This window comes from Bombina bombina, chromosome 3, assembly GCF_027579735.1.
Source record: "Bombina bombina isolate aBomBom1 chromosome 3, aBomBom1.pri, whole genome shotgun sequence".
Taxonomy (NCBI): Eukaryota; Metazoa; Chordata; class Amphibia; order Anura; family Bombinatoridae; genus Bombina; species Bombina bombina.
In genome coordinates, this window is record NC_069501.1 from 548,724,398 (window position 1) to 548,942,118 (window position 217,721).

Consider the following 217,721-nt stretch of genomic DNA (forward strand, 5'->3'; position numbering starts at 1 on the left):
TCTAGGCCTCCGTCTTCAGAGAAGCCAGATTTGAAGTTTAAGATGGAGCATTTGTGTTACCTGCTAAAAGAGGTGCTAGCTACGTTAGAGGTTCCGGAGCCAAAATAGCCGGGTGCTAGCTACGTTAGAGGTTCCGGAGCCAAAATAGCCGGAGGAACCTTCGATCCCTAAACTAGATGATAGGGTTTACGAGGACAGGGTGGTACCACAGACCTTCCTGGTTCCCATTAAAATGGCTAATATTATTAAAAATGAATGGTAGAAACTTGGCTTGTCATTTTCCTCCTCTTCTTCTTTTAAAAAGCTGTTCCCCATTCCGGATACGCAGCTCAAGCTGTGGGGGGCCATTCCCAAGGTGGATGGTGCTATTTCCACTCTCGCTAAGTGAACGACTATCCCGCTTTTTGTTCAAGGAGGCCATGGACAAGAAAATGGAGTCCATGTTAAGGAAGATGTTCCAACTCACGGGGTTCATTTTTCAAAAAGCAGCAGTCGCTGTGGTGGCTGTATCTTCTACCTATTAGTGTGACGCTCTGTCAGCTATGGTCGAGATGGAGACTCCCCTCGAGGAGATATAGGAATGAATTAAGGCCTTAAGGGTAGCTCATTCGTTCATCTGTGATGCAAATATGCAGATTATTCGCCTGAATGCCAAGACTTCAGGTTTTTCTGTTCTGGCCCGTAGGGCTCTGTGGTCAAAGTTGTGGTCTGCGGACATGACTTCCAAGTCTAGGTTACTTTCCCTCCAGTTCCAGGGAAACGTTTCAGGTTTGGGCTCTATTATATCCACGGTCACGGGGGGCAAGGGTGCTTTCCTACCGCAGGATAAGAAGAATAAGCCTAAGTCTCAACGCCAGCAGCCTGCTGCAAAATCTGAGCAGTCCAAGCAGAGTAAGAGTAAGAAGCCCGTCAAAACAAAATCGTCATGAAGGGGTGGCCCCCGATCCATCTCTGGATCGCATAGGGGGCAGACTATCTCTTTTTGCTGAGCCCTGGATAAGAGACGCTCAGGACACTTGGGTTCTGGAGGTCATAGCTCAGGGCTACAGGGCAGAGGCAGATTCCTCCTGTCAAATCTATCTTCAAGACCAGAGAAGAGAGACGCCTTTCTAAGTTGTGTGAGGGATCTCTCCTCTCTCTGAGTTATCGCCCCAGTCCCTCTAGCAGAAAGAGGTCTGGGGTATTATACAAAGATTTTTGTCGTCCCAAAAAAGGAGGGCACGTTTCACCCAATTCTGGACCTAAAGTGCCTAAACAAGTTTCTGTCAGTCCCATCATTCAAGATGGAGACGATCAGATTAATTCCTCCCCTAGTTCAGGAGGGACAGTTTATGACGACAATAGATTTGAAGGATGCTTACCTTCATGTGCCCAACCCACAAGGACCACTCCAAGTTCCTAAGATTCGCATTTTTGGATGAACACTACCAGGTTGTGGCCCTACTGTTCGGTCTGGCGACTGCTCCAAAAGTCTTTACAAAGGTTCTGGGAGCGCTGCTGGTGGTTGTGAGAGCCAGAGGTATTGCAGTGGCCCCTTATTTGGATGATATCCTGGTCCAGGCTCTGTCCTGCAGTCTTGTGGAGGATCACTCGATGGCTCTTCTTCTTCTCCTTTGATCCCATGGATGAAAGATAAACGAAGAAAAGAGTTCTCTGGTTCCCAGCAACAGGGTGGAATTTCTGGGTACGATAAAAGATTCTATTTCCATGAAGAGATTCTTGACAGATCAGAGATGTTCCAAGATTGCGTCCAACTGTCTTGCCCTTCAGACCTCCTCAAGGACATCTGTGGCTAGGTGTATGTAGGTGATTGGGCTCATGGTATCCATCATAGATGTCATCCCATTTGCCAGGTTCCATCTCAGACCTCTTCAGTTATGCAGGCGATCACTCAGATCTATCCCAACAGATATTTTTGGACATCTGAACGTGGGAATCCCTCTTTTGGTGGATCCTTCTGAGACAACTGTCCCAGGGGACATCCTTCCTAAGACCATCCTGGGAGATTGTGACCACAGACGCAAGTCTATTAGGATGGGGAGCTGTTTGGGGTGCCAGAAAGGCACAGGGCAGGTGGACTAGAGAGGAGTTGAGTCTACCGATAAATATTCTGGAACTCCGGGCAATATTCCATGCTCTGAGGGCCTGGCCCCCCTGGGGTCGTCCCGATTTATCAGGTTCCAGTCGGACAACATTACCTCGGTGGCTTACATAAACCATCAGGGGGGGACGAGAAGTTCCCTAGCCTTGAGGGAAGTATCTCGTATTGTGGAATGGGCAGAGAACCACAATTGTTCGCTCTCTATGATCCACATTCCGGGTGTGGACAACTCTGAAGCAGATTTTCTCAGCAGACAATCGTTACATCCGGGGGAATGGTCTCTCAATCCTGAGGTGTTCACGGGGATCTGCATCAGATGGGGGACGCTGGAGATAGACCTCATGGCATCCAGACTGAACTTCAAGCTACCCAGATATGGGTTACGGTCCAGGGATCCCCAGGCAGAGCTGATAGATGCCTTAGCGGTGCCCTGGGAGTTCAACCTACTTTACATTTTTCCACCGTTGCCTCTTCTACCTCGTGTAGTTGCCCGCATCAAGCAGGAGCAAGCTTCAGCTATTCTGATAGCTCCATCATGGCCGTGGAGGACGTGGTTTGCGGATCTGGTGGGGATGTCATCATCTCCTCCATGGAGGCTACCCTGTCGCAGAGATCTGCGGGTTCAGGGTCCATTTCTACACCAAAATTTTGATTCTCTGAGGCTGACTGCGTGGAGTTTGAACGCCTAGTCTAAACCAAGAGAGGATTTTTGGAGAGAGTGATTGATACTCTCATTCAGGCCAGGAAGCCGGTCACTTGGCAAATCTATCATAAGGTGTGGAGGACCTACTTGTCCTGGTGTGAAGAATGTGGATACCCCGGCACAAGGTTAGGGTATCCAGGATTCTGGCTTTCTCCAGGATGGACTGGATAAGGGTCTTGCTGCAAGTTCCTTAAAGGGTCAGATTTCGCATTGTCTGTACTGTTGCACAAGAAGCTAGCGGAGCTTCCTGATATTCAGTCCTTTGTTCAGGCTCTGTTTAGGATCAGACCTGTTTTTCAAAATTCTGCTCCTCCTTGGAGCTTAAATTTGGTTCTTAAGATTTTTCAGAGGGCTCAGTTTGAGCCCATGCATGCGCTTGACATTAAGCTTCTTTCCTGGAAAGTCATATTCCTACTGGCTATTGCATTGGCTCGCAGAGTCTCTGAGTTAGCGGCATTGCAATGTGAGCCTTCTTACCTAGTTTTTCATGCTGATAAGGCTGTTCTTCGCACTGGATTGTTTTTTTTTTTCTCAAGGTCGTGTCGAATCGTAACATCAATCAGGAAATAGTAGTTCCTTACTTGTGTCCTAACCCTTCTTTGTCAAAGGAAAGGTTGCTTCATAATTTGGACGTGGTTCAGGCCTTGAAGTTTTATCTTCAGGTCATGAAGGTATTCAGACAGACTTTGTCCTTATTTGTTGTGTATTCTGGGAAGCGCAGGGGGCAGAGGGCCCCTTCCACTTCACTATCTTTTTGGTTAAGGAGCATTATCCATCTGGCCTATGAGACAGCAGGACATACGCTTTCTCAGAGGATTACGGCTCACTCAACTAGGGCTGTGTCCACTTCTTGGGCCTTTAAGAATGAGGCTTTTATGGAGCAGATTTGTAAGGTGGTGACTTGGTCTTCCTTACATACTTTTGCAAAATTTTACAAATTTTATGTTTTTGCTTCGGTGGAAGCAGCTTTTGGGAGAAAGGTTCTGCAGGCTGTGGTGCCCTCAGTTTAGGGTCCACTTCCTTTTACCCTCCCATTTTTTTTCATTCAGTGTCCTCTAGAGCTTAGGTATTTGTTCCCACAAGTAATGAATGAAGCAGTGGACTCTCTTCCCATTAAGATGGAAAACATAAAGTATGCTACCTCTACTCTGGCTATTTACTATTTGGATATTTTCTCTGGTTTCGGCTTCGCTACCCCGACTCAGCTTGTTTAATGTCTTAAGTTAGTACTGATTTGGTTATTTGACTTTAGTTTGTTTTTTGGACTTCGCATCTGTTTTCTGATTTTGCATTATTTTCTCTGCATGGTTTATACCAGGATTGTCTGACTTTGAATGCTCTTATCCCTTACCTAAGAATAGTGATGCTGTAGTTTGCTTCTTGTATTTGTTTATTTTCCTACACTGTTGCTACTGAATATACAAGTCGAAAGACACATAGGGTAGGTCATGCACTTAATGGTAGAGGTATTGTTTAAGAGGGGGAGAGATGGGGAAGGGGAACAGAAGAGGGAGAGACGAGGGTGATTGGGAATCTATAATGGGAACCGGTGGGTGGGCTTGGTTAACTAGGAGAAATGGCTAGTAAATGAGTATGAATGCTAAGGACCACATATAGGTGTTGGCGTCCAAGTAGAATTGAATTTGTCTTTCCAATCTTGACCCCTAGGTGCGTTACATATTTGTCTGTCCATTAAAAGTTATATGTGTCTCTAAGGGACTGTGTATACGCGTTAGTGTAGCCCCAGGTGTATATTTCAGTTCTAGATAAGATGAGTTTGTAAAAGGAGTGGTTTCCAAAGGACGCAAGGACTTCCATAAGCATGGGAATAGTATTAGCCGGGTCTGCTGAAAAAATTGTAATGTCGTCGGCAAATTATGCTATCTTGTGTGTTTTACTGTAGAGTGTGATGCCATCTAATTTTTTATCCGTCCTAATCTGCTCCACAAGAAGTTCAATGGCTAATGCAAATAATAGGTGGACAGGGGGCATCCTTGTCTAGTGCCATTGGATATCTGGAGGGAAGAAGAGTGGAAGCCAAGACCCCTAACCATTACTATGGGAGATGAGTATAACGCTTGGATTGTAGAGACAACCTCTGGGGGGGGGGGGAATCCGAAGACTTCAAGGACCTCCTATAGATAATCCCATCTAATCCGGTCAAAGGCTTTCTCAGCATCCAGGGAGGTGACTGAGAAGGGTTTGTTTAGTCTTGTGGATTCACAGACACTATTAAGAAAGCGTCTGGTGTTGTGTGTCCCTTCTCTACAGGGGATAAAGCCCACTTTGTCTGGGCTAATGAGGAATGGAAGAAGTTTGGAAATCCTATTGGCTAATAATTTAGAGTACATTTTTATGTCTACATTAACTAACGAAATGGGTCTATAGCTTGAACAAAGAGTTGGGTCTTTATTAGGTTTAGGGATGGTTATAATAGCGGCTTCTAAAAGTTATTTTTTAAAGTTACCTTCTTCCTTTGCCAAATTATAAAGCCTAAGGAGAAGATAGGATAGTTCCTGCAGGTAAGTCTTATAGGAGTTAGATGGGAAACCGTCGGGGCCCCGGGGATTTAAAAGGTTTCAGGTTTTTGATAACTTGTTTGACTTCCGTTAGGGTAAAAGGAGACGAGAGAGAGAGTTCAGTGGAAAGGGAAGGGAGATTTAGGGAGGACAAGTACTTACAGACAGCGCTGGTATTACGTGTTTTTACAAACCAGACAAGAAGTGAGCGTTGAGCAAAATTTTGCTCATTACCGCACTCCAATACCAGCGCTGCTTAGTAAGAGATGAGCTGGTGTAACATGCTCATGCACGATTTCCCCATAGGAATCAATTGCTGAAAAAAAGTCTAACACCTGCAAAAAAGCAGTGCAAAGCTCATTAACGCAGCTCCATTTATTCCTATGGGGAAATATATTTTATGTCTATACCTAACACCCTAACGTGAACCCCGAGTCTAAACACCCCTAATCTTACACTTATTAACCCCTAATCTGCCGCCCCCGACATCACCAACACCTACATTATAATTATTAACCCCTAATCTGCCGCTCTGGACACCGCCGCCACCTAAATTATACTTATGAACCCCTAATCTGCTGCCCCCAACATCGTCAAACCCTACATTATATTTATTAACCCCTACTCTGCTGCCCCCAATGTCGCCACCACCTACCTACACTTATTAACCCTTAATCTGCCACCCCCAATGTCGCAGCTACTATAATAAACATATTAACCCCTAAACCGCCGCACTCCCGCCTTGCAAACATTAGTTAAATATTATTAACCCCCTAATCTGCCGGCCCTAACATCGCCGCCACCTACCTACATTTATTAACCCCTAATCTGTTTATTATAGTGGTGGCAATGTCCGGTTCGGCAGATTAGGGGTTAAAAATGTGATTTTAGTGTTTTGCAAGCAATGCGGGATGGCCTCGGTTTTGGGGTTAATAGGTAGTTTATGGGTGTTAATGTACTTTTAGCACTTCAGTTAAGAGTTTTATGCTACGGCATTATAGTGTAAAACTCTTAACTACTGACTTTAAAATGCGTTACCAGTCTTGACAGGAGAGGGTCTACCGCTCACTTTTTGACAGACTCGTAATACCGGTGCTATGCAAGTCCCATTGAAAAAAGAGGATACGCAATTTACGTAAGTGGATTTACAGTATTTCCAAGTCTGGCCAAAAAAGTGAGCGGTATACCTGTACCTGCAAGACTCGTAATAGCAGCGGGTATTAAAAAGCAGCGTTAGGACCTCTTAACACTGCTTTTTAAACCTAACGCACAATTTGTAATCTAGCCAATAGTGTCTGCTTTATTGCTTTTATGGTAAAATAAATGTTTTAATTTAATTAAGTTACTTTGGGTTCTACGTAGTTCAAGGCAACTAATATGGGCTCTGAGTTCAGAAATTTGAGTGGAGAGGGGTTCTGATGGGCACAACTGGTTAGAGGTCTCAAGTTCCCTGAGTTTACTAAAGGCCTGAGCTAGGGACAGACCCAATAGTCTTTTAATATGGACTTGTTTGCGTATAATGAATCCTCTTATGGCGGCCTTAAGCGCTCCCCATAGTGTGTCGTCTTTAGTCTGAGAATTGTTGTTAAGTTGTATTAGCTCAGTTATGTCTTTACATCTAAAGGGTATGTCTGTAAGGATTTGATGGGGTAATCGCCAGAAAGTTTTGGGTCTGTATTTGTGGAGTAGTCATTTGGTCATGATCTGACCAGGGGCACAATGCGATGTTGGAATGCTTAAGTGAGTCCAATGTTTCTGCAAAGCAGAACATATAGTCAAGTCTGGAAAATGTTTTGTGGGGGCTGGAATAGTGGGTGTAGTCTTTATCTTTCGGGTGAAGGGCTCTCCATACGTCGTAGTAACCAAATTGGAACATGAGTGATCTAAATTTAAGGGCTAAATGTTCTGCATGATGGTTCACTGTGCTTTGAATGGTAGTCTTTCTATCTATATTGGTGTCCCAAGTCATCAAAGTCGCCCACAATTATTACTCTGCCTTGCCTGGATTGTTCCACTGTTTAAATAATTTTTCTTAGACATTTAGGCTGGTGTGTATTGGGTAGATAGACTGAGACTAGGGTATGGGTGACATGATCTAGTTTGCAGACTAAGATGAAATATATGGTGTAATGTTCCGGTGTACATGCGCTCAGGACACAGACCCTCGGGGCAGTGGTAGGGATTTGGAGTCACCGACCCCTGACCCGGGGAAGAGTATCCTGGACATGGATAGATGATATTCTGTGATTCATAGTTGCTAGAAGTTATTGCAGAATTCATGGAGAGTGCAACATTTGTATACAATATATTCTGGCTTCACTGTGACTTATAATTAGTTAATAGGAGTAGCTGCAGGATTCAATAAGAGAAAAATATAGCAATATGGAATGTTCAGGCTTCAGAGTAAACTGGTAGAAGATTGACACTTAGATGCAAACTAAGGTTTGTTGCAGGTTCACAGTACATAATATTATATAGAGCTGTATGTCAGAATTAAGCAGAGCAGCACAGGTGATAGACAAGTTGCAAGTTTTAGACATTAATTACTGTTTGTGCATATATATGCAAACTAAGGTTTGTTGCAGGTTCACAGTGTATACTATTATATAGAGCTGTATGTCAGTATTAAGCAGAGCAGCACAGGTGATAGTCAAGTCGAAAGTTTAAGGCATCAATTACTGTTTGCGCATATATTGGAGAATCGCATGAAAGCTTTTAACTGAACACATAGATACAGAGTTCTGAATATGTTAACATATTTGTAGAAGGATATTTCAGCTATGACAACTTGTAGCAGAGAATAGTTATTAAGTTCTGAGTAAGATGCTGTTGTAATAATTAGAGAGTGATGATAACCAAAAGTATACTTGATTTATAATAAAGTTCAGAGTTTGTTAAGTAGCAGTGTCCAGGTAACAAAATGGAATTATTTGGATACTTGCGATTTTATGATTTTAAGCAGAGGAAATAGGGAAAGCTGAAGCTTGAATAAGTTGGTAGAATTCATGCAGGATCAGCCACAGACCTCAGTTGATTTCAGGAACACAACTTCAAAGTTAATGCAAAGCACATTAGACCTGAGAAGGCTTAAAAAGAGGCTGAGGGAATCAGATGCATGAATGATTAATCAGGCAGGCAAGATGAATGCAAATACTGCCCAAAACCAGCATGAGTGTCAGAATCAGGGAAGGCAGTCTTAAAGGGATAGTGACATTAGGCTGAGATATGTTACAGATCCCCCTCCTTAAAAGCGACCTCCGGGCACCCAACGCAATCCAAAAGGAGAGAGAACACAAATGATATGGAGAACCAGTAGTAGGTGTATGGAGGTAATGAGTCCAATCGAAAATCAAGAAAGGAGGGTTGGAGATCTCTTGAAAAAGTTGAATGACCAAGCAAAGGCCATGGAATTCAGGTATCAAAAGATCTTGACAATGATGAGAGCAAAACTTGAAGTCATCTTTCTTGTAGTCATCATAAGAATGCATGAACGTAACATGCAATGAGCTTCCTACCACAGAATCATCCTGAGGGTTGATAGGCGGATGTTCTTCATGATAGATGACCATGTACACAGCCAATGAAAAAGCAGCCAGTCCTAGACATATGAATAGGCTTTCCTCAGCTTCAGAAATAGAGATGCAGCATTCTGGATTGATAACCAGATTATCCTCCTTTGGATCAGAGATTTGAGTATCCTCATAATTAACCTCTTGGCTGAGGATTAGATATACTCCAAAAGAAAAAGCTATAGCCACTTCTAACCCAATAGCAGGGCTTTCTTCAGAGTAGGAGATAGGAGTGCAGAGTGCAAGATTTGTCCAGTTCTTGCCATCTTTTGATTCAATTTGAAATGTCTCCTTACTGAATTCAGAATCAAGAGTGTCCTCACTTGGAACAGGTATATGAATGCTGACACCAGGGCAAGGTTCAGGAATACCCACATCAGGGCAAGGCACAGGAATATCCTCAATAGGATCAAGTGAAGGAATGCCCTCACCAGGGCAAGGTTCAGGAATACCCACATCTGGGCAAGGTTCAGGAATATCCTCAGTAGGATGGGGTGAAGGAATGCCCATGCCAGGGAAAGGTTCAGGAGTACCCACATCAGGGCAAAGTACAGGTATATCCTCAATAAGATCAAGTGAAGGAATGCCCTCACCAGGGCAAGGTTCAGGAATACCCACATCTGGGCAAGGTTCAGGAATATCCTCAGTAGGATCGGGTGAAGGAATGCCCATGCAAGGGCAAGGTTCAACTATAGAAAAAGAAAAAGAACCCACTTAAGAGCCAGGCACCATACTCTTTTCTGAGCAGAGGGCAAGGCTTTCTTCAGGGTTCACAAATGAAGAATTTACAAGACCAACTTTAGAGCTAAGAACCATACTCGCTTCTGAGCAGAGGGCGTGGCTATCTTCGGATCAAGTATTATTACGCCCATTTCTGAGCTAAACAAAGGAATATCCATACCAGGGTCAAAAACAGGAGAGTCCACCTTGATGCCAGGTTTAGTAGTAATATCATCATGAAAAACAGGGACAGGAATGGTCACTGGGGAATCTTCTTGAAGAACTTTTGTAAAAAATTTCAGGGGCAAGAATGTCCACTTGCGAACTAGGTTCAAAATTTTCCTCACAGGGTTCAGTATCAGGAATTCCTGTACAGGAAACTGATGTAGTAGAAAATGTAGGTTGATGCAAAGTATCTCCCAAGGAAAACAATTTCTTAGATGCAGTAACTGAAGAATTTTGAGAAGGTGAAGTGTACTGACATATGCCACTCTCAGGTAGATGCGGAGGAAATGTGACACAAGATTCTGATTGAGAAGTTGTCTGGGGTTCACCAGGCATACTTATTTGAGTTTGAATATCGGAGCTAAATTCTCCAGGGACTATCTCTGGTAAACTGAAAGGTTGTATATCTGGAACAAAATTATCTTTTTCTTCTAGCACATGTTTTATAGACATTGAGGCAGCATGAGAGGGATGTAAGAAATCAGTAGTTGGAAACCGTGTTTGTAGTTGTAGAGTCTGAGAAGAGATACCATTAGATGCTTTAAAAACAGACTGTTGGTGACTAGAGACAAGATCCAGCTTGGTGTTGACAGTATCATGAGGCAAGAGAGGATCTGGCACAACAGAAACTGAAGCAGGAGATTCCGGCTGAGTTTCCTCTTTACACTTCTGATTTTCTGTAGGCAGAAAGATTTTCTTCTTTTTATTTTTTGAGAGCTTAGATAACTGATATTTCTTCCCAATATGAGGTTTCTTAGGGTGGTGCCACTGTGGCCTGTAGTACCTTATATCAGGTTGAGAACAGAAATCCTCTTCATCACTGGATGCATAATTCTGATGTGATAAATCAGCATAGTAGTTGAGGGAACCTTTTCTCCAAACTGCAGTCTGGAAACCGGATGTCTTTTCTTCCGGCTCTGAATCTGTCCAATCTAAAGAATCCATGGGAATATCAGAAATAGGAAGATCAGTATTTCCATGATAGGTTTCATAATGGGAGCTGTCTGTATCATCTATATTGTAAATGTAGCTACCAAGGATGTCATTATAGCCAATAGGTTGAGGCTTTATCTGACTTTGTGGCAAATTAAAGTTGCGCTCATACCAGTCTAATGCCAGTTCAGCTGGATCTGTGAAGTCATCCTCCTCTTTGACATATTCAGACTCAGAGTCAGTATCACCAGGATGGGAATCACAAACAGGAGGAGTAGATGGTATTCTGGAACAGTAGTCCTGTTCTTTAAATCTTTAAAGGTCTGATTTTTTTCTGCTGAATCTATGAATACATCCTCTTCAGTTACATAGTCAGACTCAGAATCAGTTTCACTAAAATGGAAGTCACGAACATGAGTAGATGAAATTCTAGAAAAGTGGTTCTGTCTCTTTAAATCTTTAAAGATCTGATTTTTTTTCTGCTGAATCTATGGATACATTCTCTTCATTTTCATAGTCAGATTCAGAATCAGTTTCACCAAAATGGAAATCACGAACATGAGGAACAGATTAAATTCTAGAAAAGTGGTTCTATCTCTTTAAATCTTTAAAGATCTGAATTTTTTCTGCTGAATCTATGGATACATCCTCTTCATTTTCATAGTCAGATTCAGGATCAGTTTCACCAAAATGGTAACCACTAACATGAGTAGAGGATACTCTAGAATGGGAGTACTGTGTCTTTAAATTTTTAAAAGTATGAAAATCTTCTGTTTTTCCTTTAGAGATAGCTTGGGTCTTAGATAGCTTGCAATTTTTTATTTTTCTTTGAGGGCCGGTGCATCCACTACCACTGCGGAACCCTTTTTTAGGCATTAACTTTCTGTAATGTTCCGGTGTACCTGCGCTCAGGACACAGACCCTCGGGGCAGTGGTAGGGATTTGGAGACACCGACCCCTGATCCAGGGAAGAGTATCCTGGACGTGGATAGATGTTATTCTGTGATTCATAGTTGCTAGAAGTTATTGTAGAATTTATGGAGAATGCAACATTTGTATACAATATATTCTGGCTTCACAGTGACTTATAATTAGTTAATAGGAGTAGCTGCAGGATTCAATGAGAAAAAAATATAGCAATGTGGAATGTTCAGGCTTCAGAGTAAACTGGTAGAAGATTGACACTTAGCTGCAAACTAAGGTTTGTTGCAGGTTCACAGTACATAACATTATATAGAGCTGTATGTCAGAATTAAGCAGAGCAGCACAGGTGATAGACAAGTTGCAAGTTTTAGGCATTAACTACTGTTGTGCATATATATGCAAACTAAGGTTTGTTGCCGGTTCACAGTACATAATATTATATAGAGCTGTATGTCAGTATTAAGCAGAGCAGCACAGGTGATAGTCAAATTGCAAGTTTAAGGCATCAGTTACTGTTTTTGCATATATTGGAGAATCACATGAAAGCTTTTAACTGAACACATAGATGCAGAGTTCTGAATATGTTAACACATTTGTGGAAGGATATTTCAGCTATGACAACTTGTAGCAGAGAATAGTTATTAAGTTATTAAGTTCTGAGTAAGATGCTGTTGTAATAATTAGAGAGTGATGATAACCAAAAGTATACTTAATTTATAATAGTTCAGAGTTTGTTAAGTAGCAGTGTCCGGATAACAAAATGGAATTATTTGGATACTTGCGATTTTATGATTTTAAGCAGAGGAAATAGGGAAAGCTGAAGCTTGAATAAGTTGGTAGAATTCATGCAGGATCAGCCACAGACCTCAGTTGTTTTAAGGAACACAACTTCAAAGTTAATGCAAAGCACATTAGACCTGAGAAGGCTTAGAAGAGGCTGAGGGAATCAGGTGCATGAATGATTAATCAGGCAGGCAATCTGAATGCAAATACTGCCCAAAACCAGCATGAGTGTCAGAATCAGGGAAGGCAGTCTTAAAGGGATAGTGACATTAGGCTGAGATATGTTACATCTGGCCTGGGGATCTCTCAGTACTTTGTTCGAAAGCTAGTCTTTTGTGAATTAAGATAACAGTTCCTCTGGCCTTTTTGGAGAAGGGAGCATACTCCACTGTCATGTAGTTTTTGTAATAAAGTCTATGTGGGCCGTTTACCTGCCAGTGGGTTTCTTGGAAGAACACCACATCGGGGTTATGAAAATTTAGGGAGCGAGTCAGTAAGCTTCGCTTGAAGGGAGAATTTAGACCTCTCACGTTGTGTGAGAAATCTAAGTGCGACCATGGGAAGTTTAAGGATCTAATATGTGTATATCAACCGGGTTCTTAGGGTAGTATAAGAGAGGGGTAAGGACAGGAGGGGGAGGTGGATAGGTCAGTGACGATGAATATAGGGATGGGGATCTGGGATTTGTGGTGATAATAGTCCACCTATGTGGAACCCTGGAATGGGCTGCCTTAGGGAGGGGAGAGGAGCAGCAAGGAGCAAATCAGAGAACACTAGCCCTGCTCCATAATATAAAAAATACATTTTAAACATAACTATGCCAACAGAACTAATAACTATGGTGGTATCTCTTTTTGTTAACTGTGATACACCTAAGAGTCACTCTTTGGGTAGAAAAACTTGCATCCAAGGAAAAGGTCCATTTAAGTTTTGTGTAGAGTGAGTTCATGTTGGTGGGGAGAGGAGGCGAAATGCCTTCTGATTCTGCAGAGTCTTTGTTTCTTCACTCTTTGTTTTTTTCTGGACCATTCAGGTGCTGATGCACACAGTTTGTGTTGTGATATGGGCTGAGCCTGAGCGGATTCACTTTTGAGCCCCCTCAATGTGGGTATTGCCCTGAGGAAGAGAAGAGACACACCATGGGTCTGATTGTCTTGACTAATTATGAGCTTTGTGGGGAAGCCCCATCTATATTTGATGTTTACTTTAGGCAAAGTAGAGGTGATAGGTTGATATATTTTGCGTTGTTGCAGGGTATGAGCCAACAGGTTGGGAGCAGTTGAACATCTTGAAATTTCTCAGATAGAGTTGGTTTTCTAAAGGCAGCCTGGATCAGCCTAGCCTTGAAGATAAAGCTGTGAAAGCAAACAACTGCATACCTCGGTTTATCCTGTGGGACCATCCTTGGGCACAACGCCCTATGTGCTCTTTCCATAGTACTTGTCAGACCTTCCGTCGAGCCTAACAACTCATTGAATAGTTCTAATAGGTAGTCCTGAAGGGCAGCAGGGGTTACATTTTCAGGAATCCCCCTGAACCTCACATTATTTCGGCGTGCTCTATCATCCACATCTGCAAGTTTAAACTTGAGTTGCAATACTTGATCAGCTAGAGATTCCAAATATGAATGCAAGTTAGAGTGATCTGTGGCCATTTCATCCTGCTTGCGCTCAAGTGCGTCAACTCTGTCTCCTATTTCGGAAATGTCCTTCCTAAGTTCAGCCGAGCTGCGTTGGATTTCCTGAGTGATTGAGCGTGTTTGTATTGCTAACATTTTTTTCAAGGTAGTTTCAGTAATAAAGTGTTGTGATTGGGTAGACATGCGTAGATTAGGATGGGGGGTCTTCACCTATTAATTCTGGGTCACTAATGCCATTGTTGGAACCTTTTTCTATGTCCTTATTTGGTTGGGTAAAGTGATCAAAGACCGTCTTCTTGACCGAAGTGGGGGTCTTTGCATGTCTCCTAGATGTGTTAGGCATTTCTTTCATATAATTGGCAAGAGTCCATGAGCTAGTGATGTATGGGATATACATTCCTACCAGGAGGGGGCAAAGTTTCCCAAACCTCAAATGCCTATAAATACAACCCCCACCACACCCACAACTCAGTTTTACAAACTTTGCCTCCTATGGAGGTGGTGAAGTAAGTTTGTGCTTGTTTTTTATGATTTATTCTATGAAAAGCACTTCTAAGCATTCTGAAGCTCAATTCCTTTCAGAGTACATTGTTTGTCAGAGGGATGTGAAGAGAGTATCACCTATTGATTTTATGATTTCTCTCATGGGAAATCTTTTCAAGGGTTCTCTGTTATTGGTCATAGGGATTCATCTCCTACCTCCCTTTTCAGATCAATGATATACTCTTATGTCAGGATATCTTAGTATTATTAAATTATATATATATATATATATATATATATATATATGTATTTTTATCTACACATAGATTTATGATAAGATCAGTAACTCATATTTTTATTTGCTTTGTGAAACTACCTATAAGATATTAGATGCCTGACTGACCACAACTCAATCCTCCCCCACTCAGTATGCAAAATTACAATGCATCCAAGTGAGGACAAAGGGAAGACATGTGGTCTATTTAAATTCAGACAGTCATTTCAAAGAAGGCAAAGTACTTCAAAGAGATGGTCAATCTATATGTCTGTATATTCCAGGTCTTAGATCAGACATAAGATACACTTATCCTAATTAAGATAACATTTAAGTTATTTCAAAGAGGAAGCATCTATCTCATTACCTAGATTACAGGAATCCCTGGAGTGACAGAGACGTAATGTCTAAAACATTTCATTTGAAGCCTAATGAGATGCAAAGGTTGATTATAACTGCTGAGGTTTGAATATACGAAGCTTAGACATACGTTTAGAGGAAGATTAGCTAAGCAAAAGCACATGTCTTGCATTTAACTCTCAAACCCATTGTTAAAATACATCCTGTATGATTTTAAATACTATATAAAAATGTGTGATCTGCTGTGTTTTTATATGAATATAAGGAGATACTCAAATGAACATGAAAACCTGAGAGTTAAGATTTTAACATGTCTAAACCAATACATATATTTTTTTAAAGCATAAAATGTCTTAACTTCTGTATTTTTGGAAGCATATACATGGATATTTGTGGACCTAAAAAGCAATGACTAATAGTAACATATTAGATAAATACTGCAAATAGATGTATACATATTTGACAATGTTTCCCTTTGTTTTACAGGAAAACAAGATGTCCTTAATCATAAACAACATAGAAATTGAGGAAATATTGGAGTTTAGTATCAAATTGTAAATTATCTGTTCTGCAAAATGAAATATAGATACTGACAAGAGAGTTTTATTAATGCAATAGGTTATAGTATGTTAAATAATCATTATATAGGGAGATATTTGAAATATAGCAAAAATTAATGTTAAGACTACAGGGAGTGCAGAATTATTAGGCAAGTTGTATTTTTGAGGATTAATTTTATTATTGAACAACAACCATGTTGTCAATGAACCCAAAAAACTCATTAATATCAAAGCTGAATAGTTTTGGAAGTAGTTTTTAGTTTGTTTTTAGTTATAGCTATTTTAGGGGGATATCTGTGTGTGCAGGTGACTATTACTGTGCATAATTATTGGGCAACTTAACAAAAAACAAATATATACCCATTTCAATTATTTATTTTTACCAGTGAAACCAATATAACATCTCAACATTCACAAATATACATTTCTGACATTCAAAAACAAAACAAAAACAAATCAGTGACCAATATAGCCACCTTTCTTTGCAAGGACACTCAAAAGCCTGCCATCCATGGATTCTGTCAGTGTTTTGATCTGTTCACCATCAACATTGCGTGCAGCAGCAACCACAGCCTCCCAGACACTGTTCAGAGAGGTGTACTGTTTTCCCTCCTTGTAAATCTCACATTTGATGATGGACCACAGGTTCTCAATGGGGTTCAGATCAGGTGAACAAGGAGGCCATGTCATTAGATTTTCTTCTTTTATACCCTTTCTTGCCAGCCACGCTGTGGAGTACTTGGACGCGTGTGATGGAGCATTGTCCTGCATGAAAATCATGTTTTTCTTGAAGGATGCAGACTTCTTCCTGTACCACTGCTTGAAGAAGGTGTCTTCCAGAAACTGGCAGTAGGACTGAGAGTTGAGCTTGACTCCATCCTCAACCCGAAAAGGCCCCACAAGCTCATCTTTGATGATACCAGCCCAAACCAGTACTCCACCTCCACCTTGCTGGCGTCTGAGTCAGACTGGAGCTCTCTGCCCTTTACCAATCCAGCCACGGGCCCATCCATCTGGCCCATCAAGACTCACTCTCATTTCATCAGTCCATAACACCTTAGAAAAATCAGTCTTGAGATATTTCTTGGCCCAGTCTTGACCTTTCAGCTTGTGTGTCTTGTTCAGTGGTGGTCGTCTTTCAGCCTTTCTTACCTTGGCCATGTCTCTGAGTATTGCACACCTTGTGCTTTTGGGCACTCCAGTGATGTTGCAGCTCTGAAATATGGCCAAACTGGTGGCAAGTGGCATCTTGGCAGCTGCACGCTTGACTTTTCTCAGTTCATGGGCAGTTATTTTGCACCTTGGTTTTTCCACACGCTTCTTGCGACCCTGTTGACTATTTTGAATGAAACGCTTGATTGTTCGATGATCACGCTTCAGAAGCTTTGCAATTTTAAGAGTGTTGCATCCCTCTGCAAGATATCTCACTATTTTTGACTTTTCTGAGCCTGTCAAGTCCTTCTTTTGACCCATTTTGCCAAAGGAAAGGAAGTTGCCTAATAATTATGCACACCTGATACAGGGTGTTGATGTCATTAGACCACACCCCTTCTCATTACAGAGATGCACATCACCTAATATGCTTAATTGGTAGTAGGCTTTCGAGCCTATACAGCTTGGATTAAGACAACATGCATAAAGAGGATGATGTGGTCAAAATACTAATTTGCCTAATAATTCTGCACTCCCTGTATATTGCTGGCCCTCTGCTGCCCCCTAGGGAATTAAAGCTGGTATGACAGCCAAATGAATTGTCTCTTAGAGCACATAGAGAGCCAATCAGAGAGGCACCTCCCAGGTGACCAATGAGATGTTCAGCTCCGAAGGGCCTCCCATATTGTTACATCAATGATTAAGACAATATAAGATGAATGCAAGAGGAGAAAAGAGCTGCTGAGTTTTGCTGGAAGACTAGTAACTGAATAATTGGCTGCGTTAGAACACAGTTACTTTAAGCAAATTGGGCTACCTTTTCATATCCATATTGCAAATACACTTATATTCTTATGAGGTAAAACAAAGAATATTGGAAGCTGAATATTGATTTGGTTATTTTTGGTAAAGTATAAGAGGTTGCTAAATATAGGTAATATTTAAAACAAATATATTCATTATTGCTGCAGTAAAGAGGTTTAAAAGAACATTTTTAATTTTTAGTTTGCATTCATAGTCCTGTATAGTGTTAAACTAATAATTAGTTCTAAGTAATTTATTTTTGCAAATATATATATATATATATATATATATATATATATATATATATATATATATATATATTAGAATTTACTTTATTGCTACTAAAGAATTTATTTTGTCTCCGATAACTTAGCATAGTGACTGACTGTTTACATTAAGAATATATATACTTCTGGTGTTCTAATTAGAATTGTATTCTAATCCTTTGTGGGTTCAATAACCTAATTGTACCAGTCTGAATGTTAGTGGCTAATATCTTGGTATCTCATTGTGGTTTAATTAAATTCAATTGTAAATACGGTACATTTTATGATCTTTGCATAGCATATTATAATAGTTTAAACGTGTATAATTTGATTCAGATCTGGTTTTCTACAAATATAATTCAATGTGTCTATAAATTTTAACTAATACAAAGAATTTAGGAATTTACTTTAATTTTATTGTTTCGTATATGGATTTTATTGGGGATTTAATTTAAAGGATAATTATTAAATATATTGTATTATAACCTGGCCATATACTGACACTTATATACCCTTACCTCTGCTGATAGTTTTCAGCACTGGTTTGGCTATCTGCTTTATGTGGATGGGTGTCTTTCGGTAAGTATGTATCATTATTTAAGACACTCTATGGTTTGGCGCTTTATGTATTAATATAAAGTTTTAAATATATGTATTTTACTTATGTTTGCCATGAGTCAGGTCTATGTATATTTCCCTTTGCAGTCTAAACCGTTTCAGTATAGGAATCATGTTTGGGAAGTTTATTTAAACTTTTTTTCTTACCTGGGGTTCACTCTTTTTCTAATTTGTCTTGTTTTTCATTTTTTTCGTGGGCAAATCTGGGCTCATGAGGACGCAAAATGCTGTTTTTTTATTGCATCATTCTTGACGCAAATAATTTTGGCGTGAAGTTGCGCCTCTGATGGCGCAAATTACATCATTTCCTGCATCTTTGTTGACGCTAGTTGTTTTAACGCAAAATCGTGTTTGTTATGATGTGAGTTGTGTCATTTTCTGGTGTTAGTTTTGCGCCAAAATTTCGTTATTTTACCCCTCTCCCTCTATTGCTCGCTGTTTTCCTGAATTTTGAAAGCTATTATGCCTTTTTGTTCAGCAAGGTCATTTCTTGTCCACTCCATTTTACAGGATGTTTATCCTCATATTTTATTTCATTCAGACCACATGTGGATTCTGAAATTCTCTTTTTTAGATAAGCTTTACCAGTTTGTCGCTTTCCCATTTGGTCTAGCGACAGCTTTATGAATCTTTTCAAAGGTTCTTGGTGCCCTTCTTTCTGTATTCAGACAGTAGGTTATTGTGGTGCTTCCTTATTTGTATGGTATCTTGGTATTAGCTTAAACTTTTTTTTATTAAAGACGGACAAATAGCTCAGCATGCTAATGCACTGTGGCTGAGCTCTGTAGCAACCTGAGGGTTGCAGGTTTGATTCCTGGTGAGGTCCATTCAGCCTTTCATCCTTTCCGAGGTTGATTTAATGAGCAGCGTCTTGAGTCCCTTACGGGTGATTAGCTGCACTTTACAAGTACCCAATACATACAATTGAAAGAGCTGTATTCAAATTTATGGACTTTTCTTTTATTGGAATCTCTCATGAATCAACTAAGTTTTGTTTCTTCAAGACATGGTTAGAGGATTTAATTTACCTAAGAGTTTTGTGATTCCTCAGACAAGGGTCACTTATTTTTGGGTTTCTAAATGGATTCTATGTTCATGTCTTTCTCTTTATCGGACAAAAGTCAATTATAATTGACGTTAGCCTGTCTAACTTACAGTCTAGAACATTTCTTTCAGTGGCTATGTGCATGGAAGTTTTAGGTCTCATAAATGCAGCATCGGGCATGGTTCCCATTGCTCGTTTTTCAACTGAGATCTCTTTTTGCTTTGCATACTGAATCAATGATACAGGGATAGTTTTCAGATATCACAGTTGATATTCTTAAATCCTAACAATCTACTCTCTCTGTTTTGGTGATTAGTCTATCATCGTTTTATTCAGGGGGCCTCCTTTTCGGCTAGATTTGGAGTTTTGTCGGTAACGACCCGCGTAGCTAACGCCGGCTTTTTTCTGGCCGCACCATAAAAATAACTCTGGTATTGAGAGTCCACAAAAAGGCTGCGTTAGGCTCCAAAAAAGGAGCGTAGAGCATTTTTAACGCAGCTTCAACTCTCGATACCAGAGTTGCTTACGCAAGCAGCCAGCCTCAAAAACGTGCTCGTGCACGATTCCCCCATAGGAAACAATGGGGCTGTTTGAGCTGAAAAAAAACCTAACACCTGCAAAAAAGCCGCGTTCAGCTCCTAACGCAGCCCCATTGTTTGCTATGGGGAAACACTTCCTACGTCTGCACCTAACACCCTAACATGTACCCCGAGTCTAAACACCCCTAGCCTTACACTTATTAACCCCTAATCTGCCGCCCCCGCTATCGCTGACCCCTGCATATTATTTTTAACCCCTAATCTGCCGCTCCGTAAACCGCCGCTACTTACATTATCCTTATGTACCCCTAATCTGCTGCCCCTAACACCGCCGACCCCTATATTATATTTATTAACCCCTAATCTGCCCCCCTCAACGTCGCCTCCACCTGCCTACACTTATTAACCCCTAATCTGCCGAGCGGACCTGAGCGCTACTATAATAAAGTTATTAACCCCTAATCTGCATCACTAACCCTATAATAAATAGTATTAACCCCTAATCTGCCCTCCCTAACATCGCCGACACCTAACTTCAAACATTAACCCCTAATCTGCCGACCAGAGGTCACCGCTACTATGATAAATGTATTATCCCCTAAAGCTAAGTCTAACCCTAACACTAACACCCCCCTAAATTAAATATAATTTTAATCTAACGAAATTAATTAACTCTTATTAAATAAATTATTCCTATTTAAAGCTAAATACTTACCTGTAAAATAAATCCTAATATAGCTACAATATAAATTATAATTACATTTTAGCTATTTTAGGATTAATATTTATTTTACAGGCAACTTTGTAATTATTTTAACCAGGTACAATAGCTATTAAATAGTTAAGAACTATTTAATAGTTACCTAGTTAAAATAATAACAAAATTACCTGTAAAATAAATCCTAACCTAAGTTACAATTAAACCTAACACTATACTATCATTAAATTAATTAAATAAAATACCTACAATTACCTACAATTAAACCTAACACTACACTATCAATAAATAAATTAAATACAATTCCTACAAATAACTACAATGAAATAAACTAACTAAAGTACAAAAAATAAAAAAGAACTAAGTTACAAAAAATAAAAAAATATTTACAAACATAAGAAAAATATTACAACAATTTTAAACTAATTACACCTACTCTAAGCCCCCTAATAAAATTACAAAGACCCCCAAAATAACAAAATGCCCTACCCTATTCTAAATTACTACATTTCAAAGCTCTTTTACCTTACCAGCCCTGAACAGGGCCCTTTGCGGGGCATGCCCCAAGAAATTCAGCTCTTTTGCCTGTAAAAAAAACATACAATACCCCCCCAACATTACAACCCACCATCCAAGCGGGAGCTGAAGAGGTCCATGATCCGGATCAAGTCTTCATCCAAGCGGGAGCTGAAGAGGTCCATGATCCGGATGAAGTCTTCTATCAACGGCATCTTCAATCTTCTTTCTTCCGGATCCATCTTGCAGACCTCCGACGCGGAACATCCTCTTCTCCCGACGCCTACTAGCCGAATGACGGTTCCTTTAAGGGACGTCATCCAAGATGGTGTCCCTCGAATTCCGATTGGCTGATAGGATTCTATCAGCCAATCGGAATTAAGGTAGGAATATTCTGATTGGCTGATGGAATCAGCCAATCAGAATCAAGTTCAATCCGATTGGCTGATTCGATCAGCCAATCAGATTGAACTTGCATTCTATTGGCTGTTCCGATCAGCCAATAGAATGCGAGCTCAATCTGATTGGCTGATTGGATCAGCCAATCGGATTGATCTTGATTCTGATTGGCTGATTCCATCAGCCAATCAGAATATTCCTACCTTAATTCCGATTGGCTGATAGAATCCTATCAGCCAATCGGAATTCGAGGGACGCCATCTTGGATGACGTCCCTTAAAGGAACCGTCATTCGGCTAGTAGGCGTCGGGAGAAGAGTATGTTCCGCGTCGGAGGTCTGCAAGATGGATCCGGAAGAAAGAAGATTGAAGATGCCGCTGATAGAAGACTTCATCCGGATCATGGACCTCTTCAGCTCCCGCTTGGATGAAGACTTCATCCGGATCATGGACCTCTTCAGCTCCCGCTTGGATGAAGACTTCAGCCGGATCATGGACCTCTTCAGCCCCCCGCTTGGGCTTGGATCAGGACATCGGAGGAGCTCTTCAGGACGGATCGGTGAACCTGGTAGGGTGAAGACAAGGTAGGAAGATCTTCAGGGGCTTAGTGTTAGGTTTATTTAAGGGGGGTTTGGGTTAGATTAGGGGTATGTGGGTGGTGGGTTGTAATGTTGGGGGGGTATTGTATGTTTTTTTTTACAGGCAAAGAGCTGAATTTCTTGGGGCATGCCCCGCAAAGGGCCCTGTTCAGGGCTGGTAAGGTAAAAGAGCTTTGAAATGTAGTAATTTAGAATAGGGTAGGGCATTTTGTTATTTTGGGGGTCTTTGTTATTTTATTAGGGGGCTTAGAGTAGGTGTAATTAGTTTAAAATTGTTGTAATATTTTTCTTATGTTTGTAAATATTTTTTTATTTTTTGTAACTTAGTTCTTTTTTATTTTTTGTACTTTAGATAGTTTATTTCATTGTAGTTATTTGTAGGTATTGTATTTAATTTATTTATTGATAGTGTAGTGTTAGGTTTAATTGTAGATAATTGTAGGTATTTTATTTAATTAATTTATTGATAGTGTAGTGGTAGGTTTAATTGTAGATAATTATAGGTATTTTATTTAATTAATTTATTGATAGTGTAGTGGTAGGTTTAATTGTAACTTAGGTTAGGATTTATTTTACAGGTCAATTTGTAATTATTTTAACTATTTTAGCTATTAAATAGTTCTTAACTATTAAATAGCTATTGTACCTGGTTAAAATAATTACAAAGCAGCCTGTAAAATAAATATTAATCCTAAAATAGCTACAATGTAATTATTCGTTATATTGTATCTATATTAGGGTTTATTTTACAGGTAAGTATTTAGCTTTAAATAGGAATAATTTATTTAACCCCTTAATGACCACAGCACTTTTCCATTTTCTGTCCGTTTGGGACCAAGGCTATTTTTACATTTCTGCGGTGTTTGTGTTTAACTGTAATTTTCCCCTTACTCATTTAATGTACCCACACATATTATATACCGTTTTTCTCGCCATTAAATGGACTTTCTAAAGATACCATTATTTTCATCATATCTTATAATTTACTATAAAAAAATTTATAAAATATGAGGAAAAAATGGAAAAAAACACACTTTTTCTAACTTTGACCCCCAAAATCTGTTATACATCTACAACCACCAAACAAAAACCATGCTAAATAGTTTGTTTCTAAATTTTGTCCTGAGTTTAGAAATACCCAATGTTTACATGTTCTTTGCTTTTTTTGCAAGTTATAGGGCCATAAATACAAGTAGCACTTTGCTATTTCCAAACCACTTTTTTTCAAAATTAGAGCTAGTTACATTAGAACACTGATATCTTTCAGGAATCCCTGAATATCCATTGACATGTATATATTTTTTTTTTTAGAAGACATCCCAAAGTATTGATCTAGGCCCATTTTGGTATATTTCATGCCACCATTTCACAGCCAAATGCGATCAAATAAAAAAAATTGTTCACTTTTTCACAATTTTTTTCACAAACTTTAGGTTTCTCACTGAAATTATTTACAAAAAACTTATGCAATTATAGCATACATGGTTGTAAATGCTTCTCTGGGATCCCCTTTGTTCATAAATAGCAGACATATATGGCTTTGGTTTTGCTTTTTACTAATTAGAAGGCTACTAAATGCGACTGCGCACCACACGTGTATTATGCCTAGCAGTGAAGGGGTTAATTAGGGAGCATGTAGGTAGCTTCTAGGGTTAATTTTAGCTTCAGTGTAGTGTAGTAGACAACCCCAAGTATTGATCTAGGCCCATTTTGGTATATTTCATGCCACCATTTCACCGCCAAATGCAATCAAATTAAAAAAAACGCTAAATTTTTCACAATTTTAGGTTTCTCACTGAAATTATTTACAAACAGCATGTGCAATTATGGCACAAATAGTTGTAAATGCTTCTCTGGGATGCCCTTTGTTCAGAAATAGCAGACATATATGACTTTGACGTTGCTTTTTGGTAATTAGAAGGCCGCTAAGTGCTGCTGCGCATCACACATGTATTATGGCTAGCAGTCAAGGGGTTAATTAGGTAGTTTGTAGGGAGCTTGCGGGGTTAATTTTAGCTTTAGTGTAGAGATCTGCCTCCCACCTGACACATCAGACCCCCTGATATCTCCCAAACAGCTCCCTTCCCTCCCCCACCCCACAATTGTCCCCGCCATCTTAAGTACTGGCAGAAAGTCTGCCAGTACTAAAATAAAAGTTTTTTTTTTTTTTTTTTAAATACATCTTTAGCATATTTACATATGCTACTTTGTAGGATCCCCCCTTAGCCCCCAACCTCCCTGACACCCCCAAAACAGCTCTCTAACCCCCCCCCCCTGCCTTATTGGGGGCCATCTTGGGTACTGGCAGCTGTCTGCCAGTACCCAGTTAACAATATTTTTTTCTCTTTTTTATTTATTTTTTAAAAAATTTTCTGTAGTGTAGCTTCCCCACGACCAACCACTACCCCCACCCCCTCCCAGATGCCTTAGATTACTTTTTGGGGGCATTTATTCCCCCTCTTCCTCCCACTTAATACAGGATAATTTCTGTAGTGTAAGCGGTTCCCACCCGCTCCCTCCCGTGCACGCGCCCGCCCGCCGATCCCCCGTGCACTCGCGCGTGTCTGTGCGTGCCCCTGACTCTCCCGCCCCCGATCCCGCCCCCCTCTGTGTCTCTGAAGCCATCGATGGCCGCCCACCTGCCTCCCACTGCAGCTCCCACCCACCAACGATTGCGGCCATCAATGTCCGGTGTAGAGAGGGCCACAGAGTGGCTCTCTCTGCACCGGAGGGGTACAAATTGTTATTGCAGGATGCCTCGATATTGAGGCATCTTGCAATAACCGGAAAGCAGATGGAAGCGATGAGGATCGCTTCCAGCTGCTTTCCAAACCGAGGACGTACGCCATACGTCCTCAGGCGTTAACTGCCTTTTTTCTGAGGACGTATGGCGTACGTCCTCGGTCATTAAGGGGTTAATAAGAGTTAATTAATTTCGTTAGATTAAAATTATATTTAACTTAGGGGGGTGTTAGTGTTAGGGTTAGACTTAGCTTTAGGGGTTAATACATTTATTAGAATAGCGGTGAGCTCCGGTCGGCAGATTAGGGGTTAATAATTGAAGTTAGGTGTTGGCGAAGTTAGGGAGGGCAGATTAGGGGTTAATACTATTTATTATAGGGTTAATGAGGCGGATTAGGGGTTAATAACTTTATAATAGTAGCGGTGCGGTCCGCTCGGCAGATTAGGGGTTAATAAGTGTAGGCAGGTGGAGGCGACGTTGTGGGGGGCAGATTAGGGGTTAATAAATATAATATAGGGGTCGGCGGTGTTAGGGGCAGCAGATTAGGGGTACATAGCTATAATGTAGGTGGCGGCGCTTTGCGGTCGGCAGATTAGGGGTTAATTATTGTAGGTAGCTGGCGGCGACGTTGTGGGGGGCAGATTAGGGGTTAATAAATATAATACAGGGGTCGGCGGTGTTAGGGGCAGCAGATTAGGGGTACATAAGTATAACGTAGGTGGCGGTCGGGGGTTAAAAAATTTAATCGAATTGCGGCGATGTGGGGGGGCCTCGGTTTAGGGGTACATAGGTAGTTTATGGGTGTTAGTGTACTTTAGAGTACAGTAGTTAAGAGCTTTATGAACCGGCGTTAGCCCAGAAAGCTCTTAACTACTGACTTTTTTCCTGCGGCTGGAGTTTTGTCGTTAGATGTCTAACGCTCACTTCAGACACGACTCTAAATACCGGAGTTAGAAAGATCCCATTGAAAAGATAGGATACGCAATTGACGTAAGGGGATCTGCGGTATGGAAAAGTCACGGCTGAAAAGTGAGCGTTAGACCCTATTTTGAGTGACTCCAAATACCAGAGTTAGCCTAAAACCAGCGTTAGGAGCCTCTAACGCTGGTTTTCACGGCTAACGCCAAACTCCAAATCTAGGCCTTTGTTTGCCCTTCCAGGACAGTATTCTTAATGGAAGCAAGCCTTACAGGTTGGGGAGCTGTCTGAGGGTCTCAGATAGCCCAAGTGGTTTGGAAACTTCAAGAGGCAAGGTTTCCAATCAATATTTAGAACTCTGTGCTATTTTCAGAGCTCTTTCAGGCTTGGCCTCTTTTAGGAGAGAACTTTTAATTTTTTGCTTTCAGACAGACAATATCACAACTTTGGCATATGTCAATAAACAAATAGGGACTCGTAGTTCCTTAGCAATTAAGAAGTATCTTGAAGACGTTCTTAGATGGAATTCATCTCCTGTCTAATTTCTACAATTTTTTTATCTCAGGTTTAGACATTTGGAATTATCTCAGCCGTCAGTCTTTACATCCGAGAGAGTGCTATCTCTATACAGATGTGTTTCTCAATTTCCCAGGTACCTTTTCAGGTCCAGGGATCCTCAGGCAGAGATGGTGGATACATTACCAGTGTCTTAGTTTTTCAACCTGACTACATCTTTCCACCTGGTTTTTTCTTCCAATGGTGATTTCCAAGATCATATTGGAACAGTGTCATGCGTTTCTGATAGCATCAGCATGGCCTCACAGGTTTGGTATGTGGATCTTGTTCAGATGTCCAGTTGCCATCCTTGGCCGCTTTCTCTTTGGCCAGCCCTATTGTTTTAGGGGCTATTTTTCCATCGGGATCTCAAATTACTAATATGATAAAATGGAAATTGATTAGTGTTTAGTCATAGAGGTTTCTCTGACTCAGTTTTGATCACTATGTTGAAGGTTTATAAGCCTGTTTCAAGGAACATGTATTATCAGGTTTGGAAAACCAATATTTTTTGGTGTTTTTCTCATAAATTCTCTTGGTATTCTTTTAGAATTTCTAGGATTTTACAGGTTTTTCGGGATGGTTTGAATAAGTTTGTCTTCAAATTTTTTTGAAGGGACAAATCTCTGTTCTTTCTTTTTTATTTCTTAGAAAGATTGTTTAAACTTCCTGATATCTACTGTTTTGTCCAGGCTTTGGTTGGTATCAAGCCTGGAGTCTTCTTTGGATTAAAGATTTTGCAGGCTCTTTCTTTTGAGCCTATATTTTCTTTGAAGATTATCTACTTTCTTGGAAAGTGTTGTTTCTTTTGACTATCTCTTCTGCTGCAAGAGTTTCTGATTTATCAGCTCTCTCTTGTGTGTCTCCTTAGCTGTTTTTTTCATCTAGATAAGTTGTTTTGTGGACTTCTTACTTTCCTAAGGTTGTGAATTTCAACAACATTAGTAGAGAAATTGTTGTTCCTTCCTTGTGTCCTAATCCTAAAGAATTCTTTGAGTGTTCTTTACATCCTCTGGATGTGGTAAGAGCTTTACAATTCTATATCAAGGTTACTAGGATTTCAGAAGACTTCTAGTCTATTTGTTCTTTTTCTGGTTCCAGAGAAGGTTAGAAAGCCTCTGCCATTTCTTTGGCATCCTCGTTAAAGCTTTTGTTTCTCAAGGCTTATTTGGAGGCAGAGCAGGCTCCGCCTCAGAGATTTACAGCTCATTCTACTAAGTTCAGTCACCATTTCTTGGGCTTTTTCAAAATGAAGCTTCGGTTGATCAAATTTGCAAATCAGTAATTTGGTCTTCTTTGCTTACTTATATTGTTTTTACCATTTTTGATGTATTTTGCTTCTTCTGAAGCAGTCTTTGGTAGAAAAGTTCTTCAGGCAGCTGTCTCAGTTTGATTCTTAAGAAAAACTTAATTATTGTGTGGATTTCTTCTGTGGACTTCCACATCTTGGGTATTTCTATCCCATACGTCACTAGCTCATGGACTCTTGCCAATTACATGAAAGAAAACATAATTTATGTAAGAACTTACCTGATAAATTCATTTCTTTCATATTGGCAAGAGTCCATGAGGCCCACCCTTTTTATGGTGGTTATGTTTTTTTTGTATAAAAGAACAATTATATTTCCAGTTCCTCTTTTTGTATGCTTTTTTACTCCTGTTTGTTATCATCTCACTACTTGGCTATTCGTTAAACTGAGTTGCGGGTGTGGTAGGAGGTGTATTTATAGGCATTTGAGGTTTGGGAAACTTTTCCCCTCCTGGTAGGAATGTATATCCCATATGTCACTAGCTAATGGACTCTTGCCAATATGAAACAAATGAATTTATCAGCTAAGTTCTTACATAAATTATGTCAATAAATGTCAATAAATAGGCTTAAACTCAAAGACAATACTGCTAGAGGGATACCTGATAGTTAGGAATGAATAGTTGGCACCAAAAAATAATGTTAATTCACATTACGGTTACTTATTTGGGGCAGGTTAACCCGCTAGCGGGCGCCAAGGAAAAATATAAGAGGGCAAACAGGGGTAGAAACCTCCCTAGAAAATCTGGTTGTATAAAGAGGACTTACGTGAGGTGAGATAAATCTAGGTTATGGGAAGGTAGGGAAGGGAAGTAGAACTAGCTGGTGTAGCCTAGAAAGCACCAGAGTGCGGGTAAGTGCCAGACAAAAGCCACAAAGCAAGTTAATTAGTAACCCTATGTATCACTTAAATTGGTACCAGACTACAAATCCAACCTCTCTCTCCAGGAAAAAGGGATACGTCCTACATGACGGGGAAAAGAGGAAGTGGGTAGTGACCCACTCAGACAACCCGAACGGGAAATGGGGGGAGAGAGGGAGGAAACAGCTTCACTTAAAATGTGCTTCATGGACTACGATCTTCTAAGAAGCAAGTGCAAGTAACATACAGTTCCTAAACAGTTTGATGAGCAGCATTTAAAGCCTAGGTTTACAGTAAGATACACACAATTCAATAAAGCCAATCTCCCACCTCAGGGAAAAGGGGGGTATGACCCGAAGGAAGGGGAAAGGGAATGGAAAATGACCCACCCAGGAAAGCTGGGCTGGAGCAGGGGAGGTGGGAGACCAGCTGCACAAAAGAATCACTAGCCTTATATAGATATTAATAACAACCAGGAAGGTGTATATGCAAAGAATGTATAAAATGTCTTTTTAGTAAACAGTAGCAATGATCAGTTCCTTCTTTATATGAGCTATAACAACAGAAGGGGGAGCAAAAGTGATAGGAAAAAATGAACTCAGATTACTTTATTCTGTTGTGGGGTGAGCTCTCACTTGGTCTTGTTAGCACTGTAGGGGGAGGCTTGGTGTGGGCAGGGAGGTGAAGTTCCCGGTTTTGGAGAGTGCTCTACTTGGAGGCTTGTGTTGTGGTGCTGGGTTGAGGCGTGCGGGCTGCAAGTGGAACTCCACGTGACTGAGCGGTACACGCTAGAAGAAACACACCTGTCAGTGCCCTGGACCCTGTCCCCGCCGCTGTGTTGCCGACTCTGATGCTTGTTGTCAGGAGAGAATCACCTGATGTCTCGTTCACGGAGATCCTCCGTGGTCGGATGGTGGGTCCACGCCTGTTTCCTAGGCCGCAACTTCCCAAGATGGCAATTCGACCAACACCGCAGCGCTGTAAATCAGAAAGGCTCAACCTGTGTGGCCGCCGGACCAGGGAAACATTACTGGAATCCTTCTAACTCCCTTCTTCTGCTGTGTTGCTGACTCTGATACTGGTTGTGAGGAGAGAATCACCTGATGTCTCATTCACGGAGATCCTCCAAGGTCGGATGGTGGGTTCCTAGGCCGCAATTTCCCAAGATGGCAATTTGCGCTGGAGTCAGGAACCGTGCCCAACACCGCAGCGCTGTAAATCAGAAAGGCTCAACCTTTTGTAATGTTAGATTTTTTTTATTTTTTCGTAGGATTTTGTTTTTTTAAAATTTGCATTTCAGTATTTTTAATTGGTAGTTTTTTTTATTTTATTAGAATAGCAAGGTTAGGTTAATTTATAGTTTAATGTTAGGTTTATTTTTATTTCACAGGTAAGTTTTTTTAATTTATTTAAATATACAGTAGTTATATTGTAATTTTAATTTAAAGTTAGGGGGTGTTAGGTTTAGGGGTTAATAGTTTAATTTAGTGTTTTGCGAAGTGGGGGGGCCAGAGGTTTAGAGGTCAATAGGTTTATTTAGTGGCGACAATGTGGGAGGCCGGAGGTTTAGGGGTTAATAGGTTTATTTAGTGGCGGCGATGTTGGGGAGCGGCGGTTTAGGGTTTCATATATTAAAATAGTGTTGGTGATGTGGGTCGGCGGCAGATTAGATGTTAATACATTTATTTAATAGTCACGATGTGGGTGGGCGGCAGATTAGGGGTTAATAAATGTTAAATAGTGTTTGCGAAGCAGGAGGGTGGCGGTTTAGGGGTTAATAGGCAGTTTATAGGTGTTAGTGTACTTTGTAACATTTTAGTTATGAGTTTTGTGAAACATTTTTGTTTTGCAAAATCTATAACTACTGCTCTCAGATGGCGGTATGGATCATGTCCGTATAGGCCTTTAATACCGGCACTATGAAAATCCTGCACTCAAACTTAATTTTTTGGAGTACGTAATGGACGTTGCGTTACAGGCTAAAATGCTTGTATAGCTATACCGACGCGACTCGTAATATGCGTTCCTGGCCATTTCAGCGTAATGGCCAATTTTTCAGCGTTAAAAGTCGTAATGCAAAACTCGTAATCTAGGTGACAGTTATTCAGTTTCTTCGTCCCCATGGTTGTAAAATCAACCTACCAAAAAGCTCTCTACTACCAGAATATCATTGACTCTGTGACAATGAGATGCTCACAGACTCAAATTGTAGAAGCCCTGTGCACTTCTCTATCAAACTCTTCTTCCTACACTGCTTTAATGTATGGAAACCATTGGTCTTGTTATATCAGCTTCAAATGCCTTAACTTTTGCCAGATTCCACTTATGTCCTTTGCAAATGTTGCAGCAGTGGAATAAAGATTGCAACAATCTGTCTCAGAAAATCTCTTTAGACTTCAAGAAAAGATATTAGCTAACTTAGTGGCAGACTCACCAGTTATTGATTCAGAGAGCCTCATTTCTCCATCCAAATTGGGTAGTCATTTCCATGCTGGGTTGGGGAGCAGTCTGAGGTTCCTGAAAAAGCACAAGGGGTTTGGTTTTCTTAGGAAGCAAGGTTACTGATCAACATCTTGGTTCTCTGCAGAATCTTCAGGGCTCTCTTACTTAATGGCAGATTCACCAGTTATTGATTCAGAGACCCTTAGTTCTCCGTCCAAATTGGGTAGTCATTTTGATGCATGCCAACCTGCTGGGTTGGGAAGCAGTCCTGGGTTCCCGAAAAAGCACAGGGGTTTTGTTTTTTCCTCGGTAAGCGAGATTACTGATCAACATCTTGGAACTCTGCACAATCTTCAGGGCTCCAAAATTGGCCCTTTCGGAAGTTTCGGTCAGAGAGTGTTACAGCAGTGGATTACATCAATTACCAAGGCAATACGTGAATCGCCTTAGCAATTATACAAGTCAGCCTGCATTCTGACTTGGGCAGAACACCATCTTTGCATGATTTCAGTAATTCACATTTGGGTTGTGGACAATTAGTAAGTAAACTTTCTCAGTCATCAGTACCTGCACCCCTGCAAATGGTCCTTGAATCAGGAGGTATTCAACCAGATTATGAATCGTTGAGGAAGACTACCCCAGTATTGTGCAAGACCTTGAGATTCACAAGCTACTCTAATAGATCCGTTAGTGGTTCCCTGGTCATTCAATCTGATTTACATTTTCCTTATTTGTTTCACTATCCAGGATAATAGCCAGAGTAAAATAGGAAAGTTCCTCAGTGAATCTAATTTCTCTGGCATGGCCTTGGTACACAGATTATATACAGATATCTTCCAGCCAGCCTTGTTGTCTTCCTCTTAGGAAGGACCTTCCCTTTCAAGGTAATTTCTTCTCAATTTGATATCAATTAAATGCCTGATTTTGTCTCAGATAGGTTTTTCAGATCAAATGTTAGACACTTTGATTGAGGCCAGAAAGCCTGTTACAAGATGTATTTATCACAAAACCTAGAAAGTTTTTTTTCTTATCTAATGTGAGTCTAAGAGTTACTGCTGGAACTCTTTTAGAATTCCTCGAATTCTACAATTTTTGCAGGATGGTCTGGATAAGGATTTATCAGCAAGTTCCCTTAAAGGCCAAATTTCTACTATTTCAGTCTGGTATCACAAACACATGTCGAGACTTCCTGACATTCAAGCCTTTGTTCAAGCTTTGGTCAGGATAGGAATAGTTCTCAGGCTTGCTACTCCTCTGTAGAACCTTAACTTGGTTTTAAGAGTTGTTCAGGCTTAGCCATTTGAACCATTGCATGTTCTGGACATTCAACTGTTGTCTTGAAAATTGTATTTCTCTTGGATATATCCTTGACTAGAAGAGTAAATGAGCTTTTTTGCTCTGTCTTACGATTTTCCTTACCTTATTTTTTTCACAAGGATAACGTAGTTTTAAGAACAAACTACTCTTTCCTTTCTAAAATTGTTTGTTCTGGAAACATTAGTCAGGAAAATGATGTAGTCCCATAAGAGACATAATCTGCAATCACCTTGGCAGCTTGGCCAAGGGCCACTAGAATTGAATAATTGACAAAACACTCAATAAAAATACAATTCAATAGCACTTATGTTGAATTTCAAATGAGCTGTGGAAAATTTTCTAGCGAATTTCAAAGTTAATGAAAATTTCCCTCCCAGTGACATGTCAATATTAAGCTTTCATGGTTCAGACAGAGCATTAAATTTTAGGTTCAAATGAATCTTCTTATCAAATTTACTTTGATCTCTTGATATCTTTTGTTGAAGAATAAGTTTATTTAGGCTCATTAGTGTAGTCTTGTTATACATTGTTGCAAACACTGCTAAACACATATACACGGCTCTGGGCCTACCTAGGATTACTCTTTAACAAAGGATACCATGAGAATGAAACAACTTTTATTAAAATGGGGTGGGGAAATATCTTCTATCATCAAATATCAAATATCACTATCTTCTATACATGTAGAACCTGGTTTATTATGTAGCTTGCTGCAATGTAACACAAGCACAGAGCAGAATGTATACTGCTCAGCTGAGTAACAATGCAAATCTGGCACATAGTAGCTACATAATTGCTTTGCGTGTTGTTGATAGCCAATGGGGATTACAATCCATGATCTGTTTATGAGTTGTTAAAATTATTGGTCTTTGCGTGTTACTATTAGCCAAGCGTGTACAATCATTGTTTGCTGCCAGAGCAAATTGTTAAATTATTGTACTTTTTTTCTATTACGGTCAGAAAACTCCATTTTCTATGTGTGTTACTGACATACAGACACATTGCATTTTGTGTGTTACTGGCATACAATGGAGTAAAATCACTGTCCTATGTGTTTTACTGGCATCATGGGGGTGAAATCACAGTTGCTGTTAGGAAAAAAAGTCTTAAATAATTGCTCTGTGTCTTTTATAGGTTGTCAAGGGTAAAACATTTGTTATTAATATATATATATATATATATATATATATATATATATATATATATATATATATATATATATATATATATATATATATATATAGTGGGGTTAAGGTACAGCCTAGGGCAGGTTTGTATGGAGCCTATGCAAAGGAGCCAATAAACTGTACCCACGTACTATAGTCCCTGGTGTTTTTGCATCCTAAAATGCCTCTGTGTTTGGGGCTGCCTTTTGCATTACTGTTACTATTTTTATAAATTAAACTCCAGGATTATTCTATAAAGCTATTTCAAAATAAGTGGCATTTCATTTTTTCCCCATTACAAATGTTTACAACTATGGTAATAATGCTGTCGCAAGATATTTTACTGTGTGACAAAACATACATCCCTAGGTGGGTACATCAGGGAAAATGAGGAACTAAAATATATCTTATGTGGTCTGAAGATGGTCACATCTGTACGGCAGGTGTGAGAATAACATAGGGATGGCGGTTTATTTTGCCCCTGGCATTATTAAGTGAATGTGTGTGGGAATGTATCACAGCTATCTGCAAACTAATCAGATTATCCTTCCTAACCCCTTCACTGCCAGAATCACTTAGCATATGTATCTAGCAGTCTATTAGACATGCAGCCAGTAGAGGATGTGCCAGTCCTTTGTGGGCGGAGTGCGTTGCAGTGAGTCACTTTTAAAGACACTGTATATACACACTCCCAAACTTATGGTTACATACACACCCCCAGCACACCTGGGTTAGTTCTGTAGAGTCACACAGAAGCAAGGGGGAGGGGAGCAGGGCTATTCCTGAGGACTGACAGAAAGGACATTCAAAGAAAACAGAAGACAGAAAAAGTATTAGGGGAAAAAAAGGTAAGCAGCTGGGAGAGTAAGAGTTATTCACCTGCATATTTCTTGTTACTTCTCTTTATTTTAAGCATAGAACTTTGAAGTCTGTGATAGGTTTCAGGTGATAGAGTACACCACTGAGAGGTCACATGCTCTTTTCTAGGTTATGTATACAGAGTGTAGTTTGAATTATTTTGTCTCCTCTGTGGGCAACACTGACAGACTGTGGGAATTTCTCCCCTCTGCGTATGCCCTCTCTGGCCCCTCCTATGTGTTTATGTGACAATATGTATCAGCAGACTGACAGACTGCTCTCTTGTGTGTGGTAACAATTGCCAAAGGAAATCCATTTCATATATGTTAAAGTCAGAAGGAATCCCTTTTACTGTGAGTGTGGTATATACTGAGGGGGTTCTTCTCATGTGTGAGACTAACAGTCTGATAAAACTAATTTCACTGACATATTGAAAGAATCCCTTTCTTGTGTGTGTTACAATGAAAGAAGGGGGACACTATTTTCTCTGTGTGTAATGTTAACATCAGAGGTATTTCCAGAACTGAAATATTGGGGGTTGTACTGATAACAAAACTTGCAGCAGTGCTTTATATCAGGGTTGGAAGGTGGGGGCCGGGGGATCATGCTTTTTCTAATACTTATTTTTGCTTTTTTATTTATTTATTCCCTCATTTCCTCCCATTCAACTCTGCCCTTGCCCTGAGTACAGCAAGTTACATAATAAAAAGGACATATTTATAAGTTGTTGAGGGGCTACACTACTGATTGGTGGGGCTTGGTGTGTGTTCCAGCATTCCCTAGAACTCCTATTTGCTGACATACTGAGGGAGCCCTTTTCACTGACTGTAACACTGATATACAAAGTGATCGCTTTTGTTGTAAATGTCTCTGTGAAACTTACAAAGAAAGGGAATACACTCCTTTTTGACACTAACAAAGGAAATCTCTGTGTGTCAGAACCTTTTACCATTTGTTTACTGACAAACTAAGGAACTCCTTAGTTTGTTTGTGTGACAATTACAAACTGTGGTAGCCTGCACCAGTGTATTTGACAGACTAAGGCAGCCCACTTGTTCATTTGACAGACTGAGGCAGACCACTCCTGTTTATTTGACAGACTGAGGCAGACCACTGCTGTTTATTTGACAGACTGAGGCAGACCACTGCTGTGTATATGCTGACAGATAAAACATTAGGTCCAGCACTATTGTACTGCCAAAAACTCCATGCAACAAAACAGTATGCTGACAGCATTCTTATGAATAACATAATCACTGTACTGCTACTCTGTGACTGTTTTGTTATTTGACAGACTGAGGCAGATCATTCCTGGGTATTTTACAGACAGAAGCAGTTCACTCCTGGGTTTTTAACAAACTGAGGCATATGTATGGCAGGCTGAGGCAGACCATTCCTGTATATATGGCAGGCTGGGGCAGACCATTCCTGTATATATGGCAAGCTGAGGCAGACCATTCCTGTATATATGGCAGGCTGGGGCAGACCATTCCTGTATATATGGCAAGCTGAGGCAGACCATTCCTGTATATATGGCAAGCTGAGGCAGACCATTCCTGTATATATGGCAAGCTGAGGCAGACCATTCCTGTATATATGGCAAGCTGAGGCAGACCATTCCTGTATATATGGCAAGCTGAGGCAGACCATTCCTGTATATATGGCAGGCTGGGGCAGACCATTCCTGTATATATGGCAAGCTGATGCAGACCATTCCTGTATATATGGCAAGCTGAGGCAGACCATTCCTGTATATATGGCAAGCTGAGGCAGACCATTCCTGTATATATGGCAAGCTGAGGCAGACCATTCCTGTATATATGGCAAGCTAAGGCAGACCATTCATGTATATATGGCAAGCTGAGGCAGACCATTCATGTATATATGGCAAGCTGAGGCAGACCATTCCTGTATATATGGCAAGCTGAGGCAGACCATTCCTGTATATATGGCAAGCTGAGGCAGACCATTCCTGTATATATGGCAAGCTGAGGCAGACCATTCATGTATATATGGCAAGCTGAGGCAGACCATTCCTGTATATATGGCAAGCTGAGGCAGACCATTCCTGTATATATGGCAAGCTGAGGCAGACCATTCCTGTATATATGGCAAGCTGAGGCAGACCATTCCTGTATATATGGCAAGCTGAGGCAGACCATTCCTGTATATATGGCAAGCTGAGGCAGACCATTCCTGTGTATATGGCAAGCTGAGGCAGACCATTCCTGTATATATGGCAAGCTGAGGCAGACCATTCCTGTGTATATGGCAAGCTGAGGCAGACCATTCCTGTATATATGGCAAGCTGAGGCAGACCATTCCTGTATATATGGCAAGCTGAGGCAGACCATTCCTGTATATATGGCAGGCTGAGGTAGACCATTCCTGTGTATATGGCAAGCTGAGGCAGACCATTCCTGTGTATATGGCAGGCTGAGGCAGACCATTCCTGTATATATGGCAAGCTGAGGCAGACCATTCCTGTGTATATGACAAGCTGAGGCAGACCATTCCTGTGTAAATGACAAGCTGAGGCAGACCATTCCTGTGTATATGGCAAGCTGAGGCAGACCATTCCTGTATATATGGCAAGCTGAGGCAGACCATTCCTGTATATATGGCAAGCTGAGGTAGACCATTCCTGTGTATATGGCAAGCTGAGGCAGACCATTCCTGTGTATATGGCAGGCTGAGGCAGACCATTCCTGTATATATGGCAAGCTGAGGCAGACCATTCCTGTATATATGGCAAGCTGAGGTAGGCCATTCCTGTGTATATGGCAGGCTGAGGCAGACCATTCCTGTGTAAATGACAAGCTGAGGCAGACCATTCCTGTGTATATGACAAGCTAAGGCAGACCATTCCTGTATATATGGCAAGCTGAGGTAGACCATTCCTGTGTATATGGCAAGCTGAGGCAGACCATTCCTGTGTAAATGACAAGCTGAGGCAGACCATTCCTGTGTATATGGCAAGCTGAGGCAGACCATTCCTGTATATATGGCAAGCTGAGGCAGACCATTCCTGTGTATATGGCAAGCTGAGGCAGACCATTCCTGTGTATATGGCAAGCTGAGGCAGACCATTCCTGTATATATGGCAAGCTGAGGCAGACCATTCATGTATATATGGCAAGCTGAGGCAGACCATTCCTGTATATATGGCAAGCTGAGGCAGACCATTCCTGTGTATATGGCAAGCTGAGGCAGACCATTCCTGTGTATATGGCAAGCTAAGGCAGACCATTCCTGTATATATGGCAAGCTGAGGCAGACCATTCCTGTGTATATGGCAAGCTGAGGCAGACCATTCCTGTGTATATGGCAGGCTGAGGCAGACCATTCCTGTGTATATGGCAAGCTGAGGCAGACCATTCCTGTGTATATGGCAAGCTGAGGTAGACCATTCCTGTGTATATGGCAAGCTGAGGCAGACCATTCCTGTGTATATGGCAAGCTAAGGCAGACCATTCCTGTGTATATGGCAAGCTGAGGCAGACCATTCCTGTGTATATGGCAAGCTGAGGCAGACCATTCCTGTGTATATGGCAGGCTGAGGTAGCCCACTCCCCTGTAGGTGTAACACTGGTTGGATATGTGCACAGCCAGCAATGTCTAAAAGATCCTAATACCAGTGTATAAAACTAGCACAGAGAACCCTGCTTACGTGTGAACTGGCAGGCCTCGCTTGTATGTGGCACTGAGTGATAGAAGCTTTTCATTTTTGCGTGTGTGACAGAAGAACAAGACCCTCTCCTGCATGTGAGACTATTATATTTACATTGTTTTATGTGTCACTAATGTCCCCATCTGTTTCATCAAGTCACTGTTTTCTTTTTGGGTGGAGTGTGTTTTTAAAGGTCGCTTAGAACTGTAGTTCACGCCCGACATTATACTATCTTCTGCCTTAAAGGGAAATAAAAGTAGTTTGCTATTCATCCATGTATCAGCCATTAAAGGGACATGATACTCACTATTTTTTCTGTTCTAGACAAAAGAATATGTTTTGCAGTGCTTCTTCCCCCTATTGTTCCTGTGTTGAATAAATCACCTTTTTTATGTGGGGGTTGGCACCATTGGCCAGTCAGTAATATAGTCACAGGAGTCAGCTTTATAAAAAGATGCAAAATTTGCATAGGTTTGCAGTACTCAAAAAAGAATTGTGTGTGTGTTATCTTATCTCCTTTGCTGTGGTCAGTTAGGGGCACCTATATATGAGCTTCTTAGCTAATTAGGCAAACACTGTTTTGCATGTTGTATAGTCAGAGATTTGAAGTGTGCTTTCAAGCTTAATTCCTTTTTAACTCAACTCCAGGATTGTATTTTGTCTTTTGCACACTTTCTGTTAAAACTCTGTCATTGGTTGCCTGTTACTGGCCTTGTACCTGCTAATCATCATTTCCTTACTAGAGACTCTGACATTAAACCCACATCCTGCATAGGGCAACATGCAAAGACCAACACACCGTATGTGTGAATGAGTGGGTTTTCATCATTGAGGGGTGTTAAGTATGTGTCTTTCTTTCATACTGAATATTTTTTTTCTTTTCAAGTGTCTGTCACATATGTCTTTTATATAGACTGTTTACATTTACTTTTTTGTATTCTGTGTATGGGTGTAGTATATATTATATAGTTTATATAATTGTGTATGTATGTATTATTTATGCATGAGATATATATACAGTACTGTGCAAAAGTTTTAGACAGGTGTGAACAAATGTTGTAAAGTAAGAATGCTTTCAAAATAGAAATGTTAATAGTTTCTTTTTATCAATTAACAAAATGCAAAGCGAGGAAAAAGAAGAAAAATCTAACAGCATCAATTCTTCTTGGTACACTTGCACACAGTTTTTAAAGGAACTTGGCAGGTAGGTTGTTCCAAACATCTTGGAAAACTAACCTCAGTTGTTCTGTGGATTTAGGCAGTCTCAGAGTCTTCTGTCTCTTCCTGTAATCCCAGACAGACTCGATGATGTAGAGATCAGGATAGTTCTTAATGACTTTGGCTGTATGTTTGGGGTGATTGTCATGCTGCAGAATACATTTGGTGTTGGATGCCTCCCTGATAGTATTGCAAGATGGATAAGTATCTGCCTGTACTTCTCAGCATTGAGGAGAGACCATTAATTCTGGCCAAAACCCCAACTTCATTTGCAGAAATGCAGCCCCAAACTTGCAAGGAACCTCATCCATGATTCACTGTTGCCTGCAAACACTCATTCTTCTTCTTTCTAGCCCTTTGGTAAACAAACAGCCTTCTGCAACAGCCAAATATTTACAATTTTGAGTCTCATGGCCTTGTTTCCACGTTGAAAGTATAGATTTTTTGGCTGCAAGTCTTCCATGAAGACCACTTCTGACCAAACTTCTCTGAACAGTCGATGAGTGTACCAGCATCCTGAATCTGAGCTGATGGCACTGCTGGACATCTCATTATGAAGCGAAAACATGAAGTGTCTTTTTCTGCTACACAGTTTCCTTGGCCAACCTCAATGTTGTCCATTTTCTTTGTGCTTCTTTAGAAGATCTTGGACAGCACATCTGGATACCCTTGTCTGCCTTGAAATTTCTGCCTGGCCTTATTTCTGTGCTCAGTCTTACATGGTCATAGTGTATGACTTTTGTCATTAGCTGTCTTAAGTATGCATGGTCATAGTGTATGACTTTCGTCATTAACTGTCTTCAGTAACCCATTGTTAGCAGAGTTTGGCTGTTCCCCAGCCAGTTTTATTCCTGCTACACAGATGTTTCTGTTTTAGTTAATGATTGTGTTTCAACCTACATTATAAAAAGATTACCATTAGCACCTGTTTGGTATAATTTAATCATGCACCTGACTATGGGCCAGATTACAAGTGGAGCGCTAAATATATTTGCTCTGTGGACATCTAGTCAAATACCTATAATAATAAAGGATAATGAGATCCTCATATAAGATAGCTAAACAAATAATATAAGAACGAGGAACGTCTCCCTAAAACCCATACAAAAGAAGTACAATATAAATGTTAAAATAAGCGATGCTAGCAAATAAATACAATAAAAAATGAATTTACTATATACCCCTTTATAAAAATTATTTTAAAAAAAATATAACGTACACTGCTCTGGTAACGGAGATAGTAGAACAATGTTCTGGTTTCAGATATGAGAGTCCGTGTCTTTGACACAATGTAGACAATATAATAGTCACCAAAATGTTACTGTGGCCACATAGTAACAGTGATAAACTGTATGAGAATGTGTCAATTCCTCCTAGTAGTAATAAGTTTCCCAGGCAATATGATCATGTCCTTTAAGACAAATTGTGAACAGCCCACCTGATCGGGGTTCTCTCAGAGTCCGCACCTGCTGCAACAGAAAACAATGCTCGCCTTCAGGGGACAAAAGGAGCAGTCTAACTCACCCCTCTTCTTACAAAGTCACGGCTACTGTTTCCAAATTGCGTGGAGCCTGCCAGAAAGGATCCAGTAATTGCAATGTTTGTATCCAAAGTTATAGTATTCTTATCCAAAGTGTGTGACACCCCGCACTTAGCGTGTATCACACGCGGGTTACTTGGTACCTAGTGGAGAAAAGTTAGTATATTTGCAGGACAAACAGCTTAGCTTCAACGCGTTTCACCTGTATTACCAGGCTTTTTCAAGATGTCAGCAATGTAAATGCGAGCTCGCTGTTGCATTGCTGGGAAGCATTGAGCTCAAAAGAGCGCACTTCCATAGTCAGAGATGGAATCAGAACCTAAGCGCAGCGAAGGGGGTAAGCAGCACAGCAAATATAATAAATATGTATATGATTATATACATATATATATTTGTGTTAATATGTGTATATACACATATTAAAACATAAATATATGTTAATATATATATATATATTTACTGGGAACACACAGTTCCCATAGACTGCAGTGCCCCACTCCTGCCAACGTTACCCCCAAAATACTGCCTAGTGCAGTTATTTTATTACAAAGAGAAAATGCTATCTTTATTTTTTCAACAAAAAAAACCCACACCATTGCATTTTGGAGGCATTTGGGGCACATTTATAAAATTAACTAGAGATCTGATATCTGGCTAATTTTATAAGCGCTAATTGCTACCGCTAGCTTGCGGTAACAATAACCAGCCACTTATAATGACTGATTAATTATCGTGCGCCCACAAACAGGCAAATTTGCCCATTCTTGGGCACGTTATAATTTAGTGCTCCAAATGTAATCCAGCCATATATGAGTACAAAATCCCTGACTTTGTACAAGTGTACCTAGAAAAATTGATGGTCACACCAAATATTGATTTGATTTAGATTCACTTTGCATTTTCCTAATTGATAAAAAAGAAACTATTAATATTTCTATTTTGAAAGCATTCTTACGTTACAGCATTTTTTTTTACAGATGCTTAAAATTTTTGCACAGTACTATATATACACTGTATGTATGTGTATATGTATACAGGGAATATGAATAGACCGGTCCGGTCGCCAATGGCGACCTAAATTTCTTGAGGGCAAGTAAAATTTTTAAGTTACCAGCCCGAGCGGCGACCTGACATTTTAATTAGGATAAAAGAAGCAATAATAAAAAATGTCAAATTGCCTTTCACATATGCGCACACACGGGAAAGGAGGGTAGAAAGGGGAGGTTCTTTCTGTTAAATGCATTCAAAGAACTCCCCTTATCTCCATGGCTCTTGGTCTCTTCCTTGTCAGTTGATACTTCCCACCCCTAAAGTTGTCTGCGCGGGAAGACATCCTGCTAGAGCGGTGAGTGTTTCTTCTCTGTGTATGAATGAAGTATGGCTTAAAGTGACTATATAGTTATGGTAGGTAGCTTGCTCACGTACATTATGCTGACGTACTCCAGGGTCCTCTGCAGTACTTCAGCACAATGTACACGAGCAAGCTGCTTACCATAACAATATAGAGCAGTGCATAATTTTTCTGTACGCTATTGATGCTCCAAAAACTGACTTTAACCAATTCGTAGAGAACATGCCATCTCCATGCACCCAGTCAAATCTGCTAGCGCGGCACTGGCAGTGCTAGTAGTTGAAAGGCAGCTGGGCAGAAAGGTGGAAAAGGTATTTTTAAAATGCTTGTTATGTCACTGTTCATTGTCCAGCTAAATCCAATACCGCTCACATATGCTGAAGTAAAAAAAAAAGCGCAATTATATCTTTTTTTCCTTAGGGGGAAAAAAGTCAAGATGTACATACAGTATTACAAAGATAATATCCCTGTTTTTTTCTACCTAGTGATAGAAAAATATTTTCTAAAGATAAAGCCTTTTTATCAAGTCTCAAATATTAAGCAGCTTGCAGGGCATTCAAATTGGGACCTCTGTCTGCAATGCTTTGTGGGATTACAATAACACTATTTATACTGCCTTTTTACATAAGATATATACACACTACATGCAGATACACACGGGCGACTAAAGTTTCTTGCGGGCTGGTAAGTTTTGTCATTTACTTGCCCGGTGGGCGAGGGGAGTTTTTGGGTATTCATAGGCCCTGTGTATACTGTGTATATATATGTATATAAATATATAGCCAAAAGCTTCTGAAAATCCGGACCTGGAGTTAATCCTTATGAATTCTCAAATGACGTAGGCACACAGGATAAATGACAAACACTTTTAATCCATAACGTTTCGGCCCCACACAGGAGCCTTGTTCACATGGAGGCAAAAATAATATACATCAAACACCAAATACATCCCTATAGACACTCACCGGCCACTTTATTAGGCACACCTGTTCAATTGCTTGGTAACACAAATTGTTAATCAGCCAATCACATGACAGCAACTCAATGCATTTAGGCATCTAGACGTGGTGAAGACGACTTGCTTAAGTGACTTTGAACGTGGCATGGTTGTTGGTGCCAGACAGCTGGTCTGAGTATTTAAAAAATGACTGATCTACTGATAATTTCAGTGTACCCATCTTCTGAGGGCTACTTTCAGCAGGATAATGCACCATGTCACAAAGCTCAAATCATCTCAAACTGGTTTCTTGAACATGACAATGAGTTCACTGTAATCCAATGGCCTCCACAGTCACAGATCTCAATCCAATAGAGCACCTTTAGGATGTGGTGGAATGGGAGATTTGCATCATTAATGTGCAGCCGCCAAATCTGCAGCAACTGCGTGATGCATTCATGTCAATATGGACCAAAATGTCTGAGGAATGTTTCCAACACCTTGTTGAATATATGCCATGAAGAATTAAGGAAATTCTGAAGGCAAAAGGGGGTCCAACCCAGTACTAGCAAGGTGTACCTAATAAAGTGGCCGATGAGTGTATATATATAGTATAACAAGTGTATACAGTATAACATATGCTTAATATGCATATATTACTGATGTTGTATATGTATATTCTTTTCTGGTAGTATGTGTATGTTCTCTCTCATCTCTCTCCTTTTTAGTTCTCATAAACAGATATGTTTAATGACTGTATACAGTATATGTTCCGTGTGCCTTCTATATGTATTGTCTGAATATTCTGCATGTGCACTATATCTCCTGTATGAATATTATTATAATACTTTTTTGGTTAATATTTTATACTTCTAACATGACCTGGGTGGTAACTTTGTATGCACATGTGTAGTGTGCATATATTGTAAATGTACTGTATACTTTAAATGTTCTGTATGTGTTTTGAGTTTTATCTACTATATATTTAGTACCCATAATCTACATACATAATATATTGCATTCAAACATATGATTGTCTATATCTGCAGGTCTCTTTAAAACATTTTCTCACTGATGTATGGGTAAAGCTCATGCTGCTCCTCAAGTGAATGGGCACTTGACCATGCTGTGCCTCCTATAGTGATTTATCCCATGCTATAAAAACATGGAGCAGAGCGAAGGGGGGGAACTTCTAGACCTGAGTTTTCTCACAGGAGAGGAGCAGCAAGCAATATCTCATGTACTGGAACGAGACACTGAGCTGCGGGAAAAAGATGAACAACGGATACGGTGAGATAAGTACCTATACCAACATGACTTGACCTGGTGGATTCACTAATTACTGATAACCCAATGGTTAATACAATCACATTACACTTGCTTAACATTTATGAACTGTAGTTTCTATTTATTGTTTGAGTGTATTCTTAGAGTTGTCCTTTTTGCTTTCATTCTTTGTCTCCTCCCACCTTGGACAGAGATGTTTGCTTAGCTTCCATTTACCTTTTACTGTTATTGACTACATTAAAGAAGTCCGCTGGGTTTGGTTTCTCCGTGTATATGGTTCAACTCATTCTTAGTTCATGGATGCCAAAAACCTTTCTTTTTTTACTTTTTATTTTTTATTTTTATTGAGATTAATACACAAAATGAACAAACAAAACACAATTTGCTACACAATACAATGAAAACCTCATACTAACAAACAGCACTACAACTAGATAATATCACATAAGGCTTGTGTGCATAAAACAAGTCATAAAACAATTGAAGGGACGCCATCTTGGATGACAAATTCAAATGTCCAGTCCAAAGTAGAGTTCTAATATCAGACCCAGCTATATAACCATGAGTTATAAACTCTCAAACTTTCCCAAAGGTAACTATAAATAAGGAAATGTTTGCAAATTAAGCTTTACCAGCATTGTCAGCATTATATAAGATAATGGAGACAAATATAAGTTTACATTTTAAAGGAAAAAGGAAAGATATAACGGAGAATTACACATATCAACCCAATGTAGAACATCACATAGTACACCAGACTTCTCCAAAAACTACTCAGAACATGGGTCAATGTTATCTAGCAGGAAGTATGATCCATGCATACCAAGTAGGATAGACAAGGATTAAAAAATATAGTAGTCTCTAAAGTTATTATCTCACAGATCCAAAATATCTGCACAGATGCATGCTTTATTGTGAAACACAAATTCCCAGTCTTCCATTTGTTGTATGTATTTGATTATATCCACAAGCTGTGACCTCTTGGGTATTAAAGGGCTGCCCCAGTTACAAGCTCCAACTTGACTGCCATGACAACATTCATACATATATATCTTGCAGGCCTTGAGTATACCTTTAGATTTTGGTCGAACAGGCCCATCGTTGGGGTCAACTGCAAACAAGGGAAAAGGGTCATGTTGTATATCTCAGTCTAGGGGTTTGTCCCTAAATGAGTGTTTAGCAACAGATGTATGTATGATTCTCACAAGAGGATAGAAAAAGAGATGCTGTAAGAATTATTCTTTAATATGACTATTATATGCCTTGTTTAAACAAAAAACCCTAAATATAGACAAATATTCAATCTGGGTTATCAAAACAGATTATATTAATACTCATATCTATCAAATATTAGTTGACATAAATCATTTATTAATCACAACAAGATTAATACATACCTTGAGATCTGAAGGTAAGAGATAACAATAGCTTAATACAAATTCAAAGATTATATACACAATTTAAACCAATCAAATTAGAGCATACCATATATGTAAGGCTAACTCTATATATGTTAACTACCTTAAAAGACTTTATAATTTTGGCTGACAAATAGAAAATACTATTTTAACGTGTCCATGCGCAGTCTATAGGGAGTTAATAATAAGTGTCTAGCTAGCAGCAAAGGTGTTTTGATTGACAAGAGCAACTGAATGTACATGTCACAATCCTAAATACAGTGCCTTTAAAAAAGCATTAACCCATTACTAACTAAATTCTGAGTAATCCTATCTATGTTAATTACATTTCTAACTCTTCATTCCATATTCTATATTTCATAACTCCACATTCACATATTCTATCTATATTTTATTACTCCACATTCCCATATTCTATATTTTATAACTCCACAGGTCATAGTAGAATTTTTTTTGGACAAGACCACCAGATGTGAACCGCATAGCCTATTCCACCAAAACCCCTCCAGCATGTATCTGCCTTATCCAGAATTACAGTGTGAAGCCTAAGTGGTACAAAGTGCTTACTGATACATGACTTTATAGTACAGTTATATCAAATAACACAATAAATTGCTGACCTGGGGAAGTTCAGGCCATAGTCCCAGCCCCTCGGGTCAGTTTCCATCTTTAGATCCCTTTCACTTATGGAGATATCTAATTTTTATTGTAATGAGCAGTAAGGGGTTTATAGAACTGCACCCGCACTATCCATTTGTGCCTCCCACACAGTGAGAGATCTGGGGACAGATTTAGGGAATCCCCATGATGGAGTGATCACAGCCTAACCCTCTCAAAGTGCAGTTTCCGAGGCAAGTTAAAGTGTTCCTGAAAAGAGGAAAGGTTCCTCACCTATCTAATATCCTAGGCATAAGGGTGGGTATCCTAGAGGCAATATAAAAGGCTGAAAATTATATGTAGTGGCCACAACATTTTTACATGGATAGCTGGTCATTATTGGTGGGACTGACTAGGGGCCACAATTTATTATATTCATGCTAAAGATAACATCTTCTAAATAAAATTAGATTATAATTACTTTTTTTAAAATACTAACGGCTAGATTACAAGTTGTGGGTTAGGCTTAAAAAGCAGCGTTGGCCGGTCCCAACGCTGCTCTTTAACGCCCGCTGGTATTACGAGTCTTGCAGGTACAGGTGTACCGCTCACTTTTTTTGGCCAGACTCGGAAATACCGCAAATCCACTTACGTCAATTGCGTATCCTCTTTTTTTAATAGGACTTGCATAGCGCCGGTATTATGAGTCTTCCAAAAAGTGAGCGGTAGACCCTCTCCTGTCAAGCCTGGTACCGCATTTTAAAGTCAGTAGTTAAGAGTTTTACACTACAACGCCATAGCATAAAACTCTTAACTAAAGTTCTAAAAAGTACACTAACACCCATAAACTACCTATTAACCCCTAAACCGAGGCCCTCCCACATCGCAAACACTAAAATAAATTTTTTAACCCCTAATCTGCCGAACCGGACATCGCCGCCACTATAATAAATATATTAACCCCTAAAACGCCACACTCCCACCTCGCAAACATTAGTTAAATATTATTAACCCCAAATTTGCCATCCCTAACATCGCCGACACCTACCTACATTTATCAACCCCTAATCTGCCGCCCCAACGGCGCCGCCACTATATTAGTTATTAACCCCTAAATCTAAGTCTAACCCTAACCCCCCCTAACTTAAATATAATTTAAATAAATCTAAATAAAATAACTATCATTAACTAAATTATTTCTATTTAAAACTAAATACTTACCTATAAAATAAACCCTAAGATAGCTACAATATAACTAATAGTTACATTGTAGCTAGCTTAGGGTTTATTTTTATTTTACAGGCAAGTTTGTATTTATTTTAACTAGGAAGAATAGTTATTAAATAGTTATTAACTATTTAATAACTACCTAGCTAAAATAAAGACAAATAAAGATAAACCCTAACCCCCCCCTAACTTAAATATAATTTAAATAAATCTAAATAAAATAACTATCATTAACTAAATTATTTCTATTTAAAACTAAATACTTACCTATAAAATAAACCCTAAGATAGCTACAATATAACTAATAGTTACATTGTAGCTAGCTTAGGGTTTATTTTTATTTTACAGGCAAGTTTGTATTTATTTTAACTAGGTAGAATAGTTATTAAATAGTAAACCGGTTTCCGGTTGGGGGCGGAGTGGATAGCAGCTCGCTCCATGTCGGCGTGCAGACCGACTAAGTAAAGAACCTGCTCCCTCTCATAGCCTCATACCCCTATTGCTCGGGGGTTAGTGGGCCGCAGCAGGGCTCAGTCCCAGCAGGAGGTGGAAACCATATTGGCCGATAGAGCCTAGCGGGGGCACCGCTCACCCTACAAACATAGAATCACGCTCTAAGAATGAACTATATGGCCGGCTAAAACTTTTTCAGCACTCTTTAAGCTGGTGTGGCCAGCTGGACGGCATCAGCTATATCGGAGGGTACCTGTATTGGAGTGGCATCGCTGAAGAGGAGAGCGGTGTTGTCGGAAGCTCCAGTGCTTGCAGAGGTTCCGGAGGGCTGTACGTGGAGGTTCGGTCACGCTGCGGAGGGAGGTGCTGCTAGCGCGCGGAGGGATCCGGGCGTTGCGCGCCTCGCCAGCAGCATTGGGGATCAACCAGACAAGCCAGAAGGACCGGAGAAATAGAAGTCCTGTGCTGGAGACTACCTAAAGAGCACAAGGAGAAAATAGCGTATACGTACCTGCTTAAGCACACATCCTAACTGTTTAACGGAGACCGCAAGTATACATACTGTTGTTGAGTTCCTGGTAACTCGGCATATTTCTCCAGTGTTGTACTCTTTGAATAAGTTGTGACAAGATGCAGCAGTTACCGGAGCTAAATTAAGAGATATTGCAGTTATAGCGGCTAACTATCTATAGTTTGGGTTCATTTTGTTAACCCTGGAGAATTGGGTTATTTTCTACATATGACACAGGGCCCTAAGGGTTAGAACTATATTACAGCTGCTTACAATTTCCTGGGGTAAAAGTGTCCTGGCATGTATATTAACAAATGGCAAAAGGTCGGTAAGATCCAACTCAGGTGTGGAGTATAAAGACCCTCAGAGGAATTGGTTCAACTGGAAGGACTGTTGGGACTTATTACTAGCTTGATAAATGATAAATGTTTATGGTTGTCAGTTGAAAATGCTTAGTAACTTAGCTTGATATACACAGTGTATTTTAAAGGATAGTTATAACTCAATTGTGAGAGCAATTTTTCCCAGTTAAGACAGTTAAAATCAATTTACATTCCTCCTGAAAATACCTTTGGTTAGGTTTATATGCAACCTGAAGGAGCTTCTCAACAAGAGTAATAATTGCTATTGCTATTTAATTGCTCTCTTATAATAATTATCTTTCGTTCAGTGGGTAATATCATTACAAAGAGAAGGAAGGGAAGGGGAAAAAGGAGGAAGGGGAGAATATCTCTTTTTTTTTCTTTTTTAATTTTCAAGTGTGGGATCAGACTCATCCTCATATCACTCACTAGTCACATTTTTTTGGCAGGGGAACTGCCATAAGTATACATAGAAGTCTTTGTTTTGTATCTTTCTACATAACTCACAGTCACTTATAATTTAAACACTATATGCAAATTGATCACTTGTAGGATCCGGTTAGCTCGTTTCACAGTACTGTGGTTTTTTTCTTTTTTTTTTTTTTTTTTCAAGGTGTGTGGTTAATCGTCTCTCCTTAAGAGAGATCAGTGTGCTAGGAAGGCATTGGTATTAGTTTTTTTCACGGTTGCATTTCTTTGTTAGGTTTATCCACTTTTCAATTGTGGTTTTATTCACTGCATGGATAAGTTTGTATCCCAGGTCAGAGCTGGTTCTCCAAAGATGCCTGTGAAGTCAAAGGACAAAAAGGCCAAAATGGCCGATACTAGTATTGATGTACTAGCTGATATAAATCCATCAGCCATTGACACACAGGCTCTAGTTGGACAACTTACAGCCCTTTTTTCCCCCCAATTTGAGTTAATCAAGAAAGAACTAGGGACTATTGTAACAGAGATAGCGACTTTGTCTCTAGAAGTCAAACAGTTTTCCTACAGGATGTTGGAAACCGAGAATAGAATTTCTGATATAGAAGACCAGGTGAATAGTCAAGAGAGTTTAGTTCACAGCCAGGAAGCCAAGATCAAAAGTATTCAATTGCATCTGGAGGATCTGGAAGATCGCTCCAGACGCAAAAACATTAGGATCATTGGTTTACCAGAAATACCAGAATTTGATGATATCAGTAAATTTGTATCTATAACCTTACCATGGGCTCTGGGTGTACCAGCCCACTCTCTGCCACTCACAATTGAAAGGGCGCACAGAACTGGGCCTAAGAGAGCTGCAGAGACTGGGTCGATCAGACCTAGAATGGTAATTTGTAAATATTTGAAATTCCAGGACAAAGTGGAAATACTAAAATGTTATAAAAGTTCTGGCCCTATGATTTTCGGTAATAGCAAGATCCTTTTATTTCAGGATTTTTCCTCTGAAACTTCCTCTAGGAGGAAAGGGATGGCACCATATTGCACACAATTAATAAACAAAGGTTTAAATGCACGGTTACTGTATCCAGCAAGAATTGTAGTGGAAGTTGGAGGTGTAAGGCATAATCTTAATCAGATAGAGGAAGCTAAAACTTTTATCAAGAGATATAAAGGTAATCCTGACTTAGAGCTTAACTCAGCAGATAATCCACCTGGCTAGATTAGTTGAATTTAGGAGGCATCAGCTGGGTAAATTGCAAGGATGAAGGGAAATAAATGGAAATGTGCTGGCCGAATAATTTTATTTTTCCTTGTTGGTTCTTATGGTATAAATCGATGTATATACAGGGCGGTTGCCCTTCTTTCCTATTCTCCTTTTTCTCTCCTCCTCGGATTAGAATGCTATCGACAAAAGACAAAGGGTTAGAGATAGGGAGGAGGACAAAGAGGAATAGGTCATGACACTAGAAAGCATTAAGATTTTATCATGGAATGTTGGGGGGATTTCATCGCCAGCTAAGCGTAAACTAGTTATAAAGACCCTGGCGAAGCATAAACCTGACATAGTCCTTTTACAGGAGACCCACCTGAATGCGCAAGAAGCTGCAAAGCTTAAGTTTAAGTGGGTAGGGGAAGTAATTGCATCATCAGGGTCTATCAAGAAAGCTTGAGTGGCAATTTTAATTCACAAAAATCTTGAATATAAGATCATTAATTCAGATATAGACACATCTGCTAGATACATTATACTCCAAATTAGTATTAAAAATACCAAATTCATAGTTTGTAATATCTACGCCCCCAATAAATTTTCTTTGGAATTTTGGGAAAAAATTAAAGGTAAGGTTTATCCATCTAAAGCAGAGAATCTTGTGTTAGGGGGGGATTTTAATATGACTTTGCAACCAGTATTGGATTGATTTTCAAAAAGAAATATGGCATTATACAGGAGAGAGGCCAAATATTTGAAAAGTTTTTGTTATAAATTAAATTTGGTCGATATCTGGAGAGTGCAAAATCCTGACACATTGCAATATACGTGTGAATCTAAAGCTCACAGAACCTTCTCGAGAATCGATATTTTTCTGGTCTCGGAGGCTGTATCTATCTGGAAATTAGAGTCTGAAATCCATCAGATCCTGATTTCGGATCATGCAATAATATCATTGTCCTTTCCACCATGTGGAAAGAGGAATTCCAATAAAACAGTGTTTTCATTCCCCAGGCACCTATACACGGAATCCAGATTTTGTTCTTGGATTCGACAAAAATGGTTCGATTTCAGTAGGCTCAATGTCAGCTACAGAAATAAGGTGGAAATTTTCTGGGAAACATTAAAAGCGGTCTTGCGAGGGGAGATTCCAGCATATTTGAAGAGAAGGGATAAGATAATTAAAACAAGGGAGACACAATTATCTAATAAAGTTAAGAATGCATACAGGAACTTACAGATTGTTCCTTCGGAGGTTAATTGGGCTATATATTTAGAGTATAGGAAGGAAAGGGATATTTTTCTGAAACAAAGATCACAGGAGGAAGAATTAAGAATTAATAGACATTATAGAGGATTCAATGGATGTTCTGCTAAATATCTTGCGAGACTCACCAAATGTAGGAAAAAGAGCAATTTTATAGTTGCTGTTAAATACAATGAGGTTAGGTACATTGACAATCAGGAGATAGGTCAGGTGTTCTTCAATTATTATAAAAAATTATATTCTGCGGTTAATGTTAATCGATTTTCCCAGGAAACTTTTTGGGCTAAGGTTAAGACTCCAAAGTTATCTTCAGAAGATCTTGTTATACTTAATGAGCCAATTACTACTATTGAGATTAGCAAGGCTATTGACCAACTGAAGTTAAATAAAGCAGCAGGTCCTGACGGGTTCCCCGCAGAATTCTACAAATGTATGAAAGAAGAACTGATAGATGTATTAGAGAATCTATTTAATACTTATTATATTTCAGATAATTCTATTTCATCTTATTTCTCATCTGCAAACATTTCTCTTATTTATAAAAAAGGTAAAGACCCGGAGGATCCAGCAGCATATAGACCAATTTCGGTATTAAATACCGACTATAAAATATTAGCAGCCATTCTGGCGGCTAGATTATCTCGGTGCTTACAGGATCTTATACACCCTGATCAGTCAGGGTTTATGACCCAAAGGAACCCCATAAAGAATTTTCGTAAACTTGTCACCTTTTTAGACCATGCTTGGAATATTAGTCAGGAGGATGTAAAGCGGGAGATTCCAGATAGAGCGGTGCTTACTTTAGACGCAGTCAAAGCTTTTGATTCGATTATATGGGAACATCTATTTAGATCATTGAATGAGTTTGGGTTCAAGGGGAATTTTGTTCAATTTATTAATATAATTTATACAAAACCCATCTCATATCTCTTAATAAATGGATCTTGTTCTCCTCCCTTGGTTCTACAACAGGGCACGAGACAAGGGTGTCCTTTATCACCTTTATTGTTCAATATTGCACTTGAACCATTTGCAATCAGGTTAAGGGAGAGCTTATCTGGTATTCCGCTGGGTCCTTATAGACTCAAAGTACTGTTATACGCAGATGATATTTTAGTCTTCTTGGAGAACATCCATCGATCTCTTCCAACGTTACTGTGTTTGATGGAGGAGTTTAGCTCTTTCTCAGGCTACAAAGTTAACCTTGAAAAAAGTGAACTTATGTTTGTAGGGGAAGTTACTCCCCCACGGGTAGAACTACCATTTAAAATGGTGGACGTAATTAAATACTTAGGGTTATTATTACATAAGAATCCCAAATTATGGTACTCGGCAAATTATATCCCGGTGTTTCAGAAAATTAAACAAGATCTACAACTTTGGGCTTCTTTTCCCCTTGCTATTTCAGCAAGGGTTAATCTAATTAAAACTATTATTTTTCCCCGTTTATTGTACCCACTACAAAATCTACCCGTTTTCATTCCAAATAAGGATATTAGTAAATTAAATAGCGACATCTCCAAATTCTTATGGAGAGGAAAAAAACCGCGTATCGCTCTCCTAAAACTAAGACAGAAGTCCTCTAGCGGAGGTATGTCCCTTCCTGACATTAAGTTATACAATATTGCAACATTGGTCAAATTTGCCTTTGATTGGATGGCGGATTCAAATAGGGTTACCTCAGTTGAGGAAGAGTCTTTTATAATACAGCCTTTTTCTCTAAAAGCTATTCTTCATTGTAAGTTGCGACAGCTACCATCGAATGTGTCCTCCCTAATTTCATTTAAGAACATAGTGCAGGCATGGCACAAATTCTGTATTATGTTGGGTATAGATCCATACTACTCAGATTTCTTGCCCATAATGGGCAACCCGCAATTTATTCCGGGAATTTCTCAGAAAATTTTCAAAAAATGGAATGAAAAGGGCTTAAATTTAGTAAGGCAGATCTTCGATGATAATTATCAAATTTTAGATGTAGAATCGTTTTTTCAAGTGTTTGATCTTCCAAGATCTAACTTGTTTGCGTTTTTCCAGATTCAACATTTTATTTCCTCGCAAGGCTGGATCTTTCCTCTATCTACAACTTGGTCCGAGGTTAAAACAATTATACAGAAGTTTGCTAGAAAAGCCACTTCAATCTCCTTGATTTATGACATTATGTTATCCAAAGAAAGTCAAGTACTGATAGACAAACTGTGTGACTTTTGGTCACAGCGGGGAATAGTGACGGATTTCGAGACCATTGAAAAGAGTTTCTCTATGTTAAAGAAAAGCAGGGTTTCTGTGGGCTGGAGAGAATCACACGTTAAGTTTATCAATAATTATTATATGCCCCCTCAGAAAATTGCCAAATTCTACCCTACTAGATCAGGTAACTGTCCGAAATGTGCACATACTAGCGCCGACCTTCTCCACATGTTTTGGTTTTGCCCAAAAATCAATCAATTATGGTCAAAAGTTACTTACTGGTTCAATTTACATCTTAAAACATCAGTTTCGTTAGAATTGCAGGATGTGGTACTTCTAAAGGTAGTATCAAACACAGGGGACCATCCCGGGATCTATATTATTAATACTATAATCTTGGTAATTAGGCACCTTATTTTAAAATACTGGATATCAAGCAGAATCCCGGGGTTTAATGAGGTGGTAAAGGTTATACAAGAACAGATAGTTTTTGAATCTTATCATATGATGGATGCTTCAGAAAGGAGAGTCAGAAGTTTCCTTTCATCATGGGCCCCGTTTATTAAGTCTTATCCCTTTCCCATACAAAAACAAATTCTCTCTCCGTTTCTCTCTTCAGTCAGTTTTGCAGAATTAGTTTTATTAGGCATATTCCCATCTTCTTGGATTGACAGCAGACATGATATCAGAGTTTAAACTGGGTCCTACCCTATATAGGGGGAGAGAGGGGGGGAAAGGGGAGGAGGGGTGAGGGGGAGGAGGAGGAGGGACAGGAGAGAGTTTTTTTTTTTGTCCAGTTTTGTTTCATTTGGTTTTATAGGCATATTTTGCCTGTTGTGTTTGGGTTATTGTGGTTGGGGGTGGAAAAAAAAAAAAAGGGGACATCAAGGAAATAATTTGAGGATGTTTGTATACTTTTATATCAATAAGTTCAAGATTTGAATTTATTTTGTTTTTTGTATAATCATTGTATATTGACATCGATGTATTGTAAAACTTAATTTGGATGTTCAACTATTAAATAAATATAATAAAAAAAAAAAAAAAAAAAGTTATTAACTATTTAATAACTACCTAGCTAAAATAAAGACAAAAGTACCTGTAAAATAAAACCTAACCTAAGTTACAATTAGACCTAAGACTACACTATAATTAAATTAATTCCCTAAATTAAATAAAATAATCTAAAGTACAAACAAAAACAAACACTAAATTACAGAAAATAATAAACAAATTACAAGATTTTTAAACTAATTACACCTAATCTAATCCCCCTAACAAAATAAAAAAGCCTCCCCAAAATCAAAAAAAGCCCTACCCTACACTAAATTACAAATAGCCCTTAAAAGTGCCTTTTGTGGGGCATTGCCCCAAAGTAATCAGCTCTTTTACCTTTTAAAAAAATTACAAATCCCCCCAACATTAAAACCCATCACCCACACAACCAACCCTACTCTAAAACCGACCCAATCCCCCCTTAAAAAAACCTAATACTAACCCGTTGAAGATCACCTTACCGGGAGACGTCTTCATCCAAGCCGGGCAGAAGTGGTCCTCCAGACGGGCAGAAGTCTTCATCCAGACGGCATCTTCTATCTTCATCTATCCGGCGTGGAGCAGGTCCATCTTCAAGACATCCGACGCAGAGCATCCTCTTCTTCCGACGGCTACGACTGAATGAAGGTACCTTTAAGTGACGTCATCCAAGATGGCGTCCCTTCAATTCCGATTGGCTGAGAATCAGCCAATCGGAATTAAGGTAGAAAAAATCCTATTGGCTGATTGGATCAGCCAATAGGATTGAAGTTCAATCCTATTGGCTGATCCAATCAGCCAATAGGATTGAGCTGGCATTCTATTGGCTGTTCCAATCAGTCAATAGAATGTGAGCTCAATCCTATTGGCTGATTTACAGGTACGTTTGTCTTTATTTTAGCTAGGTAGTTATTAAATAGATAATAACTATTTAATAACTATTCTACCTAGTTAAAATAAATGCAAACTTGCCTATAAAATAAAAAAATAAACCCTAAGCTAGCTACAATGTAACTATTAGTTATATTGTAGTTATCTTAGGGTTTATTTTAGGTGTCGGCGATGTTGGGGGCAGCAGATTAGGGGTTCATAAGTATAATGTAGGTGGCGGCGGTGTCCGGAGCGGCAGATTAGGGGTTAATCAATAAAATGTAGGTGTCGGCGATGTTGGGGGCGACAGATTAGGGGTTAATAAGTGTAAGATTAGGGGTGTTTAGACTCGGGGTTCATGGTAGGGTGTTAGGTGTAGACATAAATGTATTTTCCCCATAGGAATCAATGGGGCTGCGTTAGGTGCTAAACGCTGCTTTTTTTCATGCCTATGGGGAAATCGTGCATGAGCACGTTCAGCCAGCTCACCGCTAACATAAGCAGCGCTGGTATTGAGGTGAGATGTGGAGCAAAATTTTGCTCTACGATCACTTTTTTGCGGTTAACGCCGGGTTTGTAAAAACCCGTAATACTAGCACTGTCTGTAAGTGAGCAGTGAGCATAAACTGCTTGTTAGCACCGCATAGCTTCTAACGCAAAACTCGTAATCTAGGCGTAAATAAATAACTAAATATGAAATTATTAATTTATTTAAAGGGACATGTAGGTGTTTATATAACAGATCCGTTGTTGTTTAATATTGTTTAGTGTAATGTATTAATGACTTCCAACAGCATGATACATTTAACATCCATTATAACTGCAATTACCCTAATTGCCTTCAGCTCGTTCTGCAGTGCTTTTTCTATTTCTGAAGAAGGACGTCCAATCAGAAACTGTATTTCCCCTCTTATTGAAAATGGAGGCTCACACTCGCTTGCTTCACTGAAAGGTATTGCATTTTTTGATAGACCTTTCACACTCTACTAGAGGGCCCTGACGAGAGTTGCACTGTTGTAGTCGGCTCTTATGAGGGTGATCTACAAACTGCTGGGCTCATAGGCTTACATGCTAAGGGGTTCAAGGGGATAGCAATGGAGTTGGGAAAGGTTAGTGCAGGTTGTATGCATCCCTGAATAGTAGAGTCTTTAGGGAGCACTTGAAGCTTTCAAAACTAGGGTAGAGTCTTGTGGAGCGAGGCAGAGAGTTCCACAAGATGGGAGCCAGTCTGGAGAAGTCCTGTATACGGGAATGTGAGGAGGTAACAAGAGAGGAGGAGAGTAGGAGATTGTGAGTAGAGCAAAGGGGTCAGGAAGGAGAGTATCTGGAGACAGGTCCTGAGATGTAGGGGGGGGAGCAGTTAAGGGCTTTGTATGTCAGAGTGAGAATTTTGTGTTTAAGCCTGGAGACAAGAGGAAGCCAGTGGCAGAGAGGTGCAGCAGATGGGAGAGTGACGAGAAAGGAAGATGAGCCTGACAGAGGCATTCATTATGGATTGTAAAGGAGCTAGGCAGCAGCTAGGGAGACCAGAGAGGATGGAGTTGCAATAGTCGAGGCAGAAAAGAGAGAGTGGATTAAAACCTTAGTTGTGTCTTGTGCAAGGAAATGTCTACATCTAATTATGTTTTTAAGGTGGAAGCGGCAGGCTTTAGCCAAGGACTGAATGTGAGGAGTGGAAGAAAGATCTGAGTCAAGTTTTACCCCAAGACATCGAGCATGTGGGGTAGGGGTAATGATGGATTTATTGACAGTTATAGAGAAGTTGGGGGTTCAGATTTTTGAAGAAGGGGGGAAAATAAGGAGCTCAGTTTTGGAGAGATTTACCTTAAAGGGACACTCAAGTCAAAATTAAACTTCATGATTGAGATACAGCATGCAATTTTAAACAACTTTCCAATTTACTTCCATTAACAAAATGTGCACAGTCTTTTTATATTTACACTTTTTGAGTGACCAACTCCTACTGAGCATGTGCAAGAATTCACAGCATATACGTATATGCATTTGTGATTGGCTGATGGCTTTCACATGATACAGTGGGAGTGGAAATAGACATAACTTTGCAATTTATTTAACAAAAATCTACTACTCATTTGAAGTTCAGACTAAGTGCTATTGCATTGTCTTCTTATCATGTATTTGTTGATTATGCAAATCTACAGTGTTGACTGGTCCTTTAAGGTAGTGAAAGGACATCCAAGATGAGATATGAGAAAGACAGTTAGTGACACGGGTTTGCAAGAAAGAAAATAGGTCTGGTGACGAGAGGTAGATTTTGGTGTCATTGGCATAGAAAATGATAATGAAACCTGTGGGACTTGATTAAGGAACCTAATGATGAGGTATAGATTGAGAAGAGAAATAACAAGGGCTCAGTGGAAGCAGAAATGGAAGTGTGCGCTTTAATTTTCACTAGTAGCAACTAGTACAGCTTCTTAAATGGCTGTGTAGCCAACCTTGATTAAACAGAAAAAAGGTTATGGTAAGCATGGGTATACTGTAGGCCTAGTAATAACAAAAATAAACTGCATCATGCTATGGGAAGACTTTAAATACACTACATCAATCAATATGAAAGAAAGTTACAGAATTCGGTACAAATACACATGCTTATTTGCATGACAAGAATAGTGAAAATGTTTTTTCAATAAGAAATTACTAATGTATGTGTTCTGCTCAGTTGTGATGAGGGCATTATAAGAAACAAGAGCCTATGGAGGGCCCTAGTTGGGGAAAGCCCCAAACAAGTGAATAAATCATGCTGTAGTACCTTTGCTACAATTACACAGATATAGAAAAAAACAATTTATGAAGGAAAAAAAGCAAATACATGTAATAAAAAGAAAGACATAGGGCTATATTACAAGTAGAAGTCATAAATATTAGCAATATTGTGCCTTAGCATTGCTTTTGGAAAATCAATAGTGCTTCCATTTTTGTGCTCAAATTATTAGTCCCAAGTTATTATTTTTTTCATCAAATAGTGAGTATCAACAAGTCATTGAAATTACCCTCCTGACCACTAGGAGGAGGCAAAATATACCCCAACACACCAGAGCTTTAAATCTCTCCAACTTCCCATGATCCACTGTCATTTTCTTTTTTCTCCTTGATGAGAACTGAGGTGAACATTGAAGTGTAGATCTATTTATCGTTTAGAGGGGTCCTCTAACTGATCTGAGGCCCATTTCCTCGCTTAGAGGGGTAGATAAGAAGTTTTCCAACTTGCAGTGAAAAATCTTTTCTCAATGTCACAGGCATTCCAGATGAAATATGGACGTATATCTACCAATCCCCTGGTCTACAATGAGCTGCTCCTAGTGCAATTGGAGGGCTCAAAAATTAAATCTGGCGAATGGAACTGCATGTAAGGCAACCACCATGAGGCCCACAACATTCATTTTCTGTGCAACGGAAGGGAGAGTATTCAGCTGCAGAAGGGCACATGCGTGTTGCAGCTTCAGTCTTTGGTTATTTGTTCTGGCTCTGATCAGAATTAAACCAGTTATTCGTCCAGTTTCTCCTCCTTGGAATCTTAATCTGGTTTTGATGGTTCTTCAAGCTTTTCCGTTTGAGCCAATGCATGATTCAGACCTTTAGCCATTATCCTGGAAGTTTTTTTTTTTTTTCTCTATTTCTTCAGTTAGAGGTGTTTCTGAGATTTCAGCTTTTTATGATTTTTCTTCAGAATAAGGCTGTTCTTCACACTAGCTATTTCTTTCTTCCTTCGTTAAGTATTTACAGATACTATTAACCAGGAATATGTCTCCATTTTCTTGGTAGCCTTTGTTGAAGGAGCACCAATGGCATGCATTATTGGAAGCTAGCTGAACACATTGGTAAGCCAATGACGAGGCATATATGTGCTTCCAGCTCCTGAGTCTACCTAGGTATGATTTTTAACAAAGGATACCAAGAGAACTAATCATATTAGATAATAGAAGTAACATGGGAAGTTGTTTAAAATTGTATACTCATGAAGGAACATATTTGAGTTTTATTTCCCTTTAAATACACACTAGCAGGTAAAATTAAACATTGGGAATACATTAAAGGGAGAAAATGTTAGAGTATAATGTTCCTTTAATTCCAAATAAACCTAAGTAGGTCACTGCCACAGCTAACTGTCACTGCTATGTTTATGCCATCTTGCTTTTACTGGATTCAAAATGTGCATTCCCTACTTTGCACAAGTAAAAATTTAAATTTGTCACACAATGTTCTAGTCATTCTTAAAGTAGCTGATTACTAGGTCACCCTGACATGCAATGTGATATGTCAAATTATACAGGCTGCAAGCCAACCAAGCTTGGCAAATATAGTTAACTTTCTAAATGTAGACAGTTTCAAGTTAAAGCATCAGCAATGGAGCAGTTATATAGATGACCTACCAAGATCAGGCTTGCCACTCTACACACCATACACAGTGCATAACTAATGCAAACAGTGCAGTGCCACTATGTTAAACACACTCTTTTATCTCTCAGGAAGCTACAGATATCGCTGGTGGATCCAGTTGAATTGAAGTGTCTGTCTGGGGAGTGGTTCTGTGATCTGAGGGCCACACGTCCTTGGGGCCAACTGCGAGGTGTTGACATTGTGCGGGCTTCCATCAGAAGGAAGAAGAAACCAAAAGGTGGTCTAGTATTCTTTTAACACACAACCAGTTACTGTCTCCCATTGTGATAAAGATATTCTAAAGATTTATGTGGTAATCTTTGGAACCTGTATAAGCAAATAATAGTCATTTAAATTTCTGTAGCTTTTTTTGTTGTTGCTTTGAGCTGTAAAACAGTCCACACTCCAAACAGAAATTTGAATATACAGTGAATATACAGTATATATTTAAACTGTGCACGTGGAGGTAGCAAAGGAGTGCCACACAGCAACATACAATACTAGTAACACATGACTTACTGCAAAAAGGAGAATCTGCTTTGTTTTCTCAGTAGAGAGGCCACATTTTTGTTATACTGAATAAATGTGCACAATAATATTTCTTTTTGCTGTGAGTTTTGTGAGAGAGTAGGTCATTTTCATTTAACTTCCATTGCTAAACTGCATTGCCTGTGCATTTTGTTGCAGTCTACGCTTACGTTTAGACCAAACTTGTCCAACGTAAGGCCCAGAGTCCACAATTATGCTGTTTATCTGGCTCTGCACTAAGTTTTACCTCTATGATTACCTGTATCAAAGTCCCTGCAGACTGCCCCTTATATCAGTCTTTTTTATAGCTTTTTACAATCTTTACAATTTTAGCCAATTAGTGCTGGTTCTTGTGAACCCATTATAATTCTCCAGAGGAGTGAGCACAATGTTATCTATATGGCACACATGAACTAGCACTGGCTGGCTGAAGTGCAAGATTTAAAAAAAAAAAAACTACTAACTGGCCTTCCTCTCTCCCACTTCTCCCCCCTTCAATCCATCCTAAATGCCTCTACCAGGCTTATCCATCTTTCTTGAAGCTCTGTATCTGCTGCACCTCTCTGCAAGTCCCTTTACTGGCTCCCCATTCACAGCAGAATTAAATTAAAAATTCTCACCCTGACCTACAAAGCCCTCACCAATGCTGCCCACCCTCACCTGCCCTCACTAATCAACAAATATACTCCAGCCCGACCCCTAAGGTCCAACAAAGACCTGCTCCTTGCATCTTCTACCATCAACTCCTCCCATGCTAGACTGCAGGACTTTTCTCGTGCAGCATCAACCCTCTGGAACGCACTTCCTCCTGCTATGCGACTTTCCCCCAATCTGTCCTTCTTTAAACACTCCCTAAAGACATTTTTGTTCATGGAAGTCTATCACCCAACTCAGTAACGTAATGAATTCCACTTGCCTAATAGTTGCCTTCATCTAACTGTACTAATATCATTCTCACCCTTTGCAGTCCCTACCTCCTGTTTCTCACTCTCCTACCCTTCTAGATTGTAATATCCCACGGGAATAAGGCCCTCAATTCCTTCTGTATTGTTTGATAAATGTTGTCCCCATGGACAGTACTGCAGAATTAGTTGGCAGTTTATAAATAAAGAATAATAATAATATTTAAAAAAGAAAAAAAAAACATGAAGATAAGGGGGGACCAGTTGGGGCTTAGAAAAAGACTATTTTAGAGGTTATAAAGTATATTAATATAACATTGTTGGTTGTGCAAACGTATGGGTAGTAAAGGTGATATCTATTGTTTTAATTAATAAAAAAAATCAAGTAGACTGTCCCTTTAAGGGTCTTTATTTATATGTAAGTTTGTTACACATATTTTGTTAAAATACTGCCCATTTGAAGTTTGTCTTTAGAGACAAATTTATTTTATTTTGTAAAGAGAATCTATAGACTTTGTTCATTTATCAAGTTTCTAAAACGATATAAAATTTAGATTGCTTTTAAAACTTATACAGGGAATGCAGAATTATTAGGCAAGTTGTATTTTTGAGGATTAATTTTATTATTGAACAACAACCATGTTCTCAATGAACCCAAAAAACTCATTAATATCAAAGCTGAATAGTTTTGGAAGTAGTTTTTAGTTTGTTTTTAGTTATAGCTATTTTAAGGGGATATCTGTGTGTGCAGGTGACTATTACTGTGCATAATTATTAGGCAACTTAACAAAAAACAAATATATACCCATTTCAATTATTTATTTTTACCAGTGAAACCAATATAACATCTCAACATTCACAAATATACATTTCTGACATTCAAAAACAAAACAAAAACAAATCAGTGGCCAATATAGCCACCTTTCTTTGCAAGGACACTCAAAAGCCTGCCATCCATGGATTCTGTCAGTGTTTTGATCTGTTCACCATCAACATTGCGTGCAGCAGCAACCACAGCCTCCCAGACACTGTTCAGAGAGGTGTACTGTTTTCCCTCCTTGTAAATCTCACATTTGATGATGTACCACAGGTTCTCAATGGGGTTCAAATCAGGTGAACAAGGAGGCCATGTCATTAGATTTTCTTCTTTTATACCCTTTCTTGCCAGTCACGCTGTGGAGTACTTGGACGCGTGTGATGGAGCATTGTCCTGCATGAAAATCATGTTTTTCTTGAAGGAAGCAGAATTCTTCCTGTACCACTGCTTGAAGAAGGTGTCTTCCAGAAACTGGCTGTAGGACTGGGAGTTGAGCTTGACTCCATCCTCAACCCGAAAAGGCCCCACAAGCTCATCTTTGATGATACCAGCCCAAACCAGTACTCCACCTCCACCTTGCTGGCGTCTGAGTCGGACTGGAGCTCTCTGCCCTTTACCAATCCAGCCACGGGCCCATCCATCTGGCCCATCAAGACTCACTCTCATTTCATCAGTCCATAAAACCTTAGAAAAATCAGTCTTGAGATATTTCTTGGCCCAGTCTTGACGTTTCAGCTTGTGTGTCTTGTTCAGTGGTGGTCGTCTTTCAGCCTTTCTTACCTTGGCCATGTCTCTGAGTATTGCACACCTTGTGCTTTTGGGCACTCCAGTGATGTTGCAGCTCTGAAATATGGCCAAACTGGTGGCAAGTGGCATCTTGGCAGCTGCACGCTTGACTTTTCTCAGTTCATGGGCAGTTATTTTGCGCCTTGGTTTTTCCACACGCTTCTTGCGACCCTGTTGACTATTTTGAATGAAACGCTTGATTGTTCGATGATCACGCTTCAGAAGCTTTGCAATTTTAAGAGTGCTGCATCCCTCTGCAAGATATCTCACTATTTTTTACTTTTCTGAGCCTGTCAAGTCCTTCTTTTGACCCATTTTGCCAAAGGAAAGGAAGTTGCCTAATAATTATGCACACCTGATATAGGGTGTTGATGTCATTAGACCACACCCCTTCTCATTACAGAGATGCACATCACCTAATATGCTTAATTGGTAGTAGGCTTTCGAGCCTATACAGCTTGGAGTAAGACAACATGCATAAAGAAGATGATGTGGTCAAAATACTCATTTGCCTAATAATTCTGCACTCCCTGTACAAGGAAATCGAAATACAAAATCTATTCTTCCTCTTCCATTATCAAATTGCCCACAGTTTTTCTAAATGCACACTTTCTGAGGCATCAGCTGCTACTTAACATGTGCAAGGGTTCACAGTGTAAACATATACGAATCTGTGATTGGCTGATGGTTGTCACGTGATACAAGGGGCCAGAAAGTTAAAGGAAATTTTGAAATTTGTTACAAAAAAATCCATCGCTCAGTACTTTTTGATTATGCAATTCAGCTGTATTTAGTGGTCCTTTACATCCTCTTTAATTGTGCACATATTCAAAATGATATTTACGTTTACTGTCCTGTAAAGGGCCTTTTTTTTTTTAAGGTGCTTAAAAATAATAGGCTGGAGCTGTATAACCCCTATTATTATCATTATTATTGTTATTATTATTACTATTATCAGTTATTTATGTAGTACTAAATGCAAAAAATTTACTTTCCCCAGAAATAAAGTAATAAAGTATGTTTTATAGAACTTAGCAGTAGGAGAGACATTGATAAATCGGCCCCCTTGTAAGTTTTTATCTCTGTCATACATATCAAAGGATACATAGATTAAGTAATGTAATAGTTATTTCATTTTTCAGGTGAATGGGATATGTACTGGGCTCAGGGCAACCCAGAAGTAAGAAGTGAGCAGAAAAGTGATGGACCAGAGGATGAAGACCTATGGGAACCTGCAACAAGGTGCAGTGAGACAAACTGAACACTAGTAGTCACACTGAAAAAGGCAAGAGGCATATGAGTATAGGTATAACTACTTGCGGTTCAGGAGGCGTATTTGCTTGCAGTGTCACAGCTGCAGGTGCTGGTTATAGTTTCATGCATGTGCAGCTGCAGAATGTGTTAAACAGAGGTAGACAGCAAAAAAAAAATCCCTGAGCATAACAATATAATTTGCAACATGTACAGCAAGAAAGAGTCTATTGCTTTGCACATAAGCTGCACATTATTTAAAAAAAAAATGGGGACTCACTGGAATCAAGTGTGACTTCCGTGGGTGTTTAAATCTATATATAAAGAGCAAAATTCTGGAGTGTGAGTCAATCTGAACCTACCCACTTCTGAACACCTATGGTTTGCTTGTAACGTTGATAAAGTCTCTTGTGTTGGAAGGAACATTGGTACCATGGAATAGCACTATAAATTAATTTTACACATGAAGTCAAGAAGTTGTGCATTTTCATTGGTTGGAAGTCTGTCTGCTGTCCCTGCTGCAGATACTTCCATCAGGACAAGTGTTCTGGTTTAAGGTTCTTTGACTACAGGGATTCTCACGTCTTTCTAAGGTCTGCATTTCAATTAGACGAGCTGTGCAAAAAACATTCGGCTAGATTTAGAGTTTTGCGTTAGAAGGGGTGCGTTAGCTACGCATGTTTTCCCCCCCCGCACCTTTTAAATAACGCTGGTACTTAGAGTTCTCTGAAGGGCTGCGTTAGGCTCCAAAAAGAGAGCGTAGAGCATAATTTACTGCCACTTCAACTCTAAATACCAGCGTTGCTTACGGACGCGGCCAGCTTAAAAAACGTGCTCATGCACGATTCCTCCATAGGAAACAATGGGGCAGTTTGAGCTGAAAAAAAACCTAACACCTGCAAAAAAGCAGCGTTCAGCTCCTAACGCAGCCCCATTGTTTCCTATGGGGAAACACTTCCTATGTCTGCACCTAACACCCTAACATGTACCCTGAGTCTAAACACCCCTAATCTTACACTTATTAACCCCTAATCTGCCGCCCCCACTATCGCTGACCCCTGCATATTATTATTAACCCCTAATCTGCCGCTCCGTACACCGCCGCAATCTACATTATAGCTATGTACCCCTAATCTGCTGCCCCTAACATTGCAGACCCCTATATTATATTTATTAACCCCTAATCTGCCGCCCCCAACATCGCCGCTACCTTACCTACACTTATTAACCCCTAATCTGCCGACCGGACCTCGCCGCTGCTCTAATAAATGTATTAACCCCTAAAGCTAAGTCTAACCCTAACCCTAACACCCCCCTAAGTTAAATATAATTTAAATCTAACAAAATATAATAAATCTTATTAAATAAATTATTCCTATTTAAAGCTAAATACTTACCTGTAAAATAAACCCTAATATAGCTACAATATAAATAATAATTACATTGTAGCTATTTTAGGATTTATATTTATTTTACAGGCAACTTTGTATTTATTTTAACTAGGTACAATAGCTATTAAATAGTTAATAACTATTTAATAGCTACCTAGTTAAAATAATTACAAAATGACCTGTAAAATAAATCCTAACCTAAGTTACAATTAAACCTAACACTACACTATCAATAAATTAATTAAATAAACTACCTACAATTACCTACAATTAAATAAACTATACTAAATTCCAAAAAAAAAAAAACACTAAATTACAAAAAATAAAAAAAATTACAAGAATTTTAAACTAATTACACCTACTCTAAGCCCCCTAAAAAAATAACAAAGCCCCCCAAAATAAAAAAAATGCTCTACCCTATTCTAGCTTTAAATAGGATTAATTTTTTTTTAATAAGATTTAATTTATTTAATTAGAATAAAATTATATTTAACTTAGGGGGGTGTTAGGGTTAGGGTTAGACTTAGCTTTAGGGGTTAATACATTTATTAGAGCAGCGGCAAGGTCCGGTCGGCAGATTAGGGGTTAATAAGTGTAGGTAGGTAGCGGCGACGTTGCGGGGGGGGCAGATTAGGGGTTAATAAATATTATGTAGGTGTCGGCGATGTTAGGGGCAGCAGATTAGGGGTACATAGGGATAATGTAGGTGGCGGCAGTGTGCGGTCGGCAGATTAGGGGTTAAAAAATTTAATTATAGTGGTGGCGATGTGGGGGGCCTCGGTTTAGGGGTGCATAGGTAGTTTATGGGTGTTATTGTACTTTAGAGCACAGTAGTTAAGAGATTTATAAACCGGCGTTAGCCCATAAAGCTCTTAACTTCTGACTTTTTCTGCGGCTGGAGTCTTGTCGGTAGAGTTCTAACGCTCACTTCAGCCAAGACTCTAAATACTGGCGTTAGAAAGAACCCATTGAAAAGATAGGATACGCAATTGGCGTAAGGGGATCTGCGGTATGGAAAAGTCACAGCTGGAAAGTGAGCGTTAGACCCTTTCCTGACTGATTCTAAATACCAGCGGGCGGTAAAAAACAGCGTTAGGACCCCTTAACGCTGGTTTTGACAGCTAACGTAGAACTCTAAATCTAGGCGATTGTTTTGCAGCTCAGGGGATTTTGGCCTGGTTTAATCCAACAGAAGTGATACTAGTAAAACTACTCACGTTATGTTTATTATATAAAAGCAAAAGCTGCTTATTTATTTTTTTAAAAGTTATAACGAATGGGTATTTTTTGTAGGGAATTTGCCTTATGTATTTCTAAACAGGTTTTTTCACTTAAAGGGGCATAAAAGTGCAAAACGGAAAAAAGCTTCATGTGTTAGAGAATTTTATTATTGCACTATTGCTTGTATGTAACTGCCTATAACAAGAGGCATATATACATAACCACCAATCACCAGCTAGATCCCAGTAATGCATTGCTGTAGTGAATATGTACATATGCTTTTCAACAAAATATACTAAGGCCTAGATTTGGAGTTTGGCGTTAGCCGTGAAAACCAGCGTTAGAGGCTCCTAACGCTGGTTTTAGGCTACCTCCGGTATTTGGAGTCACTCAAAATAGGGTCTAACGCTCACTTTTCAGCCGCGACTTTTCCATACCGCAGATCCCCTTACGTAAATTGCGTATCCTATCTTTTCAATGGGATCTTTCTAACTCCGGTATTTAGAGTCGTGTCTGAAGTGAGCGTTAGACATCTAACGACAAAACTCCAGCCGCAGGAAAAAAGTCAGTAGTTAAGAGCTTTCTGGGCTAACGCCGGTTTATAAAGCTCTTAACTACTGTGCTCTAAAGTACACTAACACCCATAAACTACCTATGTACCCCTAAACCGAGGTCCCCCCACATCGCCGCCACTCGATTAAATTTTTTTAACCCCTAATCTACGTTATACTTATGTACCCCTAATCTGCTGCCCCTAACACCGCCGACCCCTGTATTATATTTATTAACCCCTAACCTGCCCCCCACAACGTCGCCTCCACCTACCTACACTTATTAACCCCTAATCTGCCGACCGCAAAGCGCCGCCACCTACGTTATCCTTATGTACCCCTAATCTGCTGCCCCTAACACCGCCGACCCCTATATTATATTTATTAACCCCTAATCTGCCCCCCACAACGTCGCAGCCAGCTACCTACAATAATTAACCCCTAATCTGCCGACCGCAAAGCGCTGCCACCTACTTTATCCTTATGTACCTCTAATCTGCTGCCACTAACACCGCCGACCCCTATATTATATTTATTAACCCCTAATCTGCCCCCCTCAACGTCGCCTCCACCTGCCTACACTTATTAACCCCTAATCTGCTGACCGGAGCTCACCGCTATTCTAATAAATGTATTAACCCCTAAAGCTAAGTCTAACCCTAACACTAACACCCCCCTAAATTAAATATAATTTTAATCTAACGAAATTAATTAACTCTTATTAAATAAATTATTCCTATTTAAAGATAAATACTTACCTGTAAAATAAATCCTAATATAGCTACAATATAAATTATAATTACATTGTAGCTATTTTAGGATTAATATTTATTTGACAGGCAACTTTGTAATTATTTTAACCAGGTACAATAGCTATTAAATAGTTAAGAACTATTTAATAGCTACCTAGTTAAAATAATTACAAAATTACCTGTAAAATAAATCCTAACCTAAGTTTCAATTAAACCTAACACTATACTATCAATAAATTAATTAAATAAAATTTAAACAACAAAAAAAGATAGACAAATATTGGGGCATCTGTAAATGTCCCAAAAAAGCAAGGGATAAAAAAGCACACGAAAAGTTATTTTGAAACAATCCAATTTCTTTATTTAACTGTCCCACTTCACATTCAGTGTTTAATCTGTTCCTCCGGGCTGCAGTAGTTAGAGGAACTTCTTACAATTTAAAATACAAATTCAAAACAAAAGCAGTACATAAAGCTATCAAAAAATCTCAATCCCTACGCATACGTATGCAGACTAAAGAAGTACAAGACTATAGGATAACATATGTGAAAATCATGCACACAATGTCTAAATGCAAGACACTACTAAATTATCCTAAAATGTCAGACTCACAGCATACCATATTGAAAATGAACAAAAACAACTTAACAGTCCATTTTCCCACTGTTTAGTGTATATATGAAAGCCATATACTGAAACTACACAGCATGTGTCGGTAGATGATAGACCGCAACAGGATCTGCTGCACACTAGGTCAAAAAACCGATCCACAACTTGTATAATTTTAGGACAGTACTTATCTTCCGAAGTATAGTTGCGATGGTGCTTTTCCTTGCTGATCCGTGATTCCTCGGCGTGTGACGTAATCCCCAATGGGGGTGGTCAACTCGTCACTGCAACTCCAATTGGTTCCTAGTACCTGAATCTATATCCATTGGTCCAGGAGAAACCAAATGAGAATAGACCAACCGCAACTCTGTATCTCCTTGTCAGGACACCCACGATGGGTATCAAGCTTTCTTGTTGACAAGTGAAAGTACTTGGGAAATAAAGCACCGCTTTTTATAAGCTGTCCTCAGGCTCCAAAAATCGATTCCTAAAATCAGTTCACAGATACAACATCCATGCGCTATTGTTTCAGCGCAGATTCACAACTCCCAGGCTTGTTCTGTTTATTAGGATACTTCCAAAGACAGCAGTATAGGCTTTATTAAATGCTGGATTGAGACTTCCGCTTTAATGTATCACCACAGATACCTCAGACAGTATTTAGCTTATCCAAGGTGTAATACACATAGTGCCAACGCACGTTTCACCCCCTCCAGAGCATGTGTCCCAGGGGTTCATCAGGGCATACTGAATCCATACCGGACATCCTCTTTATAGGGCATACCTGATTACTCACAGGTGATTCTCATACACAGTCTCGCCCACATTTCGTTTAGAGAACTGTATCCTGTGAATAGCCAGGGGCCCTTAAAGGGATATTTACATACAAATAGATTACAACATTTATTTTAAATTCTACTTTCAAATTGTGCAAGGAATGAAAAATCTTCATTATTGAGCAAGCATTTTAAAATTTCACCCTCATTCCTAGGTAACGTCTTAGCTCTATTTGCACATAGAAATTACTCCAAAATAAATGGCAAGCATCCTGTCAGATTTGTTTTGCTTTCTTATAGAAAGCTTTTATATTCCAATTTATCATTTAGACCTACTGGTAATCTTGTCCCTAACCTATATATCCATTTGGTCTCTTTCTGTAAAAGGACTTTATCGTTGTTACCACCTCGTCCATTCGTAATCCCTTTGTCAATGATTATGAATTTTAAGGAATCTATGTTGCTATTGTGCATATCACAGAAATGTCTAGCAACATTTGTGTCTCTAGAGTGGAGGATGTCATCTCTGTGCTCTTGTACCCGGTCCTTTACCATCCTCTTAGTTTTTACAACGTAAAAGACCGGGCACGAACACCGTAAGAGATAGACCACCCCCTCAGACTTGCAATTGAAAAAAAATCTTATATCAAAGACTTTATTTTCTTGCACCGAGAATTGTTTAGTGCTATCCATGTGGGCACAGTATACACAGTGCCCACATGGATAGCTACCTTTTATTCCCTTATCTTTTCGTAACCAGTCAGCATCAGAAGGTCCTCTGACAAACTGACTTTTTACCAGCTTATCTCGTAGGCTCTGTGCCTTCCTGGCTGCCATTTGAGGTATATCTCCTATAGCCTGTCTCACTTTCTCATCCAAGGTGAGAATGTGCCAATTCCTTTTCATAGACAATCTAATATTGTTCCATTGATCATTATACATTGAGATAAATCTAATCTGATTTCCCTCAGTTTTTATCTTTTCTCCATACAGTAGATCATCCCTCGACATTTTTCTAGCCTTCCAAAGGGATTTCTTAAGACATTTGTTTGAATATCCCCTTTGAAGGAATCTCTCCTTCATTTGCTGGGCATGAATGTCAAATTTTGAAAGTGAGGAGCAGTTCCTTCTTAGGCGAAGGAACTGCCCATATGGTATTCCTCTTTTCAAATGATTAGGGTGGCTACTATTAGCATGGAGAATACTATTAGTGGCATTTTTCTTTCGATAATTCTCAGTCACTATTTTCAAACCTTCTTTTTTCAGGGTTATGTCTAGGAAATTCAGTTCCCTTTCACTTGTTTCTGATGTGAGGAAGATGTTCCTGTCATTGTGGTTCAGTGTGGAAACAAAGATATTGAATTCCTCTACTGTTCCATCCCACAAGACTAGAACATCGTCCACATATCTAACCCACATCAGCACCTTTTCATCAAAAGTGCCGACATGTTGTTCGAAAATATCAGATTCCCATGACCCCAAATGGAGACATGCATAAGTGGGGGCACATACTGCCCCCATTGCAGTTCCGCGTATTTGGCGGAATACCTGTCCATCAAAAGAAAAAACATTATTTTTTAGAATAAACTCCAGAAGCACCATCATAAATTCTGTGTGTTCCATATATGCTGGACCCCTTGTTTCAAGGAATCTTTTGATGGCTATTAAGCCCACATTATGGGGAATGGAAGAGTAAAGGCTCTCCACATCTAAGGAAGCTAAAATGGTTTTTTCTCCCACTACCACACCATCCAGTTTTTTTAACAAATCTGTTGTATCCTTAACATATGATGGTAATGTTAGAAGGAAGGGGCGCAGATGTTTATCTACATACTCCCCAATTTTTTCCGTTATACTGCCGATCCCCGAAACAATCGGTCTCCCTGGGGGACATTGCATATTTTTATGCAATTTCGGCAGTATATAGAAAACTGGCATGACAGGAAATTTAGGATACATAAATTTGAACTCATTTTGACTAATTGTTCCCTTACTTCTAGCATCATTAAGTATCCTAAACAAAGAATTTTGAATATGTGCAAATGGGTTACTGCTTAGCTTTTCATATTGGTTCTTGTCATGAAGTTGGCGCTTAACTTCATTAACATACAAATGTTCATCAAGAATTACCAGATTCCCCCCCTTATCAGCGGGCTTCATCACCAGACCTCTAGCCAACATCAGTTCTTTTAAAGCCTTCCTCTCTCTAGGCTCCAAGTTATCACTCTCCTGTCGTTGTGTTAGATTTTCAATCTCTTTCTCCATTTTTTTAACAAACAGGTTGACAGCTGGGACCAAAGATAGAGAAGGCATAAATTCTGACTTAGGTTTGAATACGTATTTTTGGTCTGTTATACTTGTGCTAGGTGGATTTTCTATTGTGAGTTCTTGCTCATTTTCTGCCAGGAGTGACTCTAAGTCACTAAGGGCTATTTGGTCTCTTAGGTCTAAATTACTAGTACTATCTGATTTTGATCTCATAATTACTGATAGCTCTATTTTTCTTGCAAAAAGATGGAGGTCTTTTATAACCTCAAACCTATCTAATTTTGCAGTGGGACAAAAAGACAGGCCTTTTTTTTAAAAATTTTTTATCAATATAGTTGGCTAAGCTGGCGTTTTCTGCCTTAATTTTAAGTTGTCTATTTAAGAGATACCTATATCTTCTAAAGGCACTAAAAATAGTTACAGCTTCTTCACTTGTCTCATCATTACCACTAATCAATCCAAGATGGCGTCCCTCGAATTCCGATTGGCTGATAGGATTCTATCAGCCAATCGGAATTAAGGTAGGAATATTCTGATTGGCTGATGGAATCAGCCAATCAGAATCAAGTTCAATCCGATTGGCTGATCCAATCAGATTGAGCTCGCATTCTATTGGCTGATCGGAACAGCCAATAGAATGCGAGCTCAATCTGATTGGCTGATTGGATCAGCCAATCGGATTGAACTTGATTCTGATTGGCTGATTCCATCAGCCAATCAGAATATTCCTACCTTAATTCCGATTGGCTGATAGAATCCTATCAGCCAATCGGAATTCGAGGGACGCCAACTTGGATGACGTCCCTTAAAGGAACCATCATTCGGCTAGTAGGCGTCGGGAGAAGAGGATGTTCCGCGTCAGATGGAAGATGATGGCTCCCGAAGAAAGAAGATTGAAGATGCCGTTGATAGAAGACTTCATTCGGATCATGGACCTCTTCAGCTCCCGCTTGGATGAAGACTTCATCCGGATCATGGACCTCTTCAGCTCCCGCTTGGATGAAGACTTCAGCCGGATCATGGACCTCTTCAGCCCCCCGCTTGGGCTTGGATCAGGACATCGGAGGAGCTCTTCAGGACGGATCGGTGAACCTGGTATGGTGAAGATAAGGTAGGAAGATCTTCAGGGGCTTAGTGTTAGGTTTATTTAAGGGGGGTTTGGGTTAGATTAGGGGTATGTGGGTGGTGGGTTGTAATGTTGGGGGGGGGGGGTATTGTATGGGGTTTTTTTTACAGGCAAAAGAGCTGAACTGCTTGGGGCATGCCCCGCAAAGGGCCCTGTTCAGGGCTGGTAAGGTTAAAGAGCTTTGAACGTTAGTAATTTAGAATAGGGTAGGGCATTTTGTTATTTTGGGGGTCTTTGTTATTTTATTAGGGGGCTTAGAGTAGGTGTAATTAGTTTAAAATTGTTGTAATATTTTTCTTATGTTTGTAAATATTTTTTTATTTTTTGTAACTTAGTTCTTTTTTATTTTTTGTACTTTAGTTAGTTTATTTCATTGTAGTTATTTGTAGGAATTGTATTTAATTTATTGATAGTGTAGTGTTAGGTTTAATTGTAGGTAATTGTAGGTATTTTATTTAATTAATTTAATGATAGTATAGTGTTAGGTTTAATTGTAACTTAGGTTAGGATTTATTTTACAGGTAATTTTGAAATTATTTTAACTAGGTAGCTATTAAATAGTTCTTAACTATTTAATAGCTATTGTACCTGGTTAAAATAATTACAAAGTTGCCTGTCAAATAAATATTAATCCTAAAATAGCTATAATATAATTATAATTTATATTGTAGCTATATTAGGATTTATTTTACAGGTAAGTATTTAGCTTTAAATAGGAATAATTTATTTAATAAGAGATAATTAATTTCGTTAGATGTAAATTATATTTAACTTAGGGGGGTGTTAGTGTTAGGGTTAGACTTAGCTTTAGGGGTTAATACATTTATTAGAATAGCGGTGAGCTCCAGTCGGCAGATTAGGGGTTAATAATTGAAGTTAGGTGTCGGCGATGTTAGGGAGGGCAGATTAGGGGTTAATACTATTTATTATAGGGTTAGTGAGGCGGATTAGGGGTTAATAACTTTATTATAGTAGCGCTCAGGTCCGGTCGGCAGATTAGGGGTTAATAAGTGTAGGCAGGTGGAGGCGACGTTGTGGGGGGCAGATTAGGGGTTAATAAATATAATATAGGGGTCGGCGATGTTAGGGCAGCAGATTAGGGGTACATAGGGATAATGTAAGTAGCGGCGGTTTACGGAGCGGCAGATTAGGGGGTTAATAATAATATGCAGGGGTCAGCGATAGCGGGGGCGGCAGATTAGGGGTTAATAAGTGTAAGGTTAGGGGTGTTTAGACTCGGGGTACATGTTAGGGTGTTAGGTGCAGACGTAGGAAGTGTTTCCCCATAGCAAACAATGGGGCTGTGTTAGGAGCTGAACGCGGCTTTTTTGCAGGTGTTAGGTTTTTTTTCAGCTCAAACAGCCCCATTGTTTTCTATGGGAGAATCGTGCACGAGCACGTTTTTTAGGCTGGCCGCTTGCGTAAGCAACTCTGGTATCGAGAGTTGAAGCTGCGTTAAAAATGCTCTACGCTCCTTTTTTGGAGCCTAACGCAGCCTTTATGTGGACTCTCAATACCAGAGTTATTTTTATGGTGCGGCCAGAAAAAAGCCGGCGTTAGCTACGCGGGTCGTTACCGACAAAACTCCAAATCTAGGCCTTAGAGAACAAAGTAAATGTCATAACAGAAGTAAATGAAAAAGTATTTTAAAATTGCATGCTCTATCTGAAATCTGAAAAGTTTCAAGAGGGTGTTTGTAGAGTATTTCACTGACCTTCAAGGAATGAAAATATGTGTAGTCAATGCAAAAATAAAACAAAATCTAATTGATAAACTATTGATCAGAACTGAAAATAACTATATACAGTTAGCCAAAACAATCAATTGTAGATGGATGCTATGGGGCATATGTATCAATGTGCGAGCGGACGTGATACAAGTAGCTTATCATGTCCGCTGCGCATCGCTACAGATCGATAAATGTCGACAGCATACGGAGCTTGATAAATATGCCCCTATATATTAGTTTGAAATTACAATAATCATTTGAAATTCTGATCATTTTAATAATTTTATTTTACTTGTGCACATTTCATGTGTTGTTTGAGTTATATTTTTAACTTTTTGTTAAACCAGGAAATAATATTTCGTTTTATAGGGGCATGAACCCCCCATATTTTCTATTATGACTGAGTGTAAAAAAAAATAAAAAAAAATAAAATAAAATGTACTTTTCAAATTTGTTTCATTCTCTTACTATCATTTGTTGAAGGAGCAGCAGTGCACTACTGTGAGCTAGCTTAACACATCAGGTGAGCAAATGACAAGTCATATGTGTGAAGCCACCAAACAGCAGTTAGCTCCCAGTAGTGCATTGATGAGCCTATCTAGGTATCTATTACAAGAAACAATACCAAGAAAATGAAGCAAATTAGATAACAGAAGTACAATGGAAAGTTGTTTAAAATTACATGCTCTAGTCTATCTGAACCATAAAAAATTAATTTATTTCATGTAATTAGCAAGAGTCCATGAGCTAGTGACATATGGGATATACATTCCTACCAGTAGGGGCAAAGTTTCCCAAACCTTAAAAATGCCTATAAATACACCCCCCACCACACCCACAATTCAGTTTTACAAACTTTTCCTCCCGTGGAGGTGGTGAAGTAAGTTTGTGCTAGATTCTACGTTGATATGCGCTTCGCAGCAGGCTGAAGCCCGGTTTTCCTCTCAGAGTGCAGTGAATGTCAGAGGGATGTGAAGAGAGTATTGCCTATTTGAATACAATGGTCTTCCTCTAGGGGATCTATTTCATAGGTTCTCTGTTATCGGTCGTAGAGATTTCTTCTCCTACCTCCCTACCTCCCTTTTCAGATCGACGATATACACTTATATACCATTACCTCTACTAATTCTCGTTTCAGTACTGGTTTGGCTATCTACTATATGTAGATGAGTGTCTTGGGGTAAGTAAATCTTATTTCTATTTATGACACTCAAAGCTATGGTTGGGCACTTTATATGTAAAGTTCTAAATATATGTTTTAAACTTATATTTGCCATGATTCAGGTTAATCAATATTCCTTCTTTCAGACTGTCAGTTTCATAATTTTGGGAAATGCATATGAATAAATATTTTTTCTTACCTTCAATTTTCAAATTGATTTTTTTTCTTGCGGGCTGTTAGGCTTGCGGGGGCAGAAAATGCTTCAATTTATTGCGTTATTCTTGGCGCAAACTTTTTTAGCGCAAAATTTCGTCATTTCCGGCGCCATAGTTGACGCTGGAAGTTTTCACATGGTTGAGTCATTTTTTGACGCATGTGTGTTACAGACGTTTTTTTGCGCCAAAAAATGTGGGCGTCATTTTTGGCGCCAAAAAATATGGGCGTTATACTTGGCGCCAAATAATGTGGGCGTCTTACTTGGCGCCAAAAAATGTGGGCGTCATACTTGGTTCCATTTTTTTCACATTATTTCAGTCTCACTTTTTTGTTGCTTCTGGTTGCTAGAGGCTTGTTTGTTTTGCATTTTTTCCCATTCCTGAAACTGTCATTTAAGGAATTTGATAATTTTGCTTTATATGTTGTTTTTTTTCTATTACATATTGCAAGATATTTTAAAAGCTGTTCCTGAATCAGAAAATACTGAGGGATTCCTGATGACTGATATCAGTCCTACCAAAGCTAAGTTAATTTATTTTAATGTTATGAATGTTTATATTTAGCTATGGTTTATAATAAGTTTTTATGATAAACTTTTACATGCAGAGTCCATTAGTATTTATGCATTATCTATTGCTATTCTTTTTACATCTTATGTACAAGATATATTTAGGAATTTATAAGAATATTTTTCTGATTCTAGTATAAAGAATTTGTCTGCTATCCGCCTTGTAATAAAATTTTTAGGTTTTTTTTAAACTTCTCATTTAGTTGAAGAAGTTTCAAATGACCAACAACATACTGAATTATCCTTCTCTGATGGTGTATTTTCTCATTCAGAATATTCTTCATCAGATATTGACACTAACAAATCTACTTTTTTATTTTAAATAGAGTACATTCGTTTTTTGTTGAAAAGGTGTTGATTATTTTGGATATTGAAGTAACTAGTTCTTTTTGATTAAGACTAGCTAACATGTAAATCCTGCTTATTAACCTTCTGTGGTTTCTTCAGAGGTATTTTCCAGTTCCTGATACTAGGGAATGGAATAGGCCGGTAATTTCTTTTATTCCTTCTTTAAGGTTTTTAATTGTATCCTTTGCCGGCAGTTAGTTTTCAGTTTTGAGGAAGATCCCCCAAGTTAATGGGACTATCTCTACTCTTGCTAACATACTACTATTCCTATAGCAGATAGTATTTACTTTTTTCCTTGGGAAACTTGTATCTTATTTAAGGAAAATTATTTATTTTCAGGTACTTTTCTTAGACCTGTAATTTATTTGGCTGATGTTGCAACTGCTTCAGTTTTCTGGTTGGATACTTTAGTGCAACAAGTATCGGATTATGATTTGTTTAGCATTGTTAAGTTGATCAACATGCTAATAATTTCATTTGTGTCGTCATTTTTTTGATATTTTCGCAAATGAGGTTTAATCTATGTCTTTAGCTATTTTAGCTAGAAGAACTTTATGATTTCAATATTGGAATGCTAATTTGATTTCTAAATTCCATATAACTTTTTTTCAAAAGGTAATCAATTATTTGGTTCACAATTGGATTCAATTCTTCAACTGTTACTCTGGGCTGCAAGATTGAGTTCTAAGGCTAAATTTTAAGCTTTTTTTCTTACTAAGGAACGGAATTCTAAATTCTTCCCCAAGTAACATGTTTATAATTGAAAGTTTTCTTCATTCAATTTAAGCCATTTTAAAAAGCAAAGTCAGCTCCCCAAATTTGCATTTAGGTGCAGTTCTTATTCCAGCTTAGCTGGTAAGGGGCAGGTTAAGACTTTTTTAATAAATTTGTTTGGTTCAATTCGGTCCAAACTTCTTAGATTTGGATACAGAATAGGATTCAGAGTAAAACAGTCTGTGAGAAGTATTTTTTTCTCTCTCTAACATATTCCAGCTATTCCAGTAAGGCTCACACTTTCCTGAAGTGTGTTTCAGTCCTATATGTATTGGGTACTTGTGAAGCGCGGCTGGTCACCCGTTGGGGCTCAAGGCGCTGCTCAGACCTGGAGTTTTTTGGAGTATTTATACCAGTTCCTTTTTAGGAACAGGATTGGGGTTTTTATTCAAAACTATTCATTATTTAAAAGATAGAAAATCTTTTTGAATTGTCATATAAGTATACCATCTTTTAGAATGGAGTTTATATGGTCTATTTTGCCTTTTTTGGTCAGTGATGGCATTATTTGTTTAGAATAGATACAATAGATGCATATATTCATTTTCTGTTTTCATTCAGATTATTTTCATTTTCTGAGATTGTCTTTTTTTTTTTTTTGACAAGCATTACCAATTTGTTGCTTTTCCTTCTGGTCTAGCGACAGCTCTAAGAATCTTTTCAAGGTTCTCAGTGTTTCCTTATTCGGACGGTCTCGTGGTACTGGCTCAGTCTTTTCGTTCTGCAGAATCTCATACGATTCAACTTTTGTTGTTTCTTCAAGACATGGTTAGAGGATCTTTTTATCAAAAGCTCTTTGATTCCTCAGACAAGGGTCACCTTTTTTTAGGTTTCCAGATAGATTGTGTCAATGTCTTTGTCTCTAGCAGACAAGTGACAATTTTATTGGGTTCCGTTTGTCGGAACCTTCAGTCTCTATTATTTCCTTCAGTTGCTATATGCATGGAAGTTTTTGGTATTATGGCTGCAGCATTGGATTCGATTCCCTTTGCTCATTTTCATAAGAAACCTTTCCAGTTTTTTATACTGAATTAATGGTGTAGGGATTCTAGGATATCACTTTTTATATCCTTGAATCCCAATGTTTAACTATCTTTGATTTGGTGGTTAGATCACCATCATATAATTCTACAGGTCTCTTCGGTTCATTCAACCTGGACCATGATCACTACAGATGCGAGTCTATTAGGTTGGAAGGCTGTCTGGGGATCTCTGTCAGCACAAGGGGTTTGGAAATCTCAGGAGGCGAGACTACCAATCGATATTTTGGAACTCAGAGTTCTTCAGTTTTGGCTTCTTTTTGAAGAGACGTTTATTGTTTTTCAGACAGACAATGTCACAACTGCGGCATATGTCAATCATCAGGGTGGGACTCTCAGTTCTTAGGCTGTGAAAGAAGTATCTCGGATACTTGCTTGGACTAAATCCAGCTCCTGTCTAATTTCTGCGGTCCATTTCCCAGGTATAGACAATTGGGAAACGGATTATCTCTGTCAATCAAGCTTTTCATCCGGGAGAATGGTCTTTACCTAGATGTGTTTTTTTCAAATTGTTCAGATGTGTGGGCTTCCAGAAACAGATCTGATGGCATCTCATCTAAATAAGGAACTTCCCAGGGGCCTATTCAGGTCCGGGGATCCTCTGGCGGAAGCAGTGTATGCATTGACACTTCCTTGGAGTTATCAATCTGCCTATATTTTTTCGCCTCTGGTTCTTATTTTTAGAGTGATTTTCAAAATAATCAGGGAGCAATCTTTTGTGTTGCTGGTGGCTCCAGTATGGCCACACAGGTTTTGGTATATGGTTCTTGTTCGGATGTCCAGTTGCCAATCTTGGTCACTTCCATTAAGGCCAGACCTTATATCTTAACATTCATTTTTTCCATCAGGAACTCAAATTACAGCTATTCCAGTAAGGCTCACACTTTCCTGAAGTGTGTTTCAGTCCTATATGTATTGGGTACTTGTGAAGCGCGGCTGGTCACCCGTTGGGGCTCAAGGCGCTGCTCAGACCTGGAGTTTTTTTGGGTATTTATACCAGTTCCTTTTTAGGAACAGGATTGGGGGTTTTATTCAAAACTATTCATTATTTAAAAGATAGAAAATCTTTTTGAATTGTCATATAAGTATACCATCTTTTAGAATGGAGTTTATATGGTCTATTCTGCCTTTTTTGGTCAGTGAAGGCATTATTTGTTTACAATAGATACAATAGATGCATATATTCATTTTCTGTTTTCATTCAGATTATTTTCATTTTCTGAGATTGTCTTTTTTTTTTTTTTTTGACAAGCATTACCAATTTGTTGCTTTTCCTTCTGGTCTAGCGACAGCTCTAAGAATCTTTTCAAGGTTCTCAGTGTTTCCTTATTCGGACGGTCTCGTGGTACTGGCTCAGTCTTTTCGTTCTGCAGAATCTCATACGATTCAACTTTTGTTGTTTCTTCAAGACATGGTTAGAGGATCTTTTTATCAAAAGCTCTTTGATTCCTCAGACAAGGGTCACCTTTTTTTAGGTTTCCAGATAGATTGTGTCAATGTCTTTGTCTCTAGCAGACAAGTGACAATTTTATTGGGTTCCGTTTGTCGGAACCTTCAGTCTCTATTATTTCCTTCAGTTGCTATATGCATGGAAGTTTTTGGTATTATGGCTGCAGCATTGGATTCGATTCCCTTTGCTCATTTTCATAAGAAACCTTTCCAGTTTTTTATACTGAATTAATGGTGTAGGGATTCTAGGATATCACTTTTTATATCCTTGAATCCCAATGTTTAACTATCTTTGATTTGGTGGTTAGATCACCATCATATAATTCTACAGGTCTCTTCGGTTCATTCAACCTGGACCATGATCACTACAGATGCGAGTCTATTAGGTTGGAAGGCTGTCTGGGGATCTCTGTCAGCACAAGGGGTTTGGAAATCTCAGGAGGCGAGACTACCAATCGATATTTTGGAACTCAGAGTTCTTCAGTTTTGGCTTCTTTTTGAAGAGACGTTTATTGTTTTTCAGACAGACAATGTCACAACTGCGGCATATGTCAATCATCAGGGTGGGACTCTCAGTTCTTAGGCTGTGAAAGAAGTATCTCGGATACTTGCTTGGACTAAATCCAGCTCCTGTCTAATTTCTGCGGTCCATTTCCCAGGTATAGACAATTGGGAAACGGATTATCTCTGTCAATCAAGCTTTTCATCCGGGAGAATGGTCTTTACCTAGATGTGTTTTTTTCAAATTGTTCAGATGTGTGGGCTTCCAGAAACAGATCTGATGGCATCTCATCTAAATAAGGAACTTCCCAGGGGCCTATTCAGGTCCGGGGATCCTCTGGCGGAAGCAGTGTATGCATTGACACTTCCTTGGAGTTATCAATCTGCCTATATTTTTTCGCCTCTGGTTCTTATTTTTAGAGTGATTTTCAAAATCATCAGGGAGCAATCTTTTGTGTTGCTGGTGGCTCCAGTATGGCCACACAGGTTTTGGTATATGGTTCTTGTTCGGATGTCCAGTTGCCAATCTTGGTCACTTCCATTAAGGCCAGACCTTATATCTTAACATTCACTTTTTCCATCAGGAACTCAAATTACAGCTATTCCAGTAAGGCTCACACTTTCCTGAAGTGTGTTTCAGTCCTATATGTATTGGGTACTTGTGAAGCGCGGCTGGTCACCCGTTGGGGCTCAAGGCGCTGCTCAGACCTGGAGTTTTTTTGGGTATTTATACCAGTTCCTTTTTAGGAACAGGATTGGGGGTTTTATTCAAAACTATTCATTATTTAAAAGATAGAAAATCTTTTTGAATTGTCATATAAGTATACCATCTTTTAGAATGGAGTTTATATGGTCTATTCTGCCTTTTTTGGTCAGTGAAGGCATTATTTGTTTTCAATAGATACAATAGATGCATATATTCATTTTCTGTTTTCATTCAGATTATTTTCATTTTCTGAGATTGTCTTTTTTTTTTTTTTTTGACAAGCATTACCAATTTGTTGCTTTTCCTTCTGGTCTAGCGACAGCTCTAAGAATCTTTTCAAGGTTCTCAGTGTTTCCTTATTCGGACGGTCTCGTGGTACTGGCTCAGTCTTTTCGTTCTGCAGAATCTCATACGATTCAACTTTTGTTGTTTCTTCAAGACATGGTTAGAGGATCTTTTTATCAAAAGCTCTTTGATTCCTCAGACAAGGGTCACCTTTTTTTAGGTTTCCAGATAGATTGTGTCAATGTCTTTGTCTCTAGCAGACAAGTGACAATTTTATTGGGGTCCGTTTGTCGGAACCTTCAGTCTCTATTATTTCCTTCAGTTGCTATATGCATGGAAGTTTTTGGTATTATGGCTGCAGCATTGGATTCGATTCCCTTTGCTCATTTTCATAAGAAACCTTTCCAGTTTTTTATACTGAATTAATGGTGTAGGGATTCTAGGATATCACTTTTTATATCCTTGAATCCCAACGTTTAACTATCTTTGATTTGGTGGTTAGATCACCATCATATAATTCTACAGGTCTCTTCGGTTCATTCAACCTGGACCATGATCACTACAGATGCGAGTCTATTAGGTTGGAAGGCTGTCTGGGGATCTCTGTCAGCACAAGGGGTTTGGAAATCTCAGGAGGCGAGACTACCAATCGATATTTTGGAACTCAGAGTTCTTCAGTTTTGGCTTCTTTTTGAAGAGACGTTTATTGTTTTTCAGACAGACAATGTCACAACTGCGGCATATGTCAATCATCAGGGTGGGACTCTCAGTTCTTAGGCTGTGAAAGAAGTATCTCGGATACTTGCTTGGACTAAATCCAGCTCCTGTCTAATTTCTGCGGTCCATTTCCCAGGTATAGACAATTGGGAAACGGATTATCTCTGTCAATCAAGCTTTTCATCCGGGAGAATGGTCTTTACCTATATGTGTTTTTTTCAAATTGTTCAGATGTTTGGGCTTCCAGAAACAGATCTGATGGCATCTCATCTAAATAAGGAACTTCCCAGGGGCCTATTCAGGTCCGGGGATCCTCTGGCGGAAGCAGTGTATGCATTGACACTTCCTTGGAGTTATCAATCTGCCTATATTTTTTCGCCTCTGGTTCTTATTTTTAGAGTGATTTTCAAAATCATCAGGGAGCAATCTTTTGTGTTGCTGGTGGCTCCAGTATGGCCACACAGGTTTTGGTATATGGTTCTTGTTCGGATGTCCAGTTGCCAATCTTGGTCACTTCCATTAAGGCCAGACCTTATATCTTAACATTCATTTTTTCCATCAGGAACTCAAATTCCAGCTATTCCAGTAAGGCTCACACTTTCCTGAAGTGTGTTTCAGTCCTATATGTATTGGGTACTTGTGAAGCGCGGCTGGTCACCCGTTGGGGCTCAAGACGCTGCTCAGACCTGAAGTTTTTTTGGGTATTTATACCAGTTCCTTTTTAGGAACAGGATTGGGGGTTTTATTCAAAACTATTCATTATTTAAAAGATAGAAAATCTTTTTGAATTGTCATATAAGTATACCATCTTTTAGAATGGAGTTTATATGGTCTATTCTGCCTTTTTTGGTCAGTGATGGCATTATTTGTTTACAATAGATACAATAGATGCATATATTCATTTTCTGTTTTCATTCAGATTATTTTCATTTTCTGAGATTCTCTTTTTTTTTTTTTTTTTTTTTGACAAGCATTACCAATTTGTTGCTTTTCCTTCTTTAAAAGATAGAAAATCTTCAAAATCATCAGGGAGCAATCTTTTGTGTTGCTGGTGGCTCCAGTATGGCCACACAGGTTTTGGTATATGGTTCTTGTTCGGATGTCCAGTTGCCAATCTTGGTCACTTCCATTAAGGCCAGACCTTATATCTTAACATTCATTTTTTCCATCAGGAACTCAAATTATTAATTTGATGGTATGGAGTTTTAACGCTTAGTACTTAGTCATAGAAGTTCTTTGACTCAGTGATTAATACTATGTTGCAGGCTCGTAAATCTGTGTCTAGTAAGATTTATTATCGAGTTTGAAAGATTTACATCTCTTGATGCTCTTTTCATAAATTCTCTTGGCATTCTTTTAGAATTCCTAGGATTTTATAGTTTAAAGATAAGGGTTTTTGTCTGCAAGATAAGGGTTTTTGTCTGCAAGTTCCTTGCAAGGACAAATCTCTGCTTTTTCTGTGCTGTTTTCATAGAAAAATTTGCTAATCTTTCTGTTATTCATTGTTTTGTTCAGGCTTTGGTTCGTATCAAGTCTGTCATTTAAGCCAATTTCTCCTCCTTGGACTTTACAGGCTCTTCTGTTTGAGTATATGCTTTCTTTGGACATTTTAATTACTTTCATGGAAAGTATTGTTCCTTTAGACATCGCTTCAGCTAGAACAGTTTTTGAATTATCTGCTCTTTCTTGTGAGTCTCCTTTTTCTGATTTTTCATCAGGATAAGGTGGTTTTGCTGTCTTCTTTTCAATTTTTACCTAAAGTTGTGAATTTTAACAACATTAGTAGAGGAATTATTGTCCCTTCCTTGTGTCCTAATACTAAGAATTCTTTGGAGAGATTCTTACATTCTTTGAATGTGGTAAGAGTTTTGAAATTATGTTGAAGCTATTCAGATTTCAGAAAGACTTCTAGTCTATTTGTTATCTTTTCTGGTTTTAGGAAAGGTCAGAAGGCTTCTGCCATTTCTTTGGCTTCTTGGTTAAAGCTTTTTGATTCATCTTGCTTATTTGGAGTCGGGTTAATCCCCGCCTCAGAGGATTACGGCTCATTCTACTAGGTCAGTTTCTACTTCCTGGACTTTTAAGAATGAAGCTTCTGTTGATCAGATTTGCAAAGCAACGACTTGGTCTTCTTTGCATACTTTTTCTAATTTCTACCATTTTGATGTTTTCTCTTCTTCAGAAGCAGTTTTTGGTAGAATAGTACTTCAGTCAGCTGTTTCAGTTTGATTCTTCTGCTTATAACTTCAGTTTTTTTCATTATAAAAATTGAAACTTTTGATTTGGGTAGTGGATTAATTTTTCAGCGGAATTGGCTGTCTTTATTTTATCCCTCCCTCTCTAGTGACTCTTGCGTGGAAGTTCCACATCTTGGGTATCTGCTATCCCATACGTCACTAGCTCATGGACTCTTGCTAATTACATGAAAGAAAACATAATTTATGTAAGAACTTACCTGATAAATTAATTTCTTTCATATTAGCAAGAGTCCATGAGGCCCACCCTTTTTGTGGTGGTTATGATTTTTTTGTATAAAGCACAATTATTCCAATTCCTTATTTTTGATGCTTTCGCTCCTTTCTTATCACCCCACTTCTTGGCTATTCGTTAAACTGAATTGTGGGTGTGGTGGGGGGTATATTTATAGGCATTTTTAAGGTTTGGGAAACTTTGCCCCTCCTGGTAGGAATGTATATCCCATAGGTCACTAGCTCATGGACTCTTGCTAATATGAAATAAATTAATTTATCAGGTAAGTTCTTACATAAATTATGTTTTTGACTTTAAAATCCCCTTAAATGAACTTTAAAGTCATAATAAAAATGTTCATGGTTCAGAAAGAGCAGGCAATTTTAAGAGACTTTTCAATTTACGTCTACAGTATTATTAAATGTACTCTACTTTTGGTATACACTGTCGTTCTCTCAGTACTGGTGACGTTATTGCAGTGCAAATCCACAAGAGAACCACGTGATGATTGGGTTTGTTTATTTTGTAATAGTTTTCAAATGAATTGAAATTACCTAAAAGTTGTAAGAAGTTTACAAGATACTTTGCATCGCTCTCCAAATGGCTACAAATAGGCCTGAAATATGTTTGTATATTAAGGGAGAAGAAACAAGGGTATAAAACATATAACAAATAGGGCACCACAGTCATTTTTTAATTTGCAGGGTTAGTAAACAAGTTATACATATACTGGGTGTAAAAACTGACATACATAATTTATTCAGATGAGCGTAGCTTTACAAAGAGACTCAGAAACATCTACTGAATCCTCACACAAGACTAGAATAGTCGTAGTAATGCCTAGCTTACTTTTAACTTGACAAAGGCCTGTTTGTGAGCCAAAATGTTTTGTATTATCACTGTTTTTTCTATTCTATTGACACCTGGTAACTACTCCACTTAAAGGGACACTCAAGTCAAAATTAAACTTTCATGATTCAGATAGAGCATGCAATTTTAAACAACTTTCCAATTTACTTCCATTAACAAAATGTGCACAGTCTTTTTATATTTACACTTTTTGAGTCACCAGCACCTACTGAGCATGTGCAAGAATTGTATATGCATTTGTGATTGGCTGATGGTTCTCACATGATACAGGGGGAGTGGAAATAGATATAACTTTGACATTTGTCAGAAAAAAATCTACTAGTCATTTTAAGTACAGACTAAGTGCAATTGCATTGTCTTTTTATCATGCATTTGTTGATTACGCAAATCTACTGTATTAACATGAAAGTTTCTTTATATTGACCAAAAAAGCAGGGGTGGGGGTTAGGTTACTATAGGCATCTCTGGAATTAAATTGCACTATATTTTCTACTGTATTATATTGTAATGCAGTGTTCTTTTTAATTGAGATTGCTGATTAGTGAGTTTTTGTATTAATATTCTCTTTGAAAAAGGGCGTAGATATCATTGGAAATTTATATATATATATATATATATATATACACACACTACATTTTTTATAGGATCTCTTCTTTCAGGGATTTTTCTAGTTTTTACTAACCAATATTAGTTATTGTTTTGCAACGAAAAAGGTTAACTTTGATCAGTTATGATCCAGGATCAGAAAAAGGAGCTATACTTTAGGGAGCAGGGCCAAGTCTGCCTTCCCTTTATTTATTGTGCCCTTCCCCCCATTTTTGCGTTAATAACTATTATTATTATTATTACTAGTAGTAATAAGTGAAAGGGGACAGAAATGGTTCCTCCTGAAAACAAGTGGGGTTGATGTCAGAGGCATCATTTGTCTTATGTTTTATATTTATTTATTTACAGGCTCGCCAACAGATGTGCATCAGAGCAGCTCTTGACAGACACACAGGTAAGTAGCGGCAGCAACACAACTGATCTAGAGTCACTAAGTTAAACCTTTAAAATGTATGCAGCTGATTTACTAAGTTACGGAAAGTGTCTGCACATTTGTATCAGGTTCATAATTTAAGCATTGCAGAGTTTGGTCAAGCTAGAGAGTTGTTCAAAAGTGTAGTCACTCTAGGTACAAACATTTTTATAACATTCTTCCATTTTCTTTTTATTGTCAACATAAGGTGTAACTGGTGCCAGATGACCAAATTTGCCATAAGTAACATGCTGATTTTTTTTTGGGAGAAATATAATAGTGTTAGTTTTTAGAGTTGAACAGTTCTTTTGTATAGTTGCAGCTGTTTCTTTCACAAAATTATGATGGTCCACAGTCCTCCATAACATATGGGATATATTTCCCACCACTAGGAGGAAGTCAAGAACCCATACAAGAGCTTTAAATTCTTCCCACCTTCCATCTCTCTCTTAGTTTTGTTCTTAGCCTCGTAGGAGTTGGTTGAGAATAGAGGTGTTTCCAGCTAATTGCGTATAGATTTAAATTTGGGAGCTCAGACCATGTGAGACCCAGGATCCCTGGGAATTATCATTCACAAAGAAGATAGAAGAAAAACATCACAGCAACTGAATAATACAGGGACATAGGAATACCCTGTTATGTGCACACTATTTCCCTATGGGACTTCAGCCATAACTACCCATGGCATTGCGGAGACTCTTCCTTAGCCTCCCCCTGAGGGACCCAGGTATTTCCTATGGCAATCCTTTGTGGTACCAGATACCTGCACTGGATGGGCTTTATACTGGAAACTCCTGCAGCTGCATTGACAATGATTCAATGATTTGACATGCTTGGTAAGCGAGTGGAGAGGTGCTGCGTAAGGTAAGTGCCTTTAAACAGCATAGACACAGCCCAGAGGCTATTTGTAGGTACTTTTACACAGGTACAGCATAGCCAGGGAACTTAACCTGCTCTCCTCATGACACAATTTTTTCAGGTATTTATCTGCCCTATTCTTATCAGGGACATAGCCAGGTAAGACTAATGCCCTTTTCAGCCCTCTGGCTGCTCCGGGGACATAATTATGTGTTTCAAATATGTGCCTTGGTCTTTCAGAAAACTGATAACTCCAGCTAGGTAGGTTTTCATTAGAGGAAATGTATTATATGCTTGGTGCACATTTATAACAGTTGGGGAATAAAAATTCCCCTCAGTTTTCCCAGGCTTTCTTCTCAGACCGGAGCTACTCCAGCCATTAAAATTACCCCAGGAGTGTTGGGCATAGCTTCACTGTACCTTTCCAGTGATTGCTATCCAGGAGGGGCGTGAGTACCCATACAGGAGCTACCAGGGGTTACTTTGGGGCATCTCAGTCTGCATGGGGGCTGTAGTATATCTACACTGAGGAATATTAAAGGTGTCTGAGGGGTGCTTAGGTATAGTTTAGATTACACTACCCCTTTTTTCTGTATGGGTATGTAATTTTAAACAACTTTCCAATTTACTTTTAGCACCAATTTTGCTTTGTTCTCTTTGTATTCTTAGTTGAAATCTAAACCTAGGAGGTTCATATGCTATTTTTTTAGACCTTGAAGGCCACCTCTAATCTCAATGCATTTTGACAATCTTTCACCATTAGAGGGCATTAGTTCATATGTTAGTTCATGTGTTTCATATAGATAACATTGAGCTCATGCATGGGAAGTTACCTAGGAGTGAGCACTGATTGGCTAAAATGCAAGTCTGTTAAAAGAACTGAAGTAAGGGGGCAGTTTGCAGAGGCTTAGATACAAGGTAAACACAGAGGTAAAAAGTATATTATAACTGTATTGATTATGCAAAACTGGGAAATGGGAATGATGGGATCTATCTTTTTAAACAACAAAAATTCTGGTGTTGACTGTCCCTTTAAATCATCAAATGTGCAAAATTCTTCTCCTCAACCTCAAATTCTGCTCTCTTACATAGCTCTGACTCTGAGGATGCAAACATATCTAGTTTAGATGGGTAAGTGTCATATGATGAGCAGGACCCTGTTTCTTATTGAGAAAATTCCTTTTAGATTTAAAGTGGAGCATATCCATAATTTATTTCATGAGGTTTTAAATACTTTCTGAAGAAAACCTGCTGAAAACAAATCTGTAAATCAGATACAAATTGTTTTTAAAGCTCCACCAAAATCCCACAGGTATTTCAGGTTCTTGATTTAGTCTCTGACTATATAGCCAAGGAATGGAAAAAGCCAGGAGTGCCTTTTGCTCCTTCTGCCAGATTTAAGAAAATGTATCCTATTCCAGAACAGAATGTGGAAGTATGGGAAACAATTTCTAAAGTTGATGGAGCTATTTCCACCCTTTCCAAACACATAACTATACCTATGGAGGATAGTACTTCAATCAGGGACCCCATGGACTGCAAAATGCAGTCTTTCTTTTACTCAAACCAGCAGTTTCTCTCACCTGTGTGGCTGCTGCAGGAACACTCTGGTGTGATTCCTTAGCCACAATGGTGGCTGAAACACCCTCTACTGAGGATCTACAGAACTGCATTAAGGCCCTTAAAATGGCTCAAGCTTTTATGTGTAATGCTGTGATGGACATCATCAAGATTGATGTCAAGAATATGTCTATCGCAGTGCTGGGAAGGGCCTTATGGTTAAAATCTTGGTCACCTGACATGATATCTTAGAATATATTGATGACTCTTTCCTTCCGAGGGAAGATTCTATTTGGTTTAGACTTGGACTCTATTATTAAGACCGTTACTGGTGTAAAGGAGCTTTTCTCCCCCAGGACAAGAAATCTAAGGGAAAGATCTGACCAGGTAATCGGTTTAGTTCCTCAGGAGATCAAAAGTCATCCTCTTCTCAGAAGCCTGAGCCTTCCAAGCCAGCCTGTAAGCCTGATTCTTCAAGGGCAAAGAACAAGCAGTCCATGAAGTCTAGAACCAATACAAAAGCTGCATGAAGGTGCTGCCCCTGATCATAAACTTTTCTGGTAGGGAGTCTTTTTCAGAAGGTCTGGTTCAGGTCAGTCCAGGACCCCTGATTTAAAACATAATTTCCCAGGGCTACAGGATAGGCTTTCGGTCCAGGCCTCCTCAAGGAAGATTCCTTCTGTCTCATGTCCCCAAAAATCATTCAAAGGCGGTTGCATTTATACAATGTGTTCAGAATTTAGAGGATATGGGAGTAATTATCCCAGTACCTGTGTCTCAACAGGTTCAAGGGTTTTACTCCTATCTGTTTATTGTCCCAAAAAAGGAAGGGACCAACAGACCTGTCGTAGATCTGAAAACCCTAAACATGTTTGTCAAGGATCCCACTTTTTAATTATCCCAGTACCTGTGTCTCAACAGGTTCAAGGGTTTTACTCCTATCTGTTCATTGTCCCAAAAAAGGAAGGGACCAACAGACCTGTCCTAGATCTGAAAACCCTAAACATGTTTGTCAAGGATCCCACTTTAAAGATGGAAACAGTTTATTGCTACTATAGACCTCAAGGATGCATACCTGCACATACCTATCCACAAGGATCAATATCAGTTACTGAGGTTTGCATATCTGGACAAACAATACCAATTTGATGTTCCTCCATTTGGTTTGGCCCCAGCTACACGCATCTTTACAAAGGTGTTGGATGCATTATTAGCATTGATCAGAGCTCAGGGCATTTCAATTGCACCATATCTGGATGACATCTAGTGCAAGCATATTCAATCACTCACTCATACTTGCAAGCTTCTGTCTTTTTCTACAAGACCACAGTTGGAAAATCAATGTTCCCAAAAGCTCATTATATCCTGCTACAAGGGTAACATTTCTCGGAGTCATAATAGATTCAGTCCTTATGTGTTTGTTCCTGACGGAACCGCACAGAATAGAACTTCAGAGGGCGCGTCTGTCCCACTAAAGGACATTTATTTATTTATTTATAAAATATTTTACCAGGAAGGATACATTGAAATTTCTCTCAAGTATGTCCTGGGTCCACAAAACATTGCATTGATACAATAGGGTACAATAATACAAAAACAATATTAATACATAACATATGCAGAATTTAACATAGAACAGGTAGGAAATATAAAATCAACCATGACAGATGCATTCTGTTTTGAGATATGTAGAGAGAGATCTCTTAAAGGATTTTAGACTTGGGGAAGGTTTTAAAGCTTGCGGGAGGTCGTTCCATAATTGTGGTGCTCTGTAGGAAAAGGAGGACCGATCTGCTTTCTTTTTGTATGAGGCAGACTAAATAATGTACTGCTACTGGATCGGAGGTTATGGGAGGTGAGAACAGCCGGGGTGGGAGCTTCCCAGAAAGGCTCTTAAACACAAGACAGGAAAGATGGAGGGTGCGTCTGGATTCCAGCGACAGCCAGTTTAGTTCTTTTAGCATGACACATTGGTGGGTCCTGTAGTTACATTGTAGCACAAAGCGGCAGAACGAATTATAAAGTGTATTAAGTTTATTAAGGTGAGTTTGCGGTGCAGGTGCATATACTACATCTCCATAATCCATGATTGGCATGGTATTATTGTGGTATTTCCATCAGTAGCTGTTGTCTCAAGGTCCTCTTTTCCATAAGGATCTCAAATCTCTAAATTTAATGCCTGGAGATTGAACGCCTAGTTTTGAGACATAGAGGTTTCTCAGATTTTGACATTGAAACTTTGATGTAGGCTAGAAAGCCTGTGACACAAAAGATTTATCACAATATTTGGAAGGCCGATTTTGAGTGGTGCTCTTCTAAAGGGTTCTCCTGGTATTCCTTTAGGATTCCTAGAATCCTTCAGTTTTTACAGGATGGCCTTGACAAGGGTTTGTCAGCTAGTTCCCTAAAAGGTAAAATTTCTTCTTTATCTGTTCTTTTTCATAAGAAGTTGGCTAAGCTACCTGATGTTCAAACTTTTGTCCAGGCGTTATTTCGAGTTAGGCCAGTTGTAAAACCTATTTCTCCACTCTGGAATTTAAATCTAGTTATTTCCGTATTACAAGGTCCACCCTTTAAACCAATGCATTCCATTTCAACATCAAACTGTTGTCTTGGAAAATACTTTTCCTTCTCTTCAGCAAGGAAAGCTTCTGAGTTGTCAGCCTTATCTTGTGATTATCCATTTTTAAGTTTTCACAAGGATAAAGCTGTACTTTGTTCCAAATATGATTTCCTTCCTAAGGTAGTTTCTTTGGAAAATATCAATCTAGGAATTGTTGTTTCTTCATTGTGTCCAGATCCTGCTAACTCTAAGGAATGACTGTTACATAATCTTGACTTTGAAGTTCTATCTCCAAGCTACTTAGATTTCAGAAAAAACTTCTACTTTGTTTGTTCACTACTCTGGGGCTCGTAAAGGACAAAAAGCTACTAAGGTAGCTTTTGGCTTCTTGGCTTAAACAAGGGATTCACAAGGCTTACTTTGTGGCAGGAAAGTAGCTCATTCTACAAGAGCAGTTGCAACATCATGGGCTTTTAAAAAATGATGCATCTGTGGAGCAGATTTGCAAAGCTGCCACATGGTCTTCTCTGCATACTTTTTCAAAATTGTATCTTTTGGATGTTATTGCTTCTTCGCAAGCAGCTTTTGGTAGGAAAGTCCTTCAGGCTGCTGTATCGGCTAAATAGGAATGCCAGAAAAATTGTCTCACCCTTTCCGTAACATAGACCATCTGCTTGGGTATTAATCCCATATGTTATGGAGGACTGTGGACCATCATCATTTTAGGAAAGAAAACAAAATTTATGCTTACCTGATAAATTATTTTCTTTTGGAATGCTGATGGTCCACAGGCCCCGCCAGTTTCAATTTCTGGGCGACAATTCTGATGACACCTCTACAGACCCTGCTTTGTTTTCCTTGCCTTTATTTTTCTTATTCTCTGCTCGGCTATATGTTAAACTAAGAGAGAGGTGGGAGAAATGTAAAGCTCTTGTATGGGTTCTTGACCTCCTCCTAGTATCGGGTAATATATCCCATATGTTATGGAGGACTGTGGACCATCATCATTCCAAAAGAAAATACTTTATCAGGTAAGCATACATTTTGTTTTTAGGCAGCAGATCTAAATATTCAGCTCTCAATGTAAAAATGTTGTAATTTTGTAAAATAATTAACACTACTGAACACTACATAACAGATACAAATGAACTGTGCATATGACTAGAGGTATTTCCCAATCTCCCAATAGACCTACATATTGTTGAAGAAATAAGATTAGTTATTAATCATGTGGATAGTGAAGTTACTCAGTCCTCTAGACACCTTAAAATATTATTTAGGGGTTACAGACCACTAATCATATATTAGGAGGGGGCTTGATAACCTGACTTTGCCCCTCATTTTCAATGATATTGTGTAAGGGTTTAAAAAGGTATACTAAACCCAATTTATTTATATGGAGGGTCCACAACGTCATTCAATTACTAGTGGGAATATCACTCCTGGCCAGCAGGAGGAGGCAAAGAGCACCACAGCAAAGCTGTTAAGTGTCACTCCCCTACCCATAATCCCCAGTCATTCTCTTTTCCTCTGTCAATGGAGGAGGTAAAGTTTGGTGTCTTAAGAAATGAATTCCCTTTCCCTGCAAGCAAGGATTTGTGTTTAGCTGAGTCCAAGTCAATCTCTTCAGTAGAGTAGTAGTAGCTTTTAAGCAGTTGGGAAGTTGTGAGGTAGTCCTTGCTTTGTTTCCTAACACATTGCTGCCCATGGTACAGAAAGTCAGAGTTGGTTTTTCTGTTCTTTCTTTTTCTACAGGTCTCTGTAAGGAGTATGTGTCCTTTCAAGCCTTGTGAGCTGTCTTCCTGCCAAACAGCTAGACTGCAGGTAAGTGCTTTTGTCTTCTAGGTCTTGGAGACTTGCACTTCAGAAGAATATGTCATATGCAGTAGATGGGGACATTTTTAAAATCCCTTATACAGGATTTTATTTGGCAGTGGGCAGGCACATTATGTATGTTGACACTAGGGGTTAATCTTCCCTTTATTGGGACTTTTTTTCCTTTTTGGACTAATTTTGTTGAAATACTTTATTAGTATGTGTGTGTCTTTATGTATAAACTTAAAATTTGGTAGTTGGTTTTCTTTGCTTGCTTAACTAGAACAGGCTAACTCACAAACTGCTTGAGTTTGAAACCAGCTGCAGCGACTTGCATCTTATGTTGTATACAGAGGGAAACGTGTGCCTTTTACTTGCTGCATAGTTTCCTCTCTCTGCCGTTCATGTGACTTCTCTCTGCTGTGGGATACTCACAGAACGGAGCGGCGTCATTGAATTTCAGTCTCTTCAGTGTCGATTTACTATACGATCGTTTTAGAGACTTCTGACAGCCAAATTGTGGTATTAAACATTCTTAAAGTGACAGTGTATTTAAAAGAATTCTACAATTTGGGGAATTTTTTATTTAGTATTATGGACATGGACTAAGACTCTGTGTTTTTTGACAAATGCTTGTTATGCCTAGAGGCACAACTTGTTTTGCTTATGCAATTCTGTGCTGCATGCTTAGCTAGAACACTTCAATTTAAATATAAATTGTTGCCCTCTGAGTCCAATGTCTCTCAGGATGATGCTGTTCAAGCAGTGCCACAGCTTTCTCCTCAAACGTCCCAAGCCTGTATGGCGTCACAATGCCCTGAAGTTCTTCTTAGCCTTCTGGAGGAGTTTATTTGCCTGCAGATTTTGCTGCACAGGTATCTTCTGCGGTATCTGAGGCATTGTCTGCTTTTCCTATGCTAGGAAAATGCAAGAGGGAATTAAACATTCAGATAGTAAGGTTTCTGTTCCACCTACTGCTATGCAGGTTGCCCTCCCTCATAAGTCTGATGAGGAGGATACACCGGTAGCCGCTGAGGATGAAATCTCAGATTCGAACAGTATTATTCCTTCATCTGATACTGAAGAAGTAAACTTCAGATTTAAGCTTGAACACCTTTGTGTACTTTTAAAGGAGGTATTGGCTACTTTAGATGACTCAGATACTTCTGTCTTTGTCAACCCTAAGAAGTCTAGTAAACTTAATAAATACTATGATGTTCCTTCCGCTGTGGAAGTTTTTCCTGTCCCAGACTGTGTGACGTAGATTATTTCACAAGAATGGGAGAAGCCAGGGATTCCTTTCTCCCCATCTCCCATATTTAAAAATATGTTTACTGTTGCTGACTCCATTAAAGATTCTTGCCGCACGGTGCAGTATAAAGGATATCTGCTCCTTTAAGGATCCATTGGACAAAAAGCTGGAAACTTATTTGAAGAAGATGTATGTTCACCAAGATCTTTAATGGCAACCTACAGTTTGTATTGCCACAGTAGCAAGTGTGGCATCTTATTGGTGTGACGCCTTGTCTGAATCAATTTTAGTAGAGATTCCGTTGGAGGAGATACAAGATAGTATTAAGGCTCTCAAACTAGCCAATTCCTTTATTCTGATGCTAACATGCAAGTTATTAGACTGGGAGCCAAGATGTCTGGCTTAACTGTCCTATCCTGCAGGGCATTGTGGCTAAAATCTTCGTCAGCTGATGTTACCTCTAAGTCCAAGCTTCTGGCGCTTCCCTACAAGGAGAAGACCTTGTTCAGACCTGGTCTGGCAGAAATAATTTCTGATATTCTACCACAAGACAAAAAGGACAGACTCAAAGGACGTCAAAGTAATTTTCGTTCTTTTCGTGACTTCAAAGGTCAAAAGTCTTCCTCTCCCTCTTCCAAGCAGGAGCAGTCCAAGTCTTCTTGAAAGCCCATTTAGTCTTGGAATAAGGGGAAGCAATTAAAGAAACCCTCAGCTGAGTTTAAGTCAGCATAAAGGGTCAGCCCCCGGTCCAGGTTTGGATCAAGTGGGGGGCAGACTTCACCTGTTTTGTCAAGTGTGGATACGAGATGTCCCAGATACTTGGGCTGTGGACATAGTACCTCAGGGTTACAAAATAGAATTTAAAACTATCCCTCCCAGGGGCAGATTCCACCTCTCAAGATTATCTGCAGACAAGGTAAAAAAAGAGGCATTCTTGAACTGTGTTCAGGACCTTTCCTCCCTGGCAGTAATTGTTCCAGTTCCAGAAAGGGAACAGGGTCTAGGATTCTATTCAAATCTGTTTGTGGTTCCCAAAAAAGAGGGAACTTTTAGACCCATTTTAGACCTAAAAATGCCTCTACACGTTTCTCAGGGTACCGTTCTTCGAAATGGAAACCTGTCGTTCCATTCTTCTTTTGGTCCAAGAGGGTCAGTTCATGACGACCATAGACCTGAAGGACGCGTATCGTCATGTTCTCATCCACAGGGATCATCACAAATTCCTGAGATTTGCTTTTCTAGACAAACACTTTCAGTCTGTGGCTCTTCCGTTTGGCTTTGCCACAGCTCCCAGAATTTTCTCAAAGGTTCTGGGGGCTCTCTTGGCAGTGATCAGGTCTCGGAGAATTGCAGTGGTGCCATACCTGGATGACATATTGGTTCAGGCGCCATCTTTTCAACAAGCAAACTCTCATACAGAGATCTTGTTGTCTTTTCTACGTTCCCACGGTTGGAAAGTGAATCTGGAAAAGAGTTCCCTTGTTCCAGCTACAAGGGTGGTTTTCTTAGTGACCATAATAGATTCCCTATGTAAGAAAATCCAAAATTCTCTCCTCTTGCCTCTCTCTTCAGTCTACTGTTCGGCCATCAGTGGCTCAATGTATGGAGGTAATTGGTCTGATGGTTGCTTCCATGGACATCATTCCCTTTGCTCGATTTGAGAGCTCTGCAATTATGCATGCTCAGACAATGGAATCGAGACCATTCAGATCTGTCTCAGAGGATAAATCTAGACCAGTCGATATGAAACTCTCTCCCGTGATGGTTTTCTCAGGACAATCTGTCTCAGGGCACATGCTTCCGGAGACCTTCCTGGGTGATTGTGACCACGGACGCCAGCCTGCTAGGCTGGGGAGCAGTCTGGGACTCTGTAAAGGCTCAGGGAGTATGGACTCGGGAGGAGTTTGCTCTCCCCATAAACATCTTGTAGTTGAGAGCAATTTACAATGCTCTCATGGCTTGACCTCAATTGTACTTAGCCCGGTTTATCAGGTTTCAGTCAGACAACATCACCTCAGTGGCTTACATCAACCACCAGGGAGGAACTTGGAGTTCCTTAGCCATGAAGGAGGTGGCACGGATTATTCAGTGGGCGGAAGCTCACAATTGTTGTGTATCTGCTATCCACATTACTGGAGTGGACAACTGGAAAGCCAGAATTCCTGAGCAGACAGACATTTCATCCTGGGGAGAGGGCTCTCCATCCACTCCATTAACCCTCAAATGGGGGGTGCCGGAGTTAGATCTGATGGCATCTTGGCAGAATGCCAAACTTCCAAGGTAGGGTTCAAGGTTAAGAGATCTTCAGGCAGCTCTGATAGATGCTCTGGCGGTTTCTTGAGATTTCGGTCTAGCATACCTGTTTCCTCCGTTTGCGCTCCTTCCACGAGTTATTGCTCATATCAAACAAGAGAGAGAATTGGTAATTCTAATAGCTCCTGCATGATCTCACAGGATCTGGTAAGACCTTCTAACTCAGGGTCCATTCCTCCATCAAAATCTTGTTTCTCTGAAGCTAACTGCTTGGAGATTGAATGCTAGTTCTGTCTAAGCATGGATTGGTCATTGAGAACCATGATCCAGGCTCGCAAGCCTGTTACTCGAAAAATTTACCATAAAGTATGGCGTAAATACCTTTATTGGTGTGACTCTTAGGGCTACTCTTGAAGTAGGGTCAGGATTCCTAGAATTGTGTCTTTTCTCCAGGAAGGTCTGAAGAAAGGGTTGTCAGTCAGTTCTATGAAAGGTCAGATTTCTGCATTATCTATTTTGTTACACAAGCGTTTGGCAGATGTGCCAGATGTTCAATCTTTTTGTCAGGTCCTGGTCAGATTCAGGCCTGTGTTTAAACCTGTTGCTCCTCCTTGGAGACTTAATCTTGTTCTTAAAGTTTTGCAGCAGGCTCCGTTTGAGCCAATGCTTTCCATAGATATTAAGTTGCTATCTTGGAAGGTTTTGTTTCTTATTGCTATCTCTTCTGCTCGGAGTGTTTCAGAACTCTCAACTTTGCAGTGTGATTTGCCTTACCTTATCTTTCATACGGATAAGGCGGTTCTTTGTACTAAATTGGGGTTTCTTCCTAAAGTGGTTTCGGATAGAAATATTAATCAGGAAATTGTTGTTCCTTCTCTCTGTCCCAATCCTTCTTTTCATAAAGAACGTTTGTTGCACAACTTGGATATTGTGCGTGCTCTAAAATTCTACCTACAGGTGATTTAGGATTTTCGCCAGTCTTCTGTCCTGTTTGTTTGTTTCTCAGGAAACCGTAAGGGTCAGAAGTATGATTCATTTTGCTTATGAGACTGCTGGACAGCAGCCTCCTGAGAGAATTACAGCTCATTCCACTAGGGCTGTCTCCTCTTCTTGGGCTTTCAAAGATGAAGCTTCTGTATAACAGCTTTGCAAGTCTGAAACTTGGTCCTCTCTGCATACTTTTTCCACATTTTCCAAATTTGATACTTTTGCCTCGGCTGAGGCCTCTTTTGGGAGAAAGGTTCTTCAAGCGTTGGTCTGCCTGTCTTGTTCTCCCTCCCTGTTCATTCTGTGTCCTCTAGCTTGGGTATTGGTTCCCACTAGTAACTGAATGATGTTGTGGACTCTCCATATCTTAGGAAAGAAAACAAAATGTATGCATACCTGATAAATTTCTTTCTTTCCGGATATGGAGAGTCCACGACCCCACCCTTTATTAAGACAGTTATTTTTGACTAAACCACAGGCACCTCTAAACCTTTGTGTTTTTCTTTTTCCATTTCCCTTTAGTCGAATGACTGGGAATTATGGGTAGGGGAGTGACACTTAACAGCTTTGCTGTGGTGCGCTTTACCTCCTCCTGCTGGCCAGGAGTGATATTCCCACTAGTAATTGAATGACGTCATGGACTCTCCATATCCGGAAAGAAAGACATTTATCAGGTAAGCATAAATTTTGTTTTCTTTCCTAAGATATGGAGAGTCCACAACATCATTCAATTACTAGTGGGAACCAATACCCAAGCTAGAGGACACAGAATGAACAGGGAGGGTCTTTTTCTTTTATGATTCGGATAGAGCATGCCATTTTAAGCAATATTCTAATTTACTCCGATTATCATTTAGCCACCAATCAGCAAGCAGTACCCAGGTGCTGTACCTAAAATGGGCCAGCTCCTAAGCTTTCTTTCCTGCTTTTAAAATAAAGATACCAAGAGAACGGAGAAAAATTGATACTAGGTGTAAATTAGAAAGTTTCTTAAAATGGCATGCTCTATCCGAATCATAAAAGAAAAAAAATCTGGGTTTAGTATCCCTTTAAATAATTTAGCTATAAAGATTGTCTTGATTTTAATAAGCTTCATCAAGTAAAGTGAGGGCAATGAAGAGAACTATGGTTGCATTTTTAAGAAATTAGAATAATGTACGTAGCTTTCAATCCCTTATATCTGTAGTATATTTATCAAGGATGTCCAACTGGCAGCCTATAGAATATATTTTGCACTCTGCACTAGTTTTGTAGTCCCCTGTAAAAAGCATAACTAAAAATGTGCTCTTTGGAGATTTCTTGTGGGTGGGTAAATAAGTTGACCAGCAGATAGAGGATACTCTACACCCTTACCTAAATATGGCCCTGAGCCTCTGGACAATTTTAGGGCCTATATTATTAATTATTAATTGTGTCTTTAATAGCCGTATATTTATATGGGCCATAATGCCGTCTAAACTATTATTAAAAAACAAACAAAAAACTATGTTTAGAAATGTGATCTGTGCATGCATAATAAATTTAAGATTGAAAAAAATTGTTCTGTACATGGTCAAGAAATGCCACTCAAAAAAAGCAACTCATCTTCCTATCTAGATTGCATCTTAAATAGCTCTTCAACATCTTAAATGTAATATACTAAAAACAGAAGGTCTAATAAATGAAGAAATAAGTGAGCTTCTATGAATAACATAGGAACTGCTAAACTGAGTGAAATTAGCAGTGCCATGATCATTTTCATTTATCTAGTGTAAGGGGCCGAATTATCATTGTCTGGGGACATGATATGCTGTCAGCATACGCTGTCGGCATTTAACATTTAATTTAGTTCTAGTAAACTGTTTGTGCAATGCAGCTCCCTGCAGATTTGCGTCATTAGCAGGGGGTGTCAATCAGCCCGATCGTATAGGATTGGATGGATTGATGTTCGCAGCCTCAGAAGCAGCGGGCCAGTTAAGCAGCGGTCTTAATAACTGCAGGGGCATCAGGAGCCGTTTGGCCCTTGATAAATCGGCCCCTAAGTCTTTATTTTTCTTTCATATTACAAACCTTGTTACATTTTTTTTAATGAACATACAGCTAGATTTAGAGTTTGGCGTTAGCCGTCAAAACCAGCGTTAGAGGCTCCTAACGCTGGTTTTGGGCTACCGCTGGTATTTAGAGTCAGTCAGGAAAGGGTCTAACGCTCACTTTGCAGCTGCGACTTTTCAATACCGCAGATCCCCCTATGCCATTTGCGTATCCTATCTTTTCAATGGGATCTTTCTAACTCTGGTATTTAGAGTCTTGGCTGAAGTGAGCGTTAGAAATCTAACGACAAAACTCCAGCCGCAGAAAAAAGTCAGGAGTTAAGAGCTTTCTGGGCTAACGCCGGTTCATAAAGCTCTTAACTACTGTGCTCTAAAGTACACTAACACCCATAAACTACCTATGTACCCCTAAACCGAGGCCCCCCCACATCGCCGCCACTCTATTAAAAATTTTTAACCCATAATCTGCCGACCGCACACCGCCACCACCTACGTTATCCCTATGTACCCTTAATCTGCTGCCCCTAACACCGCCGACCGCTATATTATATTTATTAACCCCTAATCTGCCGCCCCCAACGTCGCCTCCACCTACCTACACTTATTAACCCCTAATCTGCCGACCGGACCTCACCGCTACTATAATAAAGTTATTAACCCCTAATCCGCCTCACTCCCGCCTCAATAACCCTATAATAAATAGTATTAACCCCTAATCTGCCCTCCCTAACATCGCCGACACATAACTTCAAGTATTAACCCCTAATATGCCGACCGGACCTCACCGCTACTCTAATAAATTTATTAACCCCTAAAGCTAAGTCTAACCCTAACCCTAACACCCCCCTAAGTTAAATATAATTTAAATCTAACGAAATAAATTAACTCTTATTAAATATATTATTCCTATTTAAAACTAAATACTTACATGGAAAATAAACCCTAATATAGCTACAATATAAATAATAATTATATTGTAGCTATCTTAGGATTTATTTTTATTTTACGGGCAACTTTCAATTTATTTTAACTAGGTACAATAGCTATTAAATAGTTATTAACTATTTAATAGCTACCTAGCTAAAATAAAGAGAAATTTACCTGTAAAATAAAAACTAACCTAAGTTACAATTACACCTAACACTACACTATACTTTAATAAATTATTCCTCTTTAAAACTAAATACTTACCTGTAAAATAAACCCTAAGATAGCTATAATGTAATTAATAATTACATTGTAGCTATTTTAGGATTTATATTTATTTTACAGGTAACTTTGTTTTTATTTTTGCTAGTTACAATAGTTATTAAATAGTTATTAATTATTTAATAACTACCTAGCTAAAAGAAATACAAACTTACCTGTAAAATAAATCCTAACCTAAGTTACAATTAAACCTAACACTACACTATCATTAAATTAATTAAATAAATTAACTACAAATAACTACAATTAAATACAATTACATAAACTAACTAAAGTACAAAAAATAAAAAAAAGCTAAGTTACAAAAAATAAAAAAAATAAGTTACAAACATTTTAAAAATATTACAACAATTTTAAGCTAATTACACCTAATCTAAGCCCCCTAATAAAATAACAAAGCCCCCCAAAATAAAAAAATGCCCTACCCTATTCTAAATTTAAAAAGTTCAAAGCTCTTTTACCTTACCAGCCCTTAAAAGGGCCTTTTGCGGGGCATGCCCCCCAAAAAACTGCTCTTTTGCCTGTAAAAGAAAAATACAACCCCCCAACATTAAAACCCACCACCCACATACCCCTAATCTAACCCAAACCCCCCTTAAATAAACCTAACACTACCCCCCTGAAGATCATCCTACCTTGAGTTGTCTTCAGCCAGCCGACCCACCGATGGAACCGAAGAGGAGATCCGGAGCGGCAGAAGTGATCCTCCAAGGGGCGCTGAAGAAGTCTTCCATCTGATGAAGTGATCCTCCAGGCGGCGCAGAAGAAGTCTTCCATCCGGGCGATGTCATCTTCCAAGCGGCGCTAAAGAAGTCTTCCATCCGGGCGATGTCATCTTCCAAGAGGGGTTTTCAATCTTCTTCTTCAGGATCCATCTTCATTCCGCCGACGCGGAACATCCTTCTTCCCCGACGGACTACCGACGAATGAAGGCTCCTTTAAGGGACGTCATCCAAGATGGCGTCCCTCTAATTCTGATTGGCTGATAGGATTCTATCAGCCAATCGGAATTAAGGTAGGAAAAATCTGATTGGCTGATTGAATCAGCCAATCAGATTCAAGTTCAATCCGATTGGCTGATCCAATCAGCCAATCAGATTGAGCTCGCATTCTATTGGCTGATCGGAACAGCCAATAGAATGCAAGCTCAATGTCGTCGGTGAAGATGGATGTTCCGCGTCGGCGGGATGAAGATGGATCCGGAAGAAAGAAGATTGAAGATGCCGCTTGATAGAAGACTTCAGCCGGATCATGGACCTCTTCAGCTCTCGCTTGGATCAAGACTTCAGCCGGATCATGGACCTCTTCAGCTCCCGCTTTGATCAACACTTCAGCCGGATCATGGACTTCTAAAGCCCACGCTTGGGCTTGGATCAAGACGTCGGAGCCAGAACGGATCGGTGAACCCGGTGTGGTGAAGACAAGGTAGGGAGATCTTCAGGGGCTTAGTGTTAGGTTTATTTAAGGGGGGTTTGGGTTAGATTAGGGGTATGTGGGTGGTGGGTTGCAATGTTGGGGGGGTATTGTATGTTTTTTTTTTACAGGCAAAAGAGCTGAATTCTTTGGAGCATGCCCCGCAAAAGGCCCTTTTAAGGGCTGGTAAGGTAAAAGAGCTTTTCTATTTTAATTTTTGAATAGGGTAGGGCATTTTTTATTTTGGGGGGGTTTGTTATTTTATTAGGGGGCTTAGAGTAGGTGTAATTAGTTTAAAATTGTTGTAATATTTTTCTAATGTTTGTAAATATTTTTTTATTTTTTGTAACTTAGTTCTTTTTTATTTTTTGTACTTTAGTTAGTTTATTTAATTGTATTTATTTGTAGGTATTGTATTTAATTAATTTATTGATAGTGTAGTGTTAGGTTTAATTGTAACTTAGGTTAGGATTTATTTTACAGGTAATTTTGTAATTATTTTAACTAGGTAACTATTTAATAGCTATTGTACCTGGTTAAAATAAATACAAAGTTGCCTGTAAAATAAATATTAATCCTAAAATAGCTACAATATAATTATAATTTATATTGTAGCTATATTAGGGTTTATTTTACAGGTAAGTATTTAGCTTTAAATAGGAATAATTTATTTAATAAGCGTTAATTTAATTTTGTTAGCTTTAAATTATATTTAACTTAGGGGGGTGTTAGGGTTAGGGTTAGACTTAGCTTTAGGGGTTAATAAAATTATTAGAGTAGCGGTGAGGTCCGGTCGGCATATTAGGGGTTAATACTTGAAGTTAGGTGTTGGCGATGTTAGGGAAGGCAGATTAGGGGTTAATATTATTTATTATAGGGTTATTGAGGCGGGAGTGAGGCGGATTAGGGGTTAATAACTTTATTATAGTAGCGGTGAGGTCCGGTCGTCAGATTAGGGGTTAATAAGTGTAGGTAGGTGGAGGCAATGTTGGGGGCGGCAGATTAGGGGTTAATAAATATAATATAGGGGTCGGCGGTGTTAGGGGCAGCAGATTAGGGGTACATAGGGATAACGTAGGTGGCGGCGGTGTATGGAGCGGCAGATTAGGGGTTAATAATATAATGCAGGGGTAAGCGATAGCGTGGGCGGCAGATTAGGGGTTAATAAGTGTAAGGTTAGGGGTGTTTAGACTCGGGGTACATGTTAGGGTGTTAGGTGCAGACATAGGAAGTGTTTCCCCATAGGAAACAATGGGGCTGCGTTAGGAGCTGAACGCTGCTTTTTTGCAGGTGTTAGGTTTTTTTTCAGCTCAAAATGCCCCATTGTTTTCTATGGGGGAATCGTGCACGAGCACGTTTTTGAAGCTGGCCGCATCCGTAAGCACCGCTGGTATTGAGAGTTGTAGTGGCGGTAAATATGCTATATGCTCCCTTTTTGGAGCCTAACGCAGCCCTTCTGTGAACTCTAAATACCAGCGGTATTTAAAAGGTGCGGGGGAAAAAAAGCCAGCGTTAGCTACGCGGGTCATTACCGACAAAACTCTAAATCTAGCCGATAGAATGCGAGCTCAAATCTAGCCAATCAGATTGAGCTCGCATTCTATTGGCTGTTCCGATCAGCCAATAGAATGCGAGCTCAATCTGATTGGCTGATTGGATCAGCCAATCGGATTGAACTTGAATCTGATTGGCTGATTCAATCAGCCAATCAGATTTTTCCTATCTTTATTCCGAGTGGCTGATATAATCCTATCAGCCAATCGGAATTCGAGTGACGCCATCTTGGATGACGTCCCTTAAAGGAGCCTTCATTCGTCGGTAGTCCGTCGGGGAAGAAGGATGTTCCGCGTCGGCGGAATGAAGATGGATCCTGAAGAAGAAGATTGAAGACCCCGCTTGGAAGATGACATCGCTCGGATGGAAGACTTCTTCAGCGCCGCTTGGAAGATGACATCGCCCGTATGGAAGATTTCTTCATCGCCGCCTGGATGATGACTTCAATGGATGGAAGACTTCTTCAGTGCCCCTTGGAGGATCACTTCTGCCGCTCCGGATCTCCTCTTCGGTTCCATCGGTGGGTCGGCTGGCTGAAGACAACTCAAGGTAGGATGATCTTCAGGGGGGTAGTGTTAGGTTTATTTAAGGGGGGTTTGGGTTAGATTAGGGGTATGTGGGTGATGGGTTGTAATATTGGTGGGGGGGTATTGTATGTTTTTTTTCCAGGCAAAAGAGCTGAATTCTTTGGGGCATGCCCCGCAAAAGGCCCTTTTAAGGGCTGGTAAGGAAAAAGAGCTTTTCTATTTTAATTTTAGAATAGGGTAGGGCATTTTTTTATTTTGGGGGCTTTGTTATTTTATTAGGGGGCTTAGAGTAGGTGTAATTAGTTTAAAATTGTTGTAATATTTTTCTAATGTTTGTAAATATTTTTTTATTTTTTGTAACTTAGTTCTTTTTTATTTTTTGTGCTTTAGTTAGTTTATTTAATTGTATTTATTTGTAGGTATTGTATTTAATTAATTAATTTATTGATAGTGTAGTGTTAGGTTTAATTGTAGGTAATTGTAGGTATTTTATTTAATTAATATATTGATAGTGTAGTGTTAGGTTTAATTGTAACTTAGGTTAGGATTTATTTTACAGGTAATTTTGTAATTATTTTAACTAGGTAACTATTAAATAGTTAATAACTATTTAATAGCTATTGTACCTGGTTAAAATAAATACAAAGTTGCCTGTAAAATAAATATAAATCCTAAAATAGCTACAATATAATTATAATTTATATTGTAGCTATATTAGGGTTTATTTTACAGGTAAGTATGTAGCTTTAAATAGGATTCATTTATTTAATAAGAGTTAATTTATTTTGTTAGATTTAAATTATATTTAACTTAGGGGGGTGTTAGTGTTAAGGTTAGACTTAGCTTTAGGGGTTAATAAATTTATTAGAGTAGCGGTGAGGTCCGGTCGGCATATTAGGGGTTAATACTTGAAGTTAGGTGTCGGCGATGTTAGGGAGGGCAGATTAGGGGTTAATACTATTTATTATAGGGTTATTGAGGTGGGAGTGAGGTGGATTGGGGTTAATAACTTTATTATAGTAGCGGTGAGGTCCGGTCGGCAGATTAGGGGTTAATAAGTGTAGGTAGGTGGAGGCGACGTTGGGGGCGGCAGATTAGGGGTTAATAAATATAATATAGGGGTCGGCGGTGTTAGGGGCAGCAGATTAGGGGTACATAGGGATAACATAGGTGGCGGCGGTGTGCAGTCGGCAGATTAGGGGTTAAAAAAATTTTATAGAGTGGCGGCGATGTGGGGGGACCTTGGTTTAGGGGTACATAGGTAGTTTATGGGTGTTAGTGTACTTTAAAGCACAGTAGTTAAGAGCTTTATGAACCGGCGTTAGCACAGAAAGCTCTTAACTCCTGACTTTTTTCTGCGGCTGGAGTTTTGTCGTTAGATTTCTAACGCTCACTTCAGCCAAGACTCTAAATAACAGCGTTAGAAAGATCCCATTGAAAAGATAGGATACGCAAATGGCGTAGGGGGATCTGCGGTATGGAAAAGTCGCGGCTGGAAAGTGAGCGTTAGACCCTTACCTACAAGACTCTAAATACCAGCGGTAGCCCAAAACCAGCGTTAGGAGCCTCCAACGCTGGTTTTGACGGCTAACGCAGAACTCTAAATCTAGCCGTAAGTCTTTGTATTGCTAAAACATACTCAAGCTATCTTTCCCTTATTAAATACTGCAACCTGCTATTTTGGTCTTTTAGTTGCTATTTTTTGCAAGTTCACTTAAATGCTGTCATCTTCCTCTGTTCTAAATTTTACTTTTCACCATCTCTGCTATAGTCTTTCAAAATGCTTAAAGGGACAGTCTGGACAAAATTAAACTTTCATGATTCAGATAGGGAATGCAAACAACTTTCCAATTCACTATTATCATCAAATTTGCTTTGTTCACTTGATATTCTTTGTTGAAAGCTAAACCTAGGCAGGCTCATGGGATAATTTCTAAAACCTTGAAGGCCACCCCTTATTTCAATGCATTTGGCAGTTTTTCACAGCTAGAAGGCGTAAGTTAATGTGTGCCATACAGATAACATTGTAACCACGCTCGTGGATTTACCAGTGAGAGGGCACTGATTGGCTAAATGCAAGTCTGTCAAAAGAACTGAAATAAGGGGCAGTCTGCAAATGCTTAGATACAAAGTAATCACAGAGGTAAAAAGTATATTAATATAACCGTGTTGGTTATGCAAAACTAGTGAATGAGTAATAAAAGGAGTATCTATCTTTTTAAACAACAATAATTCTGGAGTAGACTTTCCCTTTAAACTGCACATTCTACTTCTTTGAAGACTACTATAAACAAACTATTCATACCTTTTATTTGAAATTTTTACTTGTGCCTGTAAAATTTACTACTGAAACTGCAACAATCAAAACAAACTAATCCTAAATATAATAATTACACTAAACACTATTTTGATTGGCTCTGTTTCTGTTGCATTGTAAATACTATCGCCTAGATTTAGAGTTCTGCGTTAGCCATCCAAACCAGCGTTAGGGGGTCCTAACGCTGGTTTTGGCCGCCCGCTGGTATTTAGAGTCAGTCAGGGGTCTAACGCTCACTTTCCAGCCGCGACTTTTCCATACCGCAGATCCCCTTACGCCAATTGCGTATCCTTTCTTTTCAATGGGATCTTCCCAACGCTGGTATTTAGAGTCTTGGCTGAAGTGAGCGTTAGAACTCTAACGACAAAACTCCAGCCGCAGAAAAAAGTCAGGAGTTAAGAGCTTTATGGGCTAACGCCGGTTTATAAAGCTCCTAACTACTGTGCTCTAAAGTACACTAACACCCATAAACTACCTATGTACCCCTAAACTGAGGTCCCCCCACATCGCCGCCACTCTAATAAAATTTTTTAACCCATAATCTTCAGAACGCACACCGCCGCAACCTACATTATCCCTATGTACCCCTAATCTGCTGCCCCTAACATCGCCGACCCCTATATTATATTTATTAACCCCTAATCTGCCCCCCCCCCAACGTCGCCGCTACCTTCCAACACTTCTTAACCCCTAATCTGCCGACCGGACCTCGCCGCCACTATAATAAATGTATTAACCCCTAAACCGCCTCACTCCCGCCTCAAAAAACCTATAATAAATAGTATTAACCCCTAATCTGCCCTCCCTAACATCGCCGACACCTAACTTCAAGTATTAACCCCTAATCTGCCGACTGGACCTCGCCACTACTATAATAAATGTATTAACCCCTAAAGCTAAGTCTAACCCTAACACTAACACCCCCCTAAGTTAAATATAATTTTTATCTAACAAACTAAATTAACTCTTATTAAATAAATTAATCCTATTTAAAGCTAAATACTTACCTGTAAAATAAACCCTAATATAGCTACAATATAACAAATAATTATATTGTAGCTATTTTAGGATTTATATTTATTTTACAGGAAACTTTGTATTTATTTTAACTAGGTACAATAGCTATTAAATAGTTAATAACTATTTAATAGCTACCTAGTTAAAATAATTACAAAATTACCTGTAAAATAAATCCTAACCTAAGTTACAATTAAACCTAACACTACACTATCAATAAATTAATTAACTAAACTATCTACAATTATCTACAATTAAATCAACTAAACTAAATTACAAAAAAACCCCACTAAATTACAAAAAATAAAAAAAGATTACAAGAATTTTAAACTAATTACACCTACTCTAAGCCCCCTAAAAAAATAACAAAGCCCCCCCCCCAAAATAAAAAAATGCCCTACCCTAATCTAAAATAAAAATTTAACAGCTCTTTTACCTTACCAGCCCTTAAAAGGGCCTTTTGCGGGGCATGCCCCAAAGAAAACAGCTCTTTTGCATTTAAATAAACATACAATACCCCCCCAACATTACAATCCACCACCCACATACCCCTAATCTAACCCAAACACCCCTTAAAAAACCTAACACTAAGCCCCTGAAGATCTCCCTACCTTATCTTCACCACGCCGGGTATCACCGATCCGTCCAGAAGAGGGTCCGAAGTCTTCATCCTATCTGGCAAGAAGAGGTCCAGAAGAGGGTCCGAAGTCTTCATCCTATCTGGCAAGAAGAGGACATCCGGACCGGTAGACATGTTCATCCAGGCTGTGTCTTCTAACTTCATCCATCCGGCGCGGAGCGGGACCATCTTGAAGCAGCCGACGCGGATCCATCCTCTTCTTCCGGCGACTCCCGACGAATGAAGGTTCCTTTAAGGGACGTCATCCAAGATAGCGTCCCTCGAATTCTGATTGGCTGATAGGATTCTATCAGCCAATCGGAATTAAGATAGGAAAAATCTGATTGGCTGATTGAATCAGCCAATCAGATTCAAGTTCAATCCGATTGGCTGATCCAATCAGCCAATCAGATTGAGCTTGCAGTCTATTGGCTGAACGGAACAGCCAATAGAATGCGAGCTCAATCTGATTGGCTGATTGGATCAGCCAATTGGATTGAACTTGAATCTGATTGGCTGATTCAATCAGCCAATCAGATTTTCCTACATTAATTCCGATTGGCTGATAGAATCCTATCAGCCAATCGGAATTCGAGGGACGCCATCTTGGATGACGTCCCTTAAAGGAACCTTCATTCGTCGGTAGTCGCTGGAAGAAGAGTATGGATCCGCGTCGGCTGCTTCAAGATGGTCCCGCTCCGCGCCAGATGGATGAAGATAGAAGACGCTGCCTGGATGAACATGTCTACCGGTCCGGATGTCCTCTTCTTGCCGGATAGGATGAAGACTTCGGACCCTCTTCTGGACCTCTTCTTGCCGGATAGGATGAAGACTTCGGACCCTCTTCTGGACGGATCGGTGATACCCGGCGTGGTGAAGATAAGGTAGGGAGATCTTCAGGGGCTTAGTTTTAGGTTTTTTAAGAGGTGTTTGGGTTAGATTAGGGGTATGTGGGTGGTGGGTTCTAATGTTGGGGGGGTATTGTATGTTTATTTAAATGCAAAAGAGCTGTTTTCTTTGGGGCATGCCCCGCAAAAGGCCCTTTTAAGGGCTGGTAAGGTAAAAGAGCTGTTAACTTTTTATTTTAGAATAGGGTAGGGCATTTTTTTTATTTTGGGGGGCTTTGTTATTTTTTTAGGGTGCTTATATTAGGTGTAATTAGTTTAAAATTATTGTAATCTTTTTTTATTTTTTTGTAATTTAGTGTTTGTTTGTTTTTGTAATTTAGTTTAGTTGATTTAATTGTAGATAATTGTAGATAGTTTAGTTAATTAATTTATTGATAGTGTAGTGTTAGGTTTAATTGTAACTTAGGTTAGGATTTATTTTACAGGTAATTTTGTAATTATTTTAACTAGGTAGCTATTAAATAGTTATTCACTTTTTAATAGCTATTGTACTGAGTTAAAATAAATACAAAGTTGCCTGTAAAATAAATATAAATCCTAAAATAGCTACAATATAATTATTTGTTATATTGTAGCTATATTAGGGTTTATTTTACAGGTAAGTTTTTAGCTTTAAATAGGATTAATTTATTTAATAAGAGTTAATTTATTTCGTTAGATAAAAATTATATTTAATTTAGGGGGGTTTTAGTGTTAGGGTTAGACTTAGCTTTAGGGGTTAATACATTTATTATAGTAGCGGCGAGGTCGGGTCGGCAGATTAGGGGTTAATACTTGAAGTTAGGTTTCGGCGATGTTAGGGAGGGCAGATTAGGGGTTAATACTATTTATGATAGGGTTTTTGAGGCGGGAGTGAGGCGGTTTAGGGGTTAATACATTAATTATAGTGGCGGCAAGGTCCGGTCGGCAGATTAGGGGTTAAGAAGTGTAGGTAGGTAGCGGCGACGTTGGGGGGGGGGCAGATTAGGGGCTAATAAATATAATATAGGGGTCGGCGATGTTAGGGGCAGCAGATTAGGAATACATAGGGATAATGTAGGTTGCGACGGTGTACGGAGCGGCAGATTAGGGGTTAATAATAAAATGCAGGGGTCAGCGATAGCAGGGGCGGCAGATTAGAGGTTAATAAGTGTAAGGTTAGGGGTGTTTAGACTCGGGGTACATGTTAGGGTGTTAGGTGCAGACTTAGGAAGTGTTTCCCCATAGGAAACAATGGGGCTGCGTTAGTTGCTGAACGCTGCTTTTTTGCAGGTGTTAGTTTTTTTTCCAGCTCAAACTGCCCCATTGTTTCCTATGGGGATATCGTGCATGAGCACATTTTTTAAGCTGGCCGCGTCCGTAAGCAACGCTGGTATTTAGAGTTGCAGTGGCGGTAAATTATGCTCTACGCTCCCTTTTTGGAGCCTAGCGCAGCCCTTCAGAGAACTCTAAATACCAGCGTTATTTAAAAGGTGCGGGGGGGGGGAAACATGCGTAGCTAACGCACCCCTTCTAACGCAAAACTCTAAATCTAGGTGTATGTTAGTTGTGCTGTTTGAACACTGAGGGCTAGATTACAAGTGGAGCGCTATTTTATCGCGGTAGCAATTAGAGCTTATAAAATTAACCAGGGATCAGATCTCTGGTTAATATTATAAATTTGCCCCAAATGCCCCCAAAATACAGTGTAGTGTATTTTATAAAAAAAATAAAAATTGTAGCATTTTTATTTTTTAATAAAATAACTGCACTAGGCAGTATTTTGGGGTTAAATTTGGCGGGTGTGGGGTGTTAGACTGTGCGCTGTCATGAGCGCAATGCTTCCCAGCAATGCGAACAGGAGTTCATGTTCGCATTGCTGTCAACTTGTAATACCAGCACACTTAAGCGTGTGCTGGTATTACTCAGTGAATCGCAAATATCCATTTCACAAAAGCGATATTTAGCGCTCCAGTTGTAATTAAGCCCTAACTTGAGTAGTTCTCTCTTATAGTTGCAGCTGTTTTAGACACCAGATCTGAATATACAGCTATCAATGTAAAAATGTTGTAATAGCAAGGTGTTTACTGCCCCTTTAACTGAATATTGCAAGTAATTAATAGTAACGTCAATGCTATATTAAAACTGTAATTACAATGTGCTCTTTGAAACTAAAACTGTCAACTTTAGGGTACTATCTGACAAATGTTAATGTATGTAACACTTTCTAAATTGATGTTAAATTGTCTTTTCTAATTTAGGAGGAAGACAGCTCCAAAGAGGATGAAGAAGGTGACACCCATACTCAGCTACTTATCCTACACCTCTCTATCTATATCTCATATTATACTAATTATTATATTTTATGTCTATCTCCTAGTAACTCCAATTGCTTGATTACATGGGATAAAAACACACACCTGCACTCCTATATAAAATATATTACACTCTATTTCTACTCTCTTTACAAAATCTTACACATCCTTCCTTGCTACTGTAAAGCTATGTTAAAGGCCTCACAAAAGCTGGAAATACCTAATGTCAACATTTTCAGTTGCTGTAATCCATCACTATACTTTTCTTTTTTCTTTATGTTTATGCCATATTTATTTTCTTTTACCCATCAACCCTGTCATAACTTGACTGTTCCTGTGTTACTGTGTGTTAATGGCCTGTGACATCATCACCATGTGACCACAGCCATCCCACCTTACCACTATCGGATCCCTAGTGTGGGGGAACAGGGCATGGAAGAGATTTACTTGTCACCAGTAACTATTACTGTAGAGGTGAGTGTGTATCCCAGTGACAGGCAGTATTTGTTGGTATGCCATGGTGGATGTCATTAAAAGAAAATATGTTTATTTTTCAGGAGAACAATATTTCTCAGGAATTAGTATTGAGGAATAGCCCAGAGAATGACAGGCACAGGAATCTTAATTACAGTCCGTCAGTTCCTACTCTAGGCAATAAATCTGTAAGTAACTCTACTTGATGCTCTATTTCACTATCATAAAACTTTTCATTATCAAACAGATAATTATCATATGCCATATGTACTGCATTTTTTACTTCCATTTTATTAGATATTTTGACTCTCAACTCTTGGTTATGGTCTATCATCTTAATCCAGTTATGTACTCATTTTCCTTTCTTTCTTCCTACTACAAATATAAATGACATGGTCTTCCAGTATCACTCATATCTATATGGTATCAACTTCCTATTTCTTTTGCCTTTCTGATTGATTCCAACGTGTCTTTCCCCCTGTCGGGTGCTAAATTCATTGTTTCTACATGCCAACAACCCATTTACGCATAATCTCTCCTCTTTAGCTCTCTGGCAGTATGATGAGTTTGTTCAGTGCAGGTGAAGTCCGGTCCCTGGAGGTTCGAGGCTGGATCCAGTTTTCTCTTCAGTATGATCCACCCAAGAAAGAACTAAGGGTTGTTGTGATACAATGTAGAGACCTTTCCCCTGCAAACAACCAGGGCTCTAGCCCGTGAGTATGGAGAATGGATGAGGGCAGCCTTGTTCAGTGGAGGGGAAAGAAATTATACTCCCTATCTTGTTCATTTGATATAAATACATTCACTAACATGTTTGTAAAATAATTTGTAAATATTGTTAATTTAAACATTTTGGAGCACTATATATTTGTGGCATTGGCAATGAAGGGGCTTGTAACTATAAAACGTTCGATCATGCATATAGAAATTAGGGATGTGTTACATACAAAAAATTTATATTGAATATTTGAGGATATTTGTTTCCCTGAATATTAATTTTTCATTTAGTTTAAAAAAATATACAGTATATATATATATATATATATATATATATCGATTTTTTGTTAAAATGTTCACCTGTAGCTACATACGTACTTTAAAAGTGTAAAATACTTACCTTATGCACTCTGGAGAGCGCGCTAACCTGATGGTCTTCTTGCCAGAGCCCTAGGTGCGCTAACAGGAGGCTTAGCGCATTCGGCTCACAGGACCTGCACTAAACTTAGTCCAGGTCCAGGGTGCCGAGCACACTAAGCCTCATGCCCGGGACCTGTCAAGAAGAGGATCGGATTAGACCTGATCTCCAGAGCGCATAAGGTAAGTATTTTGCAATTTAAAAGTATTTTAAAGGAAACAAATTTCGTCAGTATTTTTTGCTTTATCTAAATTTCATTTGGATATTCGTTTACAAAAACAAATATCCGATTTTCCATACAAATGTAAATTCGTCCGAAAACCAAATTCACATCCCTAATAAAAATCAATAGTGTAGATCAGGGTTGATGGTCTGGACTAAACCCAAGGGTTCATGTGAAGGGAAGTAAAGGGGTTTTCTGGGGCACAGCTATCTACAGGAGACTGAAAGGAGTAAATTAGGACAAAAAAAAAAACAGTTTAAAGTGAGCACATAATTAAAATGCAATGTTTTATAGCAGATTAATATGTATTGTTTTCAGTGTACATTGTTTTTTTCCTATCACTGTAGTCAATCTATCTCTTATTATGAGGCAACCTTGCAATCAAAGCATTTGTGAATCACATTAGTCAGGCCTGCAAAGACAAAGATTTTTTCCCAAATGCCACTGAACTGAGAGAAAGCATCAAGCATGCCAAGGAATTTTACATGAAATACAATACAAAACCATTACATAATGTTTAGAATTTGTATAGCTTATTGCCTTTCTATGCACAATATAAAATATACAGGCTAAACTAAATAAAACACACATCCCTGCACAAACTATACTGCACTACATTTACTTCTCCTCAGTCAGAAATATAGAAAATCTCTTTTTAAGCTGCAGAGCTGCTAATGGAATATTTTCCTTTTTTCATCCCCTAATGAATCATTGTAGTTCTCCTGGATCTCATACTAGTAGCTAACGGGGCAAATGAGGTTTACTGCATCTAGTTCACTTTGTTACATTCATATGCAGCCTCTGTATTCTCACCAGCTGTTATATTATTTTGTGCAGCTGGCTCACCAACAAATGGAGGTCTACGAAATATGCTGTATAAAATAAGATTTGCTGAAGAGACTGTTTGTGAATGTAGCTCATTTTATTCTTGTTACGTGTTTCTCCAGATTTGCCAATCCCTATGTTTGTTTGTTTTTGCTGCATATTAAGCAAAACTAACTTATCTCTTAATTCATTGTGAATTACACAGCAATATAAGTTTTTATAGAAGTTTATTTTCTGAAAAATCAGTTATTGAATTTTTTTTTTAAAATGGACAGTTAAGTCCATTGGATAGAGGGTGACATTTTAAACAATTTTCATATTTATTTCTAAAATCAGTTTTACTTTGGTATCCTTTGTTAAAGAGTAATCCTAGGTGAGGTCAAGGTCATGCACATATCTTTATCCATTTGTCAGCAGTGTTTGCAAAAATGTTTATTGCAGTGTTGTACATAGTTGCAAACATTGCTGCCATTGAATCTTAGGTTATCTAGGGAGGGTGTATGACCCATCCCTGCATTCCCTGGTCTTCGGTTTTGAGAAACATACAAAGCAAACATGAAGTTACGTTGATGGGAGTGGAGGGGTTCAGGAGGGGGGAGGGCAGCAGATCTCCTACTGTCTGGGGCAGCATAACAACTAAAAACACCACTGATACATACATATGTTTTCACATCTTTTTTACAGCTATGTGAAATGTTATTTGCTTCCTGACAAATCCACACAGGGAAAGAGGAAGACAAAGGTGAAGAAGAAGAGCCTGGATCCCCTGTTTAATGAGACACTCAAGGTCTGCTATTGACAGTTATGTCATTTTCCTCACCGTTTCTTTCCTCAGTGTGTACTTCTGTTAGGCGGGTTACCCTCTTCTAACCACCCCCCTTCATGCTATGTCTCTTGTATTTTCCTTGTTGAGACTGATAGTTTAGTTCCTCACCGTTTTATTTCATATTGACGATCTTGTTCCTCTTTTTACAGTACAAACTTGAGCGCTCAGAGCTGCCAAGCAGGGTTCTGAATTTGTCCGTTTGGCACAGAGGATCCTTGGCAAGGAACCTGTTTCTAGGAGAGGTGGAGATGGATCTGGGGTCTTGGGATTGGAGTCAGACCCAGCCAAACTGGTATAATCTCCAGCCAAGGGTAAGCATCACTTTTTAGGCAAGTTACCTGTAATTTTATTATTATTAATCATTTATTTGTATAGCACCATATAAATTGAATATAACATTTAAATATCAAATGTAAATTTAGTTTAATTAAAGGGACATGAAACCCATTTAGAAATGCATCAATCTGGCAAATTCAGTGTCTCTTTATTGTATATTGTTGCATAATTCCAAAATGCCTCTAAAACCAAAATGTATTGATGTCTTATTCTGCTTTTTATTTCTGCTAGTGACCTATAACTTTGGGCTTGTTGTTTTGTTTTCCTGATACTTGATCATGTCTCTGAATTGTTAACATATCATCTACCACATGATTTTCTAGGGATATTCATCCAAGCTGTTGTGTAAGCTATTTGATAAAGTCATTTTCTATCTGTCTGTCTTTCTCTTTGTCTGTCTGTCTCTCTGTCTAGTCATCTATTTAAAGCTGTGAGAGACTTCCCTATCATCCAGTGAGCTTTTACCACAATGATCAACACTTCCTGTTAGTTTCAAAATCAAAAGCTTTAGAACAAACCTTTTTTATTCCAAATTCATAGTGTAGCATATAGTGCTTTTTCATTTGCATGATAAACATTTGTTAAATGTAATGTTCCTTTGAAGCTGGGTATCTGACCATTGCTCAGCAGTTGTTGTAGATTCCTTACTGTTCCTTTACTATCAGACTTCATCTACTTACATACTTTGGCATACACCATCTGATGTCTATTGCTCTGGAATATTTATCTGTCTTGAATACTCACTCATAAATAAAGGTGTTTCTGCTTGTATGTTTCATTCCTGTGACACAACCACCCATCTTCTAATCTTTATCCCTGCTGGAATTGTTTATTTATCAGGTACCCATTGATCACTGTAATGTAGATATGCACATTCGGATACTTAGTTAGTATCTGAATGCGGAAGATGATGTCCACTTGCGGCATTTAAAGGGACACTGTACCCAAATTTTATCTTTTGTAATTCAGAAAGAGCATGCAATTTTAAGCAACTTTCTAATTTACTCCTATTATCAATTTTTCTTCGTTCTCTTGCTATCATTATTTGAAAAAGAAGGCATCTAAGCTTTTTTTTGGTTTCAGTACTCTGGACAGCACTTTTTTATTGGTGGATGAATTTATCCACCAATCAGCAAGGACAACCCAGATTGTTCACCAAAAATGGGCCGGCATCTAAACTAACATTCTTGCATTTCAAATAAAGATACCAAGAGAATGAAGAAAATTTGATAATAGAAGTAAATTAGAAAGTTGCTTAAAATTTCATGCTCAATCTGAATCACAAAAGAAAATTTTTGGGTACAGTGTCCCTTTAACTCTTTTTAGAGCCAGATTTCTCCTTGTGAAAGTGCAACTCACTAAGATCTGGATTTGCAGAGATCTTAGTGTGTTTCATTTTCACATGAAGAAATCCGGCTCTGAAAAAGAACCGAATGCCACGATCAGCCACCTTCTTCTGCATTCAGATACTAACGAAGTATCCGAATACACATGCCTCGTAATTACCTGACATATCAGACAAGCCTAACGTTTTTCAAACAAATTCACATATTTTTTACTGCAATTATTTTTAAATAGCCAAACTCCTCCCACCATTTGTTTTATTTGGAGGAGCCAATCTGAGCTTTAATCTGCAGACAATAAGACTAGCCACTGTCATTATGTTGGTATAAACCATTGTTTCATTATGAATAACTGAGCAGCAAGTATTTTTTTGTACAAAACAAAGGAGCAAAACCAGAACAAAATGACATTTTAATATAAAATGTTTAATTTTGTCTAGTTAAAAATCTTTGCAATATATTTTCATTATTTATTTTGTCTCCATTTCCTATAATTTAAATTGTTGTTTTAATGAGCGTCATCATGTTTGAACTTAAGTTTTCCTGTTATCACACCTGCTGAGAACAATTAGTGACAGATATAAAATGGGCAATAAAAATACCCCTCACCCTTCCTAAGAACCTTTGATAATGGACTAAATTAACTAGACACGTTTAGAACTTTATCTGCTATTAACCTAGTTTTGTTTTAATTGGTTTAGTGATTTTGTTACTTTTACTGTGGCAATGGTTGCCTGAAAAACTTTCATGTTATTGCTTTGATTGTAATGACCACCCACCAAAACGTCAATAAAAATTATCTTGCAAAAAAAAAAAAGTAGTAAAAGAGACTATCCAAACAAGATTGGGTAGAACATAAGATTATCTAACTGGGTTTCCAAACAGCCATGATTGCATAAATTTAATTGTATTGCCTGATTTATATCTGTCACCAGTTGTCCTCAATAGAATGAGATAAATAGAAAAGTATTTCAAACATGGTGGTGCCCATTATTGGCTAGACTACAAGTGGTTCGCTATTTAGCACTTTTGCTCGAGTGTAAACCTCACTAGAAGTATGGTTTTTTTTGCGCACGTCTGATAGCGAGAATATTACAAGTTGAAAATAAAATGTTTGCGTGCGAGCGAAACCCAACGTACGCTAACCAAAGGACTTAGAGTATCTATTATGTATCAATTTACTAGATTCCCTCCCTACCACATGAACTATTGAACTTCTGAATAGTATTTGTTAAATAGAATGTTAAATTCGAAATTTCGAATGTGGACATTCGATATAATTATAAACATTCGAATTCGAAAGTGACATTCGAAAACTGTAAATAGCATTCGATTATAGAATTTTTAAGAATATTCGTTCTTATCAACATTCGGATTTATAATTCGAATTTCGGTAATAACATTCATTCTAACATTCAAATTCGGAAATTTACACATTCGCCCATCCCTACTGACTACTAGGCAGAAGTAGAAAGAAATGTTAAAATAGAACTTTTATTAGTTAAACAATTAAAATTGGTTAGAGAACTTAAATAAAAACATGGAAGGAGCGGCCTTTGTGGTTAAATAACCTCACACAATAATTAGGGTTAAAAGTACTTATAGGAGTGGGAGAAAAAAATCTATATACAATTATATATATATATATATATATATATATATATATATATATATATATATATATACAGTATATAAGAAAAAAGTAGAATATATCACTGCTAGGCAATGATATAAGCTTTGAGGTATAGGAACGCAGCTGCAGTGGATCAAGAAAGCAGTAGATATTAAAAGTTTACCAAAAATATTATTAAAATCACAAAATAAATAAAGATGAATGTAATAGACAGATCAATATACACTGATGATAGAGAACACCTATTTGGGTGACTCTATCTACATAAAATATATAAAATATATACAAAATATATAAAACTTCTATGATAAAACTCCTATAATAAGATGGTGCACCCTGTCTGCAGCTGATCACAGAAAAAAACAGATTCAGAATAACATTTTCCAAGATATTCCTAAACAAAAACAATGTGCAAAAGAAAGTGGAAACTGTGAGCAGCGCTAAACAAGATAACACTAAATTATAATTGTAGGAGACTAATAAATAGCATACATGACATACGTATGCAATATATTAATGCATAAATAGAAATACAACCCTTAATAAGACGCACAATATATAACATACACTGGGGAATGAATTAATAAAGGATAGCACATACAAAGCAGAGGGGCTCAGATGTTTCAAATTCAAAGGGGTATTACAGTAATATTACAGTAATGTCACGTAACACAAGCCACATCATATGGGCTAATATAGAGTTGAGAAGTGCAAATACTGGCACCAGAATATAAGTGCAGAATGGAAACAAATGTGGAAGATGATAGAGGACGCCAAGTGTTCACATAAAAACACAGGACCCCTTAGGTGTATATTTACAGGAATGTACCTCAATCAAAATGAGGTAAGTGTCAGGTGTGGACCCGTGCTGGGGCTCAAGTAAAATCTCTCCTCCAGGTTTATGACAGGACTGTCTCCCTTGTATAGAGCAGCAGGCCGGTCTCAGTCGTGGAGTGTATAATCAAAAAGATAGAACAAATACCGGTAATAGTGCAACACAGTTTAATAATTTACACCTTACAATCGTGATACACATTAAAAACAACAGTGAGATAGTGCACTCACAAGGAAAACCTCAATGGAATGAGGTAACAAGAACGCCTGTGTATAAAATCACATCAGCTAAAACGGCAACGATTCAAGAAGCCTTCACAAGGTGAGAAGGTATCGTCTGCAATCAAATAGTGGTCTGATCTGCAGGATCAAGGTTCGGTAATAGGCTCTGTAAACAAGCCTGACGCGTTTCAAAGGTTTTACGTATAACTACCTTCTTCATCAGAGGCTATGCAGTCTTCACAATTGCATTTTTTTTTTTTATATATAAATAATGTTTATTGAGGTAACAAAGCATACATGAACAAACTCTTGTAGAACATCATGGCAACACACCTATTTGACATACATCAGTAGTTATGCATCAAAAATAACAGGCATGTCTTCAGGACTGTAAACCGTATTAAATCTAAACCCATAAGGTAATATATCTAGCCATGAGTAATACCTCTTTTTACATATATACACATTCAAGCGGACATTTAGCATATAGAATAACATACGACAATCATTGGGCCTAGTTTCGGTGGCAATGCCGTAATATGCATATGTAGGCCTATACTTGTCCATAATATATACACCACAACATATCTCTAAATAAAATGACACATGGAAAATATTCAAATATGAACTGGTTAAAAGTCCCCTGGATTTTGTTTTCCCCTTGTGCTGTGACTGGCCCGAGGGAATATGCTGTATATGAAGAGCGATAATGTCCAGGTAAATAGATAGCATTATTGATTGTTGAGAAATATTGTTAACCCCGAGGCGACATGGCATAAGGAGAGAGAGAGAAGGAAAAAAAAAAAGGGGAGGGGGGGCGAGACGGGGCGGGGGATAGGAAGCAGTGGAGGACAGGAGAATTTTTTGTGAGGGGCAAAGGGTCATTTCATATTCAAGCTGTCAGCGCATTCTTACAATCTGTCACTATATCCCAATTATGCATTCTTTTTCTCCCAATTTTCCCAAAGTACCCATACCTGCCCATGGAAGCCCAGTTTGACCATGCATCTCAAAGAGAACTCTTCCATTGAACGGATATATTCAATGATATCTCTGATCATGCTAAATGTAACCTGTGAAGTTCCCAACCAGCACCTCGCTATTGCGAGTTTCGTGGCGAGGAGTATGACAATACATAAAATTCTCTCTGGTTGAGTCAATTTCCCCAAACCTAAATGGAAAAGGGCAGTGTCTGGTGTTAACTTATGGAGTAAACCTAATTGGTCAAGTACTGTCGCCACCGGTTCCCACCCCCCCCGCACTTTATGACAGCTCCACCAAATATGGAGATGAGATCCCTTTTGGCCACACCCCCTCCAGTACCTGTCTGATGTATGGGAAAACATTTTAGGCAGTTGCTCTGGGACTCTATGCCAGCGCAGCACTAATTTTATAAATAGCTCATATAATGTAACACAATGTATTGCTGCTCTTGTACATTGTATGGCTTTTTGCCATTCCAGATCCGTGTGCTCCCGCCCCATTGCTCTTTCCCACTCCAGAACACGAAACGTCTTCACGAATCTATCCGAGTCCAATAGGAGTTGATAATGAATCATCATGGCTTTCCGGAGTGGTCTACCTACAAGCCATCTTCTTTCCCAATGAGTCAGTTCTCTATGATTATTCTTTGGAAACTTCCAGGCTGACATCATTGAGATAAATCTAAAATACTCAAAATGGTATTTCTTAGGAATATCTACATTTGAGAGATCTGAGGCCTGCATAGCTAGGCGGCGTGGTGAATAGAGGTCTCGGGAGTGCTTTATACCCCATGTAGCCCACATCTGTGGGTGAGATTCTGGAAGGCAAAGCAGCAGCGCCCTTATTGAATGGGCAGGTGATGGGTGTGGTGCAACCTGAGCCAAGTTATGGAGCTCCCTCCAGATTCTAATGCAGGCTCGAATAATAGGATTATCTACTCTTGTGAGTACATCTGTGTGTTGAGGAACCCAGATAAGGTCCTCAAGGAGCAATCCCGAAGGGAGCACAGCTTGCTCAAGTTGTCCCCATCTGGTATCATCCGGCGGTGCCCCCCATGCTGTCACATTCAAGATAGGCTTTTGTAGTTGTTGCATCGCAAACTTCGGGGGCTTACCCTGCCAGATAAATCTACTTACTACTGATTGAAAGCGGTTTAAAATATAGTTTGGAATTATTAAAGGGATACACCTAAAAAGGTATGTGACCTTAGGTAATAATGTCATTTTAACCGACTGGATTCTCCCAATCCATGAAATCTCAAATTTAGCCCATTTTGTGGTGAGGTTTTCAAACTCTCGCAAAAGTGGGTCGTAGTTGGTACGAATTACCTCTTTCGGGTCGGGTGAAAGAATTACCCCCAGGTATTTTAGCTGGCTTGTCGACCAATGGAATGGGTAGGTTTCTTTGAGCCTGGAGAGCTGTGTCAAGGAGAGGTTTAAGGCCAAGGCCTCCGTCTTCATGTAGTTGAGCTTATAATAGGACATCCTGCCAAACCTTCGTATACAATCAAATACCACCGGCATAGAAGTCTCAGGTTCCGTCACGAACAGGGTGAGATCATCTGCAAATAATGCAAGCTTTTGCAAAGTGTCATGGATTAGTAGCCCCTGTACCTCATGGGTTTGTCTAATCATAGCTGCCAGAGGCTCAATAGTAAGTACAAAGAGGAGGGGAGACAGCGGACACCCCTGTCTGGTCCCATTCCTGATCTCAAAGGGCTCAGAGCAAAACCCTTTCCCCCTAATTCTAGCTGACGGATTCGAGTATAGAGCCATAATGGCACTGATGAAGTGGGCTGAAAATCCAAAAGCTCTCAAAACCTCCTCCATATACTCCCACCGTACCCTGTCAAATGCTTTTTCCCCCATCTAACGACAGGGCAACTAGTGGGAGACCCAGTGACGTAGATTCGGCAAAGATATCCAGTAATCGATGCATATTGTCCGAGCCCTGCCGGCCTCGCACAAAGCCCACCTGAAGAAATTTCATAGAGCTTACTATAATACTCCACAAAAGCTTCCCCAATATCCCTAGGCGAGTAGCATCTTCCCTCCCCCTTCTGGATATAGGGTATTCTATTCATTTGTGTTTTTTGGCGTAACCTATTTGCTAAAAGGCGATCAGCTTTATTACCACTATGGTAAAATTTCAATTTCAGATAGTTGAGGTTTCTCTGGATTTGTTTCAATTCCAATTCTCGGATTTGAGCCCTTATAGATTGCCACTCCTTGATATCAGAGGGAGAGGCACTCGTCTCGACCTTCCTCCTAACTGAGACCAGCCTACTATAATGCTGCGCCAGTGTCTCATTTTTCTTTTTTCTACTTTGAGATTCCCTTATTATTAGTATCCCTCTCATATAGGCTTTCAAGGCCAACCAGACCACGGGCATTGAAGTGTCCCCATTAATATTATTCCTTAGGAATTCGACAGTCTCCCTAGACAATTCAGGCAGGAAAATATCTTGAAACAGATGTTCAGGCATACGCCATCTCCTAGGTCCCTCATGGGCACCTGTCGCATCAAAGGTAACCATCACCGCATCATGATCAGACCACATGCAAGGCACTATGGCAGAGCCTCATACCTGCCGCATCGCCCAAGGATCGCAGAAGACGTAATCCAGTCTGGAGAAGGAAGAGTGTAGGGCCGAATAGAAGGTATGGTCACAGGCATCTGGGTGCAGAGCCCTCCAAATGTCATATAGGTCATATTGCGCTGTCAATTCCCAAAATTTCTGAGAGATGAAGTCCCTGTTTCTATCACCCGAAAGTTTTGTATTTCCCCTCCTGTCTCTCTTGGGGTCCCAGATCATATTAAAATCCCCTTCTAGGAGGGTGTGGCCTTGCTTTACTTTGTCTACTTGTAGGAGCAGCTTCTTAAGGAAACTGGCCTGATTAGTGTTAGGTAAGTATGCGGCAACCAATGTATACAGAACACAATTTAAGCAGCACACACAAATCACATAACGGCCCGCCTAGTCACAGTCCGTATATATAGGTTCATAGGCTATCCGGTCTCCTATCAATAACGTCACCCCCTTTGCCTTTTTATGAAATGTAGATGAGATATTAACTGGGTATCGTATTGTTTTAAGTCTAGCAGCTGCATCTTCCGTCCAGTGAGTCTCTTGAAGAAAAGCTAAATCTACATGTTGGTTTTGAAGGAATTTGAGTAGCAAACTCCTTTTTGTTGGGGAATTAAGACCTTTAGTATTCAAGGTACAGAGCTTCATGATTGGGGCTTAGCAGGCAGGAAGAGGGCGAGAAGGAAAAAAAAAAAAAAGTGGGGGAAGTATAATAGTGAGGGCCCGGGAGACTTAGTTTTTAACAGGCCAAAAGCCCTGTCGCCCCAGGAGGGCGGAGATTACCCAACTCTGCCTGAGGTATGTGGAGGGCTCTAAAGTCCCCTAACCGCAAGCTGTGAAGCGTGCTGGGGTGGGTGAAGCAGGATGAGATGAAATAAAATGAGATGAAATGGAAAGGGATGAAATGCAATGGAGTAAAATGAAGTGAAATGAGATGGAATGAAATGAAATGGAATTAAATGAAATGGGGGGGGGGAGCCAACAGCAAACCCATACCCCCCCCCCCCGAGCATGTAATTTAAACAGAAAATATATATAACAAGATAACAATAATAAAAAACAGAAACCTTTAAATAGGGCCAGTGACCATATGTAATTAGCTATATGTAATGTCTGTGTCTCCTCTAGGGTATTCACTAATGAGGTCTGAATACATTTCAGATATTAGCCCTAGTACAAGTCAGCTTGTGAGCTGAATGGAGCAGGTATCAAATATATGTAAACAAAAGAAAAAATAAATAAGTAAACAAGACCATACCAAGTAGACACAGTGAAATATAACAAATAACCATATTGAACTTCTATTCACCCGCAAGGGTGATCAATTATTTGGATCAACACAGACTTCTAAGAGTGAATCTAATGTAAACCAAGCTTGTAAGGTCAGTGAATAATTTAAATTAGGCCTATGATAACTGTGGGTCAGACACAAAGCTATGGGCTGCCAGGGTTCCACTCGGAGGCATTTGCCCTCAAGTCATGGCTCCTTCTGCGTGGGTGGGCAGGGACGTTAGGGCCATTAGGTGGCCTCCCCGGGGGGGCCGGGGGGGTACAAGCTTGCTGTATTAGCTGCCAAGACCTCAGGAGCTCCTGTCCCTGCTAGGGTGTCAGAACAATATGTTGAGCTCCATCCTTCGTGACTATCAACTTAGTCGGGAACCCCCATCTGTATCTAACTTGATTGCTTCGCAGGACTCTGGTGACTTCTGAAAAACTTCTCCTCTGTGCCAAAGTGTAAGAAGAGAGGTCTGGGAACAACGAAACCTCCCTGAATTGCCCGTTTAGTTGTGGCGATCGCAAAGTTGCTCTCATTAGCTTATCTTTGTATGAGTAGTAATGTAAGCGAGCTATAGTATCCCTGGGTTTACCAGGTGGGAGGTTTCTAGGTCTCGCTGTTCTATGGATCCGGTCAATTCTACTCGTGTCACCCGAAGCTGGGCCAAGGATTGTCTGGAAGAGGCGTTGGGCGTATTCCTCGAGGTCCTGCGGAAGAACCGACTCTGGGATCCCTCTCAGCCTCACATTATTTCGCCTGGATCTGTCCTCCAAATCTGCTACTTTAGCCTCCAGAGAAGATACCTGATCCATCAGGCTCTGTGTCTATCCCACCCAGTTAGCGTGGTCCACCATAAGATCTTCCTGTTTCCTTTCTATGGTGTCAGTTCTTTCGCTGATAGAAGAGATATCACGTCTCAGATCCTCAAAAGATCTCTCCACTTTATCAAAGCATTTAGTAAGGGGTTGATTTTGTTTTTCAAACATGCATTGAATGGACTCAAGCGGCAAAGCCAGGGCGTCCCCCTTACTTCTGCCAGGCGTTCTAGAATTAGAGAGCCTACTATCCATGGTGTCATCTGGCATGTCCGATGCAATGGAATGCTCATCTTCGGATCTTGCGCTATCTCTAAATCCACGTGGGTGGAAGTGATCCATCACTGTTTTTTTTAGGCCCAAAATTGCCCTTCTGCTTTTTCTTTGCTTGTTGCAACATGTTAGGTGTCACTACCTCTGCCCGTATGGCCACTATACTGATCAATGCTTAGTAGTTATCTTCTTGAAATAGACAATGGGGGGGGGCATGTAGGGCCCTTTTCTAGTCTGACATTCTGCTAGCGGACTGACCCAACATATGCAAAACTGTGTGTTGCCTATATGGAAACCTCATAGGGGAGGTGTCTTCCCTATCAACTATAAGCCAAAGTGTAATACTACTGCCAACTGTCTAAGCTTGTTTGAAAATAACCTTATTATATTTAAGTGCTGTGGTCCTCTCCTAGGGGAGTTGTCACCATAGGACGATGTGGGAAAAAGGGAAGGGGACATGACCCGCCAACACTAGCCCGGCGGGAAAGGGAGGAGAGGACACCACCTACACCCAGAGAAGGTTTAAATATTATTTGGTCAAGTATCTCACAGTTGTCTTAACAGCTATTTCCATAACCATATAGCCTGTAGTATGAGGAAGATATGTCTCAGGTAGCGCCACCAGAAAGGTGCCAGTGGTGTAAGGGCTAACTACGGCAGAGAGATAAATGTGTGTCTTGTTACCTAAGGTATGATGTGTACACTGCACTTGGCAGCTACCGTGCTGTATTGTGGGCCTATATGTGACATGTAGGGTATATCTCAGTATATGGTATGCAGATCAAACAGTTACACTTGTGTGAGTGACATTATATACACTTAGCTTAGAAGTAGAAAATATACAGGTTAAACATTAGAGATACACAGCAATAAATTGACACTCCACTCTGGGCATCAGCCACAGAGACACATAAGCTGACGCAGCAGCTAAAGCAGACTGTCCTCAAAGGGTCTCACTGAAGTTTCTGATGTAAAATGAACAGGTTCAACACAGGGGTAAACTTATCTGTGTTGTAGTAGAAGGCCCTGCTGTTGCAGTTCTGTTGCAGATGGGAAAATCTGCCCTAGAGAGTTGTGATGTAAGGTCTTTTAAATACTTGTATATATAGTCAGCTTCATAGGCCATAAAATATACTCAGAGTGTTAGTTGACAGGGCAAGATATCAGAGTTCGTTAGTTGTGTGTGTGAACCTTAATTTGCTCCCTTAGGGCAATCCAATCTGATAAAATTTCCACCCCAGTCACAAGTTTAAGTGCCTCAGGCTATCTTGATTGCAGACCTAGCAGAGAGTCTAAGCTGATAGCCTCTGAAAAAGGGACCCTTTAGGGGGGGTCGTGGGAAAGTAGCGGTGTAAGGAGAACCCTGACTGCACTTGGTATTTCAAACCTCAATTATTGTCTCCTTTATTCTATCGCTACAATTACAATCTCCCCCTTCCCCTCCACCTACGTACTACAGTACAAGTCTGCCCACAAAATAAGGTAAGGGAGTAAGGGAGGTCTCTTACCAAACCAGAGTACTCTGTCAGGTCCGCCACGTGGATGAGGATTCCATAGCAGACTTGTTGCTACCTGACTGAACCAGCACGGGGATATTGCCGGAGCAGCTAAACTGTAGGTGTGCTACCTGCCAACAGCCTTAAAAGTTTTGCCCCCAAGTGATGAGCTCACTGCTGGTGTAAGGAAGGGGACTCCTATTTCTTCAGGGCCTGAAGCAAAGATGGGGGTTTTTTCGCGACACTTTGTCCCTGATATTTGCCCTCGATCGATGCAGGGGTCCACTTCACCTCTGATCCTCTCTTTCAGCTGGGATATGTCCGATAAGTCGTCTTCTCAGTTGCTAGCTCAGGGCCACTGCACCTACCAGCTCACGATCTTCGGTTGTCTCACGTAGGTAGTGCCCCAGGCGCAGTCTCACATTACTCCGGAGCGGAGCCCCGACCCTCCGGAGTTTCGGCACCAAGCAGAGTTAGGTAATGGGGGTAAGACTGATGAGCAGAATCTCCCTTAGGTGATCCCACGGTTACTTAGTCGATAAGGCTGGGTACCCTCCCGGGCAGGGAATCTCCTTCCGAAGTATGTTAGGATGTCTCAGCTGGATCTTTAAGGTTGGTGATGTGCCTCCAGAGTGGAGCCCCGACCCTCCGGATGGCTCAGTTCCTATGCCTTGGGACCAGGTACTTCTGCGATAGGATCACAGCTGTTATGGGTGTTTGCTCAAAACAGGTCTCTCACTGGTACTGTCTAAGGGTGATATATGTAGCTAAGCCCAGATATTAAGTATTTAAGGCAGATTAAACAACTTTAAGCAACTTTTCTGAGAGTTATCAAGTGGAGCTCACTTCATATGCGTCCTCACAGAATGGCGGTTGGCTCCGCCCCCACAATTGCATTTTTATGTGAACACTTGGCGTCCTTTAACATCTTCCACATTTGTTTCCATTCTACACTTATATCCTGGTGCCAGTATTTGGACTTCTCAACGATATATTAGCCCATATGATGTGCCTTGTGTTACGTGACATTACTGTGATATTACTGTAATACCCCTTTGAATTGGAAACATCTGAGCTCCTCTGGTTTGTATGTGCTATCCTTTATTAATGAATTCCCCAGTCAGTGTATGTTATATTGTGGGTTATATTGTGTGTCTTATTAAGGGCTGTATTTCTATTTATGCATTAATATATTGCATACGTATGCCATGTATGCTATTTATTAGTCTCCTACAACAATTATAATTTAGTGTTATCTTGTTTAGCGCTGCTTACAGTTTCCACTTTGTTTTATATAATATCAGAATATTCCCTCTAGTCTCACATAGCCTTTATAAAGTAGATGGTGCATTATCAATGCAGTTCCATTCTATCCATAAATGGAAGATATTAAAATAAAGTTTTAGGGATAGGGATATAATGTATTGCTAGGATGTATTTAATGAACCACTCGATTCAGAGGGTAGGACATCTCCCAATCGCTTGTAAAACTAAAACGGCAGTAATTATGTGCTTATCCACAAACCACTATTTGGTTAAAGGTTTCCATTGGTAATGGGTAGCAACCTTACTTCATTTATATAATGAGTTTTGTAAAAATTATGTAATTGTAAGAAAGTGTTATGCTTTTACAGGAGTATAGTAACCCCTTCTTGGATGATTGTACGTAGTTAGATATCAGATCTCAGGATTCTGCAGGTATAATTAACACTGGTTGTTTAAATGGTATAGCAATGCTAGTGATTCAAATCACTAGTGTAATAAACCATTATTTAAGCTTTAAGCAAATACTATTCACTAGTGTATCAGAGGGGTGAAACGCGTTAGGGGGTTTCACAAGAGCTGATGGGGACTCTTTTTATTTAAGGGAAGGAGTTGTTGTTTAATATATTAATTTGGAGCCTAAAAAATTAGTTATCTACTAATCACTCAGATCTCCTGTTCTTTGCGGTCGGCATAAGTGTATGCTCTATAACTTATCACTACATGAGAGGCTCTAGTATAAATAAATCTGGACTTAGGTTAATATTATTACTTTTCACATGTGCTATACAGAAGCGCTAATGACCAGTATGGTTAAGTTTATTAAACCTTATGTCTAATATCCAGCGCCTGTTACTTACAATATAATTTTAACTAACTATTCAATACATTCTAAGTGTTATAAGTAAACTTACCAACCTATATCACTGTTGTATAAGAAGTGCCCATTTAGGGGCATTTCTTACGACCACAGCTATACCAGCTGAATAGTGAATGATTTAAGTAATCAACATCATTGTATTGAGATACTTTTTATACTGTTACCAGTATTAGTAACTATGATGATAGTATTATCATGAGCAGGATTACCTCTGATACACTAGTGAATGGCATTTGCTTAAAGGGACACTGTACCCAAAAATTTAATTTTGTGATTCAGATTGAGCATGCAATTTTAAGAAAATTTTGAATTTACTCCTATTATCAAATTATCTTCATTCTCTTGGTATCTTTATTTGAAATGCAACAATGTAAGATTAGATGCCGGCCCATTGTTGGTCAACAACCTGGGTTGTCCTTGCTGATTGGTGGATAAATTCATCCACCAATAAAAAAGTGCTGTCCAGAGTACTGAAACCAAAAAAAAGCTTAGATGCCTTCTTTTTCAAATAATGATAGCAAGAGAACGAAGAAAAATTGATAATAGGAGTAAATTAGAAAGTTCCTTAAAATTGCATGCTCTTTCTGAATTACAAATGAACAAATTTGGGTTCAGTGTCCCTTTAAAGCTTAAAGGGACATAATACTCATATGCTAAATCACTTGAAACTGATGCAGTATAACTGTAAAAAGCTGACAGGAAAATATCACCTGAGCATCTCTATTTAAAAAAGGAAGATATTTTACCTCACAATTTCCTAAGCTCAGCAGAGTAAGTTCTGTGTAAAAAGTTATACTCAGCTGCTCCCAGCTGCAGGTAAAAAAATTAAAAAAAAATGAAGAAATGAATAGCAGCCAATCAGCATCAGCAGTGCTGAGGTCATGAACTCTTACTGTGATCTCATGAGATTTGACTTAACTCTCATGAGATTTCATAGTAAGCTTCCTTTACCTGATTGGTGAAATAATATGAGAGTGCACGATGCTAGTCCCTTCAGATGTCCCAGGACAAATACACTAAAATGCTGCTTAGAAATCCTTTACAATGGGAGGTGGCTACTGAGGAACTTTTGAGGTAAAATATCTTTCTTTTTTACATAGAGATGTAAACATAGAGATGTTCAAGTGATATTTTCTAATCAGCGTTTTACAGCTATGCTGCATCACTTTCAAGTGTTTCAACATTTGGGTATTATGACCCTTTAAGTAACGGTTTATTATATTATTGATTTGAATCTCTAGCATTGCTATACCATTTAAACAACCGGTGTTAATTATACCTGCAGAATCCTGATATCTGATATCTAACTACAGGTAGCCCTCAGTTTACGCCGGGTTTAGGTTACAGAAGGAATGGTTGTAAATCGAAACCGTTGTAAATTGAAACCCAGTTTATAATGTAAGTCAAAGGGAAGTGAGTGAGTTAGGTTCCAGGCCCCTCTCAAAATTGACATAAGTAACACCTAATACATTATTTTTAAAGCTTTGGAATGAAGACTTTAAATGCTAAACAGCATTATAAACCTAATTAAATAATCACACAACAGACTGTATCATCAAACTAAGTTTAATGAACAAAAACATTTTTTTACTTGCATTTTTCTGCAAACAGTTCTCTGCATTGTTAGCATGTTAGATAATATTGGGTCTTCACCTATTCTATGCATTTCAGTCTGGAGTGATTAATAAGCAGTTAGGCACCCTCACCTCAAGCAGCTGGGCAGGAAGATAATAGGGAAGTGGCTGCTAGATCTTGTTGCTCGATAGCTAAGGTCTGTTCTGTGTACACAGATTAATTTAAGTCTGCTAAGCTTGCATAACTTTGCTGCAACACAAGCTTCACATACTGGCTATTTTAATTAGTGCACTGCTTTTCAATACTTTTCAATAGCAGTCACATGACTGAAAAAAAGGTTGTTATTCTGAAATGACACAAATTGAACCGGCGTAAACTGAGGGCCACCTGTACGTACAATCATCCAAGAAGGGGTTACTATACACATGTTAAAGCATAACATTTTCTTACAATTACATTGTTTTTACAGAACTCATTATATAAATGAAGTAAGGTTGCTACCCTTTACCACTGGAAACCTTTAACCAAATAGTGGTTTGTGGATAAGCACATAATTACTGCTGTTTTAGTTTTACAAGCGATTGGGAGTTATCCTACCCTCTGAATCTGAGTGATTCATTAAATACGTCCTAGCAATACATTATATACCTAAAACTTTATTTTAACATCTTCCATTCATGGATAGAATGGAACTGCATGGATAATGCATCACCTACTTTATAAAGGCTATGTGAGACTAGAGGGCATATTCTGATATTATATATATATATATATATATATATATATATATATATATATACATTTTTTCTCCCACTCCTATAAGTGCTCCACATACTTTTATAACCCTAATTATTGTGTGAGGTTATTTAACCACAAAGCCCCATTGAGTCTTAATTTCTTAGGGTTAACATCATTACACCTCTCCTTCCATGTTTTTATTTAAGTTCTCTACCCAATTTTAATTGTTTATCTAATAAAAGTTATATTTTAAAATTTCTTTCTACTTCTGCCTAGTAGTCAGGGCACAGAGTGCTATAGTGCATTCTTTAGTGGGAATTCTCTTTCCTTTCCCACACATATCTTACTAATGTTTTAGTATGGGTTTGGCTGTCTGCTACTTGATTGGTAGTGGACGAGTGTCTTTTGGTAACTATTTTTAACAGTTAGACACTCATATAGCTATGTTATGAGCTATTATAAAAAAAGTTTATCTATATATGTTGTTTATATATGGCTCTGGGACAGATCCTTTTCACTATTCCCTTGCTTTTTTTTTTCCGCGTGGCCGCTTTCTTTGGCACGCTTAGTTTTCCGTGCTTCGGCCTGGTTTTCACGTGTTAGGATTGCGCAGGTTAGGTTTGCGTTCATCCGGTTAGCGCACATTCCTTTAGTCTTCCTGCTCGTTGGTTTACGTACATCTGGTTAGCGCACATTCGCTCGACTATGTGCACGTCGGGTTTTTGGCGCACACACTTCTTTTAGTTGACAGTTGTTTGTCGTGAGTTTGAGGGTAATATTATTTTCTCCTGTTTTTTGTTTTTCAGCTTGGCTTAGCACGCATTGTTTTTGTTAAGCTGCTTAGTAGGGGGTAAATAGTTTTCATTCCTCAAGAGCTTTTTTGAAGTTTCCTCTGGGGTGAGGATTCCTCATCTGAAGTTGAACCTAATATTTCCTCTTTTTTGTTTAAAGTTGAAGATATTCGTTCTTTTTTAAAAGAGGTTCTAGTTACGTTCAGAGCAGTTTTCAGATTACCCTATTAGTGAAAATCTTTTGAGTTTGCTTCAGAGCGCCAATTCTTTTATTTGTGATGCTGTGTTTGATCTTATGAAGATTAATGTCAAAAGCATGTCATTAACAATTCTTGCCAGGAGGGCATTGTGGCTTAAATCCTGGTCTGCTGATATGGTGTCTAAATCTAGATTATTGCCTCTTTCTTTTCAGGGAAAGAAGTTATTTGGTTCAGATTTAAATTCTATTATTTCAACTATTTCTGGAGGTAAAGGGGCAAGTCTAAGGAGAAATCCAAAGCTTCTAACCATTTTTTTCCTTTCATCAGAATAAGGAATAGAAAACTGACTCATCTGCTCAAAGCAAGGTTCCTCTGGTTCAGTCTGGAGACCTAATGCTAACTGGGTAATAAATCTATCCGTACTTCCAAAACCATGTGAAGGTGCGGCCCCTGACAAAGAAGTTCTGGGTAGGGGGCAGATTAAGCCTCTTTCAGTATGTTTGGTTTCAGTCTGTTCCAGATCCCTGGGTTCGAAATATTGTTTCTTAGGGATATTGAATAGGATTCAGAACAAGGCATCCCAGAGGAAGGTTTTTTCTGTCCAATTTTCCAAGGAATCCTTCAATCTGTCTCAGGTCTGGAAGATATTGGAGTGATTGTTCCAGTTCCTTTGATGGGATTTTATTTAAATCTCTTCATTGTTCCAAAGAAGGAAGGCACTTTCAGAAAAGTTCTGGATCTAAAGGCTCTGAACAAATTTGTAAGGATTCCATCTTTCAGAATGGAAACTATAAGGACTATTTTACCTTTTGTTCAGTTAGGTCAGTTTATGTCCACAATAGATTTAAAGGATGCTTACCTTTATGTTCCAATTCGCAGCGAACATTTCCAGTTTCTGAGGTTTGCATTTCTGGACAAGCATTTGTAGTTTATTGCTCTACCATTTAGTCTAGCTACAGCTTCAAGAATATTTACAAAGGTTCTGGGTGTCCTTTTTGTCTGTGTTTAGAACTCAGGGTATTGCAGTGTTTCTTTACCTGGATGGTATCTTGGTTCAAGCTCCATCTTTCCCTTTAGCAGAATCTCATACCAACCAACTCTTGTTGTTTCTTTGAAAGCATGGTTGGAGGATAAATTTTCCAAAGCGTTTCTTGGTTCCTCAGACAAAGGTTACTTTCTTGGGTTTCCAAATAGACTCAGTAACCATGAGTCTTTCTCTAACAGAGCATAGACGGTTAAAGGGACATAATACTCATATGCTAAATCACTTGAAACTGATGCAGTATAACTGTAAAAAGCTGACAGGAAAATATCACCTCAGCATCTCTATGTAAAAAAGGAAGATATTTTACCTCACAATTTCCTCAGCTCAGCAGAGTAAGTTCTGTGTAAAAATTATACTCAACTGCTGCTCAGCTGCAGGTAAAAAAATAAAAATAAATGAAGAAATGAACGGCAGCCAATCAGCATCAACAGTGCTGAGGTCATGAACTCTTTTACTGTGATCTCATGAGATTTCACTTAACTCTCATGAGATTTCATTGTAAACTTCCTTAAGCTGAATAGGGAAATAAGATGAGAGTGCACGTAAGCTCGCTGTCCCGGGACAGACATACTAATTTGCTGCTTAGAAGTCCTTTACAATGGGATGTGGCTACTAAGAAACTTTTTAGGTAAAATATCTTTCTTTTTTACATAGAGATGTACATGTGATATTTTCTAGTCAGCTTTTTACAGCTATACTGCATCACTTTCAAGTGTTTAAACATTTGGGTATTATGGCCCTTTAACATTGATGTCAGCTCGTCTAAACCTTCAGTCTCCATCGTTTTTCTTCAGTGGCTCTGTGTATGGCTCTGCTTATGGTCTCATGATTGCAGCCTCAGATGCAATTCCATTTGCCCAATTTCACATGAGGCCTCTTCAGCTTTGAATGCTGCGTCAATGGTTCCGGGGGTTATACTCAGCTGTCCCAAAATATATATTTGGATCCCAGTACAAGCCAGTCTATTATTCAGGGGGCTTCTTTTGCTCATCCTACCTGGACTGTGATCACTACAGATGCAAGTCTTTCAGGTTGGGAAGTTGTCTGGGGGTCTCTGACAACACAGGTGGTTTGTGTTCCTTGGGAGGTGATGCTACCAATCAGTGTTCTACAACTGCAATTTCCAGGGCCCTTCAAATTTGGCCTCTGTTAAAAAGGGAGTGTCATCTCCATTTTCAGACAGACAATGTTATAGCAGTAGATTATATCTACCATCAGGGGGAACTCAAAGTTCCCTGGCAATGAATGATGGAGGTATCTTGGATTCTCTCCCGGGCAAAAGTCAATTCATGTCTAGTCTCTGCAATTCACATCCTAGGAGTGAACAAATGGGAGGCAGACTTTCTCAGTCGTCAGTCTCTGCATCCAGGGGAGTGGTCTCTTTACCAGGATGTGTTCAATCAGATTGTGGATCTATGGGGTCTACCATAGATAGGTCTGATGGCCTCTTGTTTGAACAACAAACTTATTAGGCACTTTGTGAGGTCCAGTGATCCTCACGCAGAGTTAGTGGATACTCTAGTAGTTCATTGGTAATTTCATTCATTTTATTTGTTTCCACCTCTGGTTCCTCTTCTCAGAGTGATTTCCAAGATAAGGCTAGGAAAATAATCCTGATTGCCCCAGCTTGGCCTCGCAGGATTTGGTATGCAGATCTGATTCAGATGTCCAGTTGCCCTCCTTGGCCTCTTCCTCTATGGTCAGACTGTCACGCCGCTCTGGTTCTGGCCTAGGATGTGGCGGTTGCTTCTGGCGAGCGGCGATGATGTCATCGCTACACGTCAAGTTACTCTGATGCTGGTCCTGATTGCAGCTGGGTGCCCTCCCTGGCGTGAATCCACTGTTATGTAAGTACCTCTGTTTCCTGCATTCATTGCCCAAGTATAGGTGTTACTGTGTGCGCTCCTAGGTGCTTTATTCTTGAATTGCTGGATTGCCTTATCGTTACTGAACTCTGCCTGTCTGACTACTCTGCCTGTTTAACCCTTGAATTGCTGAATTGCTTTATTATTGCTGAACTCTGCCTGTCTGACTACTCTGCCTGTTTAATCCTTGAATTGCTGGATTGCCTTATCATTGCTGAACTTTGCCTGTCTGACTACTCTGCCTGGTTTACCCCTGAACTGCTAAACTGCTGGATTACCTTTTGTTACTGACATCTGCCTGTTCCTGACCATTCTATTGGTTTATCCCTGAACTGCTAAACTACTGGATTACCTTTTGTTGCTGACCTCTGCCTGTTCCTGACCATTCTATTGGTTTACCACTGAACTGCTATACTGCTGCATTGCCTTTCTGTTGCCGAACTCTGCCCGTCTCTGACCATTCTCTTCCTTAATCTTATTGCCGTGAAGGACTACCTTGTCTATTGTAAATACTGCTTACCTCATTTCTTAAACTCACTTTGTTCTGGGATTTTTCCTTATCCTTCCACTTGACGCTGGGATAAGAAGACTACTGGCTAAGTTTGGTCTCATAGGGAAATATCCCACAAGCATTACACAGACCTTCTGTCCTAAGGTCCTTTTTATCCATTTGGATCTCAAGCCTCTAAACTTGATGGCATGGAAATTGTACTCTTAGTTCTGAGACATAGGGGTTTCTCTTATTTTGTGATTGAAACTCTGATTCAGATTCTAAAACCTGTTACTAGGACAATCTATCACAAGGTCTGGAAGGCCTTTATTTCTTGGTGTATAGATCATGGATTTTTCTGCCATTGAATCAGGATTCCGAGGATTCTGCAGTTTTTGCTGGATGGTCTTGATAAGGGTCTGTCTGCCAGTTCTCTGAAAGGGCATATTTAAGCTCTTTCATTTTTGTTCCACAGAAAGATTGCTAATCTTCCTGATGTTCATTGCTTTGATTTGTATTAAATATGTTATCAAGCCTATTTCTCTTTCATGGAATCTTAAAGGGACAGTCTACTCCAGAATTTGTATTGTTTAAAAATATAGGTAATCCCTTTATTAACCATTTCCTAGTTTTGCATAACCAACACTGTTATATTAATACACTTTTTACCTCTGTGATTACCTTAAGCCTTTTTAGACTGCCCCCTTTCAGTTCTTTTGACAGATTTGCTTTTTAGCCAATCAGTATTGACTCCTAAGTAACTCCACAGGAGTGAGCACAATGCTATCTATATGGCACACATGAACTAGCGCTGTCTAGCTATAAAACAATTTTCAAAATGTATTGAGATAAGAGGTGACCTGTAAGGGTTTGAAATTAGCATATAAGCCTAATTAAGTTAAGCTTTCAACAAAGAATACCAAGAGAACAAGGCAAATTTGATGATAACATTAAATTGGAAAGTTGTTTAAAATTACATGCCTCATCTGAATCACAAAAGTTTAATTTTGACTAGACTGTCCCTTTAACCTAGTGTTAAGGGTTTTGCAGGCTCCTCTTTTTGAACCATGCATACATTGGACATTAAACTACTATCTTGGAAAGTGTTGTTTCTTTTGGCTATATATTCTGCTAGAATAGTTTCTGCATTGTCTGCTCTTTCTTGTGAGCCTCCTTATCTGATTTTTCATCAGGATAAGGCTGTTTTACCGACATAATTTATTTTTTTCTAAGGTTGTTTCTTCAGACAACTTTGGCAGAGAGATTGTTGTTCCTTCTTTGTATCCTGATCCTAAAAATGCTTCTGAAAGATCTTTGCATTCTCTGGATGTTGTTAGGGCATTTAAATATTATATTGATGCTACAAAGGATCTTAGACAAACTTCTAGTTTGTTTGTTCTTTTCTCTCTTCCTATGAAAGATCAGAAGGCCTCCGCTATTTCTTTAGCCTCTTCGTTAAAACTTTTGATTTACAAAGCTTATTTGGAGGCAGGTCAGAGGATTGCTGCTCAATCTACATTGTCAGTTGCAACTTTCAAGAATGAGGCTTCAGTTGATTAGAATTGCAGGGCAGCTACTTGGTCTTCTTTGCATACTTTTACTAAATTCTACCATTTTTATGTTTTTACTTGTGGTAGAAAGGATTTTCAGGCAATTGTCTTAGTTTGATGGCTTTTCTTGTTTACTTATTTTAAGTACCAAAGAGAAGCAAAGTGTTTGAAATCTGTGCAGAAAGAAATGCTTAAAAGCAAAACAGTGTAAACCGAGGATCCCTCACCCTTATAAAACAATCCATTGTGTTACTTATTTTAAGTGCATTGTAAAAAAAAAAAAAAAGGAAATTTTATTTGTTTTTTTCCTGGGGTTAGTAAATTCTTCAGCACATCATTTTTCTCTGCTCCTTTTATGGCTCTTATTCTTTTTTCTTACCTCACTTGCTTGGCTATATGTGAGGGGTGTTATAGAGCTCCTGGGACTTGGGAATCTTTGCCTCCTTTTAGTGGTAGAGAAGAAAAATTCCCAAGAGTAAGGATCGTGGACTCTCAACACAATGAAATAAATTAATTTATCAGATAAGCATAAATTATGTTTTAATTATAAAAAAAAATAGGTGAAGAACAAAGGAATGTAACACGATTCATATTGTTTCACCTTAGGGCTAACGCAGTGTCGGGTTAGCGCACATGAAGAGTTACTAATCTTAAAGTGCATTATTGAAATATGAAATGTAAAATATTAAAAAATATTAGTAATTATTAAACGTGATTATAAATACTGTAAAAAATTATAAATAATCCATAGAAAATATGTATATATATTTTTTACAATATTTATAATTTACATGTTACTTGCTTTTAGGGCTTGTAAAGGAAGACAAACATCCTGTCTGTCAGTTACATGCTAAATAATAAAAAAAAAAATCATAATAGAAGCCCAGACAAACAGTACTATGGATGATGTTTACAACACAGTCTAACACAATGTCACACACACAAAATATCATATAAACACATATGCACTCATGCTGCACACTCAAAAACATACACACATGATGCCACACATACATATAGGGGAACTAATGTAAATGAATGTACTTTTTTAAATACATAATAAATATTGGAGTAGAGCACAATCTCAGGTTGTCCATGGCAAACAATCACCAAGATTACAAGTTGTGCGCTAAACCTGATGCGTAAATAACGCAAAAAAATGAGCGGTATCAATAAGCTCCATAGCGCACAAAAGCCAAGGCCTGACCATAGACATCAAAGGAGAGAAAGTTAGAAAAAAACCTAACACCTGCGGAATGGCGATCAATGTCTATGGGGAAAAGAAAGTTATGTAAAAGCCTAACACCCTAACATAAACCCTAGTCTAAATACCACTAATCCGCTGCCCCCGACACTAAATAAAACTATTAACCCCTAAACCGCTGCCCCACATCGCTAGCACCTAAATAAACCTATTAACCCCTAAACTGCCGGGCTCCCACATCGCTAATACTAAACTAAAACTATTAACCCCTAAACCACCGGTCCCCCATATCACAACACACAAAATTAAACTATTAACCCCTAAACCTAACACCCCCCTAACTTTAAATTAAACTTACAATATAACTACCTTAAAATAAATAAAACCTGTGAAATAAAATAAACCTAAGCTTAAACTATAAATTAACCTAACATTACTATTTTAAAAAAATAAACAAAAAATAAAAAACCTAAGTTACAAAATAAAAAATCCCAACACTACAAAAAAAAAAAAAAAAACTAACATTACAAAAAAAAACCCCACTAACATTATGAAAAATAAAAAAAACACTAAGATTACGAAAAATAATAAACTAAATTATCCAAAATAATAAAAATGTAACCTAATCTAATACCCCTATAAAAACAAAAAAGCCAGCCCAAAATACCCCCCTAAGCTAGCAATAAACTACCAATAGCCCTTAAAAGCGCCTTTTGTAGGGAATTTCCCTATGTTAAACAGCTCTTTTACATAATAAAATTACAAAGTCCCCCCTAACAGTAAACCCCCACACCCAACCAACCCCCCAAAATAAAAAAACCTAAGTCTAAAAAACCTAAGCTACCCATTTGTATGGGCATTGCCCTTAAAAGGGCAATCAATGCTTTTGCTCCCATTAAAAAATTAAAAAATACCTAATCTAAAAAAAAAAAACACCCCAAAAAAACAAAACTAACACTAACCCCAAAAAATGTACTCACAGATCCGTCCGGACATCCATCTTCATCCCTCCCAGGGGGCATCTTCTATCTTCATCCCGGTGGCACTCAAATAAGCCAATAGGATTTAAGTAGCTCTCATACTATTGGCCCAGTATAAAAGGGATACCTTGCATTTAAGCGTCAGTGTGTGGCGGAGATCGCATGAAGAGGAGGCTCCGCGCTGGATTTTGTCGCCGCCGGTCCTGGTCAGCCCCGCACTGCCACAGCTCCGCTCCACCGGGAAGAAGGTAGAAGATGCTCCCACAATGGATGTATGGTTTTTTTTTTAGATTAAGGATTTTTTTACCCATGCAAATGCCCCTTTATGGGCAATGGGTAGCTAAGGTTTTTTTAGACTAACGCCTAGATTTAGAGTTCTGCGTTAGCCGTCCAAACCAGCGTTAAGGGGTTCTAACGCTGGTTTTGGCCACCCGCCCGCTTGTATTTAGAGTCAGTCAGGAAAGGGTCTAACGCTCACTTTCCAGCCGCAACTTTTCCATACCACAGATCCCCTTACGCCAATTGCATATCCTATCTTTTCAATGGGATCTTTCCAACGCCGGTATTTAGAGTCTTGGCTGAAGTGAGCGTTAGAACTCTAACGACCAAACTCCAGCCGCAGCAAAAAGTCAGGAGTTAAGAGCTTTATGGGCTAACGCCAGTTCATAAAGCTCTTAACTACTGTGCTCTAAAGTACACTAACACCCATAAACTACCTATGTACCCCTAAACCGAGGCCCCTCCCACATCGCCGCCACTATAATTAATTTTTTTAACCCCTAATCTGCCGACCGCACACCGCCGCAACCTACATTATCACTATGTATCCCTAATCTGCTGCCCCTAACATCGCCGACACCTACATAATATTTATTAACCCCTAATCTGCCCCCCCAACGTGGCCGCTACCTACCTACACTTATTAACCCCTAATTTGCTGACCGGACCTCTCCGCTACTCTAATAAATGTATTAACCCCTAAACCGCCTCACTCCCGCCTCAAAAAACCTATAATAAATATTATTAACCCCTAATCTGCCCTCCCTAACATCGCCGCCACTTAACTTCAAGTTTTAACCCCTAATCTGCCGACCAGACCTCACCGCTACTCTAATAAATGTATTAACCCCTAAAGCTAAGTCTAACCCTAACACTAACACCCCCCTAAGTTAAATATAATTTAAATCTAACGAAATAAAATTAATCTTATTAAATAAATTAATCCTATTTAAAGCTAAATACTTACCTGTAAAATAAACCCTAATATAGCTACAATATAACGAATAATTATATTGTAGCTATTTTAGGATTTATATTTATTTTACAGGCAACTTTGTATTTATTTTAACTAGGTACAATAGCTATTAAATAGTTAATAACTATTTAATAGCTACCTAGTTAAAATAATTACAAAATTACCTGTAAAATAAATCCTAACCTAAGTTACAATTAAACCTAACACTACACTATCAATAAATTAATTAAATAAACTACCTACAATTATCTACAATTAAATCAACTAAACTAAATTACAAAAAAACCAAACACTAAATTACAAAAAATAAAAAACATTACAAGAATTTTAAACTAATTACACCTACTCTAAGCCCCCTAAAAAATAACAAAGCCCCCCAAAATAAAAAAATGCCCTACCCTATTCTAAAATAAAAATTAAACAGCTCTTTTGCCTTACCAGCCCTTAAAAGGGCCTTTTGCGGGGCATGCCCCAAAGTAAACAGCTCTTTTGTCTGTAAAAAAAAACATACAATACCCCCCCAACATTACAACCCACCACCCACATACCCCTAATCTAACCCAAACCCCCCTTAAATAAACCTAACACTAAGCCCCTGAAGATCTCCCTACCTTATCTTCACCACGCCGGGTATCACTGATCCGTCCAGAAGAGGGTCCGAAGTCTTCATCCTATCCGGCAAGAAGAGGAGATCCGGACCGGCAGACATCTTCATCCAGGCGGCGTCTTCTATCTTCATCCTTTAATGAAGGTTCCTTTAAGGGACGTCATCCAAGATGGCGTCTATCAGCCAATCGGATTTAAGGTAGGAAAAGCTGATTGGCTGATTGAATCAGCCAATCAGATTCAAGTTCAATCCGATTGGCTGATTCTATCAGCCAATCGGAATTAAGGTAGGAAAAAACCATACAATACCCCCCCCAACATTACAACCCACCACCCACATACCCCTAATCTAACCCAAACCCCCCTTAAATAAACCTAACACTAAGCCCCTGAAGATCTCCCTACCTTATCTTCACCACGCCGGGTATCACCGATCCGTCCAGAAGAGGGTCCGAAGTCTTCATCCTATCCGGCAAGAAGAGGTCCAGAAGAGGCTCCGAAGTCTTCATCCTATCCGGCAAGAAGAGGAGATCCGGACCGGCAGCCATCTTCATCCAGGCGGCGTCTTCTATCTTCATCCATCAGGCGCAGAGCAGGACCATCTTGAAGCAGCCGACGCGGATCCATCCTCTTCTTCCGGCGACTCCCGACGAATGAAGGTTCCTTTAAGGGACGTCATCCAAGATGGCGTCCCTCGAATTCCGATTAGCTGATAGGATGGATGAAGATAGAAGACGCCGCCTGGATGAAGATGTCTGCCGGTCCGGATCTCCTCTTCTTGCCGGATAGGATGAAGACTTCGGAGCCTCTTCTGGACCTCTTCTTGCCGGATAGGATGAAGACTTCGGACCCTCTTCTGGACGGATCAGTGATACCCGGCGTGGTGAAGATAAGGTAGGGAGATCTTCAGGGGCTTAGTGTTAGGTTTATTTAAGGGGGTTTGGGTTAGATTAGGGGTATGTGGGTGGTGGGTTGTAATGTTGGGGGGGGTATTGTATGTTTTTTTTACAGGCAAAAGAGCTGTTTACTTTGGGGCATGCCCCGCAAAAGGCCCTTTTAAGGGCTGGTAAGGCAAAAGAGCTGTTAAATTTTTATTTTAGAATAGGGTAGGGCATTTTTTTATTTTGGGGGGCTTTGTTATTTTTTTAGGGGGCTTAGAGTAGGTGTAATTAGTTTAAAATTCTTGTAATCTTTTTTTATTAGTGTTTGTTTTTGTAATTTAGTTTAGTTGATTTAATTGTAGATAATTGTAGGTAGTTTATTTAATTATTAATTTATTGATAGTGTAGTGTTAGGTTTAATTGTAACTTAGGTTAGGATTTATTTTACAGGTAATTTTGTAATTATTTTAACTAGGTAGCTATTAAATAGTTAATAACTATTTAATAGCTATTGTACCTGGTTAAAACAAATACAAAGTTGCCTGTAAAATAAATATAAATCCTAAAATAGCTACAATATAATTATTCGTTATATTGTAGCTATATTAGGGTTTATTTTACAGGTAAGTATTTAGCTTTAAATAGGATTAATTTATTTAATAAGATTAATTTTATTTTGTTAGATTTAAATTATATTTAATTTAGGGGGGGTGTTAGTGTTAGAGTTATACTTAGCTTTAGGGGTTAATACATTTATTAGAGTAGCGGTGAGGTTCGGTCTGCAGATTAGGGGTTAATAAGTGTAGGTAGGTAGCGGCGACGTTGGGGGGGGGCAGATTAGGGGTTAATAAATATTATATAGGGGTCGGCGATGTTAGGGGCAGCAGATTAGGGGTACATAGCTATAATATAGGTTGCGGCGGTGTACGGAGCGGCAGATTAGGGGTTAATAATAAAATGCAGGGGTCAGCGATAGCGGGGGCGGCAGATTAGAGGTTAATAAGTGTAAGGTTAGTGGTGTTTAGACTTGGGGTACATGTTAGGGTGTTAGGTGCAGACTTAGGAAGTGTTTCCCCATAGGAAACAATGGGGCTGCGTTAGGAGCTGAACGCTGCTTTTTTGCAGGTGTTAGGTTTTTTTTCAGCTCAAACTGCCCCATTGTTTCCTATGGGGGAATCGTGAACGAGCATGTTTTTGAAGCTGGCCGCGTCCGTAAGCACCGCTGGCATTGAGAGTTGAAGTGGCGGTAAATATGCCTGTACGCTCCCTTTTTGGAGCCTAACGCAGCCCTTCAGATAACTCTCAATACCAGCGGTATTTAAAAGGTGCGGGGGGGGGGAAAAACACGCGTAGCTAACGCACTCCTTTGGCCGCAAAACTCTAAATCTAGCCGTTATTTTTTTTTTATTTTGAGGGATTGGTTGTGTGGGGGGTTTACTGTTAGGTGGGACTTTGTAATTTTATTATGTAAAAGAGCTGTTTAACTTAGGACAATGCCCTACAAAGGGCCCTTTTAAGGGCTATTGGTAGTTTATTGTTAGCTTAGGGGGTGTTTTTATTTTGGGGTGTCTTTTATTTTTTTTATAGGGGTAATTTCGTTTATTATTTTTGTAATCTTAGTGTTTTTTTTTATTTTCCGTAATGTTAGTGGTTGTTTTTTTTTTAATATTAGTTTTTTAATTTTTTTGTAGTGTTAGCATTTTTTTAATTCTGTAACTAAGATTTTTTATTTTTCATTTATTTTATTTTTTTAAAATAGTAATGTTAGGTTTATTTATAGTTTCACAGGTAAGGTTTTATTTATTTTAATGTAGTTATATTGTAAGTTTAATTTGAAGTTAGTAAAAGGGAATAGTAAAATGTTGCGCTGGTTGAAACCCTTGCACATATACAGCCCTGCTCCCACAAGCTGGAATAGAATAAGATAACGAACAGTAGATGATAGTATATGAGCGCTAACAGCTAAAGGGTGTAGTATACTTCAATATATGTAATATAAATCTATTGGAATCACAAAAATATTGGAATAAAAAAATAATACTTATAGAGGTATAAGAATGTAAAATATTAAATATTTATTACAAACATATATTCACAGCTAATATGACCGGTCATATATAAAAATGTCTACCTAGACAGAAATTGATTAAATAGCCTTACTAGACAAACAATATAAAAACACATTTAGTGCAAACATGTAAACTACTAATTTAGTACTTAAAACTCATAATATGATATTTAAAATTTAAAAACAAATATGTCACTTGTAAGGATAACTCAATAATGATGAATATCGGATTGCTGTGTAACAGTGGGATTGAAGGGCAACTAAATGTTTGCCAAATGCTTACAGTGTTGCCGTATATAACAGCTGTAGTTTTCCTTAAAGGGACATTATACACTCATTGTTTTCTTTGCATAAATGTTTTGTAGATGATCTATTTATATAGCCCATAAAGTTTTTTGTTTTTTTTTAAATGTATAGTTTTGCTTATTTTTAAATAACATTTCTCTGATTTTCAGACTCCTAACCAAGCCCCAAAGTTTTATGAGAATTCTGTCAGCTACCTTCTCCAGCTTGCTTCTGTTTGTGTAAAGGGTCTTTTCATATGCAAAAGAAGGGGGAGGGGGGAGTGTCTTATTTGCCACTTGCAGTGGGCTTTCCAGATACCTTTTCAACAGAGCTAAACTGAGAGCTTCTAAGTAAGTTTTTAAACAGTTTTATACTGGATTTTTATATCAGTGTCTGGGCATCTTATTCTTTATAGTAGTGTCTATTACATGCAGTTATATGAAAATGAGTGTATACTGTCCCTTTAAAACTTAGAACCTTATTTTACATTCTTATACCTCTATAAGTATTATTTTTTTTAATCCAATATTTTTGTGATTCCAATAGATTTATATTATATATTGAAGTATACTACACCCTTTAGCTGTTAGCGCTCATATACTATCATCTACTGTTCGTTAATTTAAAGTTAGGGGGGTGTTAGGTTTAGGGGTTAATAGTTTAATGTAGTGTGTTGTGATGTGGGGGGCTGGCGGTTTAGGGGTTAATAGTTTTAGTTTAGTATTAGCGATGTGGGGGCAGGCGATTTATGGGTTAATAGGTTTATTATAGTAGTTGCGAGGTGGGGGCTGACAGTTTAGGGGATAATAGGTTTATTTAGGTGTTAGCGATGCGGGGGGTGGCGGTTTATGGGTTTATAGGTTTTTTATAGTAGTTGCGATGTGGAGCCCGGCGGTTTAGGGGTTAATAGGTTTATTTAGGTGTTAGCGATGCGGGGGGTGGCGGTTTAGGGGTTAATACTTTAATTTAGTGTTGGCAATGTGAGGGGGCGGCGTATTAGGGGTTAATAGGTTTATTATAGTATTTGCGATGTGGGGGGATGGCAGTTTAGGGGTTAGTAGGTAGTTTATGGGTGTTAGTGTACTTTGTAACATTTTTGTTATGAGTTTTGTGAAACATTTTTGTCTCTGATCGTGGAATGGATCAGGGCGGTATAAGCTATAACGCTAGCGGAATAGCCGGACTGCACAACTTGTAATATGGGAGACCTCAAAATTCCACACTCAAAAGTAATTTGTGCGGAATGGAGAGTTGCGTAAAGGCTAAAATGCTAGCAGTATAGCCCTACCGCAGCAACTTGTAATACGGGAGACCTGCCTATTCCGCGTGCAAAGGCCAATTTTTCAGCGGTATAGCCGTACCACAACACTTGTAATCTTGCTGAATGAATATATGTGTAGGACAAAAGTGGAACCTTTGATCTTTAATTATGGATATGAGTTCACCCATTCTTATGCTATATGCAGGTGGGCCTAGCCCTTGTTGCCTATATTTATGTGTGGGGAGCTTTTTTAGGAGAGCTGATCTAAAGTACAACTAACTAGCTCAGATAAACATAGCATGATTTTCAAATTAGAACAAGCACAGTGAGTGTCTTGTTCTGTTTGATGTCTTTTAACCCACTTATGCTTTTCATAAAGGCAAACAGTACTGAAATACTGCAGTTCAGTATGATCCAGAACAGAAGATCAGCCCTGCAAAACTAGCATTTTTTTCTAATGGCCAAGAGAGAAATTTGAGATAAAACATTTTATAGATTTTTTTTTCCCAGTAAAGTGCAAATGTATTAATCTATAACTTCTATGGAATGAAATCTCCAGATGTTCTGTGTATTAACACAAAAAAAAGACAGAGTGAGGAACTGACATTGAACACATATTAGCTATTTATATGGGATGGTACCCACTGAAGGTCACTTCTAGCTCAGTTGTGTCTTTAGCACTATATAAATTTTCTAAACAAGTCATTGTTCTCTATATTTGTTATAACAGATCCAGTTAGCTACTCTATGTAAGTTATTTTAGGTATTTTGAAAGAGTTACATTTTGTTGTCACACTTCAAACACTAACATTTTTCAAAATGCTAAAATTTCACATAATTTTATGTAAAAGAAATACAAAATATACCAGTACTGCATAATATTGACCAGTGGTTGTGATCATTGTACAGTGATGTGTGGACAACTGGCATAATCTCTGCCATGTCTTACAGACTCCACTATCTCCGGACTTTTTGTACAGCCGGGGCAAGCTCAATCTGGCTGTAAAATTTACACCACAAGGAACAGATGGTAGGTTCCTATGCTCATAATTATTCTTTCCCCAAATATTGTGTGCTATTTTTTTTTTCTAAAAACTAATCATTATCAATTCTCTGATTCTGGCATCTTTGTCTATTTTCCCTCTATCTTTCACATAGCCCTCTTTTAGCTTCATTCAATCATCAGCTTTATTCTCTATCAGGTTTCTTAATTCATCCTCTTTCTCCACTCATAGGTAGTGGTCTACCTCCCTCAGGCGAGCTTCACATTTGGGTGAAGGAGGCTCAGCAACTTGTGCCTCACAAGGCCGGGAATGTCAGCTCATATGTCAAGTGGTAACTGTAGTTTGTATAATACAGTGTGTCTGCATCTTTCCATCTCCTCTTACAACCTCATTTTTACCTACCTTCTGTCTCGTCACATTATTCAATTATTTCCTTCAACACACTGCTCATTCCTCTCCCTAGCTCCCCTCACTTCCCTCCCTCCTGTCTTCATCTCAGTCATCCTTTTTTAATTATTTATTTTTGTATTTAATGCATATCTGCTATTGCATTTCTTCATCCCTCTACCCATATTTCCACACCATGTATCACACCCCTCTTCTACAGCCCACATTAATGTAGTTAATTTCCTTCTGTATCTCTGACTTACATACCATTCAGTCTCTCAGTGTATGAGTACTCATCCATTTACTTCCACAATGCAGCTGTGTGCTTCCTGATGACAGTCCATCTAGCATTCAGCGGACACGCGTAATTCCACGTAGCTTACAGCCTACTTACAATCACACTATGGTATACGATGGCTTCCGTGATGGGGACCTGCAAGAAGCATGTGTGGAATATACAGTCTGGGACCAAGGAGCTCTCTCCAGTCGACCCCTGGGGGGGATTCGTCTAAGTACAGGTCGAGGTAAGTTCCTTATTTGACCTCCCCTCAAATTTAAACCATTCCTCTTCTGTCAGTTAATCCTTGGGTCACTGTTATGCATTTATGGATACACCTAACACCTCCACCTGAACTGTGCAAAGAATCTTCTTTGGTAGTGCCCATATTTATCTACAGTCAATGGGCAAGCAAATAATCTAACTATAATCTAAATATTCTGAATAAGGTCATGTCTGAATAAGATTACATTGCATGGATATACAATGTCAGATGCTCCCTCCTGGCTGTTAAATCAAAGGTTAATATGTCTGTAAAAACATTTAAAAAGAGTCACTAAAAATACAATTTATTCCATGTCAAATTCTTAGAGTTGCTGCTTTATAGTCTTTAAAGTTATTTCATATAGCAGACTGGGCACTAAGTACAAATATGTAGAACCTGCATCTGTTCAAAGTACTGTATAGTCTTTCCATTTTCTGCTACTGCAGTTACAGTTTTGTCCATAATTACGTATTACATCTCCACAAGTGTTTACCTTAAAACCTTTTACCCTTTACCTTATTCAAGTTTTATGAGCCAGTGTCTAACAAGATCAATTGTTAAGTGATTATATGAAGATAAGAGACTTCTTTTAATTTTATGTTTCAACTATATATTGGTTTATTTATTCATTTATTTTTGGTACAGGGGGTAGTTGAGTTTCTGTAACCACAAAATTTACATTATCTAGGTGTTGTTTTAGTTATAATTAAACTACAAATACATTCTAATTTGCTCAAAACATCTACAGTTTTAATAAATGGTTTTAGCACTAGGACAATAAATGCTTTTCCACCAAGGTGTTTATTCCTGCATGATAGAAATAAGAAATGTTCTGCATGACTTTCTTTGGTGGTTTTCAAATTCAAGGCCATTCCAGTCTATTCTACACCCAATTATTGAGCATTATTCTAATGGATTTGCACTAAGAGAATTTGAAAGTCATAATCCAATTCTTTAGAAACCTTTTTCAAGCGGATTTTCCCCAGCATTTTGGATTCATCAAATTCCACAGCCTTGAAAAATGATTTTGCCTAATTTCAATGTTCATGTATGATTACAATGACGTGGTTGGTCATTTAACAAATAAATTAATAATAAAATTACGTAAAATTGTACAAACTGTTACCTGCCCATGTTGAATTAATAATAATAGTTACATTTAGGGAAAAAACAACAAAACTGTATTTAAACACATTAGGCAGTCATTATCATTATTGAATCAATTAGCCATAGTTTTTATTTAGCTTTTAACACATATATTTTACTTCCATAAAGAACTATAAAAACCTACTTGAAATATTGTGAAACCCATGTTTCTTATAGCTTTTAACCGGATTTTACCTTTAATAGTTTGTACATAATACGAGCAGCTTTCCTAATTCAATCTTCGACTAAAATTGGTATAATCGCCAGAGCCTCACTTTTTTATTTTTTTTCTTCAGATATTTCCTCTGATTAATGTGATATAATTGAACGCCCACAGTCTTATTTCTAGTTGTACTTGCATACTGTGTATTGAGGGAGAGCAGAGTTTATGTTTTCATTAAGAGAAGAAGAAAGAGAGTGAGAAAGGGGAGAGAGTGGAAGGGAGCGAGAGAGGGGAGAGAGAAAGGGGATGAAAATAGAAGGAAGAATGTGAAAAAAAATAAAGGGAGAGAGAGGGGAGAGAGAAAAGGGAGAAAAATATATATAATGAAAAATGAGAAAGTTAGATTATACTGTGGCACTTATATAGTTTTTATATTTAATATTTTAAATATTCAAAGAGTTATTGATATATTAGCCAGGTAATTGTTTACATGTTGTAACTTACAAGTAAGAAGTGTTATGTTGTCCCATGAACTACTCTTCTATAAAGATTATCACCCTTCCTTTTTATGTAGCTTATTTCGTTTTATTACAAATGTTGCAAGGTCACAACTTTATTGGCATATTTAATTATGTTGAAGAGACATGGGGGCCGATTTACTATGTAGCATATGCTGCAGTTTCCGCGCGAGCCTTTAGGCTCGCCGGAAACAAGAGTGAAGAAGCAGCGGTCTTAGGAACTAAACTCGTCCGCCACCTCTGAGGCGGAGGACAGCAATATCCGATCGGGATGATTGACACCCCCTGCTAGCAGCCAATTGGCCGCGAATGTGCAGAATGCGGCATTGTACAAGCATTTCACTAGAAATGCTTGTGCAATGATAAATGCCGACAGCATATGCTACAGCGGATTATATCCACCCGCACATTCATAAATCGGCCCCATGGGGTAGATTTAATAAACAGCGGATGCAGCTATCTACCCGAGTAGCTTCTGGCTTGCCGGAAACATAAGTTAAGAAGCAGCGGTCATAAGACAGCTGCCACTGCAATCATCCCGATCGCATACAATCGGGATGATTGACATGCTAGCGGCCGATTGGCTGAGAATGTGCACTGGGTGGCATTGCACAAGCATTTCACAAAAAATGCTTGTGCAATGTTAAATGCAGACAGCTTATGCGTTTTCATTAGCTACAAAGGCTCTGGTGATGTGGCCTCTGATTGGCTGTATTGTACTGCCCTTTGTTTAAAAAAGTAAGAGCAGAAAGCTAGAATTGGTGAGACGATACACTCAGACATGCAACTGATAAGAGTTAATTCTATTCAAAGTAGCTGTAGGAACATCCTGGCCATGTGGGCTGGTCTCTTTCTCTCCCACCCTCCCATTTCCATAGTGAATACTGCAGTATTCAAATTTTCCGTATCTGTGGTTTTTCCAACTGGCAAAAGCAGCTAGTTCAAATGACAAATTAAAGGTAAAGTCACTATTTGTAAACAATTTAATACACTTTTTAAAATTGTTAACACATTAAAGGGGAAACCGTTTACTGTACTATTTCCCTTTAAACTAAATATCAAATACAGAGCAGAAGTAGATAGTCGAAGTGTGTTTTGTTACCTGCAAGGCACATTCACCTAGATTACGGGTGCGGAAAGAACGCAATATAATGAGCGGTAACGCACTTTCCATAGCGCTGCTATTACGAGTTACTGAAAATCCTCCTTGTGCTGTGCGGTATGGTGCGATAAGCTCCATACCGCACAAAAGCCAAGGGCTGAGTTTGTGCTCGTGCACGCTTTCCCCCACAGACATCAATGGGGAGAGAGTGTTAGTAAAAAACTAGCACCTGCGATCGCAGAATGGCAAATCGCTGTAACGCAACCCCATTGATGTCTATGGGGAAAAGAAACACCCTAACATCATCCTCTAATCTAAATACCCCTAATCCGCCACCCCCGACATCACTGACACCTAAATAAAGGTATTAACCCCTAATCCGCTGCTCCCCGACATCGCCGACACCTAAATAAAGTGTATAACCCCTAATCCACCGCTCCCTGACATTGCTGACACTAAATAAAGTGATTAACCCCTAATCCGCCACTCCCTGACATCACCAACACTAAATAAAACTATTAACCGCCGCCCCCCCACATCGCAACTAATAAATAAACATATTAACCCCTAAACCACTGGTCCCCCACATCGCAAAACACTAAATTAAACTATTAACCCCTAAACCTAAAAGTTACAATATAACTATCTTAAAATAAATAAAAACTTACCTGTGAAATAAAAAAAACTAACATTAAACTATAAATTAACCTAACATTACTATTCTAAAAAATTTAAAAAAACTATCAATTAAAAAATCCTAAATTACAAATTTAACAAAACCTAATACTATGAAAAATCTAATCTAATAGCCCTATAAAAATTAAAAAGCCCCCCCAAAATAACCCCCCCTAACCTACACTAAACTACCACTAGCCCTTAAAAGGGCCTTTTGTAGGTCATTTCCCTAAGTTAAACAGCTCTTTTACCTAGAAAAAAATACAAAGGCCCCACAACAGTAAAACTTCTATCTTCATCCCGGCGGAGCAGAGCGGTGCTATCCAGGGCCGGCGATGACATCCTGCGTGGAGCGTCCTCTTCATACCATTACCACCATACACTAGCGCTGCGGAACCTGTTGGCGCTCTACAAATACCTGATAATAATAATTAAAAAATAATACACTGAAGTTGAATGCAAGGTACCCGTTTAAAAATGGCATACCTTGCATTCCTATTGGCTGATTTGATTCTTCAAATTCAAATCAGCCAATAGGATAAGAGCTACTGAAATCCTATTGCCTATTCAAATCAGCCAATAGGATTTCAGTAGCTTTCATTTGAAGAATCAAATCATCCAATAGGAATGTAAGGTACGCCATTTTTAAATGGATACCTTGCATTCAACTTCAGTGTATGGCGGTGATCGTATGAAGAGGACGCTCCATGCAGGATGTCATCGCTGGTCCTGGATAGCTCTGCGCCGCGGGATGAAGATAGAAGACGCCCCCGCGATGGATGAAGATGTCGCCACCTGGTTAAAGACTTCTCGCCGCCTGGATGGAGATAGATGGATGGTGGTTGGGGGTGGGTTTTTTTCTTTAAGATTAGGGCTTTTTTGCACTGTAAAAGAACTGAATGCCCTTTTAATGGCAGTAAAAGAGCTAAATGTCCTTTTAAGGGCAATGTCCATACAAATGCCCCTTTAGGGGCAATGGGTAGCTTAGGTTTTTTTTTAGACTTAGGTTTTTTATTTTGGGGGGTTGGTTGGGTGAGGGGTTTTACTGTTGGGGGACTTTGTATTTTTTTTCTAGGTAAAGGAGCTGTTCAACTTAGGGCAATACCCTACAAATTGCCCTTTTTAGGTTAGGGGGTGTTTTTATTTTTGGGGGAGGCTTTTTTATTTTTATAGGGCTATTAGATTAGGTGTAATTGTTTTTATTTTTGATAATTTTGTTTATTATTTTTTGTAATCTTAGAGTTTTTGTATTTTTCGTAATTTAGTGTTTATTATTTTTTGTAATATTAGATTTTTTTTTATTTTTTTCGTAGAATTAGGTTATTTAAATTTGTAATTTAGGTTGTTTTTTGGGGGGGTTTTTAAGTAATTTTTTTATTTTAGAATGAATGAAACAATAACGTGCTGATGCACACATAACAACAAAGACAAGCAATGGATGGGATTCGCAGGTCCCTTGAGAATAAACAGAAACAATAAAAAGGGTACATAGATCCCCAAAAGTCTAGACACAAGGTATACATTCCATTATACATAGTAATAAATATCCTTATTATGATTCACAATTTCTTTTTTAAAGGGTAGACAATTTAAGTCCGACCGTTGGGGGGGGCCTCACACTCCCGTACAATTTTTTTTAAAAATTTGATTTTTATTACATGTATACATGAAAGACCTGTACGCCGTCATAATTTATTGGTCAAAAGGGTGTCGGGTTTATTACTTTTGGAGTAAAAAATTTGTTTCAATCTGGCGAGTTGAAGTTTTGACCTTTTAAGTTCCAATTGGCATATATGTTTTTTGCTACCTTTAATTTGTTCCCCAAGAACCGAAGACCTGGAGGAACGGTTCAACGATTCAAGATCCCTCAGCTTACAGTGGGCTTGGGATAATAAAAGTCCCACTAACTTCCTCATTTGGGCTTGTTTTCTAATAAAGTACCCTCTAGTTGAGGCTTTGATTGTTCCCCATAATGTGTTGTCCCATACAGAGAGATTATTATTTACTTGGATTAGAAATTTCAGATCCTTCCTTAATTCCTCCCAAAACTGAATATCTGAAAGGAGATTGTGAGGGAGGCGCCAAGCATACTTAGACCTGGAAGTGTTTTTGGACTGAAGGTCAATGATGACTTGGTCATGATCAGACCATGGACAAAGGGAGATGTCTGAAGATTTAATGCTATCTAAAGTGTCAGCGTGACAGAAGAAATAGTCTAGTCTAGAATACGTTTGGTGAGGGTGTGAAAAATGGGTACCGTCACTGTCCAAAGAGTGGTAAGACCTCCAAATGTCAAAGTATCCAAACTGCGCTATTAGAGTTCTAAATTTTAGACATAGAGCGTTCATGGCTTTAAGGTTCTTGTTGGGGTGGCTAGATTTTCTATCTAATTTATTATCCCATACCATATTAAAATCCCCAGCAAGGATTGTAAAGATCTCCTGTTATAGAAAGCACAGAACTAATGAAGGCACCATTGTTCAACTTCAAGAACTTTTAATTCACTGAAGATAACACACCCATTTCACTGTCCCTAGTGTCCCTAGTGTTAGAATATATGAACTGCAACAAATATAAACGGCAACAACTGGAACAAACCATTATGAGATATTCATTACCTCTCCCTTCTTAAAAATAAATAAAAAATAAAACAATATATAATAGATATAAAGGAATATAAATAAAAAAGCACAAAAACCAACAAACAAAGCACACAGTATCTACTTGCTTTTATTGATTTTATTTTGCTCTTGAGAAAGACTTGCTAAAAGTTGAAACGCGTTGAGCTTAAATAAATATCTTTTTATCAAAGTTGGAAGACAGTTGATATTCTTCTTTGCTGAGACAAGCCGGATTCTCCTATTTATGGAACCTATTAACAGGTTCTTGAGAGTTTCTGAAACTATTCTGGGGAACTACATCACTCTGGAGACACATTACATCGCAGCTGAACTCCCACTACTTATGGAGTGAGTATACTGCACTTATATTAATTGGATCCTACACACACCTCAATCCCTTTTTCTCTTCACCATATAGAGAAACATCACTGTACAGACCAGCGCCATCTATTTGCCAATATAAGAGATCCCTAGCATGTCTTTTACACAAGGCTATTCCAAAATGACCTATATGCAGTTTACTTATTATTTATTTCCTGAGCTCCGGGGGAACCACAATTCTCTCCCATTTAAAAACAATCCCATCAATTATTGACAGTTCTTTTCTTACAGTCCAGTAAGGTTTTAAGTCAACATTCACTTTGGCTTTTCAGTTTGGCCATCCTTGCCTTATTATTGTAATCAAATTGGCCATAGTTGCATCCCTTTCTGTTGCTAGCTGTATTTCTTCAAGTTTCTCATCAGTAGCAGGTAATTGTGAAAGTACAGAGTGCACATGCTCTTCCAAGTCCCTTTCCTCTCTTTCGTCTTGTCCAGGCTTAAATGTCCTTGAAAGCATATCAGCTACTGGAATTCTATTGCCAGGTACATATACTACATGCATATCATATTTTTGTATTTTTAGGATAATTCTTTGCAGCCTTGGTGGAGTGGATACAAGTGGTTTTTCCATGATGCTCATAAGTGGTTTATGATCAGTCACCACTGTGACTTTCTGCCCATAGATGTATTGATGAAACTTTTTACAACCAATTACAATGGCCAACATTTCTTTTTCTATTTGGGCATAGTTGCGTTGCGTAGGAGTCATTGATCTGGAAGCATATGCAACAGGCCTGCCTTCCTGCATTAGGACTGCTCCTAAACCAAACTGAGAGGCATCAACCTATATTGTTACATCCTTCTTGGGGTCAAAATATTGTAATCCAGTTTCCGATGAACGCACAATAAGACCTTTGACATCTTCAAAAACATTATTTATTGAGTCATTCCAGCTCAATAGTGCATCCTTTTGGAGTAGTTCTCTAAGTGGAGCTGTAGCGTCTGCTAGTCCAGGAACAAACCTTGACAGATAATTAAACATACCCAGAATGGTTTCTAATTGCTTTTTAGAGGTAGGAGGATCCAGATTTTGTATTTCTGCTATTTTCTCTGGGTCTGCTTTTAGCCCATCTTGTGACAGAATATGACCAAAATATTTAACTTGGGTAACACCGATTTGCATTTTACCTGGGTTTAACTTCATGTTTCTCTCTCGACACCGTTTCAATAGTGCACACAGATTTTGATCATGTTCTTTCCGTGTAGATCCATATACCAGAAGATTATCTATGATTACATCTACACCATGAAGGCCTTCAATGGTTTCATGTGCTTTTTTCTGAAATATTTCTTGTGCTGAGGCAATGCCAAAGGAAACTCTAGTAAAGAGCCATATTCCAAATGGTGAATTAAAAGTGGTGAGCATGCTGCTCTGTTCATCTAATTTAAGCTGCCAATATCCTGACTGAGCATCTAATACACTGAAGAATGTGCTAACTTGTGTGTGATGTCATCTAGAGTTGGTCAACTGTAGTGTTCTCGCATGATTTCTCTGTTTAAATCTCTTGGATCAATGCATATTCTTAAAGCACCTGAGTTTTCTTTTCTACTGCAACCAGTGAACTCACCCACTCAGTGGGCTCATCTACTTTTTTCAGCACTCCTAAATTTACCATACGATCCAGTTCCTCTTTGAGTTTGTCTTTTATGACAATTGGAATCCTTCTTGGTGAATGAATTACTGGATATGCATCTGGTTTTAGTTTAATTCTGCATTCACCAGGCAAACAACCTAGCCCTTGAAACACATCTGAAAATAGTTCCTCAACTTGTTGCTTAGATAAACCTTTGTTATACTGATCAACAGTCAAGACTATTTTTATAAGATTTAGCTGTTTGCAGGCACTTAACCCTAAAACAGGCTTTGCTGGGGTGTCTATAACAAAATTCCAAATTAAGTTTTTTGTTTTGTAACATGCATTGATATGAGCGCTTTCCCAGTACATGTAGCCGTGTCCTCCATAACCAACAAGTTTTGACAGACCAGACTTTTCAAGCTCACATATGTTTGCCAGTTTGTCATAATATGTGCTAGCAGGAATGCAATTTACTTGTGCACCTGTATCAATCTTGAATTTAATTGGTATGTTTTGTGTGCTCACAAGAATCTCAACATATACTTCATCTTGATCTACATTTGTTTTATCCACCATAGCTAGAAATATTGTACTTTGATCAATGTCACTATCAGTTTCATTTTCATCTTGCTCCACTTGATTCACTGACTTCCTATACTTTATAGTATTGTTTCTGCACACCCTGGCAAAATGGTTGTTTTTCTCACATTTGTAGCATATTTTTCCCTGTGCTGGACACTGTGTATTCTTAGTGTGTTTTGTACCACATTTAGTACAGCTTCTGTAAAGAGTTTGCTCTGCACAATCCTGCAGGTTATTTGCTTTTCTGCTATGAATCAGATTACTTTCACTTTTCTTTTGCACCATGTGTAAGACTTCTGTGTCACTATGAATTAACTGCATGTGAGCTCTGGATGTTATTTTTACTGCAGAGTTTATGGTTAGATCCTCTTCTAGCAGTAATTTTTCCTGTACTTCTCTAGAATTTGATCCCATCACATCATATCATCACAGTCCTGAAAGGCACAGTCTTTAGCTATGAGATGTAGCTGTGTGACCCACTCATCTATAGATTCTGTTTTACCCTGATGTCTTTCATAAAACACTTTTCTCTGTACAGTTATGTTTTTCTTAGGATTACAGTATGCCTCAAATTTCTCACATAACACATTGGGATCCTTTTTACCTTCAGCAGATATAGCTTCACTTGCACTCCATGATCTGCAAATATCTCTGCCTTTCTCTCCAATGCAAATGAGAAACTGTGCAGCCTTCTGCTCCTGTGTCCACTTGGCAGCATCAGGGCCAGCAAATAATTATTCCATGAGCTCTCTCCATCTTGTCCAGTGCTCACATACATTGCCTTTATCAAAGTCCATAGGAGGCACTTGCTGTCTGCTTGCAGCCATGACAATCAAACTTAAATAAATCTGTTTACTTCTGACACCATGTAAAGATCTCATGTTATAGAATGCACAGAACTAATGAAGGCACCATTGTTCAACTTCAAGAACTTTTAATTCACTGAAGATAACATTTCACTGTTATACCTCATGCTTGTCCCTAGTGATAGAATATATGAACTACAACAAATATAAACAGCAACAACTGGAACAAACCATTATGATATATTCATTACAAGGATGACTCTGCCCTGTTTGACCTGAATTTAGGTTTTTTAATTGGTAGTTTTTATTTTATTTTATTAGAATAGTAATGTTATGTTAATTTATAGTTTAATCTCAGTTTTTTTTATTTTACAGGTAAGTTCTTAATTATTTTAAGATAGTTATATTGTAGCTTTTAATTTAAAGTTAGGGGGCGTTAGGTTTAGGGGTTAATAGTGTAATTTAGTGTTTTGCAATGTGGGGGGCCGGCGGTTTAGGGATTAAAAGGTTTAGTTTATTAGTTACAATGTGGGAGGCTGGCGGTTTAGGGGTTGATAGGTTTATTTAGTGTCAGCAATTTCCGTGGGTGGCGAATTAGGGGTTAATCATTTTAATTAGTGTTGGCGATGTCGGGGAGCGGTGGATTAGGGGTTACTAGATTTATTTCGGCGATGTGGGAGGGCGGCGGATTAGGGGTTAATAGGTTTATTTATTAGTCGTGATGTGGGTGGGCAACAGATTAGGGGTTAATAGGTGTAATATAGTATTTGCGATGAGGGAGGGTGGCGGATTAAGGGTTAATGGGTAGTTTATGGGTGTTAGTGTACTTTGTAACATTTTAGTTATGAGTTTTCTGAAACATTTTTGTTTCGCAAAGTCCATAACTACTGGTCTCAGATGGCGGAATGGATCGTGTCGGTATAGGCAGTAACACAAGCATTTTAGCCGGACCGCACAACCTGTAATACGGCGCTATGAAAAATCACGCACTCAAACTTCATTTTTTGAGTGCGGAATGGACTTTGCATTACAGGCTAAAATGCTTGCGGTATAGCTATACCGCTGCGACTCGTAATATGCGTTACTGGTCATTCCACACGCATTTTCAGCGGTATAGCTGTACCGCACCGTAGCGCCAAACTCGTAATATAGGCCATTGTTCTCTATTTATTCATCCACAGTTTGCACTGTTTTTGTAATTCACCTTACACACAAATGTTCTTGTTATAACTTTATAGCATTTTTTTTATACAGGCAGAGGGCAGTAGGTCAGAGAGGCTTCTAAACACCTGTTTTACTGTAAACACAAGCTTTCTTGGCTTTCCTTTTAACTCAAACAAAAGTCCCTTGTTACCTGAGACATTAAACAGTTACATGCATGTTAAAAATTAGGTAACTATTTGTGAGTGTTTTAAAAATTAGAAATATATGTTTCAGGTAATTTGTATGGTTCAGTGGATATCTTATTACCTTTTATTAGAGCCTACTATCTGCTGTAGTTATTAACCTTTACTAACAACACTCTTCAATGTCTCTATTCTACCCAGCCTTTCCAGTCTAACCAGTTCCTAAGATATTCTATTGAGCTGATTCCCTAAAAAAATGAAGAGATAAGTAAGCTTTAGTGAATTATACACCATTATAGGAACTTTGGCTATTAAAAAACATTTGTAGCAAACAAGTTGTTAATGCATTGGAAAAAAAATCATATTCACCTAAATTGTCAAATTATTGCAAGACTGCAGAACAATATTGTAATTACAAAGGTTGCATATCCCTTTATATTACTTTGAGGGTACCTAAGCAAACCTAGCAACATTCTCTTTAAAAATAAATGCATTACAGGTTGGTAAGGTAATGGAACCAGGGTGGTTAGCAGCATAGCTGGGTGGCATGAGGCAAAGTCGGGGTAGTAGGAGGGTGTGGCTGATTGATATGACGGATATGTCATGCGGCATGTAGATAAATGTTAATTAAATATAGAAAAATAAGACACCTATCTTGATCCTTGGCATATTATGCAAATGCTTCATTGTATTGCTGGCAATCTTAATAACTTTCAGCAATGTTTTTCTATATATGTGCTATATCTACTATATCTGCCTCTAGAGCAGTGCTTTCCAAACTGTGTGTCATGACACATTAGTGTGTCAGCGGCAGTGTGTAGGTGTGTCCCTGCCTCAGAACAAATTTTTTTGAATTTAAAATTTGTAAAAAATTTTTTTTTTGGTTTCCGCATTTCCGCCTGCTTGCTACGCATATCACATGGTTGACTCGTGATTGATACCTAGTGGGTCACAGATCATCTTAACCTATTGGCGCAGCCCAGTGGGAACTGAAACTATTCCCATTGGCGGCACATTGGCTCCTGACTGCACTTGTAGTCTCCTCAATTGGCTTGTGACTGCATGTGTGTTTGCAGCACGGGCCGTAGTCAGTGCAACTTGCAGAGCTCTGAGGACGGCAGCTTAAACACTGAGCTGAAGTCAGAAGTCTAAGGCCTAGATTTGGAGTTCGGCGGTAAAAGGGCTGTTAACGCTCCGCGGGCTTTTTTCTGGCCGCACCATAAATTTAACTCTGGTATCGAGAGTTCAAACAAATGCTGCGTTAGGCTCCAAAAAAGGAGCGTAGAGCATTTTTACCGCAAATGCAACTCTCGATACCAGAGTTGCTTACGGACGCGGCCGGCCTCAAAAACGTGCTCGTGCACGATTCTCCCATAGAAAACAATGGGGCTGTTTGAGCTGAAAAAAAACCTAACACCTGCAAAAAAGCAGCGTTCAGCTCCTAACGCAGCCCCATTGTTTCCTATGGGGAAACACTTCCTACGTCTGCACCTAACACTCTAACATGTACCCCGAGTCTAAACACCCCTAACCTTACACTTATTAACCCCTAATCTGCCGCCGCCGCTATCGCTGACACCTGCATATTTTTTTTAACCCCTAATCTGCTGCTCCGTAAACCGCCGCAACCTACGTTATCCCTATGTACCCCTAATCTGCTGCCCTAACATCGCCGACCCCTATATTATATTTATTAACCCCTAATCTGCCCCCCTCAACGTCGCCGACACCTGCCTACACTTATTAACTCCTAATCTGCCGAGCGGACCTGAGCGCTACTATAATAAAGTTATTAACCCCTAATCCGCCTCACTAACCCTATCATAAATAGTATTAACCCCTAATCTGCCCTCCCTAACATCGCCGACAACTACCTTCAATTATTAACCCCTAATCTGCCGAGCGGACCTCACCGCTACTATAATAAATGTATTAACCCCTAAAGCTAAGTCTAACCCTAACACTAACACCCCCCCTAAATTAAATATAATTTTAATCTAACAAAATAAATTAACTCTTATTAAATAACTTATTCCTATTTAAAGCTAAATACTTACCTGTAAAATAAATCCTAATATAGCTACAATATAAATTATAATTATATTATAGCTATTTTAGGATTAATATTTATTTTACAGGCAACTTTGTAATTATTTTAACCAGGTACAATAGCTATTAAATAGTTAAGAACTATTTAATAGTTACCTAGTTAAAATAATAACAAATTTACCTGTAAAATAAATCCTAACCTAAGATATAATTAAACCTAACACTACCCTATCAATAAATTAATTAAATAAACTACCTACAATTACCTACAATTAACCTAACACTACACTATCAATAAATTAATTAAACACAATTGCTACAAATAAATACAATTAAATAAACTAGCTAAAGTACAAAAAATAAAAAAGAACTAAGTTACAAAAAATAATAAAATATTTACAAACATAAGAAAAATATTACAACAATTTTAAACTAATTACACCTACTCTAAGCCCCCTAATAAAATAACAAAGCCCCCCAAAATAAAAAATTCCCTACCCTATTCTAAATTAAAAAAGTTACAAGCTCTTTTACCTTACCAGCCCTGAACAGGGCCCTTTGCGGGGCATGCCCCAAGGATTTCAGCTCTTTTGCCTGTAAAAAAAAACATACCATACCCCCCCCCAACATTACAACCCACCACCCACATACCCCTAATCTAACCCAAACCCCCCTTAAATAAACCTAACACTAAGCCCCTGAAGATCTTCCTACCTTGTCTTCACCATACCAGGTTCACCGATCCGTCCTGGCTCCAACATCTTCATCCAACCCAAGCGGGGGTTGGCGATCCATCATCCGGTGCTGAAGAGGTCCAGAAGAGGCTCCAAAGTCTTCCTCCTATCCGGCAAGAAGAGGACATCCGGACCGGCAAACATCTTCTCCAAGCGGCATCTTCAATCTTCTTCCATCCGGTGCGGAGCGGGTCCATCTTGAAGCAGGCGACGCGGATCGGAGCGGGTCCATCTTGAAGCAGGCAGATGGCGTCCCTCGAATTCCGATTGGCGGATAGGATTCTATCAGCCAATCGGAATTAAGGTAGGAATTTTCTGATTGGCTGATGGAATCAGCCAATCAGAATCAAGTTCAATCCGATTGGCTGATCCAATCAGCCAATCAGATTGAGCTCGCATTCTATTGGCTGTTCCGATCAGCCAATAGAATGCGAGCTCAATCTGATTGGCTGATTGGATCAGCCAATCGGATTGAACTTGATTCTGATTGGCTGATTCCATCAGCCAATCAGAAAATTCCTACCTTAATTCCGATTGGCTGATAGAATCCTATCAGCCAATCGGAATTCGAGGGACGCCATCTTGGATGACGTCCCTTAAAGGAACCGTCATTCGTCGGGAGACAACGGAAGAAGAGGATGGATCCGCGTCGCCTGCTTCAAGATGGACCCGCTCCGCACCGGATGGAAGAAGATTGAAGATGCCGCTTGGAGAAGATGTTTGCCGGTCCGGATGTCCTCTTCTTGCCGGATAGGAGGAAGACTTTGGAGCCTCTTCTGGACCTCTTCAGCACCGGATGATGGATCGCCAACCCCCGCTTGGGTTGGATGAAGATGTTGGAGCCAGGATGGATCGGTGAACCTGGTATGGTGAAGACAAGGTAGGAAGATCTTCAGGGGCTTAGTGTTAGGTTTATTTAAGGGGGGTTTGGGTTAGATTAGGGGTATGTGGGTGGTGGGTTGTAATGTTGGGGGGGGGGTATGGTATGTTTTTTTTTACAGGCAAAAGAGCTGAAATCCTTGGGGCATGCCCCGCAAAGGGCCCTGTTCAGGGCTGGTAAGGTAAAAGAGCTTGTAACTTTTTTAATTTAGAATAGGGTAGGGAATTTTTTATTTTGGGGGGCTTTGTTATTTTATTAGGGGGCTTAGAGTAGGTGTAATTAGTTTAAAATTGTTGTAATATTTTTCTTATGTTTGTAAATATTTTATTATTTTTTGTAACTTAGTTCTTTTTTATTTTTTGTACTTTAGCTAGTTTATTTAATTGTATTTATTTGTAGCAATTGTGTTTAATTAATTTATTGATAGTGTAGTGTTAGGTTAATTGTAGGTAATTGTAGGTAGTTTATTTAATTAATTTATTGATAGGGTAGTGTTAGGTTTAATTATATCTTAGGTTAGGATTTATTTTACAGGTAAATTTGTTATTATTTTAACTAGGTAGCTATTAAATAGTTCTTAACTATTTAATAGCTATTGTACCTAGTTAAAATAAATACCAAGTTGCCTGTAAAATAAATATTAATCCTAAAATAGCTATAATATAATTATAATTTATATTGTAGCTATATTAGGATTTATTTTACAGGTAAGTATTTAGCTTTAAATAGGAATCATTTATTTAATAAGAGTTAATTTATTTCGTTAGATTAAAATTATATTTAAATTAGGGGGGTGTTAGTGTTAGGGTTAGACTTAGCTTTAGGGGTTAATCAATTTATTAGAATAGCGGTGAGCTCCGGTCGGCAGATTAGGGGTTAATAATTGAAGGTAGGTGTCGGCGATGTTAGGGAGGGCAGATTAGGGGTTAATACTATTTATGATAGGGTTAGTGAGGCGGGTTAGGGGTTAATAACTTTATTATAGTAGCGCTCAGGTCCGCTCTGCAGATTAGGGGTTAATAAGTGTAGGCAGGTGTCGGCGACGTTGAGGGGGGCAGATTAGGGGTTAATAAATATAATATAGGGGTCGGCGGTGTTAGGGGTAGCAGATTAGGGGTACATAGGGATAACGTAGGTGGCGGCGCTTTGCGGTCGGAAGATTAGGGGTTAATTATTTTAAGTAGCTGGCGGCGACGTTGTGGGGGGCAGGTTAGGGGTTAATAAATGGAATACAGGGGTCGGCGGGGTTAGGGGCAGCAGATTAGGGGTACATAAGTATAACGTAGGTGGCGGTCGGCAGATTAGGGGTTAAAAATTTAAATCGAGTGGCGGCGATGTGGGGGGAGCTTGGTTTAGGGGTACATAGGTAGTTTATGGGTGTTAGTGTACTTTAGGGTACAGTAGTTAAGAGCTTTATGAACCGGCGTTAGCCAGAAAGCTCTTAACTCCTGCTATTTTCAGGCGGCTGGAATTTTGTCGTTAGAGCTCTAACGCTCACTTCAGAAACGACTCTAAATACCGGCGTTAGAAAGATCCCATTGAAAAGATAGGATACGCAAATGGCGTAGGGGGATCTGCGGTATGGAAAAGTCGCGGCTGAAAAGTGAGCGTTAGACCCTTTAATCACTGACTCCAAATACCGGCGGTAGCCTAAAACCAGCGTTAGGAGCCTCTAACGCTGGTTTTGACGGCTACCGCCGAACTCCAAATCTAGGCCAAAGTGTTTTATTTTTCCGCAGCTAGCTCCCAGTAGTGCATTGCTGCTCTTGATATATGGATAGGAAGTGGAAGCTTAAAAATGCTTGATGATGAAATGCGAGTGTTTTTATCTAATAATCCACCAAATATTCAGAAACTGTGTTCATCCCATCAACCTCATACATTCCATTAAAATAGTAAGTAGCTATTGGTGATATTAATTCTTGCACATACATACTGTTACTTGTAAATACATTTAGTTATTATATCATTTATGTATGTGTCCGTATCTCTTAAAACAAGTTAGTCTAACCTCCTGTTTGCTGGTACAACTAAATTACTGTGTCGTGAAATTATGTAAGTGTAAAAAGTGTGTCGCCAACATGAAAAGTTTGGAAAGCTCTGCTCTAGAGTCTCACTGTGAGAAACAACTCAGAGGTATTTGACACTGTCCAGCTCAGTATCTATTTAATATGAATGAGATGATTAATACAATAGTCAAAATATTTTTTCCATCTTAATATGGGAAGAGTCCACAGCTGCATTCCTTACTTGTGGGAAATACTGAACCTGGCCACCAGGAGGAAGCAAAGACACCCCAGCCAAAGGCTTAAATACCTCCCCCACTTCCTCATAACCCCAGTCATTCTTTGCCTTTCGTCACAGGAGGTTGGCAGAGAAGAAGTCAGGGTCATAGTGTGACTCCTTTTATCTGTATAGAATCAAGGGTTAATATCTCCTGAGGAGGATTATTGAACAGGGGGGGATAATCTTATATATTTATTTGATTTTATGCTGATTTTATGTAAAGGTTTCACTTTCACTTTGAGAGCCATGCAGCTTACTAGCTTGGCGCACTTTCTCATAACAGGGAAGATCCTACATTGTGCACTATGTGATTCATTCCCTTTTTTCTGACCGGGTGTCTATCAGAGAGGAGTCATAAATCTCTGTACTGTCTGTGTCATAGGAGGTGGTGAGTGCCCCAGCTATTGGGGTATAAGGGTGCTGTTTTTTTTAATAAAATAAGATGTTTTATTTCTCTAGTTATCCGGTTATTGCACTAGCGATGGAGGATTCTGTTACTTTAGAGGGAACTCCCTCTATTCCTAATGAGTAATTCCTGTTTATATGGTGAGGAGGCCTTAGTTCCGCCCTCTCAATTATGGTCCATATGCTTTGATAATTTGATAATATCAAACATGTTTGATACCATGGAGCCGTCCACCTCTGAGGAGTTGTCATCCAGTGAGATGCGTACCCTACATTCTTATATCTCTACACATGCAGTTTTCCTGTAGCATTGCTGATCCTCCATCTGAAGGGGGCCCTTTTCACCAGACGTTACTGCGCAGTTCAGACGGCGGTGTCTGCGGTCTTTAATACTTTACCTCGCCCTGCTAAGCGCAAGCAAAAGGTTACATATTGCACTCCTTCCCAGAGTACATCAGATAATGTATTGGATTTAACTGTGAGTTATCCGAGGATGAAGTTCTTTCTGAGACTTCAGAGTATGAACATTCTGGGTTGGAGTCGGCTGCCTCTAAACCTCTGGCTGCAGAGGAACCAGACTTTAGTTTAGGAATTTGCGCTTTCTTCTAAAGGAAGTTTTTGGCGAATTCAGAGGTTCCAGAGGCCAAATTGCCTGATGAACTTTTAATTCCTAAATTGGATAGAGTTTGAGGACTAGGTGGTACCTTATCCTTCCCTGCTCCTGTTAGATGGCGAACATTATTAAGAATGAATGGGACAGGATTGGATTCCTTTTCCCCCCTCTTCTCCATTTAACAAATAGTCCCTGGTCCTGGACTCTCAATGGAGTTGTGAGGTCCCGTCCCTAAATGGGATGGCATTATCTTCACCCTTGCTAAACGTACTACTATCTCGCTTGAGGATAGTTCTTTGTTTGAAGAGCCCATGGATAAAGGATGGAAACTCTGTTAAGAAAGATGTTTCAACATACTGGATATTTGTTTCAAGCGCGGTTATTAGAGGAACTACCTTCTGGTGTGACTCCTTATAGGATTTGATCACGGTGGAGGATCCCCTCGACGTTACTCAGAAAAGATTTATGGCCTTGAGGGTTGTTGATTCTTTTATCTGTGCTGCTATTAGGCAGTTTTTTCCCTTGTCTGCTATGGCTTCAGCTTTTTCTGTTCAGGCCCTTCGGGCTCTGGCTGAAGTCATGGTCTGTGGTCTAGAGTTCTTCCCTCCCTTTAAGGGAATGATTTTGTCTGGTTCAGGCCTGGACTCAAATTATCTCCACGGTCACGGTCCTACTGCAAGAGTATATGAACTAATCTAAGGGACGATTTTCATTGTTTTCATTCTGATAAAGCCCATGTCAGCAGTCCTCCACTAAGCCAGAGCAAACCAAGAGCTCTTGGAACCCGGCTCAGTCCTGGAATAAATCCAAGCAGAGCAAGAAGGCCGTGTGGTCTACGTCGGCATGAATGGGCGGCCCCACGGTCCTCTTCTGTATCATGTAGGGGGCATTATGTCACTCTTTTCAGTCACTTGGTTTAGGGACGTGCAGGATCCATGGGTCCTGGAGGTCATAGCTCAGGGTTACAAGATAGGTTTTAAGTCTCAGCCACCCAAGGGCAGATTCCTCCTGTCTTCCTGACCAAAAAGGAGGTAAGGCTTTCTGGGGTGTGTACGGGATCTGTCCTCTAGGAGTTATTGTCCCGGTGCCTATCGCGTGAGAGGTTTGGGATACTATTCAAACCTTTTTGTGGTCCTTAAGAAGGAGGGAGCTTTCCATCTGATTCTGGACCTAAAGTGCTTAAGCAGGTTTTTAAATGTCCCCTCGTTTTAGATGGAGACATTAAGGTCCATTCTTCCCCTCGTTTGAGAGGAGTAGTTCATGACCATGATAGATCTGAAGGATGCTCCCTTCTCATACCAATACTCAAGGACCACTTCTAGTTCCTAAGGTTTGCATTCCTGGACCAGCACTTCCAGTTTATTGCCCTTCTGTTTGGTCTAGCTAAATAATTTTTTCGAAGAGTGGACTAATCAGAATATCTCCTCTGTCTTCTTCGATCCCATGTATGGCAGATAATCTAGAGAGTTCTCTTGTATCAAGTACCAGGGTAGAATTCTTGGGTACTATAATAGTCTGCATAGACATGATAATATTTCTAACAGACCAGAGACATTGCAAGCTAGTTTCAACATGTCTTGCCCTCCAGATCTCCTTAAGGCCATCTTTGGCTCGGTGTATGGAGGTGATCAGTTTCATGGTGTCCAGCTTGGACATAATTTCCTTTGCCAGGTTTCACTTCAGACTGTTGCAACTGAAATAGTGGAACGGCGATCATTCCGATTTGTCTCAACAGATTTCTCTGGACCACCAATCGGGAGAATCACTCTCTTGGTGGTTTTGTCCGGATCACTTGTCCTGAGGGACGTCCGTCTCAAAACTATCCTGGGTGATTGTGACTACGGTTGCGAGTCTGTCAGGATGGGGAGCTGTTTGCGGTGCCAGGAAGGCACAGGGCCTCTGGTCTCAGGAGGTAAAGCTCCCTCCTGATCTCATTTTTGATCTTTTGGCAATTTAAAATGCTCTGAAGGCTTGGCCTCTGCTGGGTTTGTCCCAGTTAATCAGATTCTAATCAAATAATATATCCTCGGTGGCTTACATCAACCATCAGGGGGGAACGAGAAGCTCCCTAGTTTTGAGGGAAGTATCTCAGATTCTGGTGTGGGGGAGACCCGCATTTGTTCGCTGTCAGTGATCCACATTCCGGGTGTGGACAACTAGGAAGCGGATTTCATTAGCAGACAATCCTTTCATCTGGGAGAATGGTCTTTGCATCCTAAGTGTTTGCAGAAATTTGCAAGAGGAAGATCTTATAACGTCTCAATACCAAGCTACCCAGATAGGGATCCAGGTACAGGGATCCTCAGGCGAAGCTAACAGATGCATTAGCAGTGCCTTGGAGGTTCAAACTAATTATCCTTTGTGACCGTTACCACTACTTCCTAGTGTAGTGGCTTGAGTCAAGCAGGCGTCAGTGATACTGACTGCTCCATCTTGGCCGTGAAGGATATGGTTCGCGGATCTAGTGGGGATGTCATCATCTCCTCCGTGGAAGTTACCTTGTCACAGGGATCTGTTGACCAAGGTCTCTTTGTTCATCAATGTCTAGATTCTCTGAGGCTGACTGCGTGGAGATTGAACGCTTAGTCCGAGCCAAGAGAGGGTTTTATGAGAGAGTTATTTTTACTCTCATTCAAGCTTGTAAGCTGGTTGCTCGTTGCATCTATCATAAGATGTGGAGGACCTACTTAGTCTGTTCTCTAGGATGAACTGGCGAAGGGCTTTTCTGCAAGTCCCATGAAGGGTCAGTTTTCGGCCCTGTCTGTGTTTCTGCACAAGAGGTTTGCAGAGCTTCCTGATGTGCAGCCATTTGTTAAGGCTCTGCTGGGATCAGACCTGTGTTTAGATCTAATGCTCCTCCTTGGAGTTTAAATCTTGTCCTTAAGGTTTTGCAACGGGCTCCGTTGGAGCCTATGCATGAAGTAGACATTAAATTGTTGTCTTGGAAGGTTCCTTTCGTATGTCCTAATCCTTCTTTGTTGAAGGAATGTTTATAACGTATTTCTGGATGTGGTTTGTGCTTTGAAGTTCTATCTTCGGGCCACAAAGGAATTTAGACTAACCTCTTTCTCTGTTTGTTCTCTTTTCCGGGAAGCGTAGGGATCAGAGGGTCAGAGGGCCTCTTCGACTTCCTTATCTTAGTGTCATCCGTGTAGCATAGAAACAGGGGAACATAAGCCTGCTCTGAGGATTACGGCTCATTCTATGAGAGCAGTGGTTTCCTCTTGGGCCTTCAAAAATGAGGCCTTTATAGATCAGATTTGTAAGGCGGCTACCTAGTTCTCCTTACATACTTTTCCCAAAATTTTACAAGTTTGATTTTTTTGCTTCTGCTGAAGCAGCCTTCGGGAGAAAGGTTTTGCAGGCTGTGGTGCCCTCAGATTAGAGTCCGCCTCGCTTTTTTCCCTCCCGTTAGCATTCCGTGTACTCTAGAGCTTGGGTATATGTTTCCAACAAGTAAGGAATGCAGCTGTGGACTCTTCCCATATTAAGATGGAAAACATAAATTATGCTTACCTGATAATTTCATTTCCATCTGTTTTCCGATGTGCGGCCCTAAATTTGAAATTTTTTCTTCTGGCACATTTTTCACCCTGATATTTCTCCTACTGTTCCTCGTTCCTTCGGCAGAATGACTGGGGTTATGAGGAAGTGGGGGAGGTATTTAACCCTTTGGCTGGGGTGTCTTTGCCTCCTCCTGGTGGCCAGGTTCAGTATTTCCCACAAGTAAGGAATGCAGCTGTGGATTCTTCACATACAGATGAAAATTAAATTATCAGGTAAGCATAATTTATGTTTTTATTTTATATTTTTATTTTACACCATTCATGACGCTATAAATGATATGTCCATATAATAAAGTGTTCCAAGTGTAGTATTCCAATAATCTTGGTTCCTCAAAAAAACAAAATATATATCATAGTGTGATTCCACTGAGACCAGTGCATTGACATACTTGTGTTTTCAGACACCATGATCAAGGGACTAGATTTGGCATGTGTTCCTTCACTGGGCAGATTATACTAATATGTTTTGTTCTTTAGTTACAACAAAGAATAATAAAGTATGTGTCTGTTATAGGTATCAGCTATGAAGCTCCTGTTAGTTGGATGGATTCTACCGAAGAAGAGAAGAAATTCTGGGAGTCAGTTATAAAAAGACCAGGTGAATGGAATGAGGTTGTACTACCACTAAGACAGAATCTGACCCCTCGCTAGACTCCAGCATACATCCTCACTTGTTGTTGACCTCCATGATAGAAGCAGACTCCTATTTAAAAGATCAAAAATGTCTTCAACCTGGCTGACCAGAGTCCTTCATCAAACCAAGTCTGCTTTTGGCTAACCGGAGTCTTCTTACAAACCAAGTATTCCTTTGGAGACACAAACTTAGCCCAAGTTAATTACATAAACAGGGCTTGATCCCATGCTCATGCTCCAATATGACACAGCAATAATCCATATTTTAATGCTTGAACCCACTCTGACCAAACGGTACAAACCTGACAGATGATGCAAAACATTTCTGCTATTACCTTTATTACATAGACACACTGTGGCTCTGAAGATGGACTGTTCGCTTTCTGATCTAAAGGAAAATGTAACATTCAGCATAGTTCTTTTCCAGTACAAAGGACATGATGAATGATAACAAAAGTGGACACATCTGACATCAAAGACAATTATAGTGGCAGATTCACTACACACAGTGGGAACACTTGTACTACTGAAGCTACAATAAAATCAGCCATCTGCTAATGTCTGTGAGAATTATTAGATGTGTATAGTTATGCAGACTTAACCACCATCCTCTGAGTTTGCAATGTTTTCATGATTTGAGTGTTTTTGTTGAACCTTGATTCTGTAAATAAGATATATTACATTCATTGAAGCAATTAAATTAATTCAAATTTAGCAGCCAATGAACCAATGAATATTAAAATACTCTTATCACCAGGATACAAAGTGACTGGTAAGCATATTACTTATAAAAATAGAAATAGTTTTCAGTTTTTGAAGTCTTCCTAATCAAATAAGTCTAATTCTGTTTACCTACCACATTTGTTACTCCAGTCAATCTCGTGTCTTCTGAAACTCAGTTAGATGTATAAAAAAAAAGATTAGTTTTTCTTTCCAAGCCCTCTTATTTCATGACTTTCAACCAAAGTGCACTGTGGGGTTATCAGTAACAGAAACACTATAGATTTTTTTTTCAAATTCAACAAGTTATTCTATAGCAGGGGTCATCAATTGTGGACCTCCAGAGGTTTTGGAAATACATTTCCCATGATGGTCAGCTAGCATTTAAGCTGGCTAAGCATCATGGGAAATGTAGTTCCAAAACCTCTAGAGGGTCACATTGATGACCCCTGGCCTTTAGTATTGTAGTGTGATTTTCATATAAAACTGTGAAGCCACTGACAATAGTCAGATCCTTCGCTAATCAGAAATAGCTTCACAGCTGGACAAAAACTGCCAAAATTACATTATGCAATCATTTCTATAGGTTCAGTTCCCTAAAGTGTATAAAAGAATATTATCACTATTATCTTACAATAAAGACAAGAGTGTCATGAAAATTGTACAGTTGCCTTGATCCAAAGAACAAATAGAACACACTCAAGGACCAAAAATATATATAAAAAAGTAAATTGGAAAGATATTTTTTATTAATTCAATTGTAATTTCTAGCTAAATCACAAAAATATAATTTAGACTTCCATGTTCCTTTAGGAGAGATTGCTTGCATTAAATCTACATTACCAGTCTGAAAACAGTATTCCTGTCATGACTGGAACTATTTATATTTACATATACAACCAAAGGCAGTTGCAAAAAAAGCGTACACTTACAGCACTCAAATCCCACGGTAATTGTTGTAATTACAGGGAGTGCAGAATTATTAGGCAAATGAGTATTTTGACCACATCATCCTCTTTATGCATGTTGTCTTACTCCAAGCTGTATAGGCTCGAAAGCCTACTACCAATTAAGCATATTAGGTGATGTGCATCTCTGTAATGAGAAGGGGTGTGGTCTAATGACATCAACACCCTATATCAGGTGTGCATAATTATTAGGCAACTTCCTTTCCTTTGGCAAAATGGGTCAAAAGAAGGACTTGACAGGCTCAGAAAAGTCAAAAATAGTGAGATATCTTGCAGAGGGATGCAGCACTCTTAAAATTGCAAAGCTTCTGAAGCGTGATCATCGAACAATCAAGCGTTTCATTCAAAATAGTCAACAGGGTCGCAAGAAGCGTGTGGAAAAACCAAAGCGCAAAATAACTGCCCATGAACTGAGAAAAGTCAAGCGTGCAGCTGCCAAGATGCCACTTGCCACCAGTTTGGCCATATTTCAGAGCTGCAACATCACTGGAGTACCCAAAAGCACAAGGTGTGCAATACTCAGAGACATGGCCAAGGTAAGAAAGGCTGAAAGACGACCACCACTGAACAAGACACACAAGCTGAAACGTCAAGACTGGGCCAAGAAATATCTCAAGACTGATTTTTCTAAGGTTTTATGGACTGATGAAATGAGAGTGAGTCTTGATGGGCCAGATGGATGGGCCCGTGGCTGGATTGGTAAAGGGCAGAGAGCTCCAGTCCGACTCAGACGCCAGCAAGGTGGAGGTGGAGTACTGGTTTGGGCTGGTATCATCAAAGATGAGCTTGTGGGGCCATTTCGGGTTGAGGATGGAGTCAAGCTCAACTCCCAGTCCTACTGCCAGTTTCTGGAAGACACCTTCAAGCAGTGGTACAGGAAGAAGTCTGCATCCTTCAAGAAAAACATGATTTTCATGCAGGACAATGCTCCATCACACGCGTCCAAGTACTCCTCAGTGTAGCTGGCAAGAAAGGGTATAAAAGAAGAAAATCTAATGACATGGCCTCCTTGTTCACCTGATCTGAACCCCATTGAGAACCTGTGGTCCATCATCAAATGTGAGATTTACAAGGAGGGAAAACAGTACACCTCTCTGAACAGTGTCTGGGAGGCTGTGGTTGCTGCTGCACGCAATGTTGATGGTGAACAGATCAAAACACTGACAGAATCCATGGATGGCAGGCTTTTGAGTGTCCTTGCAAAGAAAGGTGGCTATATTGGTCACTGATTTGTTTTTGTTTTGTTTTTGAATGTCAGAAATGTATATTTGTGAATGTTGAGATGTTATATTGGTTTCACTGGTAAAAATAAATAATTGAAATGGGTATATATTTGTTTTTTGTTAAGTTGCCTAATAATTATGCACAGTAATAGTCACCTGCACACACAGATATCCCCCTAAAATAGCTATAACTAAAAACAAACTAAAAACTACTTCCAAAACTATTCAGCTTTGATATTAATGAGTTTTTTGGGTTCATTGAGAACATGGTTGTTGTTCAATAATAAAATTAATCCTCAAAAATACAAATTGCCTAATAATTCTGCACTCCCTGTATAGCGTGGTATGTGTGTGAAAAAATGGGCACACTATAAAAACAGCTAAAGAACTTAATGGTTGTTGAGTGTTAACTGGCCTGAAATTATTTGAGACCAGGATAAATTGTAGTGTAAACTAGTTAGTTGTACTTTGGGATACACCAAGGTCGTTGATGTGTAATATGGTTCCTATTAGTTAATAACTCAAAAGTATATGGGACTATTAAGTCAGACATAATAGTGTTTGGTGCAAACAGTAAAGGTTTTTTGATGCTGAGTAGATTTTTAATGGTAAACCAACGTGCTTGTAGGTACTTCACCTACTAGGAAATTAGTGAGGTATCCCATAAACACATTATAGAGTGACAAGTGGAGATTAATGTAATATCTCCTTAAATAGTACCATACGTTAGGCTAATGTTTAAATTCTGTTATTAACACTGTGTGATCAGAGACTAAATGTCTCAAATAGTGTATAAAGAGATTTTATAACTACTACAAATTACATTAAGGCTAACAGTGTAAAGCCTAAATGATCAGATTACCATTTATATTACATGTTATCTAACGACAAATATAGTTGATATCTATAACAGTCACTGCATCTATTACAGCAAATGAGAAAAGTATCGCAAAAATGGTAGTATCACTGCATATAGCAATAATATACCTAGTAACTGTATGACCCACGAACTACTATCTTAAGTGTAACAGCTGCAAATGCAGCTTGTATTGTGACTTAGTTATTATATTGTTACTGCGTTACTAATACCGTCTCATATTAAACCATGTAATTTTCCGTAAAAATTTGGTTATAAAGAATTACATATATGTTGCAGCAGTTGCTGTATTTAGGTAGTTGCTATATTGTTAGATTGTGCGCTGTAATTCTATTAATGAGCTCATTATGTCTCACCTGAGATTGTTTCTGTAGTGATTTACCTAGAATTTTTTCTATAATAACATAGCAGTGTAAAGTCAGGTAAATTTGTATTCGTATTTCAGCGTTATTGATCATAAAATAACCTTTTATACAGATGAATTACAGCATACGCTACTATTAAGTAGCTACCTGCATTAGTTTCTAAACAAATCTTGCCACAGCATGAGTATTCAAATAATCGCTTACTTTATTTTACTGATAATTATTGGCTGTGTGTATAAATATTAGGTAATATGCATGCGAGTCTTGCCATAGCATAAATATTCAAATGAAAAGCGATCTGTAATCTGCTGCAATTTATCATCTGTGTATGTGGATATTAGGTACCTGGTAATCTCACTTGGTATTAAATAACAGTAGTGCCATCACCTTCTTCTTTCCTTGAATGGCTGGAACTACTGCCAGTGCAGTTGGTGCACCGGAACCCAAGTGCTGGGGGGCTCAAAGCAGCAGGGGGAGCAGTGTCGACAGAAAACATAATGTCACTCTGAGCTACTCTAGCTATTGCAAGGGGCGCAACGTATCCTTCCCTGCTTGTTCCCAGGGGCTGTGTCAGGTCCGGATGCGTGCGGTGCTCCTCTCTCTCAGATACCGGTTCGGATTCTTCTGGCGTGAATCCTGCACCTACAGGTATGTAAGTCGCTGAATAACGATCTATCACTGCCCAAGTATAGGTGTTACTTTGTGTACTCCTGGGTGTGATAGATCGTTACTACTGTATTGCCTTTATGTCTGACTACTCTGCCTGTCTGACTACTCTGCCTGTTATACCCCTGAATTGCTGGATTGATATACTGCTGCTGAACCCTGCCTGTCTGACTACTCTGCCTGTTTAACCCCTGTTGTTCTGGATTGCCTCTTTGTTACCGAACCCTGCCTGCCTGACCATTCTAGTGGTTTGCCCTTGGACTACTTTACTGTTGCCAAATACTGCCTGTCTGACCATTCTAGTGCCTTGGACTGCTCTGCCATTGCTGCTGGGGACTGTCCTGCCTGTGGTGAGTGCCGTCCTCCTCATCTTACTAACTTTCTTATAAACGTATTATGTGATTTATTTATTTATTTATTATTAATTTTTTACTCCTTGTCGATTTCTGTCATGTTTTTTCTTTTACTAATGTGCGGAGAAATAAGCTGGCTGGTTAGATAGGGTATCGCAGCTGCTGCACTTTATCCTCCTCCAATACACAGTTAAAAAACATATATCCACATGCTAGTTTCGCACAACCAATAGCGCTGCAGTCATTATTCAGGGGTGGGGCAGTTCAAATAAGAAAGGCTGTCATGCGAGCAAGTGTTAGGTATGACTTTGTAGCTGTCTGTAGTTAGGAAACAGGAGCAAGTGATGGTCCACTCACGTGTAACTCTGTTGCAGAGACTCAAACTGACTGGGGCTTAAGCTGATTGCTTGGAATCAGTCGGACATAGAGTCTATCTATTAAAAGATCTGCCTGTCTAGTGGGATATCTTTTATTTTTGTGAAGCATCCAGTTGTTGCTTACTTTTGCAAATAAAATAATTCTGAATTGGTGTTAGGGTTGTTAATTGTGCTCCATAATAATACCTATACCATAAAAAAAAAACCTAAAAAGATGACCTATAGGTGACTGGGCACAGGTGGTGTCACACAATGGCTCCCCAAATCCTCAACCTTAGGTCCCATCCTTGATCCCATCAGATGTCGGGGGGGGGGGGGCACCTCCTGTTTTTGTATTGAATTTTACATGCTGCTGCATGATTTGCTACTTGCGATGTTCACCTGTTTTTGAAGAATAAAGCACTTTATCATGGAGCTCGAGCCGGTCCAGGATTCTTATTTATTTTATGTGGTTTATGTACAGGGTTTTCCTGAAGGGCTCTCCCTATGACCACCCCCTCTTTTACCTGGAGCCGTGAGAAACTACAGCTTGCCGCCTACGATACATATCGATCAGCAGCTGTCATTAGTTTTGAGTATTGAGACAAGTGGAAGTGATTGTTACTTTGTTACCACTATTGATAGTTGAAACTTTGTTGCCACTATTTGTTATGATGTTTAAAGTAAATGTCAACTTTCATGAATCAGTGCCGGTTTTTAAAAAAACTATTAAAATCATTCATGAAAGTTTACATTGCACCAGATTTTACAAATACTTACCTTCTTCTCCTGAAACACCGGATCGCCGATCACCAATCGCCTGCTGTACAAAAACAGCAATGATGAAACCGGCTTCCTCCAATCACGTGATTGGAGAGAGCCTGTTTCATCATTGCTGAGGAAGTACAGAGGAGCTGCAGGCGTGGGACTGGCGATCCGGTGTTTCAGGAGTAGAAGGTAAAAATCCGTAAATTGTAAAATCCGGTGCAATGTAAACTTTCATTAATGAAAGTTTTTAATATTTAAAAAAAAAAAAAAAAACAGGCACTGATTCATGAAAGTTGACATTTACTTTAACACTGGGAGAAATAACAATATAACACAGGCTCAAGCAATTCACACCACAATATAAAGATTGTTTTGCTCTTTGACCCATCCTTGATCCCATCATGTATATTTGCCAGTTACACACTTCAGTAGTAATATGACCCCCTTGACTACCACCATGGCTGCTTGTAACACAAATAATAGAAAAAAAAACAGTGTACCTTCTTTGTTGGGCCATATTTGTAATGCATAGAGGCATAGAAGGTCCTTTACATTTAGCTGACACTTAGGGGACATTTGAAAATACCAAACATTTATGTGTCTTGTATTTTTGTATACATTTTACTAGATATCCTGGACTGTTTTGTTAAATACTGGATACCTGACAACCCTAACTGGCCTTGGAATATTTTCTGTCATGTACTGTACATGATCTATGGACCATATACAGGTGAAACTCGAAAAATTAGAATATCGTGCAAAAGTTCATTTATTTCACTAAAGCAACTTAAAAGGTGAAACTAATATATGAGATAGACTCATTACATGCAAAGCAAGATAGTTCAAGGCATGATTTGTTATATAATTGTGATGATTATGGCTTACAGCTCATGAAAACCCCAAATCCACAATCTCAGAAAATTAGAATATTACATGCAATAAATAAAACAAGGATTGCACATACCTGTAGAACAATATCGGACCTCTGAAAAGTATAAGCATGCATACTGTATATACTCAGTACTTGGCTTGGGCCCCTTTTGCAGCAATTACTGCCTAAATGTGGTGTGGCATGGAAGCTATCAGCCTGTGGCACTGCTGAGGTGTTATGGAAGACCAGGATGTTTCAATAGCGGCCTTCAGCTCTTCTGCATTGTTCGGTCTTAAGTCTCTCATCTTTCTCTTGGCAATGCCCCATAGATTCTCTATGGGGTTCAGGTCAGGCGAGTTTGCTGGCCAATCAAGCACAGTAATCCCATGGTCACTGAACCAGGTTTTGGTGCTTTTGGCAGTGTGGGCAGGTGCCAAGTCCTGTTGGAAAATTAAGTCAGCATCCCCATAGAGCTCGTCTGTGGAAGAAAGCATGAAGTGCTCCAAAATCTCCTGCTGGACGGCTGCGTTGACCTTGGACTTAATGAAGCAGTGGACCAACACCAGCAGATGACATGGCTCCCCAAGTCAACACAGACTGTGGAAACTTCACACTGGACTTCAAGCATCTTGCAGTGTGTGCCTCTCCATTCTTCCTCCAAACTCTGGATCCTTGGTTTCCAAATGAGATGCAAAATTTGCTCTCATCCGAAAAGAGGACTTTGGACCACTGAGCAACAGACCAGGAGTGGCTTGACAAGAGGAATACGACATTTGAGGCCCATGTCTAGGATCCGTCTGTGTGTGGTGGCTCTTGTGAAAGTCCCCAACACTTTTTAATGGCCTTTCCTGACAATCCTCTCCAGGCTGCGGTCATCCCTGCTGCTTGTGCACCTTTTTCTTCCACACTTTTCCCTTCCACATAACTTTCTATTAATGTGCTTTGATACAGCACTTTGGGAACATCCAACTTCTTTTGCAATTACCTTTTGAGGCTTTCCCTCCTTATGGAGGGTGTCAATGATGGTTTTCTGTCAGGTCAGCAGTCTTTCCCATAATTGTGATTCCTACTGAACCAGACTGAGAGACCATTTAAAGGCTCAGGAACCCTTTGCAGGTGTTATGGTTTAATTAGCTGATTAGAGTGGGACACTTTGAGCCTAGAATATTGCACCTTTTCACAATATTCTAATTTTCTGAGATTGTGGATTTGGGGTTTTCAGGAGCTGTAAGCCATAATCATCACAATTATGACAAATCACAGCTTGAACTATCTTGCTTTGCATATAATGAGTCTAACTCATATAGTAGTTTCACCTTTTAAGTTGCATTAGTGAAATAAATTAACTTTTGCACGATATTCTAATTTTTCGAGTTTCACCTGTATATCTACATCTTTATGCATAAGGTTTAAACACTCCTAGAAAATGGCATGCATCTTGTGAGGGGAGGGGCAAAAATGCACACATTAATGTAAATCTTTCAACACAAACATGACATAGCATGTTTCTAGGCTTTTACATAGACAGTAAATTTTTGTTTTGCAAACCGTCAACCATTGATGCTATTTTAAATTCCTAATTTCTTACTGGAGGGCTGCATTGAGAGCGCTCTGTTGGAGAGCATGCCTGCTTTATGCATTTTATATAAGCAAACATTTAGAGGAGAAATAAGATCAAAATATTTGAATTAACATAAGTAAAGAGAGGAGACTTTTGAATGCATTGTAGTGATGCTGCTAATAATGCTAATACATAGGTTAACTCTTATTTTTTTGTTAATTTAATAAACTTTCTATTTAGATGTTATATTTGTCACAAAAGCAATAAAAAAATCAGCAAAATTAAAAATTTTGCAGTATGGTGCTGTACGGCTATACCGCTGGAAAATTGGCCATTGTGCGCAGAATATGCAGATCCTCCCGTATTACAAGTCACGGCGGTACGAGTGTTCCGCTAGCATTTTAGCCTTTACACAACTCTCCATTCCGCACTCAAAAAATTACTTTTGATTGCGGGATTTTCATTGCGCCTGTATTATAGGTTGTGCGGTCCGGCTATGACGCTAGCATTATAGTCTATACCGCCGCAATCAATTCTGCTATCTGAGACCAGAAGTTATGGACAAAGATGTTTCACAAAACTCATAACCAAAATGGTACAAAGTACACTAATACCCATCAACTACCTATTAACTCCTAAACCGCCATCCCTAGCATCGCAAATACTAAATTAAACCTATTAACCCCTAAACCGCGATACCCCACATAGCCAACACTAAATAAACCTATTAACCCCTAAACCGCCGGCCCCCCACATCACTGCTATAAAATAAATATTAACCCCTAAACTGCCATCCCCCGTATCGTAAATACTATAATAAACCTATTAACCCCTAATCTGGCTGTCTGCTATATGTGGATGGGTGTCTTCTGGTAGGTATGTATCATTTTTTAAGACACTCTCAGCTATGTTTGGCACTTTATCTTATAATGTTTTAAATGTATATTGTATATATTTGCCATGAGTCAGGTCTGTGTTTTTCCCTTTGCAGTCTAAACAGTTTCAGTTTGGGAATTATGTTTATGCGAGTTTTAGGCTTACCTGGGGTTCCAGTTAATTCTAACTTGAAGTCTGTTTTTATCAAAGATGACGCAGAATGATACTTTTTATTGCAACATTTTTGGCGCAAAGATTTTTGGTGCGAGTCACATCATTTCTTGCGACTTTCTTGTCGCAAGGTTTTTTTGGCGCAAAGTCCCTGTTATGATGCGAGTCGCATCGTTTATCTTTGGCGCTAAAATATTTTTGCTCTGCATTTGCGCCTTAAGGCCTAGATTTAGAGTTTGGCGGTAGCCGTCAAAACCAGCGTTAGAGGCTCCTAACGCTGGTTTTAGGCTACCGCCGGTATTTGGAGTCACTCAAAATAGGGTCTAACGCTCACTTTTCAGCCACGACTTTTCCATACCGCAGATCCCCCTACGCCATTTGCGTATCCTATCTTTTCAATGGGATCTTTCTAACTCCGGTATTTAGAGTCGTTTCTGAAGTGAGCGTTAGAGCTCTAACGACAAAACTGCAGCCGCAGGAAAAAAGCAGGAGTTAAGAGCTTTCTGGGCTAACGCCGGTTTATAAAGCTCTTAACTACTGTACCCTAAAGTACACTAACACCCATAAACTACCTATGTACCCCTAAACCAAGGTCCCCCCACATTGCCGACACTCGATTAAATTTTTTTAACCCCTAATCTGCCGACCGCCACCTACGTTATACTTATGTACCCCTAATCTGCTGCCCCTAACACCGCCGACCCCTGTATTATATTTATTAACCCCTAACCTGCCCCCCACAACGTCGCCGCCAGCTACTTACAATAATTAACCCCTAATCTGCCGACCGCAAAGCGCCGCCACCTACGTTATCCTTATGTACCCCTAATCTGCTGCCCCTAACACCGCCGACCCCTATATTATATTTATTAACCCCTAATCTGCCCCCCTCAACGTCGCCGACACCTAACTACACTTATTAACCCCTAATCTGCCGAGCGGACCTGAGCGCTACTATAATAAAGTTATTAACCCCTAATCCGCCTCACTAACCCTATCATAAATAGTATTAACCCCTAATCTGCCCTCCCTAACATCGCCGACACCTAACTTCAATTATTAACCCCTAATCTGCCGAATGAATCTCGCCGCTATTCTAATAAATGTATTAACCCCTAAAGCTAAGTCTAACCCTAACACTAACACCCCCCTAAGTTAAATATAATTTAAATCTAACGAAATTAATTAACTCTTATTAAATAAATTATTCCTATTTAAATCTAAATACTTACCTGTAAAATAAACCCTAATATAGCTACAATATAAATTATAATTACATTGTAGCTATTTTAGGATTAATATTTATTTTACAGGCAACTTTGTAATTATTTTAACCAGGTACAATAGCTATTAAATAGTTAAGAACTATTTAATAGTTACCTAGTTAAAATAATAACAAAATTACCTGTAAAATAAGTCCTAACCTAAGTTATAATTAAACCTAACACTACCCTATCAATAAATTAATTAAATAAAATACCTACAATTACCTACAATAAAACCTAACACTACACTATCAATAAATAAATTAAATACAATTTCTACAAATAACTACAATTACATAAACTAACTAAAGTACAAAAAATAAAAAAGAACTAAGTTACAAAAAATAAAAAAATATTTACAAACATAAGAAAAATATTACAACAATTTTAAACTAATTACACCTACTCTAAGCCCCCTAATAAAATAACAAAGACCCCCAAAATAAAAAAATGCCCTACCCTATTCTAAATTAATAGAGTTAAAAGCTCTTTTACCTTACCAGCCCTGAACAGGGCCCTTTGCGGGGCATGCCCCAAGAAAATCAGCTCTTTTGCCTGTAAAAAAAAACATACAATACCCCCTCCCCCAACATTACAACCCACCACCCACATACCCCTAATCTAACCCAAACCCCCCTTAAATAAACCTAACACTAAGCCCCTGAAGATCTTCCTACCTTGTCTTCACCTCAACAGGTATCACCGATCCGTCCTGGCATCCGGTGCTGAAGAGGTCCAGAAGAGGCTCCAAAGTCTTCCTCCTATCCGGCAAGAAGAGGACATCCGGACCGGCAAACATCTTCATCCAAGCTGCATCTTCGATCTTCTTCCATCCGGTGCGGAACGGGTCCATGTTGAAGCATCCGACGCGGATCCATCCTCTTCTTCCGGCGTCTCCCGACGAATGACGGTTCCTTTAAGGGACGTCATCCAAGATGGCGTCCCTCGAATTCCGATTGGCTGATAGGATTCTATCAGCCAATCGGAATTAAGGTAGGAATATTCTGATTGGCTGATGGAATCAGCCAATCAGAATCAAGTTCAATCCGATTGGCTGATCCAATCAGCCAATCAGATTGAGCTCGCATTCTATTGGCTGTTCAATTTTCTTATGTTTGTAAATATTTTTTTATTTTTTGTAACTTAGTTCTTTTTTATTTTTTGTACTTTAGTTAGTTTATGTAATTGTAGTTATTTGTAGAAATTGTATTTAATTTATTTATTGATAGTGTAGTGTTAGGTTTTATTGTAGGTAATTGTAGGTATTTTATTTAATTAATTTATTGATAGGGTAGTGTTAGGTTTAATTATAACTTAGGTTAGGACTTATTTTACAGGTAATTTTGTTATTATTTTAACTAGGTAACTATTAAATAGTTCTTAACTATTTAATAGCTATTGTACCTGGTTAAAATAATTACAAAGTTGCCTGTAAAATAAATATTAATCCTAAAATAGCTATAATGTAATTATAATTTATATTGTAGCTATATTAGGGTTTATTTTACAGGTAAGTATTTAGATTTAAATAGGAATAATTTATTTAATAAGAGTTTAATTAATTTCGTTAGATTTAAATTATATTTAATTTAGGGGGGTGTTAGTGTTAGGGTTAGACTTAGCTTTAGGGGTTAATACATTTATTAGAATAGCGGCGAGATTCGTTCGGCAGATTAGGGGTTAATAATTGAAGTTAGGTGTCGGCGATGTTAGGGAGGGCAGATTAGGGGTTAATACTATTTATGATAGGGTTAGTGAGGCGGATTAGGGGTTAATAACTTTATTATAGTAGCGCTCAGGTCCGCTCGGCAGATTAGGGGTTAATAAGTGTAGGTAGGTGTCGGCGACGTTGAGGGGGGCAGATTAGGGGTTAATAAATATAATATAGGGGTCGGCGGTGTTAGGGGCAGCAGATTAGGGGTACATAAGGATAACGTAGGTGGCGGCGCTTTGCGGTCAGCAGATTAGGGGTTAATTATTGTAAGTAGCTGGCGGCGACGTTGTGGGGGGCAGGTTAGGGGTTAATAAATATAATATAGGGGTCGGCGGTGTTAGGGGCAGCAGATTAGGGGTACATAGGGATAACGTAGGTTGCGGCGGTGTACGGAGCGGCAGATTAGGGGTTAATAATAATATGCAGGGGTCAGCGATAGCGGGGGCGGCAGATTAGGGGTTAATAAGTGTAAGGGTAGGGGTGTTTAGACTCGGGGTACATGTTAGAGTGTTAGGTGCAGACGTAGGAAGTGTTTCCCCATAGGAAACAATGGGGCTGCGTTAGGAGCTGAACGCTGCTTTTTTGCAGGTGTTAGGTTTTTTTTCAGCTCAAACAGCCCCATTGTTTCCTATGGGAGAATCGTGCACGAGCACGTTTTTGAGGCTGGCCGCGTCCGTAAGCAACTCTGGTATCGAGAGTTGCATTTGCGGTAAAAATGCTCTACGCTCCTTTTTTGGAGCCTAACGCAGCATTTTTTTGAACTCTCGATACCAGAGTTAATTTTATGGTGCGGCCAGAAAAAAGCCCGCGTAGCGTTAACAGCCCATCTACCGCCAAACTCCAAATCTAGGCCTAAATTTGTTATATATAGCTCTCTCCCTTTTTTTGCTCTCTGCTCTCGTTTGATCTTAGAGGGCTAGGTTGCTTGCTTTTGATTTTACTTTTGTATAAAAAAAATTATCATAAGCATTTTTTCCCATTCCTGAAACTGCTATTTGAGGAATATGGATATTTTGTTTAAATGTTATTTTTTCTTTTTTGTTACATTTTGCAAGATGTCTGAGACTGATCCTGCTTCTGATGTTACTGTAGGAACTAAGCTGCCTGAGCACAATTCTACCAAAGCTAAGTGTGTATGTTGTAAATTAGCTGATCTTACTTCTTCAGCTAAAATATGTGGTACTTGTTATGAAAAACTATAACATGCTGACAATGTTTCTATAAGTACAAATACATCTACTGTTAAACCTTCATAGTCTAATGTACATGATATTCCTGTAGATATTAAATATTATATTGCTGCAGCCATAGAGAATGCTATGACTGCTATTCTGCCTTCAAATAGAGGTAAAAGGTCTCTCCTTACTTCTCATAAATCTGATGAATCCTGTATTGATCGTCAGCATACTGAAGTATCTACTGCTGATGACGATTTCTCTTGCTCAGAGGATCCTACTTTAGAGTCTGAAATTGATAAATCAACCTTTCTTTCTAAAATTTTTACCCAAACGTATGTTTTAAATAGTCATCTGCTATATATTGTGCTGTTTTTCTGTTCTCTGCGCGATCGGTCCATTTTAACAGCTGTCATATTGTATTACTGACAGCGGAGTCATGTGATCATCACATGTGCTTGTCCGGGCCAATCACGCATGAGAATGATTATCCAATGAACGACTGTGTTTTTGGACCAATCAGGAAGCGTGGATTACGCTTCAGCAAACACACCGCCATTTTTAAATCACTGTACTAAAGCTTGTGAGTGAAATACCGTACCTCTATCCCTCTGAGGAAGAAGGTAACTTTGAAACGCGTCAGGGACGCTGTACGGATATATTGAGAGCTATCAGTGACTCTGAGGTTTATTTGTATGCTCCTGCTGCCACTGTATTGAATCTGGTTTTTACTTACCTCATAACGAATGAGGTTTTTCTGTGTGAGTGGGCTGACAATTGTGTTTTATTTATGTGGGTTTATAATAAAGGCTTACTTCACTATTTTGGATCCTTTTGTCTGTTCCCTCTACATGCAGTGAGGATCTACCATTATTACCTCAGTATACAGCACATTCTGGATTCTACGCCTGATTACTCAGACGAATCAGCTGACGAATTCATGCAGAGTCCATGCAGATGCATATGGCGAAACTATACTATAGGTGACTACTTACCTCATATCGATTGAGGTATTTTAAAGTAAGTGTTTGGGGATAGGGGATTTGATACCCCACTACTATCAATTTATATATCCACAGAAGAAAGGCGCAGAATTTACATCTTGTTTTATATATATATATATATATATATATATATATATATATATATATATATATATATATATTGTATGATAGCCTGAATGTACTGGATACCGGGGGAATACTCTGGGCCTTGGATAAATATATGTCACAGGTGAAAACACATTCACCCGTAATTCCAGCCAAAGCTAAGGATAGGAAACCTAAAAGTGCTGATCTTAGTAGTGAGACTTCCTCTGAAATTCATCTTCATACCACAAACCCTTCTTATTTCATGGCCCACTTATCTGCTTTTTTCACCCCTCAGCTGGATGCAATTAAAAAAGAACTGGGCTCTATTACGTCTGAAGTGTCTATACTCTCAAATGAAGTTAGGCAATTTGCTGTAAGGGTGACAGAAGCAGAGAGCAGAATCTCAGAATTAGAGGATCAGGTTAATACCCAGAATAATTTAATTCAGGAACAGGGAAAATATATTCAGTCGATAAATACTAGGCTCGAAGATAGGTCTCGACGCAATAACGTACGTATTGTAGGCCTTCCAGAGAATTCTAATTACACAGATTTAATTAAATTCACCTCAATTACGCTGCTACAAGCTCTTAGCATACCTGATGAAAATCTCCCGTTAAAAATAGAGAGAGCTCATAGGGTGGGTAACAGAAGATCTAAGCCTGAGGATGCAGAACACTAATATTTAGAGTCCTGAACTACCAAGACAAGATAGAATTATTTAAGCATTATACAGAACTTGGTACATTAACTGTAAATAATCATAAAATGCTGATGTTTCAGGATTTTTCCAGTGAAACTCGAATAAAAAGGAAAAATATGTCCCCCTATTTCTCTCAATTTACATAAAAAGGTTGCAAATTTAGAATGTTATATCCAGCTAAACTCTGGGTGAATGTTAAGGGCAAAATTAACATACTAAATAATGTCCAAGAAGCGCAGGAATTGCTGGCCGCTATGTAAATCATCTTATGTGAGGACCTAAGGTCCCTCTTTATTAAAAAAATAGTATTAATAAAAGTACACACCCTTTTATTAGAGTGACCAAATGATAGTCAAAATAAGTTATTCGTTCGGTAGGGGTTTGTTAGGGGTTGTTTTTTGTTTTGTTTTTCTCTCCGTCCCTCTGTTCAACTGTCAGGGTGCCAGGAATCAGACTGAGACGATAAGTGCAAAAATAATCACACCTTTATTAATAGCAAAAAATAATAAAAAGTCCACAAGTCAAATAACAAGCCAGAAGTCAAAACCAGAGCTGGTAGTCAGACAAGCCGAGTCAGGAGTCAAAGCGAATAGTCAGACGAGACGGAATCAGGAACAAGGAAAACAGCAGAGTCAGGAACAAGCCAGGGATCAGTAACCAGGAAGGACGTCAGGCAGCCAGGTAATACACAGGAACTCTCACAAACAGGTCTGAGAAAACGCAAAGGCAAAGCATACTGAACATAGGCCCTTTAAATAATAAGTGATAACCACACAATTCTGAGACTGCATCCTGTCTCACATGGATGATGCACACCAGTCTGGCCATAAAAGGAAGTGCAGAAAGTGAGCAGCATCCCCCACAATGCATCAAAGTCAGGAAGAGAGGTGAGGAAAATGGCTGCCAGCAGCACATGGCAAACACAAATGGGAAAAACCCTGACAGTACCCTCCCCTCAACGACCCCTCCCCCGCTGGAGGACAAAAGGCTTATTGGGGAAACGGGCATGGAAGGCACGGAGGAGGGCGGGAGCATGAACATCAGAGGAGGGAACCCAAGAACGCTCCTCCGGACCGTAGCCCCTCCAGTGAACCAAATACTGTACACGGCCCCTGGACACACGAGAGTAAATAATGCTGCTGACCTCATACTCCTCATGGTTGTCAACAAAGATAGGATGGGGACAAGGCAACACAGTGGTAAACCGATTACAAACCAATGGTTTCAAGAGGGAGACATGAAAAACATTGGAGATGCGCATAGCAGGAGGAAGGTCAATAGCGTAGGCCACAGGATTGACCCATCGGAGTATTCGAAAAGGACCAACATAACGGGGAGCCAATTTATTGGAAGGCACACAAAGGTTCAAGTTGCGGGAGGACAGCCAAACTCTCTCACCAACCTGGTAGGAAGGTGCGGGCAGACGCCTACGATCAGCCTGGAACTTTTGGCTCTGCATAGAACGATGAAGGCAATCCTGAATCTGCACCCATGTGGAACGGAGTTGCAGGAGATGCTCCTCCAAAGCCGGAATACCCTGAGACATGAATGAATCGTGCAACAAGGATGGTTGAAACCCATAATTCGCCATGAACGGGGATAACTTGGAGGAAGCATTAATAGCACTATTACGAGCAAACTGCCCAAGGTAACAGTTCAGACCAATTATTGTTGTGCTCTGAGACATAGCAACGGAGGAACTGTTCCAGAGCTTGATTAGACCATTCCGCAGCCCCATTTGATTGAGGGTGATATGCCGAGGAGAAGGAAAGCTGGATCCCCATTTGAGCACAAAAGGAACGCCAAAATCTGGAGACAAACTGGCATATCGGTCCGACACTATCTCCTTGGGTAACCCATGTAAACGGAAGACCTCCCGGGCAAAAATTGAAGCAAGCTCCTGAGTGATAGGCAGCTTCATCAAGGGAATGCAATGTGACATTTTAGAAAAACGATCAACCACCATAAGGATAACAGTATTGCCATTGGAAACAGGGAGCTCGACAATGAAGTCCGTGGAAAGATGTGTCCAATGACGCTCACCATTAGCAATAGGTTGAAGAAGACCCACAGGAAGACATCGAGGAGTCTTATTCTGTGCACAAACTGAGCAGGAGGCAACATACTCAGCAACATCAGAACGAACACCTGGCCACCAGAATTGTCGAGTGACAGACCAAATCATTTGGTTCTTGCCTGGGTGACCTGCGGCTTTAGGATAATGGTAAGTGTGCAAAAGTTTAGGTCGAAGATTCTCAGGAACAAAATACTTACCACTAGGTTTCTCAGGAGGTGCATTGGTTTGTGCAGCCAGGATCTCCTCCCCCAAGGGAGAAGTCAAATTAGTACGTATGGTAGCCAAAATATGGTCAGGAGGTATAACAGGAGTAGGTACAGACTCCTCCTTGGACAGAGGTAAAAATTGTTGAGAGAGGGCATCAGCCCTAACATTCTTACTACCAGGCAGGTAGGAGACCACATAATTAAACCGAGACACAAATAGCGCCCATCTGGCCTGTCGGGACGACAAAACGTTTTGCTTCAAATAGATAAGTTAAATTCTTGTGGTCAGTAAGAATGAGCACTGGCACGCTAGTACCCTCGAGAAGATGCCTCCATTCCTTAAGTGCCAAAATTATGGCCAGTAATTCCCTGTCGCCAATTTCATAATTGCACTCCGCTGGAGACAATTTCTTAGAGAAGAAACCACACGGATGCAAGGAACCGTCAGGCGTGGGACGTTGAGACAAGAGGGCTCCTACTCCAGTCTCAGATGCATCGACCTCAAGAACAAAAGGCAGGACAGGGTTAGGATGAGCCAGAACTGGAGCGGCAGCAAAGGCAGTTTTAAGACAATCAAAGGCCTTAATGGCAGTAGGTGACCAATGGAGTGGATCATTCTCTTTACGGGTCATGTCTGTGATAGGTTTGACCAAGGAAGAAAAGTTTTCAATAAATTTTCTATAGTAATTGGTGAACCCCAAAAAACGTTGAATAGACCGAAGACCAACTGGGCGAGGCCACTGCAGAACTGCAGATAACTTGTCAGGATCCAAGGAGAACCCTGCAACGGAGATAACATAACCTAGGAAGGTTACTTGAGTCTGATGGAACTCACATTTCTCGAGTTTACAAAACAGGCCGTTCTCACGTAGTCTCTGAAGAACCCGTGTAACATCAGAACAATGAGCCTCAAGTGTGGGTGAGTGTATGAGGATGTCGTCTAAATACACCACAACACACTGTTGTAACATACAGTGGGGCAAAAAAGTATTTAGTCAGCCACCAGTTGTGCAAGTTTTCCAACTTAAGAAGATGAGAGAGGCCTGTAATTTTCATCATAGGTATACCTCAACTATGAGAGACAAAATGTGGAAACAAATCCAGACAATCACATTGTCTGATTTGGAAACAATTTATTTGCATATTATGGTGGAAAATAAGTATTTGGTCACCTACAAACAAGCAAGATTTCTGGCTCTCACAGACCTGTATCTTCTTCTTTAAGAGGCTCCTATGTCCTCCACTCATTACCTGTATTAATGGCACCTGTTTGAACTTGTTATCAGTATAAAAGACACCTGTCCACAACCTCAAACAGTCACACTCCAAACTCCACTATGGTGAAGACCAAAGAGCTGTCGAAGGACACCAGAAACAAAATTGTAGACCTGCACCAGGCTGGGAAGACTGAATCTGCAATTGGCAAGCAGCTTGGTGTGAAGAAATCAACTGTGGGAGCAATAATTAGAAAATGGAAGACATACAAGAACACTGATAATCTCCCTCGATCTGGGGCTCCACACAAGATCTCACCCTGTGGGGTCAAAATGATCACAAGAATGGTGAGCAAACATCACAGAACCACACGGGGGGACCTAGTGAATGACCTGCAGAGAGCTGGGACCAACATAACAAAGGCTACCATCAGTAGCACACTACGCCGCCAGGGACTCAGATCCGGCAGTGCCAGACGTGTCCCCCTGCTTAAGCCAGTACATGTCCGGGCCCATCTGAAGTATGCTAGAGAGCATTTGGATGATCCAGAAGCGGATTGGGAGAATGTCATGTGGTCAGATGAAACCAAAGTAGAACTGTTTGGTAGAAACACAACTCGTTGTGTTTGGAGGAGACAGAATGCTGAGTTGTAACCAAAGAACACCATACCTACTGTGAAGCATGGGGATGGCAACATCATGCTTTGGGGCTGTTTCTCTGCAAAGGGAACAGGACGACTGATCCATGTACATGAAAGAATGAATGGGGCCATATATCGTGAGATTTTGAGTGCAAACCTTCCATCAGCAAGGGCATTGAAGATGAAACGTGACTGGGTCTTTCAGCATGACAATGATCCCAAACGCACTGCCCGGGCAATGAAGGAGTGGCTTTGTAAAAGCATTTCAAGGTCCTGGAGTGACCTAGCCAGTCTCCAGATCTCAACCCCATAGAAAACCTTTGGAGGGAGTTGAAAGTCAGTGTTGCCCAGTGACAGCCCCAAAACATCACTGCTCTAGAGGAGATCTGCATGCAGGAATGGGCCAACATATCAGCAACAGTGTGTGACAACCTTGTGAAGACTTACAGAAAACGTTTGACCTCTGTCATTGCCAACAAAGGATAAATAACAAAGTATTGAGATGAACTTTTGATTTTGACCAAATACTTATTTTCCACCATAATTTGCAAATAAATTCTTTCCAAATCAGACAATGTGATTGTCTGGATTTCTTTCCACATTTTGTCTCTCATAGTTGAGGTATACCTATGATGAAAATTACAGGCCTCTCTCATCTTCTTAAGTGGGAGAACTTGCACAATTGGTGGCTGACTAAATACTTTTTTGCCCCACTGTTTCTCGTAGGACATCATTAATAAATTCCTGAAAAACAGCAGGAGCATTACATAGGCCAAAGGGCATTACAAGATACTCATAATGCCCGCTCCTGGTGTTAAATGCTGTTTTCCATTCTTGGCCCACCTTAATCCTAACGAGATTGTACGCTCCTCTCAAATCAAGTTTGGTAAAGACCGTAGCTCCCTTGAGGCGGTCAAAGAGTTCCGTAATAATCGGAATAGGGTAAGCATTCTTAATAGTAAGACGATTAAGACCCCTATAATCGATACATGGTCTTAACTCGCCACCCTTTTTCTTCACAAAGAAGAAGCCAGCCCCTGCAGGAGAGCAGGATTTGTGGATGATCCCCCGCGACAGAGCATCGGCAACATACTCCTCCATAGCACAATTCTCTGCCACAGACAGAGGGTACACCCGGCCCCGAGGAGGAATGGCTCCGGGTTGCAGGTCTATGGCACAATCGTAAGACCGGTGAGGAGGCAACGTACCGGCACGCACCTTGTCAAACACGTCTAGGAATTTTCGGTACTCCTCTGGCAATTAAGATACCGAAGAAGTGCACAGACTTTAACTGGTTTCCGAAGACAAGTGGAAATACATTGAGGGGACCACAACAAAATTTCGGACCTGCGCCAGTCGAGACTGAGATTGTGCTTTTGGAGCCAGGGATAACCCAGAACAACCAGAAAATGCGGAGAGTTTATCACCTGGAACTGGAGGGTTTCAAAATGGAGAGCCCCAACAGCCATGGACAATGGAGCAGTTTCGTGAGTAACGAGTGCGGGCTGAAGGGGCCTGCCATCAATGGCCTCAATAGCAAGCGGTACGGACCGAGGCAAAACAGGAATGGAGTGCTTTGATACAAAAGCACTGTCAATGAAATAGCCCGCAGCACCGGAGTCAACAAGAGCCTGACTGACTATGGAGCAGTCCACCCAGGTAAGGACAACCGTGACCAAAGATTTCTCCTTAAGCGGTTCAGGGGACGAGGATAAACCACCCAAGGTCTGCCCCGGAGTCAACAAGAGCTTGACTGACTATGGAGGAGTCCACCCAGGAAAGGACAACCGTGACCAAAGGTTTCTCCTTAAGCGGTTCCGGGGACGAGGATAAACCACCCAAGGTCTGCCCCCGACAGGACCTTAGGTGTGAGCGTTTCCCCGCCGTGTAGGACAAGACTTCAAAAGGTGACCCTGTAACCCACAATAGAGGCAGAGCCCCTCCCTCCTCCTAAAGGCCCTCTCCGCCACTGAGAAACGCGTGAATCCCAGCTGTATCGGCTCAGCAGTACCTGGTGACTCGGGACCAGGAGGCATGGGAGGAGTGGGAGGCATGGGTGGGAATGAACACGTAGGAGACAACGGAACAGGAGGCTTCCGCAAGCGCTCCTTGAAAGAGGGCCTCTCTCTGAGTCTGATATCAATTAGAATAAAAAAAGACACCAATGCCTCGAGATCCTCTGGTAAATATCTGGCAGCAACTTCGTCTTTAATCGCATCAGAGAGCCCATGAAAGAAGGCGGCAACAAGGGCTTCATTGTTCCAACCTACCTCTGCGGCAAGCGTACGGAACTCAATGGCATACTGAGCAACAGATCTTGTACCTTGCTGAATGGACATGAGTCATTTAGCAGCAGAGGAGGAGCGAGCCAGAACATCAAATACCCTTCGAAAGGAGGCCACAAATTCAGGGTAATTTGAAATCACAGGTTTAATAGTCTCCCACAAGGGATTAGCCCAGGCAAGAGCTGTGTCAAAGAGTAACGAGATGAGAAATCCCACCTTAGCTCTGTCAGAGGGAAACGCCTGAGGTAACATCTCAAAGTAAATGCCCACCTGGTTCAAAAACCCTCTGCACTGAATAGGATCGCCTCCATATCGCTGAGGTAGAGGTGCAGAACCGGACATGCTCCTGGTAGGCATAGGTGCAGCAGTGGAAACAGGAGCAACCATAACTTGCGGGACACTTTGGTCCAAATGTGCAGTGTGAGTCAGCAGGGTTTGCAGGGCTAGTGCAAATTGATCCAAGCGGTGATCCTGTTCATCCATCCTAGAAATGATGGCAGGTAAAGGTGGATTATTAGCACCATCAGGATTCATGGCCTTTGCGTAATGTCAGGGTGCCAGGAATCAGACTGAGACGAGAAGTGCAAAAATAATCACACCTTTATTAATAGCAAAATATAATTAAAAGTCCACAAGTCAAATAACAAGCCAGGAGTCAAAACCAGAGCTGGTAGTCAGACGAGCCGAGTCAGGAGCCAAAGCGAATAGTCAGACGAGCCGGAATCAGGAACAAGGAAAACAGCAGAGTCAGGAACAAGCCAGGGATCAGTAACCAGGAAGGATGTCAGGCAGCCAAGTAATACACAGGAACTCTCACAAACAGGTCTGAGAAAACGCAAAGGCAAAGCATACTGAACAGAGGCCCTTTAAATAATAAGACTGCATCCTGTCTCACATGGATGATGCACACCAGTCTGGCCATAAAATGAAGTGCAGGAAGTGAGCAGCATCCCCAACAATGCACCATAGTCAGGAAGAGAGGTGAGTAAAATGGCTGCCAGCAGCACATGGCAAACACAACAGGGAAAAACCCTGACATCAACACTTAAGTCTACAGGGTATCACTAAATGGGTACACAGTTGAATATCCTGTCGTGGAATGTCAGGGGAATTTCCTCCCTAATAAAACGTAAGCAAATAATAGCACAGCTGGGTAAACATTCCCCCAACATTGCCATGATTCAGGAAATGCATCTTAAAGAGAGCGATTTGAGTAAGTTAAAGACACGTTGAGTGGGGGAAGTATTGGCCACATCTTCTACCAAAAGGAGCTGTGGTGTTGCAATTTTAATGCATAAAAAATTAGAATATCAAGTTTTAAAAGTTGAGCGGGATCCAAATAGTAGGTACATATTTGTCCACCTAATAATTGGTGGCATACAATACATGATAGGTAATATATATGGACTAAATGCTTTTTTTCCGGAGTTTTGGGACATAATTAAAAGTAAGCTATACTCAGCTGCTAGTGAAAAGTTCATTCTTGGTGGCAATTTTAATATGACACTTTGCCCTAAGTTAGATAGATCCTCAACTAAAGAGAAGATAAGGAATGAAGCTACATATTTTTCAAAATGTTGTACTGCCTTAAAACTTAATGATATCTGGAGAATCAAAAATCCAGACAGTTGTGAATATACTTGTGTGTCAAAAACCCATCGCTCATTTTTCAGAATTGAATATATCCTTGTTTCAGAGCAACTTATCTTATTAGATTCAGAACCAAAAATTCATGATATATTGATCTTGGATCATTCGATAATTTCCATCAAATTTTAATTGATAAAAGCTGAAACTAGCGCAAACAATTCTTTTATGTTTCCTCATTTTATGTTAGAGAATACTAAATTCAACGCATGGTTATCTTGTCAATGGAAAGATTTCCATTATCATAATAGAGGGTACTATGACAAAATTGAAGTATATTGGGAAACGGCAAAAGCAATAATGAGTGGAAAGATAAAAGCATATATGTGTAATTGGAAAAGAAAACGGCAAGCTAGGGAACTGCAGCTATCTAATTAGGTCAGGAATGCATTATCTCGATACAGATCGGAGAACTCTAAATATAACCGAGATAAATACTGCTATGCTAGAACTGAATGGGAGTTATTTTTAAAACAAAAATGTTTAGAGGAAGACAAGAAAATTAACAATCGGTATAAAGGGTATATTAGATGTTCAGTTAAATATTTAGCTAAAATAACTAATAGGAAGAGTACAAATTATATAGCTGCAATTAAGGAAGGATGCCATTGATATACCGATAATGGAAACATTAGGGATGTATTCTTTAAATTTTATCAAAATCTCTATAAGAAAGTTGACGAAGATCTACCTAACAGAATAAACTTCTGGTCTAAAATTACACCTCCAAAGGTAACTGAAAACGATCTTGAACTGATTAATAGATCATTTTCGGTAGAGGAGATATGTGAGGCTATTTGTGAATCCAAGTTGAATAAGGCAGCGGGTCCAGACTGGCTCCCGGCAGAGTTCTATAAAATTCTTGTAGAAGATATTAAACTGACACTCACTAAACTCTTCAATACGTATTATACCAATAATATGCCTATTTCAAAATATTTTACAGCAGCTAATATTACTCTTATTCATAAAAAAGGCAAGGATTTTAAAGAGCTATCGTCCTTTAGGCCGATCTCTGTCTTAAATACCGACTACAAAATCCTCACGTCCATCTTAGTGAACAGGTTAAACAAATTTTTGTATAAAATAATACATCCTGACCAAACTGGTTTAATTTAGGGAAGGGATATGTCCCTGAATCTACGTAAAGTGGAAATCATTCTGGATTATTTTTGGAATACAACCCCTCAACAACTCTCCAAAAAATCTAATAGAAAGAAGATGTTTGATACAGATCTGGCTTTGCTGTCATTAGATGCAGAGAAAGCTTTTGACTCCATCTCTTGGAATAATTTGCTTGATTCAATCTCTCAGTTTGGATTTGTCGGTAGCTTCACATGTTTCATCCAGAAAATATATACAAACCCATACTCCTTTCTACTGATCAATGGTAACCATTCATCTAGATTCTTGTTAGGTCGTGGGACTTGTCAAGGATGTTCTCTCTCCCCGTTACTCTTCAATATTTCAATAGAATCTTTTGCCATTTGGCTCTGAACTCTCAGGACTAAAATTTGGTAGTGAGAATGTTAACATATTATTGTATGCCGATGATCTGTTAGTTTTTTTGGAAAATCCAAAAACATCTATACCACAGATATTAGATATGCTTACAATCTTTAGCTCGATCTCAGGCTATAAGATTAATCTGGGGAACAGCGAATTAATGTGGATCTTGAAGAATTCAAACAGCTATATACATAATCCTTTTAAAACGACAGATTATATAAAATATTTGGGGATATTTCTTAAAAATAAATATTTTTAAGAAATATCCCCAATAATATCTAAATAAAAATACGAAATTTTGGTAAGCGTATGAATTTACCACAGGTTTCTAATAAATCTATCCTAGATCTTAAAAACTGGATGGATCTTCCTTTATCTCTGTCAGCTAGAATTAGCTTGATTAAATAAATATATTCACTCGAATTCTGTACCTGTTACAGAACCTACCACTTCTTATCTTTAAACATCAAATAAATAGATTATAATCAGCATGTTTGCAATTCTTATGGAAAAAGCATAAAGCTTATATATCGATAGCGAAATTGGCGCAAAAAAGAGAGAATGCTGGGTTAGCATTTCCATATATTAAATTGTATAATCTTGTAGCGTTGACCAGGACAGCAATGGACTGGCTAACAAATTTAAGTAAATGTACTTCTATTGAACTGGAAACAGCAATAATTTCACCATTCTCTCTTAAGGCAATCTTGCATTGTTCGATAGGGAATCTCCCCAGTAACTTAACTAACCTGATCACTATTAAGAATGTTATCATAGCATGACAAAAGATCTGCAATATCCTAGGAATAGATCCCAAATGTTCCTCTCTTCTCCCAATATGTGGGAATCCTGAATTTATACCAGGAATTCAACAATTTGTCTTTAAATCATGGTCTCAAAAGGGACTGATTTATGTACATCAACTGTTCTCCCCCTCTGGACATCTACTACCTTTTAATAATCTTATCCGTATGTTTCAAATATCTAGAAATGATCTGTTTGCATATTTTCAGATACGGCACTTTATCAATGCCAAAAGTTGGAATGTGGAGTTGCTGGGTCAATGGTCCGAGATCAATGTACTCATTAGGAAATTTTCTGCTGGTAAATGCTCTATCTCTTTGCTATATGATATTTTGCTCTCTAAACAAGGGCAGTTACATTTAAATAAAATTTATGCTTTTTGGGCATTGCATTTCCCGGCAGTGGAGATCACAAATATTAGACATAGTTTTGTGGTAACACAAAAGCTTACAATCCCTAGTGGCTGGAAAGAATCACACGTTAAATTGATTCATAATGTTTATTTCTTTCATGTAATTGGCAAGAGTCCATGAGCTAGTGACGTATGGGATATACAATCCTACCAGGAGGGGCAAAGTTTCCCAAACCTCAAAATGCCTATAAATACACCCCCCACCACACCCACAATTCAGTTTTACAAACTTTTCCTCCTATGGAGGTGGTGAAGTAAGTTTTGTGCTAAGATTTCTATGTTGATATGCGCTTCTGAGCATTTTTTGAAGCCAGATTCCTCTCAGAGTACAGTGAATGTCAGAGGGATGTGAAGGGGGTATCACCTATTGAAGGCAATGGTTTTCCTCACAGGGATCTATTTCATAGGTTCTCTGTTATCGGTCGGTGAGATTCATCTCCTACCTCCCGTTTCAGATCAACGATATACTCTCATATTCCATTACCTCTACTAATAACTATTTCAGTACTGGTTTGGCTATCTGCTATATGTGGATGGGTGTCTTCTGGTAAGTATGTTTTTATTACTTAAGACACTCTCAGCTATGGTTTGGCACTTTATGTATTTATATAAAGTTCTAAATATACTGTATGTATTGTACTTATATTTGCCATGATTCAGTTTTCAGTATATTTCCTATTGCAAACTGTCAGTTTCATATCTGGCAAATGCATTTTTTAGGAAAATGTATTTCTTACCTGGGGTATAGTCTTTTTTTCAATTGACATTCATTTTCAAATTCGCTGGCAGAATTAGGTTTGCGAGGGCGCAAAATGCTAAAGTTTATTATTTTTGGTGCAAAGTTACGTTCGTTGATGCAAATTCATCATTTCCGGCATCTTAGTTGACGCCGGGTCCTTTCACAAGGTTGCGTCATCTATGACGTGAGTGTGTCATTTCCGGACGTTTTTGGCGGCAAAAAATATTTTTCTTTGTTGTACGTCATACTTGGCGCCAAATATTTTCATTATTTAAGACCCCGTTCTTTTTTGCCTCCTGCCTTTTTTTCTATGTCAGAGGGCTATTCTGTTTGCATTTTTTCCCATTCCTGAAACTGCCATATAAGGAAATTGATAATTTTGCTTTATATGTTGTTTTTTTCTCTTACATTTGCAAGATGTCTCAATCTGATCCTGTCTCAGAAATCACTGTTGGAACCCTGCGGCCTGATAACAGTTCTACCAAAGCTAAGTGCATTTGTTGTAAACTTGTGGAGGTCATACCTCCAGCTGTGGTTTGTAATAGTTGTCATGATAAACTTTTATAGGCAGAGAATGTATCCATCAGTAGTAGTTCATTACCTGTTGCTGTTCCCTCAACATCTAATGCACAAGATATACCTGTAAATTTAAAATAATTTATTTCTGATTCTATTCAGAAGGCTTTGTCTGCCATTACGCCTTCTAATAAAAAGGTCTTTTAAAACTTCTCATAAGGTTGATGAAATTTCAAATGTCCAGCAACATACTGATTTATCCTTCTCTGATGAGGATCTATCAGATTCAGAAGATCCTGCCTCAGATATTGACACTGATAAATCCTCTTATTTATTTAAAATGGAGTATATATTTGTTCTTTGTTAAAAGAAGTGTTGATTACATTAGATATGGAGGAAACTAGTCCTCTTGATATTAAAACTAGTAAACGTTTAAATTCTGTTTATAAACCTCCTGTGGTTATTCCAGAGGTTTTTCCAGTTCCTTAGGCTATTTCTGATATAATTTCTAAGGAATGGAATAGGCCTGGTACTTCTTTTATTCCTTCTTCAAGGTTTAAAAAATTGTATCCTTTGCCAGCAGTTAGATTGGAGTTTTGGGAAAAGATCTCCAAAGTTGATGGGGCTATCTCTACTCTTGCTAAACTTACTACTATTCCTATGGAAGATAGTACTTCTTTTAAAGATCCTTTAGATAGAAAACTTGAATCTTATCTAAGGAAAACTTATTTATATTCAGGTCATCTTCTTAGGCCTGCAATTTCTTTGGCTTATGTTGCAGCTGCTTCAACTTTTTGGTTGGAAACTTTAGCGCAACAAGTATCAGATCATGATTTGTCTAGCATTGTTAAGTTGATTCAACATGCTAATAATTTCATTTGTGATGCCATTTTTGATATTATCAAAATTGATGTTAAATCTATATTAGCTATTTTAGCTAGAAGAGCTTTGTGGCTTAAATCTTGGAATGCTAATATGACGTCTAAGTCCAGATTGCTATCTCTTTCTTTCAAAGGTAATACATTATTTGGTTCTCAGTTGGATTCAATAATTTCAACTGTCACTGGGGGGAAGGGAATTTTTTTGCCTCAGGATAAAAGACCTAAAGGTAAATCTAAAGCTTCTAACCATTTTCGTTCCTTTCGACAAAATAAGGAACAGAAACCTAATCCTTCCCCCAAGGAATCTGTTTCCAATTGGAAGCCTTCTTCAAATTGGAATAAATCCAAGCCATTTAAGAGATCAAAACCAGCCCCCAAATCCGCATGAAGGTGAGGCCCTCATTCCAGATCAGCTGGTAGGGGGCAGATTGAAAATTTTCAAAGATGTTTGGATCAATTCGGTCCAAAATCATTGAATTCAGAGTATTGTCTCTCAGGGGTACAGAATAGGATTCAGAGTAAGACCGCCTGTGAGAAGATTTTTTCTCTCACGCATTCCTGCAAACCCAGTAAAGGCTCAGGCTTTCCTGAAGTGTGTTTCAGACCTGAAGTTATCAGGGGTAATCATGCCAGTTCCATTTCAGGAACAGGGTCTGGGGTTTTATTCAAATCTATTCATTTTCCCAAAGAAAGAAAATTCATTCAGACCAGTTTTGGATCTAAAGATTTTGAATCGATATGTAAGAGTACCAACTTTCAAAATGGTGACTATAAGGACCATTCTGCCTTTTGTTCAGCAAGGGCATTATATGTCAACAATAGACTTACAGGATGCATATCTTCATATTCCGATTCATCCAGATCACTATCAGTTCCTGAGATTCTCTTTTCTAGACAAGCATTACCAATTTGTTGCTCTTCCTTTTGGCCTAGCGACAGCTCCAAGAAGCTTTTCAAAGGTTCTAGGTGCCCTACTCTCTGTAATCAGAGAGCGGGGTATTGCTTTATTTCCTTATTTGGACAATATCTTGGTACTCGCTCAGTCTTTACGTTCTGCAGAATCTCACACAAATCAACCAGTGTTGTTTCTTCGAAGACATGGTTGGAGGATCAATTTTGCCGAAAAGCTCTTTGATTCCTCAGACAAAGGTAACCTTTTTAGGTTTCCATATAGATTCAGTGTCCATGAATTTGTCTCTAACAGACAAGAGATGTTTGAAATTGGTTGCAGCCTGTCGGAACCGTCAGTCTCAATCATTCCCTTCAGTAGCTATCTGCATGGAAGTTTTAGGTCTCATGACTGAAGCATCGGACGTGATCCCCTTTGCTCGTTTTCATATCAGACCTCTCCAGCTTTGTATGCTGAACCAATGGTGCAGGGATTATACAAGGATATCACAATTAATATCCTTAAATCCCAATGTATGACTTTCTCTGACTTGTTGGTTAGATCACCATCGTATAATTTTAGGGGCCTCTTTCGTTCATCCAACCTGGACTTTGATCACAACAGATGCCAGTCTTTCAGGTTGGGGAGCTGTTTGGGGATCTCTGACAGCACAAGGGGTTTGGAAATCTTAAGAGGCGAGATTACCAATCAATATTTTGGAACTCCGTGTGATTCTCAGGTCTCTTCAGTTTTGGTCTCTGTTGAAGAGAGAATTGTTCATTTGTTTTCAGACAGACAATATCACAACTGTGGCATATGTCAATCATCAGGGTGGGACTCACAGTCCTCAAGCTATGAAAGAAGTATCTTGGATACTTGTTTGGGCGGAATCTAGCTCCTGTCTAATTTCTGCGGTTCATATCCCAGGTATAGACAATTGGGAAGCGGATTACCTCCGTCATCAGACTTTACATCTGGGAGAATGGTCTCTCTACCCAGATGTGTTTTCTCAAATTGTTCAGCTGTGGGGGCTTCCAGAAATAGATCTGATGGCATCTCATATAAACAAAAAACTTCCCTGGTACCTGTCCAGGTCCAGGGATCTTCAGACGGAAGCAGTGGATGCATTGACACTTCCTTGGTGTTATCAACCTGCCTCTAGTTCTTCTTCCAAGAGTGATCTCCAAAATCATCATGGAGCAATCGTTTGTGCTGCTGGTGGCTCCAGCATGGCCTCACAGGTTTTGGTATGCGGGTCTTGTTTGGATGTCCAGTTGCCAACCTTGGCCACTACCATTAAGGCCAGACCTTCTATCTCAAGGTCCGTTTTTTCCATCAGGATCTAAAATCAATTTGAAGGTATGGAAATTGAACGCTTAGTGCTTAGTCATAGAGGTTTCTCTGACTCAGTGATTAATACTATGTTGCAGGCTCATAAATCTGTTTCTAGAAAGATTTATTATCGAGTTTGGAAGACTTACATTTCATGGTGTTCTTCTCATAAATTCTCTTGGCATTCTTTTAGAATTCCTAGAATTTTACAATTTCTTCAGGATGGTTTGGATAAAGGTTTGTCTGCAAGTTCCTTGAAAGGACAAATCTCTGCTCTTTCTGTTTTATTTCACAGAAAGATTGCTAAACTTCCTGATATTCATTGTTTTATGCAGGCTTTGGTTCGTATCAAGCCTGTCATTAAATCAATCTCTCCTCCTTGGAGTCTTAATTTAGTTTTGAAGGCTTTACAGGCTCCTCCGTTTGAGCCTATGCATTCTTTGGACATTAAACTACTTTCTTGGAAAGTGTTGTTTCTTTTGGCCATCTCTTCTGTTAGAAGAGTTTCTGAATTATCCGCTCCCTCTAGTGAATCTCCTTTTCTGATTTTTCATCAGGATAAGGCGGTTTTGCAGGCTTCATTTAAATTCTTACCTAAGGTTGTGAATTCTAACAACATTAATAGAGAAATTGTTGTCCCTTCCTTGTGTCCTAATCCTAAGAATTCTTTGGAGAGATCCTTACATTCTCTGGATGTGGTAAGAGCTTTGAAATATTATGTTGAAGCTACTAAAGATTTCAGGAAGACTTCTAGTCTATTTGTTATATTTTCTGGTCCTAGGAAAGGTCAGAAGGCTTCTGCTGTTTCCTTGGCATCGTGGTTAAAGCTTTTGATTCATCAAGCTTATTTGGAGTCGGGTCAAGCCCCGCCTCAGAGAATTACAGCTCATTCTACTAGATCAGTCTCCACTTCGTGGGCTTTTAAGAATGAAGCTTCAGTTGATCAGATTTGCAAAGCAGCAACTTGGTCTTCTTTGCATACATTTACTAAATTCTACCGTTTTGATGTATTTGCTTCTTCGGAAGCAGTTTTTGGTACAAAAGTTCTTCAGGCAGCTGTTTCAGTTTGATACTTCTGCTTTTGATTTAAGTCTTTTTCCTTTAATTTATGAGAATAAACTTATATTTTGGGTTGTGGATTAATTTTTTTCAGTGGAAAATGGCTGTTTTTATTTTTATCCCTCCCTCTCTAGTGACTCTTGCGTGGAGTTCCACATCTTGGGTATTGCTATCCCATACGTCACTAGCTCATGGACTCTTGCCAATTACATGAAAGAAAACATAATTTATGTAAGAACTTACCTGATAAATTAATTTCTTTCATATTGGCAAGAGTCCATGAGGCCCACCCCTTTTTAATGGTGGTTATGATTTTTTTGTATAAAGCACAATTATTTCCAAATTCCTTTGTTGATGCTTTTTACTCCTTTCTTTTTCACCCCACTTCTTGGCTATTCATTAAACTGAATTGTGAGTGTGGTGAGGGGTGTATTTATAGGCATTTTGAGGTTTGGAAAACTTTGCCCCTCCTGGTAGGATTGTATAGCCCATACGTCATTAGCTCATGGACACTTGCCAATATGAAAGAAATGAATTTATCAGGTAAGTTCTTACATAAATTATGTTTTTTCTCCTGCCAAACTGGCAAAAATGTTTGCAAATAATTATTTCTACTGCCCCAAGTGTCATTTAAATAAGGCAGATATTCTACATGTATTTTGGAAATGTCAAAAAATATTACAACTTTGGTCCAAACTAAATTTTTGGTACAATAAACTTTTTTTTGGATCATTTTAAGATTAATGGTAACTATATTTTCTTTTTTTCAGACCCCACAATCATTAGACCAAATCACTACCAAAGCTACTGTACGCTGATAATGATAATGAGATACATTATATTAAAGAAGTGGAAGGATACATCCCTACCCAGTTTTTCCAGATTTATAAGTATGGTACTACAACAAATTACATTTGAGATACAGAATGTTAACCTATTAAATGATAATAAGACGCAGGAATTCCTTGACAAATGGCTACCGTTGATTAAAGCTCAAACACTGGCGATTAAAAAACAGCTATTATCGCCTCTATTTAACACCAAACCATTTATTACAGCAGCTAAAACGGGTCTGTTCCCCCTCTCCTGGATACCAGCTGCATCATTATCCTAGTAAACTAGGATTGTGTTAAAGCAAGTAATGATATAGAGGGATGGATCAATATTTATATATATATATTTTTATCCTTTTTTTGGTGGGGGGGAATAAAAAGGAAAATCATCCAGTTCATAGCCATGATAGTCATATTAAAAGTGTCTACAGATAGAACGATATGTTAAACAGAAATTCTTTTCTCCGGGTTAGGAAATGTTGAAATTAGGTTAATTTCTGTGAATTATCCTATGGTCAAACTATTGAAAGGTTTACTTCTTTTTTTATGTTTTTTTTTTTTTTTTTTTGTATAAACATGTCTTTGTTTGTTATTTGTTTTACTGGCACAAATGTTATGTAATTATCTTTCTTATGTTCTATGAACTGGTTCAATAAAAGGATAAAAAAAAAAAGATTGAATATATTTGTTCTTTATTAAATAAAGTATTGTTTACTCTGGGTATTGAGGAATCTAGTCCTCTTGATAACAAACATTTGAATTCTGTTTTTAAAACTTCTGAGGTTGCTCCTGAAGTTTTTCCTATTCCAGATGCTATCGCTCATACGATTACTAAGGAATTGTCTAAACTTGGTGCTTCTTTTAACCCTTCTTCTAGGTTTAAAAAGTTATATCCTTTACCTGTGGCTTATTTAGAGCTTTGGGAAAAAGGCCCTAAGGTTGATGGGGCTATTTTTACTTTGGCCAAACGTACTACTATTCCTATGGAAGATAGTACTTCTTTTATGGATCCTTTAGATAGAAAGATTGAATCTTATCTTAGAAAAGCATATTTACATACTGGCTTTATTCTTAGACCTGCCATTTCTATGGCTGATGTTGCTGCTGCTTCAACTTTTTAGTTGGACAGTTAATAGATCCTGAATTGTCTAGCATTGTTCTTTTACTTGAACATGCTAATCATTTTATTTGTGATGCTATATTTGATGTCATTAAGATTGATATTAAATCTATGTCTTTAGCTATTCTTACTAGAAGAGCTTTATGGCTTAAATCTTGGAATTCTGATATGGTGTCTAAATATAGATTACTATCTTTATCATTTCAGGGCAATAATTTATTTGGTTCTCAGTTGGATTCTATTATCTCCACTATCACCGGGGGTAAGGGAGTTTTTCTGCCCCAAGATAAGAAATCTAAGGGTAAATTTAAAGCTTCCAATCATTTTCGTTCCTTTCATCAGAATAGAGAACAAAAATCCAGTTCAACTGGTGGGGGGCAGATTGAAATTATTTCAACACATTTAGACAGTCTCTGTTCAAAACCAGTAGATTCAGAATATTGTTTCTCAGGGGTATCGAATAGGTTTCAGAATAAGACCTCCTATGGGAAGATTCTTTCTTTCTCATGTTCCAACAAACCCTGTGAAGGCTCAGGCTTTTCACAAATATGTTTCAGACCTGGAGCTTTTAAGGGGTGATTGTCCCAGTTCCTCTGCAGGAACGGGGTTTGGGTTTTTATTCAAATCTATTCATTGTCCCAAAGAAAGAAGGTTCGTTCAGACCAATTCTGGATCTGAAATTTCTAAATCGTTTTGCGGTGTTTCCTTATTTGGACGATATCTTGGTACTTGCTCAATCTTTTCATTTAGCAGAATCAATCAATAAATCAATTAGTGTGGTTTCTTCAAAACATGGTTGGAGGATCAATTTACAAAATAGTTTCTTGATTCCTCAGACAAGGGTCACCTTTTTAGGTTTCCAGATAGATTCAGTGTCCATGACTCTTTCTCTGACAGACAAGAGATGAATGAAGTTAGTTTTAGCTTGTCTAAACTTTCAATCTCTATCATTCCCTTCAGTGGTTATGTGCATGGAAGTTTTAGGTCTCATGACTGCAGCATCGGATGCAATCCCCTTTGCTCGTTTTCATATGAGGCCTCTACAGCTTTGCATGTTGCACCAATGGTGCAGGGATTATACTTAGATATCACAACTGATATACTTAAATCCCAGCACTCAACTCTCTCTGACTTGGTGGTTGGATCATAACCTTATGTAAAGAGTTCACTGTAAGTAATTAACACAAAAGTTGTATTTGTTGCTCCTTGGTGTTCTATCCCTGAAATCTCTGATACAACAGGGAATAGACACAGTGAGCAATTAATAAACAGTGGTTGTGGAGAATAAATAAATATAGATCTTTGTGAAAATCTATAAGTTACTAGGCACAGCTCTTAGTGGTATAAACTTCAGTATTCAGGTGAGCCTTATTTAAACAGGTGATTAACTGTTGCAGAAAGCTTTAGTAACCGCTTCACACACATTCACTCTAAAATATTTACAGTCACACTCATACTGATCTGTATATCAAGATCCTGGTTTTACACAGTTCCAATATCGTATAAATAGTAAGAGGTAGGTTCCCAGATGATATTTATATTAACTAAACAGTGGAAGTTCCTGTGTACAGTTTACATACAAGGTTGTTCAGAGAACCAAAGTTTAACCTGAGAGCCGTTTGGGGAGCTGCGTTCAGCAGCGCAGATAGAGACAGAGTGAATGTGTGACTCACTTCCGGTTTTCTGAATGACTGCGTCTTGAGAAGCTGCAGCGGTATTCAGGTAATTGATGCAAGTGAAATCCAGCGTAGGTAACAATAAGCAACGGTAGAGATGAGAAGTTGCCCAAAGGGTGATGATACAGGAACAGATCCCAAAATAGCACTTAAAGGCAGGAGATAGCTGTACCGTGCAGAAGCTAGTAAAGTAGCAGACCTGAAAACTAATCAGAGCAAAACAGCAGCAGAGCTGTAGAGCTTCAATAATCAGGCAGAGAATAATTGTAGGAGGATCCATTTTAAAGGAGCAGAGAGCATAAAGGGATATACCTTAAAGGGATATCACACCTTATTATTCAAGGGGCCTCATTTGTTCGTCCTACCTGGACTGTGATCACAACAGATGCAAGTCTTACAGGTTAGGGAGCTGTCTGGGGGTCTCTGACAGCACAAGGGGTTTGGAAACCTCAAGAGGCAAGGTTACCAATCAATATTTTAGAACTGTGCTATTTTAAGAGCTCTTCAGGCATGGCCTCTATTGAAGAGAGAACTTTACATTTGTTTTCAAACAGACAATATCACAACAGTGGCATATGTCAATCATTAAGGAGGGACTTGCAGTCCTTCAGCAATGAAAGAAGTATCTGGGATACTTTCTTGGGCAACTCTTGTCAAATATCTGCGATTCATATCCCAGGTGTAGACAATTGGGATGCGGATCTCATGTGAACAACCTCATGTGTTTCTGTTAGCACCAGCATGGCCTCACAGGTTTTGGTATGCAGATCTTGTCCGGACGTCCAGTTGCCAGCCTTGGCCACTTCCTTTAAGGCTAGACCTTCTGTCTCAAGGACTGTTTTTCCATCATGATCTCAAATCTCTAAATTTGAAGGCATGGAAATTAAATGCTTTGTGCTTAGTCATAGAGGTTTCTCTGACTCAGTGATTAGCACTATGATACAGCCTCGCAAGTCTGACTGTTTCTCATCGGGTTTGGAAAACCTATATTTCATGGTGTTCCACTCATAATTATTCCTGGCATTCTTTCAGAATTCCTAAGATTTTACAGTTTCTTCAGGATGGTTTGGATAAGGGTTTGTCTGCAAAAACTTTGAAAGGACAAATTTCTGCTCTTTCTGTCTTATTTCATAGAAATATGGGGCCTATTTATCAAAGCGTCAACTATGTTGCATTCTCCGGCGTCAATACGCTCGCCAGACATCACTGCTGCGGACCTGAATATGTTCTCCTTATTTATCAAAAAAGCCGTCAAAAACATGCGCGTCAAGTACGATGCAAAGAGCATCAGACTAGTGTTAACTAACAGTCATCGATGTCACGGTTATTCAGGTTTTTCCCAACTTTATTTATACCATTTCATTACTGTCCATGAACAAGCACATTTCTCTAAAGCTAATCTTTTATTTTTCAACTGTTAATGTCCAAGAAATAGATTGATTTATACCTCAACAAACAATATCTCATAGAAAGTTATTTTTATATTTATTTGTTATATGATACTTTCACAGAAATTAATGTGTATTTGTATTTCTAGGAGTCATATTTTTTATTTATTTTTTAAATTATTATTAATGCTCGAATTTGATTTGTACATATATCCTTGCACATATGTATATATGTATATATATATTGTAACAGGAACACTTTTAACCACGGTCTTCTAGGGCACAAATGCAGCACAGGACAGTCCACTGTAGTTTAAAAAGCTTTTTTTCACAGCAATAACAAACAGGCAGTTCATTTTCAAAAGAGGGAACTCCTTCCTCTGCAGCAAAGTTAAGTACTTTTAAATGTGTCCCAGTACTTCACAGCATTCCACAAGTGCTTTGTAAAAATAATGTCCTTTTACAGTTCACAGGAACAAAAGTCTTTTACACAGCGTAACAAACACACACACCAGCTTCTGTAGCTGTGTAACTCTCTCTCAAGGCCTAAGTGAGGCTGCTATTTAAACCCTCACAACTTCTAATTAGCCACACCTGTGATTAGCTGCTGGACAGCTTCACAGCTGTCTGGGATAATGGCCCACCCTCTCTCCAATTATCCCAAACCCCAGGGACCCAGAACACAGTTTATCAACTGCATAATCAAATACACACTCTTTCTCCCTGGGGTTTTAACTGAAAGGAGAAATAGCATGTACAATGCTTGGTCTTAAATATCTTCCATTTATAATCAGGCCTTGCTTTCTGTCACAATATATATATATATATATATATATATATGTGTGTGTGTGTGTGTATGTGTGTGTTATGTCAGAAATCTTTTGCAAACATATTTACATGTCCCTAAGTTCCTTTTTTTTGTTCTAAACAATGTTGTCTTTCATATCTCTGTGTTTATTTATACCACTATATGTATATATTGTAAATGTATTATTATTCTGAGCAGGAATAATTGTGAATATAACATGTAATCAGAGTATCATATGTATTTATTTGCAATCAATTAATATTTTAAAGGGATAGGAAAGTAAAAATTAAAATTGCATGATTCAGATAGAGCATGTAATTTTAAAACTTCTATTTTTAAATGTGCTTTGTTCTCTTGGTATCCCTTGTTGAAAAATAATATGCACATATTCTACACTATTGGGAACAAGCTGCTAATTGGTGCCTGCACACATTTGTCTCTTGTGATTGGCTAAATAGATGTGTTCAGCTAGTTGCCAGTAGTGTTCCTTCAGCAAATGATAACAAGAGAAAGAAGCAAATGATAATAGAAGTAAATTGGAAAGTTGTTTAAAATTGTATTTTCTATCCAAATCATGAAATAATATTTTGGGGTTTCCTGTCCCTTTAAGAGCTGGGCCAGTTTTCTCTTTGCACCTGTCTAACCCCTCCTGATTGCAATCTATTTTTAAACTCCACCCCTACACAGGTGTTATAAAACGGGCTGGCATATAAGATGACATTTCTTACTGAAAAAGAAATTCAAGAGACGGAAGAAATACACTGAAAATAGCATGCCAATAAAGAGGTGATTTTAATTTCTGCTGTATTTGAATCATGACAGTTTAAAGTTAGGTGGGCAATCCCTTTGAGCTATCAGCTTAAGATTCTATTGAATCAAACATCAATTCAAGTTTTAAAATCCTTGTCTAAAATATTACACTGTGTGTCAGCATCCTAATGTCAGCATCAATGTTTATCTTTAATACTAATTTCACATATACATACTTTCAAAGTATAATACACAATGTAACAAACGGCACTTACAAGTTCTGATGAGTGATCAATGACACAAGTATCAAGCAATTTGATTTGTTAGTGATAATTTATCATGTGTATTTGAATCAGATTGTCAGATGTCATAAATCATGTGATTATGCATATTCCAATCAAAAGTGGTGGAAAAAATCACTAGTGTGTGGGTTATTTAGGAGTTTGCATCATAATTGGTGCGAAAAGTGAGTCAAATATAGCGCGAAGTGCAGAGTGGGACTTGTATTACATGGCTTAAACATGGTGCACATAAATTTTTCAGAAAAAAATAAAAAGGAAGTTAGCTATATTATGTTGTGTATTTATTTCATTTTTATCTCTATTATATATCTATTAGTGCAACAAGTTTGGGGCAAAATAATATTGTCCCCTTGCTTTGTATGAGAGACAAAGTTGTAGCATAATCCATAAGTAGTAATGTATTTTTCATTTTTATCCCTATATCTACTAGTGCACCAAATGTGTAGCAATAATATTGTTTGTTTTAGAAAGGGTATACAAATTTAATAAAGTTTCTAATTTACTTTTATTATGTAATATACTTCATTCTCTTGCAGCATCGAATATAAGCTTTCTGTGTTTTCAGACTCCCATTGACTTCTATGGCATCCGCGACCTCAAGGGGGGTGGATTGAAAACTAGGTACGCTGAGTCGGAAAAGACGCAAGCGTAAATGTAGAATTTTTGATAACTTCGTGAGAGCTTCAAATAGTGTCGAATAGGAGGGCGAATGAACACAATTCCGCTCGAATACCACGGTTTTCAACTCGCATCGATGTGCGTCGGATTGAGATTGTGGGATCGTATTTTACGTCACAAATTTCAACATTTGCCAATCTTGACACTTTGATAACTACGGCGGATCAATCTTGCGACAATTACGACGCTGAATTCCAGCGTATTTTCAGTTGACGCTTTGATAAATAGGCCCCTATGCATTCTTTGGATATTAAACTACTTTCTTGAAAAGTGCTATTTCTTTTGGCTATCTCTTCTGCTAGAAGAGTTTCCGAATTGTCTGCTCTCTCTTGTGAGTCTCCTTATCTGATTTTCCATCCGGATAACGCTGTTTTGCAGACTTCATTGAAATTTTTACCTAAAGTTGTGAATTCTAACAACATCAATAGGGAAATTTTGTTCCTTCCTTGTGTCCTAATCCTAAGAATACTCTTGAAATATCTTTACATTCTTTGGATGTGGTAAGAGCTTTGAAATATTATGTAGAGGCTTCTAAAGATTTCAGAAAGACTTCTAGTCTATGAGGCCCATTTATCAAGCTCCAGATGGAGCTTGAGGGCCTGTGTTTCTGGCGAGTCTTCAGACTCGCCAGAAACAGCAGTTATGAAGCAGCCGTCTAAAGACCGCTACTCAATAACCTGGCCGCCTGCTCTGAGCAGGCGGACAGGAATCGCCACAATTTAACCCAATCGAGTACGATCGGGTTGATTGACACCCCCCTGTAGGGGGCAGCATTGCACCAGTAGCTCTTGTGAGCTGCTGGTGCAATGCTGAATACGGAGAGCGTATTGCTCTCCGCATTCAGCGAGGTCTTGCGGACCTGATCCGCACTGTTGGATCAGGTCCGCAAGACCTTTGATACATAGGCCTCTGTTTGTTATTTTTTCTGGTCCCAGGAAAGTTCAGAAAGTTTCTACTATTTCTTTAGCATCTTGGTTGAAACTTTTGATTTACAAAGCTTATTTGGAGGCGGGCAGTCTCCGCCTCAGAGAATTACAGCTCATTCTACTAGATCAGTTGCCATTTCTTGGGCTTTTAAGAATGAAGCTTCAGTTGATCAAATTTGCAAAGCAGCAATTTGGTCTTCTTTGCATACTTTTACTAAATATTACCATTTTTATGTGTTTGCTTCCTCGGAAGCAGCCTTTGGTAGAAAGGTTCTTCAGGCAGCTGTCTCAGTTTGATTCTAGTGCCTATAATTTGAGTTTTTTTGAAATTTTTAAGAAAACTTCATTATTTTTTGGGGGGTTTAATTTCTCAGCGGATTTAGCTGTTGTTATTTTATCCCTCCCTCTCTAGTGACTCGTGGATTTCCATATCTTGGGTATTATATCCCATACGTCACTAGCTCATGGACTTTTGCCACGTACATGAAAGAAAACATAATTTATGTAAGAACTTACCTGATAAATTAATTTATTTCATAGTGGCAAGAGTCCATGAGACCCATCCTATTTTTTGGTGGTTATGATTTTTTTTGTAAAAAGCACTTTATTTTTTCCAGTTCCTCTTTCTGTATGCTTTTTACTCCTTCTTTTACACCTCACTTCTTGGCTACACCTTAAACTAAGGTATGAGTGAGGTGGGAGGTGTATTTATAGGCATTTTGAGGTTTGGGAAACATTGCCCCCTCCTGGTAGGAATGTATATCCCATACGTCACTAGCTCATGGACTCTTGCCAGTATGAAATAAATGAATTTATCAGGTAAGTTCTTACATAAATTATGTTTTTTATTATTTTGGATAATTTCGTTTATTATTTTTTGTAATCTTACTGTTTTTTTTATTTTTCCTAATTTTAGTGTTTGTTAATTTTTGGTAATGTTAGTTTTTTTGTTATTTTTACTAATTTTACTGTATTTTTTGTAATGTTAGGTTTTTTTTTTTTAAAAATTGTAATGTTAGTATTTTAAAATTTTGTAACTTAGGTTTTTTATATTTCGTTTATTTATTTTTTTAATTATAGTAATGTTAGGTTAATTTATAGTTTAATCTTATTTTATTTTATTTATTTATTTTATTTTACAGGTAAGTTTTTATTTATTTTAAGATAGTTATATTGTAAATTTAGAATAAAAAGTCAGGGGAGCAGCCTTCACCTCTTCCAGTGTCTGTTTGGATTGAATTCAATCTTTGGAGACTCCTTTTTTTGGGACAAACTTTTTCTCACACTATATATATTTCTTTCATGTAATTGGCAAGAGTCCATGAGCTAGTGACGTATGGGATATACAATCCTACCAGGAGGGGCAAAGTTTCCCAAACCACAAAATGCCTATAAATACACCCCTCACCACACCCACAATTCAGTTTTACAAACTTTGCCTCCTATGGAGGTGGTGAAGTAAGTTTGTGCTAAGATTTCTACGTTGATATGCGCTTCTCAGCATTGTTGAAGCCCGATTCCTCTCAGAGTACAGCGAATGTCAGAGGGACGTGAAGGGAGTATCACTTATTGAATACGATAATTTCCCTAACGGGGGTCTATTTCATAGGTTCTCTGTTATCGGTCGTAGAGATTCATCTCCTACCTCCCTTTTCAGATCGACGATATACTCTCAATTTACCATTACCTCTACTGATAACTGTTTCAGTACTGATTTGGCTATCTGCTATATGTGGATGGGTGTCTTTTGGTAAGTATGTTTTTTTATTACTTAAGACACCTCAGCTATGGGTTGGCACTTTATGCATTTTTATAAAGTTCTAAATATATGTATTGTACTTATATTTGCTATGAGTCAGGTTCATGTATTTCCTTCTGCAGACTGTCAGTTTCATATTTGGGGAATATAAACATTTTTTTAAGAATTTTTTTTCTTACCTGGGGTTTAGTCTTTTTTGGATAGATTCTGTCCAAAATCAATGGATTCAGAGCATTGTCTCTCAAGGGTATCGAATAGGATTCAGAGTAAGACCTCCTGTGAGAAGATTTTTTCTCTCACGTATCCCAGCAAATCCAGTAAAAGCTCAGGCTTTCCTGAAGTGTGTTTCAGACCTGGAGTCTTCAGGGGTAATCATGCCAGTTCCTTTTCAGGAACAAGGTTTGGGGTTTTATTCAAATCTATTCATTGTCCCAAAGAAGGAAATTTTATTCAGACCAGTTCTAGATCTGAAAATTTTGAATCGTTATGTAAGAGTACCAACTTTCAAGATGGTGACTATAAGGACTATTCTGCCTTTTGTTCAGCGAGGACATTATATGTCCACAATAGACTTGCAGGATGCATACCTTCATATTCCGATTCATCCAGAACATTATCAGTTTCTGAGATTCTCTTTTCTAGACAAGCATTACCAATTTGTTGCTCTTCCATTTGGCCTAGCAACAGCTCCAAGAATATTTTCAAAGGTTCTAGGTGCCCTACTCTCTGTAATCAGAGAACAGGGTATTGCGGTGTTTCCTTATTTGGACGATATCTTGGTACTAGCTCAGTCTTTACATTCTGCAGAATCTCACACGAATCAACTAGTGTTGTTTCTTCGGAAACATGGTTGGAGGATCAATTTACCAAAAAGTTTCTTGATTCCTCAGACAAGGGTCACCTTTTTAGGCTTCCAGATAGATTCAGTGTCCATGACTCTGTCTCTAACAGACAAGAGACGTTTAAAATTGGTTGCAGCCTGCCGGCACCTTCAGTCTCAGTCATTCCCTTCAGTGGCTATGTGCATGGAAGTTTTAGGTCTCATGACTGCAGCAACGGACGCGATCCCCTTTGCTCATTTTCACATGAGACCTCTACAGCTATGTATGCTGAACCAATGGTGCAGGGATTATACAAAGATATCACAATTAATATCCTTAAATCCCAATGTACGACACTCTCTGACGGGGTGGATAGATCACCATCATTTACTTCAAGGGGATTCTTTTGTTCAGCCAACCTGGACTGTGATCACAACAGATGCGAGTCTTTCAGGTTGGGGAGCTATTTGGGGATCTCTGACAGCACAAGGGGTTTGGAAATCTCAAGAGGCGAGATTACCAATAAATATTTTAGAACTCCGTGCAATTTTCAGAGCTCTTCAGTTTTGACTTTACATCCAGGGGAGTAGTCTCTCCATCCAGATGTGTTTTCTCAGATTGTTCAGATGTGGGGTCTTCCAGAGATAGATCTCATGGCCTCTCATCTAAACAAGAAACTTCCCAGATACCTGTCCAGGTCCAGGGATGTTCAGGCGGAAGCAGTGGATGCGCTGACACTTCCTTGGTGTTATCATCCTGCTTACATTTTCCCGACTCTAGTTCTCCTTCCAAGAGTGATCTCCAAAATCATCATGGAACAATCATTTGTGTTGCTGGTGGCTCCAGCATGGCCACACAGGTTTTGGTATGCGGATCTGGTTCCGATGTCCAGTTGCCAGCCTTGGCCACTTCCGTTAAGGCCAGACCTACTGTCTCAAGGTCCGTTTTTCCATCAGGATCTCAAATCATTAAATTTGAAGGTATGGAAATTGAACGCTTAGTACTAAGTCATAGAGGTTTCTCTGACTCAGTGATTAATACTATGTTACAAGCTCGTAAATCTGTCTCTAGAAAGATTTATTATAGAGTTTGGAAGACTTACATTTCATGGTGTTCTTCTCATAAATTCTCTTGGCATTCTTTTAGAATTCCTAGAATTTTACAGTTTCTTCAGGATGGTTTGGATAAGGGTTTGTCTGCAAGTTCCTTGAAGGGACAAATCTCTGCTCTTTCTGTTTTATTTCACAGAATGATTGCTATACTTCCTGATATGCACTCTTTTGTACAGGCTTTAGTTCGTATTAAGCCTGTCATTAAATCAATTTCTCCTCCTTCGAGTCTTAATTTGGTTCTGAAGGCTTTACAGGCTCCTTCATTTGAGCCTATGCATTCTTTGGACATTAAACTACTTTCTTGGAAAGTGTTGTTCCTTTTGGCTATCTCTTCTGCTAGAAGACTTTCTGAGCTATCTGCTCTTTCTTGTGAGTCTCCTTTTCTGATTTTTCATCAGGATAAGGCAGTTTTGCGGACTTCTTTTCAATTTTTACCTAAGGTTGGGAATTCTAACAACATTAATAGAGAAATTGTTGTCCCTTCCTTGTGTCCTAATCCTAAGAATTCTTTGGAAAGATCCTTACATTCTTTGGATGTGGTAAGAGCTTTGAAATATTATGTGGAAGCTACTAAAGATTTCAGGAAGACTTCCAGTCTATTTGTTTTATTTTCTGGTCCTAGGAAAGGTCAGAAGGCTTCTGCTATTTCCTTGGCTTCTTGGTTGAAACTTTTGATTCATCAAGCTTATTTGGAGTCGGCTCAGGCCCCGCCTCAGAGAATTACAGCTCATTCTACTAGATCAGTCTCCACTTCGTGGGCCTTTAAGAATGAAGCTTCAGTTGATCAGATTTGCAAAGCGGCAACTTGGTCCTCTTTGCATACATTTACTAAATTCTACCGTTTTGATGTATTTGCTTCTTCAGAAGCAGTTTTTGGTAGAAAAGTTCTTCAGGCAGCTGTTTCAGTTTGATTCTTCTGCTTTTGATTTAAGTTTTTTTCTTTCATTTATGAGAATAAACTTATTTTTTTGGGTTGTGGATTAATTTTTTTCAGCGGAAAATGGCTGTTTTTATTTTTATCCCTCCCTCTCTACTGACTCTTGCGTGGAGTTCCACATCTTGGGTATTGCTATCCCATACGTCACTAGCTCATGGACTCTGGCCAATTACATGAAAGAAAACATAATTAATGTAATAACTTACCTGATGAATTAATTTCTTTCATATTGGCAAGAGTCCATGAGGCCCACCCTTTTTATGGTGGTTATGATTTTTTGTATAAAGCACAATTATTTCCAAATTTCTTTTGTTGATGCTTTCTACTCCTTTCTTTGAATTGTGGGTGTGGTGAGGGGTGTATTTATATGCATTTTGAGGTTTGGGAAACTTTGCCCTTCCTGGTAGGATTGTATATCCCATACGTCACTAGCTCATGGACTCTTGCCAATATGAAAGAAATGAATTTATCAGGTAAGTTCTTACATAAATTATGTTATTTTATTTTATTTCAATTGTACCATTTTTTGCATATTATTTAATTATTTTATTTTGAATTTATTTGAAACTATTTGAATTCACTACATATATATATATATATATATATATATATATATATATATATATATATATATATATATATATAATCTATTTGATTTATATTCTGTCACTATTTTTATTTCATTTTATTTATTTCCTTTTTTTTTGGTATTAACACATCTAAGCGTGTGAACAAATATACATACATACGGTTATCATCACATTACACATAAGTGCATTTCCCTTTTTATCTGCTATGATAGTGGCGCACCCTACAGGACGTCATTCTCTGATTGCCTGTTATTTTGTACCATATTGTAAATGTAATTTAAAGAATAGGGGATAGTTAGGTTTAGGGGTTAATGGTTTCATTTAGTCTGTTGCGATGTGGGGGGCTGGCGGTTTAGGGGTTAATAATTTTATTATAGTAGTAGTGATGTGGGGGGCCGGCGGTTTAGGGGTTAATAACTTTATTATAGTAGTAGTGATGTGGGGTGCGGCGGTTTAGAGGTTAATAGGTTTATTTAGTGTCTGTGATGTCAGGGGGTGGCGGATTAGGGGTATTTAGGCTAGGGGTTTATGTTAGGGTGTTAGGTTTTAACATAAATTTATTTTCTGGGAGTAAGAGAGACTAGGCCGCTGCAGAGCGTGACGTAGAGGGGAGAGTCCTATTGCTGCCAAGCCGATAGGGTATGTTGCTCACAGCCCCGTGAGGTGCAAATCAAACGCGGCTAAGCGCAAGCCGCAAAAAATGTAAGAACAAGGAGAAAATGCAGCACTCGGGGGACACCAACTTGAAATTAAAAGGCAAAACTTTATTCCATTAGTTTAAAAATACAGGTAGGATCAGGGAATTAACCCCTTACGCGTTTCGTGCTCCGCCTGAGCACTTAGTCATAGGGATATTTGCTTAAACCGGACATAGCCTATTTAAAGGCACAGTGTCCAATCAAGCAATGTTTCAGAAAGATTTAAAAAAACAATAATATAAAAACATGTTGACATTGAACATGATCATCTTGCAATATGAATGCATGAATCAGCCAAACATCAGTGAATATTAAATGTAAAAATAAACAATTTTGTATCACATCAAAGTTCCATAGTATTAAATGCAACAACACACTGCTTCAAAAAGACAATATAAACATAGATCTTGTAACAATGACATTAATCAGCTAGAGACACTATATGTATAGAAAAGCTTTTACCCAATACATAAAACTTTTAACTAACCTAGTACGTTTATGTTACGTAGGAACTGAAGTTGTTGCCATATTGTTTAATAAATACAAGAAAAAATCATAGCAGTGTGTTACATAACACTGAA

The 217,721-nt window shown here is 39.1% G+C and overlaps 1 protein-coding gene across 3 annotated transcripts; it reads left to right on the forward strand.

The window, feature by feature from the left end:
* Positions 1 to 34,476: 34,476 nt before the first annotated feature.
* Positions 34,477 to 171,366, forward strand: SYTL1 (synaptotagmin like 1). 3 transcript variants are annotated; one of them, XM_053707056.1, is made up of 15 exons: positions 34,477 to 34,608; positions 44,384 to 44,624; positions 60,678 to 60,826; positions 64,764 to 64,863; positions 87,355 to 87,400; positions 112,520 to 112,550; positions 112,959 to 113,047; positions 113,131 to 113,235; positions 113,594 to 113,760; positions 115,915 to 116,017; positions 116,206 to 116,367; positions 147,744 to 147,822; positions 148,028 to 148,127; positions 148,502 to 148,707; positions 170,690 to 171,366. In XM_053707056.1, exons 2-15 carry the CDS (start codon positions 44,500 to 44,502, stop codon positions 170,824 to 170,826), a joined length of 1,599 nt encoding a protein of 532 aa, XP_053563031.1. In that variant the 5' UTR covers positions 34,477 to 34,608; positions 44,384 to 44,499; the 3' UTR covers positions 170,827 to 171,366. The 3 variants fall into 3 exon arrangements, with proteins under 3 accessions (XP_053563031.1, XP_053563033.1, XP_053563032.1); XM_053707058.1 differs by lacking the exon at positions 44,384 to 44,624; XM_053707057.1 differs by lacking the exons at positions 34,477 to 34,608; positions 60,678 to 60,826 and having other exon boundaries at positions 44,502 to 44,624.
* The last annotated feature ends 46,355 nt before the right edge of the window (positions 171,367 to 217,721 follow it).

Coding starts and splice junctions, on each gene's coding strand:
- SYTL1 (XM_053707056.1), top strand. CDS start 44,500: ATGGAGCAGAGCGAAGGGGGGGAACTTCTAGACCTGAGTTTTCTCACA. Junction 113,236..113,593: donor CTACTCTAGGCAATAAATCT/GTAAGTAACTCT, acceptor TCTCCTCTTTAG/CTCTCTGGCAGTATGATGAG. Junction 116,018..116,205: donor TGTTTAATGAGACACTCAAG/GTCTGCTATTGA, acceptor CTCTTTTTACAG/TACAAACTTGAGCGCTCAGA.